Below are 288,358 nucleotides of genomic sequence, written 5' to 3'. Positions count from 1 at the left end.
GGGTCACCCTAAACAGGGCGGCCGGGCGATTATCTGCCGATGCGATAAGAGCGGAAAAATAGTTACATTTTGCCGCTTTTATCGCCACTAGGTAAGTCTTAATATGAGATCTTACCAGTGTTCAGTCGGATTCGGAGCGGCTAGATCTCCAACTGCTCTCTAGGCGTCTTTTCTGGCGCTTCATCCCCCTCAGCTCCTCGGAGAACCAAGGAGCCAGGTAGACTCGGCGACAGGTCAGAGGCCGCACAGGCACGACTCGGTCCAAAGCATCAGCGGCCGCCCTATCCCAGGCGGCCACTAGATCCTCAGCCGAGCCATGAGTCAGAGTCTCAGGAAATGGCCCAAGCTCCGTCTGGAACCTATCAGGATCCATCAGGCGCCTGGGGCGGAACCATCTGGTCTGTTCCGCCTCCCTGCGGCTGGGTGTGGCGGTTAGAAAGTCAAGCCTAAGAAGGGAATGATCCGACCATGACAAGGGCTTAATCACTATCTCCCCTATCTCGAGATCATTCTTCCACTGCCCAGAGACAAAAATCAGATCCAGAGTGTGTCCTCCTATGTGCGTGGGTCCACAAATTAATTGGGTCAGGTCCATGGCCGTCATGGAAGCCATGAACTCCCGAGCCGCCTCAGACACTTCACCGACAGATGGCAGATTAAAGTCCCCCATGACCATAAGCCTGGGGGTCTCCACCGCCACCTTGAGCGGCTGTCACAGAGAGGCAGAAGTCAACCTATTCTGACGGTGGGACAAGAAGTAACAGACAGAAGCTTACCAAAGAGGGATCCAATCCAGAATTAAGGAGATATTTCCTAACATTGACAACAATTAATCTGTGGAACAACTTGCCTCCGGAAGTTGTGAATGCTCCAACTCTGGAAGTTTTTAAGAAGAGTTTGGACAACCATTTGTCTGAAATGGTATAGGGTTTCTGCCTGAGCAGGTGGTTGGATTAGAAGACCTCCAAGGTCCCTTCCAACTCTGTTATTACGTTATTGATTGACCTTGCTTTTTTAAAAAAATTATTTGTCAAGTACATATTAGATAATATATATATGTATAAGCATAAATTGAATACATAAAATGAATACAATTAAAGGGAACATTAGGACAGGGATGGTAGGCACACTGGTGCTCTTATGCACGCCCCTTACAGGCCTCTTAGGAATGGGGTGAGGTCAACGGTAGCCAGTCTAAGGTTAAAATTTTGGGGGTTTTGGGATGAAAAAGAGCCTTTGACCCTTGTGGATGTATCCCTTCCTTTCTGGTCATTTTAGAGAAGGCCAGGCCTACTTTTGTCTCTAGCAATCCTGTGTTTAAAAATGGGGTGTAGATTAGGACCTCAATAAAGACACAAAAGTCCTGATGGGCAAATTGCTAGGTGTGAGGTGCTGCACTATCATGCAGAATGACCTGCCTATTGGAACAGTTTACTTTTACAAGGATCTGATAAGCAGATTGCACCAATGTTGCAGAGCATCACTTATAATGCAAATCTATCATAAAGATATATAATTATTACCTTCCCTTCTCTGAGAGGGAGATGGAGAGGAAGAGAGAAAGAAAGAGAGAGAGAGAGAGAGAGAGAAAGAGAGATGTTACATTATGTCATGGCCCTATATATAAAGTTTCACATGATGTCCCATTCACCCCTGAAGGAGGGAAATGTCACTATTTTTAAACAATATATGGTATATTCGATATGATGTTTTCAATTGCAATCATCACCAGTTTCAATTCATTTGAATTATATTGTTCCAATTGAGACCAAAGCTATGTACTGCCTTCTGGTGGACAATGTACCTTGCATTGCAACATTGAATTTATATTTACCAACAAAGAAATAAAACCAGATTAGTATAGATCTATTTCAAGCTATTTAGCTCTCGTCAGCTAGCTATACATTTCTGGGATTCGAATAAATAGCCTGAAATAGAGCTAAATAGCTTGAAACAGATTTATAATAATCTCTATTTCTTTGTCGGTAAATATAAATTCAACACAAAAATAGTTTGTTGTGAAAGCGACTGCCTGCGAAGGCTCCCGGATTGGGGCTGAAAGTGGAAGCAGTATGCTCTGTCCCATATTTGCGTAGACCAGGTTGCCCTGATAAAAAACACTTGCATTGCAACATTCTGACAGATGGCTAAACTTCCCCCAGCTCCAACTTAAGCTCATGTTAGTAGAGTGATTGGTGGACATTTTTATTATTAAGAGTCAGCTCTGAATGAATGCACCTAGAACTCTTTGATACCCTCACATCATTTGTTCAGAAGGAAACAAATATCCTTCTATATTACATAAATACCTATACTTTGATTTCAAACACATGTAGTTCCACAAGTTCCTAAGAATGGTAAAACAATTAAACAAAAACAGAATATTTAAAATAGGTTGTCTAAACATTCTTTTTTTTTCTTTTTTTTCTGCTTGCTAACTGCAAATTCACTGTTTAAAAAATCCTGGTTTAAGTAATTCAACTGATAATTATGTTTATGACATTGATAATTCACTCACTGGCATATTATTCCATTAATTAATAATGCAGTCACAAGGGTGAGCTCTTGGTCTGTGCTGTCAGCTTTTCATGTGAATATGCAATTTATTTCAACTATTGAGTAGACAATCAAGTTACAAAAATAGATATCCCAACTATTTAAACATTCATCATGAGAACAAGCCTCAAATTCATCTGTTATGCAACCTTTAAAATGTGAGATAATTAGTTTGGGACTAAATTGCAGTTAGCATATGTGACAGTTTAATCAGATTACTGTTTTAATTCCAAGTGTAATGCATTTTGTAAGAAAAGTGACATCCAGAAACAGCTTGACTTGATTCTTGAATGCATTATAAAATGGAAATCTTTGACTAATCTTTTGTATTCAGCCTAGTTGATATATATATCACACACACACACACACACACACATATGTTTTCTGAGGTTTTTGTAGGTGTTTGTATGTAGGTCTTTGGTTATTCAGGTTTTCTCCCGCGTAAAATTGGAAGTGTCTTGGTGATGTTTCGACGAAGTCTCATTCGTCATCTTCAGGCTGGTGTTTTCGGCTTCATGCTCCTAGAAGCACGAAGTCGAAAACACCAGCCTGAAGATGACAAATGAGACTTCGTTGAAACGTCGCCAAGACACTTCCAATTTTACGCAGGAGAAAACCTGAATAACCAAAGATATATATATATATATATATACTGTATATATATAAAATTGCTTCAGTTCATACATACAATGTTTGAATGTATAAGGTGCAACTCTTTTGGTACGAGCCTCTCTGTTCAAAATTTATTTAATTTTGAATAATGGAAGACTGCTATATTTCATTATTGGACAATATTTCACTTGTGCGGTGTGTGCATGTGTGAATGTATATAGATGCACATACATCTACATATATACACTATATCAGTAAACCAGTGAGAATGTTGTAAAGAAATAAAACCAAAATTCCTATTTATTTAAAACATGATCAGTATTAAGGGATAAAGATTTTGTACTCCTTTTTACACTCCCATGCATACACACACATTCTACTCATTATTAATATACTATTTTCTTGGTGGAAAAAATACAACAAATGAGAAACAAATGCATATTCATTTCATAGTCATTTAATCATGCTAAAATGATTGCTTTGATTCTAAAGAATTTATTCACAGCAGAAGAAGCGAACATCATTTAAGGCTGTATCATCTATAAAAAAGCCCTGGTAGGGCTCCTGCTTAGTTTGAAGGCCACAAATTCCTCCTCTCTCACAAGGTGTACTCCACTCACTGTATTCACCAAATGAACCACCAGCTTCTTCAATTTGAAGACCATTGCTGCAACGGAATCGAATGTTGTTTACTGCTGTGTCATCTCCAGCTCCTTGCTCTGGTTCAACTTTCAGCTGAAAAGAATGTAAAATACCATTTCGTGGACACCATCTAATTCCTGACCAATGTCCGTATCTGAAAAAATAAAATAAAGTATCAGCAACATATCTTTCAACAGAGATTGTCTCTCACCTTAGGCTTATTTTATAACTTGTGTGAGAATTGTTTAAGAAACAATAAAATATGTCTGTTTTGAACTTGTATAAGTGATTGAAAACTTTATCATGACAAGTCTTATTCCTGGGCAGTCTTCCTTAGTTTATATTAAAAAAACACCTATAGAACCCAAACAAAGTAATCACAGATAATTCAGGAATGACATCTAAATTTCAGGGTTTCTTGTGATGAGATTTTAGTTGATAATAACCTGTTAAGGAATGCAATTAAATAAGTAGCAAACAAGTAACCATCTCTCACTTAAATAGAAATTAATAGGTTAGATTACTTCACAAATCCTTGGTGTGATTTCTACATTCTCCATCACATCAATTTCAAACACATCTATTTTTCCCTAATGTGCTGTGAAAAGAAAAGCTAATGATTCAAAATATTGCATATTATAGATTTTTAAAGCTCCTTCCATTTAAAAAAAAAAGTTGAACAATGTCTATTTACAGTCTAGAACAAGCATAAAAATAGAATGATCATTTATCTTAGTAACATTGATAAGAATATTTGTACCTTCAACAGAGTAATGTTAATTCCATCAGATTTTTATTGGTATATAGAAAAAACACTTGCTTCCTCTATGCTCACTCGGAGATAAATATATTTAAGATAGTCTAGAAGTAACACTTTTTGTGTCAATATCTAATTTTCTATAAAATTAAACAAATCAGAGACATTTAAAGACAACAAAACTTACTCTCCAGGTTCAGATTCAATAGTATAGATAATATTATTGGTTTGCTCAGTTGAACAGAATAATCGGATTCCATTGAGTGAAGTGTCATCACTAGCTCCTCTATATTCTTCCACCTAACGCAATAAGAGGGAAAAACACATTGAGATTCAGGTACCAAGTTTATAAATTAATTCAGTGTCTAAAATGAGCGCTGTACATAGGTTTACCCTTATGCTAAATCCAATGGCATACGATCCTGGTGGACACTTGTCAATCCATGTCCAAACCCCCCAATGTCCTCCATTTTTAACTGATATCGAGTCATAAGCCCTTCGGTTTGCAAAAGTGCCATTAGCACTGATATATTGCCTATCCACAGCCGATGCAAGGAATATAGAAGCAAGAAAAAGGGTGACAGAAAGAAGCTGCATTTTTTAAATACCAGCTAATTAAAGAGGTATGAAATAGACTGAAAACATTATGCTCTCTGTACTTTATACCTTAGTTTATCTTCACAAGTGTCACTGCAATGATAGATTCTTTCTGCTTGGAAAAATAAACATACATTAATAGTTAGCAACAAAAAATTATTAACTCAAACTGCTAACTGAATCTGGAAGATTTCCCTCAGCTTTGTCCCTGAAAAATGTGTAGTAGGCATAAAAGTGATTCACACTCTTTAATGACCAAAAGAGACAATTATTTAGCCTAAATGTCTGTGAAAATTCCAGATATTAATTTGGTCAAAGCATTTGTACATATATACTTCATGAACAGAGGATTCATGATTGTCATAAACAAATTTTTAATTTTATTATGGAGAAACCTGGTTTTATTTTATTACATTTCTAATAAATATGTTTCAATTCAGATTGCAACCTTCATAATTTTCTTATCCGGAAATAAATTTGGTGAGCTAGTAGATGTCTGTATGTACGTGCATATGTATTAAATTTATATGCTGCTCATCTTACAATAATATTTTGACAGTATATTTGAGAGAAAAAAATGGCAAGTAAGTGAACAAATAAATGTATATATGTTCTCATGTGGAATAGTTGCTGAGTGAAAAGTTGTCCAGTCACAAACTGGCCAATTATCTGAAGTCACATTTGTCACATTGCTTGTTTGCCATCCAGAGCATATTTTTGTCTTTTATTTCTGATGAAGACAGCATACATACAAATTCCAAACTCTGTTCAGCCATCAGCTTTGTTTAGTGACCCCAAAGTCAGTAAAATCTCTCATCAAACTACTTCATAAAATATGCCTAGGATGTCATCTTAATCAATTATATATGAATTAATTTTATTTTTGTGCAAGATTCACATTGCACAAATTAATCTTCCTTCAAGAATAAATGGCCTTTTTGTAATATATCACTGATATAATTACTTAATTCAATTTTTGCTACAAGTTTTTGTTATTGGAGCAGAACACCTGTAACTAATGATACATGTGTACACAAAGACATGAACACCCCCCCGCCCCCAATGTTTACTAAGCAAGCTTGGAATACAAGATTATCTACATTAAGGACATTTTCAATAATGCTATGGTAAAGACAAAGAGATCAGTGGTGGAATTTATATTTTTTTACTACTGGTTCTGTGGGTGTGGCTTGGTGGGTGTGGCAGGGAAAGGATACTGTAAAATCTCCATTCCCACCCCACTCCAGGGGAAGGTTACTGCAAAATCCCCATTTCCTCCCAATCAGCTGGGACTTGGAAGGCAGAGAATAGATGAGGGCTGGGCCAGTCAGAGGTGGTATCTACCAGTTCTCTGAACTACTCAAAATTTCTGCTACTGGTTCTCCAGAACTGGTCAGAACCTGCTGAATACCACCTCTGAAAGAGATGGTCACTAACTTCATAATGATTCCATCCTACGTAGCTATTTAAAATGAAAACTGTATTCTATAATAGACCTGCAAAATAACATGCTCTAAATTTAATTCATATTCTGATGTATGTTTCCGATTGATTTAGGCATAGAATTAAAACAGTGCCTTAAAATGAATGTTTGAGTCTTCTCCTTCAGTAGTCTTGTACTGTTTTTACATGCTATGAGCCCTAGAACTACAGCAGCGATAACCTTGTATTCAGATGTGGCACAAAAAATGAGCAAACACTACTGATAATCTAATATCAAACATCAAGGCTAAATGTCTAAAATTTTGGGGTTCAGGTAGACCTATATTAAATAATTCAAACACATAATTTTAAAAAATCAATACTGTTGACAGTTCAAGTTACATAAATATATCTTCTAACTTATTATATAGTGAGAGATCAAAAAGACCTGCAAAAAACTCTTCAATTATCATCACTGTAGATTGCATAGATTTGGATTAATTTATCAGAAGTGAATATTTAGTTTTGCAGGTGCTAGTGACAGAAATGTCTCCACTATTGGAACATATTGATACAGACCTGGATGGGAATGATAGACAAACTCATTTAATGAAGCTCTTTTAGCTTAACTTGGAAGGTTATGAAACTGAACGTTCGAAGGAACTTTTATTTGAACAGTGTACTGTTGGGTAGTTTTTCTGGTTCAGATCACTGAATGTATTAACCTCATGTCATTCTCGCTATTTAAGCATTACAAATATTCCTATATGATATACAGAATGTTCTTTATTATTTTATCAGATTACAAATTGCTGGTACTTTACCAATGAGTTTCTTATGTCTATTATGAAGTAATCAGAATAAGACTTTTGTAGAGAGAATTTTTTCATCAAGTTGGGAATCTTACTTTGAATTGTAAGAAGAGTAACATAGTGCTCATATAAACAATTATTAAAAAGGCCATTTTCCCCACAGGCAAAATTTATCTTGGGACTCTTTCTCCATGATTACTTCTTCCGGACAGATGGTTCCTAAGTCAATGATGTAGAAATTTTGCAGATACTCTCTTTTCTCTGTGTAATGTATTGTCTTCTCAATGAAGTTTTTATCATGTAATCATCCTATCTGAAACATAATTCGTACAAGGAACCCAAATATTGTGTTTTATTTGTACTTTTCCCTTCTTTTAATTTCTTCTACCATATTTTTATTACCAGAAAAAATAGAATATACAGAATTAGCAATGCAAGAAGACCTTTAGATTGATAGTCCTAGAAGCCCTCCATCTGAAAATGTGGTCTGAAAAAAGTAAAATATAATAGTAATGTAACAAGTGGAAGACCTTCAGTGTCAAAGTTTCCCCAAAACCTCAGTAATTCTACAATGTAACCTTTGTTCTGAGGTATTTTTTATGCTGGGAAATTTTCTTTCACATTCACACACAAAGCCTGCATATTACCATGTCTGTGTCTATAGGAGTAGATTTCTGTATCATAAGATAAAAGGAAGCCATTAGAACTATCAATTGATATTGAAGGTCATAAAAGAGGAACAAAATGTTAGTTTTTTAGAGAATTCTAGAGCTGAACTAAGGACTATCTTCAGGGCTGAATTAACTGTAAATTGAAGTCTAACATAATTTAAGAACATCAGGCTGCAGAAAGTTTGGTTATTTTTGTTGTAAAAGTTTATTATCAGCAAATACAAGTGCTTGATGCAATTATTTAGGCATGGTGCCAGAATTGATTGATCCTGGTGCCAACTACCTAATATTTCAAAAGGCAATTGGATTTTGTTTTTCCTTGAAGATGTTTTGCTTCTCATCCAAGAAGCTTCTTCAGCTCTGTTCAAAATCCAGTTGCCTTTTGAAAAAGCACCTTTGACCTGGATGACTGAGAATCTCCATAAATGTTGCAAGGGAAGGCTTACTGATCTATTTCAGGCAGTTAAATGTTTTTGCTTAGCCTGGATGGGTACTGTCAATGTTAGCATGAGCTATTACTGTTCAGGAGTTGCCACCTGAGGACTGTTTCTAGGACATTCTTTGCTTGTCTTCTGATTTTTAGTCTGTTTTGATAGCATAAATGACTAAGACATCAGCTTCTCCAGTCAGTTACCACAACACTCTACCTGCACAGTTGGATCTTTCTTATTCAATTGGGGTGGCCATTCACGTCTTGTTGTCTACTGCAAAAAAGATTGTGAGGCTGACACTTCTTCTTCCTATTCCCTACCAAAGTGGAAAAGGCTAAATATCCATAATAGGACACCTGAGGTCAGCACCATCCATCCAAAGGAGGCAGGTCTTCTTCTCCATTTTAATCTTTTTGATTTTCTCTTCCCCACTTCCTGGTGAGACCATGGTGGCTGATGTCAAAAAGAAAAATGAGCCAGAGATGAAATGCCTTGAGAAGCTCTGGTCTCACAGGGTTTTTCTAGGATTTATCTCTATTTTGGAAATGGGAAAGGAAAATAAGTTTCCAGGAAATTCAGACAATACTTTGGCAAGAGTAAGTTAGTTTAATTCTGAACAGTCCTGCATTACTATAATAGTAGTTTTATAATTGTAGACAAAATAATTATTTATTTAAAATGTATGAAGTCTTTCTAAAAATATAAAACTGTACTCACATTTGTATGTGTAAACAGGAGCTACCTTATCCCTTCAGTAACCGTATCAGCTATATGTAGCTTTAGAAAGCAAAGTACAGAGAACACTATGTTGTTTTCAATTTTTATTACATTTATAAATGAATATAGATAAAATTGGTATATACTTTGTTAAATTTGTATTTGTTCCATTTATAAAATGTTCAAGCTTACTAAAATGCAAACAAATTTCATGAACTGATTCTTTGTATATGAGAAAGCAGAAAAAATTATTGCCTGCAATATGAACATTGAAGTTTTAAAATATTTATCTATGGAAATTATTTAAACAATAATAGTAAATAGTTTACTAGTAAACTAGTAAATAAGTCTATAGATTATTTCGATTTAATATTTAATAAATGTTGTCCTTGCTCATATTAAGATGAGCAATTCTTAAAACATGAACTCTACATTTCATCAATTAAAAACATCTGGTAGGTTTGTCATACCTCATATTATTTCTGCATGTATTCAATATATATCTGCCTACATTCTTGTGGCCTACATTCCAGGGCCTGGTGGCTCAGCAGACTAAAAACATTGTGATTAACACCAGCTGTCTGCAATTACTATAAATTTGAATCTCACCAGGCTCAAGGTTGACTCAGCCTTCCATCCTTTCTGAGGTAGGTAAATTGAGGACCCAGTTTGTGGGGACAATAAGCTGACTTTGTATAAATATACAAAAGTATGAAGGTTATTGCTTAACGCATTGTAAGCCGCCCTGAGTCTCCGGAAAAGGGCAGCATATAAATCAAATTAAAAAAAAAAAAATCCAAGTCAACAAAATCAAGAAAATACATGTTAATTGTTTTTAGATATATTTTTCCAGAGAAAGAGCTACATAGATTGATAATTCGGGATGGCTTGGACTCCGATTGGATGAGTCCACGGGAGGAGACCGGGGCAGGTCTTGAGAATGTTATCTGGGAGGAGTTTGATCCTGTGACTCCCGAGGATGTGGACAGGGTCCTGGGTAAGATTAGTGCTGCCATGTGTTTATTGGACCCGTGTCCCTCCTGGTTGGTACTGGCCTCCCGGGAGGTTACACGAGGCTGGCTCCAGGGGATTATAGGTGCTTCTCTGGGTGAGGGTGCCTTTCCTGCTGCCTTGAAAGAGGCAGTAGTGAGGCCCCTCCTCAAGAAGCCTTCCCTGGACCCGGCTGAATTAGCCAACTATCGTCCAGTCTCCAACCTTCGTTTTGTGGTGAAGGTTGTTGAGAGCGTGGTGGCACGACAACTTCCCCGGCACCTGGATGAAGCTATCTATCTAGACCCGTACCAGTGGGGCTTCAGGTAGGGGTACAGCACAGAAACGGCATTGGTCGCGTTGGTGGATGATCTCTGGAGGGCTCGGGACAGGGGTTGTTCCTCTGTCCTGGTCCTGTTAGACCTCTCAGCGACTTTTGATACCATCGACCATGGTATCATGCTGCAGCGGTTGAGGGGGTTAGGAATAGGGGGCACCGTTTTGCGGTGGTTCTCCTCCTTCCTCTCCGACCGCTTGCAGTTCGTGTTGGCAGGGGGGCAGAGGTCAACCTCGAGGCGTCTCGCATGGGGAGTGCCGCAAGGGTCGGTCCTCTCGCCCCTCCTGTTCAACATTTATGTGAAGCCGCTGGGTGAGATCATCCGTGGTTTTGGGGTGAAGTGTCATCTGTACGCTGACGATACTCAGCTGTACATCTCCACCCCAGACCACCCCAACGATGCCCTTGATGTGATGTCCCGCTGCCTGGAGGCCGTGCGAGTCTGGATGGGGAGGAACAAGCTCAGACTCAACCCCTCCAAGACCGAGTGGCTGTGGCTTCCGGCGCCCCGATATAGTCAGCAGGTGCCATCGCTGACTATTGGGGGTGAATCTTTGCCACCCACAGAGAGGGCTCGCAATCTGGTTGTCCTCCTGGACGCACGGCTGTCTTTAGAAGAGCACATGACGGCCGTGGCCAGGGGGGCCTTTTATCAGGTTCGCCTGATTCGCCAGTTGCAGCCCTTTCTGGACTGGGACGCCTTGCGCACGGTCACTCATGCCCTTGTCACCTCCCGGTTGGACTATTGTAATGCTCTCTACATGGGGCTCCCCTTGAAGAGCACTCGGAGGCTCCAGCTGGTCCAGAATGCGGCAGCGCGGGTGGTTATGGGCGCAACCTGTTATGCCCATGTGACACCCCTCCTGCGCGAGCTGCACTGGCTCCCGGTGGTCTTCCGGGTGCGATTCAAGGTGTTGGTTACCACCTTTAAAGCGCTCCATGGCATAGGACCCGGGTACCTCCGAGACCGTCTTCTGCCACCAATAGCCTCCCACCGACCAGTTCGTTCCCAGAGAGGGCCTCCTCAGGGTGCCATCAGCCAAGTTATGTCGGCTGGCGACGCCCAGGGGGAGGGCCTTCTCTGTGGGAGCCCCAGCCCTGTGGAATGAACTGCCCCCAGAAAGTCGTAAGATCTCCGACCTCCGGGTGTTTCGCTGCGCATTGAAGACCCTGTTGTTCCGCCAGGCCGGACTATCAACACAATAGTTTTAAATTGGGGTATTTAAATTTATTGGGGTTTTAAATTTGAGCCACTTATTTAATTATTTTAAATTTTATATCATTGTTTTGTTTGTGTTTTTAAATAGGCTGTACACCGCCCTGAGTCCTTCAGGAGAAGGGCGGTATAGAAATAAAATTATTATTATTATTATTATTATTATTATAATTGAAGTTTTGTGTTCTTATCACTGTGAAAGTCACAGTTTAATGAAAAAATATATTATTTCTCAAGTGAGGTTTGATGTTAAAGTATCATTGAAGTATAGCCACTGAAGAGTAGTATTTTTTCTCTGAAATCAAGCATATATAGCATGTGCAGCAATGTTGTTGGAATAAAAGAAAGTCTGGTCTTCCAAAAAGCTGTTTATTTACAACCCATTGTCAAAAGGCAGCTTGGTATATCAGTACAAAAATAGTCAAAACTGAAGCATGCAGAGAAATGGATGCTTGTCTTTCTATCAAGTTCACACACACAAAAAATCCCCCTTTCCCATTTTCACTTCCTTACGGAGATAGCTAGCATTGGGCTCTTCTGTGGGTGGGTATAGGGCACAATTTGGTTTACTAATGAACCTGTTGATACTTTTCTCTACACTAATAATTCCATAGCTACATGAGATCAGTTTTCATTAGTCAAATTTTGTTAATGTTAATTAATAACCCCTAGTTTATCACTCTGTTGTAATTCTAGAAGAGGATGCATACACAACCACGTACTCATATACAACCTTTATCTTTTACACAAATAGTTTTCTATATTGTTAAGCTACTGTCCCTTAACAGCCACATCATAGAAATTTGGCAGATTGTGGATAATGTGCACCAAGGACTTTCTTGGTGCACAATTACAGCAGCAGCCAAGTATGTTCTCAAAATGCTCTGGTAACTGCCAAAGATAAATGGATATGGGGCTTACTGGCATTTGGGGAAGGCTGAACTGTTCATTTCTACATATTGTTCTTGTAAGGGAACAATACTATTTACATAAGATATCCCCTCCTTAATGTATTGCTTCTATGATGAAACCACATTTATTCAAAACCACAATGTATTTGTAACTTTTTCCATAAAGGTTATTTTTGATACAACACATTCAAACTAAGGTGGTGTTTTAGGTAGAGTACCTGTTCTTCAGACTCACACACTCCTGGCTGATAGTCACTATGGTGCGCATTGGAAGAGACTTATTATCGCCAGCCTGCTACAAAGAGTGTGAAAAGGAGCACCGGGAGTCCTTACTACTACAGAATATGTAATAAAATATAAGATTATGCTATAGTGATTAGTATAGCTTTATAAGAGCATTGGAGAAAATACTGGGAGACACATCTATCAGGAATTATTCATCCCCAAGGTTCAGTATTACTTCCATATATCAGTTCTTGGTGAGTAATAGTGGGAGGACTATGTATCTCCAATCAGAGCTATCTGACTGGCCACTGAAACAAACAAATGCTGGACTGTGGGCCTTGGTCTGAATAGGTTCTCTAGTTTTAATTCCATTGCCACTGGGCTTGAGCCACAACTTTCCCAAGTCTTTTGGGTGATCTGGCAAGCTGAGAATGGAATCAAGGAAGTAACCAATGCTTGAGAGGCAATAATGTTGCCTGCCTTGATAAATGCAGTAGTGGATCTTGTCTTGAATATACCTGAACCAAGTTATGCTTGATAAATTTTATCTTGTTTTCAACTTTTTAGGGAAGCTTATTAAGGTGACAGCAAATCAACTCGAGAGGATCTTGGAAGAAATGTATTATCTGGGCCTTTTGCCGATCAAGATTCATTTAGTTCTGATGAACCCTAGACTGGTTGAGTGAACTTCCTGGATCCTATTAATTCTTCAGCAGCAATTGATACAATGAAACATGGTGTCCCTCTGGACCAGTATAGGATTGCAAATCCCGTCGCTATCAGTTTGCTTGTGGGTGCATGCGTGTGTGACGCTTCTGTGCATGCACAGAAGCATCCATGCAGGTGGGCAGAGCCTCCTGCTGCCACAGCTACAGGTTCGCCCGAACCAGGGTGAATCAGTAGCAACCCATCACTGTTCTGGACCATCTACAAGGGTTGGGAACTGGAGATTCCATTGCTGTGCTCCTATCTGAACTGCAATTTTAGTCAGAGATCATAGAGAAAGTGCTCAAGTTCATGGAATCCCAATATGAGGTCTGAGTGCTCTCACCTAGAAATTGTTAAATTTCTACATAATACTACTGGAAAATATCACTTCAGGATCAATTTTCATCAGTACTTTGATTACTTTTAATTTGCATCATCACCCCAGGAGCTGGAGATACCATTAAAGTTCTGAACTTGTCTAGAGACTGTAAGGGTCTGGATGGAGACAGAAACAAGTTGACAGACAGAAACAAGTTGAGATTAAATCCTACAAGACAGAGTTACTAGTCATGAGTAAATATCCAGCCAATCTGCTAATATTAGTCCTGGTATTGATTCAGGTTTTTATATTCTTCCACCAAGGGATGTTTTTGAACTGTAGTCATCCCTGCTTCAAACATCAGGTGGATGCTATGACAGGGACTTTAGTTTATGTTTACAACTCTACATGACTAGAGTGGACTGACATAAGTAACACACCTAATTACTGCAGCTGGATTCTACTACATACTCTTATGTGAGGCTACCTTTGAGACAATAAGAAAAGTGCAGTTGGTATATAGCAGTTAAAAGCAACACTGTTTTTAATATTGCTGCACTGGTTATCAGTGGATTCTTCACTCAAGTCAGAGGGCTCCCTATTAGTGGTAAAGTTATTTTAAATGTAGTATAAAGGATAAATCAAATAATGGTGTGTTAAAATTGAATTTACTTGCTCAGCCAGTTAGTGGGAAAGATTGTGGGGAGTGGATTTAACAAGAGACAGAGGGTCTCTTGGCAGTTTATTTTATAAACAGCAATTCAGCTAAGATAGCAAGAAACCTAAGAAAAGGAATTTCAAATCATTCAGATTCCATCTTAATGAATTCAGTTTAAATAATGGCAAAAAATTCCTGTTTCCAAAATTCTGCATTTATCCTAAAATTCACATTAATGATATCTTAATTAATGAAATCTATATAGTTTTTGCTCTTTGATATTACCCAAGTCAGTGAGCATGACAGTTATCCAGAGAAGGCTGTTGAGAATATCATACCTTCATATGGAACAAATACGTGGGGGATGGATTAGATAGCAAACCTTCTCTGCAGTGGCCTTCCGTTTCTGGAATACCACTCCTCTCCTGAGACATCATGGCTCTTTATCTAGTAGTCTTTCATAAACAACTACAAACTGTGTTTTTCAACAAGCCTATAGTTCCAGTTAATTAAGAGATGGTGCATATTATGGTAATTTGAAGGTTTGTATTTTGCTGTCTCCTTTTTTAAAAAAGCTGCAGTTTTTCTTTGTTAAAATACAAAACCAGTAGTTTACATTTTGTATTTAGTCAGAAGAATCAAAGAGTCCAGATTCAATAGAAGCTTTCAACAAGCATTCCTGATACCCAAATGCATGTCTACCATCTTCATGTGCAGTCTTAAATTTGATAGATTATTCACTACTTTCAAATATCACTTATTTGCCCAAATAAATATAGTTTTTTTCACCACATCAATTCATCTTTGAATTGAAGTAGCTGCTGGTAAGCAATAAATTATTAAAGCATAAAGCATGAAGTTTTCAGAACAGGTGTCCTTTCTGTCCAATTGTTGCCACGCTATTCAAGAAGAGCATGATTTCTTCAATGATTATCAGCATTTAACTAATTTTTTGCTTTCTGTAAGTGGTGAGATTTCTTCGCCACACATGAACTGTTCCTGAAATTAAAAAAAAATAACAATCATATATTAACATATGTATTATAAATACACACATATACTATATATGTATTAATATAAGGCTGGTATTAATTAAATATCAACATCCAAATAATGAATCATTTATTTTAATAGCAAAAAATAATTTCCTGATAAAAATATTGTTATACAAACAAGATCTCTGAAAAAGAGACCACTTAATACCATGGGAAAACAAACCAGTTCAGTGTTATAAAGGCACAAGCAGCAAACTGCCCCAATATTATTTCTACTAAAATTCTTTTGTGCATCATCATCATCTTCTCTACCAACCTCTTACAGTATTTCATAACTATCAAGTGATGACAGGTGAAATCATTCAAATAGGTTTGAAGCAGATAAGATAAAATGAGTAGTGGTATTAATTATTCACTGAATGTCTTGACTGGACTATATTGAATCTATAATTAACAAATTATAACTGTATATACATATCAAAACAATCAATTAGGTAGATGGGACTCTAGGGATTTATGCAATATTTGCTAAGCCTTCTTCATTGCTAACTTCAGACTGTAAGCTCAAGTCATTTCACTTCAGACTATACTGACTAGGATAAATATGTATTTTCTTTAATACCTCAGTTATTCCATCAATGCTTTAAAGAATGCAACCATTTTCTGCTTTGATATCATTCTATTAGGATCTACTCTCCATCAAAAGACACAGAAACTGTTGACCTATCTTTGCTTTATCTTTCTATTGTACAAGATGATTCATCTACTATAGATATGACAGCTGAACTATTCAGATCCTTCACAGATTGACTGAAAACAAATTTTGAGGGACTGTTCTTGGTTTCTTGGAATACTAATGGGTAAGAAGCCAAGATGGGCAATTCCTCTTTCTTGAACCTAATTCATCCGATTTAACCATGCTATTGCAGACATGGTTTTAAGAGAAGCTGGTCCTTCAAGCTTTTCAGCAGAATTAATGAAAGTCTGCTATACACTCTTTAGAAGCCACATTGAGAGCATCCTGAGCCAGACTTATGGAATCTTTGCATCCTGTTTATAAACAATTTTGTGTTAAAATCACTCAGCTTCAATCAAATGAGAATCTGACTTTCTATTATTTTACCAATCAAAATCTCTTACCTGGCAATGTTTATCTTCCTTCTTCCTGCTTTCTTTAACCAACATACTTTAGATTAAGTTGCAACATTTCATTCCATCACTTGGGAACACACAAACGCAGCCCTAATTGTTACAGGTATTTAATGCCAGAATTGGCTCCACTGATGCAATGCTTTTCTCCTGCTTTGGAAAATACCTCTCTCCCTCTAAGGGATATTTGGATAGTAAGGTGAGACACCACAGGAACTTGGGAATGAACATAGCAAATCAAAGCTTAACACAGCTTGCTAGGGATCGTTAGCTCTGCATATTAAATAGTGTAATGAAAAGTAATTCAGGAGAACTCACATATTGGGGAACACAATAATCAATTATATTGTGACCTCACAGCATTTATTTAATGAAGTGCTCATTTTTATAGTTGATCTCTGACCAGACAATGAGCCCTGCTCCTTATTATTCTACTTTGATTATAACGGTCATCTATCCAAATTAGTTAACATTAGATGTTCAAGAAACAGTGTGTGGAGTTCAAATCATTCACAAAACTAAATGAACTGCAAAACAAGCACAATACTTCTGCTAATCAAGAATGAATTCTCCAACATCTATCAACCACAGATCCAACAGACCCAGCAAAAAATATATTTTATGGCTCATTGTATTTGGCCAGTTATTATATATCATTTAAATGTTGTGGCTATATGATAAACTAGCTGGATACCCGTGCTTTGCTACGAAACTATGTGATTGGGCTTGATAAAGTGACACTTAAATCTTGAAAATTAATGAGTAGTTAAAAAAGGCACTGTATTATTTTGTTAGAGATGGTATGCTAAGTTTCTGCTACATAATAAGACATTATTGTAAATCTAACAACAATAAAACAATAACAAGAGCCTTGTTGGCGCACCAGACTAAAGCACTGTTAAATAACACCAGCTGCCTGCAATTACTGCAAGTCCAAATCTCACTAGGCTCAAGGTTGACTCAGCCTTCCATCCTTTCGAGGTAGGTAAAATGAGGACCCGGTTTGTGGGGGAAATAAACTGATTTTGTATAAAAAAGAACACCACTTGGGAGGGCCCGAAAGCTCTACCCAGCAGGTATATACAAAAGTATGAAGGCTATTGCGTAACACATTGTAAGCTGCCCTGAGTCTCCAGAAAAGGCGGCATATAAATCGAACCAATAAAGAATAAATAAATAAATAAAATAGATGGGTTTAAGTCCTTTAATCCCACCAGCAACTGTGGCTTTTTTGTCTACGTAGCCAGGCTAATAACTTGCATAGCATAGACTTTTAATTCGTCCTTCAGATGAATTGCTCAGGACCTCCCTGTAAACAACATTCCTGGTTTTGCTCTCTGGCTGGAGGATGACCAGGCTGTCAGGTGAACTGGAGCACGCCACATACAACTGGCCATGGGAGAAACAATCACATCTCAGAAGCACATCAGCCACTTTCAGAGTCTGTCCCTGTGCCTTATTAATGGTGATGGCGTAGATGGAGTGAGAATAGCTCTTTCCCTCAGCCATGAAGCACAATCCACTCCAGCCTGATGAATGTTGGGTTATATTCTGTAAATCAAGCTGATCAAATCTCTCACAACATCGCAATGATTACTTGGAATAGTTCTTTTCCCTCCTCTTCCAAAAGCTTGCCATCACCAATATCAAGTAATAAGTTAGAAAACTCTTCTGCCCTCAAATCATGTTGAAAGTGGACACGCATGTTAACTCTCAAGGACAGGACTTTGACATTAGGCCATAAAGATGAATGACTTGAGACAGGCCTTGACTTCATCTGTATATGTTCCTCATGGCACAACAGGCAACGTATATCTGAAGTCACCAGTCAAAAGCACCATAACTTCACCCATAAGATGATTGCTGTCCCTAATACCCTGAAGCATCCTATTTAGAGCCTCAGTACCTCCTTTGTGAGTCATGATGCACTCATCCCACACAATAACTTTGGCTTCTCGAAGCACCTGAGCCATGTCACTCTCCTTAGAGATGTTACAAAGTGCACTCAGAATGATTCAGGTTGAGAGATAATTTGAAGGCAGAGTGAGCATCTTGCCTCCGTCGAACAAGGTAGCTGCAATTCCTGAGGAAGCAACAGCAAAGGCTTCCTTCCGCCCCCAATTTTGGCCAGCAACACATTGATCAAGAACGTTTTGCCAGTGCCACCAGGAGCGTCAAGAAAGAACTGCCCAGAATCAGAAGCAATACTCTGCATGATTTCATCATAGGCTTTCCTCTGTTCTTGATTTAATTTTGGAACATTCACAGCAAGTGGTTCTGTCAGCTGAACGTTATTATAAGACAGTTCACTCAGATATTGACAGTTGCTGACAATGGCTCCTTGCTCTCATGAAGGTGGTGGAAATCTGAAGTGTAGGATTGTTTTACCCAACATGAATGTAACAATGTCCTCAAGAAGGATAAGGCATTGGTTGTAAACAATTTGGAGAACCAGTTGGGCATCTCCACAATCTCTCTCCATTAGCTGTGTAACATCTTCCACAAGACTGCCTCTGTATTTCTCCCACAATTTTAGGGGGTCTTCAACTTGGCAGAAAACCAACTTGATGGCAAACAGCTCACAGATTTTGTTAGGAAAGTCAGAGATGGAGGCTTCTTCCAGAGTGCGGTCCCAATGAGCATCATCTTCCAGCAAGCCAAGTGCACTGCATGCTGCTTTAAATGTTGGTTGAAGGACCCCTGCCACAGTTTTTAGGGCAGTAAATGACATGGGGCCACGGATCTCGTGCAAGAGGAGGCATAGGTAGTAGAACTCATCATTACCGGGATGGACAGTGTACACTCTACCCAAAACCTAATCTTTCTTCACATCCGGATAACCTGGTACAGGCTTTCCTTGTTTCCTCCTGCACAACTAGTTGCCTTTCCATATGTAGTAAATTGGAACTTTGCAATATAAAAGGATCCTTGTAAAAGCATCAACTTTGCACAGTTCAAAAAAGGCCAGAAGTGTTGTTTTTGGAGAGTTATTGATCCTCTCAATAACATTGTCCTCAGTAAAATAAACTCTCTGGCCATTTCCGAGATATACAGCAAGGTGCATAACAGGAGAAAACCTTTCGTGAATAGAGAAGCAGAGAATGCACCAGGATGCTTCAGAGCTGCTGATGTATCGTCCTGCTTCGTACCTTGTCCAGATCTTCAATGGTGAATGATGCCTGGTCAGACCCTTTGTTAATATACTTGCAGATGTATTTTATGGATTTAAAGGAGCCCCAGACCGCTCCTGAGTGAAGGAGTGGAACGTCTGCCAGTTTGAACTGAGGTAATGCAATGTGAGGCAACTGGCAATTGGAACAGAGTTCTTTTCAGGAGGAGAGGGGTTAATATAAGGCAACTGGCAGTTGAAACAGACTTCTTTTCAGGTGGGGAGGGGCAGTAGAATGTCTAACTCCTTAGCATCAGAGCATGTGAATATAATACTGTATATGAAATACTAATTATCTGATGATCATTTCGAAAAATCCTTTCTTAGCGAGTACCTAGAAGCCAAGAGACATACGTGCCAAATTTCAAGTTTGTAGGCTTTACCATTCTGGAGATTTCGTGATGAGTGAGTGGTATTTGGCTTTTATATATATAGATAAATAAATTTATATGCCACCTAACTCCCAATGACTCTGGATGATCTTTGCTGGTTACTGATCTTGAATAAATAAAATGTCACCATCTGTGAAAACAGTCTAAAACAAGTACAACATCCACCCCTGCTCATTCCTCACCTTGTCGTAGATCACTTTGACTATAAGTGAACAACTTGGGCAGGTCGCCACATCTTCCCCATTCTCCAGATCTTCCTGCAATAATACATAAGAATTTGACCCCTTAATAAAGCATGCTATTTAATGTGTAAAAAGATGGCAAAATCCAAGTCCTGTCTGCTAGATACTTTTGAAATAACACAACACTTCTCACAACTGTATGGGATCTCAATTCACTGAACACTTCCTGTTAAAATTTGAATAGGTAGAATATCAGGGTATATCCAAAGCTGTATTTGGATCCAGATCCAACTGTCCATAAGCTAATTTTTCTGCCAAAAAGCAATGTTTTATTCACCTTAAAATCTAAGTATTTTGATTTCTAAAGATGTCTTCTATGAATCTGCACAATATTACAACTGGTTGAGCACTCAAGAAAGAGTGAGAAAAGAAATGTTAATTTATTATATATAATCTCAATCTCAATTTTGTTTTGGATTTCTCAAGAGAAAAAAACTCCAAACAAAATTCCACTAAATTTTCCCCTAAAGGCCATGAGCTCAGCTCAATAATCCACTTATTGACAAATTCTGCACTGCTTTAGGTGGCAGATATCCTTCAGAGTATTTTGTTTGAGTGATTCTCAATATTATCTTCTCTGAAAAAAGGTTTCTTGCTGGTCATACTTACCATGATAATGTCCAATAAAGGCTGTCATAACATATTTATATAGGTTTGATTTAAAAGTTTAATTCTAAAAAACAGTTAAAAACTTAATTCTTTCTACCATCTGAGATCTCAGCAGTTCAGATATTTAGACACTTTTCTAAGTTTAGCTCAGGGCATATGTTCATCAGAAGGGAACTAATAATAGATCTCAAATTGCTATGATCAGAAATGAATTTTTATCTTTTCAACCATAGCCATACAAATTATTTCCCAAAATCATAGTGCTGAAATCCACAGCTTGGGTAAATGTGGCCATTTCCTTGGATGGACTCAACCATCTTTCAACTTGGAAAAGAGCATTAAATACCACAATAGTTCCCTTAAGGCTGAAGAATGTCTATCCTTGCCTCAGGAACATCAAGTCTACATTATTTAATGCTGTATTAAATGATTTAATGTTGTGCTAAGATTCAACTTCAGGTCATGACTTTTAAACCAAGGTTAGGATGGATTGCTTCAGTCCATCCAAAGCTTCTCAGGCTTATCAATCTTTTTTCTTTTAAATTTAATAAGATTATATCTGGTCTGCCTCGCCCTATTATCAGAGCACCAAGTTGCCACTGGCTATGTTTGAACATCTCTCTCAGTTGCAATGAATTATTAAAATATTTTATAATTCACCTTGACTGAACACAGAAGACACATCAGCCCCTCCCCAACTGGGCACTTTCTAGATATACTGGATACAACCTCCCCAATCCTAATCCAGGAGTGCTTGGAGTCCAAACATGTTTGGAAAGCGCTAAAGCAATGTTTATCAAACTTGGCCTGCTGGCTATTTGGGGAGTTGAAATCCATCCATCTTAAAGTTGCTCATTTGAAAAACAATGCTTCTGAGTCTAACTTGAGGAAGACGGAAAGGCAATAGGCTTGATGGCTGCCTATATTCGCTTTTCTATTTTCCCACATGACGAGCAGTCAAGAACAATCTGTATTTTGAGGCTGTATTCTAAGGTGAGATATGTTCAAGTAAACATGCAATGTCTCTTGTACATAGAAATGAGTGGCTCGCTTATCCTCTTACCCGCGTAATAAGGAAGCGGTCTCCACAGGGGCACGGATAGCTGTAGATCTCGGTATCCTCATCGTACTCGAAGTCCTCTATCTCCACTTCGTCGTGGAAAACGGACATGTCGCAGCGCGATTCTCTGTCCCTCCCCGTCAAATGTAGCCAGCGCCGCGTGTCCAGGAAAACCGGCAATGGCACTAAAAAACAAAAAACAAAAAAAAAGTCTAAACCTTCAGCATCACCTTATTTGTTCCGAATTGAAGCCACGAATAATTTCTAACCAATAAGCATTCAAGATAATGAGATTTGACAACATCTCTCGTGGAATGATATCCAATAAGAAAGAGCGAGGTAGAACTCGTACTAAAGATAAAAAAAATATAGAGCTGTAAAACGACGCAAAGAAAGAAACCCTGTATCCGTTGCTTATGGATTCGAAGGGCGGTGTCATTCCGTCAAAAAAAAAAAAAAAGTAAGTGACCAATGAGACTCCAGGTTGAAGAGGGCGGATAACGTTCTTGCTGGGGCGAGAGGGGAGGGGGAGGGGACGAGCAGCAAACCAGAACTCTGGTTTACGTAATAACAAACGATTCCTATAATCCGACCCCTAAATTATAGAACTAGAAACTAAAGAGGCGTTTTCTTCATCCTCGGCAATTTTACGATATGTGGACCTCAACTTTCACAATTTCTTAGCCAACAATTCTGGAGTTGAAGTCCACATAATTTAAAGTTGCCGAGATGAAGAATCAATGATATGCATTTTCTTCCTTTTCTTGAAACTAAAAGCTGCTGTTTTTCACTTCCATGTCTGACGGTCTTCCCCCCCCCCGATCATTACTATTGAGCCCACAGTAATGTAGCTCTGACCTTGTCTCCTCTGTAGAAACGGTCCCATTTATTCGCTTGTCTTAAGAGTTAGGCATAAAAAGCATGAAATAAGTTTCTTTTAAAAAAAAGGGGGGGGGGGACACATAGACCGGCAAAAGCACGAATTATGTAAACCGGAAGTGCCCGAATCAGAGATGGAACGGTGCGTCGTTTTTTAGGGACCGTTTTCGCTGAATTTCTCCGGATGCCGGTTATTTCCTTACGACTTTGAGGAAGAGGCTGGAGTGTTATTGCTGGCTTCTAAATGAAGTACGGTAGTTAGGCTGGAATTTAGCTGGAAGGAGCGACGTTCAAAGGAAGCGCTGGAGAAATAAATGCCATCTGTCAAAGCCCCCGGTGCTGAAGAGAAAAGGGAGATCATCTGTCTAAAATAAGGCTTAATCCATAATGAAGAATTGAGGGTTCACGGTCAAAAACAGAAGCTGGACCCCGTTAAGTAAAATCTGCTTATGAAATGAATACCCTGTTGGGCAAGTCTCGCCCTGTGAGGTGAGTCGGACGAAGGATGGATGGACAGGCCCAGAGGCAGCCCGGATCTGTTCCAGTTCTTCGAGCCTTCTGACAGTTTGAGGCGACTTTTCTGTGTACTGGACTGCAGATCCAATCATCCTCAGGCAGCAGTGGCTTAAGAAAGCCCAATTAATCTGTTTATAGTCTAATTACCTGTCTGGTTTTTCATTCATTCCTTTCCAAAAGAATCAGCTAAGCTATGAAGGTGAAAGCCATTCTCTGCTCCATTTAATGCAGCTCTTCCAGGGAGTCTTATCCTTTTCAAAATTTCTGTTTAGATTTTGGTCTTAAAATAGAATTGCCAATGCTAGAAGGACTCTTTTAAAATTAGCAACAGGGAAGTTATGTATTAACCAAATGTAACTGGGAAAAAATGTTACCATTATATTAGCAGATTTGTAGAATTTGTATCATTTGTTCTAATGTAGGATGAAGAAATTACCACTGATGTTCAGAAATGATTACCGGTACATTAATTTCCACTTGTTAATGAATATATTCAGATATATTGACTGTTTCCCTATGTTGTGTTGTACCTTATGATTCTTGACGAATGTATCTTTTCTTTTATGTACTCCGAGAGCGTATGCACCAAGACAAATTCCTTGTGTGTCCAATCACACTTGGCCAATAAAGAATTCTATTCTATTCTTTAAAAAAAATGGTTAGGCAGTCTGGTGCCTTCAGAATACTTCAGAATTCAACTTTTGTCAGTCATAATTAACAAGAATAGTACTGACTTTAAGACAGTGGCTATACAACATCCTAGATCGTATTTTGCCTAATTATGGTTAAAATCCAATTGACTGGGTTCCAGCAGTACAGTAAATCATTAACCATCATTTACCAATCACAATGGCTGAGCCTGCAGAGCATACTAAGTCACAAGCAAGCAAATTCCATTTTTGCTTAGTATATTGTGTAATCTAAGAATTGTTACACTGAAACAGGATTTTTGAAGTTGGTAGTTTTTAGAGTGGAAAGTATAAGGTTATTCTATGTATATCAAAATATCACTTTATTAGCCCTTTGTAATGGGAACAGTTGCAGCAGCACATAATTGACCAATAAAAACTAAGTTCCTGATTATTACATGAGAGGTCATCAGGAAATGCCAAAGCTGTAGAATAGATTGGGAATTCAAGAAAACAACCAGGAAGAAGGGAATGTTCCATGACTTAATTTATAATGGGAATCCAGACAAATTTATGGTTTTAAGAAGTCACATAGAAACCCAAATAGTATTGTTCCAATATTATTTGGTGTCAGAAGAATAAACATTGGGAAAGTTTTAATTGCTCAAAGTGGATGTTTGAAATGTTTTAGCACAAGAGATTTTAGGTGCCAGCAGATGTCACTATTGTTCATTACAAATAGTTAGTTACAGATACACAGGAAAAGGGAACAAATTCTTATTTGTATAGTACAGTACAGTTCTTATGTATTGCTATAATAAGCAAAGTGCTAAAATGATTACTATAATAATGTACATAATGTAATAAATTAATGTAATAAATTAAAATATTAGGAACTGTGGGGAACTTTAAAAGAGCCAGTTTACTCTAGTCATTAAGGCGCCAGGCTAGAACTCAGAAGACCATGAGTTTAAATCCAGTCTTAGCCATGAAAGCTTACCTGGGTGATCTTGGCACAGTCACACACACTCAACCCACCTCACAGGGTTGTTGTTGTGGGAAAAATAGGAGGAAAGTTTGTTGAATATGTTGCCACTTTGAGTTATTTGTAAAAATAATAAAGATGGGATATAAATAAATAAATAAAAAGAAGCTTACAATTAAATCTTCAGAGATCTTAATCTACTTCATCACAGATATGAAAGGAAATCTCAGTCAGGGTTCATTGGGACATGATTGTGTCATATCAGGACTAATAATATTACTAACTGGCCTACATCGTCCCTCTTTTTTAGTTTCTTTGGGTCTAATATTTGATGTTGATCCCCCCCCCCAACAAATAGCTTAGTAGTCAACAAATTGTAGTATGCCATGTATGACATGAATATTGTTTCCTGCTTGGGTGTCTTTGAAACAGCCACAGATTGAGAGGGATATGATCTTTATGATGTGAATAGTGGTTCATATATATTTCTATGATGTCAGCAGCAGTCCAGAAGTTCATTTATTTTCTGTGAAGCTTAGTGCCAAAGAAATACTTCTTGTGATACTTTGTGTGCTTGTTTACAACTGGGCTGTTTGACATTGTTTATTGAAAAACAGATGCAAATATTATTTTAATTTGCCTTTACAGGAATATTTAATATAAAAAAAATTATGATATATTCAACAGCTTTTGGTTTGCCTATATTAATGAAAAGTGCCAGTAGAATTCTTCCCTGCTGTTCTTCATACTTGTGCCTAAGACTGACAGCTATAAACTACTGTACAATAAATGGGTAAGTTATCAAATATTATTACTGTGAAAATGAAAATATTAACATAACACTGGTATTACTTTCCTTTAAAAATTGAATAAAGAATTAGTTGCTAACTGTCATCTTCTATAATGAAATGTTGATCAACAGGCTGATTTTAGGGCTATAATTTTAAATTAATTGATTTTTTTCAAGTTTATTAAAACAAATTATAAAGCAAATAATAGGATGTTGTATTAGTAAAAACACTGCAATGGAATTCCCATCTTCCTCTATAAATTGGAAGGAGACAAAGTTCTTAAACGGCAGCTAAAGGCACCAGTTTAACTGATTTGCAAAACAAAAGTGGCTTGACCTGATTCTGAAAAAAAAAATTGTTTGATGTCATTCAGACAATAGGGAAGATGTTGCAAAATGAATTGATCATAGCCTGATGTATCTTCTTTGAAGAGAAGATAGGGATGGGGATGGACGGACTGTTTTGTGTATTTTGGATCTGAGCATTCAAAGTGAGTGACAGTTTCTTTTTGTAATTAAATGGTTAGAATTCTGAATTAACTCTAGTTTATGCATCCTCTTCACAGCGGTCTTATTTTAAGTTGTAGCCTAGTAGTAGTAGCTTTCAGTAACGGCTATAGTTTATCAGCCAAAACTGATGTAACTATTATATTTTAATAGTAGAGCTATTATATTTTAACTGGTAGAACTATTATATTTTAAAATGTATATGATAAATTCATAGAAGGCAAAAAGTATTCTTGAGGATAATAATGTTTATTTGGGGGGTCTGCTTATGAAGATTGTGTGGATCGGGTACATCTTCTAAAAGTAAGTGGTTTTTCTTCCATCAGAACATTTTTTGGTCTTGTTCAGAATTATACAGCTCAGTTAATAAGCATGTATATTTAAAACAATCAAGTAAATTGTGGGGTTTTTTTTAGTACATGTAACTAGGTAGTATTATAGTGTTTGCTCACAAATTGTTATTTTTTAGTCCTGTTATAAGCGTATCTTGTTTGGAATGAAGCAGTTTTATTGAATTGTTTAGTACAGTTTTTCAGTATTTAAAGCATGATTAAATGGGAGATGAAGGTTCTGAAATTACTATGGGCAGACATAATAAATTACTTTCTGAGGTTAAAACATGGCACCATGTAATAAATATGATTAGTAACAGATTTACTGCTTAACAAAAGAGGTTTATAAGTAGTCCTTTACTTATGACCATTTGATTAATGATGGTTCAAAGTTACGATGGCCTCAGAAAAAGTAACATGACCTGGACTTATACTTAATGTCCTTTGCATCATCTCTGTGGACACTTGATTGCAGTTGGGATGCTTAATGATCAGCTCCCATTTACCACTGGTTACAGTATCCTTTGGTCATATGTTTGCAACTTTTTTTTCCCCAATTTGCTTAATGATCTCATAATTTATTTAAGACTACTGTAAAAATTGTGAAATAGAATCCAATTCAACTTATAACTACAATAATTAACAATGAAAATTCTAGTTCCAATTGTGGTTTTAACTTTACCACACAACTATTTGTATATGCAATGAAATGAGATGGTGAGATATATGGATATAGATTAGATTAAATTAGATATTAAATTAGATTAGATATAGAAAAGATATAGATATGTATATTGTTTGACTTTTCTTGATTCTTTTCTTCTTTGTTCTTATGATCCAGCCCATAATTGTACAAAGCAAAGACTACTTAAAAAATGAGTAATTAACTGAACAAGAACTAATATTAGGACTTATGATAATAAAATTATTAAAAAGTACCTAAGCTTGATTGAAGAATACAGATTTTCTCTTTTAACAACTCATTCTGCTTCATTAATATAAACTGGGTCAATAGGATTTGGTTTTTTTAAAAAAGATTCAGAAAATATAATGGATCGTCTTCAAGCCTTAATAATGCAATAAAGCCTTCTTGTTCAGAAGCAGTGCATTTCTAAGTATTAGATATTGGGCACCAGTGGTGGGTTTCAACATTTTTTACTACCGGTTCTGTGGGTGTGGCTTGGTGGGCGTGGCATGGTTGGTGGGTGTGGCTTGGTGGGCATGGCAGGGGAAGGATACTGTAAAATCTTCATTACCTCCCCAATCCAGGGGAAGGATACTGCAAAATCCCCATTTCCTCCCGATCAGCTGGGACTTGGGAGGCAGAGAATAGATGGGGGCGAAGCCAGTCAGAATTTTTACTACCGGTTCTCCGTACTACTCAAAATTTCCGCTACCGGTTCTCCAGAACTGGTCAGAACCTGTTGAAACCCACCTCTGCTGGGCACTAATTTAAACTCTCCAAATAATGCAACCAAATTGCTGTTGAAAACAGTAGGCAATTACATATTTTTTTGTCAGTTCAAGGGAAGGATAATGGTTAGAGATTAATCAATCTGAAGTTACTATTTAAAAGAGTGTTCAGTGACCAGTTCAAGCTGTACCATTATGTTGAGTAATGATACATCTCAATTTGCCTTATTTATAGCAAAATGAAATCTAGAAGAAAATCATCAGATCATCTGGAGAGAACAGCAAATGACTTTCGACATGAGGTTAGTATTGTAGTATATGAGCATGAAATGTGCTATATATGGTGAAGGTATTGGATAAATTTGGTAATAATTTGACCCTTCTGTATAATCATTTGTTTCCATCTTTAATCCTTTGCAACTTGCTCCACAGTCATCCATATCTTAATTACCTCCCTTTTGAATTACTGCAATGTCCTGTGCATGGAGCTGTCCTTAAAGACCATCTGGAAGCTGCAAGTGATGTAGAATGCAGTGGCATGCATAGTTTTGGGAATCCCACAATTTATCCAAGTAACCCCTCTGGGTGCACTGGTTTCCAGTTTCTTTCCAGGTACAATTCAGGGTGCTGCTAATCACCCTTAAAACCCACATAGCACAAGGCCAGATTACTGTGGGATCACATTTCTCTGTGGATATTTGCCTATCCTGTTACATTAGACAAGGTGGGTACGCTCCAGGTCCCCTCCATTAAATGTTGCTATCTGATAGGACCTTAGACTGTGTCTTCTTCATGGCCATCTCAGTCCTCTGGACAGTCTCCCACCGGAGATCAGAAGTGTCTCTACCCTTTTAGTCTTTTGAGCATCTGTGAAGACCTGGCTCTTCTCCCAAGCATTGGAATAAGATGAAGGTGAAGTTTAAGGGTCTTTAGTTTGGTACTTGAGGGAAGAATAGACAATGTTTTATGAGTTGTTGTGAGCCTTCTAGAGTCGGCTTACAAAATAAGTGCCATTGAAATTAAAAATGTAACTAAAATAAAGAACGAACTAGAACATTGTTATTTCCAGATGCTACAGGATGTAACACTACTGATTGTTTCACTTTCTATTTATTTATAAAATGTATTAGGCTACCATCTAACTATCAACAATCTGAATGGCAAACATAAAGTATACAGTAAAGCATTGACAATTGTAAAGCATAAGTTGAAAATCTCAAAGGACATTGTCACCTTACATCCATGCTAGGGCTCCAGGTCTAATAACTTGATTCCTTCTGAAGTACTGGCAAGGTTGGGGCCGTCTATATCTTTGGCGAGGGAGTGTATTGCAGCTCTTCTATAGCACAAGTGCCATGACAGAGAAAGTTCCTAGGACCCACCTAGTGACATTGCTTCACTAGTGGCATTCTTCACTTCAACTGGTGCATGCCCATTCTAACCAAGCTAATGGGATAAGTAGAAACCCTTAGGGAGAAGTCCTGCAAATATCCTGTCTCCATGCCACACAAGAGTTTAAAGGACTTAAACTCTGATCATTACTAATTAAGTGAATGACTGAATATTCTAATTTACAAGTGCCCTATATGCATATTTTGCCTCTTCAATATGAGACATTGGGTTGCAAAATTTGAAGAATAATATTTCTTATGATTGTGGTCCTGAGCTGCATTGGGATGTACATTTCCAACTCTTAGAAACTCTGGGAACAAAAATATTTTCTGACATTCAGAGTCATTTTGGCAAGATAAGCAGCCGTATAAATCAAACAAATATTTTGGGGATTATGTACAAAACCAAAAGGACAAGCCTTCCAAGACCAAGTGGCTGTGGCTTCCAGCGTCCCGATATAGTCAACTGGTGCCATCGCTGGCTATTGGGGGTGAATCCCTGCCCCCCACAGAGAGGGCTCGCAATCTGGGTATCCTCCTAGATGCACGGCTGTCTTTAAAAGAGCATATGACGGCCATGGCCAGGGGGGCTTTTTATCAGGTTCTCCTGATTCGCCAGTTGCAGCCCTTTCTGGACCGGGATGCCTTGCGCACGGTCACTCACGCCCTTGTCACCTCCCGGCTGGACTATTGTAATGCTCTCTACATGGGGCTCCCCTTGAAGAGCACTCGGAGGGCTCCAGCTGGTCCAGAATGCGGCCGTACGGGTGGTTATGGGCACAACCAGTTGTGCCCACGTGACACCCCTCCTGCGCGAGCTGCACTGGCTCCCAATGGTCTTCCGGATGCAATTCAAGGTGTTGATTATCACCTTTAAAGCGCTCCATGGCATAGGATCCGGGTACCTTCAAGACCGACTTCTGCCACCAATAGCCTCCCACCAGCCAGTTTGCTCCCACAGAGAGGGTCTCCTCAGGGTGCCATCAGCCAAGTTATGTTGGCTGGCGACACCCAGGGGGAGGGCCTTCTCTGTGGGAGCCCCTGCCCTGTGGAATGAACTACCCCCAGAAATGCGTAAGATCTCTGACCTCTGTGTATTTCGCTGTGCCCTCAAGACCCTGTTGTTCCACCAGGCCGGGCTATCAATGATTTTTAAATTGGGTGTTTAAAATTTTTGAGGTTTTAAATTTGAGCCAAAATTATTTAATAATTTTAATTATTTTTAACTGATGTCTGTCTTTGTGCTTTTAATAGGCTGTACACCGTCCTGAGTCCTTCAGGAGAAGGGCGGGATAGAAATAATTTTATTTATTTATTTATTTATTTATTTATCACTTTTTTGTAACAACATTGTGTGCAAGATTAGTTCAGAAGTCAGTTATAAGTTAATAATGACATATTAAAGTTAGACTTATTTTTATTCTAGGGTTTCTGTGTTAAGGAGAACATTATTCGACATCATGAGAGCAGGTCTAATTAAGAAATATAACTGTTTCTTAAAAAAATAAGTCTATTAAAATAAGAAAAAGTATAGTAGCATTTACTTGGCAAGTATACTGTTGTTTTACAAGACAGTAGAAATGCTCAACTATTTTTATTCAGAAATTCATTTCCTGCCATATGTTTTAAATTAAGACATAGCTAGCCAAATTTCATTTGTTGGACTCCAGTTTTTGTGGCTGGGAAAGGAAATACTCATAATTGTAGTTCAATGTACTTTATCATTTTAACATTTTCTGTACTTTTGGACTTACATAACTCATCTTAAGAACTTTAGGTTTAGGCCTATTAATACAGTATGTATTACAGTCTGTAGTTTAAGAAACAATTCCAAATTATATTCGATGAGTTGATTGGCACACTATGAAAGTCAGAGAAAACACAGCAGAAAGCAAGAGAACAAAATGCTATCACTGGACTGATTATAAGTTATATTAAAGCTATTGTTGGCTATGTTCCATACGATTTGTGTTCAAGTCCCACCCAGCCATGAATCTTGTAGCTGCTCTTGAGTCATGCAATCTGTTTTGTAACACTGCTGTCAGAAAAATTGAGAGGGGGAAGGAGACTGGGGATGGTCCCAGTGTAATAAATATCTAATAAAACATAATAAAAGGAAATTATTTTGCTTTAATATTTTGTCTGTAGTTATTTAGAATTATGCTTTTTATTCAATCATGATTTTATTTTTTTCTTCCCTGAGAATAGAGGAAAGAAGCAGCTTTTTTCAGCAAGAGCTGCATTTTTAAACTTTGTGTTTATAATCTGAGAGCTGCAAAAGGCATGCCAGAAATTGGGCTAGAAGACTTTGGATCAGAATTTTCCACCTTTTTTTAGTCTCTTGGGATTAATAAATAAATAGCTGTATTAGGCTCATTTGAATACAAATGGCCATATTGTATTTCTGTTAAAAGGACAAAAATTGGAACCGGCTTTATATATATCACAAATTTCTAATTTTTGCTATAAAGGAATGGATTAATGTAAGGATCTTCAAATTTATAGATGATTTCTGGACTAAAAATGGTAACGGCAAAGGTGAGGAAAGTGGGAGTTTAATCTTATGTAAATTGCCCATAGTCATATGTGAAGGGATGTTCATAAAAATTGGAAATTAATTAATTTATTAATGAACAAAGAATGAATGAATGAACAAGCCCTATCTTTACTTGTTTTTGAATTCTTAATCTTGTTAAAGACTCAGCTTCATTATCTGCAATGAGATTAGAATTTAAAATTTGTATAAATGTGAAATAGTGCATCTAATAATAGTAGCAGTGTAAGAAGCCAGTTACCCCAATTCATGATTGGAGCTTCATGCTTCGAAGGATCCAGAAACAATTATTTTTTGTGCTGAATTTTATGTTTATTTTCTGAAATAATGATAGTAGTTATGATGACAATGTTTGTCTTTTTAGATTATTTCTAAAGCAAAAGTATGTGGCATCAGCAATGAATCTGAAACAGTTAAAAGACTTCGTTTGGCAGTGACAGATAAGGAATTTACTTTTAAGGCAGGACAATGGTAAGATTCTTTGATCTGTATGTGTTAAATAGAAAGAGAAGTTAATGAAATTCTAAATTGATGGTACATTTATACCCAAATTATCAATTTTTATTGACATCAAATTATTATTGTTTATTACAGGCACGTGCAAATGTTTAATTTAGTCACCTTTGAATAAAGTGATTTGCCCTCATAAAACAAATAGAATATATCTCAATTGCAGCAATTTCCTCACATGTGGTTTAGCCTTGTATCTCCTTTGAAATTGTTGTACATAAACATTCCTTAAATCTTCCCTACTCTACAGAGAGATTCTGTTTTATTTGTGCTAATGCAAAGAGTCAGAAGCTATATAACTATTTGTAAGTGAGTATCATTGAGAAACAACAGCATGTGCATAAGAAATCTCACTTGAAAATAAAAGGATTTCCAAAAATAATAAGATGCGAGGTTATTTGCTGTTTGAGAAAGAAAAAGTCAATAGTTCTACTTTTTTTTTGTTTCTCTGTAACCTAATCATTGGATTACATTCTTGTGGTATTTTCAGTGTATTGGGTGGGGTGGATGGATGGCTGGGTGGGAGGGAGGGAGGGAAGGAAGGAAGGATGGATTACAGTCTCTAGTATCTTATTTGGATAGAATATTGATTAGAAACAAGTAGAGAAGATTTAATCATGGAACTTACTTGTGATTTTGGCCACTGATTGTTGCTCAGTTTAAACTGCACCCCAGGGTTTCTGAAAGGATAAAATCATGATAGACTCCATATATACTGCCTTGTAGAATACTGTATAATGATATAATCTTTGAAAAATAGAATGATAGTATTTTTTCTTGTCCATGTATTCAAGAAAATTACGATTTGTTATTTTAATCATATGCACCTTTTCAAGATCTGAATGTTTTCTCTCAAAAATTCAGGTACAATTTTATATCAAATTCTTCAGTCTAGTCACTGTTTTCTTGTTCTTTTTTTGCTTTTACTTTCTCTTATAAATCCATCTGGCAAGTAAGTTTTATAAGATAAAACTTCATCTGTAGGATGTTAATAGCATGAGTTACTAGTAGTGTTAATTTTGCAGTCTTTTGCATTTAGAACAAGAAAACAAGATGTTGATTGCAATAATTCATGTTTGTAGAGCAATTTGCAGCACCTTTTGCACATGTGCACAGATGCATACTAAATTTGTGCGTGTTGGTTCTTAGGCAAACATTTACCCTTCAAAAATGTTTTGGTAATCATCATACTGAAAACTGGGTTCTTTAATTATAATTACTCTTTTCATTATCTTCCTTTTAAATTATTCTAATTCTGTTTGGCATGCTAACGTTCCACCATTGCAGCTAGTAAGATTGCTTATGATCAAATGAGTAGTACTGAGAAACAGAACTGGGGCAGGTGGGGGGGAGGTTAATAGATTTACATTTGTGATGGAATGGCTGGAGGTCTCTTCTTTCAAACATGTACATTTTTTCCCTCAATGGATATTTCGGTCAACAGAGGAGCTACATAGTTACGGTTATGCTTTACAAATTGATGCTTTGTTGAAATTTCATCACAGAACCTATTATACTATTGAAAGTTCCAGTGTGTTCAGTAGTAATCTGTGGTACTGTAAAGATTGTATTTCTGCCTGACTACTTGTTCTGAAATTGTCTCAATTTCTTTGCTTATACGGTATGTTTACTAAAAAGTACTGTTGCTTGTTTTATTTTAAACTAAAATTATATATTATAAAATTTGAAATTTCATTTATATGAACATTTTTTTCAAATATTTCTGTATTTACACTAAAATATAGTTTAAAAAGAAGCCAGAAAATGAAATAAACAAATGAGGGGCAAAATACCAAAAGTAAGATAAAGTCTGATCATTCGTCACTTGGAAACATTACTTTTCATTTATTTAAAAGTACAATTTATCAGTGCACTTTATGCCCAATAAATGCATATTAAATTTCATCCATGCATATGCAAATAACATCGTTTGAATTTGGTTATGTAGATGATGAAATCATTGACTTTGACATTTAGAAACTAGAGAGTTTCTGTTGAACTCCATAATGAGATAGGACACCATGTATGAAAATAAAAGTGCTGTCTTTTATTTATATCTTGCCTTTCACTTGGAAGCTCAGGTAATATAAGACTTCTTCCTATTTTTCCTTACAACAATTCTGTGAGGTAAGTTTGATTGAGAGAGAATGACTGGCCCAAAGACACTAAGTGAATTGCTCTGGTGGAGAATGGAGTAGAACTTGCCTCCAGTCTAATATTTTAATGAGTACCTCTTCGCTGTCAATATTTAGATATAAGGAGTCCAATACAAGAGGATTGCTCCCAGAAATGAAGTTTTGCATGCAGATTCATTTTAATGGAGGCAAAAACGATGTAACTGTAAGCCGCCCAGAGTTTTCCTTTGGTTAGAAGGGCAGCCAATAAATTGTATGTATGTATGTATGTATCTTTGTATGTATGTATGTATGTATAAACAAACAAACAAACAAACAAACAAATAAATAAATAAATAAATAAATAATAACATAATAATTTTCAGACCACAATGATATTTCAAAAGGATTTTTGCTTTATGATCCTAGGCTGCATTAATGATTCATAAATACATTTTTTGCTATTATATTATCCAATGTGCTGCATTTTTTAGATTGAAAGTTTATTTTTTAAAATTTTAGTGGTTTTGAATTATACAACATTATAATCTGTATGTATAAAGCATTAAACATATCCTGTATAACAGGGGTGAAATGCTCCCGGTTCGGACTGGATCGTCCAATCTGGTAGCAATGGAGGCGGGTAGTTCGGAGAACTGGTAGCAAAAATCCCTGCCCCCTCCTCATTGCCCAGCTGAACCGCGCAATCATTAGAGGCTTTTTTAAAAATTTTTAAAGCATTTTTTCTACAACCTCTTTGGCCGAAAAAATGCTTTTAAAAGTAAAAAAAAAAAGCCTCTGATGATCACGCGGCTTAGCTGGGATCATCAGAGGCTTTTAAAAGCATTTTTTCTACAACCTCTTCGGCTGAAGAGGTTATAGAAAAAATGTTTTTAAAAGGAAAAAAAGCCTCTGCCTGCAAGTCAGCTGGGATTTCAAAGGCTTAAAAAAAAAAAGAAAGTCTCTCTGATCAGGCAAGTCAGCTGGGATCGTCAGAGGCTTTAAAGCAGTTTTTAACAACCTCTTCAGCCGAAGAGGTTGTAGAAAAAATGGTTTTAAAAGTTAAAAAAAAAAAAAAGTTGGCCATGCCCACTCAGTCATATTATCCCCCCCAAGCCACGCCCACAGAACCGGTAGTAATAAATTTTACATTTCACCACTGCTGTATAGTCTTCTTTTCTACTTCTGAATGCCAGTAGAGTTATAGTGATTTGTTCTGTAAATAAATCTGTTTTAACTATAGTTTTAGGTTCCACAAAGTTTCAAGTAATAAAGGAAACAATAATAATATTCTAAAATAAATGGTATCAAGGTTGCTGGCTTTTAATTGGGTTACAAATTTGTAAAACAAGACATTTTGTCAAAAGACGACAGTTTAAACTTGGAGTTCACTTTGTACTAAATTTGAACTTTCATATATGTTTGTAATTTGGTTTTACAACATTTAACAGGCAGAATCATTCCTCACTAGAGGGCACTATAATGCAGCTTGCATGGATTAATTTATAAGGATTATAAATGTGTTAATAAAATACAAATAAATAATTGCACATAATTGAAAGTTCTTTTTCTTAAATATTTTTAAAAACTAGATTAAAGAGACTGGATTAAATTTAGTAGTATTGATAAAATTAAAATTGAACTTTTGAAAATGCTAGGCAAACATATCTCTGGTAGATGGAAACTATCCATTTGTAAAGTGATTCAGGTAGAAATAGATTGGATGATAACGTAATATTCTTGAAATGAAACTTCACATATTAAGAATATGCTATCAATACAAGTTTTGTGGCATTGCTGACAAAATAACCTTTTAACCATGTATATTTGCCATTATGACTCAATTACAATTTTATGTTTACAACAAAAACTTTATTTTTCTTTCCTCTCACTTTGTTTCCCTTTTTATATTATTTATAAGGCTGTTTACTTATATGTTAAAATTGTAAACTGCTTTGATTGCATTGACTGAAAACAGAAATATGTGTACAGTAAATTAATAGGATTCAGACATTTACGCTTTACTCCCTAAGCCAATTCAAGATTTTGTTCAGAGTTTTCTGTTATGGGAAATTTTAGATCAGTTAGTGAATTATCATTGTTATTCCCCGAACAGTTATTTCAGTAGGAAGAAATTTAATTGTTGCCTCTCAGCATCCAAACCTGACTACAGGTAATTCTTGTCTTATGACCACATGGTTAATATCTGTTTGAAATTACAATGGTTTGGAAAAAATGCTTTACGCTCTGTAGAGCACTTCCAGCCAGGGTTAAATGTCATGCTGCCTCCCCCACCCATGATCACTTGAGTGTGATCTAGATACATGGTAATCTGTTCACACTTATAACTGTTTGCCAAGTACTCCAAAATCATATGATTTCCATCTTTGCAGTATTCTCTACTGACTTTCCCAGAATGTCAATGGAGAAGATAGTAGGGAATCCTACCAAGAGGACTCATTCTCATATCCCGGGGCTGGCTAAAAGAGCTGCCTGCTGAGAGGAGCTGAACTCCTTAAATGCAGTGGGATCCTTTTCTATCTCTCTCAGTGGCACTTGGATTTTCAGCTTCCCTAAGCGGACCTCCTCAGAATCTTCCCCATCCACACTCTTATCTTGGACTCCATCCACTTAATAATCCATGCATTTGTTTAATATCTTCAGGCCTGGGTACAGCACGGAAACGGCATTGGTCGTGTTGGTTGATGATTTCTGGAGGGCTCAGGACAGGGGTTGTTCCTCTGTCCTAGTCCTATTAGACCTCTCAGCGGCTTTTGATACCATCGACCATGGTATCATGCTGCACCGGCTAGAGGAATTAGAGGTGGGGGGCACCGTCCTACGGTGGTTGTCCTCCTTTCTCTCTGACCGGTCGCAGTCTGTGTTGACAGGGGGGCAGAGGTCCCCACATAGATACGGAGGATCCCGGACCTGCGCACGTTTTGTCGTGCTCTCAAAACTTTTTTATTTCAGCAGGCTGGCCTGGCCTAACTCTCCTCTTTTAAATTTTTAATTCGTGATTTTATAAATTGGGTGTTTTAATCTGTGTTTCGGCCAAAATATTTAATAATTTTAAGGGATTTTTTAATATTTGTATTATCTGTATTTTATCTTGGCTGTTCACCGCCCTGAGTCCTTCGGGAGTAGGGCGGTATAGAAATTTGATTGATTGATTGATTGATTGATAAATAAATAAATAAATAAATAAATAAATAAATAAATAAATAAATAAATAAATAATAACTGCAATCGGAAGTGCTTGGGTTGTGGCCATTGACAAACCGGTTACATGAGCAGTCTTGTGACAACTCACATAGCAACCACTTTGTTCAACAACCGAGATCCAGGCTCAGTTGTGGTTGCAAGTTAAGAACTACTTGAATAAATATGAAGGACTTCAGCAAGAACTTATACTATTGTTTTTGCGCATGCTCGAAGATGGCGGCTCGCGGGTGAAGCTCCGACGTCTGGGGGCAATGTAGGTGTTCCCATGGATTCCTGGAGGGCCGAATTTCCACCAACGGCCCCTGGCCCAGCAAGTTAAACATGAGGACAGCCTGCTACGAGCTTTTGGACTCTTTTGAGCCGCTCGTGAGGCTGTCTGGAGCCGTAGAGCACCGCGAGGCTATGGCGGCGCAGACGGGAGGCTTGGAACTGATTGGGGCGGCACCTTTTGCCTCAGCGTCTCCCCAGCGGCGGCCGGATGGGGTAGGGGTGTGTGAGGGTGATGGCGGCATGCAAGAGCGCCACTGGACGCCCCCCTCCCCGAAAAAAGCTCGGGACTGCCAGCAGCGGCGGCGACGTTGGGCGCGGCAGCTGCGGCGGTGGGAGTGAAATGGTGGCTGCTGGGGCGATGCCAAGGGGAGTGGCACGACCCTGGTGGAACTTTTCAAACTTAGACCATTTCCAACCGGTCTATTGCCAGGAAGGGGGAGTCCTGGCGGACTGATTTGGAGCTACCTGATTGGTGACTCTCCTGAAGGCCTTCTGAAGACCTTGGGACTTATGGGGGGGGGATTAGAAGATCTTGTGAAGACTGGAGGGGTTGGGAAGAGCTAGGCTGTGATTGGCCTATAGCCCCAGTCAGTCTCCCCCCTCCCCCCTTCCCCCTTTTCCCACCGCGGCCCAGTTGTGGGCGTTGGTTGGGATCATTATTATCTGGACTGGATCCTTTCCGCATTTGGACTCATTGCCCCTTAAAATAACTACAGCTGACCCCCGCCTCCGGCTATACCATCAGTACTATTGTCATCTGTACTACCTTGCTGTCAGGAGATGTTTAAACCTGGGCATGGGCACTGAGGGAGTCACTTTGTTGCAGCTGTCACCGAAGAAGATCTGCTGTTACCAGCCGCCGTGAGAGGGTGGCTTGGTCACTGCTCTCCCGGGGCAGTGGCCTGAGACTCCTTTCCACTGTAGTGAGAGGACAGTGGAGTCCGGTTGGCCCATGCTGGAATGGTGAACTTTCTCTCCTGGACCTTTCTAATCAGCACCATTGAATCCTTGGACTCGTTCATCTTCCCCAGACAGACTATAGGATGTATTCACCGGCTGAGCTCTTCGCGCTGCGAGACTCCCCTCTCTCGCAGGCCTGGCCCTCCATGTTATCGAGGGCCTATCTTGATGACGGATTTTGGAATCCCGAGAGATGGCATGCAGCGAAGAGGGGGTTGAGGGGTTTTTTATTTAAATTTTTAATGAGAATTTTAAGGGGACCCGGGAGGAAGGGAGGGGGTTGTAAAAGTGGACCTGGGGGAGTCCAGATAGCTACTGAGCGGGGCGATTGGTTGATTGGTTGCAGCTGAGGTATCGGGAAAGGAAATTTATCCGGGGAACGGGGGCAACAGGAAGGGCAATGAAATTGAAATAATGAGTGGGAGGGGCAGGTACAACGGGCGCAGGGGGCCATATTATGTGTCGGGTGTGTGCACACGCTGTTTATGAGCAATTGTGCACCCTGGCCCCCAATGCGCGACTCGCGGCCTGGGTTCTGCAGAGTCACAGGCCCAGGGTCCGCGGCTGATGTTGTGTAATGCCAGGTCAGTTGTTAATAAAGCCCCCCTCATTTGTGATCTTATTTTGGAGGGGGGTGCTGACCTGGCAGGTATTACGGAGATCTGGTTGGGCCAAGAGGGGGGGGTCCCCCTCGTCGAAATGTGCCCACCAGGTTTCCGTGCATTTCATCAGCCAAGGGCCCAGGGGAGGGGTGGGGGAGTGGCGGTGATTATTAGGGAAAGTCTTTGTCTGAGGGAGACCACTGTTCCTCAGATAGCCGGATGTGAGTCCCTTTTTGTGAAGTGGGGCCATGGGTTGCAGATGGGTTTGCTGACTACGTACCTGGCTCCCTGCCACGTGGCAGCGACCCTGCCCGAGCTACTCGACGTCATTGCCGGGGTGGCAGTTGATACCCCCAGACTTATTGTCAATGGGGATTTCAACCTTCCAGCCGTGGGTGAGGCGTCATAGGTGGCTCGGGAGTTCATGGCTTCCATGATGGCCATGGACCTGGCCCAGTTAGTTCAAGGCCCCACTCACATAGGGGGACACACTCTGGACTTGATTTTTGTCTCTGGTCAGTGGTTGAATGATCTTGGTAGAGGGGACCTAGACATTAAACCCTTGTCATGGACAGATCATTCGCTCCTTCACTTGGACTTTCCTACCACTTCCCCCCGCCGCAGGGAGATGGAACCGACCAGATGGTTCTGTCCTAGGTGCCTGATGGATCCCGAAAGGTTCCTGACAGAGCTTGGGTCATTTCCTGAGACTCTGGCACACGACTCGACTGAAGAGCTGGTGGCCGCCTGGGAGAGTGCGGCCGCTGGAGCTTTGGATCGCGTCGTGCCTTTGCGGCCTCTGACCCAATGCCGATCTCAATTGGCTCCTTGGTTCTCCGAGGAGCTGAGAGAGATGAAGCGTTGGAAAAGACGCCTAGAGAGCATTTGGAGGACTAGTCAATCCGATTCCGACCGGACACAGGTGAGGTCTTATATCAAGACCTACCTAGTGGCGATAAAACTGGCAAAATCTAACCATTTTTCCGCTCTTATCGCATCTGCAGAGAACCGCCTAGCCGCCCTGTTTAGGGTGACCCACTCCCTTCTTCAGGGGGGAGTGCGGGAAGATCCCTTGCAGGGTCGTGCTGAGGATTTTGTGCAATTCCTGCACGATAAAGTCACTCGGATTCGGGAAGGCTTGGACTCCGATTGGATGAGTCCAGGGGATGAGGCGAGGGTAGGTCTTGAGAATATTATCTGGGAGGAGTTTGATCCTGTGGCTCCCGAGGATGTGGACAGGGTTCTGGGTAAGATTAGTGCCGCCACATGTTTATTGGACCCGTGTCCCTCCTGGTTGGTACTGGCCTCCCGGGAGGTTACACAAGGCTGGCTCCAAGGGATTATAACTGCTTCTTTGAGTGAGGGTGCTTTTTCTGCCGCCTTGAAAGAGGCGGTGGTGAGGCCCCTCCTCAAGAAGCCTTCCCTGGACCCGGCTGAATTAGCCAACTACCGTCTGGTCTCCAGCCTTTGTTTTGTGGCGAAGGTTGTTGAGAGCGTGGTAGCACGACCTCTGGGTATTTCGCTGTGCACTGAAGACCCTGTTGTTCCGCCAGGCCGGGCTATCGACATGATAATTTTAAATTGGGGTATTTTAAATTTCTGGGGTCTTAAATGGAGCCAAATTTATTTAATAATTTTAAATTTTAAATTGATGTTTGTCTTGTGTTTTTAAATAGGCTGTACACCGCCCTGAGTCCTTCGGGAGAAGGGCGGTATAGAAATAAAATTATTATTATTATTATTATTATTATTATTATTATTATTATTATTATTATTATTATTATTATTATTTGTGAATCTGAAATTAATACTAACATTTGATCTGTTCTGTTGGTCTTTAATGTATTTTACCCATTATTGCTTTACTAGCTAAATATCTTATATATGATTTTCCTTGAACTTTGCCTATACAAATAGCAATGTAACATTCTATGTAATTAATTCACTTTACATAGAAGGGTTCTAATAAATATCTATATGCGTAATATATTATTAAACTGTACACATTTGGATAATCTTGTCAGAGGTTTTGAATAGTAAAAAAGAAACCTGTTTCAGGACATTGTATAGAAGAAATTAAATGGATATCTATTTTCTTTTAGGGTAGACTTCTTTATACCTGGAGTTTCTGTAGTTGGTGGATTCTCAATATGTTCAAGTCCTGGTATGTTGGAAGAAGAGGGAATATTAGAACTTGCAGTAAAACATACAACACACCCACCTGCTCACTGGATTCATACTCAGGTATTTATAACTAAAAGCTCCTAATAATTTTGGTTTTAGTGTTCTTTAAATTTATTTTTACATCTTTATTACTAGGAGCTGTATTGTAGCTTTATAGGTAATTCAGCATTATTATTACTTTTACGTGCACTATAAGTCTTAAATTTAATGACGGAGTATAGTATAATGTGTATTAGATTATTTGTGCCAGACTTGTTAAATGCCATACATGTCATTGCACTTAAACATGATGAAATGATCTGGATACAAAAGACAAAAAACTGCTCTATACATTGCTCTTCATAAAACTTTAAATCTGTATAAATGTAACATTTTATCAACAGCCAGCACAATCTGTGTTTAACTAATGTATATCGTTTTGGTTTGACCTGTTTTTCTCTCACAAATACAAAATCTCTGCCAGTACATGGTCCTCCTATACAGGTCTCTTATTGAATTATGTAAGTGTAGTGGCAAATGGGATATTTCAAAAAGCACAGTAAAATGGCAGAAATTAATTAATACAAAATTAGACTAAAAATGGACGAGTATGAGGTGGTACCAGAAGAAGGAAGATCTTTGAACCTAGGCTTCATTTTTGTGATGTTGCTAGAACACAAAGGTACCAGAAAGTGGGCTCATTGACCAATGTTTAAAAAGCAGAGTCTTGTTATATCTGAAATACTAATGCAATTGTTATCATATAAACTCCTATATATAACACCCTCTTTATCAGATATATTTAAAGACTTGGCCTGTGAGCCATGAAAGTTTACATGAAAAAAATAGGTTCACCTTTTAGGTGCCACAAGCTTACCTTTTTGCTCTAGAAAAACTGCTTCCCACTGAAAATTAGTCCAGAATACTTATGGATTGTTTACCCCTTTAAACATTTTCGCTACCAAACTATGATTTATAAAGGATAATTCTGTAAAAGATAAGTGAGGTGGAGGGGACCTTTATATGTGCTGTGTTATGAACAATATGCTTTTCTTCTGTTTTTGTTGACTAGTGGATCAGTGTAATATCAATGCAATCTTATCATTTGAGCAATTCTCTCCCTTTCTCTGTTTCTCTTCATTTCCCAGGTTGCTCCTAATCCATCCATTACCATTTGCCCATAAAAAGTAGTCCTACTGTTCTTAAATAGGTTACTGTCATGCACTATTGAAATTTCAATAAAATAATTGACTTTGAAAGGTATTCTGAAAATGCATAGAACCAGTGTGGCTCAACCATACATTCTTAGACAAATCCTGATGGAGATTTTCTGTCACATCTCTGCTGTTCATTAGGGAACTCAAAAATTCTAACCTCATAATTATCTGCCTCAGAGGCATTTCCTAAGACTTTTCTTCCTGCCTTAATATTTTAAATTAAACTCATAGTATCACAGTAATTAAAGCAGTTTAAAGCATTAGCTAATGCTAGAACTGCTAGTTATCATTAAGGTTTTTTTATGCCAAGTGTCTGGGTGCTCTTATGTGGAGAAATTACAAGCCTTTTAACAGAAATTACAAGCCTTTTAACAGAAATAGAGAAGATATTTAGAAATGATGAGACAAATATAAGCTTTTCATAATCTATGAACCTATGTTATTCTAAAGTTATATAAGTTAATAAGATATGAGATATAAGGAAGTTATGGATTTCTTATCTGTTACAGGTAGTCTGTGACTTACAAGCACAATTGAGGCCAAAATTTATGTTGCTAAGTGATTTTTGCCCCATTTTTGATTTTTGTCCCATTTTACGATCTTTCTTGCGTCAGTTGTTAAGTGAATCATTGCAGTTGATAAGTTAGTACCCAATTCTTAAATAAATATGACTTCTCCATTGGTTTGTTTATCAGAAGGTTGCAAAAGGCAATCACATGATCTTGGGTCTCAGCAAAGGTCATAAATATGAATCAATTGCCAAACATCTGAATTTTGATCACATGATCATGGAATGCTGCAAAGGTTGTAACTGAAAAATGGTCATAAGTCACTTTTCTCAGTGCTGTTGTAACTTTGAATGGTCACTAAATAAACTGTTGTAAGTTAAGGATTACCTGTATTAAAGCAGTTTATTGTAGTTTTTTTTATTTTATGATTTTTATTGTTCTTTATTTAATTTTTAAATAGCGATCTCAAACTGTAATAATTGTAGAGTGCTACAATTGGATTAGATTTGTAACCATTAAGAAGTTAACATTAATTCTATAATATAGTGCAGCATTTTTCTTAAGATGATCAGAAATACAGGGATAGATAAATATAGGAATATATTTGACTTAGGGAAAATAATGATGATAAACTATTTTTACTATATACATTTGTTTTATAGCTATTATGATTTTGATGAGCACATAGATATGTTTCTGCAGCTTATGGAAAAATATTCTGGATTTAACTATGATGAGCAGAGTGTTATTAGGGCTAGCTTATTCTTCTTTTTCTCAACCTGCAATTGAAGTGCTGAAACCCATCCAAAAAGGGCAATTGTTAGAATAGTTAGATTTATGACAGAGAGAAAGATACCATACTGGAATTGGGATTTGTATTAGAGGAAGTGCTTTAAGAGGACTCAATGGGCCTTAGTCAAACCACTGAATCTTTTATTTCAAATTTCCAATGGCCTGACTACTTTTAAATTATCTTTCAGTAATAAAACCATTTTGTACTCATATGCAATGCATTTGTGAGTTTTATTTAGTCACTGTTTGTCTTTGGTGGACAAAATCTATACTCTGTGTGTGTGTGTGTGTTTATACACATACAGATATACATACACCTACACGCCTACAATATATGTGTGCACACATATATATGTATATATGGGTATACACATATGCATGCAAAGCAGGGGTGAAATACATCAGGTTTTGACAGGTTCTGGAGAATTCCAGAACCTGTCAGAACCTGACAGGTTCAGTAGCGGAAATTTTGAGTAGTTCAGAGAACCAGCAAATGCCACCTCTGCTGGCCCCGAGTAGGGTAGGAATGGAGATTTTGTAATATCCTTGTCCCAGGAATGGGGAGGAAATGGGGATTTTGGAGTATCCTTCCCCTGCCACGCCCACCAAGCCACACCATGGCCACCAAGCCATGTCCACAGAACCAGTAGTAAAAATTTTTGAATTTCATCACTGATGCAAAGCATTTTATAAAAAGAATGTCAGGCATCCAACATTCATCATTTAGTACAGAATTTCTTTCATTGTTAGAACCAAGGTAGGCAGTCTCCTTCTTGAGTCCAGTATATGTCCTGAACTATTGAGACATGGAGAAGAAAACTCTTTCTCACATTACTTTGGATTCTTCTTCAGTCTGTGGTCCGCTCAAATGGGTTTGAACTGAATTCTTTATTAACACTGGCTGATTGGGTAAAACTGGATTATGCCTTATTACATATTTCAGTTTAATATTGTTTTTAAATATTTTCTTCAGAATTGTGATGCGTCTGGAAAAATTATGTGTCTTTGTGATTGGTAACTGTATTGGACACTGTGTATCCATAATAATTGCTGAAAACTGTGTATATTGTTGTAAGTTAAACATTAAACTAGGGGAAAGTTTAGTTTTTGTCTTTTTGACACATCACTCTATTTTTTAAAAACCACCTATTATAACCGTATTTCCACTTAACAAGCCTCTGGCCAAATTCTTTTAAACATGTCTTTTAAAAAATGTCCTCAGTTCCCAGGGCCTTAGAATTCTAATTTAAATTTTCATGTTCTTCTGAGAAGACGTTTTATGAGATAAGCTTAAAGCAAACTTGCTTTGCTTTAAACGAATCTCATAAAATCAACAAGAATGAAACCATATGTATTATTACTCAAACCAATCAGCTAAGTAACATTCTTACGATTGAAGAATGTGTAGATTGCAGTAACTTGACTTATTTTGCAGTAAACTATGTTACACCACTAATGTGGCTTTTCAGTTAAAATAATTTCCCTCTCTGATTTTCTTTGAAATCCATCTTTGGTATTCTTGTTGTCTTTTTGCCTTTTTTGTTCTTCCTTATAGTGTGCTCTTAATTCAGAAGTGGCTTTGCGAGTTGGAGGCAACTTCTTTTATGATCCTCAGCCTGAAGACATTCCAGCAAACGTTGTACTAATAGCAGGTGGAGTAGGCATTAATCCTTTATTTTCTATACTGCTCCACATCGCAGACCTTCACAGAACTGAAGAGAAGAAAGAAAACGGTTGTAAAGTGGGAACAACCAAACTCTTTTATTGTGCAAAAAATGCACATGAACTTCTGTTCAGGGTAGGTTTATTATATAACATTGCATAATTTGCTTTAATGGCTACACAACACTCTTAACTTTTTTTTTAAAAAAATGAGAAGTCAGGAGCTGCAGTGGATAGGAGGTTGATGCAATGAAGGTGGGGCTGTGTCATACACGTAGACAGGAACAGAATTTTCTATTTTGGTGAGCAGGTGGAGTTTTTAAAATTAATTTAGGGCTTACACTTATAGGTTTTCAAACTTTGTACTCCCCCAAATAAAACTAATGATCATAATAGACAAGAAACAATTATAATCATTTATTTTTAATATGTTGTTAAAACTATGTGGTACTTCAGCTGCTTCAAGTAAAATGAGGAGCAAAGCTCAGAATGAGGTTTTTCACTTGATCTTCACAAGTTCGATTGCATTTTTTTAAAATGTAACTTTGCTTCCTCAAGAGATTCAAACATACTTTAAGAATCCTGATTAACACTCTTGGTTTTATATATTTCTTGTCTTTCCTACTTCAAAATGACTGTTGTGATCAGAGGGAGCATTGGGAATTACAAAGTAGGGGTTCAGGTGTATATGATGCCTGGGACATCAAGTTGCTCACTGTATTGTTGCTACCAGTGGTGGGATTCAAATAATTTAACAACCAGTTCTCTGACAGAATGACCGGCTGGTTGGGCGTGGCCAACTTGGTTGGTCTCACCCTTAGAAAATTTCTCTTTAGTCCAACTCACAATAAAATAGCACTGTTCCAATAAATGGAATGGAATGGAATGGAATGGAATGGAATGGAATGGAATGGAATGGAATGGAATGGAATGGAATGGAATAGAATAGAATAGAATAGAATAGAATAGAATAGAATAGAATAGAATAGAATAGAATAGAATAGAATAGAATGAATAACAGAGTTGGAAGGGACCTTGGAGGTCTTCTAGTCGAACCCCCTGCTTAGGCAGGAAACCCTACACCACTTCAGACAAATGGTTATCCAATGTCTTATTCCAGTGTTGGAGCATTTACAATTTCTGGAGACAAGTTGTTCCACTGATTTATTGTTCTGTCAGGAAATTTGAGGTACTCCTACAAAAATGAGGGGGTCAATCAGGGGTGAAATGCTCCCAGTTCGGACTGGATCACCCGATCCGGTAGCGATGGCGGCGGGTGATTCAGAGAACCGGTAGCAAAAATCCCTGCGCCCCCCCCCCCACCATGCCCATGAGCCATACGATCATCAGAGGGTTTTTTTAAAAAAGTTTTAAAAGCATTTTTTCTACAACCTTCTTCCGCCGAAAAAATGCTTTTAAAAGTAAAAAAAAGAAACCTCTGATGATCGTGCGGCTCAGTGGGGATCATCAGAGGCTTTTCAAAGCATTTTTTTCTGCAACCTCTTTGGCCAAAGAGGTGGTAAAAAAAATGCTTTGAAAAGCCTCTATGACGATCCCAGCTGAGTTGCCTGATTGTCAGAGAGGCTTTTCAAAGCATTTTTTTCTGCAACCTCTTCGGCCAAAGAGGTTGTAGAAAAAATGCTTTGAAAAGTTAAAAAAAAAAAGTTGGCCACGCCCATCCAGTCACATTACCCCTCCCCCACCAAGCCACACCCACAGAACTGGTAGTAACAAATTTTACATTTCACCCCTGGGGTCAATATGTTTTCCAAAGCACCAAAAGGCACGACAAGAAACAATGGATGGAAGAGAGAAACAACCTAGGACTAAGAAGAAATTTCCTAAGGGTGAGACCAGTCAATCAATGAAATAGCTTGCCTTCAGAAGTTGTGGGTACTCCATCACACACAAGCAACACAATTGCAAGATAATTTGAAATCTTTACAACCTAATACTGTAAGCTAACTCTTAAATGCTGAAAATGCAGGCTCAAAATACATACACATAGAAACAGCATTGAACCCTATTCCAAATTAATAAAATCAATTCTGCTAATTAGAACTTGTATTTAAAAAGACATAAGAATTCTGACAAGAAACTCCTGCTCTGGATTAGCAGAGAAACCTGCTAATTAGAAACCTGCACAGAGTTAGATTAAAAACTATTTTTTTAGGATGTATTTCTACAACTGAGCTCCACTATAAGGAATTGTTACCTGAATTTGAAAATATAATAATGTTAGAAAAAAGGGAATTAGTTATGCTACCTTTTTCTTAAGATCCATATTAAAATACAATATTCTTATACTATTCTTCAAATTTGTAGAATCTGAACTAAACAAACATCTGCTTTGATTTATTTGACTGTGGTATGACTAAATATCTTGCACATTCCAGAAACAGATCCTTGGTTTGACAAATGCATTTCCTGGAAAAATCACATGCAGTTTCCACGTTACCAAGCAGAATTTGCCAATTTGTGAGAAACTTCTGCCTTACATCAAGGGTGTGTATTTTTGTGATGCATTAAAAAAATTGCACGACAAGTTATAGTTTTAATACTTTGAGAACCAAAGTAATTATAGCATGCAGGTAGTTCTCACTTAATGACCGTAACTGAGACCAGCAACTTTGCCTCTAGGCAAAGTGGTCTCTAAGTGGGAAACCACATGATTAACTCTCTTGAAGTTTCTTCCTTTAATTTTTCTACTCTGCCAGAGGGCAAAGAATAATAGAATAACAGTTGAAAGGGACCTTGGAGGTTGTCCAGTCCAATCTCCTGCTCAAGCAAGAAATCCTATACCATTTCAGACAAATGGCTGTCTAATCTCTTCTTTAAAATCTTCAGTGTTTGAGCACCTGCAAGTTGTTCCACTGATTAATTGTTCTAACTGTCAGAAAATTTCTTAGTTCTAGGTTGCTTCTTTCTTTGATTACTTTCTATCTATTACTACTTGATCTGCCTTCATGTGCTTTCGAGAATAGGTTGATCCCCACTTCTTTGTGGCAGCCCCTTAGATATTGGAACACTGCTATCATGTCACCCCCTAGTCCTTCTTTCATTATACTGGATATACCCAATTCCTGCAGCTTTTTTTCATATGTTTTGGCTTCCAGTCCCCTAATCATCTTTGTTGCTCTTCTCTGCACTCTTTCTAGAGTCTCCACGTCTTTTTTATATAATGACGAACAAACTGGATACAATATTCTAAGTGTAGTCTTACCAAAGCATTATAAAGTGGTATTAACACTTCACATGATGTTGATTCTGTCCTTCTGTTAATGCAGCCTACTGTGTTGGCTTTTTTGGTGGTTGCAACACACTTCTGGCTCATATTTAAGTGATTGTCCACTAGGACTCCAAGATCCCTCTTGCAGTTATTGAACCAGTTACCATCTATTCTATACCTGTACATTTGATGTTTCTTGACTAAATAAAGAACTGTTTTTATTCCTATTGAATTTCATTGTGTTAGATAGGGCCCAGTGTTCAAATTGCTTCTCGGACTTTGGCTATGATAAAGTGTAGTGTAAATCTTTCAAGATCTTCTGGATCTTGAACCTATCTTCTGGAGTGTTGCCTATTCCTGCCATCTTGGTGTCATCTGCAAATTTGATGAGTTCCCCATCTATCCCTCGTCTAAATCATTGATAATTTCTATACGCAATCTCTTTTTTGCGTGATCCTTTCCCCACTATTGACATGATTGTTGTCAGTATAGAGAAAGGAATAAGTTTACTCTTTGTAATCTTTTCTTTTTCAATCTCTCCACTCTACTGGTGGAGGGGTGAGGTAAGGTAAAGGAAACATAGGCTATAGAAATCATTTGCTTTTTTTTTCTTCCCTCTCACATAGCGGAGGGTGGGAATGTAAAAAAAAACAGGTCAGACTCAGCACAACGTGTAGGGACACTGTAAAGGTCATAGATGGGCTATTAAAGTTAATTTTTTTTTCAGCACTGTTATTAACTTTAATTGGTCTGAACAAATGGTTGGGAAGTCAGATGGGGATTTCTTATGCAAACTATGCATGTTTATTGAAAAATGTGTCTTTGTATGGACAACAAAGCTCATTCCCAGATGGGTATTGGAGCAATAAGGATCCTTATTCTGAGTAAGGATGTCATGTTTAAGAAAGTTAACAGTTTTCAAATGCAGTTAATATGTTTTTGCTTGCTATTATTAAGATATATGGATAACCTTTACAGATATTTCTTTTAATGATTGATTCAATTTCCTTGATGCTAGCTAGATTAAAGAAAATATTTATTGTAAATGTTTAATTTGGTATTATATTATTAACAGCAATTAGAGTTTGGCTAAAATATGAAAAACTGTAAACATATTTTTGTAAACTTTCTGTAGCAGCAGAAAAGGACCTAGCTAGCATCTTACTTTCTCTTTGTAAATTATTAAATACTAAGCGAGCATTGGAAAGGGACACTTCCATGGATTTTGACATGGTTGAAGCATCTTTTGAAATGTTAAAGCAATGGTTTCCTCTGGAATTCTTATGTAGTTTCTTTAAAGAATTTTAAATGCATGCGTATGCACTGTGCTTCATTAGTTCTAGCAGAAGTGTGATCCATGTAAACTCATGCCTTATGGGAGATCTAGCTGCTGTAATAATTCAAGGAGAAAATGCTTTGCTTATGCCAACAGGATTTATGAAGCTCCCATTTCAAATAATTAGCATAGTTCTATTAAATGTCTTCATAAATGTTTTCTTAACTCTGTGTATTCTCTACTAGAAGGAAGATTATCTGGAAGTGACCTAGAAAAATGTATTTCCAAGAATACTTTGTGGTACATTTGTGGACCACCTCCAATGATAGAATCCATCTCCAAGCTGCTTGAAAACCTTGGGGTGGTTCAGAGCAATATTTTCTTTGAAAAGTGGTGGTAGCACACCCAGCAGCATTCCAGGCAAAATAAAAATGAAGACATAATATATGTATGTTTGCTGATGAACCATGAAAGTTTACACAAAGTAAAAACATTTCCATTTGTGGAAATAAAATAATTCATAATGAAATTATAAAATTTATTTTTAACAAACAATTTGGAAAAACAAATAGGAAACATGTTAAATTTGAACATGTATTGAGCAGTGACAATTTCTAAAAAAAATATTTTCTTAAGTATTTTATTAACTTTGGTTTGTAATACATTAATATATAAGTAAATATATATGTAATATTTCACTACATACGGATTAGAGAAGAAGAATGACTTGAAATCTACGCCATAGTCTCATATGGGAAGGACAAGCTTAACATAAAAGAATGGAATTCATCTATCCATTTCCGGTCCATCTTGTATATTCTATTGAAGGCTGTTTGAAAAGTAAAAGATGTTGCTTTTGAAGCTTCTTGTATTTTCAGGAAAGAGATTTGGCACAAGGTTATTAGTGAAGTTCTGAATGTACATTTGAGTAATTAGATTGGATCAAAAATTAATTGTGCTATGATAGAACCACTAAAATCAATGAAATGAGATAAGCAAGTCATGAATAAATGAAGTACTGTTAATTTCCAGTAGTTTACTCAAAACATGATGAAATCTGGATCCAGCTTATTTCCATAATATTATCTCTTTTCTATAATACTATCTCTTTTAATTTTCAAAGTTATGAAACTTCATTTGAAATAACATTATAGTCTGATCTGTTTCTAGTCAAAAGCAGCATACCACATATAGGGGATCAAACTTGGAATTATTCTGCTAAATCATCAAAATCATTAAAATGTACTATCATTATAAACTTAAGTCCTTTACTTAGCTAAAATACGTCTAAACAGTTTTATTTGGAAGAAAATCCTATTGATTTCAATGGAATTTACTTTGAATTATTAAAACTGGATGTTTGGCACTTTCCCCCATCTTTCCGGAAGCCACTTGGCTTGACTAGCATATATTGAGGCAATGTAGTCCATTATGAAGGGCTAAGGTCTGCGCTGCTACTGTGTTAGGGGCAATTAGGAACTATGGTAATTATGTATGAGATTTTGAGTTTATCTAAAGGTATTAAATAAACTAATATTGTGGTTTGATGGCATAAGGTTTAAACAAACTTAATTATGCTGCTTTTCCTCACACTGGAATGCTATGTATAGTGTTACTTGTCTGTACTATAGGAATTGCAAGGAATTTAAGAGAATCCGAATACAAAACAAGAAATTTGTGGTGAGATTTCTGTTTAGTGCAGTGTGCTGTTAATATTTTCTCTTATGAAATTGTGTCTCACAATATTAGATACCAAGTAGCTTATATTGTTTTGAAAGGGGCCTAGACTAATTAAGGAATTGTTTGTCTTCCAAACGTTATGATGATTGTATGGAGCCTCCATTGAAGAGTGCATTGAATATTATTTCTATAAAAGAGCATCATTACAGCCCCTTTGGGAAGCAAAATTTGGAGATTTGGTCTGATTCAGATGAATATTATGTTTATATAATTTGTAATAATATTGAAAATGTATGTGGAACTGGTCTCAGCTAAATCTTGGGAACAATCTTACTATTTGTTTATTTGCTTGCCTGCAGAATTTATAGGCTGTTTTAATGAACTACCCTAACTAATGTTCAAACATCCCTCCCCAATATATAATTTGGGCTAAATATTTTTGTCAAATATGAATAGTCACAAAATCTCACAAAACATAACTTTGGGTAGCAGTAACTGTTTGTTACAGACCAATCTGATACTATAATAACAGCAGTCGGACCTTCACTAAAGGTACACGGATAGGGCATTGGGGTTGAGATTAAGGAACTGAATGTAAGACTGTTATAAGACAACGGTTCTATGGACCCTGACGGTGGCCCACTTATTGTCCCCTGCCCATTACTACCATTATATTATGGCCTGTCTATTCCCCTATAACAGTTTCATTTCCCAAATCAAGCCCGGCCAAGACCCAGGACCAGAAAGCCAAGTCTCCTCATCATACTTCTCTATGGGGGTAAGCTAGCTATTTTGAAGGGGTTTAGCTCCAATATTTCTGAGCACCAACACCACTCAATCCTCTCTACTCCACACACTTCCACTCACACCCCCCATGTTAAAGCACATTCAGACACCTAACTAGATATAGCCTCTCTCCTCCACTACTAGCAATAGGAGACCTCCCCTCATTAATCTCTCCCCAATTCCCCAATTTCCTCCTTCCCAGCTCTCACCCAGAGGAGAAATTAATCATTCAGGCACTCAGTATAGGTTGAGCCATGTTGTCCCTTCCCTTCCCTCCCCTCTCTCTCCTCCCTCCCCTCACTGCCTCCTTCCTTCCTTCCTTCCTTCCTTCCTTCCTTCCTTCCTCCCTCCCTCCCTCCCTCCCTCCCTCCCTCCCTCCCTTCCGATTTCCTCTCTCTTTCCCTACCCTACCCTTATTGCTACCAGGGAGCAGGCCAGGTGAAATACATATGAATATTAAAATGAAAACCAAACATTGTAAAGAACCATATGAAACAATATTTATATCACAAAAATAGCCTTCATTGTCTGGAAAAACGGCACAGCTGTCTTGTATTATTATTTAAAAGACTTCTGTCCTATTCAGTTGATTGCTAAAATTAAAGAGGAATGTGCCCTCATTGTTTGGTGGCTTTGCCTAATAAATAAATTTTGGTTTCTCTCAGATTGTCTTATGGGTTTGTATATGCATATTTTTGTAATATACAGTAAAATATAGCATTAAAATTAATAGAGGAATTGCTAAGATGGGTGAGATATATAATGAAGTGGTAATGGGATCTTTTATTTAATCCACTAACCACTTCCAGAATGGCATGTCCCCATCTTGGCCTTAGATCAACTGGCAGAGCCAAGTTTTAACACCCTTTCGAGAAAGCCAAGTGGGTGGGGAGGGGGGCAGATCTCATTGTAAGAGGTACAACGTTCCAGAGGCCAGGACCCATAGCAGAAAAGCACTTTTCTCCTGGACTTTGCCAACTGGAATTCCTTGGTCAATGAGGTTTGCAGCATGCTCCTTCTGCCAGTACAAACGGCAATTTTTCTAACACATTTATAAAAAAGCACAAAAAATGCATGTTTTATAATACATTTATTATTCACAAAAATACCAGGCTTCGATTTTTTTTTTTTGTTGAATCAATATATTTAAATTAGAAGTTTCTACGGCATCTGGACCAAATTGGAAGATCTGCATGTGTTGCCATATATTGCCATTCAGTTTTAGGCAACCTAATTTTTCCCTACATTGCTTCAATTTGAAAGAAAGGAAATTAGCACAATTGGGACATCTTCTGGACATGTTCTGTATAACATTTCACTTCACAATAGAAATGAAAGCAAAGTTCAGAGAAAGAGAGAATGCAACTGCATAAGTATTAGGTCACATTCTGTAACATTGATCAGTAATCTGAACAGAGGAGGTATTGTTTTGAACTGTATAGAAGCATCCTAATTTCCACAAAGACATCAGGAGTACTTGACATAAAAGAACAGAGTAAAACTATTCATGTAGCAACTCTTCACAAGCATTTTAAAAAAGCATTTTAAAACACATTTAGATTTATCAGATAACTGAACAGGCCAAGGAGAAATGAACAACTGAAAATGAGGACAAATGGGAGCAAGGGAAGAAGGGCAGAGGGTTTAATCTTGGCACCTTCAACAAAAATGATAACAAAACTGCAAAAAAGTGCTTAGCCCTATATGTATAAAAATTACTTTTCCAGTATCAGAAAAACTTTTCAATTGTGATATTTTTATAGCAAAATGTATTTTCAAGAACATATGCTAGCAATAATATCTAATTGACAATGCACCATAAAATTGCATGATGAGTCATGTGATCTGTGGACTACTGTGATCATAGATCATCCAGTAATCATGGATCATAGAAGAGGTTGGATTGAAGTTGATTGCTGGAATCTGGAAATAAATAATGTAAAGCTAGCAGCTGAGTTGGTTGACAGATTAGGGAAAGAAAGAAGCAGACAATTAATAAGGTAATAATACACTTACAGTAAATCTGAATGATTAAAAACTCCAAAATACTGAAAAAGCTGAATAATATTTGATTTTAAGGTTATGCCTGCTGGACATGAGGACAAAAAACAAGAACCAGTTTTACTTTTGCTAGACATCTGATAATCCTAATCAGGTTTTACCTCAATTGCTTAATGTAATAAATTTAAAAACTATTCGAGCAGAAATAAAAAAAAAATACCATATTTTAGCATTTTACTAATCTAAATTGTTTTGCATGTGTATGTGTCTGTCTTAAGTATTTACACATATTCACCTACACTTATATATGCAGGGTATACAGGGTGCTCACATCACCCAGGAAGAACCAAACTAAAAAACGGTCATATGTTTTAGATGTTCATCAGCTGCTCCTTTGATGCAAAATAACAATTACAGCCCATCCCCACAGATTTCTGAAATTAATCTCCATTTTTTCTTACACATTCTTCGCTAGCTATATTCCACCGATTGGCTATATAAAGAGAATATATTTGGAACCCATTAGTTCTCTCAGTGTTCATTTAAGCCCCCTCATCCTGTCACGGCCCTGATGGAGGTGAGGGGAAAGAGACAAAACTATTTGGCTTTCTGCAGAGTAGGACAGGAGGGGAACTCTTGTCAACATGCATAAATACAGTAGCGAGGATACCGTTTCTTTGAAACGCCAATTTTGCTTTCTCTGATCTTGAAGAAATTAATCTCCCTCAAAAGGGAGATTATCGGTGACAGTAACACTGTAAAGCTTAAAGTGGAACTGTAAACCAGTCTTCTGTAGCAGCTTTTTAATGGAAGTATTTCTTTTATAATTTAAGCAGTTGACAAGTGATTGATTGCTCTTTTAGGATACTCCAGTAGCCCATCCATTACCAAAGGGGAGATGCATAGTCCTACCTTTTTGCCAAAAAGTTTGAACAGAGTCCTCAATTTTAAGATCTTTGGACTTTTATTGCCGAGTTTATTTCTCTCCCATCCTTACTCTGTAATTCCTTATTTATTTCTGCTCACTGAATACGGTACAATAACAAGGATGTTATCTCCTTGATCATAGGATGTCACAAGCATCTGGGTACCTAGTGTTGTGGAATACATTTTTGTAGGGACTCTTCACCATAAGAATTTGGTCTGCTAGGGATAGGAAAGATGTGTTGCTTTGAGATGTTCAATTCTAGAGTAACAAATTATTTCAATAACGCAAGCACTTTAAATAAACTGTTAAAATCTGTTTCACCTAGGGTATTTCCTCTGAAGCAAAGGACAGAGGGCATAGCCGTGTAATTGCAAAATTATATTCTCCAAATGATTTACTAACTAATTATTTTGTACTGAGGCTTTAATTCTTGATCATTAGGATTTTCTTATGCATCTTAATGGTTTAAAGAGTGTAGCAGTATTTAAAAAAAAATGTAAATTATAATTCATTTGATGTGAAACTTCCTTAATTGAAGAGGATAGAAGATTATTCATGCAGATGGGGACAAGGATCGGTTATATCTCTAAAAGGAGGAGCCTATGAATGCAAAACTACATAACTGAAAGACACACCGATTTTCTTCATCTTATTTGCCAGAGAGAAGCTTGTCAATGTATTATGTATTATTATTAAATTTATACCTCCCATCTTGCCTAGAGGCTTACAACCAAGAACAAATCAACATGATAAAATAATGAAATAATTAGAATAAATATTAACATTAAAATTTGACTTAAAACTAACAGACATGGCAAAGTAGGGAGCATGTTCTTATGGGAAAGCCTATGGCCTTGAAAGAGACTTATTATGACTCTTCCTCACCCTATTTGATACTTGGAAATCTCCATACTTCACTTTTTAGGGAAGATTCTTGGCAACTTGATGGTGAATTACATGTAAAATTGACTTTAGTTTCTCTTTGATCTTGTTCTGCTTAAACTGCAATATAAAGCTTATTTATAAATGAAAGTGTACTTGGATATCTTTTGTAAAAACCAGGAGGAAACTATAGCATTAACATTAAGCCATTGTTCTTTGATTTGGCCAGCTTAATTGACCAGAACCAAGGTGCAGTGTGTGATGGCAGTAAATAAGAAGGGTGAATGGGTGAGTGAAGAACTGCTTCTGATCCTTTGGTATGCCGACTGGGTCCAAGAGGATGTACCTTTTCCAACAAAGTTCTGTAGACATAGGGGTGTCCACAAGGTATGGTTAAAAGGAAATCAAGATGGCAGCCACAAATCAAATCAAATCAAATCTTTATTGTCACTGCACAACATGTGTACATTGAATTTGAATGAGCCTCCCTTTGTGCAACTCTCCCGAAACACAAAATACATCTCAATAATTCAATAAATGAAAGAAATAGAATCTCTATATCCAAATAAGTAATAACTAATACATATTCCCATATACCTTTATGTATGTAACATTATATTATATTACATCGGTATGAACATGTTGCATGTTGCACTGGCCCTGCAAGTCTATCATATTAAATCTAATTGTGCTGTTATGTTGCATTCAGAAGTCTGACAGCCCACAGATAAAAGCTATTTTTCAGCCTGTGCATTTAGCTGACTATGCTTCTATATCTCCTGCCCAATGGTAGGAGAGTAAAGAAGTGCTGACCAGGGTGTGAATTATCCCTGAGGATTTTCCTCACTCTGTTGAGGCAGGGGGTCCTGGTGATTTCGTCCAGTAATGTCAGGGGACAACTCATAATTTTTTGTGCTGTGTTCATTACCCTCTGTAATGTCTTTCTGTCCATGGCTGTCAAGCCAGCATACCATACCATAACACAATATGTAAGGATGCTTTCTATTGTAGACTGGTAAAAGGAAGTCATCAGTCATTGTTCCATCTGATTTTTCCACAAGACCCTAAGGAAATGGAGTCTCTGTTGAGCCTTCCTGACCACCTGGATCATGTTATTTTTCCAGGTGAGATCTTGGTTAAGATGGACTCCCAGAAATTTGAAAGAGGAGACCCTCTCCACACAGCCCCAGTTGATGTAGAGTGGGGCAGGTTCCTCTCTCTGCTCTGGAAGTCTAACACCATCTCCTTTGTCTTGCTGATGTTTAGATGCAAGTTGTTTTCTGAGCATCATGTGGATAACTTCTGGACTTCTTCTCTGTATGCTAATTTGTCTGCTCCTGTGATAAGACCCAGTATGATGGTATAATCTGCAAACTTTATTATCACATTAGATGGATCAGAAGATAAGTAGTACGAGTACAGGTAGGGACTGAGCACACAGCCCTGAGAAGAGCCAGTGCTGAGCTTCAGGGAGGAGGATGTGAAATAATAATAATAATAATAATAATAATAATAATAATAATAATAATAGTAATAATAATAATAATAGTAATAATAATAATAATAGTAATAATAATAATAATAATAATAATTATTATTATTATTATTATTATTATTATTATTATTATTATTTTATTTCTATACCGCCCTTCTCCCGAAGGACTCAGGGCGGTGTACAGCCTATTTAAAAACACAAGACAAACATCAATTTAAAATTTAAAATTATTAAATAAATTTGGCTCCATTTAAAACCCCAGAAATTTAAAATACCCCAATTTAAAATTATCATGTCGATAGCCCAGCCTGGTGGAACAACAGGATCTTCAGTGCACAGCGAAATACCCGGAGGTCGGGGATCTTACGTATTTCCGGGGGCAGTTCATTCCACAGAGCTGGGGCTCCCACAGAGAAGGCTCTCCCCCTGGGTGTCGCCAGCCGACATAACTTGGCCGATGGCACCCTGAGGAGACCCTCTCTGTGGGAGCGAACTGGCCGGTGGGAGGCTATTGGTGGCAGAAGTCAGTCTCAAAGGTACCCGGGTCCTATGCCATGGAGCGCTTTAAAGGTGGTAACCAGCACCTTGAATCGCATCCGGAAGACCACTGGGAGCCAGTGCAGCTCGCGCAGGAGGGGTGTCACATGGGCACAACGAGTTGGGCCCATAACCACCCGCGCGGCCGCATTCTGGACCAGTTGGAGCCTCTGAGTGCTCTTCAAGGGGAGCCCCATGTAGAAAGCATTACAATAGTCCAGCCGGGAGGTGACAAGGGCATGAGTGACCGTGCGCAGGGCGTCCCGGTCCAGAAAGGGCTGCAACTGGTGAATCAGGCGAACCTGATAAAAGGCCCCCCTGGCCACGGCCGTCATATGCTCTTCTAAAGACAACCGTGCATCCAGGAGGACACCCAGATTGCAAGCCCTCTCTGTGGGGGGCAAAGATTCACCCCCAATAGTCAGCGATGGCACCTGCTGACTATATCGGGACGCCGGAAGCCACAGCCACTCAGTCTTGGAGGGGTTGAGTCTGAGCCTGTTCCTCCCCATCCAGACCCGCATGGCCTCCAGGCAGCAAGACATCACATCAAGGGAATCGTTGGGGTGGTCTGGGGTGGAGATGTACAGCTGAGTATCATCAGTGTACAGATGACACTTCACCCCAAAACCACGGATGATCTCACCCAGCGGCTTCACATAAATGTTGAACAGAAGGGGCAAGAGGACCGACCCTTGCGGCACTCCCCATGCGAGGTGCCTCGAGGTCGACCTCTGCCCCCTGCCAACACAAACTGCGAGCGGTCGGAGAGGAAGGAGGAGAACCACCGCAAAACGGTGCCCCCTATTCCTAACCCCCTCAACCGCTGCAGCATGATACCATGGTCGATGGTATCAAAAGCCGCTGAGAGATCTAATAGGACTAGGACAGAGGAGCAACCCCTGTCCTGAGCCCTCCAGAGATCATCCACCAACGCGACCAATGCCGTTTCTGTGCTGTACCCCTGCCTGAAGCCCGACTGGCACGGGTCCAGATATATAGCTTCATCCATGTGTCGGGGAAGCTGTCATGCCACCAGGCTCTCAACAACCTTCGCCACAAAACGAAGGTTGGAGACCGGACGGTAGTTGACTAATTCAGCCGGGTCCAGGGAAGGCTTCTTGAGGAGGGGCTTCACTACCGCCTCTTTCAAGGCGGCAGGAAAGGCACCCTCACTCAGAGAAGCAGTTATAATCCCCTGGAGCCAGCCTCGTGTAACCTCCCGGGAGGCCAGTACCAACCAGGAGGGACACGGGTCCAATAAACACGTGGCGGCACTAATCTTACCCAGATTCGAAAGACTCAGCTCTTACTGTTTGTGACCGGTCTGTCAGAAAGTCTTTAATCCAATCACAGGTGAGAGAAGGGAAATTCAAGTCAGTCAACTTTTCAATGAGGATGTCTGGCAAAATTGTGTTAAAAGCCAACCTGTAATCTATGAAAAGCATTTTGACGAAGTTCCCAGTGTTTCTCTAGATAACTCACTATAGAATGAAGGGCAGTAGCAATGACATCACCTATCAACCTATTTCCTCTGTAAGCGAACTGATATTGGTTGAAGTTTAATGGAAGGCATGACCTGAGGTGTTGAAGAACCAGTCTCCCAAAGCACTTCATCTCTACAGACGTTAGTGCAATGGATCTGTAGCCGTGGTGGGTTTCAAAATTTTTTACTACCGGTTCTGTGGGTGTGACTTGGTGAGCGTGGCGTGGCTTGGTGGGCATGGCAGGGGAAGGATTCAGTAAAATCTCCATTCCCACCCCACTCCAGGGGAAGGATACTATAAAATCTCCATTCCCTCCCAACTCCAGGGGAAGGATACTGCAAAATCCCCATTTCCTCCCGATCAGCTGGGGCTCGGGAGGCAGAGAATAGATGGGGGTGAGGTCAGTCAGAGGTGGCATTTACCAGTTCTGTGAACTACTCAAAATTTCCGCTACTGCTTCTCCAGAACTGGTCAGAACCTGCTGAAACCCACCTCTGATCTGTAGTCACTCAGGCTGTTTATTGCTTTTAGACATGATGGAACACTGGCCATTTGCAGGGAGATGTTAAAAATCCTTGTTAGGACCTCTGATAATTGGTCAGCACAGGTTTTTACCACTATCCCCAGCACCCCATCTGGACCTGCAGCTTTATTGGAATTCACAGCCTTCAATACAGCTCTCACTTGGTGTTCATGCAAGGTGGGTTCATGCTGGGAGTTGGAGGGCCGACGGGCTGGGGCAGGGTCAGGTCTCTCTCTCTCTCTCTCTTTTTTTTTTTTTTGAAAAAAGTTTTATTTTAGATTAAAATAAAAAAATTAAAAAAAACACAACAACAACAACATAAAAATATCATCCTTACAAACAATTATAGACAGCATCTCAATCGGTTGAAATCATTTCGTTCTTACAATTCTCCAGATCTCCTCATATAACAATTATTCTTTACTTAAACTGAAGATAAATATTTAAACATTTCATATATGCTATCTCCATACTTTTTTATCAAACCATTGATAAAATATCTCCCATATCAAATAATATTGTTTATCTTCCTGTTCTCTTATTTCAAATGTCAATCTACTCATTTCAGCACAGTCCAACATTTTCATAATAATTTCTTCATCAGTAATTATCTTCTCTCCTTTCCAGTTTTTGGCAAATACAATTCTGGCCGCTGTTAAAATGTTCACAATTAAGTATTGTAATTCTTTATTAAATATCTCTGGTAAAATTCCTAATAAAAATATTTCTGGTTTAAAGTCAATATGTCTCTTTGTCATTTTTTCTAACCACGTATGTATTTTAGTCCAAAATCTTCTTGCTTCCACGCATGTCCACCACATATGGTAGTACGATCCTGGAGTTTGATGACACTTCCAACATTTCTCCGATTTATTCTTAAACATACTGGCTATTCTCGTTGGGGGTAAATGCCACCTGTAAAACATCTTATACAAATTCTCTTTATATGCTGTTGACATTGTCATTTTATAATTATGTGACCACAATTTTTGCCATTTCTCTAAATTAATACTATTCCCCAAAATTTTCCCCCCATGCTATCATTGATTCTTTAACTTGTTCTTCTTCCAGTTTTGCTTCAAGTAAATATCCATATAACTTTTTAATTACATGGTCATCTGAACCCATTAATATCTTGTCTAAACCAGTCGAAACACTATAGATACCTTCTTTTTTAAAGTCTTCTCGATATCTGGAAAGTATTTGCATGTATGAAAACCAATCTATCTTAATTCCCTGATCTTCTAAGTTTTGTTTCAATTTAAGTTCACCCTTTTCATCCAATAATTCATTATATCTAACAATTTGCTCCCCTTCAAATACCACTGGATAAGAAAAAGCTTCAATTGTAGATACCCAGACTGGAATCTTCAAATAATGGTATTTTTTGATCTTCTCCCATGTCAAAAACAAAGCTTCACGTATCTGGTGCCTTCTAAAATACCCCTGAATTTTAGTTCCTTTATACCATAGGAAAGCATGCCATCCCATCAGCAAATCATGTCCCTCCAAATTTAATAATCTAGTGTTTTTCAATGTTACCCATTCTTTAATCCACATTAAACAAACCGCTTGATAGTATAATTCAAAATCCGGTAATCCAAAACCACCCCTCATCTTTTTTTTTTTTTATTTGATTTATATGCTGCCCTTCTCCGGAGACTCAGGGCGGCTTACAATATGCTAAGCAATAGCCTTCATCCTTTTGTATATTTATACAAAGTCAGCTTATTGCCCCCACAACTGGGTCCTCAATTTACCTACCTTAGAAAGGATGGAAGGCTGAGTCAACCTTGAGCCTGGCGAGATTCGAACCTGCAGTAATTGCAGGCAGCTGGTCTTAATAACAGGGTGCTTTAAACCACTGTACTGCAAGGCTCCTTAGCATCTTGTAACAGTTTGAGTTTTATCCTTGCCTTCTTTCCCTGCCAAACATATTTCAAAAGGGTCAGGGTCAGGTCTCTTGACCTCTTAGCAGGCGAAGGTGTTCAACTCCTCTACCAATGAGGCATCAGAGTTGACTTTCTTCATCGTATTGCCCTTAGAGTTGGTTAGGTGTTGCAGTCCCTGCCACACCTGCCTCAGGTTGTTGTCTGCTAGATGGTTGTCCACCTTTTGTTTATATTTTTGTTTAGCTACCTTGATGCCTCTCTGTAAATTTGCCCCATCACCTGCCTTAATGGCAGAATTCTGGGCTCTCAGAAGTGTCCATACCTCTGCTGACATCAGGTTTTGCAATTCCCGAAAATTCTAATGAACTTGTCCACTGTTACATTATCCATGCACATTTTGATATATGAGAGTACAGTGTCAGTGAATTCTTGCAGCTCCAAATGTTCAAATATACTCCACTCAGTAGACTTAAAGTAGTCTTGCAACTAGCAGAGTGCTCCATCCAGCCAGATTTTAAGAGTTTTCCTGACTGTCCGTATCCTTTTCCTAAGGGGGATATACTTTGGGCACAGTAGCAGAGAGATGTGGTCAGATGTACCCAGATGGGAGAGTGGGATTGGTCTATATGCCTGTCATAAGTTTGAATACTTATGGTCTGAAGTGTTCTTACCTCTGGTAATACACTGCACATACTACACAAACTTAGGAAGAACAGACTGTAGACAGGCTTGATTAAAATCCCCAGCCATGACAAAAGCACCCTCAGGGTAAGTTTGCTGCTGCCTCTCGATGGCGTCATGTAACTTAGAGAGTGCTGTGCTAACATTTGCATCAGGTGGAATATAGACAGCGGTGATAACTATAACAGAAATCTTTCTAGGTAAATGAAATGGCCGACAAATGACAGTTAAGAATTCCACATCTGGAGAACAGTGTATAAGTATAAGTAACTTTACTGTTAGTACACTAGTCATTATGTGTGTAAAGACAAGGTCCTCCACCTTTGCTTTTGCTGGAATTGCCGTTTCTATCAAAACTGTGTGTGGTGCGGTTAGTTCCACTGACACGTACGGTACAAGTGGATGAAGCCAGGTTTCCGTGATAATCATCACAGCAGTCGCGAATGAGTTTATTCACCATCCATAGCTCAAGTTCATTAGTTTTGTTGACAAAGGATCTAGTGTTGGTTAGAAAAATACTTGGTAATGCTGGTCTGTGAGACTGCTTCCATAACTGAGGTAGCAAACCAGCTCTGCATCCTTGCTTCTGCTTCCTCTCTTTTTACTGACGACACTGTTTCCCAGGCCTAACAATGATCCTGGCAGTCTTACTACATCACTTGGTATATTATGAGACCACTGGAAGTCGCTGGTAATATCTAGTCGACTAGAAAATTCAATCTTTAGTAACTCCTCGCGGGTATAGACTAGTTTTTGCCCACTCACTCCATTACAATACCAGCTCAAAGCTGCAGCGTGTATGCATGCCACCATCTTAGATTCACATGTTTTATATGTGCGTGATACACTTGAAAAACAGGAAGAATGTCAACCACATTGCCATAGCCACCATTTTGATTTTTTTTAAACCATATTCTGTGAATTCCTTGCATAGTATGTTTTAAGCTCTGGATTCTAGATAACAAAATGTTAGGCAAATCCAGATTTAAATATTTCTAAATTGTTTATGTTATTGTCATGTTCTCCCAGGATGCACATAGATTACAGATTACTTGTATATAAGCAAAAGCTTAAGGCATGGCTTGCTTTGGGGTGACGGGAATTCTTGTTTATTGAACAATATTTAGCATTATTGAATGCTAAAAGTAAATTGAGTTATTTCTTAATAATTAGCTGAGCTGCTGTAGCCAGAATAATAAGCATTCTTCAGTTGTTGGGGGGGATGGAGAACTAAACTGATAGTATGTCTTGTTATGTGCATTGAAGAAATGCTTTAAGCTATTCTTCCATTATGTTTTATGTGTCCATTTGAAGTACTCCACATTTATTATAAAATGTTCTGCAAATTGCTGTTTCTTGTACATTAAGCTGACAGTTAAAAAAAAAACAGGTTAAGTATGCATGATGTGTACCTAGAGACCATGTTTTATTGAATCAAAATACTTTACAGAAAAACTAATGGGAACTATCAAACATGAATCAGCCAGCTGGGAAAAGAAACAGTATTTTTTATAGTCTCCAAGTTTCAATTTGTATAAGAACAGCATTTTCAAAACACTTTACAAAATCTGAACAGTGACCAAATAGTGGATCAGTAATAAGAGAAGCAACTACAAATATGTACAATTAAATTCAAGTATAGTTAGAGGTTTACAAATTCAAATTTCACAAGTTTTATTGTAAAGGCTAATATTTGCAAAATATGAAAAAAGTGTCACATTTTGTGGAATCATTATGTAGGAAATTTAGTTTTCTTAACCCATATATTTCAAGACCATAGCGGCTTTCATTATGGTACCAATTATTCTGTGAAATTCTGAACAAGAATTCTCCTCTTTGCAACACAAGAAAATGACAGAAGCACAACCTTTTTAAATTAATACAACTTAATGTGCTTTTTTGAAAAATAAGCATTGTTTTATAGTCTGAATTATTAAGTGATTAAATAGTAAACAGATACATTGGACAAGTATATAAAAATCCTTGTGTGCTCTGCCTCTCCATCACTAGTGGCTTTTCAAATATAATATGAATCCCCATTATTGCTTCAAAATTCTGAAAAAGATTATTTAATCTAAAGACAATACAAATGGATCCACTTAAAACCTAATTATCACCAGTTCTTTAAAGCTTCTAAACTCATAACTCCATTCTCTGGAAGAGAATAAAAAAGTGGCATACATCAACAATTCTTCATTTAAAAATATTATATTAAGCATAAAGTGTTCTTGTTTGGTTCAAAAGCAATTTGTCCTTGGAATTCCATGATTAGCAAAAAAGGCTGAATAAGTTTGCATCTACTGTAACGTGAAGATACAGCCGTGCTAACATTTCTTCTATGTACCTATAAAAATTCAACATTATCAAACAAAGTCTACTGTAGAGTTATGTTTAATTGTGATAATCAAAATGAGTCCTTTACTTTGACAAATATTTGACCCTCTCAATCAGCTGATACTTCAGGGATCCAGCCAGTTTCTGCTGCTTCTGCCTCACACATCCCATCATCCGCTGTGGTGCAGTACTCTTGAAACATCTGACTTTCAGAGTTTTCATGTGTGCCTTTCTGACTCAAACAGAAGCCTGCTATGTCTTCATCACCACTCTGTCTTGCATCCCATGTTTCTGCAGACATTTCATTGTCGTAAGAAGGCATAGGACAGTGCTCAACAGTCCTCTCTTCAGCACAAGCCAGCTGCCGATATGAAATTACTGGGAATTGTAAATCATTTGTGGAGAACTGTGCTTCTGAATTTTTTCTATTTGTAGCTTCTGACTCCTGCATTTCTTCTGTCTGCTGCTGTTGGGCTCCGGCACTTAGTTTTGCCTTCAGAGGTTTCTTCTCTTGCTTCTGGGGTTGGTTTTGCTTAGAGAATCTCCAATGAAACTAAAAACAGATATAATAATACAGGTTATACTTGAAAAAGAAGAAAAGGAGGCATCAGGAGAAATACTCAATTGCCAGCTTAACATTAATTTAATTTTAAAAGACTATGTTAAGACAAGACAATCTTCTCATTCTTGGTTTTTAAATAGAAGTGATTTTTAAAAAAAGGGCATTACTTTGAGTATTAGATACGGTTCTACAGATACATCTTTAAGCTTCTCAAGGAAAAAAAAAGTAATTTCCCAATGTCAACAGCCTTTTATCAGCTGTATTTTTAAAATGTGTTAATCATGATTTAGTGGCCCCAGCAAATTATTTTTTTCCTTAAAAGAATGTGTTTAGTTCACAAACTAAAACATTTCACTGTAGTTAGAATGTTTTCTTAATAGATGAAAACAGGAAGCCTTATGCAAAAGGAAGGCTTTAGAGTGCTTCAGATTTGATTCTGACAAGATCTTCAGGAATATGCAAAAGCAGAAACACAGAGCCAATTGGCAACTTGTTACAGCAGCTGCATCTTTCCAGGATTCTGTGCTCTAAAGTACTATTTCAGGATTGAGTCTGAAACCTTGCAAAGACTTAACCAATAGTAAACAAAACAAAAATGCATTAGATATTGCATCTACCATCTGATGAATGCTTGTGTATTTTATCTTCTTGTGTGGTTCAGTTTGAACAATGAAGTAAGGTACTCAATTTCTTGAAAAATATTACACATTGGCAAGTGCAAAATAAGAAAAAATGGCAGTGGAAAAAAAAATTCCGTAAGATGTATTATTATAGGCAGCAATATGAAATCACAGCTGTCAATTCTCTAGCTGGTGTTGGACTTCATTTGCATTGAATTATTCCCAAGAACCTAGAATGTCATAATGTATCAGCGTAGTACATCTGTAGATCCAAGCATTGTGGCTTTTTGTAATTGACAGATGGAAATTTTGTCAATGCGCAAATTTCTTAAGTGCTACCCAGGTGCCGTCTGGCTGGTTTATGCTATAAACTTTCAACTGCAATTATTATTTTTCAACTTCAATGTATTTTTTTCTTTTAATTTCTTTCAACCTCAATGTATTATGTGGGAGTAATCTATAGTTAGATGCATGATCTAAGACTAGTGGAAACTTAATAATTCAAGTCCTAATTAGGGTCCTAAGAATGATTATGGTAACATCTAAGAATAAAGGCAGTTGAAGCAGGGTGCTTTTTTGTAAAATTACTTTATTCGAGTTTGATAAATTCAATATTTTGTGATATTGTAGGAGTTCTTTAGGTATAAGGACTCCAATTATTTTTTTATTATAACAACTATTATAATAATCTGCAAATAGACATAGAATGACTTGACAAAAGAAAGCAAAGGTAGTACCAATAAATGCCTTGGGTGCCATCCCAAAACTACTGGCACATCACATTGGCATTGTCAAAAATTCAATATCAGTTAATTGCAAAAGGCAGCTTTACTTGGAACAGCTTACATCTTTGAAACAATATCCCTAATACCGTTAAACATCAACATCTGCCTATCCCAGGTACTTGGGAAGGATTTGATAGGTGGATAAAAATGCCAAATCCAGTATGAACATCTGGCTGACTGTGTGACGAACTGTAATAATGGTTCAGAGGTTTAGACTGGGTTTGACATTTTTATCCAGCCATAGAGTCTTTCCAACGAATGGGAATAGGCGTATGTTTGATGGTTTGTTTGTTTGTCTGTTTAAACACAACCAAGTTAATAGAATTGCTTTCCAACAATTCCTTAGCTGACAAATTCTGGCTAATTAAGCTCCCCAAAGAACACTCCTAGCTTCCAAAACAATTAAGGGTGAGACTAGCAGTCTGAATTCCTCCACACCGCTACCATTATAGGTTAACTAAACTGGGTCATCTTCATGCCATCTGAACACTTTCCTAATTCATGCAGCTAACTTGTTCAGTTTGATCCCTTTCACATCCTATCTCTTTATTCTGACAGAAATGCTGACGTGTATTCAGCTATCACCTTGCAGCATCACAATTTTACTAAGAGTTTTCCTTCAAATTTCTGTCCATCCAAAAGGAACATACAGACAGTCTGTCTCTAGATTTTCTTCTTTAAATAAATTCACATGATGATGAAAAAAGTTAATTCTACTGTGGCCAGAGCATACAAATGATTTATCAGTTCAGAGTAAAATCAGAGCCAGAAGGGGAGAGTACAGTATAGACTTAGAATGCTACCAAATCTTGGATGCAAAAATCCATATGACCACTAAATGGCAGCAAAAAGATACAAGAATCTGGGGCCTATACCTGGTACTTTTAGATACAGGGATCCAGTAATGGGGTGAAGGTCATGACTGATGGGAAAGAAAGGAGCAGTGAATAAAATATTTAGATTTCAGGAACTGATTTTGCCCTCTTAATTCAGAGTATACTAATGATCTGGAGAACTAAATCAACTTGATATCAATGCTGTTAAGGATGGAATGCAACTTCTTTAAACTACTCCTAATGGCTTGGTATGCTAAATATTTCTTTCTTTCTCTTTGTGTCACAGTATGGTTGGCTCCTCTCTATTAGCAATATAAATGAATGTTGCTTAGTTCCGCTATGCCATGTGCCCACTATTGCAATCATAATATTATCTTTGTGAAATGAATATGCTGACTTCTGGTGAAAAGATGGCCAACTGATGACTCGCCCAGGAAATGATCTTTGAAAGGTTTTTTCCCTAGACTGTAGCTTTTTCAACTTACCAACAGAAGGAACTGACATTCTTTTAGTTAGGGAAGGAGCTAAGGAAAGCTTTCCTTTAGCTAAGGAAAGTCCTAGAATTATCCCTCACGATCCTCCGATACAGCAAAGGTCTGCAAGCAGCTTCAGGAGCTGTGCTTCAAAGCAGCCTGCATGCTGAAAGCTGGAGGTCGGAGATGCAATCAGCTCATTGTTGAAGAAGCAGCCATTTTGGAATTTATTTTTCAAATGAACAATAAGTTGTGTCTTTCATTTCTTAATAATTTTTAAGGACTATTAATTTTTATTAAGCTAAAAGAGCCTCTCTTTAGCCACAGTCTGTTATTCCTTTTTGAAGATCTGCACCATTTGGGGATTTTTTTCATTGTTGAGGAAGGAAGAAGGCTGCTGAAGGCAAACTAAAATAAGGAAGTGTGGAGTATTTTTTTTAAACAAAAGAAATATAAGGGCAGTTCTAGTTTATTATTTTTAGTAATTTGTAGCTTGGTCTGTTTTGCTATGAGTGGCTAAACTTTCCGATTTTTATGATTCCTAATTGGCCAGCAATTCTTACGTGACTTCAAAAAAGCTACTCTTTGATTAAAGAGGGAGTTAAGAAAATGGAGGAGCAAATTATTAGAGATGTATTTGAAAAATCTTTAAATAAAATCCATCAGTTCATAAATCAGCTATGCTCCAAGGATGTTTAAAAAAACTTCACAAACTACTTCAAAGATGCAATATGTGTAGAAAGTTACCAAACCACTAAAATTTCACACGTAGCTGACAATGCAGAGGACTCAACTGCAATTTTGGAATATAAAACTGACACCACTTTTTATTATGATGGTTTAAATATAAACCTCCCAAAAGAATTGAAAGAAGACTTTTAAGAAAATCTGCAACTTTTAAAAGGACAAGTTTAGGACATTTTTTTAATGGACATTAACAAGGTTGAGAAATCTTTGAGAAAAAAAGAAGTTTATAACTACTTGACAAATATTCCAGAGATTTTATTCCATAAAGACAAGCTGGAAGGAATGACTTAAACTTAATGAGTCAATTAGAATTAGGATGAATTTTTATTGTTTGATATTTAAAATTGAAAGAAAGTCTTAAAGTTTGAAAATGTATTTTTTCCCTTATATATAATGCTTAAATGCTTAAGTAAGTATGTATCTATGTTAAGAAAAATTTAAAAGAAAAAGGTGTATTACCTTAAAGAAAAGTTTATAAAAGTAAAAAGGATGTATACAAGAAAAAAATATTCTATGAATTATTCTATGATTGTAACTTGGAGGGAATAATCTAAATTTAATGAGTTAGTTGGAATTTTATTAGTCCGAAAATGAACTTTAAAGTATATATGTTAAGAGGAAGTTTTAAAAAGATGTATTAGAATGTTTTGATGTTTAGAAATGTTCTTAAAGCTAATTTTAGTCTTTTAAAATGGATGGAAAAAGTATTTTCCCTTTTAAGGTTAAAGAATCTGAAACAATAAATGAATTTTGTTAATATAAATTGTGATAGTTTATAAAGATTATTAAGTGCAAATAGAAATACATAGTATTTTCACAGCAAGGAAGATAAAACAGAAATGGTTAAACTGACTGTTTTATTCAAAGAGGAGAATATATTTAAATATGTTTTTTATTTGGATATCACTTCTGGATTTTGTGCTTGTGATGAAAAATAAATGAAACTTTGACTTTGGTTTTGCTGATTAGATAGATTTATTGTTATAGAAATGTCTAGTTATATACTAATGTGTAAAAGTAAAAAGTTGAAGCTGTACAGGTAATCCTTGATTTACAAGTTCATTTAGTGACCATTCAAAATACAGCAGTCCTGAATAATGTGACTTATGACCATTTTTCAGTTATGATCTTTGCAGCATTCCCATGGTCATGTGATCAAAATTCAGATGCTTGGCAACTGATTCATATTTGTGACCGTTGCTGTTTCCCAAGGTCACGTGATCACCTTTTACAACCTTCTGACAAGCAAAGTCAATGGGGAAGCCAGATTCACTTAACAATTGGGTTGCTAACTTATCAGTTGCAGCCTTTCACTTAACAACTGTGGCAAAAAAGATAATAAAATGGAGCAAAACTAACTTAACACATTTCTCACTTAAAACAGAAATTTTAGGCTAAATTGTGGTCGTAAGTTGAAGACCACCTATAATGTTGTTATCTTGTACTGTGCTAAAAAGAGTTGGAAATCAACGCCTATTTCTTTTTTCTCTTGTACCTCATATTTTCTTTCCCGCCTCTCTTTACCTTAATTTCCTATTTTTATTCTTCTTTGTGTTTTATACATTGATAAAACAATAAAAGCCATGAGACAGAAAAAATAATAATTTCAATATGCTGATTTTTATGTTCTATGTGCCTGAGTGCAAGCCTGCTTCACTGCATTAAGGAAAAGACATCACAGTTCCCTTTGCACAACCAGTTTTCAACCAAACTAAAATTACAATAGCTCTTCCATACTGAGTTACTAAGTTATTGTCAGTCCAAATTTAATCAAATTATGTCAAATTAAAAGTATTTTAAATAATAGTTGTTGAAAAAGCATAGGTTCCTGTTATAAACTGTGCTGCATTCTATAGCATTTTGACATAATCAAAAACACTATATAGGCTTTTAAATTTCTCTTATGGTCGACAAGAGGACAAGTCTCCCATTTTAAATAAGCTCATTCCAGATCTAATTAGACAATATGTGCTTCTCTTTGTAATTAAATGTGCCATTCCAAAGTCTCAAAGTGAAGTCTCAAACTATTATCTGTGAACATGAGCATACCCTTACCAAGTAACACTTGCTATTTTGGTTCTTTTTATTTTCCTGGGTAATAAAGATCATAAACTGAAACATCTTACTTCGTGACATTACCTTTGACATGTATTTCCTTTTAATTAGCCAAAGTAAAGCCCAGGCTTTAAATATGTAAAGGCAAAAGGAAGGGAGAGTAATAACTCATTGGAGAGATGGAAAGGAAGCAAGCCATATTCCAACTACTGTTAAATTATAATTCGTAGCATTCCTCAAGGCTGACTGAACTGATTAAGAGGAGTGGTGTGTTACTCCATCTAAAAGTTGTTGAGCCATAAGTTCCTTGTCCTTGCTTCCACTTCTTTTATCTTCTATATATTTTATTGCTGTCTGTTAGCTTTGATAACTGAGCCATAATTGAAAATAACAGCAAAGTTAAATAAGCAACAGACATGCTGCTTATTAAAATATAAGTTACTCAATTAAATTCAATTAAAATATGCAAGCTTTGGCAAGACAAATACACCAAACAGTGTAAGGCTATATACCTTAGGTTGCTTCCTCTTGTTTTTCTGGGGCAGGAAAGGTCTCTGAAGAAAGACAATCTGCTTTGTGGCTAGTTTTCCATCTCTACAAAATAAAAATTAAAAACACTAGCCTGAGAATGTTTTCCATATCTCCATGTTGCCCTTTAAAATTAAGGACGATCCACTAAAATTAGCTTTAAAACATACACATACTAAGTCCTTCACCAGGCTAAGTCACTGGGATTGGTACTAGTTAATTGTCCATAAGCTTCTTCTGAACTTTCTTTCAGCATGATATAACTTGAAGTAGACCATCTTTGATGACAGAAGATTTGACAGAAGGTGTAAGAGGACCTTAATGGGCACCACATAACTTTTTTTAGCTATTAAAATGTTTTGAATGGAAAAATATACATTTAATCAATAAACATTTCTTAAAATGTGTAGTCCTTATAATAGGTATCCTCATGCTGTTGTGAATCTAAGGAAAGAAAATACCTATTGTATTAACTTTCTGACAAAACTCAGACTGTACAGATTGTATCTTAATTCACTGTTTCTTTAATTGAAGTCTCAAGTAGCACTATCCAACTTCCAACCCCATCCAAAAATATAGTCATATATATTATTATCGCCTTTATTCCAAGAGAAGATTTGCGTTTTAAAAATGGTCTTACATATTTTGATTGTATTCAGTCCAAATTCTATAGGTCTTGTTTTAAAGATCTCCTCAAACATTCTTTGGTTCACAAATGCAAAACAAAACTAGGATCTTCATACATCAGAGAAGGCTTAAAGGACTTCTATAAGACTATATAAAACACAAGATAGCAATAGCACTTAGACTTATATACTGCTTCATAGTGCTTTTCCAGCCCTCTCTAAGGGGTTTACAGAGTCAGCATATTGCCCCCAACAATCTGGATCCTCATTTTACCAACCTCGGAAGGATGGAAGGCTGAGTCAACCTTGAGCCAGTAAGATTTGAACTGCCGAACTACAGCTAGCAGTCAGCTGAAGTAGTATGCAGTGCTGCACTCTAACCACTGCGCCACCTCAGCTCTTTAAAGATGACACTTTAAAGGCCAAAACATGTGCACTATAATAAATTAGTTTATGTTTAAGGGCTAATTGGAGTTTGTTGTTTTTGCCTAAAAGGAGAAAAGAAAAACATATTTGAATCTAATAAAGTATTTTTCATTTCTTTAATGACAGATTTTTCTAATTAGAGGCTTTTTCACATTCCAACATACTGTTGCACATATCCCATCAATTAAGAGGTATGGGCAGTGGACTGATACACACAGAATACTTATGTAATTGTCTGGAATATAATTTATTTTTCAGATTTGTACCTTCCAGAAACTCAAGGCAGAGTACAAATGCTCCTTCCTCCCATTTCCCCTGAAAATATGAGGCGGGTAGGGCTGAGAAACTCTCTATCATACATCAAAGCCACCCAGTGAGCTTCCATCGTTGATGCAGATTTGAAACTGGTTTCCCCACTCCCACCCATCACACAGGCTCTGTAGCACTAACTACAACCCTAACCTGGAACAGGCATGAGGTCAACGCTAAACTGGACCAACATTAGGGAACCTCCAACTCAACCTCAATTTTTTTCCCTTATACTACATGCATCTATTAAAATAAAGTCTTCTTTCAATCAAAGTCAACCTCTGATGACTAACGGACATATACAGACAGGTGCTTTGTTTTGTTTTTGATTCTGTTACAGAAGTGTTTTATATCAGTGCCTTCTTCCAAGACATCTTTTCAATTTCTCAGTCTGGTTTACAGCCTAGGTATTCAATAGAGGCCTTCTATTCAAATATTAACCAGGCATGTTGTTTAATTTTTAAGCCCAGGCAATACAGGATAAGTGCTACCACCCATTAAGACATTTGAGGTAATTTCTTTCTTAAATTTGTTGGCCCTTTTAATTAACCATTCAGGATTATGCTTTAATTGAGTGGCTTATTCGATAGCTGCAAAGATACTTGCAAATACTGAGACAATCATCTACAGCCATTCAGTAGTTAATTAGTTTATGGAAATCATAAACATATTATGTGACAATTACTAGCTTTTGAACATCTGATTAAATAGTTTCATATTGAAAAAGTTCATTGATATCTGAATGGAACCTTTCAATTGATAGTGAAATGAAATCTGAATGGAGCTTGGGCAGCTGAATTGTAGGAAATAGTTTTGTTGTTGCTAGTGGACAAAAAACCAAAGAAAGCCCATCTGCCTTATATGTTAGTGCATTATTTCCCTGACAGTAAGAAGTGGGATCCCTTTATGGATGCTGCAATCCTAATACTTAAATAAATACAATTGTGGGTGCTTCAATCCTAATGTAATTGCTCCCCTCCCTCAGAGTGGTTAGAAACAGCAACACTTCAAATGAAGTAACAGAAAAGAGAATGTAAAAATGAATGAAATCGGCAATAATCCATGTTGATAAATGAATTCAAATTGATAAGCCAAGCTACCATTGCCTAGCCATTTTCTATGAAAAATAGAACAACTCTATATGTGGTGCTCAAGCACTATCTTTAAGGGAATGAGGGTGGGAATTAAGTATTTGCATTGTATTGACAGGTGCAATCTAAAGCAGTCCCATCTTTGCTCCGTTCCAGATGTTTTAGACTGCAGGATCTAACATCCATGATCAATACAACTGGGATAAAGTGTTGGGGACAGCAATTCAAGGCATACTAAAGAGGGCTAATTGAGAGCCTCACTAATCCTACATTATATCTTGACTACCATTTTAAAGATACAAGTAAAAATTAAGTACTTTTTAGAGAGGCAGGGGAATTGTGTTTGTTTTTGGCTTCAAGATGTGGTTTAATACCCTGGCACACTAAATCTAGTGTTAATGAAGTTTAAATATGAAGACTTCTGCAAAGGAACTAAGATAAATGGCTGACATACAAGGGATAGTAGCAGCAAATGGTGTGGAAGCTATGCGGCTTTTATATCTTTGAATTCTATGACAATAATTTATATTCATGGGATGAAATTTTCCTGCTTTCCCCTGTAGCTTTCCACAGCTGCCTCCAAAAAGATCCCTGTGTCTGGAGATTAAAGACACTTTGAGAAAGTGTGAGATGTTATGCAGGTGAATATCATTCCTACATGAAAGACAATCTGGGATATGAGCCAGCAAGGAGGAATGCCCTCATCCACTCTTTCATCAGAGAAATAAAATTAAACAATAATGTCTCAGATAATTGATAGGACTTACATCTGCAGCTTGCATAGTCTCCCCTGTGCTTGCCAAAGACTGCTTTCTACTTGCACTGCAAGATTATCGGCACAAAAAGAGAAAGGGCTGAACACTTCATGCTCTATTGTTATATAGGCAGCTTCTGTGCAGGCTGTTCAAAAGCTCCCAAAGAAGATCCCTATTGTTAAAATCAATGACAATTTTTATAACTGACTCTTAGACTTAAGGAAAGACTGTCTGTTGACCATACCTCTTTGTCTTTACAATTGGAGTGGGAAGCACACAGGTCAGCTGCCATCCATATACCGCAAGAGAGTTCAACAAGGGGATGTAATCTGCCTGTACGTGAACCCCCTAGGAAAGAGAAATTAAACAATTAGAATTAAATGTTATAATTGAGTCTATTTCATAATGACTGTTTATTAATGGGTTAGATTGTTTTTGCAAATTCAGCAAAACTGGAAAAGAAATTGATATCTCAAAAGAAAAGGAATGAAGGATCAATTTTCAGTTCTTGCTGAAAGGATAAATAATCTTGTTTAAAGAGGAGAAACAAATTTTTTTCCATGCTCCAAAACCTTCCATGTGGCAGCTGATGAATCAGATCAACAGGAATAATCCATTTAGTTTTGTTGGAGATTCCCTGGATGAATGGCCTCCTGCATATTAGCTGAAAGAGAACAATTACCTCTTTCCAGACAAAAGAGTATTCAAGCAATACAAAAATCTCAGCTCAACTAGCATGGGCAATTCTGCTTTGGATTGTACAAATGACAGCTAAAATACAGCAAGAAGCTCTTCATTTACACCAGATGGGCCAAGGACACACAGGGGAGGGGGAATCCTGCTTCTGACTTTCAGAGCATTTCATGGTGTGTTAAACAACATTAGGGCAATAATGAGTCCAGGTCATTTACATCCCAGCAGCAACAGCAAACAAACAAACAGAGTGCAATTTGCTTTGTTCTTTGCATTACCCATAGGCACATAAGCATCACCAATTTGTTATTTTTCATTAGCAAGTATGCAAACAAGCACTAAGTAATGCTTTACACATGGGGTCTAACTCAAACAATTATTTTCCACACACACAATAGGTAAAGGATTGTTTGGCTTCAAACGGTAACGTAACACAAGACATAAGCCTTACCTAGAGAAGGAGAGAAATTGGTAGAACCCCAATTTATAGAAAGGTCGATGAAGAATAATAGATATGCTGAGAATTGCCCCATCACAATGTAACAATGAACCATTTCATATAGGGAACACTATATAGGATGGGTTAGACTTCAACCATTACAAAACCAGTCAGCAGGCTTCAAAGCCATGGAGTCCCTCTCTTGGCCCTAAGTACAGTGGATGCTTTGGCAGTTAGCAAAATCAAAGCAGAAATTCACTGCCTTGGTTATTACAGCTCTGTAGTGTCTTGCTGCCAAACAAACCTCTGCTTTCTTGCCAGGTTTTTAATGGCTGAGAGCCGCTGGGGAATGAGTCATTTCTAAAGGGTGTCATCCTTTTCCCTCATGACCCAGGGCAGGACTAAATATTGTTGGTACTTAGGCCCTCAAGCTTTGGTACAATACAACTGTCTATGTTTGGTCTTTGCAGAAGCTGTATCATTTTGCTGTTTGCTATCACAGATCTTTATCTACACATATGCCTAGCATGCTCACAGATTAATATTATTACAGTGCTCCTACTACAATTTATTGTTATTATGATTATTTAGATTTAATCTTCCTTTTTGCTCCTGGTAGCTTCTACCCAGTCATGGTAGAACTATCACTGAGGAGACTTCTAAAAAAGGGAGAAACATTAAAAAAAAATTAAAAATATTTTGTGCATGGCTAAATGCATCATGGAACTGCATCTAGATGGAGGGAGGTATGCAATGAAGTACCCCAAGGTTCTATTTTAGGCCCAATACTCTTTAACATCTTCATCAATGACTTGGGTGAGGGGATAGATGGGGAACTCATCAAATTTGCAGATGACACCAAGCTGGCAGGAGTAGCCAATACTCCAGAAGATAGGATTAAGATACAGAAGGATCTTGACAAACTTGAACATTAGGCGCTATCTAACAAAATGAAATTCAATGGTGAAAAAAGTAAGTTTCTACATTTAGGCAAGAAAAACAAAATACATAGGTACAGTATATGTGGTACCTTGCTCAATAGTAGTAACTGTCAGAGATATTGTCAGCCTCCGCTTTTACTGCTTTGGCTGCCATAAGGAATGGGAGGGGGAGAGTTAGAAAGCATGCGGGGGGGAAGCGTGCTGGAGGATTTTTGAAGAAACGAAACCTAATCTCTGAAGTGGCGATCGGGTCAACCATCATCGCGTTCCTGATTGATGACGATGCCAGACGTGCTTCCACCTGACCTCTGGAAGACCTTTGGATTGGATGATTGACGATGGACAATAGGAGAGGATGCTTTCTATATGCAATTTTCGCGCCTATTGCTTTAGTTTCAGCTTTTCCTTGGTTGCGTTCACTTCATTTTCTAGTAAAAGTATATTACTCTATAAATAATGGAGTTTGGATTATTCTTTCCTGGACTTTGAAGGAAGCACACCTGATATTAAGCTGAAACTGACTCCAGTCATCCCAGATAACCACCGAGGGGACTGAAATCCAGATTATGTCAGACCAGGAGGGTGAAGAAGACCAGATGGGAGCATCGGGTTCTACGATAACTTCATTCCAAGCAGAGAAAGAGGCTGCCGAATGGTTGGAAAAGCTTCGGCTGAGAGAGGAACCGGAGGAGGCTAGATGGTCGAAAGGAGTAGGAAGGCTGCCGGACCTGGGGGACACCGCCCCAGGGAGTAACCAGCTCCATACCCCGTAAGAGAGAGGCAGTGTGGCTACAAGAGCAAAAGGAAAGCCTCATGTTGGCACAGGCGTTGCAACTTCTCCGTGATGTCGAAGAAAGCTGGAAAAGCCGTGAGTTTTATGGATTCCCTGTGGAGAAGGGAGGAGACGGCCCCAGGGGGAGCCAGAAGAGACAGCCTGTGGGGGAGAGGAAGAGGAAGCTGAGGAAAGAACATCTCAGGCTTCTGGAGCTCAAGTGAGGGATGCAGCAGGCCAGGGACCCCCAGCCTTGCAGCCCCCCCCCGCAGACGTAAGAAACCAAAGATTCCCCCCCTAACCAGGAAATATGATGGGAATCTGAAGACCTTAGGGTTTTTTTTGACCCAAGTGTGGAACCACATGCAGGACTGGGGGGAGGACTACTTATCAGATGCCGCTCGAGTGAGATACGTCACGAACGTCTTAAGAGGGAGCAGCAGCTGACTAGATGGTGGTCCTCCACAATAATAACTCACCCTTGCTGAGAAAGTACAACCAGTTCATGGGGGCTCTTAGGAGGCAGTTTGAAGACCACCTAGCTGAACGGAAGGCGAGACTCAGAATGAAGGGCATCCAGCAGGGCCGGAGATCAGTGGCAGAATATACCCAAGAATTTTGCGAGCTGGCACCCTACATGACAGGGTGGTCAGAAGTGGCTCTACTGGAGAGCTTCAAGGATGGGCTGAATGAAGAGATATACAAGGACTGTAGAGGCCGGGTGGTCCCCGAAGACTTGCAGAGTTGGTATATAGTAGCTGAGGATGTGGAGATCGAGCTGGCCCGAAGCCGACTCCGAGGGGGACGTGCAGGAGACCCATCATCCTCCTTTCACCGTAAAGGAGCACCAAAGATGGCTGAGGGGAGAGCGGAATTCAAACCCAAATCGAAGCCCTTCACCTGCTTCAAATGTGGAAAGGAAGGACATCGGGCTGCCGAATGTTTCTCCAAACCAGTGCCAAAGGCTACCGGCTTGGGACCAAAGAAGGACGACAAAACAAAACCCGCGGCACTGCCCTGAAAGGAGAAGTTGTTGAGTTCACTTCCCGAAACCAGGTGAGCTGGGAACTCCGACCACCAACGACGATAGCGGGACGGACTCCGACTCCGATGATCTGGTGAGTCACACAGAGGACCCCATGTTCATCCCCGTAGAAATAAGGGTGCCATCCACAGGGACACAGGCGCAGATGTTAGCCTATTAGACTCTGGGTGCACCAGGTGCATAATCAGCCCGAAGGTGGTGGAAAAGGTGGGCCTGAGACTAAAAACGTTAAAAAGGCCCATTGCGTTCTGTCAGTTGGACGGATCGATTGCAGGAGGGGGCCCAGCCAGCTTTGTGACCAAACCCATTGAAATGCAGTTTGGGGATCACGTAGAGAGTCTCAGATTTATTGTGGCCCCTGGCCACAATGGAACAACCCCTCATACTTGGACTGTCTTGGCTCCGTAGATGGAACCCACAGGTTAATTGGAAGACGGGGGGTCTTGCATATTCGCACCGGAAAACCGAGACTAGAGAGGGAACCCCCCCTTGGAGGACGGTATAGGAACCGACCGGGCGGAAGTGGCAGTAGGCCACATCGAGGGGGAGGAGAAGATTCCAAAAGAGTATTGGGATCTCCAATGAAGTTTTTAGTGAAAAGGCCTCGGATGTACTGCCTCCCCATAGAGCTACGGACTGTACCATTGAAATACTCCCAGGTGTGAAGCTCCCTAAGCCGAAAATCTACCCCATGACCCCTCAAGAATTAGGGGAATTGCGGAACTTCATTCATAAAAACCTAGAACAGGGATTCATCCAACCAGCCAGACCCAGGGTGGCGCTGCCGGTATTGTTCCGGGAAAAGAAAGATGGCTCCTTTCGCCTGGTAGTTGATTACAGAAATCTCAACGCTATTTGCGTGGAAAACATTTACCCCCTGCCGCTCATGAAAGATATGTTAGCACACTTAGGAAAGGGAAAAGTCTTCACCAAACTTGATTTACGAGAGGCATACTACCGAGTGAGAATTAAAGAGGGGGATGAATGGAAAACAGCATTTAATTGCCCACTGGGATGTTTCCAGTTTAGAGTGCTCCCATTTGGTTTACAGGGAACCTCTGCTGTGTTTATGCAATTGATTAATGAAGTGTTGCATGAGCACCTGTATAAGGGGGTGCTGGTCTACTTGGATGATATTCTTATCTACTCTGACGACCAGGAACAACCATGTGAAATTGATACGAACTGTCCTGAAAAAACTCAGGGCTGCTGAACTATATGCCAAACTTTCTAAGTGTGAGTTCCACCTAAGCAAAATTGACTATCTTGGATATCGCATATCGCATGAGGGAATAGAGATGGACCCTGGAAAGTTTCAGGCAGTATTGGAATGGGCTGCGCCACGCACCCGCAAACAACTACAGAGTTTCCTGGGATTTGCTAACTTTTATAGACAGTTTATCCCCTCGTTTGCCAAAATCGCGCTCCCAATAACAATTCTTCTGAAAACTAAAGGTGAAGTAAAACCATGGCCCTCATGGCCCCTTGAATGGACCATGGACTGTCAAGCCGCTTTCGAAAAGTTGAAACGGTTGTTTGCTGCTGAACCAGTTCTCAAACATCCAGACATGGAAGAGCCTTTTGTAGTACAGGCTGACGCGAGCGACGTGGCTGTGGGAGCAGTACTTCTGCAAAAGAACGCAGAAGGGGAATTACAACCCTGTGTTTACACGTCCTGAAAATTGTCAGAAACCGAAAGGAGATGGGCCATATGGGAAAAAGAGGCTTTTGCGGTGCGATGGGCATTGTTAACATGGAGACAATTTCTGGAAGGAGCAAAGCATCCTTTTGAAGTTTGGACTGATCATAAAAATCTGGAGGCATTGAAAACACCGTGTAAACTGTCACCAAAGCAAGCTCGTTGAGCCCAGCACTTCAATCGCTTCAATTTCACTCTACACTACCTTCCTGGTGGAAAGAACTTCATGGCGGATGCACTCTCCAGATTGCCTCAATACAACAGTACCAAGAAAGAAGTGGATCGACCCATCATCCCTTCGACACAACTAGCAGCGCCAATGATTACCAGAGCGCAGGCGAGGGCCAATCCAGCCTTTCGGGCGACCTACTTCAGAAACTACAAGAAGCCCTGAAAACTGACGAATGGTTTAAAACCCATTCAAATGAATGTACACTCCGTGATGGTCTAGCTTGGATTGGGGCAAAATTGTATGTTCCTGACAGTTTAAGAGTAACAGTATTACAGTATGCTCATGATGCCAAGGCAGCGGGACACTTTGGATTTGTTAAAATTCTACATCTTGTTAAAAGACAATTCTGGTGACCTGCACTCAAAAAGGACATAGAGGCATATGTGGCTAGTTGTCCGGTGTGTGCCTCAGCTAAGAGACCTCCGGGGAAGCCATCCGGTTTACTGCAGAGTGTGGCAAGGCGGATGCCCCTTGGAAGAAGATATCCATGGATTTTATTGTTGACCTACCAGAGAGTGAAGGGTGCACAGTCATTTGGGCAGTAACAGATTTGCTTTCCAAACAAGTGCACTTCATCCCCTGCTCTAAAATCCCTTCAGCTAAAACTCTTGCAAAACTGTTTATTCGTCATGTTTACCGATTACATGGAGCTCCAAAACGTTTAATTTCGGACAGGGGTGTACAATTTACTTCCAACTTTTGGAAGGAGTTTTTAAGGTTGATAGGCTCCGCCCAGGGGCTAAGCTCCGCCCACCACCCCCAGACTAATGGGGCTTGTGAAAGAACCAATGCTGTGTTAGAACAGTACCTGTGATGTTATGTATATTACCAGCAAGACAACTGGGTGGACCTATTGCCATTTGCGGAGGTGGCATACAATAACTCCATACATAGCAGCACCGGGTTCACTCCGTTTAAGGTAGCATCTGGTCAGGAATTTGTACCGATCCCTGAGCTACCACAAGACAACCCACAAAACCCATCTTTGATTGAGTGGACTGAATAGCTACAGAGCACTTGGGCAGTAACTCGAAAAGTTCTAGGTGATGCACACCGAGCGCATAAAACCCAATAAAAAACGGTCCCAGGCACATGTGTATAAAGTGGGTGTCAGGGTTTATCTTTCCACCAAATACTTACAGACTTCACAGAAATCAAAAAAGCTTGGACCCAAGTATGTGGGTCCTTTCCTGATCACTAGATTTATTAATCCAGTAACAGTTGAATTGGAGTTGCCAAAAACTTTGAGACGAATCCACCCTGTGTTTCATGTTAGCTTGTTGAAACCAGAACACTCATCCCTTTTATGACCGGACCAAGATTCCCCTCCGGTCCCCATACTGATAGAAGGGGAACAACATTTTGAAGTCAAAGAAATTTTAGACTCTATGAAGCACCACGGTAAAATGCAATATCTGGTGGCCTGGAAACATTTTCTTTTGTCTCAAGCTGAGTGGGTGAATAAACGTGATGTCCGGGCACCAAAGAAAGTACAGTTGTTTCATACCAAATATCCTGATAAACCTTAATGTCTGTATTGCAATTTTTTCTTTTTCTTCCCTTTCTTTTCCCTGTTTAGAACTAACGTCTTTTCTCCGGAGGGGCCGAATGTCAGCCTCCGCCTTTACTGCTTTGGCTGCCATAAGAAACGGGAGGGGAGAGTTAGAGAGCGTGGGGGGGGGGAAGCGTGCTAGAGGATTTTTGAAGAAACGAAACCTAATCTCTGAAGTGGCTATTGGGTCAACCGTCATCGCGTTCCTGATTGATGACGATGCCAGACGTGCTTCCACCTGACCTCTGGAAGACCTTTGGATTGGATGATTGACGATGGACAATCGTCAATCCTGGACTTTAAAGGAAGCACACCTGACAGATATCTTGGAATCCTAACGGACAATTATTTAAATATGAGCCAGCAGTGTGCAGCAGCTGCCAAAAAAAGCCAACACAGTTCTAGGCTGCATAAACAAAGGGATGGAATCAAGTTCACATGAAGTGTTAATACCACTTTATAATCCCTTGGTAAGGCCACACTTAGAATACTGCATTCAGTTTTGGTCACCACGATGTAAAATAGTTGTTGAGACTCTAGAAAGAGTTCAGAGAAGAGCAACAAAGATGATTAGGGGACTGGAGGCTAAAACATATGAAGAACGGTTGCAGGAATTGGATATGCCTAGTTTCATGAAAAGAAGGACTAGGGGAGATATGATAGCAGTGTTCCAATATCTCAGGGGCTGCCAGAAAGACGAGGGAGTCAAGCTATTCTCCAAAGCAGCTGAGGATAGGACAAGAAGCAATGGATGGAAACTAATCAAGGAGAGAAGCAACTTAGAATTAAGGAGAACATTCCTGACTCTTAGAACAATCAGTGGAACAACCTGCCTCCAGAAGTTGTGAATGATCCAACACTGGAAGTTTTTAAGAAGATGTTGTATAACTATTTGTCTGAAGTGGTATAGGGTTTCCAGACTAAGCAGGGGGTTGGACTAGAAGACATCCAAGGTCCCTTCCAACAAAAAAAAAACTATATGATAAAAAGAAATAAAAAGCCCAATACTAATACACACACACACACACACAAATCTGGATTATAAAAATGAACAAGAAAAAAAAAATAAAACCTTTAATCTTCCCTTCCCTTCTAAAAAAGGGTGAAACAATAAAAAATTTTAAAAAGTATTTTGTGCATGGCTAGATGCATCATGGAAAGATGCATCTGGCCATAGCGTCTGTTTTTATTGTCCTGTATTATTGTGTTATTGTTTTTAAAATCATAATAAGTATTTTTTACACTCTCATACATATAATTTGTTTTTCACTGGCCCCATTTTGGTTCCATTTCTCTTACACTTAAGTCCAACCAGTTCTTTCTTAAAAGTAATACTTAGAGGGCATGAAAAAGAAAGCACATGCATGTAATTTTATACATAACTTTAGATGTAATAAAAACCTTAACATTTCTAACACCATATATAAGGAAATATATAATAGTAGCCATTTTTAAACCTGAAAAGAGGTCAGTTAAAATCTCAATATTTTTTTAAAAGAAAGCATATGTACAAAGGTGGAAAGAGTGTAAACGGATCTACAAGTCATACTGAAAGACATTTTCTTTTATGTGTGAAAGGGAGCACAATTTCTCTTGCAGTTGGTAAATAATCTCTGATCACACCTTGAGTGTCAAAAAAACTAGAGAATGTTGAGCTGGCCATTTTTCTACTTTTGAAGCAGATAAAAAGAATTCAATCTTACTCATGATTTTGGTGTTTATTAATTTTTTTCCAATTCTCAGCAATAGTCTGGCTCATTAGGAATATCTAAAAAGCTATGTAATTTGAGGATGGGTGGGGGGGGAGAGAATATCTAGGCCAAGTCAGTTTAAAGAAAAGCAACATGTATTAGCAATTTCCCTGTTTTTCTTCAATAATGCAGGCTTTAAAATAAAACCAGTAATAAACAAAATAATACAATCCATATTTGTATAAGACTAGAGAAAGTGCATCTGAAAAGCAATTTTTCCACAAATCTCTGGATCAAAATTGGCAGCTGTAGAATTGAAATAACTTTAGAATCTGAGATGATATATATGGTCATCAATCCAGTTTAATCTTTTATATGTTGAAGTATATATGAATAAGCAGCCTTGATTGCTGCCTGTCAAAAACTTCTTGGAAAACACAAATAAGCAAAAGCCACAATGTACAGGTAGCTGGAACAGTGCCCTTTGCTGAATGCATCACTTCTAAAGTAATATTGCTAAACTTCATTATCATACAGGTAGTCCAAGATATGACTGCAATGGTGCCTGCCCATTGCAATTACATGTTATAGCAGTCATTAGGTGAAATGTTTCATCTAATAACTCTACTCCTGCTCTCCCCAATGAAACATAAACAAATGTGCAGATCGTTAAGTGGAGTGGGAGAGGCCTAGTACAGGGCCAGGCCTGCCTGCCTTGGCTCTCCCAAAGACTCTCCTACCTCCAAAACACCCCACGCTCCACTTCCCATGCTTTGGGACCCAACATGCCTTTTCCAACTCCCACCAGACCTTAAGCCTGATTCCCACTCCACCAGACCAAACATTCCTTTCCTCTTACCTTTTGAATAGCTCGGAGGCCTTCTGGAGCCCTAGGATGATTTTTTGTTTTGCACAGCTGCAGAATTGCAAAAATGGCTGTGCATTTTGTTCTGCACATAAGATAGTGGCTACATTAGGGTCACTGATGCATGGTCTAGGAACAAACTGCCACAAACAGGCAGGACAAAATGATGGCTGCATTTGGATCACCACTGCATGGTCCGGAGGCACATGGTCTGTCCTCCTTCCAGAACATGAAGTCCAGAGAGTTTCAGAAGATAACTGTAGTGCATGATAGACATATGGGGAAGAGTCCCAAATACTGCTGAGTTCCGGTGGGATGGGATTGGGGGGAGGGTATGGGGGGGAAGAGGTGGGAGGGCACTTCAGGATGACATGCCTCTCATGACTCATATTCCTTCTTTTATGGTTTTTGAACCTGTTATGGTCCATTTCAAGAATCTTATTATCTCCTCCAGAACCAACAAATCTTCAGCAGCCAATACGAAATGCCTAGAATGCATTTTGGGTCATAAACAATCCTTTTCTTTTCCATCTTCCCTCAACCTCTTTCTTCAAGTATATTAACTAGTAGCGTCAGGGGAAGGATAGCTCAAAAGAAATAACATGACAAACATGACCTTGTAATAAAAGTCCTTTCCCTTTTCTATGTGCATCAATATTGCATTCATGTACACAAGCATGACATTGTGAATACTATCTTGTCTATTTTGACTTGTTCCTATGGATGCCACTATCAGTTCTTTGTTCTTCCTTGCCACTACATCCCTTTTTTGTGAGAAAGTTTCTGCCTGAAAAGATGTTTACTTCTTCTTCTATAAGCTATGTTATCAGCTAAAAAAATAGCTCACATGATAGATACCCCATAGCTGTAGCATGCTTTCACAATAGACACAGATTGCCCAAAATAAATATAATATTATTTTTCTACTTGCGGGCAAATTGATATATATTTTTAACACCTCTGGGTTAAATGCTACAAAGAAAGTTGAGTAAATATATCTCTGAATTAACCTGTGTAGAAATGATTGTAAACTTTTTTATAATATTTTGTTTTGGAATATATTAAAGTGTTCTAATATTTACTATATTTTCTCATATATATTTTAGCAAAGTTTAACAGCATTTTCTATCAGGGTTTTATTTTTAATCTTTAAAATGTATGCATGAAAAATACAATGGAAAGTTATTTTTATCCAGACTGTTGTTTACTTTCATACCAACTATTTAGTCCAAACATCTTATTAAAAAAGGTGTGAAAAATGCTCCTTATGTTTAAACTGCAGTACTTCCAGTGACAGACAGAAACTGCTGCCAAATCACATTGTTTTGAAGATTTTGGCATTTTGAAGATTTTCAAGGTAAGAAGACCCATGTGCAGATGTACACACAAAGTAACCACATATGTATACAGTTTAATAAATTCAATTTTTAATCTATGTTGAAAGAGGAGCCCCCAAAGCCACAAATACCTCATTTTCTCCTTCCTCCTTTCTAGTTCACTCTGGAAAATAGCAAATAGGACCTTTGAGGAGATTGAACTTCACACTTATCACCACTGGCCCTCCTGCTGCTCAGAGCTCCAACTGTCTGGCTACAGAAATCAAACTGTGTTTATCAGGCCCACAATCCCTATGCACTTAACAAATACATTTACACATCTAACATTGTGAACTGAGGATGCTTTGCTAACTGTGTACATGACAAGTGCAACCTTTCTCTGATCCTTATAGCTGAGGCCAGTAAATGAATTAATGTGAAAGAGGTGTTTGACATAAACTTTGCTGACCCAATGCCGAAAGGCAGAACATGGAGGCTTTTTCATAGAAATTTTCCACTGAAAAATTTATAGTCCATCAAATAAGGTAACATAAAACTAAGGCTCTAGTCCTTGTAGTTTTGAATATATATATGAATTAAAGAAGAAAATAAGCATTTTATTCTGATGTAGATCTATGGCCTATTTGATCCGGAATGCTGTATTCTGTGTTGGCAGTGGCTATCTATAATTCTTCTAATCCTGTGTTGAATAGTCAAGTATTAAACCTGGACTGTCCTTTTTTCCCCTTTTTTGGTAGTAGTTGTGGAGAAAAATAAAAGTAATGGTAATAGTTGCCTATTACTATTAATTGTCTATGGATGACAAAATTTTGGTGTATAATCAATCTTTATTTCTCTAAAGTATAACAGCATATTATCAATAAGGTACATTAGATATCATATCTCAATTATTGTTCTGGTTCATGAAAGATGTATGGCCATCCAGCCTGAGCTATATGTTCCTTATTCAAAAATAATGTGAGGCTGTTGTCCACAAAAGCATGGCTGGAAATACTCTCTTTGCTAACTTCTGTCATCTAGAGATTTCAGGGGCAATGTCAGCATGATAAGGGTACATCTTGAACAGAAGATCATAAATGTTTGAAATCATATTTTCTTTTGCTAGATCCTCAAACATTATGTCAGGTCATAGGGAGACATTTGTGTTGGGTGAAAAACAGATTATTCCTGCTTAGAGGAACATCACTCCCCGGTGTTCCTTTAAGTTTATGTGCAGGTTGTGCAGGGGGTCTCATAGTTTTTCCTTTCAGAACTGTTTTGATCTGTGTGTGTCAGCAGGCCATGTGGGGCATTACATTTCTAGAAAAGCAGATTGGGAGAATCTCTTCTACTTTTCTGGAAAGCCTTCTTGCTTAATTCCCAGGGCCAGAATGCTGAGGACTGCATCACCCCATACCAGCATATCAGTTGTTGCAGGTGGTAAAGCAGGAGTAGAAAGCCCCCATCTTTCTTGCAGATCAGGTTCCTACAGATGGATAAACCAATGATTTTAGCCATCTGTCAAACCTGACTCCACTCTTAGCCCCAGTTCACTTTTGAGAGAGATACTGGATCTTTTTTAACTGCAGAGAAATCCAACAAACTTTGTACCTTATCTTGACCTTCAATTAACTTTAGAATAGCACAATTCACTTGCTTCATAACAGGCCAAAATAGAGAATGGCTGTTAGAATAAATTTAGGTTGGTGTATTTTGTGGTGCCTCACAGAAGACAGTATGTTACATGTTATATCTTAACTGTTTGGGTATTGAGATGACCTTGAGAAAGAAATTCACAAACCATTATGTAAACATCAACTTAACCCAGCTACAGAGGAAGGGGCAAGGAAAAATCCATGATTGCACCAATTTATTTCTTTTCAATGTAGGAGAGGGAGAGAGCTGTCAGGCTTTCAAGATCCTGTTATTATATTCTTTCACAACAAAGTAGAGTTTCAGTAATTCATGTGATTTCTGTTTTCCTGATGCAAGGGAACACAAGGCCCTTTAAACTTGCTTTTCAGAGACACTTCAGGAAGAATTATCACCTTCCTACAGTTCATCGTGCCCCAAATTGATTGGAATACTGATGATATTTAGCACCTTCTCTAACAACAATAATAAAAAGGCATTGAAAAGTCTATCAGGAGCTAGAGAGAAGCAACAACCATCATTACTATCAAGATTCAAGCAGCCAACACTTGGCCTTAGAAAACATCAATCTGTTGGAAAAGCAACATCTTTCTCTCTTAGGGTGAAACAAATTAGAGTAGGGAACAAAAGGATATGAAGCTATGACAGGGATCTATCTATGAAAGCAAAATTGAAACAAGGAAAAAAGATTTAATGCTAAATCACACAAAGCTTATTGGAATTAATAGAACCTGACATGTATAGAACTAGAGTAATAAGGAAGTAGGACACATGTGGCTATTAAAAGCCATGTATCACAGTTTTTTCTACAGTTGGTAAAATAAGTCAGCTGTCTTACATCCTGTTGACTGCTGGCAAGAATCATATACTGTGGCAGCTGGAAGGTTTACATTTTTTGCATACTGACATTTTACACACATACAGAGTACTATGATGAACATATTCCTGCTGCTTACACTTGAGAAGCTGCTCTATTTGTAGAAATTAAGCATGCCAAGGTTGTTGTTGTTTTTTGTTAAAACGACAATGCTAATACCCATTCAAATTCAAAGGAAGGTCATGTTGTTGAATTAAAATGTATAGGAAAATGCAACTTGAACTACATTTCTCTGACCATTCGGAAAGGAACATTTTAAGGTCTGCATAACTCTTATGATAACAATTATAAGATGTGCTATGAGTTTCATACCCATATCAATATACAAAGAAAGGGAAAAGTTAAGAGAAACTAACATTTATTCAAGCCTTCAGTCTGCTGCTAATGTTGAATTAGGAATGGTCGAAAGGCAGATTTCATCCACATTTAGCCAATATTTGAATGAGAGACCTACAATAAATCTACCACTCCAAATTCCATATGGAAGAAAAGTGGCATATTAAAAAAACAGCTCCACAGGAGTATGAGATCACTGCCACAGGAATATGAGATCACTAACCTATGTTATCTTCTTTTTGACAAACCCTTACAGCAGGGGTGTCAAACTTGATTTTATTGAGGGCCGCATCAGGGTTGTGTTTGACCTTGGAGGGCTGGGGGGAAGGGTGTGTGGGGCATGGCTGGGGTGAGCAGCAGGGGCGAGTTTCAAAACTCTGCACACATGGTTTTATTCACATAAAAATACATTTCTATGATTTTATTTTTTTTTAATACATACTTGATCTACTTGATCACCCTATGAGAGAGAGACCAGTTCAAGAAACTGACTGTATAGGAAGACTAGAACTATAAATTATTGACATAGGCTATAGTATTAGAATCCTGCAAGCCTGAAAGATAAAATATTTTACCTTTCCTCCCTTTTATAAACTTCTGAGTCAAGGACAGTCTCCTGCAGCACTCTGGCAGCCAAAACAGCCCCTGGGGCCCCCGGGCATTCCGTTTTGGCTGCCAGAATGCTGCAGGAGGCCGTCCAGGCCTAGAACGAGATGTGGGGGCCCCATACACATCCCCATGCCCCATTATTGGTAGCAGAGGCACTGCGGGCTGGTCCTTTGCTATTTCCAGGCCAGCCCCACTGGCCAGATCTAACCACCTGCCTTAGAGGAAGAAGTGAAGGAGAAACTACTAAAGCAAGATCAAAAGAAACCAGTAGAGCCACAGCTCCTAGACCAAGTAAGATTGGGTCAAGCAGCAGTTCTGGAGATAACGGAATTAATGAAGAAAACTGCTAGATTCTGTTTGCCATCCTCCCCTAAATACTAGAATCTTTCTTGAATGAAGGTATCCCAGGATAATGTTGCAGGATCCAATCTGAGTTGTCACTAATATGAGAGGTTTACTTCTGTTAGAGAGTAGTTCCCTAAGAATGGACTCAAGCATGAGTCTGAAAGCTCGGAAGACTAAGCCTCTGATATCAGTGACCAACCCAGATTTGATCCTAGAATCTGTCCCTACATTCTAGAAAACTAGGCATAGGAAAACTGCACAAATAAAATTCTACAATATTTTAAACAACAGAGATGCCTGTGCTCAGAGGCATGCAACATTGAAATCTACACCAGTTTTCCCACCAGTTGGCAGCTTTACAGGCAACACTAATCTGCTTTTGACATCCCTGCAGTAGTTTCCTGTACTTCTTCTCTGTTTCTGTTTCTATTACTTTGTTTTTGACCCCCAAATTCTGCTGTGCCTTTACCCTGGATTAGATTATTTGATGTATAGTTCCTGTAAACTGATTTCATTTTTATTTTGGACTCTCCCTCCCCATGTCTTAAGCTTGCAAACAGTTATTAATGCCTGCAAAACCTAAGCAGTTCTTCACTGGATAGGAAACTCCAAGAAATCTCAAGCCTGGGATGTGTTTAAAAAATTGAGAAGAATGCAAACAACTTCCATATTGTTAATGAAAAATAGTTGATCTTGACTCAAGAGAGACTCTGTTTCTTTGATTCCTGGTGATTTTCTTGTTCATAGGACTGGAGTTTAGAGCAAGACACTGACCTAAAACTAATAAGTAACCAGGGTGATTGACATAACATTAAACAACACTCTCCCCTCTTCTGATATTCAGCTCCAGCCAGGAACTAGGCCAAAGGCTGAATAATGAAAACAAAATTTTTGCAACAGATCCAAATGAATAGGGATTAGAACTTGGCCCAATCTTTAACAGAGCAGCCAAGAGATGTTATCTTACCACCAACAAAATAGCCATGAAGTCAATCTAGTTGGATTGACCCAAACAGTAAAGAATCTTTATTACTATAGCTTGATCTTATTTGGATAATGAAGACTTTGGAAGTGATAACTTCTTATATTATTATAATGTTTACAATCATCATGATTGAATTAAATCCTGACTAGAACATTGTATTTTTTTTTCTTGAAAGACTCTTTTTGGGGGGAAATCATTCATATATTTGTATGTGTTTGTATCTGTGCACTATGTTTATATATGTATGTACATATGTACACACACACATACCAAACACTGACCTTTATGGCTCTTCAGAACTCATGCATTTTTCCAGCTAAATTTGCTAATTTGCCTCATTAAACAAAGGATACCCCTTGAGCTTATATCTGTCCCTACCTTCTTGAGCTTCTGGGATTTAAAACTGGTTCTGCTGATTGGCCTGGCATCCCAATGGGGATGTTCCATTTGGAGGTGTTAGTGAATTTAGAGAAGATTCTATCTCCACCTCATTGTTTACTTCTTTAGCCATATATCTTAACTTTATTAATATTTATTGTTTTAGTATTTTAATATTTTACATTGTTGTTTTTATCTTGCTAAAAGCTGCCTGGAATCAGCTGACAGCAAGATGGGCAGCCTATAAATGTAATAAATAAAGCTGTATTTACTTGCTCTTTGTATTTTGATTAGCAGCTGAATTTATTTTTTCTATTAATATTAATTTACCATGATTAGGGCACTGTAAAAATTTGACTTGAACAAACTGCTTGAGTATAAATATTCTTCAACTTATTTTTTTATTTCTGCTTGAAAATTAATCACAGAATATAACTTTTATATATCATTTTTCTTTTTGAAAGCCTATTTACATAAATGGCTTAATTTTGTCCAAGAATTGCACAACAATTTTGGAATTAAGGAGGAATAAGTAGATGCTACAAGGAGACTTGACAATAATAAAGTTTCTCAATTCTTTTAAAAAAGAGCTCTGCTTTATGAAGTATATAAGCCATATAAAGAGATAATGATATAAGAAGTCTCAAGTAAATTCTATATGTAATGGCATTAATAATTTTATTCTGCATAGATTTATTGTAAGAAAGAAACATTATTTTTGAGAATTTTTTTGGCAATTGTTTTTAAAAGGCTACAACAGAAATCATGATGAATGTGCAATAAAAAAATAAATATTGAAGCTGATCAACAATCACAACAATGATGAGAGCATTAATGCAGTGTGAAATTAATTAGGAAAAAGAAGTAAGCAAGGTAAAACACAATTATTTTTTAAAGAAATGCAGACTTAGTTTAAAATTTCTAATTTCTCATTGAGTTGTGAATCAAGGTATTAGAAATAAGTCAAAATAATATACTTACATCTAAGATTGTCCATTGCTCTACAACAATAGCATCATAGCCTTGCAAACTTCTGCTATCATCTACAGAAGGATCTTCAAAGATGAACACTCCATCTGTCATGCTCTGGAAGGTATCTGTGCCGAAACAAACAAGTTCTATAAACTGTATTGTTAGCCATTATCTGTTAACAACAGATGCATTATTTAACACAATCCAAGAGTCTTCTTACCATGTTACAGAATAACAGTGTGTGGGATACATTTCTGCAGGGCTAAAATTTATTAGCATGAATGATAATAATAGAGCTAGTACATTTCCATTTGAATTCTGCAATGCATTGCTGGTACTAGTATGTACCACATACGGGAAACATTCACATGCCCAAACTTACTGATGCATAAAGTGTAAAGCATTGCTTCCCTTACACTGTCATTATTATAATGTAGTTCTGACTCCAGAAAGTCCAACAACTTTTCAGGGGCCTAAAGATCTACTGCTACGATGGTATAAAGAATTTACAGTTGTATTACTTAGATGATACAGACATCTCTACGGATTTCTGGCAAGATCACTTGGCACATCATCATCATGTCTTTAAGCATTTACTAAAGGCAGGACTGTTAAATTGTTAAAATATAACCTGGGCCTATCTGGATATCAAATGCATAGAGTACAGGGTAAACCACAGAGATCTCAAGTGGAAGCCAACCTCCATCTGGTTTAACTAAATAATTAAAAAGCAATTTGAGTATAATATATGGTATCAATACTAGTTTATCCCCAATTTTTTGGATTTAGTTGCTTTTTTGACCAATCTTATTCAGAAGACTAAACCAACAAAAGTTACACGAACTGAGGAACATGACAGAGCATTTCAGAATGTGAATTATGTTATATGCCGGGCTCTATTCCTCAACAGTCCAGATTTTCATAACACTTGACAATGAAGATAGATGCCTCATAAGTAGGTATCAGAGATACTCTCAAACAAGGTCCATTAGGAGATTAGGCCATTGCTTTGATTAGCAGGAAACTATTATTTTTTGGGGGGGATGATGGCAATAAGTTTTTATTTTATTTTATAGCATACAAAATATCCAATTTCAACTGAACAATGTGTTGTCTGGGTACAAATCATTTTAGGAAATAATAATCAAAGTGTTTACAATAATATTTATTGCATTAATATCCACTATATTAATATTAATAACAATAATAATCATACTATTTGTTTAACCAAGTTAACATATCTTCCTTATATCACTGATCCTTCCATATCGAAGATTGTTGAGAGTGTGGTGGCACAACTACTGCCTGGGCACCTGGATGAAGCTATCTATCTGGACCCGTACCAGTTGGGCTTCAGACAGGGGTACAGCACTGAAACAGCATTGGTCGCGTTGGTGGATGATCTCTGGAGGGCTCGGGACAGGGGTTAATCCTCTGTCCTGGTCCTGTTAGATCTCTCAGCGGGTTTTGATACCATCGACCATGGTATCATGCTGCAGCGGTTGAGGGGGTTAGGAATAGGGGGCACCGTTTTGCGGTGGTTCTCCTCCTTCCTCTCCGACCACTTGCAGTTCGTGTTGACAGGGGGGCAGAGGTCGATTTTGAGGCACCTTGCATGGGGAGTGCCACAGGGGTCGGTACTCTCGCCTCTTCAGTTCAACATTTATGTGAAGCCGCTGGGTGAGATCATCTGTGGTTTTGGGGTGAGAGTCCATCTGTACGCTGATGATACTCAGCTGTACATCTCCATCCCAGACCACCCCAACGATGCCCTTGATGTGATGTCTCGCTGCCTGGAGGCCGTGTGGGTCTGGATGGGGAGAAATAGGTTCAGACTCAACCCCTCCAAGACTGAGTAGCTGTGGTTCCCGGCGTCGCGATATAGTTAGCTGGTGCCATCGCTGACTATTGGGGGTGAGTCTTTACCCCCCCACAGAGAGGGCTTGCAATCTGGGTGTTCTGGACGCACGGCTGTCTTTAGAAAAACATATGACAGCCGTGGCCAGGGTTTTTTTTTATCAGGTTCGCCTGATCCGCCAGTTGCAGCCCTTTCTGGATCGCGACGCCTTGCACACAGTCACTCACGCCCTTGTCACCTCCTGACTGGACTACTGCAATGCTCTCTACATGGGGCTCCCCTTGAAAAGCACCCGGAGGCTCCAACTGGTCCAGAATGCGGCCGCGCGGGTGGTTATGGGCGCAACTCGTGCCCACGTGACATCCCTCCTGCGCGAGTTGCACTGGCTCCCAGTGATCTTCCGGGTGCGATTCGAGGTGCTGGTTACCACCTTTAAAACGCTCCATAGCATTGGACCTGGATACGTTCGAGACCGTTTTCTGCCACCAGTAGCCTCCCACCGGCCAGTCCGCTCCCACAGAGAGGGTCTCCTCAGGGTGCCATCGGCCAAATTATGTTGGCTGGCGACACCCAGGGGGAGGGCCTTCTCTGTGGGAGCCCCTGCCCTTTGGAATGAACTGCCCCCAGAAATTCGTAAAATCTCTGATCTCCGTGTATTTCGCTGTGCCCTCAAAACCTTGTTGTTCCACCAGGCTGGGCTATCAAGGTAAAGATTTTAATTGGTTTTTAAAAATGGGATTTTAAATTTGGGGGTTTTATAATTGAGCCTATCATTTAATAATTTTAATTATTTTTAAATTTTGTCTGTCTTTGTGCTTTTAATCAGGCTGTACACCGCCCTGAGTCCTTTGGGAGAAGGTGGTATAGAAATAAAATAAACAAACAAATAAATAAATAAATTTCCCTGTTTCTAGTTCCTGTTTTTGTCAGCTAGCCATTGATAAAATAAGTCCCAAGTCAAAAAATAATTCAGTTTCTTTCTTTTCCTTAATTGTAAGTGTTAGCTTATCCATTTCTGCACATTCTAATATTTGTTTGTTGGGATCTCTTCACTTTTCCATTATTGTGCAAATACTATTCTTGTTGCAGTCAATACATGTAAAATCAGATATACATTCCCTTTGTAAAATCTGGTAAAATGCCCAACAAAAATAGCTCTGGTTTCAAATCCCTATGTTGTTTTATCATTTTTTCCAGCCATGTATGTATTTTTGTCCAATATTTTTTCATTTTTTGACATATCTACCACATATGATAGTGTGAATCAGGTATCTGGTGACATTTCCAACATTTTGCAGATTTATCCTTAAAACATCTTTGCTAATCTTGAGGGCGAAAATGCCATCTATAAAACATTTTACAAAGATTTTCTTTGTATGCAGTAGACATTGTTTTATAATTTCTATCCCATAATTTCTGCCATTTATCTAAATCAAATAGCCAAAATTTTTAGCCCATACTATCATTGTCTCTTTTACTTTCTCCTCTTCCATCTTAATACTTAACAAATAGCTATATATTTTCTTTATTAATTTTTCATCTGTCCTTGTTAATATCTGATCTAATTCTGTTAATTCTTTATTTAAACCATACATTTTAACATCCTTTTCGTATCTAGATTGTATCTGCACATATGACAACCATGTTATCTCAATCCCTTGATCACTCAGTTCCTGTTTAGTTTTAAGTTCCCCCTTTTCATTTAAAATATCTTTATATCTAGTAACCTTCTCTATATCAATAACATTTGGATAAATCAGTGCCCCCATTATGAAGAGCCAGACCGGTATTTTCAAATAATGTTATTCTTTCATTTTCTCCCATACTAAAAATAATGCATTCCTAACATAGTATCTTTGGAAATATCTATGTATTTTGTTTTTTCCATACCATAAAAAAGCATGCCAACCTAATTCAAGATCATGTCCCTCCAAGGTCAATAGGAGATACGACGGAGAATTTTAATATAAAAAAAGGCACAAGACAAGGATGTCCACTATCTCTTTTACTATTTATATTGACATTGGAAGTGTTAAATAGAAATATTAGACAAGATACAGAAATTAAAGGTATGGAAATACAAAAGGAACAATATAAATTACAAGCATTCGCAGATGATTTGGTCTTTATCTTGGAAGACCAACAAGAAAATGGACTTAAACTAATTAGGAAAATAGAAGAATATGAAATTGAAGTTGCAGGACTGAAAATAAACAAAGAAAAAAACCAAAAAGTTAAAACGAGGTATACAGATAGTCAAGAAAGTTAAATATTTAGGAATTCAACTACAGGCAAGGTGTGTAATGATTAAAGAAGATAATTATTATAAATTGCACAACAAATTAAAATGGATTTGGAGAAGTGGAAAAATCTACAATTATCACTGATGGGAAGAGTAGCCATATAAAAATGAACATCTTACCAAGATTACTATATTTATTTCAACCAATACCAATAAATTGGAAAAAATATTTTGAAAAATTAAATAAAACTATATTAAAATATATTTGGTAAGGGGAAAAAAACAAGGATAAGTTTGAAAATGTTGCAAGATTCTAAAAATAGAGATAGTTTTGGGCTACCAGATTGGGAATTGTATTACCCAGCTTCGATACTTACTTGGGTGAAAGAATGGATTGGCTTGAGGAACAAAAGGAAACTATTATCTTGAGAAACAAGCTACTCTACTATAGAACAGGAGTGTCTAGCTATCTAATGGGATTTATATATCTACATTATTATTTAATAGGGAGGTTATTTAAACTTTTCACTAATCATCATCAGGCTTTGAGTTGCTATATTTCATGCATTAAACTAAGACAATATTAACTCAACAGTCACTGATAGAAACCATATCACTCATCATTGAACATGTACCAGAGAAAGAGAACATGGCTGTAGATTATCTATCCTGATTGCCCAGGATCAATTTATATTACTGAAGAAGATACCTACTGAGATGTGTCAAGTGCAAGCTAGCAAATAACTAAGACATTTTTTTTTACTCCCATCAGAGTAAACCAGAGGTGGTTTCACATAATACTACTAACAGTTCACCACGCAACAAAAATGTGTCCTTGCGTGCCTTCTGTGCATGCATGCAGTCTTGCGCATGCACATTGCTTGCATGTGCAGCTTGCATGCATGGTTTAGAAAATGTGGCTAAATAGACGGCATGGCGCCAGGGCGGTGGCCAAGTCCATCCGCCGGTCACCACTACTGGTTCGCCCAAACCAGTCTGAACCGGCTGAATACCGCCATTGCCAGGCTCCATATACTTAGAGCTCTACAATGGCAATTCTGTTTGCCAAACAAATATTTCCACTATTTTTAGTAGCAAATTGCACAGTGCGTTGGCAATGCAATTATGAAAAGTCATCAAGAATTGAATTTCTGATGTAGGTTTTATTTTAAGACCATCTATTTAAACCTTGTTTTCACTAACTCCCTGAGTAGTTAACTTGTTTTACTTGCCCCATTTGTGTGCGATTAAATCTTTATATCTCAACATATTCTATTTACTTAGTTAAAGCTTAATGTTAGATGGCCAAGCGATGTCTCATTTGTTCTAATCACCATATCATATACCCATTAAACTAAATACTAAGTCTCTTCAGTTCAAGCTCTGCCATAATAATTATTTTTCGTTACCTTCAATCAGCTCATGTAAAAGGTTACTCCCTCCCTTTAAAAGAGAAGATTCCATTATCACTGAATTTTTTATTAATAGGGGGATGCTCCCTCACTGAGCTCAAAAGACTATTTTCACTTGGGTATATAAATATTTGATGCTGTTCTGCTGGGCAAAATGTCAGTTTAATGTTCCTGCACATGATTTACAAGGCAGCTATGGAAAAAAAAAAATCTTCTGCTATGATGACAATCATACTACTGGGGAGCAATGTGTCCTTGTGTTCTCTGTTTCTTTTGAACTATTAAATGCTCCATACAAAGCTTAACCTTTGCATTATAGTTATTACTATAAAACTCACTGGGCCATGTATAATATAGGTGTTTGTCCTGCAAATCTGCCTTTTATGGATGTAGAACCACTGCTATAGCCGCTTTTTATCAGGGGGTTTCTTTCCCTGATTATGATTTGTGAATATCAAAGCTTAATGACTTTTCTGCCACAACCTGATAAGTAACAAGAACACAAATAGTTGTTATGCTTTACAGTGTCTGTGCATTTGTTATATGTAGAACATCCTATATGATATATATCTATATGTATGTGTATATGTATGTGTTGTGTAAGAATTTTACAATGAGTCAAATTTTCCATTTCTCAGTAAATATGAATTACTTGAGTTCAATATTCATATTTATTACTCATTTCATTTGATGATGGCTTTACTTAATAGTAAATTTGTTAAATATCCTTTAGAATGGAATTGGCATCTTATTATTATTACAATGTTATTGCTGGTTTTTCAATCTGAATGCAATTCTGAAAGCAAAGAGTGTTCTTATTCAAGAACAACGTGATTTTGTTTGGACTGAAAATTAAACCTAACTTTCCTCAGAAAATAATCTTAATCTCTGCAATGTATTAGTTTATCATAGAACTACAATTAGAAGTCTTGCATAGAAGCAAGCTGATCTGTACAAGTGAATTCCAATCCTTACACTCATCATACAAATTTAAATTTATTTTGCTTGTGTACAAAGTGAACTATTAAGCTCTTTCTGAAAATACTCTTTCTGAAGGAACTTTAATTCGTATTCTTTGGAAAACTCTCCAGAGTCTTGTAAATGCACTATTCCATTTGTTTAAACAATAAGATAATGCTTTTCATATGCACCATTTAAGATGTTAAGCAATAATTGATAATGATCTAGAAATCCAATTAAAAACCAACTTAACTTGGCATACATCATTTCTAATGATTCATACTTTTGAAACTGTACTATGCATTTGTGCATGTGTGTGCAAATAAATTTTTAAAAAAAGACCATCTGTCTTCAAACAAGTTAGTTAACAATGTACATTTTGAAAAAAAAAAAAGAAAAAAAAAAAGCTCGACCCCAACCCCAAGGAAAGCATTCACTTAAGTGCCCTTTAAAATTCCCTTTCTAAAGGATATTATTTTAAAAAAATCTCTCCCTCAATAAAATTTCAACAAGAATTTTCACTGCATATTTTAATTGGTGATGGCATTTATGGCTGTAACACAACAGGAAATATTCTAGAAACTGCTTTCATTTGATTCACAAAATAAGCATCTTTAAAGGTGCTCCATTGATATCAGTGGGACATTTATTCAATCCCCACTTAACCATGGAGCTTACTGGTATCCTTGAGTCTGTTATTCTTTATTCATCCAAGCTGATTCAACAAGGGTGATGCTCTGGTGATTTAAATAAGAAAAGGCTCCCATGAATGCACTCAAGAGCTTCCGGAGGCAAGACAGACTGTAAATACTATAAATAATATTATATGGCTATAAAGTATTTGTGTTGTGTTAACATGTTTCATTTAATTCCACCCTTGATAGTTTTTAAAAATTACAACTTAGTCGATTAGTTGGCCCTTGTTTCCACATTGGATGTAGTCAACTAAAGATATTGGAGGATATTGAGGAAAATGCTAGAAATGCTTTCCATTCCTGAAAATTTTAAATCCACAAATAATGATTCCCACAATGATAGCTCAAAATTTCATCCAGTACCAAACTATTTTCAAACTGGTACCAATTGATTTTAATGAAAAGCTCCCCCCTCTATGTTTTGATTTGCCTCCATTTCTGAATGTGTACTGTTTTTTTTCTGCAGGCAACACAACACAACTATCATACAAATACTGACATTTCAATAATGCTGATAATAAAAATATACATAATTTATATATAATGAAAGGTGCATGCTAGATTAGGATCAGTGGAATTGAGGCTCAAATCAAATCCATTTTAGTTATTGAAGCCTACCGTAAAGTTTTGCATTAGGCATTATTTTTCAGTTTAATTTACCTATCAATGTTGGGGTCAAACTTGCATCCTGAAGTCTTTTATTCTAAAATTGAACAAAAATGAACTAACAGGAATAGGAGAAAATTGTTTCAGATAAATACAGATGGGCTTTTAAATGTGCCAAAGGGCACAGAAAATAAGGAATATATATATAGTAATTACTCATACTGAAAGAGTAATGATTCATGCATAGAATACAGTGAGCACTAGATCAGAAATTCCCAACTAATTTGAGTAAGTATCACAATGTTACACGTCAACTCTTCTAACCTTATCCCTCTTCATGATGCATGCTGATTACTTCTTTCTCTGCCAGGAGGGCATTATTTCAGATAACAAACAGGCCATTGTTATTTTCTAAGAAAGTTAATGAAACTTTGCAGCATGCCATATTTCCAATGTTTTTATGGATATTTTTTTAAAAGTAGAAGTCAGGGCAAGAACATTGATAGCCACCAAGGGACTCCAGCCTATCTCAGTGCCATGCTAGGGACTATAATGCTAGATCCTGAAATTAGGTGCTAAAATAGATCTATTTTAAGATAACAAAAAGGACTTTTCTTTCTGTTGTTTTCTGTGGCAGAGTCTCCCTTGCAATTATAGGATGGCAATACTGGTCCCATCTTCATTAACATTAGCACTAGGTAAAATAATTTAATAATAATAAAAAAAACCCAGAGGCCTGCTAAAGCTAAATGCATCTGCATTTAATCAGTAATTCAAAAGGAATCTGCCTAAAATCTCCATGTACGCTGCCTTGAACTCTTTAAGGGAAGTACAAGAAGATAATTCTTAAATAAACAATTTTATTTTTAAGAGCAGAAAGGCAAGAATATTAAGTATCTTTAGATCTCCAGCCAAATTCTCAAACAAACTGTTCACTTCTCATAATAGCATCAACAAGCACTATATTATAGCAAGAATAAAAGAGTTATTATCTTGTAGTTTCTCAATCACCCCAAATCTCCTTAATTCCTCCCCATTACTGGGTGAAGATCTAAAACTAAGGGAACTTTTTATGAATGGACTGCTGACATCTCACCAACCCCCTCCCACCCCCCACCTCATTTTATATCTAAGGCAGTCCCTTGAAAAAACATTGGGCAATTTTACAGCCGTACCCTAAAATTGCTTGCAGTTATTTATGAATGATAAAATATAATATGCATGCTTGAGATGTATATAATTAAGAGCAGACAAAATTAATTTGTAGGAAGGAGTAACTATGAGACTAATTAAATACAATCTTCAATATTATATAAGCCAAGATTTCTATACTCAGAATGAAGAAAAGACAAAAACAGTGCTAACCTCTACCAGAGTATGTAATAATAGTGAGACGAGTGAGCAATTGCAGAATTAAGATTTTGTGGTTTGCAGTCATCACATGGGATCAAAAACAGCTGTTATGAAGGAAGAAGCTTTATTCTTCAGAAAAGAGAGTATCACATATTATGAAAAAAAAATCCCTTGCTACAGCACAGGGGCATTTTATTCTAAACTATGCTTCTAAAAATGGACTTTTATTTACATATGATATATTTGTACCCTTTTTCTTAAAAATATGGCAGGTTTTCAGAAAATTGTTTGCGCAAAGCTAATGGGAAATTAAATCCTAAAGTTACTTTTAACTTGATTATGTATCAGCTTTTTGGTATTAACTAAGGAGTTGGTTTAATAATATTCAATATTCAATATTAATTCAATATTCAATATTCAATTCAATAATATTCAATATTCATTCAATATTCATTCAAGACCTGTCATGCAACCAGTTGCAAAATATATGGATGTTCTGAGCTACTAATAATTTTGGATGATATTTATATCGCATGGCATGGCACGGCCATGCCATCCATATGGCAAGAAAAGTCATAAAATGGGCCAAAATTCACTTAACAACTGTTTTGCTTAGCAACAGAAATTTTGTACTAGTACAGGTGACAAAATCTTCTACACAACTTGCTAATTGTAGGCAAGCAATGCTTAGCAAAGCCAGTTTGGTGTCATAGTTAAAGCATCAGGCTAGAAACCAGAAAACCGTACATTCTAGTTTCCCCTTGGGCATAAAGACAGCTGTGTGCCTAGGGCCAATTACTTTCTCTCAATTCTAGGAAGGAGGCAATGACAAACCACCTCTGAAAAACCCTGCCATGAAAACTGCAGTTACTGTCCATGCAGTCTCCAAGAATTAGTCATGACTGAATGGAAGAAAAAAAAAGTTTCAATATGTGTTTGTTCGTTTATTATTTAGTCAATCAGTCAGTCACCTGAAAGGGCCTGAATGGTACAACGCCACCCTTAGCTCACCCCAATTCTGGCTCAGAAGCAGCCGGTAAGCATGCTTTTGTGCAATACTTCCAAAGTTATGTTTTCTGATTTGCACCAGTGGTTTTTCTGCTGTTCTTTAATCTGAAATAGACAATGTGTGCTATTGGTTACTGGATGAAATTGCCCTCCATTCAGATTGTGGCCTTTTGAAAATAAACAGGTTCACTGATTAAACTTTTCTGTTTTCTTTTAACTACATTCACTGATGGATAGGCATGAAAATCATTCTTCTGAATATGATCAGCACAAGAGAAAGATAAATTTGAACTATGAATGACCTGTAAATATTTATTCCAATTGATTGATACACTGTATTTGTACCTGTTATGGTTATGGTTATCTGCCTATCTTGCATAGTAATTTATCATTAATAAATAGGAATGCCCAGTTCTTTATATGTAACCTCCACTAAAGTCAATGTAGATGCCTTCTGATTTTAAATCAGTCCATTTTCTCTCAGACACACCTCACAGGCTTTGAATTGAAACTTTTACATGGCTTGCTTTTTATTAAATTTTAAATAGATCCACTCCCATCTGAGCATTGTTCCACAAAACAGCACATTTTACAGAAATTTAAATGAGCACTTTATAAAGGTGCTGCTGCTTCAAAGATTGTTCTTGCTTGCCTGCAATTCACACTCAGAATAGCATGTAATTTCAAAGGACAATAAGCGCAGGTTTTTTTTAAAAAAAGACGTTAATAATGTCTAATAAATTTCTAATTAATTTCTATTAAAAAGACTGAAACTGAAACTGAAGCCAGAAAGCAAGGTACAGTTAAGAGTCAGGGACTGAAACTCATTTAAGGAAATTAAGGCGAGTAACATAGAAGAATAATTTCTTACCATTTATCATTCCAGGATTGAAGATACCATGTACCAATGTACTCCCTTTCCGGAAGTGATCTGTCATATGCTCAAGCCAATTGGCTTCTAAGGCACAAATGCTTTTTCCATCATTGATGATTCTTACTGGTACAGTTACAGTGTAGTATTGGCTGGATGTCTGCAAGGTTGTTGGCGTGTTGAAGAGTGCCAAGATCTCAGTTTCTATACAAAAATATAAGAGTTGAAATAGCTGAAAGAGTTGAATTCTGTAGGACCAGAAAATATGATGCATTATTTTTTTCCAGATGTGCCAGGATCTAAAGTCCTGGGGAATGATTCCTACCAGGGTGGATTTGATTTAAATCGAGTTGATTTAAATCACAATTTAAATCATGATTTAAATCACTAGTAAAAAGGCTTGATATAAATCAACTCGATTTAAATCATAATTTTTAAAGAGCAACTGTCATCTCTGCTACTCCTTTGACCCACTGTTGACTCACTGATAGTCCCACTGTTGCAGAATATACAGCCTCATGCTACATAACTAAGCTCCATTTCATGCTGAATAAACTAAATTATTTATGTATCTTAAATAGAAAACTATCTTACAACAGATTTTTACCCTAAAAGTTTTTTATTAAAATAAATTCGATAAAAATCAAAAAAATCCGATTTTTTTGATTTTTTTTAAAAAAATCATTATATTTTTATCCACCCTGATTCCTACACAACTAGAGAGCATCAAGTCAGAAAACTGTATTATATTATATGAAATATAATAAGTTTAACAAGCATAACTTGAGTTTTCTCATGTAAGATTGAAAGTTTTGGATAATTAATAAAAACAGAATGATTTAATAATTAATATACATAATGATCTGCATAATGTAATTAATATAAATACCGATGTAGCATTGTTTTTATATAGTTAATATACTTAGATTAAACAATCTAAGTATATGATGATCAAATCTTGCCACTTATAGCTGCCTAAGTAAAATAAAGTGGGATACTATAGTATACATCATAAGCAGTAAAAAGAGCTGATAAATTAGATTTATCAGATTGCCAAACTTTCTTGGTGCACTCTGCCTTTGATATCTCAAAAATATTTTCACAGTATCCCTAACTGTACCTGTGAACTAATTTGAGTAGTAGTTTAAGCAGTATCTGACAGAGGTCTAGTCTGGCTATATTTCCCTTGAAAATTTAAAATATCTTGCAAAACTGGGGGAGCGGGCAATATATACATTCTGGGAATTTGGGAAATTCCCAAAATTCCCAAATTCGGGAATTTCCCAAGATTTTGGGAAACCATACTGAAAAAGCATGGTTGTATATCACACCAAAAATATGAATAAATAATAAACATTTAATATAAAGATAAATATTATTATATAAAACTTTGAATATGAAACACTCTCTGCCACACATAATCCTGTTTTAGATGGTGCCATCGTGCACAGTTCTCTACAAAGATCTTTGCAATGAAGATTACAAAGCAGATATTTTCTGTTATGGTAGTAATAATTCTTGTTGTTTTATTTCAATTTCATGATCTCCTAGTATTATACAGAATTATTATCCAGAAAAAGCAAGCAGTTATTTCCTCTAATTCTAGAAATTTCCATTCTTGGCAAGATCTTAATCTCTCTTTCATTTTCATAATGCATGAAAAGTCTGTGATTTTTCTGTACACTAATAAAAACCACAAATCTATGAACTAGTTGTTTTTCTCTAAGTAATTTAGCTGCAATGCTATATTATCTATAACTTAATTTTGTTATTTTTTTCTAATGAAACAGTTCCCAGCATATTGTTTACGGTAAAGTGGTATTTTAAATATTGCCTGAATAGTATATTTAAACTGGCAGATACATCACAAACAATGCTTTTTGTTTTTAATAATTAAAAAATGAGACATTTTGGGGCTGCTTGAAAAGTGTTCATTCTCTGCTTCTGGAAAACTCCTGCACATTTTCCCCCTTGTCATTAGTGATTATGACAATGGTCACTACAAAGTTAAATCATTTTTTTTCTTTTTCACTTGCCCCCATTTTAGCACTCCAATTGTTCTTTCAAATTGCAGAATATAGACAATGCTTGAGCCCCCCTTTTAAGGATCCCAAAAAAATTCTTACCAGGTATAATTTTTAATGGGAATATTGTACAGGGGAAAGGAATAAGTTCATACACTATGGCAGCCTTTCTCCAAATTAGCCCCTTCAGATGTTTTAGACTTTACTACGTAGAACATCTAGTTATGGTGGAAGACATCTCACTGAGGAAGGCTGTTCTGTCAGTCTATCCTCATGCTTGGGAAAAATTTCTAAAAGATACTTGTTGTGCAATATTGTTTTTAATCGTAAAGGGGCCTTGCTTACTTAGAATAGGTTTTTTTCTTCTAACCTTTTCCTCAACACTTTGATAAGCTAGGCAAGAATAATAGCACTCTGTTTCTCTATACACAGTTACAGCTGTGTTTATGTCAATAGAACATTTAAAGTGGGCTGCTCTCTGTCTAGTTTGCATTTTCACATTTTCTGTTGCATAACCACATTTTTTTCTGGTATACTTCTTTTTTAATACAGCTAACTTAACAGTACTGAACAATCTGATATCATTTATTCTACTTACAATTACTTATTTTATTGAGTTACTCTTTCCTTTAAACAAAAATAGGCAATTATTCTGAGCAGATGGGCACTTTGGAATTTTGACAGGGTATTTTGAATTTTTTCACTTTTTACTATGAGAAGGAGGTGCTTGTCGTTCATAAAATGACTACCATTGTGGGCAAAATGCTATGTATCAGAAGACATTAGGGAGGTTGTTCTTGTTAGCACCAGAAAGCATTTAAACTACTACAGGTTGCCTTTGTTTCCTGGACAGTACTTCAAATGAAGTACTGAAGATGGCATATACTCACTATGATCATCAGCCATCAATAAATTTATTAAATGTTTGCGAACACAAAATAAATATGCAGTTAATACAGTTAGTATATTTATTTACCAATGCATTCAGTCCAAACAATTTCAGTATGTGATCTTCCTACCCTTTTCCAAACATTATCTTGTGGAATTTTTTCTACAAGATTCATTTTATGCTCCTTATTTAAATAATTTATTCTTACTGGCAAAATAGTTGAGAGAATTGAGGAATTTGTTTATTAGGATGACCAAACAATGGGATGATGGATTACATAATATTCAAAAAGCATTATTTTCTTTTAAATCAAACACAAAACACATTTTGTTAGATAAGCTATTCTCTTATGGAATTTGAATCATTTCAAGTAGTCTGTAGGAAGAAGCTATCTAGAACAGAGGTCACCATCCAGTGGTCTGCGAGAAAATTTTGGTGGTCCGTGGTGCACCCAGATGGAGAAGCTGCTCCAGGATGACTAATGGCCAGTCCTTGACTAGAGCGCTGGAATATGGGACCAGCCGGGCAGCTCATGGTGGGACTGGAAATCTCTGCCATAGAGGGAGGTACATGCAACTTGTAACTTTGGAGGTGGTGCAATGTGCAAGGAGCACCCCTTACTGGCCGGAACGAGGTAATGGTGTAAGCGGGGGTGGCGGCACAGGTGAATCCTAGCAACGGGTGTCGGCAATGGTCTTTTGACCCCCTGCTGTGGCTTCCTGTCAGTTGAGCCCACCACTGGCTGGTCCCGCCCGTCGCCCTCCCCTCCCAGTCACTCCTTGCCTGGCCAGAGAAGGGAAGGGCGGGGGATGGAGATCACTCCATATTCCAGACCGGGAGCGAAGCTTCATCTGTTGCTGGATCTCACAGGTGTTTCTTCCGGCTCTTGTTGGTGCTCCGTGCAGCTCGGTCTCTCAGGGAGACACGCAACTTCCTGAGACACTGGCCTGGCCTCGCCGTTTCTCTCCCCTGCTGCTGTTGGTGTCTCCATGGCCTGCCCACAGCTATTGCAGCGCAGTTAAATTTAGTGCGCTTCACAATAGGGGAGATGACATCCCTTCCTGCTTCTGGAGCCCATTACAACATGGAGCATCGGCTGCAGCCAGGTAGAGCAAGTGTCTTGGGGTAGAGAGCAGGTCTGGCGTTTCCCTGAGCGGCCGAGATGCATCGAGCAACAACAAAGTCCGAAAAAGCACCTGCGAGACCCAGACAGCACCAGAGAATCAGAATGAGAGAGAGAGAGAGATGAGATAGGGGGAGAGATGAGAGAAAGAGAGACAAAGAGAGAGGAGGGAGATAGAGAAAGAGGGGGGAGAGACATGAGAGAGAGAGATGAGAGAGGGGGATAGAGAGATGAGAAAGAGAGACAAAGAGAGGGGGGGGAGAGAGAGATGAGAGATTCTGGTGATTTTTTTCTGTGGGAAACAGGTCCAAATGGTTCTTTGAGTGTTTAAGGTTGCAGAAACAGGCGGCCAAACTAAGTGCCTGAAGGACCCCATCCCATCACTGGGAGTCCAGGCGCTTCTGCAAGCGGCGCGCTGGATTTGTATTAGTAGTCTGGGGGATTTAAAATTATGAATTTAGTGGTCCCTGTGGTCCGAAAGGTTGGTGACCCCTGATCTAGAACATCCAAGAATGAAATTATACTATATAGCTAATTATATAAGCCCTGAATTGTAATATGAATGTTTTACACACAAGGCTTGAAACATGAATAAGTTGTTGGACTGATAAATCCCACCACATATTAAGTTTAGGTTTTATAGAGAATTATAGTAAAAATAGAAAAACTTTCCCCCACCCAGGAACATTATTCAACATAGCATATGAAAAAGAAGCCAAATTATTCCCCCATCTGTAATTATATTACATATATCCTACTGTATATGGATATATTCTTATATGTAGTGGGTAAAATAAACTATTTTACTATTCATAATTAATAGGCAGTAAGGTATGTAGATAAGCAAAGCTCACTCAAAGATGAGCAAAATCAAACACACCTCATGAAAGAAAATCTGAACTCTGAAATATGCTACATCAACCAAATGCAATGCATTCTAATTCAGCCCAAAATGATATTTTAAAAAAAGATCCTACCTTTTCAAAACATTGTCTTTTAAAAATAAGACAAATATTTATTTATTTATTATTTGTATTTCTATGCCGCCCACTCTCCAAGGATTCTGGGCGGCTTACACCAAAGACAGTATACTAAATAGCATATTGCCCCCAACAATCTAGGTCCTCATTTTACCCACCTCAGAAGGATGGAAGGCTGAGTCAACCTTGAGCCAGTGAGATTTGATCCGTTGATCTGCTGAACTAGCAGTCAGCTGAAGTAGCTGCAGTACTGCACTCTAACCACTGCACCACCTCGCCTCTTTATGAATGATGTTAGTAAACTTTATTTTATATGGTAAAACAGATAGATCATATCCAAAACAGGAAATGCTGTTTCCATTTTAATAAAATTTCCATTTTATTAAGAAACGAACTGCTAAATATTATTAGGAAAAGATAATAAACTAGACACACACTGAGAAAATATGGTGACATAGCTTCATTCTCAGTTGTTGCATGTATGAATCAAAAAACAAACCACTAATGTGTATGTTTAGAAATATTCTTAAAAGGAAAAAGGAAGTGGTGCCTAAAATATACTAATATACCATATGTATAATTTCTTTTAAGTACTAGTTCAATAACTTACTTTGTGTTAACGCACAGTAATTGGTCTAAAATGTAACTTCATCTATTTTCCAATATTGTATGAATTTTAATTATGATATGGTATGGAACTGAAATATAAATTCACTGAATTCCAATTTAGACACTGAAATAAAGTCAAAACCAAGAACGTAAAACAAAACAAAACAAAACAAAAGTTACACAGACTTTTTTTTAACCTGAGAAGTTTACAGTAATGGAGAAAAGCACTGCTTTTTTGAAAAATAAACTCAGCCTAAAATCAGACCATAAAGGTGACTAACCAGAACTGAAATTTACATGTTAAAATCTGTAACCTGAGCACCTTTAGCTAATTTACCTTATGAATCTTTAGGCAATTTTTCCTCCTAATATTTTGATACCAGGCTTCAACTACTTCTATGCTTCCTATTTTTACTTCACAGTATGCTTAGCATTCAATACAAGGAAAGAAAGCAGTGTAAGCAATGCATAATAAAAAGCAAAAGCATAGTCCTTCCTAAATAAAAATGTTCTTAACCTTAGGCATTTTATTTCTGTTTTGTTTTGAAAAGTAATAAATTCTGTGAAGATAATTTCTTCTGCTGGAACGTCTGACAAGAGTAATTGCTATGTATGCTATGTACATGGCAAAAGAACATAAATGTTATCAAAATGTTAATCTTGTAATGCACAGTAATATAAATAAACTCCTCAGAAAAAATCAATTTAAGTCTGTAAAGTTGTGGGTCTATTGTTCTGGCAATAATGCAAAATTAGTAAAAGGTATTATATGACAATACTTTGATTGAATTAGATCTTTTTGGGACCCAATTCAAGATTTAAACAGCAGCTCTAAACACAGAAAGTAACTTAGAAGTATGCCCTGATACTGGCAATTTTCAACAAAAAACCCCTAGAGGGAAAGATGATGTTCACTTGATAATTTAGGGAGATTGTAAGAAGAGTCTGTCAAATCCTGAAAAGGGATTGTAGAATGCATGCTTTCTAGTGCAGCAGATTCCATTCTATGTACAGATGTTTCTGTTTTTATGCAATATTATGTACAATATTAATTATAATGTTGCACGACATAAGGTAGAAATAAAAATTCAAAACCAGACATATATAGTGGATCTGGGGTGTTTGTTTTGTATGTATGTGCATATATGAATAAAAATTGTGTGTGTGTGTAATTTGTAAGAGCTTTGAATGGAAAAGTTCTGAGAAGGATAAAAATAAACATGACAATTACAGGGAACCTGTTTTAAATTTTTGACATAAGAATATTACTAATTTTGTTCTTTCTTTGAAGTGATTATTCTATCAGGCTAAACAAGGCTAAATATAAAGGGAGACTAAATATTTACTTTATGATGAAAAGTAAAACTTTATTAACCTACATAATTGCAAATATTATTATCTACAAATTACCAGTGTGCAACACTTAAGCTAGTCTAATCAATGTGATTCAATATATAGAGCAATTTATACAACACAAAAGTTTTCAAAATTTGTTTCGTTTATCTAGGAGTATAGACATTTCTGAGATGTGCAGCATCTTCAGTCAAGAAGTAAATAGAAATAAATCTGAATCTGGCAAGAAATTGGCAAGGAGAAAACTAAAGTAACACACAAACAAAAATCAATGGTAACAAAGCTAACATCTTTTGTCTTTCCTCTTATTATGTTAATTATTTCCATCCGGTTACATGTCAGACTGTACCCAATCTTAGCCAATCCCCCTCAAATAAGTCTACCAAGTGCATTAGTTTTCTCCAAATGAACCTCAGTGCTTCTTTTGCTCTTTTCTTGTGTTATAAAGTAATCTCCTATTACTTTGTTTTTTTGCTCCAGTCAATTTTAGTTTGTTTCAGAATGCTCTTTTCCAAAGATCTGTGAGCATTTTCTATCACTAGGTGGAGTGATGGCAGCGATTTTCACTGACATTACACCCTCTACCGATGAAAAATAAAGCTGCAATTAAAAAAAATTGCATTATTATGAAAGCATCAAGTAATAATAAAATTGAAAAATAAAAAGTGGATTCACTCCACTTTCTTTTGGAGTGGGGACCTTAACACTGATTAAGACAAAGGGGGGGGGCTTAAGCCCTGATTTATGGAGAACTATTTGTTCTGCAGAGTAACATTTTAAGTTTGTTATTATTTTAGCCAACTGTGTTTGTAGGACGATTATTGGCTGCAGAATCTGTATTTTTATAAAGTGGATATGTATCTGGGACAAGAGAAAGTAACCATTCTGTGACTAAGGATTATAGTTTTTCTTTCTTCATTCTTTTTTCTGATTATTTTGCAGCCTTTCAATGCCACAGATGTGCCTGTGTAATAGTGATGTCATCAGAAAGGCGATGAAGTTTAGAAGTTTGGAAAGTTAATAAAATACCCAGATTCAGACCAACAGTCACTAAATGTATTTGCCATATACTTTTTTTTAATAAAAAAAAGAATGAAAACCAAACTACTTTAATAGCTAGAAAGTCCTAGAATCACGAAATAAGAACCTAAATGTTTTCACCAACCTTAGTTTCATGGCTTAACTACTGGAACAGTTTGCTAGTGTTTTTTCCCCCTTAACATTATTAATGCTCCTCCAAAGAAATAAGCATTTTGCTTATTTGTTTGTGACATTTCAAGGTTAGAGTCTGCCTTGATTTCTTGTTCCTATGCCAGTAACTTGCCTTTTATGATCAGCAAATTGCTTTTATATAAAACAGTTATTTTTTTTTATATACTAAATTTTCTGATTGGCCATCTTCCCAATTGCAGACATTTTGTGAGCAAGCATGTGCACTTCATAAAAGCCATTTTATAATCCTGTTCATGGCAAGATAATCATCCACTGGTCCATAAAAGCTGTAGATCTCTAATATTGCTGACACAACCCATATTACCTGAAAACTTATCCCTAAAAATAGATACTGATACTTTAATTGGTAAGAAGGCAACAAAAGCCATGCTTTAGATGATATTCTGCATAATTGAAACTAATAAAGTTTTTTTGTCAAGAATAATGCAGTAACATACATGCTTTGACATTTCCTTCCCCTATAAACTAGCAGCAAACTACATAGTTTTTTCTGCTATAGGAAGGAACTCTAGAAGAGGAAATAAAATTTAATATAGAAGTTAGCCCTTCAAAGTAAATCAGATTAGGAAACAGGCACAAAATTCCATGAATACTACTTTATTATTGTAACTTGTAATAGCAGAATACTAAAAATCTATCAGTTTCTTTCTGACTCTTCTTACACCTAAATCAAAACAGGATTATTTTGGATTGTTTTCTTGTATTTTCCACCTTCTTTTGTAATTATTACTCCTCTAACAGATGATCCAGTCCTTCTCCAACATCTCTGTGTTTCTTTAAACAGAGAAAAGGATATCGCTAGAAAAATAAGGAAGGTGGAAGATACACCAAAAGCGAACAAGAACATTTTATCTAAGAGCTACTTCCTTTTATAGCTATTTTGTTTTCCCCCCGGGATTAATAACAACCTTGGATAGAGCACAGAAACAAGTCAAAATTCCAAGTTAAAACTAAACAGCAATTATAGAAAAAGCAAGTATTTGTAATCAATTTCCAAGCTTTGGTTAAGTTTGATTTTCCTGCCATTGTAGTAAGTAAGGATTTGGAGATCATATTTGAGCAGTTTAATTGGTGACTTTGGCCCAGCCAGTCTTTCTCCGTTCAACTCTCTTCAGAAGTTAGTGTGGGAACAAAATTAGAGGGAAATTTCATATATACTACACTGTCTTAGGCCTTCAAAGAAAAAGACAGAAATAATTGCAATAATATTGCAATACTGTATATATCACTAAACGTATCTCCTAGTAAGGGAGTCTAATACATGAATTCAAATGTAAAACAATAACTATCTTAAACAAATATTAGGTTATGTATGTGCAAAACAAACCAGTAATTCAATATTTCTTGTTGTATATTTCATATATATTCTTATCACCTATTTTATAGAAAATAATGTTATCATTAGTAAAAAATAAAATAAAATAAGGAATGGCAAAATTTATTTTTCATTCCTTCAAAATATTACATTCATGAAACAGTAAGTGAAGACCATAGCCCAAACCTACTTTCAATAATCTTAAGAAAGAATCTGCGTACTCACCTTGAAGCTGCCTTGCAAGTTCTCCAGAAGAGATCAAGCTAAGATGCTCAGTGACTGTCTGTTCACCTAGATGTTCACTAAGGTTCATCTGCTGGTCACTACATTCTTCTTCTGCTGCTGGGACTTTGCATACATCACCACCATTACCTTTTTCAAGTTTTAATGAACTACAATCTTCAGGAATATCTAATCGATTCTTGTCATCTTTTAATTCTAGGGAACTGTGGCTGATAGATATTACAGCACTAGTACTCTTGGAGTTCATTCGGGAAACATGCTGAGGTACTATCCCAACAAATTTCAGGCCCCGACTTGCAGCATCTTGAATCTATAAAATCAGGAGAAATAATATTTTAATTTACCAAATGTCCTTGAGGAATATGGTTCAAAGAATTGCAGAAACTAGAAACTATAGTTATTTTATAGCTGGATTTTTCTCTAGTGCATAAAATGTCCCATTAGACTGGTATACTACAATCCAAGACTATTAGCATTTTTTTCTTTAAAAATAAAAAGAACTCTAGTATAGAAAAAAAAATAGGCTTAGGTTTTTAGATTTTTAGTGTCATTAGGCAGTGAATTCATAACATATATTAGGTGAATATATCATATATCCAATATATGAAAGTTTGTATGGTTCTACTTATATTAGAGTGAACTTTTTTCTTAAACTCCAAGAGTGCATTGCTTCAATTTTGTACTGCTTTATAAATTATTTAATTTTTAATAGAAAACCAGAAAACATAGAGAGAAAATGTTAGCACTGCTGAAAGTATTACAGCAGCACTGAAAACAGAACTGCAAACCATAGCTATTCAGAAAATAACTGTAAAGAACTCAGAAAACAGATGTGATTGTGTGGCATTATTTAAGCAGCATAGTGCGAAGTTATGTACAAGATGTGGGAGAACAACGTGAAAAGGTGAATTGGGTGAGTGAAAACAAAGATACAGCAGCTTCCTTCAGCAACAATACTTATTTTATAAAATATCATCAAAAATGCACACTTCATAAAACTCATTTAGTGAAAATTTACTAACTCTGAAATTCATTCATATGCTACCATTCTTTTTTTAATTTCTTCTCTATACATCTTTTCTTCTTCTGAATGATTTAACCTTAAAATTCCCAGTAACTAAGTTTGGATTTAGTTTGCCCTGTGTAATGTTGGTTGCAATTTGGGCAGCTGACTTGATATATGATGCAAGATTTTTTTTTTCATTAAATAAATTAACTAGCAAGTAAAGTCACTGGATGATCAAACAACTTTATTATCCCTAGTAAAGTTAGGTGTAAGTTTGATAAAAATGATTTTTCAAGAGTCCAGAGTTTTGTTTTGTATTACTAATCTCAATATAAAGTATTCAATAATAAAATAATAAATAAATAATAATAAAATATATTTTACCAAATGAACAAAATGATCTCTAAACATTGCCAGCAAAAGAGAGAAAAAATTCCTGCTACCATAAATCTTCTGAAATTATTTACATTTCTTTCAAATAAAATTGATGACTAGGAGCATGTTTTCTAAATTATCAATGTATTTTACAGGAACAGCATCAGAGTGGCCTTATCTTTGCATTTTTGAATTGATGCAGAAATTTAGAGAAAACATCATAGCCATAGGTAGGAAAATTAAAAGCTTGGAAAAGAAAACTCCAAACTAGAGAAATGGCTATTAAAATAGCAAATGCAGTTCAATTCTGGGTAGCAGAATAAAAATGTTGACTCAGTGTGTAGCAGTATTTAGCATAACTGAAAAATGATGAGACATTTCATCTGGAAATCATTATGTAAGGTACTGAAATACATTTATAAAATCTGTGGGTTTGGCTCAGTGATGGCTTTCAAAATTTTTTTACTACCGGTTCTGTGAATGTGGCTTGGTGGACATGGCTTGGTGGGTGCGGCAGGGAAGAATACTGTAAAATCTCAATTTCCTCCCCAATCCAGGCGAAGGTTACTGCAAAATCCTCATTTCCTCCCAATCAGCTGGGACCTGGGAGGCAGAGAATAGATGGAGGCGGGGTATTAATAATTTTGTTTGGGCAGGGAAGAGACCAAGAATAAAACAAAAAATAATGCAGGATATACGTGAAAGAGGAGGTCTCAAAATGCCTAACTTAAGACAATATTATGAGGCAGCTGTCCTATCAGCAATGAGTGATTGGATGAATTTAACAGAAGAAAGAATATTGAATATTGAGGGATATGATTTGGTTTACGGGTGGCATGCTTATTTATTATATGATAAGAAAGTGGACAAGACTTTTAAAAGTCATATTTTAAGGAATGCTCTATTGCATGTCTGCAAAAAGTATAAGTATAAATTAAACGAGAAGTTACCATTGTGGGCAATACCCAGATACGCGATAGAGAATATAAGTGTAGAACAAAGGCAGGATGCGATTACATATAAAGAGCTTCTTAACAAGGAAAGAGGTATACTACAATTAAAATCTTTGAATCAACTAAGAGAAGGACAATTCGAACATGGTTTCAATATGTACAGTTGCAAGCTAGATGGAGAGAAGATCAGAAAATTGGTTTTCTGCAAAATGAGGAGAATCTGGTAAAACAGATTAGAGATCAAAGTCAAATGCACATAAAAAGGTTGTAAAATGCATTGGTATAAATAGATTCAGAAACGGAGTTAGTTAAGGATGATATGATGTATGATAAAGTGGGCACAAAATATTGAAGAACCAATAATGATGGAAACATGGAAAAAAATATGGGTTAGAAATGTGAAGTTCACGCAAGCCCAAAATTTAAGAGAGAATTTTTATAAAATGTATTATAGATGGCATCTTTCCCCCATCTTATAGATAGGGAAAAATTGTTGTAATGATTGTTAAAACTTTTTAAATAAAAAAAAAAAAGATTTTTTCCAACGGTTCTCCGAATTACTTAAAATTCCCACTACTGGTTCTCCAGAACTGATCAGAACCTGCTAAAACCTACCTCTGGTTTGGCTACAGTTGGATAATTATAAGAGAGAAGTCTGATTATCACAAGAACTTGTAAAGGTAGAAAATAAGGCAAGAAATGCATTTAGATGATTTCCCTTCCTTTTAATGGGCAAAAATAGGGTACAGTGTGTGGACAAATAAGCTCCCACTACATAAGTCACCTATTTCAATGCTGTCATGTAAGATAGAGAACAATCTTGGTTCAGGAGCAAGGTTACAAACCAGAGAGAACTAGAGAACAAGTGGTTCAGGAGCAAGGTTACAAACCAGGAGGCAGTGAGTTCTAGTCCTACTTTGGGCCCAAAGCCATGTAGTACATCCAAAAGGTCACAAAGGCCAAAGATCTCTCTATTCTTCCCTCTCCAGGAGAGGAAATATTTTTGTAATTTCAAAATACAAACAGAAGTTGCTGTGATACAGAAATGTAACATTTTTCCACAACCTGAGATTAAGCATACTGTATTGTTTTAATTCAAATTGCTTACTTTGTTTTTGTTTGGTTAATTATAAACTACCCAATATCAGTATCCAGATTTTGTGGCCATATTGATTAATAAATCAGTAAATGTGGAATTTCCAGGAATAATGCTATATTTAACAAATTGGAATAGAGGCAAAATTTGTCCTAAGACTAGGCCAGCAAGACTAGCTTGGCTATCTCAGGAATTCTGGGAGTTGAAGTCCACAGGTTGTAAAAGAGCCACATTTGCCTACCCCTGGACTAGACTATTCCCTACAGGAACAAGAAAAGGCTAGCTAAGGACTGTCCTAATTTTAATTTCTTTTTCTCTATGTATTTCAATTTAATGTATATCTTTGGTGGTTTTTACTTTTATACAAGCTCAGCCATTTGCTCTTTTTATGTAACTTGAAATCTGTTTAAATGAGAGTTTATAAAAAGTAGCAAACCAGCATCATCTCTGTCAGAGTCTTATTTTTCTATAGGTTGTTCTAAGGGAGATACTTTTAAGTTGCTCTCTGAGATATGTACCAGTGATGGGTTGCCCCCGTTTCACACCGGTTCTAGTAAAACCAGCGGGACGTTCTGCCACCGACCCTGACATCATCAAAATGCTTCTGCGCATATGCGCGAGCAAAGCGAGTGCACACACTGCCCCATTGCAAACCAGTAATAAAGGTAAGTAGAATTTACCCCTGATCTGTACTACTCTCTATTTTAACATCTTGTTTGCTAGTCAATGTGGTACTGTTTATAAAGCCAAAGGCTATATTATATTCTCTTTTGATCCTCCTCCTCCTCCATCATCATCATCAAATCCATCCTTCACTTTGATGAGAAGTTGAACTAAAGAAGAATGGTATTCACTTTTGGCATATTTTTCAGGCGGGGAAAAAAATGCAAAATTGTGTGGTTTTATGTGTCAGTTAGCATGTTAGATATGGCAGTGAATATTCCCACATTCTTTTGCAATTCTAAGGGATAAATATAACAGCATGAGAAAGAAATCTAAACCAGTAACAAAAGCAATGTAAATATGTTTTCTTTTTGTAACATGGAATCAGTGTGGAGGAGATATATTATCTTCTCCCAAATACCTTGATTCTTCTGCCTCTAATGTAAATAAATTTTGAAGGTTATGCATATTTACAGTGTGCACATATTAATTCAAACGGTTTCAGTGAGTACAAAAAGCAATTTGATGAAGGAATGCTATAAATGAAGGAATATTTCCCAACGCTATATAAAATGCTTACATTCTGGCCACTGATAATTTACAGAAATTTTTGGGAAAGCTTACAATTTCCCCTCCTTTTCAGTTTTACTGAAGTTGAACTATTTTGTTTTCTTATTTATGGTTAACCAGAGACTTGATTGCATCTTTGAACACAAAACAAACTAAGTTGTGGCATATTTTGGTCAACCACCACTCTTCCCAACACTAAGAAATTATTGAGCAACAGACATAAGTATTAGTGTGTTTTCCAAAAATATTATTTTAAAAAATATTGCCACAGACTTAGCCTGGTAACAGAAGAGAGATAGGCAAAATCACTGTACTTTGATCTAACATAACTCAAACTGCCAGCTCAGCAAAATGCCCATATTACATTTTTCATCCTGAATTCCTTATTTGTACAATAAGAATAAAGCACTCACTCACATCATTACCTTGTTATGGAAGAAAAATCAGATTTATAAAAACCTATCTGTAAAAAAGAATACCTACAAGATTACAGTAAAAATGTAAGGCAACAATATTTCTATTATGGATAAGCTTGATTTCTGTTCTTTTTATAAAAAAGCAAGTAAATATAAGTCATGCTGCCTTAAAACAATGTTAAATGATAATTCTATCTGCAGTAGATATAACTTTATAATTGAATGCCATATCTAATTTAATAAAACAGGAATCGGAAGGAGTTTTATAAAGAGACTATGGTCTCACTCTTTCTTGTGACTAGGGGAATAGTTTCAGAAAAAGTTGAGAGAACGCTTCATATCTTGCTGCCCATGGAATTTAATGGATGTTTAGCCTAATAAGATATAGATACCTTGTTTCCCCAAAAATAAGACTTCCCTAAAATTAAGCCCTATCATGCTTTTGAGCACGCTAAAATAAGCCCTACTTCTAAAATAAGCCCTATTTAAGTGCCTGCACAGCCGGTCCCCGCCATTTTCTCTGGTTGCTTGCTGTGCAGACAACATGAGGTAAGGAGGTGAGACCGGAGGGAGAGGGAAAGGGGGGAAGAACATGCCCCACGCCCTTATTGAACGGTCGCACCTGCCATCCACACAGAACAGCCTCACAGCAGCCGCTCCCACCCTCCTCCTTACTTAATGGTGATGGTTGCAGCAGGCCATCCCACTGTCCACAAAGCAGCTGCTTTTCTGGTACTGCTCAGGCAACTTTTGCAGCTGCAAAAGCAGCAGGAGGCCAAGTGACATGCCCACGCATCATTGGGGCCCCTCGTTGCTTGCTGTGCAGACAAGATGAGGCGAGGAGGCAAGGCCAGAGGGGGGGCTAGGGGGGAGGGACATGCCCCATGCGCCCCACATGCACCTGCCATCCATGCGGTTGAGATTTGCAATTTTTGCAATGAGGCAAAAAATGAGTTTTGTCTCATTTTAAATCTTTCCTGCCAGTTGTCAAGGGAATCACTGCAGTTGTTCAGCTACAACATGGATGGTAAGTCAATCTGGATTTCCCCATTGACTTTGCCTGTCAGGAGGTTGCAAAAGGGGATCATAAGACCCCAGGTTATAACTGGCATAAATATGACATAAATAAGGGTGTGTGGGGCAAGCCCCTCCTGGCCTCATCTCCTCACCTCATACTGTCTGCACTGCAAGAAACAAGGAGGACCAGCAACGCATGGGTGGTTGCGACCATCATTAACAGAAGAAGGGGCGCGGTGGCTAGGGTTATGGAATCTGCTGCCACGAGGCTGTTCTGCGTGGATGTCAGGTGTTGCATATTCCTCCCCCCTTGCCCCCACTCCAGTCTCAGCTCCTCACCTCGTCTTGTCTGCATGACAAGCAATGAGGAGGCCAAGCAATGCATAGGTTGCATCGCTTGAGCTTTTGCAGCAGCAAAAGCGGCTTGAGCAGCATCCGCGAAGCAGCTGCTTCATGGACGGTGGGATGGCCTGCTGCGACCCTTCAGGAAGCTGGCACGAGGGGCCACTCAGCCCCCCCCTGCCTCCTACTGGTACATGGGAGGGGGGAAATAAGACCTCCCCGAAAATAAGGCCAAGCACTTATTCAACAGAAAATAAGACCCAGTCTTATTTATTTATTTTTTTTAATTTGATTTATATGCTGCCCTTCTCCGGAGACTCAGGGCGTCTTACAATGCGTTAAGCAATAGACTTCATACTTTTGTATATTTATACAAAGTCAGCTTATTGTCCCCACAAACTGGATCCTCATTTAACCTACCTTAGAAAGGATGGAAGGCTGAGTCGACCTTGAGCCTGGTAAGATTCGAACCTGCAGAAATTGCAGGCAGCTGTGTTAATAACAGAGTGCATTAAATCACTGTACTACCAAGGCTCTTTTCAGGGAAACACAGTAGTAATTAATGGTCTTAACAGACTGTCACACAAATAATAAAATAATGTTCAGTCTATCATTCCAAGAGATAATTAATAGAGAAATCGATGCATTGTGCTAAGCAACTTTATGTTTTGGATAGATACAGCTAATTTTATGGCCTAAATGATTGCATACATTTGCCAAATATGTTTTACTTACTTTCTTACTTATTTATAAATTTATTTGCTGTCTATCTCACCATGGGGCTACTCTAGGCAGTTTTCAATAATAAAAAGAAAGATGAAAGGAGTGTAAACAGAAATAAAATAACAGAATAATAAAATAACTAATGATAAAGGTACATAACAAGAATAATACATCAATATGATAACCAAAAAGATGGATTGGTAAAGAGTAGAGAAGTTGGAGGAAGAGTCTGCCATCCATTTAGCATCCACTTCCAGTATTTGGTGTATTCAATAAATCAAAATTAAACAATGAACTATTCAGGCCAATTATATAAAGCAGGCTAATCTACTACTTTTTAAGATCTCTGAATATATCAGTTATTGTTAAATGTTCAGAGAAACAGTAATATTACATCATTGTTTGCTCTTTAACATCATTATCATCATGCAAAATTTATACATGGGACAAGCAGCAACAGTCCAGATAGAATATGCTGAAATAGACCAGTTTTAGGTCACTTATTTACATCATAGTTAATAAAAGGAATGAAACAAGACTCTATAATCTGGCCTTATTTATAAGATGAATTTTTATTGAAGAATGTTGGATTGAAGAAGATAAGCCTGATTTTAAAACTGGAGTAAGAAACATCAATGACCTATGAAATGCTGGTAATACTACTCTGTAAAAGAAAGAATAGTCAAGAAATACAGACTAATACTTGTAGAATAGCAATGTAAACCTTAGGGAAAAAATACCCAAATACCATTTGTCTATATTATAAAATTAGATTTGTACAGCAATAGTTTTCCCTATGACACAAAAGAGAGAAGCAGATAGAAAAGTATTTTTATTTTGTTTCGAGAAAAACAATGGGTAGGCAAGAAAATATACAAATAGATCAACGATCAAATTAATCCAATCTCACACTCACATAAATAATCAGATGCAAATTATCAGCTCATTGTGCACTTTTGATAAGTCCATAATGCTGGGAAAGGAGGAAGGAAACAGAAGAAGTGACTGACAGAAACAAAGAGTAGATTCAATTACAGCAATAATGGAAAGATTTAAAAGGCCAGGTTGGTGACAGATCATCCTGGAAAAAAATCTATTTCAAAAGTTAGCAAGATAGCACATAATCAATTGATCTTTCTTCAAATATGAGAAAGAAAAAAGAATAAAACTATGTCTTTATAGAGAGATTACTACTTTGGCCCTTCTCTTAATTATCAGATGTCTGGTTCACCAGTTTAACAGAATATAATATGAATCTTAATTAAGCACCCACCCAAATTGTTAGCAATTGTATGTGCTGAAATAAAATTGCATTACAGACACACACAAAAAAACTTAATAGTTTTCTTAACAGTCCAGAATAAAAGTTCTTCAACTTTGAATCATAGTCATTAGTCATTGATATTTTAATCAAGGCATCAAGCAGTATAGTCAAAGCTGTCAAAATTTGCTCTTATTTTGCCTGGATAAAAATTCTTGCAAGCTTGCCTAGGCATAGCAGTGTGCAAAGCCCAGAGTTAATATTGGGAGATGGCTAAACTCTAGCCATCTGTTAAAATCTCCACCAATCACTGCCACATTGATTAGTAAGTAATTTTCTGTTAGCCTGGTAACTTCCAGCATATTGTATAAAAGCATATTCATATTTTTTGGAAGGTCTGTAGAAGTAGTACATGTTAGAATTTTTAGTCATTATTTTGAAATTCTATTTTTTCCAAATGGAAAAGTTTTTCTTTATGGTAAGAAAAAAGCTAAATATAATGTATTTACAGCAACATTAAACATTAAGTCAAGAAAGAATGATGAAAATTATCTATACATTTGTATTGCTACCTAATACATTTTATTAACTTTTTTAACAAAAAAAAACTTAGACGAAATAAAGATAATAAACAAGAGCAGTAAATAGTGGAGGAAGAAACAAAAAGAAATAGAAAAAGAAAATAATTGAAAAGAAAGATTATAAAGAAGTTGCTTCTGATCTTGATGGTGTTTATAGATACATTTTAGTTTTAGTTTTCCTCTCTAAAGTTATATCATATTTTGCTTCTTTCCATAAGCTACCTTTTTAAATCTTTAAACTATAAATCACAAGTTCATTTATCTCTTTTCTTCAGCAAAAAACTGAAAACACCATCCACAGTCACTTGTTTCATGAGATGGGCAGCTATATACTGGCTTCCGGCGTCCCGATATAGCCAGCTGACGCCATCGCTGGCTATTGGGGGCGAATCACTCGCCCCCACAGAGAGGGCTTCGTAACTTGGGCATCCTCCAGGACGCACGGCTGTCTTTAGAAGATCATTTGATGGCCGTGGCCAGGGGGGCTTTTTATCAGGTTCGCCTGATATGCCAGTTATGCCCCTTTCTAGATCGGGACTCCCTACGCACAGTCACTCGTCACGTCCCGCCTGGACTACTGCAACGCTCTCTACATGGGGCTCCCCCTGGGGTGCACCCAGAGGCTCCAACTGGTCCAGAACGCAGCCGCGCGGGGGATTATGGGGGCGACGAGGCGCTCCCATGTGACACCTCTCCTGCGCGAGCTGCATTGGCTCCTGGTGGTCTTCCGGATGCGCTTCAAGGTGTTGGTGACCACCTTTAAAGCGCTCCATGGCTTAGGGCCGGGGTATTTATGAGACCGCCTTCTGCCACCAATAGCCTCCCACCGGCCAGTACGCTCGCACAGAGTGGGCCTCCTCAGGGTGCCGTCCGCCAGACAATGTTGGCTGGTGACCCCCAGGGGGAGAGCCTTCTCTGTGGCGGCGCCCACCCTCTGGAACAACCTCCCCCCAGAGATACGTACAATAACAGACCTCCGGATTTTTCGTCGGGCCCTGAAAACTTATTTATTTCAACTAGCTGGGCTGGCTTGAGTTAAATTTTAAACTGATTTTAAATTGGGTTGTTTTAAATTACGGCCAAAAATATTTAAACATTTTAAACTGCTTTTAAATTTGTATGTTCTGTTTTTTACTCTGGCTGTTCACCGCCCTGAGTCCTATTAGAGAAGGGCGGTATAGAAATGGAAACAAATAAAATAAATAAAATATACAGTATATTGGGCAAATAAATATATAAATAGTATTATAAATGCAACTTAATGATTCACTACTACTAATGGATTATTCAAATGACAAATCCTGAAGAAAGAGAAGAACATGGAATTTAAGTAAGATTTCGACTAAATAAATGCAATAATATATGAGATAGAAGTAGTAGAATTTTATGAAGTTAATTTGTTTTCATTGTCAGCATGTTTTAAATAACCTAAATCAAAGCCATAGGCTTGTGGCCAACTGTACTGATTCACCAGTTATAAACTGCAGTGACTTACAATTGTGTCATTTCCTGCTTAGATTATTCTAGATGAGGCTCCTCTTGAAGACAACTCACAAGCCATAGCTGGTACAGAATGTGGCTGTCTGATTTGGGTTAACTGGTATAACAGAGTGACATACATACATACATACATACATACATACATACATACATACATACATACTGAAGGAAAATTCTCCAGGTTCCAAGTACTGGAAAATACATATAAGCGCTTCCATAATTACACTTCTGATTCTATAAAGTCTGTCCCTTACTCTACTCTCCCATCATTACAATTAAGGCTTCATTTTCTTCACGGAGCTCTCAGAGAGATCACTATGTAGGCTAACTGCACTTTAATGGGGCTTGATGAATAAGTTTTTATAATGGTCTTGCATTAATTGGTTTATTCATTTTATTGTTCTACAATTCATTTTATTGTTCTACAATTATAAAGTATATATAATTGATACAAATAAGTGTAAATAAATAAGTATAAATTAATAAACAAACACAGTTTCTGCATCAATGGACAGTATAGTATTAGAGTGAAATAAAGAAAATAAATACATAAAAGGAAATGGGAAGCAGGATATTACCTATTAAACTGGGTACTTCCAGGTGCAGACTGTAGAATAGATCATGAGTCATTAGTATCAAATACACAAGTTGAAGAAAAAATTAAATTATATATGTTCATGAAACTATATGGCAATAATTGACAGGCATAACCTCACATATTTAGGCATGAAATGGAAGTGAACGATGGATTGAAAAAATGACAATGCTTGACTAGATTGAAAAAAATAGAAGGGAGAACAAGGGGAGGGCGAGATGGTCAAAATCAGATATATTACTGGAGTGTCCCAGGAAAAGCTGAGATTAGCAACAAGTTGAAATGGATGGCAACTGTTCATATTAACTAATATTGAGTTTGGCCCAACTCCATACCAATTAATCAACCATCCAAGCCACCAAGTAACCAGCCATCCAGGGCTGTGCTAAGATTTGGAGTCATTGCAACTTGGGCTAATTAGAAATAATAAAACTTCCATTGATTTGGAAGTTAATGTAACATATTCCTTATAACCTTCAAGCATTACCATATATGTGAGTTTTATTTTATGACTGCACTATTTTGGATTCTGTTTCAAAATTTGCTTCAAAGCATACAGATAACACAATTTTGGAAAAATGCACAACTACTTTAAGATGTTGCAAATAATTACCAGTACTATATTCATTCCTTTGTGTGTGTGTGTGTGTGTGTGTGTGTGTGTGTGTGTGTGTGTGTGTGTTTCAAAATACCCTCTGGTCAGTGAATCCAAAATGCTGCACAGGATAATGTATAACATGTAACATATAATGGATTTACTAGATCAGAGCATTAAAAAAGAGGATAAACATGTGATTCTGACTTAATTTTTAATCTAAAAATGTTACAATGAATCTTGATCTGTTTTCAAGCACTATATTTTGAAGTATGAAAAGTATATTGAACAAATCATATATGCACATACTAGCAAGTGTTAGTTTCAAAACTCTGTCCTTCAGACAGTTTCTGGAATGCTGGCGTTAAGCACTATTTTTTTTTTCCACAGCTATTTGCTTTCATTCCAAAAATGAAAGAGCTTCCAGAACAAGGTTTACATTAAAAGGTAAGGGAGTAATCAGTGGGGAAGGGCATGTGGGATTCCAATGGGAAGGAAGAAGAACATCATGGGGTATCTCAGGGGGTGGAAGAGGCCATGGGGTTTTGCCTGCATTAGGCCTCCAGAATCTCCCCCATCCCTGAGACACCTCATGCTATACTTAGACCCACATGTTCATTTAACAATTGCACTGGGGACAGCAGAGTTGTTACTTGCAGCAATTCATTTAACATTTGTCCCAACTTAAGACTGTAATGGGCTGACTTGCAACCATAATAGGCAGGCATTATGGTTATAACTCAAGAACTACCTATATTTTTTATCATTTTAACTTTTCTAATTTAAGTTTTAAATTAGAGTATTTTGTAGTTGTTATTTTAACTGAAACTGAATTGAAGTTTTATAATACTTAAAACCATTAAAGAAATAAGGAAAGAGATAGGGATATTTTATTACATGATCATCTTGGACAGTTATACTTAAGCAATGAAAACACTTTAGATTTCATTATTTGAAATAATCTAAATTAATTTAAAAATATTAGCATACTGAAAATATGTTCAATGTAGTAATACTATATTCTTAATCATATTCATTTTTATGATACTATTAATGCTTAAGATATGTGGAAGTTTCCTGTTAGAAAGAAAACATTAAATTAAAATATTTAATCAATATTTTGGTAAAACAATAAAAACAAAAGCAAAGGTGGCTGAAAGATAACTTCACTTTAAGTATTTCTACTTTTTGATACATATTTCTGATCTATATTCACTATAAAACACACACATACATTCACACACACACACACCAACTATTATCTTTTCCCCTCAGTTAAAATGCATCTGCAACTCATACTGTTCTAACAGATTGTACTCTTAACAGCTTTGGAAATAAATGCCTGCAACTACCAGCACAAGGGTGTGGCAATAGCTCTTTCTGTGCATTGCTTTCCAATGTACATCAAATAAGTATGAAGCATTTTAGAATGAACTGAGCTGCCTCAAATGATTCCAACAATTCAAGAAAAGAATCAAGAAAAAAGAGAAGTTAGAAAAGTCTGCTAAGCAAGTTGTGTATATAATTCATCTATAAAAGATTCTGCTTTCTTTACAGGATAATCTGAACTCCGAGTCTAAGAGATTATGAATTGATTGCATCATTTTAACTTTTATTAAACCTATTAAACTTGCACCATATAGACAGAATCTTACCAGACTAAACTATACTGTTCTAACTCTAATTATTATACTCTGGGATATTCTGCAGAATGACTAGCCTAAATTTCATCCTCTTTCTCCAAATTAGTTATTGTCTGTGCTGTCTTTTGTCTCCTCGTCCTTGGAACATGCTCCTTCCTTCCTGGAAAACTGCTGCTTCAGAGTAGTCCATCACACTACTACCTCCTTTGTAGATCCAATCAATTGCATTTTCTTATATAAAGAATGGGCAGGTTTTGTTGCACAGCAATCAAATTTTACTGCTCAATTGGGTGGCAGGACTTAACTGATCTTGGCTGCTTTGAAAAAGGCAAACAGGATTAGATTACTTTACGACTTGGATAACAAGGATGTAACGTTAGACAGGGAAGTTGTAAGAACATCCTGTAAGAAAGCTATGTATTGTTGCCAAGAAAGCGAAATGGACATGTCCACAAAATTACAAGTTAAATACATATGGAAAATTGGAACTTGATAACTCTATTCTAATTACAATATTTATTTAAATTGCATGACTAACTTGAATAAAGAAATGCAATGGGTTCCAAAGATGTAATGAATTCTAAGGGCTTTCCATTCATGATTTTGCATTCACATTTTATTATTTTACAGGCATTTCCTACTAATTTACTTATCAACTTACTTTTTTAATAAGGTCTGGTGTTTTTGATTTATCTGGAAGTTGATCTGAGAAGAAGCAACTTTCTACCTCCAAAGTATTCCATTCATTGACAGGTTCCCTTCGCAAAGGTCTAAAAAGAAAAGAGCTCTCAATTATATCATAGCACCAAAATTATCAGGTTTTATCCAAAGCTTGGAATACACTGTATATCTTAAATTGATCCTAATTCCTACAGTAAATATTTTTCACGGTATCAAATCATACAACAGGGAATTATAGAAATTTATAATTTCCTATAACAATAAATGAAGGAATGTAGTCTTGAAGCAAAATTTAATGTATTTGAAAAACCCACCATCCTTATTTTCACTAAGTATCATGGAATATGGACACACCTTTAATGTCTAATTTACATATAATTCAACCATTTTCCAACTTCATATTAAATTTTCTCATATATCTTTTTAAATTACCACTCTTAGTAAAGTATTGCCTTGTTTGTACATATTGCTTTCACTCTAGTTATGTATTATTTATATCTGATTTTTAAATAATTTAATTTCTTAATTTAGTAGACAAGTTGTTCTAAGCTGAATGAAAAGTACAAATTGTTCTTGAGCCCAAATAGTAACTAAATATTAGCTAAAGAGGGCAGAGTAAAATATAATATTTCGATTTTTCCAACTGTATCATTCATACATACATATATATATCCCAAGGAAGGAAGGAAGGAAGGAAGGAAGGAAGGAAAGAAAAAAAGGATTCTACAAATTTTCTAAAGATCTATCACATTCAGAACTATGGAACAAGGGAATTAAAAAGTGAAAATAACTGTCAAGACAGCCCAGGATTAGATTATGGGACATTATGGACAGCAGCAAGTAGAAAGGAAAGGAGGTAGGAGGGAAGCCCTAACATACCACTCTATCCTTTTATAACTATAAATTTCATGATACAATACATATTCAGTTTGAAAATTAAAGGATATAGTAGGTTCTTTTATAGTTTTCAAGTGATCATCAATTTGGTTTTCTGAAGAAAGTAGAACAAAAATGCTAATTTCATGCAGTATAAGGGGGATAAGTGGGTACTCAGAAAGGTATTTTCAGAATATTTAAAGGACTAAGCCTCTTATTGGTTTTCAGAAGTAATGGGTAAGAACAGTTTCTAATTAAGAAAAAAGTCATTTTTCAAAGCAAAGACCTTCCTGTTTTACTGTTAAGCATCTTGAATTAGTCGAATATTCTTCCTTATGATTAATCAAAACTATCTTGTAATCTGAATTGGTTTAGTTTTTGTTCTCCAGTATGACAGAAGACCATCCATGCTATAACATGCTGTCCATACTGGACAACCTAATGTAATGACAGGAGAGGGGCAGAATTTGATTTTTTTTACTTTAAAAAATTTCAAAAGGTGCCTTAAAATTTAATTGGTCTACTTTTTCCTTATCCCAAATTTTACCGCAATCCTCTGATTTTTGTTTAGTATTAATATTTAATATAAGACACAATACCGATACAATAAACATTCAGCACTTACAAACCAAGATATCACATTCTCCTGCCTCTCGATTTTGCTTTTTAGCTCATACATTCAAATGCTCTGTTATACACTGCTCAAAAAAATAAAGGGAACACAAGAGAAGACATCCGAGATCTGAATGAATGAAATAGCCTTATTAAATACTTTGTTCATTACATACAGTAGTTTTGTGTTCCCTTTAGTTGTTTGAGCAGTGTATAAACTACTGTATGTAAAGAACAAAGTATTTAATAAGGCCATTTCATTCATTCAGATCTCGGATATCTTCTGCTTGTGTTCCCTTTATTTTTTTTGAGCAGTATATTATATTACTAGCCTCAAAGTCTTCTGGATTCTTACAAAGATTTGAGTACATTTACTGATTTTGCCTAGAGGCAAAATTAATAAACATATTATGATAGTTTACAATTTACTTTGTGTGAGGTTTTTATGGGTAGCAACTGAGATTGCAGGATGACGATTAAGTGCAATTCACAGTTTTTAATAAGTGAGAATGTTTATTTTTAATTGCCTTTGTAAGGCATAAGCTAAATAAATACAACATATATGTCATAGATGGATTTTCATTTGATGATCAGATAGAAACCACCAAGGGCACTAGAATTACAGCAAAATCAAGTTCCACCATATATCCCTGGGTTCTGATTCCAAACCAGAGACCTAATGTCATACACTACAGTGTTATGTAATCTGCTCAAATAACCTTGTTTATAAAATTGATTGGACAATAATTTGTCTGAAATGGTATAGGTTTTCTGCCTGAGCAGCGCATTAGAAATCTCCAAGATCCCTTTCAACTCTGTTATTCTGTTAAAATGGCCCATGTCTGGATGGCTGAATGGTATAAGGGCAGAATGCAAGACAGTTGTTAAGTGAGTTAAACAAGTTAAACAAGACAGTTGTTAAGTGAGTTTTGTTTCATTTTATGATCTTTGTCAATTGTTAAGTGAATCACTGCAGTTATTAAGTTAGTAATGCAGATGTTAATTGAATCTGGCTTCCCAATGGATTTTCTTTGTCAGCAGGTAGCAAAAACTGATCATATGACCCCAGGACACTGCAACTGTCATTTATGAGTCAGTTGCCAAACTTCTGAATTTTGATCGTGTGACCATGGGGATGGAGCAATAGTTGTAAGTGTGAAAAATGGTCATAACTTTTTTCAGTGCCGTTGTTAACTTTGTATGGTCACGAAATGTGCTGTCTCACTCCTCCGCCCTATGGCAAGAGTTCTATAGGAGTTTATTCATCCCCTCAAACAGGTCCTTGGAAATCACCCTGTTGCGCAGGTCTGGATTCCAAGCAAGAGTCACTGGGCAATCAAGTCCAATGGTCACACACCAAGTCCAGGAAAGCAGGCCAAGATACACGGCACGAGCACACATGGCACAGAACTGGCCATGTTGCTCTAGCAACACTCAAATCCTCAGGGCGGGGTTAAGTAAGCAATGCCAGTGAGCCCTTCATGAGAGGTGAGGTTGCTGACCAGCGTTGTACCTGTGTCCTCTCTGGTCTATGTGTCCTTGGATCAGGAAGAGGTGTGCACTCCACCTCCTCCTCATTGCTAATAGGTGGCAGCTGCTCCTGGCCCTGGCCTGGAGCCTCATGGCCAACTTGCTGCAGTTGCATCTCACATCTCTCAGCCTCAGCCTGTAACTCATCAACCCAGTTGAGCTGCTCCATCAGCTAGCATTTTCTGAGCCCCGATCCTGACCAATACTCAACTCCATACTTTCCTCTCCAGTCTCAAACTTATCCTATTCCTCTGAACTTGCATCTGGAGAGGGTCCTGGGATGGATCCATTACACTAAATATACTGTTGTAAATCAAGGATTATGTATATTGTAACTAGATTAAACAAATGATAATGCATTACCTAAAATCTGATAACCAAATATCCTTAAGCCAATGTACCTAATTTAATGTTCTAATTGCCACGTGGCAGCGACCCTGCCCGAGCTGCTCGACGTCATTGCCGGGGTGGCGGTTGATACCCCCAGACTTATTGTCATGGGGGATTTCAACCTTCCAGCCGCGGGTGAGGCGTCAGAGGTGGCTCGGGAATTCATGGCTTCCATGACGGCCATGGACCTGACCCAGTTAGTTCAAGGCCCAACTCACATAGGGGGACACACTCTGGACCTGATTTTTGTCTCTGATCAGTGGTTGAATGATCTTGGTAGAGGGGACCTAGACATCAAACCCTTGTCATGGACAGATCATTCGCTCCTCCACTTAGACTTTTCTACCGCTTTCCCCCGCTGCAGGGAGACGGAACCGACCAAGTGGTTCTGTCCCAGGCGCCTGATGGACCCTAAAAGGTTCCTGATGGAGCTTGGGCCGTTTCCTGAGACTCTGGCACACGACTCGACTGAAGAGCTGGTGGCTGCCTGGGAGAGTGTGGCCGCCGGAGCTTTGGACCGCATTGTGCCTTTGCGGCCTCTGACCCGATGCCGATCTCAATTGGCTCCTTGGTTCTCTGAGGAGCTGAGAGAGATGAAGCATCAGAAAAGACGCCTAGAGAGCATTTGGAGGACTAGTCCATCCGATTCCGACCGGACACAGGTGAGGTCTTATATCAAGACCTACCTAGTGGCGATAAAAGCGGCAAAATCTAACCATTTTTCTGCTCTTATCGCATCTGCAGAGAACCGCCCAGCCGCCCTGTTTAGAGTGACCCACTCCCTTCTTCGGGGGGGAGTGCGGGAAGATCCCTGGCAGGGTTGTGCTGAGGATTTTGTGCAATTCCTGCATGATAAAGTCACTCGGATTCGGGATGGCTTGGACTCCGATTGGATACGTCCAAGGGAGGAGACGAGGGTAGGTCTTGAGAATATTATCTGGGAGGAGTTTGATCCTGTGGCTCCCGAGGATGTGGACAGGGTTCTGGGTAAGATTAGTGCCACCATGTGTTTATTGGACCCGTGTCCCTCCTGGTTGGTACTGGCCTCCCGGGAGGTTACACGAGGCTGGCTCCAGGGAATTATAAGTGCTTCTCTGAGTGAGGGTGCCTTTCCTGCCGCCTTGAAAGGCCCTTCCTCAAGAAGCCTTCCCTGGACCCGGCTGAATTAGCCAACTACCGTCCAGTCTCCAACCTTCGTTTTGTGGCGAAGGTTGTTGAGAGCATGGTGGCACGACAGCTTCCCCGGCACCTGGATGAAACTATCTATCTGGAGCCGTACCAGTCGGGCTTCAGGCAGGGGTACAGCACTGAAATGGCATTGGTCGCGTTGGTGGATGATCTCTGGAGGGCTCGGGACAGGGGTTGCTCCTCTGTCCTAATCCTATTAGATCTCTCAGCGGCTTTTGATACCATCGACCATGGTATCATGCTGCAGCGGTTGAGAGGGTTAGGAATAGGGGGCACCGTTCTATGATGGTTCTCCTCCTTCCTCTCTGACCACTCGCAGTTTGTGTTGGCAGGGGGGCAGAGATCGACCTCGAGGCGTCTCGCATGGGGAGTGCCACAAGGGTCGGTTCTCTCCTCCTTCTGTTCAACATTTATGTGAAGCCGCTGGGTGACATCATCTGTGGTTTTGGGGTGAAGTGTCATCTGTACGCTGATGATACTCAGCTGTACATCTCCACCCCAGACCACCCCAACGATGCCCTTGATGTGATGTCTCGCTGCCTGGAGGCTGTGCGGGTCTGGATGGGGAGGAACAGGTTCAGACTCAACTCTTCCAAGACTGAGTGTCTGTGGCTTCCGGTGTCCCGATATAATCAGCAGGTGCCATCGCTGACTATTGGGGGTGAATCCTTGCCCCCCCCAGAGAGGGCTCGCAATCTGGGTGTCCTCCTGGACGCACGGCTGTCTTTAGAAGAGCATATGACGGCCGTGGCCAGGGGGGCCTTTTATCAGGTTTGCCTGATCCGCCAGTTGCAGCCCTTTCTGGATCGGGACGCCTTGCGCACGGTCACTCATGCCCTTGTCACCTCCCGGCTGGACTATTGTAATGCTCTCTAGATGGGGCTCCCCGTGAAGAGCACTTGGAGGCTCCAGCTGGTCCAGAATGCGGCTGTGCGGGTGGTTATGGGCACAACTCGTTGTGCCCACGTAACACCCCTCCTGCGCGAGCTGCACTGACTCCCAGTGGTCTTCCGGGTGCGATTCAAGGTGTTGGTTACCACCTTTAAAGTGCTCCATAGCATGGGACCCGGGTACCTTTGAGACCGACTTCTGCCACCAATAGCCTCCCACCGGCCAGTTCGCTCCCACAGAGAGGGTCTCCTCAGGGTGCCATCGGCCAAGTTATGTCGGCTGGCGACACCCAGGGAGAGGGCCTTCTCTGTGGGAGCCCCAGCCCTGTGGAATGAACTGCCCCTGGAAGTGCGTAAGATCTCCGACCTCCGGGTATTTCATTGTGCACTCAAGACCCTGTTGTTCCGCCAGGCTGGACTATCAACATAACAATTTTAAATTGGGTTTTAAATTCCTGGGGTTTTAAATTGAGCCGAATTCATTTAATAATTTTAAATTATTTTAACTGATGTTGTCTTGTATTTTTAATAGGCTGTACACCGCCCTGAGTCCTTCGGGAGAAGGGCGGTATAGAAATAAAATTATTCTTATTCTTATTCTTTTACCTTTAGTTTCAAAAGTTTGTTTCAACTAGAAACATAAAAAATTAAACCAGAAATAGTATGCATTCCTGCTTTGTTAATAAATCTCAAGAGCAATAGATTAGATATTATTTTCCTACAGTATCTCATTTGTACGATTAAGCCTATGGGTAATTGTGTAATACTAGTGTCTCCTAAGAAAAAATAAGATCAAGAACTATACATTGCTAAAAAACCAAAATGAAACTACAGTATGTAAAGCTATTAAAGTTTATGCATTTTAAAGCTTTTATAGAAATTGTTACATAGATGTTTAATTGAAGGTTATGTTAAACACACAAAAGTGACTATCTGGTTATCAAGATGACAGAAAAAGATTGCCAAAATATTCTCTCTGAAACCATAAATGACCTTTTTATTATGCTTATTTCCTTTTCCGTTATATACCTCTTCCTCATGTTTTTATTCTAGCTATATGCTTGAAGTGAATCAAATTGTAAAAGAGACAGGCACTCTATTAAGCTACTGCTAGCTAGCAATTCCTTTTCTGCTCAAGGCTTTCCTGAAAGTGTAAATCAGTGTGAATCTCTTCTGTCATGTGAGAATCACTGAGAACAAGCAGTCTCTCAATGAAAATTCACATCTACAACCTCTTTATACCTGTCACCAACAAAATTCTTTTTTTTATAATTCTGAAACTTCTTCATCAACCTTTGAAACTTATTTAATAATTTTAAAAATTATTGGATTTCTATCCTGCCTCAGTTCATTTCAAGGCCTTGTCTGTGTATCAGGCATTATTTCTTATTATACAGAAACACAAGGTGATAATGAGATTGTTTGGCTGAAAACCTTGTTGATTTTATATTTCTGAGAGAGAAATGTGGGATATTGAAGTAACAGGATTGTCTGTAACTTTGCCTTCTTTGTTCATGAACAAAGTTTCATATAGAATTAAATGGCAAATGGTGTATTAATAATTTGATTATTCAACTATAAGACAATACGACAATACTAAAATTAAGAATTCTCAGTATGATTCAGAAATAATCAGAAGATGACAGAAAAATTTGCCCGATGTAAGAAATTACAACAATTAAATCATATTTTAATTTGCTTTAAAATTTATTACTGGCTATGATACTATAGTCAGAATGATTCTGAATTTGAAAGCATTAAGCTTCAACCTGTTGTTTTGTTTTTATTAAGCTGCCTGATATGACTTTCTCTGAGTTCATAATTAACATTGAATTATTAATAGCACTAACAACATTTCATTCTGCTAGAAGAATCTTTCTGGATCTGGCCATCTTCAGGTTATGGAGAGATGCTGATTGAAAGTTTTGGAAGTTAAAATACATACATCTGGAAAATATTCCAGCTTGGAATATTTATTTAAAAGTATGTAGTCTAGCAATATGTACAACATGCCACAATTACACTGAAAACTTTTTATTTTACTATTTATTACTGCAATTTATATACTGTTCGGTTTTAAAAAGGTCCAAGCAGCTTACAAATTAGTATTTTCAAACCTGGCAAATTTAAGAGATGTGGATTTCAACTCCGAGAATTATCCAGCCAGCAGGCAGTTGAAATACACACATCTTAAAGTTGCCAAGTTTGAAAAATACTACATCAGGTGAATCCTATAAAATAAGCTCATGTAATTCTTTGAACTGAGCCTTTCAGAATTCAAATAATCATCTGTTTCCAAAGTCAATTGAATTCGAAAAATCAACTTAGTAAATTCATACAATTGTCTAAGATTGTACCATGACCATCACTAGTTTCAATAGTCCTTGACTTTTAGTAACACCGGCACTGAAAAAAATGATTTATGATCGGTTTTCACACTTACAACCATTGCATCATCCCAGGGTCATGGGATCACAATTAGGGTGCTTGACTTGGTGTGTATTTATGACAGTTGCATTGTCCCAGGGTCATGTGGTCACCATTTTAACAAGCAAAGTCAATAGGGAAGCCAGATTCACTTAACAATTACATGATTTGTAAAATGGGGAAAAACTCACTTAACAACTGCCTTGCTTAGCAACAGAAATATTGGGTTCATTTGTGATCTTAAATTATCTGTAGCTTTAAATGTTCATCTGTCAGATTAAAATAAAATTAGAACAAAAACTAAAATACTAGTGCCAGCATGTATTATTTCAAAAATTACATTACACATATACATTTCTCTGTTAAACAAAAAATCAAATGATTCCTGTTCTAATATGGAACCATTATAGTTGGTGATAGATGAAAAATGAGCTATAGATACAAGGAGGGCCATAGGAACATAGGAACAGGGACACTGTTAAAAACAAATGCTTTTTGAAAATTGCATCCTGTAAGGAATAGTTTCAAAACAAGCTGTGCCGTGCCAGACACATGAAGGATAAAAGTCTTTTAAAGCATAGCAGGAAATCTTTTTTTTTTTTTATTATAAATTTTTTATTGTAAACAAACATACACATATAGACATAAACGTTAAAACAAACTAGACATAAACTAACTATACAATGAAATCAAGTCACATAACTTGAATTTTGAATTTTGAATTTTGAAAATAGAGCTACTTCGGTAATTATATATCAATATATCTATATGTATTATCTTTCATCTTGTATCAATGTTTATATAACGATATTTCCTTTTATTTCCTTATTTTTGTATTATTGGGTGGTAATCTCTTATTTCGTGTCTTTTTTGTCTAACCATTTGTACCATTCTTGCCAAATTAAGTAAAAATCTGTATCTTCTTTTCCTTGTATTTCTTTGGTCAATTTGTCCATTTCTGCACATTCCATAATTTTTTGTATTATTTTTTCTTCTGGTGGCGTGTTTTCCAATTTCCACATTTGTGCGAAGACGATTCTAGCTGCAGTTAGGATGTGTATTATCAAGTATTGTGTCTCTTTTTTATAGTCCTTTGTCAGTATACCTAATAGATAGGTTTCTGGTCTGAGGGGTACTTTTTGGGCGGTAATTTCTTCCAGCTGACTTTGAATTGTTTTCCAAATTTTTTTGACTTTGGGGCATGACCACCACATGTGGTAGTAGGTCCCCTTCTGTATTTTACACTTCCAACAGTTCTGATTAGTATTGGGAAACATCCTTGCCAGCCGTGCAGGGGGGAGATGCCACCTATAAAACATCTTGTACGTATTTTCTTTGTAGGGCACGGACATTGTCAGCTTAGTATTTACTTTCCATATTTTTTCCCAATTCTCTAGGTTAATATTATATCCAAAATTTTTGGCCCAAATAATCATATTTTCCTTCACCACTTCTTCTTCCAATTTGTATTTTAATAGATAATTATATATTTTAGTTATTAATTTGTCATCTGATTGCATTATAATTTTATCTAATTCATTTCTTTCTTTTTGGATTCCAAATTTTTCCATATCACTTTTATATCTTGATTTTATCTGTAAATACGGCCACCAGTCAATATCCGTGCCCTGTTGTCTCAGTTCCTCTCTTGTTTTCATATCTCCCTCTGTGTTCAACAATTCGTCATAGGTTTTCATCCTGTCTGTGTCCATTGTGTTCGGGTAGATTTGGGCCTCCATGGTTGATAGCCATCTTGGGATTTTGTCGTAGTGTTTTCTCCTTATTTCAGTCCAAATTTTTGCCAGTGCTCCTCTGATATAATGTCTCCTGAAGTGTTCATGTTGTCTGGGCTTTTCCTCCCATAGAAATGCGTGCCAGCCTTTTGACAAGTCAAATCCTTCTAGTGCTAGTGTTCTTTTATCTTTGAGTGTCATCCAATCCTTAATCCAAGTTAAAGCTGTTGCAGTATAATAGGTTTGCCAATCTGGTAGTCCCAGGCCACCCCTTTCTTTAGTGTCCTGCAGGTGTTTCAATTTAATCCTGGCTCTTTTTCCTTGCCATAAATACTTTAATATCATTTTGTCAAGGTCTTTGAAGTATGATTTTCCTGGGTTTATCGGTATTGTTCTAAATAGATATAGTATTTTTGGTAGAATTGTCATTTTAATTGAAGCGATTTTGCCTAGTAGTGATAATTTCAATTTACTCCATACCTCTAAGTCCTTCTGGATTTGTTTGGCCAATTTGATGTAATTGTCTTCTTTGAGGGATGATATCTTATTGGTGAGCCAGATTCCTAGATATTTTGTTTTTGTTGTTGTTTGTATTCCTAATGTCCCTTCCAATTCTTTCTCCTGGGTTTTTGTCAAATTTTTGGTTAGTAGTTTTGTTTTTTGCCTGTTAATTCTCAATCCTGCCACTTCGCCATATTGATCTATCTTCCTTAGTAAATTCAGTCCTGATTGTTTTGGTCGTTCTAAAATGAATACTACATCGTCTGCGAATGCTTGTAATTTATACTCCTGGTTTTTTGTTCTTAATCCTTTTATTTCATTGTCGTTCCTAATTTCATTCAACAGTGGTTCCAATGCTAGTATATATAATATAGGAGAGAGGGGACATCCTTGTCTCACTCCCTTAGATATTTTAAATTGGTCTGTTGTCTCTCCGTTTATCCATATTTTTGCAGTTTGGTCTGAGTATATTGTTTTGATCATATTTAAAAATTTGTCGCCGGTTCCCATTCTTTCTAATTGCAGTGTTAAGAATCCCCAGTTAAGATTGTCGAACGCCTTTTGTGCGTCAAGGAAGAGTAGGGCCATCTTTTCATTCGATTTTTGTTCATAATATTCCAGTATATTAATTATTGTTCTTGTGTTCTTGTTAATTTGCCTGTTTGGAATGAATCCATTTTGATCAGGATGGATGTAATTCACGATAATTTTCTTCATTCTCTGGGCCATAATTGATGTAAATAATTTATAGTCTATGTTTAGAAGTGATATAGGTCTGTAGTTTTTGGTTTGGGTGAGATCTGAGTCTTCTTTGGGTATCAGAGTGATAATTGTTTCACTCCATGATTTGGGAATTTTGGCTTCTAAGATTGCTTCATTTAGGACTTGTAATAAAAGCATAGCAGGAAATCTTAACTACATTTAAAGGACATAAAATTGGTGCTTAATGAATTTGCACTTACACCTGAGCCTTCAATAATCTTGGTTTTTAGTTACATCTTCACTAACTGTAGGCTCTTCAACAAAATGTTGGAATTAGACATGTTTATTATCATCTATTTTATAACTAGTCTAACACTGCATACAATTTTACAGATTTTAAAACTGTATATTGTTGGCTAAAATGCTTCCTAATTAAGCAATTTAACTGAAAATACTTTGTTCTATATTGCAGAAAATCCTAACAATACAAAATGCAAAATGCTTTATTTCAACAGATAACTATAAAAATGACTGATGAAATGAGGGCCACAGTATGGACTTTGTAGTACCAACATGGGCTTTGTTAAATTGTTGTACTTATTAACTAATAGTTATTTTGTATTTTAAGGAGCCTTGGTAGTACAGTGGCTTAATGCACCCTGTAATTAACACAGCTGCCTGCAATTTCTGCAGGTTCGAATCTTACCAGGCTCAAGGTTGACTCAGCCTTCCATCCTTTCTAAGGTAGGTTAAATGAGGACCCAGTTTGTGGGGGCAATAAGCTGACTTTGTATAAATATACAAAAGGATGAAGGCTATTGCTTAACGCATTGTAAGCCGCCCTGAGTCTCCGGAGAAGGGCGGCATATAAATCAAATAAAATAAATAAATAAATAAATAAAAAAATTCAACTTATTCTTTTTAAATGATGCTAATAGTTTGATTGATAACTTCTAACATTCTTATATTAAAAGTTTAAAAACTGTCTTTCTTCCACAGGTCAGGATAGGATATTCAGTATTTATCTTCTGATAAGAGAGAGCTTGTTAGCGCTAAGTGATATTTGGTTTGTCTCTCCGTGAACTTCAAATAACTTATGAATTTCCCCCCCTCATTATCATCCTAAATTTTATACCCCTTGTCAAAATTCATTTAAATGAGCAGGTGTGATATTATGGGCTGCAAATATGTAACATGTTTGACTCCATGTAACTGATTATCTATGAAAAGGAGGGGTTACTTTTGTCCTGTCCAATCAACTTTTCTCTTGTATTTTCTTTGATGTGTTAACTAAGAGGGACTGAAAATTGAGAATCCGGGTTCCCTCTTTGAATGAGAGGAATCCTTTTTAGTCAGAATGTTCTGAATAAATAAATCATAATAAAATGATCTTCCTGTCTTGGTCATTGTTTCATTGGAGAATATGTATGCTGAAGCACAAGCAAATAAAGGAAGCCATGTTTGTAACCCATAGCCATACATGTAACTGTTATCAACCACAAGTTTTCTTGTGAAAACCATCTCAAGTGAAAACCACGGTTTTCTAGTTAATTTGGTAGAATTCATTTTTTTAAACCAGAAAACTGTCCATCCGAACCTCCTTTATGTATTCTGTTATTACTGCAGGCGTTACCTTGTGTGATTCTTCTACTTTGGTAATATATCATCCAGCAACTTAATTAAAGGCTATGTAATTTAATAAGTGTCTGAATATGAATCAATATCAATACATGAAAGCTAGTCAATGTGGAGTTTATTAGAAATTTATTAGAATTATTTTTATAAAAGATTAATAAAAGCCTTCCCCTTCAAAATGTTTACTCATCTTTAACCCACAAAGTGCATGTTATTGAGGACAAATATTTCTAAATACAATATGTTTCTAGTTTTGGTGATCACGAGTCACAAAGGAATATCTGATGTGCTAATCAGCTGTTTGGTGGCTAACTGTAGTAAGGCGATAGTAAGATCAGGAGATGTTGGAGGAATTTTTTGAATGCAATGGTAAATTTACTGACTGAAAAAAAAATTGGCAAGCAGCACAAAACACTTTAGTGGGCCACATATATAGTAGGCCATTTATAGAGAGTGGTGTGATGGCCTAGTGGTGAAGATGCTTGCTTTCCATTTGGAAGGTTGAGAGTTAAATCCTAGGTAGTGGCAGACGGTAGTAGAGTACCCTCTCAAAGCACAAAAAGTAAATATCAGGCACAGCCATTGAAAAAGCCCATCTCCCAGACCCCCAAAAGATGATACAGTTTGCCAACACAACCTGGAGTAAACCAACCCTGTCATATCTTATCCCACACGCAGAAACTATCAGAATATATTGTATTTCTCAATTTTTCCATTAAAATATTTTCAATACCAAATGTCTAAAGTTGGCATGCAATTCTTCTTCCATTTGTGAACTATAGATGTTCTTGCTGCTACTAGCATAAATACGATTGTGTTTTTATTTTTTGTATTTTCATCTTTTCCTTCAAACAGCAATAAAATATATAATTGTTTTACTAGCGCAGGCGATATACAGATTGTATTTATCACCCTAAAAACTAATTCTTATCATTGCCAAAATGTGGCTTATCAAATTCTCAAGTTTCCTTGAATTTTGCCTAACTTTAATTTCCCAAATTTCTCATGATCTCTGAACATTGCATATATCAACATTCACTGTTCTTACAGAAATCAAAGACAACTTTTTTTCCTTATTTAAAAAATAGATATATGCTGATTCAGAATTATAAAATTTTAATTGAAAGATGGTCTTATTGACATGAAATATGAAACATTTTCATTTTTGTTTTAATAGTATTGCATACTAATAAAAACACAACAAAAATATTCAAGAGCAAAATGCTTTTTCAAGCTGCTTAACTAAATACTGTCATAGTAAGAAACAAAAATATACAAGAAATTTCTCCTAACTTTATGCCAAGGTTGATTCAAATATGAAACATATTTTTAGCTTGTTATCTTCAGACAATGCTGTCAATCTACAGATTCCTAAACAGCCTATAGAAATGTTCATGCAGTAAATAGTAAGGTGACACTGCTATAATTTCCAACCTGGGTCAAAGCTCAGCAGGAAATCTCCTTGTCAATTTTTATTCCCACTTCCTCAAAAGAGATTTACCTTTCCATTTTCTTGATCAGTACAGCCCTGAAGATTTGCTCCTGAATTGTCTTCTCATTCTTGTTAGGTGGCTGCAAAAAGGGATAGATAGTAGCCAAGTGGTAGCCCTGATAGTAGAAGTCTTGCAGTTTAAGTGGAAGATCACGTAAGGAAGACAGTTTAATTATTGCTGATCTTGGTAACTCCGCTGGAACAAAAAGGTAGATTTATCAACCTGAATTATTCTCTGCAATTATTAATATTTTAAAGCTCTACAAGAATATTTTAATCAGTACAGAAAACTCAAAAAATTGCCACATTGTGAAATACAATAGCCCCCATTGATATAAGCTGATCTTAAAAATGGAAAATGGGGACATTTTCAGTAACCCGATTTATAAAACCATAAACAAATAAAATACCCCAGCACTGAAATTTAAAATATCTGCTATTGATATCAACACAGAAAATTGATAATTATCAATAAAGTACCATGTCATGTTCCGTGTGAGCATATAAAACAGCTGTTGTGGCAATGTAATGGGCAAAGCTTAAGGATGAGAACAGAATCCATGATAAGTAAGAGAACCGTTTCTCTCGCTGACCTGCATTTTCTCTTTTGTCTGATATCCTGTTCTTTTTTTTCCAGTCTGCAAAGAGCAGACATATAACATCTTGGAATTGAACTAAGGGGTCTATGGAATTGGAAAGCATGTTACTCACATTACTCAGTTGCCAAAAATTTAAACTACAGAATGCCACCCATTTTCCTAAACTGTGACAAGAAAGCCTCAGCCTCTTTCTGGATTTCACCTTTCAATAAAAAGATCTCCAATTGGACCACTAAAAGTTGGTAGAAAAACAGCTGGTTTCATACTAAAAACTACACAAAAAAATGCACTGTAAAAATTTGTTAATTTGTCTTGGTAATCCTAAATGATTCCCACAAAATCTTATGATTGTGGCAGTTATAATTATTAATATATTTTACATGTTATTCAATATATGTGAAAAAAGCAATCACACGCTTTAGGAATTCTGAAAGAGATCAAATAAATGTCACAAAACTATCATCTTTCATGCAAGATCTAAATTCAATCTGACACAAGAGTCAAAATATTTCAGCCAACTAACTGAAACCCTGTTAAGTGCCTGAGCTCCCTTTATGATATGGAGCAGGATCTTATATTTAAGGGAAAAGGTTAGGATTTGCATTAAAAGTCTACTATAGAATGGCTGCCACCAGGTTGTAGATAGTGGCCAGTCAACCTGCGCCCACATAAAGTCTCAATGACTTCTTCATTTATCAAGGTTTGCTCCTCTAACCATAGAATAAACACATGTGCAGTACATAGATATATAAAATGTATAAAGTCTTAAAATTTGTTATTTATTTTCCCCAGTGACCTCAAGGCATCCACTTTATAACATTTATTACTGAACTGGGGGGGGGGGAGTGGCTCTAGCTGCAAGGATCCATGTGCTCAAACTGTGTTTAAATTTCAAACCATGCTTCAGGCATCATCTACTATATAGAATTAATATTCAATATATATGTAAACAGTAAAATTTCACATAAGCTTGTAATCAAAGGGAATTTATCAAATATCATGTCAACAGTCTGTACTATTTGGAGAAATGTGTGCATGGCCTGAGGAAAAATGTCTAGAAGTAGCTAGCAGCTACCTATATAGAGAGTCAGGCTAGTTTTTCATTTTCATTTCATTTTATTTAATTTGTATACCGCCCTACTCCCGAAGGACTCAGGGCGGTGAACAGGCACAGAATAAAACATGTAAAATACAAAAATTAAGAGCAGAAATAAAATCGAATTAAATCAATTTAGCCCAAGACAAATTTAAAACCCCAGGTTAAGAACAAATTAAAATTTACATTAAAATTTACATTAAAAAAGAATTGGAAAGGTTAGGCCAGACCAGCCTGGTGAAATAAAAAGGTCTTAAGAGCACGGTGGAAGTTGCGTAGATCCGGGATCCTCCATATCTCCGGGGGGAGCTCGTTCCAGATAGTAGGTGCCTCCACAGAGAAGGCTCTCCCCCTGGGGGCCGCCAGCCGACATTGTTTGGCCAACAGCACCCGGAGGAGTCCCTCTCTGTGAGAGCGTACCGGCTGGTGGGAGGCCATTTGCGGCAGCAGGCGGTCCTGTAAATAACCAGGCCCTAAGCCATGGAGCGCTCTAAAGGTGGTAACCAAAACCTTGAAGCGCACCCGGAAGACCACCGGGGGCCAGTGCAGCTCGCATAGGAGAGGTGTTACATGGGAGTGCCACATCGCTCCCATAACCACCCGCGCGGCCGCACTCTGCGTCAGTTGGAGCCTCTGGGTGCTCCTCAAGGGGAGCCCCATGTAGAGAGCATTGCAGTAGTCCAGGCGGGATTTGACGAGGGCATGAGTGACCGTGTTTAAGGAGTCCCGATCCAGAAAGGGCGAAACTGGCGAATCAGGCGAACCTGATGGAAAATCCTCCCGGTCACGGCCGTCAAGTGTGCTTTATCAGCACTGAAGACACTAAAGATCAGCTGGCTATAGCAGGGTATGTGAAGTAAAGGGCAATGGGGATGGTTGAACTTCATGCTGGGGTGTGGGGCTGGCTGCAACACAGGGCTCGAGGTAATACTTTAGCAGCAATGCCAGTGGCACTGGCACTGGCACTGAAGTAGAAGCCTGAAGGCAGTGGGAGCTGGTTAAGACTGCTGAAGGCCCAAATACTTTAGCCCCAGTGCTACCATTCCAAGGAATGCTGCTGCAAAGGGTGAACAATAGGTCAGAGATGGAGGGGGGAGAAAAATGGAAGAGGCTGTTCAAGCACCCCTGTGATTGTATGTGTGAGTAGACTACCAAATGTCCAAATTTTTATCACATGACTGGACAGCTACTGCAACAGACATTAACTTCAGGGACTGGATCTAAGTACCATTTGTTCAGCATTGCTGTAACTTCAAATGGCAATTGAATGAATGGCTGTTAAGCAAGAACTGCCTGTGAATTCTTTTTTATTGTAATTGTATAGCAGCCATCAGAAAAATATTGTATAGATAGGCCTAAACTAGTATAATGAAAATTAGAAATAATGAAACCCTGGGACTACCAATTAAATGCTACCTCATGTGAATCAGAGACCATTTTTGGAAATACACATAAGCCAAAATGTTTATGGTATCACATACAATGGTTTTGTGAATAGATGTTATAAAAGTAATTATCAATGCTTATATTTTCTGCACTTCATTTCCTGTTTTTTAAAAAAAAACAAGAAAAAAAAGAAGTGAAAGCCTGTTAGGTTTTATTAACATATTAATGACTTTTTAAATGCTTGTAAAATTTCAGACAAATTGTTTAAGTATATATGACAGTGCCATCCTGCTAAAATTAACAATGCTTTAGGGAGATCACAGTGTATGTCACTAACAGAGAATCTTGTATGAAAAGGGAAAGGAACAGTGCAAATGTAGCCATAAAATTGAATGCCAAGAGAAAAGGATCACCCACTTGTTTAGCATTTCATTGCGAAGATTCTTTAATTTTATTACCTTGATCCAACAACCTAAAATGTTCTCATATAGCTCCTATTGATTATTGGCTAATGAACTTATACAAATATGGCCATCAAATTCTAATTTTTAATTTACCATATTTTTCGGAGTATAAGACGCACCGGAGTATAAAACACACCAAGATTTCAAAGAGGTAAACAAGAAAAAAAAGTTTTTGCCCTCCTCAGTCCTCAGGAACATTCTGCAGGCCTCCCAAACCCTTTGTGCGACCCATTTTCACAAAAACAGGACCTGCAGAAGGTTTGGGAGGCCTGCAGAGTGCTCCTGAGGAAGGCAAAAATGCCCCCATTTTTGCAAAAAACGGGCCTGTTTTTGGCAAAAATGGGATGCACCGGGGGGGGGGGTTTCAGGAGGCCAAAAATAGCTGTATTCGGTGTATAAGACACACGAACATTTCCACCTTCTTTTGGGGGTGGGGGAAGTGTGTTTTATACTCTGAAAATTAAGTCTAATAAAATTTACAATTTGCCCAGGATTGGATAATACAGGGTTTCCAAGAAGAGAGAAGAATAATCTCTGTATAACCTCCAAGCATCAATATGAGTTTCTAAAATTTGTATTTGTCCCTTCCCATGAAAAGCTGTGCAGAGCCATAGTCATAGATATATACTCTAAAACTCATCCAAACTGTGTATCAGATTTTTAAAAAATCTATAATAATATTATTAAAAACAATGCTTCAGTTTTCCCTTTTCTCACCTGTGCCAGAAAAAATAAGTGAATTGTTACTAATACCATTTACTCTCTCTTTTGGTTCAGATCACTGTGTAATATGCAAACTGATAATTAAAATACCGAGGGGTCCTTGGTGTTCTCTAAACTTGGTCATTTTCTTGCAGAGGACCCACATTACTTGTCAGTTTCTGAGAAATTCTTGATGTATGGCAATGTTATTCTTTTTAGAGCTTGTGTTGGTTGTGCTGTATTGGCTTGTTTGGTTGCCAAACAAATCAACAGTAAACAGCCCAACCAAAGAACCACTAAGACTACCCCAGGGCAAGCTATTAGAATATAAACTGAGAGCAAACCACACTCCTTACTAGAATTAATGATGTTACTAGTTTGGGTAATGAATCATCTGCAAGAAAACAACCAAGCTCAGAGAGCACCAAGGACTCTTCTCCTTAACTCTGAGCTACAAATATTCTCCTTTATTATTTTATTTATTTTTTTAATTTTACTTCGAATTTATATACCGCCCTTCTTCCTGGGAACTCAGGGCGGTGTACAGCCAGATAAAAAAACATAATATAAACATTAAGAACAAATTAAAAGGAAATATCTCAATTTGGCCAAAAAAATTAAGAAACATATAAATTTAAAATCATTTAAAAGGCATTGTTAGGCCAGCACGGCTTGTTGGAAAAGGAAGGTTTTAAGGGAACGGCGGAAGGCATGGAGGTCTTGGATTCTCCTTATCTCTGGGGGCAGCTGATTCCAGAGGGTAGGTGCCCCCACAGAGAAGGCCCTCCCCCTGGGGGTCACCAGCCTGCATTGCTTGGCTGATGGCACCCCGAGGAGGCCCTCTCTGTGGGAGCGCACGGGTCGATGGGAGGTCGTCGGTGGCAGAAGGCGGTCTCGGAGATAACTAGGTCCTATGCCATGGAGAGCTTTAAAGGTGGTAACCAACACCTTGAAGCGCACCCAGAAGATCACTGGGAGCCAGTGCAGCTCGCGCAGGAGTGGTGTTATGCGGGAGCGCCATGCAGCTCCCGTAATTACCCGCGCGGCCGCATTCTGGACCAGTTGGAGCCTCCAGGTGCTCCTCAAGGGGAGCCCCATGTAGAGAGCGTTGCAGTAGTCCAGGCGAGAGGTGACGAGGGCATGAGTGACTGTGCACACGGAATCCCAATCAAGAAAGGGGTGCAACTGGCGAATCAGGCGAATATTAATTAAACTACCAACAATATATCTTCTCTTATTGATATTTTTATACCAAAGTACTCTGGGGTAAGCAGGGGGAGAAAGAAACTTAGCTGTTATTAATAAAATCTTTACCTAAATTATTTTATGTAGAAATATGTGGAAAATTTTGAAAAGAGTTATAATGTACAGACTACTACTTCCAATAATGACAAGATCTTATTCAATATGCTACACAGCTAGTCCTTGATTCATGATAGTAATTTAACCTGCCCTTTACGGTCGGATGCGGTGATGGCCACTAAGTGAAGTAGTCACATTATTTATGACCCTCCATCCCAGCTCTCCCCAATGCAATCATTAAATGAACATGAAGGTCATTAAACCGAGTTTGGAGTACTTCAGGGGCTCTAGTGGAAGCCCTAGGAGGTGTAGTGCAGGCCCCATCCTGGGCCTCCCAAGGTCTCCGCCATCTCCTGAAGGCAACCTGTGCTTCGTTTCCTGTCCCTTAGGATGCCTGCTGCCTACCCCCACTAGATCTCAACTCTGCTCCTTACCCACATCACCAATAGCGCACTTACATTTCAAAGATCTCTGGAGCACAGGTTAGGGAACAAAGACATGCCTTCCCATTGCTGGGCTATGTCGCAGTTGTTCTAACGTACTGTCCATTGTAGCACTGTACAGTATAGTATGAGATTCCACTACAATTTTTTAAATGATATTGACATACACTATACATAAGAGTTTGTGGCTTTTCTTATGGGAAGAAAAAGTGATTGGCTAAAACCTCCAAGCTCTATTGTGTCCAGTTCACAGGGCAGCTTTTTAAAAGTACTTATTATATGTTTCAGCAAATATTACAAAATCAGCTAATGGAGCCAATATGATCAATGCCCTCAGCAGACACTGGAAAGCTAAAAAAAAAAAATCAATTTGGATGCAAATACAGCCAGTATTTAAAGTACACTAAAGGCAGTTTCTAATAGACTAGAAAAGGGGTAAGATCAAAGGACTGAGTGTTATTGGACAAATACAATTGTTCTGACCCATTTAAACAGCAACTATTCTTCCATATTGTTAGTAGTAATCTATTTTGTGAAACAGAAATAAAACTCCAAACCTGTAATATCTCCCTATCACAGTGTTAGCAAATGCAAGCTGTACTAGCTATAGTTGGCCTTTAAATCATGGTGCCTGAGCTGATTCAATGAAAAGTGTCAAAATGTAGTTAATGAGAGCATCAAAAGCAAGACTCATTTCAAATGTCAGTTACATTATGTCACACATTATCTTATTGGATTTTGCATCTATGTTTATAGGAGGATGAAAAAATGAAGATGAAAGCAATAGCAAAGGAAAACCCAGTTAAGTCTCATCCCACACAAAACAAACTATTAAGGCAGGACAAGAAGCAATGAGTGAAAGCTACCCAGAGAGAAATCCAATTTAGAACAAAGGAGAAACTTCCTGACAGTGAGAACAATAAGTCAATGGAAGAGCTTGCCTCCCAGAGTTGTGGGTGCTCCAACTTGGTGGTTTTCAAGAAAAGATTGGGCAACTATTTGTCTGGGATGGAATAGGAACTCTTGCCTTGACCAGGGGGTTTGTACTAGAAGACCCCCAAGGTCCCTCCCAACCTTATGATTCTATGCTGATCTCCATGTACGCGGTATAGGTCATCTTTCCATGCTACTCTATTACAGAGAGATAGCATGCAATTTTTGAAACATATCACATATTATACACCTATTCCATTTTTCTTCAACACTCAAGGTAACCAATAACAATAATCAATACAACATACAAAAAAGCCTGAAAATAGTCCAACCATTAGCTCTCTGCTATACAAAGTTAAGTTGTGTAATAAATTACATCTTTAAAACCTTTTATTAATCTCAACAAATCCAATATGTTATACAAGTATTCTACTATATTACTATTTCTGGAACAGTAAAAGCAGTACCATCTAAGCAGCTGAAATTTTAAATCAGGAATGAGCAGTCCATAATCAGTACCTGCCCTCTAAATCTTTTTTGTGGTTCACAGAGGCCTTGAAACTGCACAGCTGTAATACAAGAGCAAACCAAGGACAAATTGATTTTAGCAGTGAACAAGACTTAAAATAGTGCAAGATAAGATAAACTTAAAAGTCTTCAAGTTGAATGCAGCACCTGGTGACTTATGGACATATCCACAAATTGTGGAAGTACAAAACAGATTTACCATTAAAAACAATCCCTGGTACAGGGGTGAAATCCAGCAGGTTCTGACAGGTTCTGGAGAACCAGTAGCGGAAAATTTTATCTTTATTTTTTTTTATTGAAAAAGTTTTCAATTACAAATTTTCCCCCTTTCCCCCCCCTCCTCCCTAACCCCCCCTCACCACCCCATCCCCCGTGACTTCTTCAAAATAAAAACCTAATACATAACAGATTATATAATATTTTACCATCCCCTTACTCCCTCCTCCAAATACTGACCCTTACTTCTAATGATATCATTAATATTATTACTTCCCCCTCTTACCATGCACTTCAAAATAACATTCTACTATAACACTGTATAATAACTTCTGATTTAACACAGTAATATTATTATGACTCCCAATTTAGCAATAATCTGCCCTTTTTTCTCCTCCCCCATACTTATGTCTGTATATTAATATAACATTTCAAAACAACCTTCCACTTTAAAACTATATAATAAATCCTACTTTGACATTTAATCTTTTGTGTATATTAATATAACATTTCAAAGCAGCTTTCCCCATAAATTCTAATTTTACATTTGTTCTGCTCTATCCATTTCCTCCACTCCCATAAATATATCTCTTAAACATCCCTTTTCTTAGTCTACACTAGCCTGTCTCCACCCACTTTCCTACAAAATTACCATACACAACAATTCTTAATATCTTTGTTCTTCTGCCCACCCTACTAAAAAATATTCCCTTATATAGATAAAATCAATGACTTTAAACTTATAATCCATATAATATCTTCTTTGATGTCTTTCCACTGGATTGCTGACTCCATCATCCGTATTAGGGTAACATAACATCCCAGTTGCAACAGAATATTCAAAATGCTCAGTTATCATCTGCCCCCATCAATAATGAATATCTTCGTATATATAAAAAAAGAAAACAACCACCCGAGTGACTTTATATTTGTATTCCATATAATATCTGTAATAGTGGCTTTTTTCAGGATTATTAATTCCCATCGTCGTAATGGGGTAACAGCCAGATCTTCTGCATGCCCCAGCATAACTCTCTTGCCTTATAGCTCAGCATAGATATAATACGTTGATCAATAAAAAGAAAACCAGAAATAGATAATTCCAATCCAACAATTTAAGACCCTTTTCACATCCCAAAATTATGGCATTGCAGAGGTCTGTCACTCTCCTCAGGATAATATTAACCACTACTTCGCCTCAACCATCTTTTCATATATTCAGTCATGTATTTTTAAAAATAACTGGCTTCGCTGTTGCTTAATTTAGAAATTTTTATTTTTGTGAGGCCTGTTTCTTTTTTTCCTTTCTTTTTGTGGGTTTGATCTCCATCCTAATTTCCTTTCTGCAAGTTGTATATCAACTGATCGGTTTCCATTCTGATTTATGACTTGATCTTGTTGGTTTTGCTTTTGTGACTCATATTTCTTTTCTATAAGTTGTGTATCAATTAGTTGATTTCCATGGTTGTCTGTGACTTGGTGAGTCATCACGTTAGAATCCAATGCCACTTCTCTCTTATTTATAAATAGTCCAGCTGAGGTGTCTGAAGAATCCAAAGGCAATTCATCTACAAAGGCCTCTGTAACTTGATATTTTTCCTTTATTTCTAACTCCTTCTGCTTGTCTTGTGTTGTGCATAAAGATGTTAAGTTCATTTTTAAAAATTTTTGATAAAATTCTTCCGCTTTTTCAACAATTTCAACAATTTAATTGATATCTTTCTCCTTGATATCTCAATATTATACCAACTGGAACATTCCATCTGAATAAGATATTTCTTTTTTTAAGCTCAGCCACCAGAAAACCAAATTTCTTTCTTTCCAATAACATCTTAGGCGGTAGTTCTTTATATATCCAAATCTTTCTTCCAAACAATTGCAAAGTAGACTTAAAAGATTTTTGCACAATATTTTTTCTTATTTCTTTATCTGTAAAATAAATCACCACATCTCTAGGCAGTTGCCTTTGCTTTGCAATCCAGGAGTTTATTCTATAAATTCTATCGATCCTACAAAATACCTCCTCAGGTTGAACCTTTAAAATCCCAGCCAGAACTTCAGAAGATATTTTCCTTAAATCATCTCTGTTATTTTCCTGTAATCCTCAGTCTAATCGCATATTCAGTAAAATTATATTGCATCATTAAAACTTCCTTTTCAATCCGTTGTTGTATGTTTTCTACATTACAAATCTTTGGATCAGCTTCCATTTTAGGTCCACTATTGTCTTGAATATTTATCAAATCATTTTCAATTTTTTCTATTTTATTTTCCAAATTGTCCTCAGTTTCCTCCATTTTAGACTCTAATAGATTAATATTTGTATCCAACTTGATCATAAATTCTGAGAAACCATTAGCCATTTTTATAATCTTTCGTTGCAAAATATCAAACTTTAATTGCACCAATTCTTTAATTTCCTGCTTAAATTTCTCAAAGTTCTGATTCATAATCTCATCCCTTCTTACAATCTCCTCCAGAAGAAATTCAATTATATTAAAATCAGTTTTCTGAGACTGTAAGTTAAGAACTTGTTCATATAGTTTGTGGATGGGGGAATTCCCCCCCCCACTGCTTGTTTGTCCGGCTTTGTAAGCCTAAACGCCATATTTCCACACAGGCAAACTTTTTTAGAAAAGAAAAAAAAAGCAAAGTAAAGAGAAAAAAGCTTATTTCCAAACGAGATCAATATCAAATCAAATCTCCAGGAAAGAGAAAACACAAAAGTGGAGCTTTTTCTTCAATTGTAGCCAAAAATATTTACTCCGCTACTTTGTGGCTTAATAAGAAACGGAAGGACTTTCCCTTTTCAGCTTCCCTGCTCAAATTTCGGCAGTCGCCATTTTAAAAGTTCTTTTTTACTTTGTTCAATATCCTTTGCAAAATAAGTATAAATACTTGCAATTTAGGGTCACAGGTCCAGGTCCAGATCTCATCCTCTTTGCTTAATCTGTTAGTTATCTTGAAAAGCTTGTTTTCGTAGCCTTGCTCTGCAAAAATGCAGAGGTCTCCCAACGCCCGGAGCAAACGGTGAGTGATATAGGGAGCCTCATCCGCTCGCCCCCAAGAGTAAAAAAAAAACTCTGGGGGCTTCGCAGAAAGCTCTACCTACACTCACCTGCTCTATCTCACATTTGCTCCTGGAAATGGAGTTTTTTGAGCCGCCTTTCCGTTATAAAGGCGGCTCTTTACAGGCGAAGGGGCTGGTGATCCCAAGGGACCATCTGGCAGCTACGAGAAGCAAACCGGAAGCCCAGTAGCGGAAATTTTGAGTAGTTCATAGAACCAGTGCTGTGGAGTCGGAGTCGAAGGAAATTTTGGGTACCTGGAGTCGGAGTCGGAGTCGGCAAACAATGCACCGACTCCGACTCCTACTAAATTTAGATTGGAATTTAAAAAAAAGCAAGTTTAAATGTCCCAATTCACAAAAAGTTATAATTAATGACTTCTCTACTGTAAGAATAAAGACCAATGCATGCAGTGCCTCACGTAACCACAAAACAAACATGTTAAGTGACCGTGAAGAAGCATGCTTTTCATGTGCTTCACTATATGGCACGCAACGCACAATTAGGAGCGGCAATACTTATACTTTCCATAGTGTTGTGTTCTGCTGTTACAGGGAACGCAGTGCCCATGGGTAACCTAGCCTCTCACTGATAAGGGATTAAGTAAATATGTTTTTTGTAGGACTAGAGACACTTGTATAAGTGAAGGGAATGGAGGGTCAATAGTTCAAGACTGAAGCTGTAAACCATTGGAAAAACTGCTGTCATTCAGCTAAGGCTATAAAAACTTGTAAACTCCGATTGTTAGCTTAAACTTTAAACATGACTATAGGATTCTACTAGGGAAATCATGTTTTATAATAAATGCCCCTTCCTGGATCCTCCCACTGCCCTATCTTCAGCAGCAGATCAGCACACAAAAAGGAGAAGGCAGCAGCTTCTGCCCAACTACCTCTCTCTGCTAGAAGAGCTTAGAACAGCGGTTCTCAACCTGGGGATCACGATCCCTTTTGGGGGTCGAACGGTCATTTCACAGGGGTCGCCAAAGTCCTCTCGCCCCCCACACGCCTTCACTCACCCTCACTCTCTGCTCTGTTGGATCGCCGGCCGTTCGATTACCCCGCCCACCCCCAATCTATTGCTGCCTCCTGAGTCCCAGCTGATGGCTAGAGGAAAAAAAACTGTTTAAATTCTTGCCGCGGGGCTTCAAAGGGCCGCCCTATAGCCAGTGGTGGGATTCTGCCGGAACCGTTTGTTAAATTGCTGGCTTGCCCCGCCCCTCCGCACCACTAGTTATTGCCAATAAATAGTGGTGGGCGAGGGGCGGGCGAGCCAGCAATTTAACAAATGGTTCGGTGTTTTTTTGTAATTTTATTGGCCCGCGGAGCTTCAGCATAGGCTAATTAGCCCTTGATTAGATCGGCTCCTGACTCTCAGATGATTTGTCTCAGCTGTTTTGCTCAGGGCTCTGCTGCTTCCTTGCAAAGAGTCCTGGAGCAGATGGGGGAAATTATTTGGTTTATTATTATTGGTAAATATAATTAATTGATTTGTAAGAAATTGGATTGCATGGAAATAATTGGAATATTCATGTTCATATTGATTAATATACAAAAAAGGTAGTTATATAACTAATTGATTTATATTAAAATGTTGAATTTATATTAAACAATGTAATATTACATAATTAACCAATGTGAGGATGGATATAAAAATAGATGACAATGGGAAGGGGTATAATATAGAATAGAAGGGAAAAATTGAATTTGATTAAGATTAGAGATGAGGATGAAGGGTAATATTAGTTTTTTACAAAAATAGATGAGGAATAAATATGGCAAAAAGGAAATATAGAAATTGTAAATTTAATTGAAATGACTAAACACTGTTTAAATTTGTGAACCGACCAAATACTCTGTTCAAACAAAATACATTGTATGTTTGTATGTGTGTTTCTAATTATTGTTATTTATTCATATTTGTTCTCTTTTATTCTTTAAAGTTTAACAATTCATTCTTTATCTTAATATCTTTATATTTGTCTCTCTTTTCTTTCCTTCTTACTTTCTCTTCCTCCCCCTCTTCTTCTCCTCCCTACTTCCTCTTCCTTTCTCCTTCTCCTCCTCTCTTCCTCCCTCTCTTACCCTCCCTCCTACTCTAATTTCTCTTCCCTTCCTTCATCCCTCTCTATTGCTGTATCCTTTTATGCATATGGACTACTCAGAGGGCTGAAAAAGTTATTGACTGGTCCTCGCACTTTTGACCAGTCCTCGAATTTACGACTGTCCTCACATTTTACGTTTTTGCCCTAGCTTGTCACCATGGTGAAGAGAAGCAGTTGTGAAATGAGTGACACGGTTGTTAAGAATGCTGCAAGGGCATAAATGTGAAGATGGTCATAAGTGTGAGGACCAGTCAAAAGTGCGAGGATCTGTCAGAAATGACTTTTTTCAGCCCTCTGAGTAGTCCCTATGGACATAACCATGGCCATCCGGTTACATGACCAGCTAGCCACGCCCACCCAGTCACATGACCTCCAAGCCACGCCCACAAAATAAGCCACGCCCACAGACCCCCCTGGTTGGGGGTCACCACAACATGAGGAACTGTATTAATGGGTCGCGGCATTAGGAAGGTTGAGAACCACTGGCTTAGAAGAACTTGGTGGAACAGCTTCTTGGATTCAACTGTGTTTATATTTATTTTAAAATCTGCATGCCTGCTTGTCTGTATGAGGGAAGACATGTGTACATGTTTCTGGAAGAAACTGTCTATCCTAGGTTTGTAAGTGTGATGCAGGAATGTATGAATGTTTATGTATAGTGCAGATTGTTTATATGCTCTGAGTACTAAAATGTAGGCTTTGTGTTGTGTGTGTGTGTTCAGTACATGTCTGCATGTTTTTCTGTATAGGACAAATCATGTCTAGGTTTAGTGCTGGGATATATAGCTTATTTGTTTGTATAAAGCCATGTACGTACAACTTACAAGACTGTGTATGTTGATATTAAAAATCTAATTATATGCCAGTTAGTATAACATATTTTATATTTTAGGGAAAGAGGCATCCTAAACAATGGCAAAAAGACTGCTAGCAACAAACATGACAAAGTCTACTGTTTATGAGCACTTTGCATTATCAAGTGATGGAAAACATTACGTGTGCCAATGTATTAGAAAAGATGATGATGGTGAAAAACAATGTGATGCAAAAATTAGCAGTTTCAGCGGGCCTGATAAAAATGCACCTACAAGAGCATCAAATTTGAAAAGACACTTACAGCGTTTTCATCCCAAAGTGTTAGAAGCCGTGAATGAGAAAGATAGCAATGAAAACATTGCATCTACTTCTGTGACAAAAAACGTTCAGAAATCTACTGGAGAACAATCACAAATAAGAAAATTCTTTATATCTGACAAAGTTACCATAAGGATGACACCAGAAAAATTCAAACACCACATTATTGAAATGGTAGTAAAGAATAGTGTACCACTATCCTTCTTTTCACAGTCAGTCTTTTTAGGCCTAAATGGAGAAATGGCAAAAAAACCTTGGTGTTTCTCTGGATAGAGAAAGTATAAGGAAACTTATAATTGAGGAGGCCAAATGTAAAAAGGAAGAACTACAGAAAGTTCTGAAAGGACGTTTTGTCTTCCTTAAAATGGATGCATGCACACGTCACAATCAATTATTTCGCTATTAATGTTAGATTTGTGGATGAAAATAACAAAACAATAACACGGACCCTTGGATTAAAGGACACTCAGGCACATCACACCAGTGATTACCTTCCACCTTAGTGGAAGGTGTTCTAGAAGATTTTGAAATTAAAAAGGAACAGATTTTATGTGTTGTGACAGATAACGCTTCTAACATGTTGAGCACAATTGAGAAGATGAACGCAGATGAAGAAGGTAACAAACAGATATTAGGGTTAGAGGAAGACAGCTCTGCAAGTATTGGAGAAAGTTTAGAAACTGAAGAGAATGCTGACATTTTTTTAGACAACTTTGTTGAAGAAGCATTGAAGCTTGCTACTATTCATCATATGCAATGTGCTGTTCATACACTGCAACTTGCCATAAGAGATGGATTAAAAGATCGCCATGCAGCTACACTAATTGGCAAATTACGGCAAGTAACTGTTGCAGCCAGGGTCCCGAAAACAGAGGCAATTTTGAAAAGACGTGCAGGAAAAGGAGCCATTTTGGATCAAACAACTCGCTGGGGAAGCACTTATTTAATGGTGAAGCGTTTGCTTGAACTTAAAGACTTCATAGAAGAAATGGACAATGAAAATCTTGCATTAACTGCAAGCCAGTGGACACAAACAAAAGAGCTGGAGAACCTTCTTTCTCACCCCTTCACTGTCACTAAGAGGTTGCAATGTGACGATCTAACCCCAGGTAAATTCCTCTTGGAATGGAAGAGCCTGTTATATCGCCTGAACAAAAATGGACGGTTAATAGCTGAGGGCATTGCATCTTCAATGATGAAAAGAGAGAGTCTTTTGCTGGAAAATGAAATCTTGTTAGCGGCTATTTATGTTGACCCAATGAGCTGACTTTTGTTGAACAGTGAACAGACTGCTACTGGGAAAAAGGCCCTCTATGATGTAGCAGTTCGCATGAAGGGATTACGACCTGAAATACCTCCACAGGAGGATGAAGTTCTTTTAAGCAATAGTGATAACTCAGGATCATCTTCTTCAAACGAAGAATTAGACTTTGATTCCTTCTTAGACAAAATGGAAGTTGCTAAAGGAAAGCGACGTCGCATAAGTGTTACAGAACCAGTAAATGTCCAAATAAAAAAATTCCAACAGGAGTTTTATAAAGCACTAAAAGAAGTTGAAAAGTATGATCGCTCATCAAAACTTACTGTTGAAGAAGCCATCCTTGTTTATCCAGAGATCATTAGTGATGTGGCCAGAATAGTTACTGCAATGCCACCTACCCAAGTCAGTGTCAAAAGATTATTTTCAGCCCTAAAAATAATAAAGTCTGACTTAAGAGCCTCTATGAAAGAGGATCTGGCAGAGGCAATTCTCTTCCTTAGAACTCTACATTGAATTGATTTGCATTTGCTAAGCCTATAACTACATTTCAAGATTAATATAAACCATTTCTAGGTTTTACAGATTTTGTTTTTGGTTCATATAGATAAGCTTTGTTTTTGTTCTAAAACAACCAAATAATGTGGTTTGTATTTTTGAACTGGTAAAGTTCCTGTTCCTGATGTTTATGCCTGCTGCTACTATCCAGCAACTTGATTAATTAAATTAATAAAAAAAAAATTAATAAAACTTTGTTGTTTTCATTGTGTTTGTCTTTTGCTTAAACTGTTCAATACAGTAGACTGTTGGCTTCCCAGCCAGTAGTCCTGTGGTAATGACATGTATGTTGCCTTTCTTTCCTTCAAGGAATGTATAAAATACATTCGCATATTAATACAGAGGAGTCGGAGTCGGGGAGTCGGAGTCGGATTCGGAAGTACAAAAAACTGAGGAGTCGGAGTCGGAACATTTATCTCCCGACTCCGCAGCCCTGCATAGAACCGGCAAATACCATCTCTGGCTGGCTCCAGAGTGGAGTGGGAATCTAGATTTTGCAATATCCTTCCCCCAGGAGCGGGGAGGGAATGGGGATTTTGCAGTATCCTTCCCCTGGAGTGGGGTGGGAATGGAAATTTTGTAGTATCCTTCCCCTCCACACCCACCAAGCCACACCATGTCCACTAAGCCACACCACGCCCACAGAACTGGTAGTAAAAAATTTTGGATTTCACCACTGCCCTACCACACATTACTGCTCTGCACACACACACTGTCCAATTTTAAATAACTAGAGATAACATTTTGCTCGCCAAATCTATGCTGAATTCAAAGTGGCCTCAGATCAAAATTCAAAGGGAGAAAATTTGGAGTGGAACTCCCACTGGATTCAACATGCTAATAAATACTTAAAGAGAGGTTGACCCCTCTTTGTTCCCACAACCCATGAGTCTGATTGGAAATTGTGTGTGATATAAATTGGCTCCTCCCATGCTTTGTCTTTTCTGCACTTATTTTTTGCACTTCTAATATTGCCCTCTATTGTTCTGACATAGTCTTATTGGCAAATCATGAACTGGCACAAATTAAAATGGAGATTTCAGATGACAGACTAATTACACTTCTGTCCTCTTTAGTCAGTGTATTTTGATTTAGGATTTTACTCCAAATGATTACAATCTCATCCACTGATCTCAAATAGACCTCTGTCTTACTGTTTCAATCCAATCTACTTTGCTTAGATCATATCCAAGTATGAGGAGTAAAACATTGTTGTATTAATTATTATTATTAATTTCCATTTATGAAAATAATCAAGAAACTACTTGAATTTAAGCTCAACCTAAATCGTTAAGTTTCCTATCTATGTGTAAGACATCTGTTTTAATAAAACCCATTTTTGCTCCTGTCCATTTTGGGGGGAGGGGACAAATCTGAGTACAAATTATCTGTATAGCTGTAAACTGAAATGTTCTTGTCAGCAATTCATGCAAAATAGTACAAAGAAAAAATATTAGAAAGGAATCAGAGACTGCATATTTCCAAAGATCAGATACAGCGTTTTTTTTTCCTCGAGGAAAGAAATATCTTAGAAGGCAATGGAAAACTCTCATTAGCTTCTCATATGAAGTGTATCTTTGATCATTATGCTGAAATTTGACAGGTGTGCCAAGCAACAAACTTCTCACCAGGTTCTCATAATAGTCATTGTACAAAGTTCATTTCAAATAACAGGGAGCCTTCACATATTAAAAAGATTAAGACATTCCAATACAGAAAAGTCCCATAGATGTCACATATTTACAAATGAAAATATCAAAAGAAATTAATCTGAAAATTATGAATAAAGTATGAAGTCTAGAAATTAAACTGCAAGAGTCTTGAATAAGTTAAGGGGTGATGCTGATAATATGCTGAAAGAAGAATAAAAATCAGTCTGCTTCTGATACATTTTACTAGCTAAATTTGCAACTGTTTTCTTATGTAAGGATAACAAAGAAAGTTATCATATGAATTAATTTGTTACATCATACTATTTATTAAAATGCAAAACAAAATGACCTTTATTTGTACTCTGCATCTCAAAAAGAAAAAAGAAAGAAAAGAGAAGAGCGAAAGAATGGAACAATAAGTGGTCTCTTGTTAAACTGCTGTTTTGTGAAGTTTGAAACTGTTTCAGAATAATTTTTATTTTGGTACTGTATTGTGTTTATTTCAGAAAGCTGTACTCAGAAACAGCATCTGTCTTTTCTCTGTAGCCTTGCTTCTTTTTTTAACCAGCTGAGTTGACTGCCTTGATGAAGCTTTTCAAATGATCAATAGCTAAAATTAAAACATATTTGCAAGATTATTTTCATTGTTCTTCACCACATGTTCACTGAATAAAATGGTTCATTATTGTCTGACTTTTTGTTATCAAGCTGCACCCGTTACACTTCCTGTCAGTTTTGCTATCATCAATTTGTTGAGAGAGAAAAAGAGTGGGTGGCATGACAGATAAGTGAATATTAGATAGTAAGCAATCTTTAGAAACAATCACCCATGCACTACTTTACATGTTTGCTTATCATTTTGAAATTATATTTTTGTAAGCAATGTAATGTAAAAAACTGTATTTTTATGACAAACAATGGAAATGAAATAACATCATGGGATAAACCAGTTCCAATTACATAAGAAAAACTGCAATGTCTTTAAAATCTAGGGCATTTATTACCACAATTAGTATATCTCATAAACATCTTAAAACTTGTCTATAAAGAGATTGATGATCTTTTTTTCTGTAACTGTTTTATTTAATTGTAATTCTAGATATAATTAAAATTGTTGGCCACCTGTTACATACAACTGTTGTTTTACAATTTTTTACAAAGAAAATTCAAACAGGCGCATACAGATGGAATATCTAATCTCAATAACAAAGGGAAAATGTTGTGTATTTGGACAAAATTACTAAAGTCTGTTTTAAGCTTATCTGAAAATCTCCATGTGCTGAAATTTATTTTCTCCTTATAAGAAGGGTTTTCTGAAGATGTTCTGGCTTGCGCACATACCTATGCATATAAGTAAAACAAAATGAGACCTAAAGTTTGATACTGCCAACTTTTAAATAATTTTCTAGAATCCTGAAACTTTATTAATTCTATTAATTTCAAGACTAGATGTTTGTGATGATGTCCTAAGACCATTACGTGTACTATATCATTCCTTTTCCAAGCTAATACCAAATATGGATCCTATGATGTACCCTGTTTGGAATCCCCACCATATACCTGACATCAGTACAATCGAGCGGGTTCAGAAGTATTTCACGAGAAAAGTCTTGTACTCTTCTGTACACAATAGAATTCCCTATGCTACTAGGCTCAAAATTCTTGGTTTGGATAACTTAGAACTGCGTCACTTGCAGTCAGACCTAGGTATTGCATACAAAATTATACGTAGTAATGTTTTACCTGTAAATGACTTTTTTTGTTTTAATCGCAATAATACGCGCTCTAACAATCGTTTTAAACTCAATGTAAATCGTTCTATATTTGACTGTAAAAAATATGATTTCTGTAATAGAATTGTCAAAGTCTGGAATACTCTACCCGATTCAGTTGTTTCAGTTACAAATTGACTTCCATGGATCTTACATCACACTTAAGTGGTCAGTAGAGGGGGCGTGCATAAGTGCACTAACGTGCCTATCATCCCTGTCATTGTATTTTTATTTTTATTCTTGATCTCGTTTTTATTTGACAAATTCTAATAAATAAATAAGATGGTATATGTTTTTGCTATTCACTCATTTTTTCAAAGATTATGATATAGAGAGGTTCATTTTGGAATATCATACAGTATAAAATAAAACTGATAAATTTAATTTAATTTAATTTAATTAATTAAATTTATATGCTGCCCCTCTCCGAAGACTCAGGGCGGCTCACAATACATTTTAAAAAATCATTATAAAAACATTTAAAAATTAAAAACATTAAAAACTCATTCACACCATTCATGGCCGGATCTCGCCAGATCACAAGAGTGAGATCAACGGCCCCAGGCCTGCCGGAAAAGCCAGGTCTTCACCGTTTTTCGGAAGACCAATAGGGTGGGGATGGTCCGGACCTCAGGAGGTAACTGGTTCCAGAGAGCTGGGGCTGCCACAGAGAAGGCCCTCCCCCGCAGACCCCAACCGGCATTGTTTAGCTGATGGGACCCGGAGGAGACCAACTCTGTGGGATCTTACCAGTCACTGGGAAGTATGCGGCAGAAGGCAGTCTTGAAGTAAAAAAATACGAAACATCCAATTTTCTTTTTTTTTATATATACTGCCTGGAAAATATATTGTGATGGTCAGTCATCTAAATATTGTGAGTAAATTAATACATTATTCTTGAAGGACATAATAATCTCTAGTTGTATCCAGGGGTGAAATCTACTTACCTTCCCTACCGGTTCAGAAGTATGCGTCATGTGCAATTTTGGACCCTCTGTGCATGTGCAAAGCCTTCTGCGCATGCACAGAGGGTCAAAAACAGGTAATGATGTCCGTGTGGGTGGGCAGAGCTTCGCACTGCTGCTGCTACCAGTTCGCACAAATTGGTGCAAACCGGTAGCATTTCATCCCTGGTTGTATCTGTATTCATTTAGTTTAGGAAGTATTATTGGAAGACGGATAATTCACACTGTTTTATTTAATCACATTGCAGTGTTAAAAGTTCTTTGTTTGCATAGCTGATGTTAATTGCTTAAAATAGCATGCTTTGCAATTGAGAAATCAAAAAATGAAGACCCATGTAAGGCATGGGAAGAAATGGTAGTTGATTAAAAGGGGAAGAGTATAATTTAAAAATAAATCAACTAGATAATTTATTAGAATAGATAATTAACTAGAAGATAATCTGTGACATATCCAACTACAAGTGAAACCACTATATAAAAGTATGGTAAGTTAAATAGGTAATTGAATGTATTTTTTGCAGGAGGTTCAGCTGTATACAAATCACATTATTAGATCCCAAATGCCTCAGAATGTTCTATGTCTTCTTTTCAAACTATCCCCTTGGATAAATATTTAAGAAATATTTAAGTGCAATTATATATGTATTTGGAAGGGTTTTTCTAATTCTATACATGTTATAATAACCATTTATTTGTTTATCCCAACTCTGCTCCTAGCATTTCTTAAGTCACTGAAGACTTGTATGTTCTATTAGACATATATATATGTTTTGTGTGAGCTTATCAATGTGATTTTTATTAACATGACTGTAGTTGTGTGACCGGATTAGATTATCCTCAGATGCCATTATTGGATTATTATAATTTTTGCTTTTGTTTTCTTTGTTGGTTTTAATACAGTGGTCAATGGGGAACGTTGTTTTAATATACTGGCTATCTTATGCCAAAAGATCGTAGGGAATTGGGATTTCGCTGCCATTTCTACCTCTTTCCACATCCTGGTGTTATAGCTACTTTTCTTGTTTTTCAGGAGGGATTTGTATGCTCTCCTGAGTTGAACCATATTTGAATAATCACCAAATAGTTCCCCATTTATGGACACTGATATATCAGCAGTAAAATGGGAGAAGCACTATCTTGCTTTATTTGATGGTAACAATACAACAAATGTCTTGCAATTGGATATCCTCCAGCAAGAATTAAGGAAATGTCCGGAATGGACACCAGTTACCCCTACCGAAGTTAAGCATATAATTCAATCCTTAAAGGCCGGGAAGGCCCCTGAAGAGGACTTGTTGCCTCCTGAACTCTTTAGGTCCAACATTGACTTTTGGGTACCGGTGCTGGTAGCACTGTTTACTTATATCGATAAAGTAGGGATAATCCCTGAAGGGTGGAGGTTAGCTATAGTTTTTCCAATTTTTAAGAAAGATGACAGAGCCGCCCCATCCAACTACTGCCCCATCAGTCTTCTTAATATAATTTCAAAAATGTATACGAAACATCTCCTAAATACAATAGAGGACTGGTGCTTGGATAAGGAAATTCTGGCAAATGAGCAGGCAGGTTTTAGATCAGGTAGGTCTACCATAGACAATTGTTTTGTCCTTTCCCACTTAATTAATAAATACAAGACCCAGGCTGTATACCGCCTTTATTGATCTTACTGCTGCTTTTGATTCTATAGATAGGAACCATTTGTGGAGGAAACTACAAGTTATGGGGATGGACCCCAGACTTATTTTGTTGATCAGGATTCTCTATACTAATATGGCAATTAGAGTCAGATATGCAGCAAATGGGGCCTCAACAAACAGCATACCGACAACTAGAGGAGTGAGGCAGGGCTGCCTGCTGGGCCCTACTCTTTTTAACCTTTATATAAATGATATCCCAGCGCAGCTGGATGATCTTCTGACGCACAGCCCCCAAATAGGCTCTAGATTTATTAACGTATTAATGTATGCCGATGACTTAGTGTTGTTTTCTAGAACCCAAATAGGAATGAGGAGACTTCTTGACAAGCTCACACGTTACTGTGCTGCAAACCACTTGACTATAAATGTAGCTAAATCAAAAGTTTTAGTCTTTGGCAACAAAAATAAAAAGCACAATTGGCAGATTAACGACACAAAAATTGAACAAGTTACCCAATATACTTATCTTGGAATTGTCCAGTGCAGGAGGTTGGACTCCGCACCATCAATACCTTTCTCAAAAGGTTAGAGCAGGAGCAAGCCTTGTATCTAAATTAAGTAAACGAATCCAACCAACCTCCATTTTACCTCTTCCTAAAGTCTTTCAGGCTAAACTTGTTCCGATCATGCTCTATGGTGCTGAAATTTGGGGTCTTATAGAGGCCCCCATATTAGAGAGAACTCAAAATAATCTGTTAAGGAGGGTGCTTGGGGTAAACAATTCCACTTCAGCTGCAGCCGTCAGAGCTGAATTGGGACATTTCTCACTGTACACCTATACAATCACTAGGGCGGTAGCCTACTGGCTAAAAATGACCCAGATGGATGCCAGCAGACTCCCTAAAATATGTCTAGAGGAACAGCAGATTTCAAATCCTCAAAGGTATTCCTGGCTAACCCGGCTGTCAGAAATATTGAACCGATATGGCGTAGGGTTCCTGTTGTGTGACACACTGAACCAAGTTAAACAACGGATTAAAGATATACACGGGCAAATGGATATGGCAACCCTTTCAACTAATCATTCCCTTAAACTGCTGACAGCAGTTAAAACAACTTTCACCCTGGAAAAGTATTTATATTTAGAAATGCCATCAGTGGAGAGACAGTTATTTGTTAAGTTTAGATTCGAACTTCTAGATACTAACGTTAGATTCGGCCGTTATCGAAAAATCCCTTATGACAAAAGAATATGCATATGTAGGGTAAACGTCGTGGAGGACACGGCGCATATAATATTCGAATGTAGTCTCTATCAGGAAGTTAGAAATCAATATCTGTCCCCAATTATAAATAAATTTCCCCACTGGAATATAAAAAATATACAAAAATTAGCATTTCTGTTGAGGGCTGACTCTCCTCCCCTGGTAAGAGCGATCACTCATTACTTTAAAAGGTTGACGGCAATACGAGCCAGTTATATCAAGAAAAATTTTATCGATTGTAAGAAAGATGAGCTCAGTTAGAGAGGAGCTATCCTATTTGGGTTATCTATTCTTCTAGTCTTGGCAACTTAGCTATTGAAATTTGATATGGTAAAATTTTAATGTCATCTATCATGTATTTTTAGATTGCTATTTTTGTAACTGTTTTATCTTTTTCCCTTTTTCTTTTCTGTTTTGTTTGAAAAGGCCTTCGGGCTATTCAATAAACTATACATACAGTGGTCAATGGCCAATATTGACTCCCAAGGCTTGATGGGAATATCCAAGGGCTTGGTATTATTATTATTATACACAACCCGAAATCAGAGCTGCCAGTTTTTTAGCTGGTCTTGGTCTTCATTCACATTAAGTTCTTCCCAAGAATCTAAAATGACATAATATTGGCATAGCATATGTATGGATCAAAGCAGTGTGGCTTTTTGTAAATAACAGTAATATACATTTTGTCAATGAACAGATTTTCTAAAGTGCTGTGCTTTTCTAAAGTGCTTTCGGATATGACACTCAGTATGCTAATAATCTCTGGGATCACTATCAGTTTATGCAATAATCTTTCAGCTTTGATTTTCAGACATTGATACTTCGTGATCTTCTCCAATTCTTTGTTTTCTTTTCTATTAACCTATTGCCACAACATTTATCCACAGTTTCTTCTTTTCAATCATAGTTAAAACTGGGGTTTGTTATGTGCCAATGTTTCCTTTCTTTGTATTCAGAAATCCCAGTTTATCTTACTCATTTTCAACTACTTTTTTTATTATAGTAGTAACAGCAAGTAGCACTACAGGTAGTCCTCAACTTACGACCCACAATTGACCCCAAAATTTATGTTACTAAGGGAGACATTTAAGCAAGTTTTGCCCCCTTTTACAACTTTTTTTTGTCACACTTATTAAGTCAGGGGTGTCAAACTCAATTTCATTGAGGGCTGCTGCAGGGTTGTGTTTAATCTCAGGGGGCCGGGGAGGCATGGCTGATATGGGCATGGCCAGCTCAATGTCACTCGTCAAGGCTCCGTTTTCAGTTACAACGGCCTCCTGCAGCCCTCTGCCAGCAAAAACAGAGCCCAGGGAGGCTCCATTTTCATTGGCAGAGGCCTGCAGGAGGGTGTCACAGCCGAAAACGGAGCCCAGGCAGATCGCATGCTGCCCCCCTGAGCTCCATTTTTGCTGGCAGAGGCACAGTGGGACAGTCCTCTGCTGTTTCCAGGGTGGCCCTACAGGTCAGATCTAAGAACCCTATGGGCTGTATCCGGCCCGCAAGCCTTGAATTTGACACCCCTGTGAATCACTGCAATTGTTAAGTTAGTATTACAGTTGTTAAGTGAATCTGGCTTCCTCACTGACTTTGCTTTTAGAGGGTTGCAAAAGATGATCACATGACCCCAGGAAAGTGCAACTGTCATAAATACAAACCAGTTGTATTTTGATCATGTGACCATGGGGATGTTGCAATGGATGTGTGACAAATGGTCATAAATCACTTTTTTCGGTGTAAATTTCGAACAGTCATCAAATGAATGGTTGTAAATCAAGGACTGCCTGTATTAGTTAAAGTAGAATATATTAAATTATTTTCCTACAATAAATGTTTAGTAGTCAATGAAGTATCTGAAATTTCATGAAAGGGTCAATGATCTAAAGAATTTGGGGATCTCTATTTTAATCCTACAGTAACTGCCCAAAGTCACAATGACAACATGGGTGGCTATATAAATAAGTGTACGTAATAAATAAAATAAATATTGCATCTTTATAGTAGTTTGAATTTCATTTGGGGAATTTCATTTTAAATTTACTAAGTAATGACACTATCTGAAGTTATTTTTTAAAATGACTTAATTTTCTAACAACCAAATTCCAGATTCTAAACTGGTTCTGTCTGAGAAGGAAAGCTAAGTTACAGTTGAATGTTGATTCTATATTTATCTTTATTTCACTCTGTCGAAGATATTCCTTGTTAGTAAAAAAAATTCAAGGAGGTGTAGAATATTTATCATGTTTTTTGAATCTTCAACTAACTGAAATGACTTATGCAGTTAAACAGTATATATAGGTATTATTTACTATTATATGTAAAAGCATTGATTAAAACGTAATTAGTAAAAATTATTTATTGAAAATGAGTTGCTACAGCCAGGTAAACTTGCCCTGGCTGAACATATCCAATTTTTTAAAAGAGCATAGAAATGGGAACCTTAAGGAGAATGCTGTTCTGTCATTCTCTAGAACCTAACTCTCCAATTTCTTTTGGATTAGATACTTGCAGTATTTTTTCTTTCCTAAAGCTTTTAAGGCAAACAGATTCTACATGAAGAAATGAACCTAGAGGTAACAGGAGGCGAAGCTATGCAGGCTTTTATCACCAGCACCCTGAATTGGGTCTGGAAACCAACTAGCAATAAACAAATACAGTTTGTACAAGATAGATATGATGCTTTTAAAAAGACTATTATTCAGTAGGCAAGTAGCTATATCAGCTACAGCTTCTAAGGGCTTTTCAGAGGCAACCACATATAAAAGTGAACCATAGTAATCTAACTCAAAAGATTACAAAGATACAAGAGAATGTTTTCAATACCTAGTGATCCAGGAAAGCAAAGACTAGCAGAAGGCACTGATAGTTCTGGTGGATGGTCATCTGCACCGGGTGTCAGCATCCCACGGCTCCAGAGCTGAATGTGGCTCTTTCGTCCCCCTGCTGTGTCTCCCTGTCAGCTGAACCCACCACTGACTGGCCCTGCCCCTCGCCCTCCCCTCCCAGCCACTCCTCGCCTAGCCTGAGAAGGTAAAGGCAACAGTGGGAGATGGAGATTCGCTCCATATTTCAGAGCGGGAGTGAAGCGCCGCATCTTGCGGGTGCTTCTTCCGGCTCTTGTTGGTGCTGCATGCACCTTGGCCGCTTGGGGAGATGTGCAACTTGCTCTCCGCCCCAAAACACTGACACGCCCAGCTGTGGCCAATGCTCTGCATTGTAACGGGCTCCAGGAGGAGGAGGGGACACTGTCTCCCCATTATGAAGCGCGCTAAATTTAACTGCTGTGCAAGGCGCTGCAAGAGCAGTGGGCAGGCCATGGAGGCGCAACAGCAACGGCTTTGGCTGCAGCCAAGCTGGGCCAGTGTTTCAGGGCAGATAGCAAGTTTTTTTTTAATTTTTTTTTTTTTTAGAATTGCATCTTTTATTATATCAAAATCACAAAATAGAAAACAAACTTGAGTTCTACAGAATTCTTCACCAGACAAGATAGGAAGCAAAAGAAGTAACCGGGAGAAGGCAAGAGAAGGGAATCTGTAATCAAAATAAGAGCTTCCAAGTTCAACGGAAGTCTCTCTTTCCACTTTTCAATTCCTTTAACAAAGAGGTAGAGAACTTGGAAAATGTATTAGATCAATATCACAAAAGGAATGTGATCCTAACAAAACTTTCACAAAATAATTTGTATACAAATTCAGAGTCTTTCTAATGACAATATGTATATATCAGATATCAGTCAGTTTATCCTATATAGTGACTGCTGCTCAATCAAACAGCTTATATCAATGTGGAGGCTCTTCTGAAGCAATGTTCTGACTGTTCTCTATGGAAGGATTCTCTGTGATGGGATCTGGAGTATCCAAAAGAGGTTCAGCATCATCCTTTACAGTGTCAACTGGAATCCCAGGTTCCAAATTCCAGTCCATGTTTTCTTTGTCACTGGCTTCTTTTTCAGACTCTTCTGTCAGCTTATCTTGGGATTCAGCTGTTTCGTCATCTTTTTCATACAAGAAATTACAAATCATGTTTGGTCTGCTGTATGAGAAGTCTTTGTCTTTAAGATCTAGCCATTCTATGCCGCCTCCTATGTTCTCGTCCCCTTCCTTTTTCTCAATCAGAAGTGTCCGCGTCATATTTAGTTTCTTCATTGTGTGGCATTTATATTTTAGTTGCAATTTTTGGTTGCCTTCCACATCATGATCATGGTTTTCCTCAAACACTACACATGTTCCAAGGGTATCTTCATATTTTCCAGCAAAGATATATCTGTCTATTTGCAAAATAGGTCTCTCTGTGTCAATTCCCAAAATCTTGCATTTATTATCACATTTTTCCAGAAAGTCTGAATCAATTATTCCAGACAATTCTACCACAACTAATTGTTCCTCGACCTCTTCCTCTTGCTGTGTCCCATCCGCCGCCTCCATGCTACCAGGGACTCCGCCAGCTTCACGTGACGTACCCGCCGCCATCTCAGCTCAGGGCAGAGAGAAGTTGTGCATTTCCCCGAGGTGCACGCAGCACTAATAAGGGCCAGAAGAAGAGCCCACAAGATGAGGCAAGTACAGGGGCGCTTTGCTGCCATTCTGGAATATGAAGCAAGTCTCCATCCCCCACCATCACCCTTACCTTCTCAGGCCAGGCGAGGAGTGACTGGGAGAGGAGGGCGAGGGGCGGGACTAGCCAGTGGGGGGTTCAGCCGACAGGGAGCCACAGCAGGGGGACGAAAGAGCTTCATTTATCTGGGAACCTGAAATGACTCTTGATTTAAATCATATGGTAAAAAGCTCCCAAAGAAAAAGAAAGAACAACATCAGCAAAAAAACAACACCCCAGCCCTCGCCTGTTTTTGGAAATGGTTCAAGAGAGAACACACACACAACGAGAGAGAGAAGGAGGAAGAAAGAGAGAGAGAGAGAAACACAGAAAACACCGGAATCCACAAAACTCCCTGGGTAGGTGTGGCTGGGGGGTGTCATGTGACTGGGTGGGAGTGAGTGATGTCGAGTTGGCAACGCCCACCTAAGTTTTGTGGCTCCAGTGTTTTCTTTTCTGTGGGAAATCGGTCCAAATGGCTCTTTGAGTGTTTAAGGTTGCAGACCCCTGATTTGCACCTTCATGGAGAAGTGTACTCCCACTGATTCTATTAAACTTTTCCAAAGCATTTTATACTATACTTCTCCAAAGCATTTTATACTATTGACTATAAAGGCTGGGAGTCTCTATTGTACTTGATTCATTCTCCCACCACCACCCCATCAACTACAAGCTCTCTTTCCCATCACCTAGCCATACCTTTCTTAAAGTCTTCCACTCCTTAGGGAGATGTTTCAGAGTGCACACAAAATTATTTAGGAACAAGGGAAGATAATTTATTTTGCAGGAGCATACTGGTATAAATGTATCCAATGTTTTGAGCAGCTTGATATAGTCTAGTTGCTGAAGCAGAACAAATTCTAAGTAACACTGTACAATTTATTCAGTCTGAAACAAATATAAGAATCAATGAAATGGGACGTTGGCTTACCGTGATACGTTCCTTCTCGTAGTGAAAAATGGGAGGTGCCAGTCTGGGATTCAGTATGCTCTAGCTCTATGTCCTGAGTTGAAACTTCTGAAGATCCGCCTCCCTGGTGACGTCTCTTCAGTTTGTGCCAACGAAGCCAAGGTGAATGGTACGCAGCCAAAATGAATGGTACGCAGTCTGAAAGATAGAAACAACATGCTCCACCAAGGGAGCCGGTCCAGGCAGCCACAGACAGGGTGGGGCTGGCACCTCCCATTTTACACTACGAGAAGGAACGTATCACGGTAAGCCAACGTCCCTTCTCCATAGTGTAGAAATGGTGCCAGTCTGGGATATACCAAAGACTGACCAGCCTTAAGGGTGGGAGCTGTCCTGGGCCGACGACCCCGGATCTTCGAGAACCTGCTGTAGTACTCGTCTCCCAAAGGCAGCCTCCGCCGAAGCGAAGGAGTCAAGTCTATAGTGACAGATGAAGGGAGTGGGGGAAGTCCACGTGGCCACCTGACAGATGTCTTCTACTGACGCCTGAGTAGACCAGGCCGCGGTCGTGGCAGCACTGCAGGTGGAGTGGGCCGTAATCCCTTGCGGCACCAGGAGTGCTTGAAGCTCATATGCAGACGAGATGCACCCCCGAAGCCAGCGTCCCACCGTGGAAGAGGTCACCCTGTGGCCAAAAGTCGACGGCTGAAAGGAGACAAAGAGTGCCTCCGTCTTTCAGAAAGAAGCGGTCCTAAAAATGTAAATACGGAGGGCCCTCCTTACATCCAGGGTGTGCCAGGTCTGCTCCAAGGCGTGCCTAGGCCGAGGGCAGAAGTCTGGCAAGACCAACTTCTGCGCTCGGTGGAACAAGGAGTTGACCTTAGGAAGAAAGGCAGGGTCCAGCCGCAGGACCACCCTGTTGGGGTGAAAAATACACAGGTCTTTCTGCACCGATAAGGCCGCCAACTCCGAAATCCGTCAGGCAGACGTGACGGCCACAAGGAAAGCTACTTTGCACGAGAGGAGGCGAAGACTAGCCTACCTCAACGGTTCAAATGGTGCCTTCGTTAATGCCTGAAGAACCTTAGAGAGGTCCCAAGTGGGATAACGGTGAAGAGGCGGAGGTTTTAAGTTAGTCGCTCCACGCAGAAAAATCTTAACCCTCGGATGCTTAGCGAGGGAGCCCCATTTCCCAAAGGTCAGTACAGTGCCTAGCGCAGCCACCTGACGTCGTAGAGTGTTAGTGGAAAGTCCCATGTCCAACCCGTCCTGTAGAAACTCGAGCACCTCCACCACAGATGCTGAGGTTGGACTCAAATGTCTGGAGGCACACCAAACTGCAAACCTGTTCCACGTGGCCTCATAAATACGAGTGGTGGAGGGCCGCCTGGCCGCCTACATAGTCCGGATGACCCTGGCCGGAAAGTTCTCCCTCCTCAGGAGCCCCCGCTCAACCTCCACACGGCTAACTGCAGTCTCTGCGGGTCCGGGTGTTGCACCGGACCCTGGTGAAGGACGACTCTGTCCGGGGGAATCCGCCAGGGCCTGGCAACCGACAGATCGACCAGGTCGGCGAACCAAGGCCGCCTGGGCCAGTGCGGGGCCACTAACACCATCTCCGCCCCCTCCAACAACAACTTCCGAATGACGGCTGGGATCAGGGGAAGGGGAGGAAAAGCGTATAGAAGGCCCCTGGGCCACGGGGTCCGCAGAGCGTCCACCCCCGCTGCTCCCGGGGCAGGAAATCGGGAGAAGAAAAGAGGAAGTTGTGAGTTCGCCGGAGAGGCGAAGAGGTCCACCACCGGGCGACTGAACCAGTCGACTATCTCCGCAAACAGGCCGGGATGGAGCCTCCACTCCGAGGAGTCCACAGTGGCTCGGCTCAGCCAGTCGGCCTCGACGTTGTCCGTCCCGGCGATGTGGTCCACTGTCAGGGACAAAAGGTGAGTCTCTGCCCAGAGACAAAGGGCCTCCACCTCTCTCATTAGAGTCCGGGAACGAGTCCCCCCTTGCCTGTTGACATGGGCTTTTGTTGTTGTATTGTCTGTGAGAAGGAGCACGTGCTGCCCCCTCACCTGCGGAAGAAAGGTCTGGAGAGATAGACGGGCAGCTCGGAACTCCAGCCAATTGATCTGGTGAGACAGCTCTAGGTGTGACCAGCGGCCCTGGGCCACCTGGGATCCGCAATAACCCCCCCAGCCCAGCAGGCTGGCATCTGACGTTACTACCACCCTGTGGGGTTCCCTGAAGTAACACCCCTTCTGGATGGCCTCTGACGTCCACCAGGTCAGGGAACGTAGAACCCGTGGTGGAACTTGAACCCTGATCTTGGACGAGCTCGTTCCTGCCTTCTGAAAGGGGAGCAAGAACCACTGTAGTGGTCTTGCATGGAACCTGGCCCAGGGAACAATGTTCAGACAAGATATCATTTTCCCCAACAGGTGGGATAGCTGGTCTACCTGAACCATCTGGGACCCCTGAAGGGAATGAATCAGAGCCCTTATACTGTCCTGTCTGTCCGGGGACAGGAAAACCTGCCCCGCTTGCGTGTCGATCAGGGCCCCTAGGTGAACTAACCTTGTGGAAGGAACCAGATGACACTTTGCCAGATTCACTGAGAACCCATGGTCCCTCAATACCTGTATAGTAGTGGCCAGGTCCTGTTCCGCTCGCTGCTGGGAGGACGCCTGTAGGAGCAGATCGTTGAGATAGCATTGAATTCTGATGGGGAGAGACCTGAGATACGCCGCCAAGACAGAAAGAACCTTGGTAAACGTCCGGGGGGCGGAGGCCAGCCCGAACAGCAGGGCAAAATATTGGAAGTGACGGCCTGAATAGCAAAACCTCAGATATTGACGATGCTCCAGCCGAATTGGAATGTGGAGGTATGCTTCGGTCAAATCTATGGAGGCTAGGAAGTCTCCCTCCCTGATTCCCGCTAAAATGGAATGCAGGAAGTGCATTTTGAACCTCCGGTAAACGATAAACTCGTTCAGAACTTTTAAATTTAGAATTGCCCTCCACCCCCCCCCCGAGGCCTTTGGGATGACAAATAGGTTGGAATAGAACCCCCGCCCCCTCTGCCCCAGTGGAACCGGCTGAATGGCCCAAATATCCAACAAATGCTGGATAGCCGATTCCATGAGTCCCCGTTTGACCGGGTCTCCAGAAACGGGGCAAGGGAGGAAACGCCTCGGAGGAGGTGAAAGGAATTCGAGGGAGAGCCCTGCTCTTACAGTCTCCCTCACCCAATTGTCTGTTGTCAGGTCGTCCCAGCGGTCCGCAAACAGGCCGAGCCTGCCCCCAATAGGGGCCAGAGACGGACAGTCACTTAGCTCTTCTAGCCCCTCTGCCTCCAGAGCCCCTAAAGGGCTTGTTGGGTGGCTGCTGGCGACCACGGTGGAAGGCTGAACTGTCTGCCTGGTAACTAGGTCTAGAGAAATGGAAAGGCCGTTGCTGACGGGGAAAGCTTGGCCCGGCTCCCCACTGGCGGAAGGAGGGCCGCCTATAGTAAGGGAACGAACGGAAATCTGCTCGCCTGCTCTGGGACGGGAGAATCTTTCTCTTATCCCTCGTCTCTATGAGTAGGGGATCCAATACTCGGCCAAAAAGGAACCCCCCTTCAAAGGGAGCGGAAGCCAACTTCCACTTGTTCTTCCCGTCCATTCGCCAATGACATAGCCAAAGCATACGTCTAGCTGTTACTGACGAAGCCATGGCCCTGGCCGAGAACCTGGCAGCAGCCAAGGTAGCATCCGCCGTATATTCAGCCGCTGCCAAAATCTTTGAAATGTCTTGATGGGCCCGAACATCATCTGGTGCCAAATGGCTCTGCAGCTGACGAAGCCATCTGACCGACGCCCTGGTGAGAAAAGATGCAGCAGAAAAAGCTCTCACAGCCCAGGCATCCACCTGGTGCACGCGACGAAGTGCCGTCTCCTCTCGCCTATCCTCAGCCTTCAAGGCGTCCTCTGCATCAGGTGGTAAAACAGAAGAAGAGGTGAGAGCCGCCACTGGAGTGTCTACCTTGGGAACCTCCAACAAGTTAATCATGTCCACATCAACCGTAAACATCTGGTTGTCGAGACCTGAGGCCCTGGAAGGTAAAGCTGGGGCCGCCCACTGCCTATGGATCATGTCCAGAAACATCCCCGGGATAGGGATGGTATCTGCCTCCACAGCCTGCTCAGTGAAAAGGTAATCATCCTGCTCTCCAGCACCCCCAGAACCAGAGAGAGCTGGATCAGGGCCCAAGCGAGCAGTGGCCCTGGCCTTTGAGAGAAGGGGCTTCAAAAGGGCTGGATTAAATAACCCTTTGAATGCAGGCCTAGGTGGTTGGACCTGGTCCCCATCAGATATCTCCCCTTCCTCTAGATAGTCTTCTACATAGTCAGCTAATTCAGATGGAGAAGGTGAAATCAGCCCCTGGTAATCCTCAGGGGGATCATAACCCTGAGTCTCAGCCTCAGATCTAAAAGTGTACATTTGTGTAAAAGCCTGCGATTGAAGCTGCATGCCTTCTGCCCTGTCTAATTGCCTGCTCTATCCAAGCCTTCATAGAGGTAGAAACATCTGGTTCCACCCCTCACCCTGGCGAAGGCCAGCCACAGTGGGGTAAAAGTAGCTTCAGGATGTCTACTGGACCCAGAAGGCCCCAGGATCGGCTGAGGCTCAGGCTGCATCTCTGGAGACCACTGACTAGAAGGCCCAGCCACAACAGTAGAAAGCCCAGGCTGAGAAACTGCAGAATGCACAGTCTGAAGAGCAGCAGTTTCCACATCTTGACCAGATAGAGGCTGAGCAGACACAGAAGCATGAGAGGATTCTGTAGATGCATTAATGGCAGCGGCCTTTGCAAATGCTCTGTCCAAGGCACGTTGTCTAACTTGGGCAGTCTTTTCCTCGGCCTTGGAACGCCCTGAGCGAGCCCTGGCCTTGGCCCTGATTTTGTTAGCTGCAGCAACACTGGCCATTCGAGGCCTAGAAACAGCTCTGCCTCTGATAAGAGGGGGAGACCAAGAACCCTCAGCAGAAAAAGATGCTTGCCTGTCAGTATCCCCCATAATTCTAAAGTCTGTTGTCCTGTCCAGAAATCCACAGAAAAGGGCAAAGTCTTCCCAACCGGAGAGGAAAGGGAATTATACTGGCCTGACAAAATGGCCGCCGTTGAAGTCAAAATGGCCGCCTCCAACAGCCACAGTTCAAAGAAGGCAGTCTTCGGGGGTGATCAAAAAGGCCGCAGGTCAGGCCGCTAAGCAAGCCCGCAGACAAATACAGACTTTGCGCTGGTCAATGTCCAGATGCCCTCTGCCAATCAGGAATCACCAGCTCTGTGCCCAGAAAGGCTGGGGAAACAAAGTCGCCCGGACAAATGGCTGCCAAAATTTGCGCGGGAACGAAGGCCGCCACGACTTACACCTAGCTCAAAGTGCCTGGCAACGCCCCTCCGATCGTAGCAATGCAGCCAGGCACAGGCAATCACCAAAAAGCAGCGCCCAGGCTGAAAGAGGCTGGCGCGACTGCAAACAGCCCCCAAACGGCGAGAAAAGGACAAAAAAAAGCCGCTGCGCCTCTCAGCTGAGAGGCGGTGATGAAAGGGACGCCGCAGCAAGCCGAAATGGCGCGTGCGTCCCCTGGGTCCAACGCAGCCTCCTGCAGGCAGAAAAGGCGATTTTTTAAGGGTCCAGGGCCAAAGCCAGCCGGATAGCCCCCTCAGAGCTTTAAAAGTGTAGGGGAGGTTGGGGGGAGAGCAACAGCCACCCCCCCACACACACACTCAATCCAGAAGCGGAGAGATTCCCCATAGTCTACCTGCTATTTCTGCCAATCACAGCTACAACAGATTAGTAGAGAAAAAAACAACAACAAAAACAACAACAACAACAAAAAAAATAATAACAAAGTCCAGGGAATAATTATTAAATCCAACTCAAAGCTCAGGAGCTTAAGGTTGCAACCATGAGCTAGGGCTGAGTTGAAACAAACTGAAGAGACGTCACCAGGGAGGCGGATCTTCAGAAGTTTCAACTCAGGACATAGAGCTAGAGCATACTGAATCCCAGACTGGCACCTCCCATTTCTACACTATGGAGAACACACCCTATGGAATACAATTTGTATTGCTTACCCAGCCAAAGCAATTACAATTTGTCTTGGTTGGTTCATTAGTGACATTCACCAAAGTTTATTTTTTCCCTCCATGAGAATAATGTACATTCCTTTATCCTCAATTGGTTTACATTAACTCCTAGTCAAAAGACAAGATTTCCCATCTTCTCTCAGTAGGGAAGCTGTCACCACTTGGGGGGAAAAGATTTTAACCATCTGTCTATCAAGCAGCAGTTGTGTGGGTGTTTAAGCAATTTCTCATTATTACAAGATGGTCTATCAAAATGCACATGTTGGACCTTGGCCATAAGCTCCAAAGTGCAAACTTACCTAATTGGTTATTTTAAAAAATTATCTCAATTTGTGTACTGTGCTTCTCAAATAATACAGAAACGTGTGTATGTGTCTCTGTGTTTGTGTATTTTCTTATGAACTTCTACCTCAAGTTGAGCAAGCAGCATCACCATTTTAGATTAAATGAAACTTTGAGTATGTAATCTAAAGTATATGTAAATTGCTAACAATATATTTACCACAGCAGCTTTATGCTTAACCAAATAGATTTTTCTTCTTTTTATTATTATTAATTAAATTTATATATTGTCCAACTCCTAAGGATTTATTTTACAAATAAAAATGCTTAAAACAAGAAAAATATTATAGACAAAAATGAAGAATGAAGACGGCAAGGGTCCAACAAACTGGACAAGAACAAAAATAAATCCACATATTCCGGGAGGGGATGTTTTTTACGCTTACAGCCAGGTCTTCAAAACCCTTTGAAACACCAGCAGGGTAGAGGCTATCCAGATCATGGGGAAATATACAGTATAAGAAATAAGAGACATGGAAGCACCATAATATTGGACTGGATTACCTTGCCCAGCACTAGTAGATTCACATGTATAACCATGGTTTGTTAACTAAGCCACTAAGTTTGTATATCTTTCTACATGCAAAGTAAGTGCTTACCATAGGTAACTACACTTTTACCTTCATCTGTATATACGCAGTTACTGAAAAAGCTTTCCTTATGATTTGCTGATTACCTGTTTGGAAGTACCAAGGAAATTATTCTGCTTAATTGAAAATAAAATATAATTGGCTTGAAACTTTGTTTCTTAGACTAATTGTAGACATAAAAACAGTACATAAACAGAAGCCTGGAATACTTTCATAAACTGTGTAACAGAGAAAACAGAAATGGGCAGTATTAATTTCTGATACATTGGAGACAGAAGTGAATATAGGAAAAAATGCACTCTTCCATGCCCCGACTCTTTAAATGAAGCATGCACTGAAAATCTCTAATATAAGTCATGCTCTCTTACCCACTATGAAATTCATTTAAATCATTCTATAATCCAAATTAACTGTTACAAAAGAATTTGTACTAGATCATTTGAGAATATGTGTATATATATATGTGCATGTGTGTGCGTCTGTACTCACATACAGTTTATACACACACACACACAGAGTATATTTGCTTTTTTATAATAATTCCCTGTAGATTTTTCTTCCTATTTACTATTCATAGTAGATCATTTAAGCCAAGCTTTTCCAATCTGTCTGTCCTACAGATGTTTATACATTACTTCAATTCCAAGAACTGTCAGCAATTGCTTTGCTGAAAAAGTTGTATTTCTTGCATCTAAAAAATGCCAGTTATCAGAATGGCTGAATGCCAAAAATAATGGTTCAGTCATAACATATTATTCCTATAAGAGCTACTTGCAGCCCCCTTTTTACAACTTGTGATAGATAACGGTCATATCTTCAATCAGCAGCAGTTGGCAAGGGAGAGAAGTATATATGACCTTGTATGGATCTTCTTTCCTACTGAATTAAGAGATATCTACCCATCCCTGAGTTGGCACAAAATTAGGCCAGCATGAAATTTGCTGTCAGTTTTGCCATTCCCTATATTTCATATTTCTAGCCCTGATGATTTCCTGATTATATACTTGAGGGATGTGTTAAGCAAAGCAGATGATTGTTTCCTCCAGCTTAATTTCCCTTCCTCTAGATGTCACTAGACATCACAGGTAAACATTCACTACAACCATGAGAGAAATGTCTAACACCTTCAAGCTGATGGGCCTTTCACTAGATAAATGAAAACTCAGGACTGGAAAATGATTCTTCAGTTCAGAACAGGTAACAGGCCAATTTAATTATCATTCATTCCACCTTTGCACAATTATATAGTAACTCTACTGTACATTAAAACCACTGTTAACTTTCCATTTGGTGATTAAGGCTGCACTCATTCACTCTTTGGACTTAAGGTGAGAGGAATAAGGAAGGTTCAACTTTACTGGCCTGGTCTCCAGTGCAGCCAAGAACAGGTGATTTTGATTTAAATCATGATTTAAATCATGATTTAAGTCACTAGTAAAAAGGCTTGATTTAAATCAACTCAATTTAAATTATAATTTTTAAACAGCAACTGTCATCTCTGTCCCTCAGTGGCTCTTCCTCTGACTGGCTGTTGACTCACCGGCCGTCCCATTCATTTTAATGGCAGTGACACAAGGTCAGGAATGTGGCAGGCAGCAGGTGAGTGAATGCCCACTAACAGGCGCTGCCATGATAGATCTGAAATGATAGGTGCTCTTTAATATTATATTTATAATCTGCTTAGAAGATTTCACTTTCATTTTTATTGCTTGCCCTTCCTCCTCACACTTAAAGCCTGGTGGTACAGATGCATTTCTCTTCAAACAATCATACAGTTTGTAGTGTACACAGATTTGAAAAACAATGGGATAAAGGAATATTCCTGAACTTTGTTTTATTATTTATCTCATGGTTACTGTGGAATTGTGTGAATGCATCAATGCAGTGCATGTTGTCTCAGCTTGCAGAGCTTGGATTCATTGAATTATTTATTAATTCAATTATTAAAAAAATTTAAATACTACAGAATATTCAACCTGATGTGACATAACTAAGCTCCATTTCATGCTGAATAAACTAAATTATTAATGTATCTCAAATAGAAAACTATCTTTAGATATTTTTATTCCAAAAGCATTTTATTAAAATAAATTTGATAAAAATTTTAAAAATCTGGTTTAAATTTTAAAAATCCAATTTTTTATTTAAAAAAAATCAACTTTTTTTTGAAAAAAATTATTATTTTTTAAAAAAAACAAACATAAAATACATATTTTAAGAACTGAGCATTAATCCGGACAAAAATAGGTACAATCGCTTTCTCCTCTTTATCGAGCTCTTTCCCAAATCTCCACCATTACATCTTTCAAAATAAAAATCAAAACAATTTTTTCCCCCCACAATTGTAAGATTGTAATAATGAAATGATTCTGCATATAATGAAGAGTATAATGTGTGATAAGCCTAAGAAATATAGCTGTTAGTTAAAAGAGATTAGGATTTAAAGATTTAATGTAATGGGTCATAGGATGGGCATTTAGATAGAATTTAGGGTAAATAATTGTAATTAAATACTGAGTTGTGTTATTTGGAAATTAAGATTTGTGGTGATATAATAGAGTGGTAAATGTTTATATTAAGAAAAATCATCAACTTTTATCCACCCTGGCCAAGAATAAGATGATAACCTTCTAACTCAAAGTTCAGCTTCTTTCCCTTGCTCCTCTCCCTGCCCATATTTTCCTTCCTATCTTTTTTTTTTTTTAATTTGATTTATATGCCGCCCTTCTCCGGAGACTCAGGGCGGCTTACAGTGCGTTAAGCAATAGCCTTCATACTTTTGTATATTTATACAAAGTCAGCTTATTGCCCCCACAAACTGGGTCCTCAATTTACCTACCTTAGAAAGGATGGAAGGCTGAGTCAACTTTGAGCCTGGTGAGATTTGAACTTACAGTAATTGCAGACAGCTGGTGTTAATCACAATGCTATCTTCTTCTCCTCCACCGACCTTGTTGTTTCTTTAGTTACTTGCTTGCTCTTTCTCTGCCTATTCTGTCACTCTCTCCACTCCCCATTTTGTCTTTGCTTTGCATATGATGACCACATAAAATTAACCTGCAAAGCTTGCTACAGCAGCATCCATAATAAATCATAACACCTTAATAACTTTATTTATAGCCACATCATCGTGCCACTCTTGTGTGTCCTGAAATTAGATGCAAGAATATAAATTGCAGTTTCTGCATGATGTTACAGTCATCCATGTGCATTAACTATTTTGACCACCACCACCATGGATGCTTACACCTGTGCCTCTTTAGTTAACTTTCTGCCACACTAATTGCTTTGCTTTTGCTCTTGAGCCCAATTTTTTTTGTCAAAGGAAGTGTAGTGCTGACAAACTAAGAGCACCAAAAACAAGGCAAGCAGGAAACAACCAAAGCCACAAGGGACACAATGAAAGACAACAGTGGAATGGAGGCAGATGAAGCCGATTGTGTACCAGAGCAAAGGAAGCATGTCCATATCAGACTTAAGCGACCAATAAACATCTGGATAATCCCATATGCTACAGGTCACTTGACAGTACTGCTGATGGAATAGCTAGTAAAGTACCCTAGATGTTACACATCCTGCAACTAATGCTGGATACTTTCAGTTTAAGGAGAAAATACGGCTAGCATTATTCTAGGAGAATGTGTATTTATTCATTCATAGATTGGTGAGAAGATATAGAAGAAAATGGATATTGCAATACCATAATTGTGTTGTCTTTATATGCAATGGGAAAATGTGCTACATGGAATTATGATTCTGTCTCCAATGGATTTATCTAGAATGAATACTCTGTTTGCAAGAGTTCAAAACACTTTGGTATTTAATGCAAAAGGGCCAGAAACTGATTATACAGTATCACTGTGGTCTACTTTACACTTTAGCCTATTACTCCACTCCTAAATTCTTGATACAGAAAGAAAAAAGAAAGATGAGCTAGATGTTATACTGAAAATGAGAAACTAACAGGATACTTATTTTATCTCTTTATTTCTTCTGCTTTTATATTGATATAATGTATCTAATTATATTACTCCTAACACTGGAAAACAAGATACTCAAATAATTTGGCAAAACAACGATTGAAAAAATGAATAAAAATTGTGTTGTACTAGGATTATTTCACTTGAAATAGAACAAAAAAGAGAATTCAGGCCCTAAGTAAGAATGCTTGTGTGTATTTAGTTACATACCATTTCTTTTTGAATAGTCAGTGTCAAGATTATTTATAGGAAAAATTGCAATCAGCTATCAATGTTGAGGGATATGACTTATCATATTAATAAAGCCATATTTAACAAAGCCATATTTTTAAAATTGTATAACTCTTGCACTTCTACAATACTTTTGCTTATTCTAGCAATTATATTCCATATAGGATTATGGACCTTGAGGTTTCTTTATGGTAAGGGGAAACAACACCTTGTGACCTATGAAAACCTTTGGGTAGGGAACACTTTATATGATAAGCATGGGTCAATATGCTGGCTCTGTAAAACGGCTTAGAGAGGACTGAAAAGCACTGTGAAACGGTATATAAATTTAAGTGCTATTGCTATATGTACACTAATACAGGGAGTCCTTGAGTTACAACCACAATTGAGCTCAAAATTTCTGTTGTTAAGTGAGACGTTTGTTAAGTGAGTTTATGATCTTTCTTGCCACAGTTGTTAAGTGAACCACTGCAATTGTTAGGCTAGTAACACAGTTGTAAAGCGAAAATCTGGCTTCCCCATTCTGACTTTGCATGTCAGAAGGTTGCAAAAAGTGATCGCATGACCTTGGGCAATAGCAACAGTCTTAAGTATGAACCAGTTGCCAAGCATCTGAATTTTGATCACATGATCATGGGAACTTTGCAAAGGTTGTAACTCTGAAAAACGGTCATAAGTCACTTTTTTCAGTGCTGTTATAACTTTGAATGGTCACTAACTGAACTGTTGTAAATCAAGGACTACTTGTACAGTAAAGATGTTATGGGAATATAAGAATAATCATAAGAAGCTCTATCCAACACTTCTCAATAAGCCAAAAGCCATTCAGTCTTGCCAGAGTTCAATTGAAGCCTGTTGTCCCCCATTTAGGCTGCCACAGGCTCAAATTTCACTTGAATTGACTGGAAAAAAATAACTGAAGGTTAACAGATTATATGGCCTTTAATTTTCCCCCCTAACTACATCAATATAATCTACATTTTACCCCATTTTGAACTACTTTTATTTCCTGATACCCAGTGCATGTGGATTACATTACCTTCCTTTGCACTTGTTTTATTTTATATGTAGTTCATATATTTGAAGTTTGCCAGTATTAGAAGACAAATCAAATCTGAAATTTTTTTAAAGATTTAAGCAGGAAATGGATCAAATTTAAAATGCCTAGAAAATAGATATTGTTACAAGATACATGATATAATTTCTTTATGACACAAAATTGACATTATTATTTTGTACGGTTACTAGCCTCATTTTGCATTCTGTGAAATTAAACAGGAAGCAGATTCTCTTTTTATAGACTCTACATTTCCTTTTCCTACAAAGCAAAAATAGTAACAAACCTTTAATGCTACAACTAAATGAAGAGAATTTAATTTTCCAAAAATAATGCCAGCTAAGTCAGAAATCTGAGCATTTTACATGACTATGCTCTCAGTCAGAGACTCCCTTTTCATATAAGCTATTTTTAACACAGCAATTGTTTTTAAAAAGAAACAATACTGAATGGGTCAGGAAAGAGTGTCATATCTTTGAATTATAATGTAAAATTTAAAAACAATTTAGTTTGAGATTCTTATATTCAATAAAAATAAGAATTACCAATTTCTAAGGAAAAATCAAAATGTATATATGTAGCAAGACATGAATATATATTTTCATAATTCACATTTCACTCATTCAAGTTCTTAAAAAAATGCAATATAACAAATCAGTTTGTACACACTATGGAAAACTTTCTTATGTATTTAATGTGAAAGTTACAAGCTATAACCAAAGCAATTTATAGGTACAAAAAATTCATATACACAAAATATAAATTATTGATTGCAAATGCTGGTTTCACTTCAAATCCTTTGCATTGCCTCGCAGAAATACAACTCTTTTCTTTAGGCTAGATCACAGAACTATTGAATGTATATATGAAAAGTGATAAAAAACAACTGTACAATTGTTTATCTAAAGGTTATCTAAGTTTACCTGATAAATACATTATGCCATCTTTTAAGTAATAAATAGCACTTCATTTTTTACTCCATTTCTCTCTCTCATGGGCACAATGAAAATCACATCTCCTCCTTCATCAAATCATCATGTTGGAAGGAACTTTGGAAACAACTTAGCCAAGATCAAGAATCCATTATGAGCAATACCTAGCATTTCTGCATAATTATGTCTTTGTTATATGGATTCCAAAATCCAAACAACTACCACATAGAAACCACATAATTCCAGTTTTGCACATCAATGATACCACTATATTTACTATAATGTTTACCTGTCCAAAACAATAATGTAATTAAAGAGCCCAGCTTCAATCCACAAAAACTTTGCTTCTCCCCAATATATAGAATTGATACAATGCTGCTAAGACTTTTAAAGCTGAGCTTTTATCATTTTGACTTATCTATGTATAGTATGTTGAAAAGAGAGGAAAGACTTACCATTACTTAAAGTTGTAAAATCTAGAAAGTGGTATTCATAGAAAATATCAGTTTTCATTTCAACCTGGGGCCTCTTCAAAGTGGAATAGATGTTTCCAGGCCGTTTGTCATCATGTTTTTCCAATTTATTTAGTCTGCAACCCATTGTAAAAGCTGATGACAAGAGAGGGAGAAGAAAAACATGGATGAGTTGCCTAAATAACTTCATTAACACAAAGTTTAGTTATTTTATTAAGAATCATTAAACTTTTCATAGACTTTTCAGCAGCTTAATTAAATATTTAAATTACTCACTGTACACATCCTGCCATTTTCTACCTCCTAAGAGTATCCTTGTCCCAGGATATCTTTCCTACTGAAAGGGATTCCTCATGCAATTTAAAATCCTGGTTTTATAAGCTTTTTAGACTTGCAAGGAGCTTCCAATCTTTCATAAGGAGAAAGGCTCCCCACTACAGAAGTATACCTCTCCAATAAATGGTAAATAATATAACTAATGAAGGGATACAACAGAGAGGGTATTACCAGCAATATCTGACTTTTGCATCATCACAATATGGGAAGCATAAATTTTAATTTTTCTAAAGCTATGATTCCCAGATTTCATTGGAAGTCCACTATATAGTCTATTTTCTTTTGGTATATTTTTTTTCTTACGCAGCCTGAGGAGCAATTTTTTAAAGGAAATACAACATCAATCTGGGAATTATCCTTTCCCTTTCCAGCATTGCCCTTCCAAACTACCCCCAGAAAAAGTCTGACCACAGTGGAAGTTATTTAATTTCCTGCCCATTCACACAGACAATAGCAAAATAGCCAATACAAGGAGGGGGAGGGGGAAACATGCATTTACTAAAATAACTGATTATATTTTTTTAAAAATACTCCTGCTCCTTAGTCACTAAGAGTGCACCTGAAAAGAGCTAAAAAAGGACTAAAAATACTTTTAGTCAATTCTTATTTTTCAAAACAGAAAATGAGAAAAAGCTCAAAGGTCATCCTAAACTATTTCTGGATAATTAAATTAGTAATCAGACTCTAACTGTGTATGAAATGAAAAATGAACTGAAAATAAGATTACATGAAACACGATGAGCAGGAAAGTCACACAATCTATAAGAAATATTAATACTGAATACTAGATGATAGAAGAAAAACTCATCTTTTTTTTATTTAAGTGATCAAATTATTTAAGTGATCAAATTATCCCTTGAATACAATAATCTTGAAACTCTTAAATCATTAAAATGCTTAGCCATTTGAATAAATATGAACTGAAAATCTACACCAGACTGCATACAAGTAACTATTAACAGAATGTATATATTCTTGTACACAGCACTAATATTGAAGAAAAATATAACATCAAGATTTAAAATTAAATACTTCCTAATGTTTGCTGAATGATAAAAACGGGTAGCATCAAAAGCAGAATAATCTGCCTCATCTCATACAGCACCCTTCTGAGAGTTAAATATAAGACTACCCATTTCAGACATCACCCAGCTGTGAAGCTCTCAGTTCATCTTTTCTAAGATGCAACAAAAACTACTAAATTGTTTTACAAATAAAGGAAAACACTTCCATTAAGAATTGGGGAAGAATAATCAATAGCAACAGCAAACCTATGCACTAGAACATGAAGCATTATCAAGAAGCAAAAAGCAATTGGATAGGCAGCCTTTCATGGGAAAAATAAAGAGAGAAATGGCTAATAGATATAAGTATAGACAACAGTGAACTAGAGGGATCAACAATATAATTCAATATAAAAGAGTTTCTTAGGATGTTGAATATTATATTCCGGTATCTATAATCAATCCATATTATTATGCACAGAATTGTAGTTTAGCTAATAATTTGTCAGCTGCAGGAACCCCTTTTAACTATTTCTTATTTCTTCCTTTGCTATTGTCCTCAATTCTTGATTAAACATTTTACTAACATGGTAAAGCTACTAGCAAAATTCATTGCCAGTCCGCAAGAGAAGTGACAAAAGAGACCATTGACTCTCAATATGTGAATTACATTGATGGGGGAAAAAAGCAGAGATGCAAGGGACAGTAATATTAAGATGTGAGAGATAATAAAAGAGAAAACAGACATAAATCTACTTTCCAAGAAACAGGGAAAGAACATGTTGTGTGTCTGCTTAGACCAGTGATGGCTAACTTTTTTGCTGTCGCGTGCCAAAAGCGGGGGGAGCATGGGGGGGTTGTGTGTGTGCGTGCCCACACCCACAATTCAATGTGCCCCACCCCCATACATGTGTGCATGACCTCCCCATGCTTTCCCCATTTTTGGCACGCAATGGCACGATGGGCCAGGTAGGCCCATTTTTCGCCCTCCCCAGGCTCCAGAGGCTTTCTTGGAGCCTGGGGAGGGCAGAAATGGCCTTCCCTACCTCCCAGAGGTCCTCTGGAGGCTGGAAATGGCTCATACCCTGACTTCTGGTGACACCTGAAGGCCTGAAAATCAGGTGGCCAGCACACGCATGTGCACTGGAGCTGAGCTGGGGAACACTCACGTGCCCACAGATATGGCTCCATAGGTTCACCATCATGGGCTTAGACTGTATAACTAAGCCAAGAATGGTTGCTATGATTGCTTGCTTCATTTCTCTAATAAAACTGTTAATTTCTGTTAAAATAATTTTTTTAAGAATAGAATACTTTATTTGACCAAGTGTGATTAGACACATAAGAAATTGTCTCCGGTGCAGAAGCTCTCAATATACATGCAACGCAACAGAGTAATAATAATCATAATATGATACCAATAAGAGGGGATAGTAGATAAGAAGGATAAAAGTAAAACTACAGCAATGCAACGTGAGTAAATATATGTAGACATAGAACATGAGGATTATGTGTTCAGCGGAATGATGGCACAAGGGAAAAAACTGTTCCTGTGTCTAGTTGTTTTGGCATGTAATGCCCTAAAGCTGTGGTGGCGAACCTATGGCATGCATGCCAGAGGTGGCACTCAGAGCCCTCTCTGTGGGCACACGTGCCATCACCCCAGCCCAGCTCATTCACATTGCTCTGTCACATTTCTCGCTGCCATTTGCAGGGAAACATTTTGTTTGTGGGACTAAAAAAAAAGTTCACTCAATCAATTTCAACTTCTCACAAAAGAAAAAGATATCATGAAGTTGGAATTGAAATTTAGCGTGCTTCAACAATGGGGGAGATGCGGTTCCCCCCCTCCTGGATCCCATTACGACACGGAGCCACAATGCAACCCTGCGGCGGCGTCAGCTAGCTCTCACCTCCCTGATATCAGTTGCTTTTCCTGCAGAGCTGCCTGTATTGTGATGCCCCGCCTCCCCACCGGCCAGCTGGTCTTCAGCACGCTGCTCCTTATCTCATCAGCCTCTGGATGTCAGATTCCCACCACCCAGTACCAGTTCAGGGGTTCTTTCCCACCCCAGGGAGCAGGGGGGGAAAGAGGGGGAAAAGAGAGAAAGAGAGAGATAGAGAGAGGGAAAGGGTAGGAAAAAGAAAGAGAAAGAGAGGGGGAGAGGGAGGGAAAGAGAGAGGGAGAGAAACGGAGAGAAAGAGGGGGAGAGAGGGGGAGGGACAGAGAGAGAAACAGAGAGAGAAAAGGAGGAAGGGGAGGAGAGAGAGAGAAACAGAGAGGAAGGGAAAGAGAGGGAGGGAAAGAGAGAAGGAGGGAAGAGAGAAAGAGGGAGGGAAAGAGAACATTTAAAAAGATATTACGAAAGTTTTTCTTTTTATTGTTGCTAAACGTAATATTTCAAAAGCAGAAAAAAATGAAGGGGCATAAAAATGCATTTATCATGTTTTTCATTGTCTCCTTGTTTATCATTATTATAGGTAGTAAAACCTCAGTATTCAAGTTAAATTGCCGTGTTGGCACTTTACGATAAACATGTGGATTTTGGGTTGCAGTTTGGGCATTCCGTCTCTAAAAGGTTCACCATCATTGCCCTATAGCAGTGATGGCTAACCTTTTTGCCGTCGCATCCCAAAAGCGGGGGAAGCGGGGGGGTCGCTCGCACGCGTACCCACACCCATAATTCAATGCATCCTGCCCCCCCACGTATGCATGTGTGACCCCCTCCGCGCTCCCCCCATATGCCCATTTTTCACCCTCCCAGGCTCCAGAGGCTTTCTTGGAGCCTGGGGAGGGTGAAAACAGCCTTCGCCACCCTCCAGAGGCCCTCTGGAGGCCGGAAATGGCCCGTTTCCTGACTTCCGGTGGGACCAGAAGGCCCATTTTTCTCCCTCCCCAGGCTCCAGAGCCTTTCTAGGAGCCTGGGGAAGATAAAAGCAGCCTTCCCCACCCCCCGGAGGCCCTCCGGAGACCAGAAACAGCCTGTTTCCTGACTTCCAGTGGGCCTGGAAGGCCCGAAAATCAGCTGGTTGGTGTGCACATGCCCTGAACTGAGCTAGGGCAATACTCACGTGCCCACAGATATGGTTCCATGTGCCACCTGTGGCACACATGCCATAGGTTCGCCATCAGGGCCCTATAGCATCATCCTGAGGGGAGAAGTTGAAACAGTTTATGTCCAGGATATAGATATGAGGAATCTATAAAAGATTTAAGAGGTTGTGTAGTTTATCCAAAGACATCAAGAAATCCAGTATGGTGTAAGCTGTTCAAAAATTGGTTTAGCGCTAGGAAGACCTAGGTTCAAGGCGGTTGTCTATCATGGAGCCTCACTGATTTTGGAAGATTCTTTTTTAGTCCAATCTATTATACATCATTGTGTAGTACGTATAAGAGTGAAGGGAATGTAAGTTGACTTGAGCAGGGTATCAATCTACCAAATTAAAAAAAAAAGTGAACAGCTGTTTTCACATCCTATGCCACTGAGGTGGCGCAGTGGTTAGAATGCAGTACTGCAGGCTACTTCTGCTGACTGCCTGCAATTTGGCAGTTCGAATCTCACCAGGCTCAAAATTGACTCAGCCTTCCAGTAGAATCCCACCCCCCCCCCCGGTGGATTCTATGCAACTCCTGAAGAACTCTGAGAAATAAAGTCTAGAATGACCGACAGTGGTAATAATAATAATAAAAAAAAAAGCAGGAAATGTGATTTGGTATAAGGAAGAACCCACGGATGACCCTACTCTGGGAACAATGGTAAAATGAGGATCCAGATTGTTGGAATATGCTGACTCTGTAAACCACCTAGAGAGTGCTGTAAGCACTATGAAGTGGTATATAAGTCTAAATGCTATTGCTATCAATTTATACTTAAAATGTACATTGCATACACACTGTATGATAGGATGCGTGGTAAAACTCTAATGGTATAATCATCAGGATCTGGAAGGCAATTGTGTCTTTTGTTTTGCCCTAATTTTTATTTGTCTATACAGATCTCCCCCCGCCCTGCCCTCCCGCCCCCGGTAGATTCTATGCAACTCCTGAAGAACTCTGAGAAATGAAGTCTAGAATGACTGACAGTGGTAAAAAAAAAGCAGGAAATGTGATTTGGTATAAGTAAGAACCCACAGATGACCCTACTCTGGGAACAATAAAGGTAACAAGGCATAATTACCCATCTGCCCTTCCTGCATCTACAGTCTTGAAAATATTCTTTTGGAGAAGCATGGGCTGAAGATCCAGGCAGTGTAAACTATGATTATCTGGCTAAACACTTTACAAATAAAATTACTCACGTTTACTCTGAGTTGAAAGCCAGACAACCCTATTAAGGTAACAGAAGGTGATTCCTTGATATTATCTGGGAGACTTCTAAAGTGGTGTACAGGACCCCAAGAAAGTGGTCAAAATCCTCTGGTTCTACCACTCACAGAAGAAAACTGTACTCTGCCTGGCTAATAAAAGCAACCAAAGAGGGGATTCGATTCTAAATCAAGAGCATAAAAAATATCTTTTTGAGAGGAAGAAATATACCAAGCACGAGTTCCTCTACTTCTTAGAAGCAGGTTTGGACAACTAGAGTAGCCATCTACTGTCTAAATTAAATCTCTCCTTATGGAGAAAATGATGACCTACTGCAGAAGTTTAGAAGAGTGCAATAAACCTCATGAGAACATATATTATTTAGTTTCTTGGCTATTTTGATTCAATCCTACACATGGGACAAAACCTGTATTAACCACTCTCACAGATCATGATTTGTAGCAACATTTAGATAAATGTGGCACAACAATCCTTGCTTTCCTAGATCTCTCAGCAGCTTTTAGTACTGTTGTCTATAGTATTCTACTAAACCAAGTGTTGAGAGTTGGAGAAATAATATTACAATGGTTTTACTGTCACCTAAATGGTGACAGGTCTAAATGTGATTGTGGGGATATGTATATGTGTGTGTGTGTGTGTGTGTGTGTGTGTGTGTGTGAGTAGTTTACAATCATAATTGAAATCAGAATTTTGGTTATATTTATGAGGCACACAAGTAATTGGACCCCATTTTTCACCTGAATCTTAGAGCAGTTAAGTAAATAACATGGTCATTAAGCAAATCCATTCTTTTCAATGAGTGTTTTTTCCTAGAATTCCTGGTCACATCACTGCAGGATGCTGCAACAGGTTGTTAATGCAAACCAACTGTCAAGGATCCAAAATGCAATCTGTAATTGGGCTATGTGTATGGTACAATGTGATACAACACCTGGAAGTTCTTTAGAGATCATAAAACATTCTTTGTAACTTGTACATTGTAACTTTGAACAGTTTTTAAACAATTATTCATAAATCAAGGCTATCTAATCGGAAAGCCTCAGGGTTCAGTCCCCTATCCTATTCAACATCTTATGGGACCACTGGAGGACATGACATCTATCAATTCAGAGTGAGGTATCATTAATATGCAGATAGATGATACTTAGTTATACAATTCTACCCTGGGCCCACTGAAAAAAATGGACATTGACTTACCTGAATGTCCTTTTTCGGAACGCTGCGTATACACTCCAGCATTGGGTAAACTCTCCTATCCGACAGCAACTGAGAGAACTTTTTTTACAATTTAACTCCTCCTCTGTGCTCTCTCCACTCCCCCTTTTCCCACTGATCCCCAGACTTGAACGAAGACACAATAGGTGAACCACAAACAACTTTATTAAAAAACAAAACACTCAACCACAACAAATACAACAAAGGGAGGGAAATGGAGTGTATACGCAGCGTTCCGAAAAAGGACATTCAGGTAAGTCAATGTCCATTTTCCAGAACGCTGCTACTACACTCCAGCATTGGGACATACCCAAGCCTAACTCCCAGGGTCGGGCAAAACACTAGTCCCCCCAGCAGAACCAGAAACAACTGCCTGCAAAACTCTCCTTCCAAAAGACGCCTCGGCCGAGGCGTAAGCATCAATCTGTAATGTCTAATAAATGGCGACAAAGAAGTCCAGGTAGCCGCCCTACAGATGTCCAACACCGAAGCCTGGGTAGCCCACGCAGCCGAAGTAGCTGCACTCCGAGTCGAATGAGGCAAATTATTCCTCGGGACAGGACGGTGCTGACCCTCATATGCCAACACAATACAGGCCTTAATCCAACGACCGATCGTGGCCGATGACACCTTCTGACCCATGGACGCAGGATGGAACGAGACAAAAAGAGCCTCCGTCTTCCGAAATGACACCGTTCTACGCATGTAGCACCTCAAGGCCCTGCGCACGTCCAGAGTGTGCCAAAGGACCTCACGGTGATGCCTCGGAGACGGACAGAAGTCTGGAAGAACTAATTCCTGCGCACGATGAAACCACGAATTAACTTTGGGCGTAAACGCAGGGTCCATCCGCAGGACTACGGTATTAGCATGAAAAATGCACAAGTCCTTCCTGACAGATAACACTGCGAGTTCCGAAACGCCCCTTGCTGATGTGATCGCCAGCAGGAAAGCAACTTTGAACGACAGGAACTTAAGAGAAACAGAACCAAGAAGTTCAAACGGTGACTCCGTGAGGGCCCGTAAAACCAAAGACAAATCCCAAGAAGGATAACGATGAACAGTAGGCGGTCTCAGGTTCGTAGCTCCATGAAGGAACCCCTTCACCCATGGATGATGAGACAAGGAAGTGTACGGAGAAAGGACAGCACAGTGGCCAAGGCCGCCACCTGACGACGGAGAGTGGCAGGAGACAGCCCTTTGTCTAGACCCACTTGCAGAAAGATGAGAACATCCTGTATCGTCGCAGACGTTGGATCCACATGGGCTGTCGTGCACCAACCGCAAAAGGCTTTCCACGAAGCTTCGTAGATCCTCATCGTGGACGGTCGACGGGCCGATTGAATCGTACCAATCACCGAGTCCAGCAAACAGCCTTTCTTCAGGATGACACGCTCAAACGCCAAACGGCCAACTGCAGCCACTGGGGCTCGGGATGACGTATGGCCCCTTGACACAGCACGATCCGATGTGGAGGGATCACCCACGGATCCGCCACCGAAAACTCCACAAGATCTGCGAACCACGGTCTGCGTGGCCAATGTGGCGCTACCAGTAGCAGTTCCGCCCTCTCCGCTATCATCTTCCGGATCACCTGCTGAATCAACGTGATTGGAGGGAAGGCGTATAGCAGATCGGATGGCCAACGACACCTGAGCGTTTGTGTTTTCCGCCGCTGGAGCCGGATACCGAGTGATGAACCGGGGAAGTTGGGCGTTGGCAGGACTGGCAAACAGATCCATCACCGGTCGACCAAAGCGAAAAGACGCCTCCTGAAATAGACTGGGAAGCAGTTGCCACTTGGCCTGATCTATCACTTCCCTGCTGAGCCAACCCGCTTGGGTGTTGGCCTTCCCGGAAATGTGGTCCGCGAGAATTGAGGCCAGATGTCTTTCCGCCCAATTGAACAGACGTACCGACTCGAGCATTAAAGTCTGTGACTTTGTCCCCCCTTCCCGGTTCACGTGCGCCTTGGCGGACATATTGTCCGTGAGTATCAGGACGTGACGACCCCGAACAATCGGTAGGAAATGTAGAAGGGCAAGACGAATGGCTCGCAGCTCTAGAAGGTTGATACTCTGAACACGTTCCTCCTGAGACCATCGTCCCTGGGCCACCTGGGTACCCAGGTGGGCTCCCCAGCCATGGAGACTGGCATCGGTGGTGATCACGACCCGGTCCAGTTCCAGAAAGTCGCAGCCTCTCAGGATGGCCGGCGATCTCCACCAACGCGACAGTCTGACTCGGGGAGGCACGGGCACCTTTCTTTCCGAGTTGGAGCAGCCTTTCCTCTGGAACGGGAGAAGAAGCCATTGAAGCGGGCGGGAGTGTCTGCGAGCCCATGGTACAATGCGGAAACACACGACCATCTTCCCCAACAATCTCGATAGTGTCAATAGAGGGATTGCCCTCCGGGACAGGACTTGGTCTAGAAGCGACCTGATGCTCTTCACCCTTTCCGACGAGAGGAAAACTTGACCTTTCTCGGAATCTATGAGGGTCCCGAGGTGCAATATTGCTGTCGAAGGGACGAGCTGGCTCTTGTCCAAGTTGATTGTGAATCCGTGCTCCTGGAAAGCCGAAAGCACCCTGTCTATCTCCCTCTCCGCTTGTGTCCGGGACGAGGAAAGGACTAAAATGTCGTCCAGGTAACATAAAAGTCTCACCGTAACGGCACTGAGAGATGCGGCCACCACTGCCACCAACTTGGTGAAGGTTCTGGGAGCCGAGGAAAGACCGAACGGCATTGCACAATACTGGTAATGCCTGCCCGCATACTCGAATTGAAGAAACTGCCGATGCGAAGGAAGTACTGGAACATGTAGGTAAGCCTCTCGCAAGTCCACTGACTGCATAAGGTCCCCTCGACGAATAGATGCCAGAATGGACCGAAGAGAGTGCATCTTGAAACGACGGTAATGTACTGCTCGGTTCAAATCCTTGAGGTTGAGAATCCCCTTGACACCGCCAGAGTTCTTGGGCACCAAAAACAGGACCGAGTAAAACCCGGTCCCCAGCTGGTCCAACGGAACCGGTTCGATCGCTTTGATCTCCAGTAGGTGTGATATCTCCTCCCCCATCAATCTGCGAGAATCCGTCAACAGAGGAACTGGGCACCGGATGAAACGTCGAGGAGGCCTATCTGTGAACTCGATCGCGAGGCCCTCCAAAATCGTGCGACGCACCCACTCGTCCGGAGTGGACCGGGACCACTGATGACGAAAGGCTTGGAGACGTCCACCCACAGGTCCCGGAGTCGGCGAGTCATTTGCCCCTTCTAAAGGGCCTAGAATTGGACCCACGATAGGAACGCTTTGAAGCGGTCTGAGGTCTGCCACAGTCCCTAAATCGGTGTCTGTCCGTGAAGCGGTCGGAAGTTGGGAACGACTGCCGGTATGAAGAGGGGCCTCCCTGCCCCGAATATGAACGAAAGGGCTGACACTGCGTGTATGGAATATAACGTCTCTCCTGTCTGCGGAAAGACGATGGCATAATTTTGCGTTTGTCTTTGTCCTCAACGAGGACTGGCTCCAATGCAGCACCAAAAAGATTCGGGCCGCCGCCAATTTCCATTTGGCTTTAACATCAGCCTTCCACGGCCGCAACCAGAAAAGGCGTCGCGATGTGACGGAAGTCGCCAGCGCCCGAGAAGCGAACTTGACAGAGTTCAACGAAGCGTCCGCCGAGTATTCTGTGGCTACAATAATCTTGTTAATGTCGTGACACAAACGGGTATCTTCCGGAGGGAGCCGTTCTTGAAACTGACGCAACCATATCAAAGAGGCCCTATTGAAGAATGAAGTGGCCGTGGCAGTTCGGACAGTCCAGGCCACAGCCTGATGTGACCTACGAAAGGCCAATTCAGTGCGTCTGTCTTCAGATTTCAGACCTTCAAGCGGGTCAGACGAAACCATCAATTGAGAAGTGAGGGCCGCCACTGGTGCGTCCACTGCGGGCAAGTCCAACATTGCCTCCAGCTCAGGCGCCGCACAGAACAGTTTTTTGTCTAGATTGCTTGGCGTAGTAGATGACCCCGGTTGGGCCCAAGGAGCTTGCAAAACATCCGTGAACAGTTGAGGGCACGGAATGAAGTCCTTCTCCTGCTTGACTTGTTTAAACAAAGCATCGTGAGGACCGGTCTCAGACGGGGTCGCCGGGGGTTGAGCCCCCACAGATCCCAAATTAGTTGTCAGACGAGCCTTGTGAAGGAGAGACTTGAACAATGCGGAACGAAACAGGCCCGTAAAGGCCGGAGAGTCAGGTACCAGTCCTTCATCCTCGGAGATTTTGAGGTCTTCAGGGCCCTCCTCTTCCTGGGCCGAACCCATAGACGAAACAGACTCTCGCGGAGAAGGGGAACGAGCCCTGCGTGATCCTGAAGCAGCCAACACGCCTGAGGAAGTCCCTGCTGCGGACGTCTGAGCCGCTGTTTGCGCTCCAGCCGCCATAATAGATGCTAATGCCGTAGACAGCATCGTCTGGAAATCGAACTGTGAGGGAGGCGGAGGATTGTCCACAGCTCGGAGTCCGGCTGCTGTGGGCGTGAAAGTGGCCGAAGGTTGGCGCCGAGGAGGAAAAGATTCCAGTCCAATGTTTGCCCAATGTTCAAAATGGCGGCCGCGCGGTGGTGTAGGGACAAAATGGCGGCCGCACGGTGGTGTAGGGACTAAATGGTGGCCCGCCCACGCTCGACCGATGACCGCGCTATTCCCCTGGCGCCACTCTGGAGGTCACCACTCAGGGATGGCAACCAGGCCGGTTGATAAACGGCGGGAGGGTGGCGAGCAACCAAAAGCCACGCCGCACCCCCCCAGCAGCCACTCACGGCGGTCAAATTGGATCCTTTGAGGCCGCCTGGCGCAGCGTCGCCCGCAGAAGCCTGACGGGACGGTCGCTGGATTAGGCCCGCAGGGGTGGGACAAGCGCCGAGATCTGCTCTGACGAGGCGCTGCCGCTATGTCCCGGTGCTTGGAGGCACGGCGGACGGGGCGCGATGCACTCAGCCCCGATCTCACCAGAAGCAAGGAAACCTGCCGGATCCGCCCCACAGGGACAGAAGCCGGCGGCAGCAAGCATGGAGGCGCGAAAACCGGCACGACCCGGATCCCCAGGCACGAAGCCGGCTAACAGCTGACTGCTCACAGAAAAATCACTCCAAACTAATCCTGACCGAAATTAAACTAGAAGAAAAAAAAAGGAAAAGGGGACTAATCAAAAATAAACCAAAAACCTAACGCCACACTACAGAGCACAGAGAAAACCCTCTCAGTCCGTCAGCAACTGAGAGAAAGACTGGGGATCAGTGGGAAAAGGGGGCGTGGAGAGAGCACAGAGGAGGAGTTAAATTGTAAAAAAAGTTCTCTCAGTTGCTGTCGGATAGAAGAGTTTACCCAATGCTGGAGTGTAGTAGCAGCGTTCTGGAAAATGTGATGGAAATCAAGATTCTGCATCAGGAGGTTATAAGGATGTGAGTGGGGGAAAACATGCCGTTACTCAATCCAAATCAGATAAAGTACACTCATCTAAACTGTTTTTTATTCGATTATCTTTGACTCTTTATGGGATTGGTTTTGCCCAGAAAGAGCAGTCTTCATTTGAGGATCCTCAAAGAACAGTGGAGATTGTGGCTAGTGAGGCTTTTGCATAGCTTCAGCTAGTATGCCAATGAAGGCTTTACTTGGAAGAAGATGCAGCGAAAATAATTGTTCATGTCCTTGTAACCTGTAGATTAGATTTCTCTAATTTATTTTACCTGGGACAATCTCTGAAAATCACCTGGAAATTTCAGCTAGTTCAGAATGGAGTGGCATACATGTGATCAACTATACTACTAGATTACACTTCTACTCTAAGAACTGCACTGGTGACCAATGCAATTTTGTACTGAGTGCAATTCAAAGTGTATCTGCAAAGCCCTATATGGCTCAGAGCCCATGTATATTAGGGACCTTTTCCCAACAATTTCTATCCCAAACTATGGAACACCTTCTAAAAATCTGCATTTACCAGGAACTATGATTAATATTGACAAGAAAATATTTGTAAGTCGGAGTCAAGTACAGTGGGATTTGATGTTCTAAGTTGGGTAATGAAACATCTGGAAAAACAACAACCAAACTCTTGAAAGCACTAAGGATCCTTTTATGATGAATTAAGGCACTCCCCTCAGTTGGTGTTTTCTGGAATAGTCTGCAGCCTGACTAAGGATGCTCTATTGCGGCTGTCTCTTCTAGAAGGCTTTTAGGAATTAATTATAATAAATGGCATCATAAATTTAACATTTTGGCGTTAGCATTAATTTAACCCCAAATTAAGTAGATTACTATTTTAATTATTATATTGACTTTTATGGTACTTTGGATGAAAGTTCTGTAAGAACTTTCTACAGTCCTTATGGCTTCAGTCCATAAGGCTACAGTCCTTATGGCTTCAGGCAGCAAACAAATCCCTTAAACAATACTTACACTATTAATATACAGTTAAAACATAAATGTATTGATTTTCTTTATGCAGTTCTAAATTCATTCCATGAGAACCAACAAACTGCACCTTAGCAAAGTAAGTTTTGACAATGGTGTTATCACTCAACATAAAGGGTAAGTGAATGATATTGAGAAGAAATGAATGAGAGCCAATGAGAGTCATGGTTGGAGGGAAATGATACTCAAGAAAAGATAAGTGTGAAGTTTAAAGAAAAAACATAATTGTATACAAATCAATTTATGTAGATGGTGAAAACAAGGAACATTAGCAAAACCTTGGAGAAATTTAATGAATGGAATAAGATGTATTAATCTGGAGTGCCTGTTCTTATCTCCTATCTTCTGCCTTTTATTTCTACTGCTCACTACTTAGTGCTGTTTGTTGCTTTCCCCAGAATGGAATAATGTGCATGTGTATGTATGTGTTTGCTTAACAACTGATGAAAAAGTAACTTTAAAACTAATGCTCACCTTTATGACCTCTGCAGCATATCTCTCTCAATCAAACGTTCACCATTACAGTCAATTAGTTGATGTTGTTCATCCTGACTCATTTTTTTCCTTCTCCTTGTTGCAAAGCAAAGGGATTCCTTAAAAAGCTATCTCTTTCTGAACTGTTTTTCCTGAAGCATAGCATGTCCCTAAAAAATGTTAACCTCAGGTTAACAATCTCATCTCTGTGATCTTAATTAGGCAGTTCATAGCTGCTGCCTGTAACTAACAAGTTTTAAATCAATTTTACATCTTTGGTTTTTTTAAGTGGTTTGAACTTGAACCCAGGATCACACTAGGCCAGTGGGTCTCAACCTTCCTAATGCCGCAACCCTTTAATACAATTCCTCAAGTTGTGGTGACCCCCAACCATAAAATTATTCCTAAGACCACTGAAAATATGTGTTTTCCGATGGTCTTAGGCGACCCCTGTGAAAGGGTCGTTCGACCCCCAAAGGGGTCCCGACCCACAGGTTGAGAACCACTGCACTAGGCAAACAGCTAGCATCAGTACAATCCTTTTGATGTGCATTTCCCATTTGTGTCTGCTTATTGTCTTGTAATCCCTTCTTTTCCAATGAATGTTAATGCAAACATTAATTCCTTTCTTGCTATACAGTATATTCCAGCATGAAGGGAAGCATTTCAAATGGCGTGGAAGTATGAAAAAAGGGCTATAAGATTTGCCTTCCTTGTGGGTCAATTGATGGAAGTTCTCCCTGTTGACTTGGCTCACCCAGCTATTTGGACTCATGTACTTCTGACACTGCAAAGGAAATCTGAAGTCATTTACTGACCAAGTTGCAAGTTCCCCCTATGGTCACTAAACAAGGATGACATGTATGTATATCTTCAAGTTATATTTTCCTTTTCTATATAATAATTTCAGTTTCACACAATTCTTTCTATAAATTCTCCAACAAAGTTAACAGTTTAGTGTAATTTCCCAAGGGTGGTGTCCCCTCACAGATAAGATTATTTCTCATTCTTTACTTATAAAAGCAGAACTATAATCCCACTATCTAGATAGTCTAGTTGTGTGATTTATGGTCGCACAACTAGAACTGGCAATAATATGCAAAAGATAGTTGTGAACATAACAGACTAAAGGAAAGATAGACAATAATAAACAAAATAATTTCACATGCATTCAAAATTGTATTTCTTGATAGAAATAAGGACTACAGGATAACAAAAATAACAAGCAATCAATCAGTCTATCAATTCTGTTGTAAGACTTTTAAAAGTCTGAGATACAAATGAAAGTCTCTAACTGAAGTGATTGTTTATGAAAATAGTACTATCTAATAGATTTACTTTTTGCTTGAATTAAATAAAGATTTCAAATTATAGTGTAAGTAAATCTCAATTGAAACAAATTCATTGGCAGATTTTTTTTTTTTAAAAAATCAATCATCAGGTCCACTCAGCTGGCATGATTGCTTGCAGAAAGATTTAGATCAATTTGATTAAGTGCTAACAGTTACCAGGCTGTTTCCTAGTATGGAAATGTTGTTTTATATGTTGCTTAACAGCAACCCTCTGACCAATCTAACAATATCACACATGAACTCAAAGGGGAGTCCATCCAAATCCCATTTTTCAGACATTGGCAGCATGCTGAGAACATCATCACCTCCTGGTTATGAAAGATATCTCATCACTGTTGTGAAAAAAAAAAACACTACAATTCCCATTTTGTAGTAAGTTCATGTATGGCTAAAATAACTATTTTTCACACATTTCATCAGATTCCACATTTACAGAGATCATCACTGCTGCTCCACAGATATATTATCTCTTAACAGAGCAACAAAAATGTACAAATGCAAATCAGACATAGATTAGAGTCGTAAAATAGAATGAGATTTGAGGGAGGAAAAAGAACTCTATTATACTGACATCAATATCTATGGAACTTGTCATAACTGATCATCTAGTTGTTTTAATTATGTATTAGACTTGCAGTTATCTGGTAATCAAGCCACAGAAAATGTAATAATACACTGAAGAATTTTCAAACAAACAAAAATCCAAGTGGGATTTCGAACAGAATGCAGCAGAATACACTTTCCAACTCTATAATGCTCCTATTCGCGATTCCAAGTTGTCAGTCACACCCGTCTCAAAAATCTTAAGACCAAATTTGAATTTTTTTTTATTCGCAGCTGCAGCACTATATATTCAATCTCTATTGGTTATTTGGGAGCGGGGGAAAATATTTGTATGTGTTTTATTTTGTACTACTGAATTTGATGAGGGTCTGGTAAGAATACCTTTAGTTTGTTTCTTGTTTGTCTGCATTTTTGCTCTCATTCATCACTTCAATTCAGTGATACAGTTAATGGTTTTACTCCATTCAAGCCTATGTTAAACTCTGCTTCAGTTCTACTTGAAGCAGATTTCCCAAAACAGCCTAATCCTGATTAAGTCAGTCTGCAATGTACACAGAGAAAGGAACATCAGTCAATTACTTATAAAATTTTAGGATCCTTTCTCGTTTTAAGGAAGAATCCTTATTATCAGAATCACAACAGGATTAAATTTTCTTGTGCAATTCACTGCTAGGTTAGATCAACTGGAATTGACACAAAAATACATATGTACATACAGTGGTGGGATTCAAGTAATTTAACAACCGCTTCTCTGCCCTGATGATTTCTTCCAACAACCAGTTTGCCAAACTGCTCAGAAAGTTAACAACCGGTTCTCCCAAAGTGGTGAGAACTGGCTGAATCCCACCACTGTGTACGTACATACATATCTTCTAAAATAAATATTTAGTCTGTACCAATCTAAAAAGCTTTGTTAAAAAAAGAACCAATTTCATAACCAAGAGAGTTATGGGATTGGGGCACGCAGAAGATCTGGTTGTTACCCTAGTACGGTGGTTGGAATTAATAATTTAGATGAAAGACACTACTATAGACACTATATGGAATACAAATATAAAGTCACTCGGGTGGTTGTTTTTTACATATCAAGACATCTATTGTTGATGGGGGCAGATGGTGATTGAAGATACCGAACATACTGTTGGAATTAGGATGTGATGTTACCCTAATATGGGTGATGGAGTTAACAATCCAGCTGAAAAACACTACAGAAGGTATTATATGGATTACAAGTTTAAAGTCATTTGAGGATTTTATTTATATAAGGGAATACTTCTTAGTGGTGTGGGCAGAAGAATAAAGATATCAAGAACTATTATGTATGGTAGTTTTGTAGGATAGTGGGTGGAGATAGGTTAGCTTATTGATTGTTTAGTTGAAGAAAAGGGATATTATGTTTAGATATGAGTATATGTAAAAGATTTGAGTTAAGAGATATATCTATGAGGGTGGAGGAAATGGGCAGACTATGAGTTGAATAAATGTTAAATTAGGATTTATTATATAGTTTTATAGTGGAAGGTTGCTTTGAAATGTCATATTAATATACAAAAAAGATTTGATTTAAGAGATATATGTATGGGGGAGGAGTAGATCATGTGTAGAAATTGTTAAATTGGGGGTATAATAATATTACTATGCTAAATTAGGAGTTATTATATAATGTTATAGTAGAATGTTATTTCGAAATGTATAGTATAAGGGGGATATAATATTATTATTAGAAAGAAAGGGTCAGCATATGGGGGATGGAGCAAGGGGATGGTAAAGTATTATATAATCTGTTATGAATTTGGGTTGTACCTTGAAGAAGCCATAGGGGGAGGGGAGGGCGAGGGGGGTTAGGGAGGAGGGGGGGGGAAAAGGGGGAAAAATTTGTATTTGAAAAACTTTTTCAATAAAAAAAAAAAGAACCAATTTCTAACTTGTTTTAATATCACTTTTCTCAAATGTCAAACAGTATGGCATATATACATTTTCAAAATATAAATGAATAACTATGGACAGAACAAGAAGATATGAATTGTAACATAAAATAAAACTAAATATTTTACAAAAAAGACAGTAAAAGATAAACAGAAATGAAAATCACTATACAAGCAGTCCCCAACTTAAAAACCACAATTGAGCCCAAAATTTCCATTGCTTAACAAGGCAGTTGTTAAATGAGTTGCACCCCATTTTATGACATTTTTTGCCATAGTTGTTAGGCAAATCACTGCAGTGAACCATGCTGTCGTTAAGTGAATCTGGCTCACCCCCAATGACTTTGCTTGTCAGAAACTAGCCAGGAACATTAAAAATAGCAATAGCAATAACACTTAGACATATATACCGCTTCACAGTACTTTACAGCCCTTTCTATTGTATTGTAATACACAGGATTTTGCTGCAATAGTCACACGTGTGAAAACTGGTCATAAGTCACTTTTTCAGTGCCGCTGTAACTTCAAACAGACACTTAATGAATGCTTGTAAGTCAAAGACTATCTATACATAAGCACAGGAAAATTAATTAGACAAAAAAGTAGCAAGGGGCATGAAATAAAACTTTTTTTTCCTTTGAACATTTTTAAGAGGAAAGGGAAAGTTTACGATTTTTATAAAGTAAAAATACTTGAATATGCTGTCTTAATTATGAATATATTTTCTTAATATCAAATGTCAAAGCCCTTCCCTCTTATTAGAACTCCCTGAAAATCCTTCTTCCACGTAGCCATTTCATTTAAAATGGAATGCCCATTAGCACCAAGCAAGGTTTTTCTCTAAAGGAAAACAGTTATCTACCAAGGGGAATGATTTTCAGGAGAAATCATGAGTTAAGATCATGTACAGCAAATCTCAGAGTACAGAAGGGTTTTTTTTTTTTTTTTATTAACAGTCATGTGGCAGGGATTTTCAGGGGATTTCCATTGCAGAAGCAAGGATTATCCCTCTCTGCACCCCTAAATAGTTTTCCTGGGAGTCACGTCAAACTGAAGGGAGGGACATTCGTTCATACCACTGATTTTTTTTTCTAAATTAACAAATAGGCAGGAAATTTTCAGGGCAATCATAATTGGGAAGAAAAGTTTCTCCCTCCCTATTCAATATTGCTGACCTCCAAATATCCTGCCTTGCATGACTATTAAAAGTGCGGGGGCGGGGGGAATCTTTGTACTATATAGGAAGGGGGAGTACTGTACTTGGTCCATGGTTTAAGGCACTATTCACATTCTGCTCTTTTTAAAGCTGTTTTCTGTCAGAAACCCCAGGCAAATAATATTGTATTTGGGGAGAAGGGTCATTTTTCCACTAGTGATTTTTAGTGTCTTCAAGAGCCATCCAACCTTTATTGTACTGCTATATGCTTTGTATATAAATATACAAAAGGATGAAGGCTATTGCTGAGCACATTGTAAGCCGCCCTGAGTCTTCGGAGAAGGGCGGCATATAAATCAAATTAAAAAAAATAAAATAAATAAAATTGCAATACTTGGGTGACACTACAAAATACTATAAACCACTAGTGAGGAAATGCTCTATGTTTTGATGCTTTGTTATTGTTTTTAAAAGCATATAGTTGTACAATATGCTATCATACAATGCATATATACTATGATAACATATTGTACAACTATATACAAGTAACCCACTGATAGATGATATATAAAATTAAAACCCAGCAAATTTATATATATTCTGACAAGGCTTGAAGTCTTAAGATTTTGTGAAGAAAAAGTAGTAAACCTTTCTGTTGAACTTGGAAATAGACTGCATATATATAGTAAGCCACACAGATATTGGCAATTAGTTTTATCAATCCAAGAAAATAAAGTTGGGAGGTGGGGGTGGAGAGATATAAAGAATAGCACTTAAGAATGTTATCAAAATTTCTATGAAATTCAAAATGGCCAGGATCTTGAGCCATTTTAAAGGCCAATTCACTTATTGTATAAACATTCTGTTATCAAACCTTAATTAAGCCACATGAACTATCCAGATATTGGCCATATATGCATGGATGCATTTCCATTTGTTTCAATGAGTGCTTGCCGAAACCCATAATCCCAAAACTGCACGGCAGATAGGAACTATGGGAGCCAAGATTCTAAACATCTGGACGGCACCAAACTAAGGGAAACTAATACATATAATTTAATATATATAATATATAGCATTTACATAGCATTTCTAAACATTCAGAATGCTTCATATATCCCACCTCAATATTGAAATTCTTACAAAAACTTTAGTAAATTCTTGTTCTTATTGCTATCTGTTCCAATGCAGGAATACTAAGGGATACAATTGTAAATGACAATGTCACATAACTGCATTGCTTAATGATGACAATCCCAGCAGTCTATTGCTATCATAACTTCAAGATGTGTAGAAGCAGTGGGAGCCTCAGCTATGAAGTGTGGGAGTGCCACATGGTGGTGGTAATGATGGCCAGGCACAGGTGAAAATGAGTAAGAGGATGCTGGGAGAGGGGGGGGGGCACTGCGATGCCGCATGAGTGCTGGAAGACAATCGGGCAGAGGCACAATGCAAGCTGGGGAGACAATTATTGGAGCAATTTGTAACCTTCCTTGACAATTCTCCATTGGTTTTGCTTGTGGGAAGGTGTTATGTAATATTTCAAATGGTGATCATGTGACTGCAGCTCACTGCAATGTTGTAATTGTAAACATCCAAGTGACCAAATCATAATCACATTACCATGGAACTGCTGTAATAGATGAAACTTTGAGGACTGGTAATAGGTCCAGTTTTTCAGCCCTGCTATACTTGGAAAAGTCACTGAAAGGAGGAGTATAAACTGAGGACTAACCAATATGCAGCTGATGCAGTAGTAGCATAGGATCAAATCCCTTTGGCACATTATAGCTATCCCTGCAGCAAATATTGTCTTTCCCCTAAAATACGACCTACTCTGAAAATAAGTCCTAGCCTGATTTTTCTGGGGGTGGGCCTAATATACACCCTACCCCAAAAATAAGCCCTAGTGAAGGGGTTGGGCATGGCCAGCACAGGAGGCAGCACTTCCCTTCCCCAATCACCTCATGGTTGCTGGCCCCTTAATCGCAGTCCACGGATCAGATGATCCAGCGATGGCTGGGAATTCTGACTGTCCGGGTGCATGGAGATGTTTCCAGTGCACTCTTGCTAGCCCCAGCCCTGCCTAGGCACCAGGCAACCTTGCAGCTGGTTCCCTTCTGTTCCGCAGCTCACCCTGTGGTTAAGGAGCAGGTGGGGACCACGGTTTGCGCTCTGCCAGGCCTGGAGCTTGGGTGTTGTTTAAGATGCTGCTATGATGTGGCAGAAAGCCATTCGGCCCATCGGAATTGGTTCCCCCCACCTCTACCCAGCTGCTGCTGCTTGAGAAAAGGACAGGCAATTGTGGAAGATTGTGGGAAGCGCATGCTTGTGAAGGAAGCAACCTGTCCCTTTCAAACAATCAAATCTGTGTGTGTGAGAGAGAGAATGAGAGAGAGAGAAAGAGAAACAACAGAGGGGAGTAACAAGAATTGCAGACAAGGCTGTTTGAAAGTGTTTCCTCTTTCTCTCTCTCTCTCCCTCCCTCCCTCCCCCCCCCTCTCTCTCACACACAGAGCAGGGCTCAGGGCAGGGGCGGGCAGGTGGCGGTTATTATAAAGGAAGGTCTGGATCCGAGGGAGACCACTGTTCCACAGATAGCCGGATGTGAGTCCCTCTTTGTGAAGTGGGGTCGTGGAGTACAGATGGGCTTGTTGGTCACGTACCTGGCTCCCTGCCACATGGCAACGGCCCTGCCCGAGCTGCTTAACGTTATAGCCAAGGTGGCGGTGGACACCCCCAGACTTGTCATCATGGGGGATTTCAACCTGCCATCTATCGGTGAAACGTCTGAAGTGGCTCGAGAGTTCATGGCTTCCATGACGGCCATGGACCTTACTCAATTAATTCATGACCCCATTCACACAGGGGGACACACTCTGGACTTAGTTTTTGTCTCTGGTCAGTGGTTGAGTGGCCTTGATATAGGGGATATAGCCATCGAACCCTTGTCATGGTCTGACCACTCGCTCCTTCGACTGGACTTTCTAACCGCTGCACCCTGCCGCAGGGAGGCGGGACCAACCAGGTGGTTCCGCCCCAGGCGCCTGATGGACTCTGATAGGTTCCAGATGGAGCTTGGGCCATTTCCTGAGACTCTGGCTCATGACTCGGCTGAAGACCTGGTGGCCGCCTGGGATAGTGCGGCTGCCGGGGCCTTGGACCGAGTCATGCCTTTGCAGCCTCTGACCCGGCACCGAACTCACCTAGCTCCTTGGTTCTCCGAGGAGCTTAGGGAGATGAAGCGCCGGAAAAGACGCCTGGAGAGTAGTTGGAGGACCAGCCGCTCCGAATCTGACCGAACACTGGTGAGGTCGCATATTAAGACCTACCTAGTGGCGATAAAAGCGGCGAAAACTAGCTATTTTGCCGCTCTTATCGCGTCATCAGATAATCGCCCGGCCGCCCTGTTTAGGGTGACCCGCTCCCTCCTCCATCTGGAAGTGCGGGATGACCCCTTGCAGGGCCGAGCTGAGGATTTTGTGCAGTATCTGTATGACAAAATTGCTCAGATTCGGGAAGGGCTGGCCTCTGACTGGGTATGTCCGGACGGGATGACTGAGGCAGGTCTTGAGAGTGTTATCTGGGGGGAGTTCGATCCTGTGGCTCCCGAGGACATGGACAGGGTCCTGGGACGGCTGAACGCGACCACATGTTTATTGGACCCATGTCCCTCCTGGTTGGTACTGGCTTCCCGGGAGGTGACACGAGGCTGGCTCCAGAAGATTGTTAACGCTTCTTTGAGTGAGGGGGTCCTGCCGGCTGCTTTGAAAGAAGCGGTTGTGAGGCCCCTCCTCAAGAAGCCCTCTCTGGATCCGGCTGTTTTGGCTAACTATCGTCCAGTCTCCAACCTTCGCTTCGTTGTGAAGGTTGTTGAGAATGTGGTGGCGCAACAGCTTCCCCGGTACCTGGATGAAGTTGTCTATCTAGACCCGCTCCAGTCCGGCTTCCGGCCTGGGCACAGCACGGAAACGGCATTGGTCGCATTGGTGGATGATCTCTGGAGGGCCCGGGATAGGGGTTGCTCCTCTATCCTGGTCCTGTTAGACCTCTCAGCGGCTTTTGATACCATCGACCATGGTATCATGTTGCACCGGTTGGCGGGGTTGGGGGTGGGAGGCACCGTTCTGCGGTGGTTCTCCTCCTACCTCTCTGACCGGTCGCAATCTGTGTTGACGGGGGCAGCGGTTGACCCCGAGGCACCTGGCTTGTGGGGTGCCACAAGAGTCGGTCCTCTCGCCCCTTCTGTTCAACATTTATGTAAAGCCGCTGGGTGAGATCATCCGTGGCTTCGGAGTGGAGTTCCACCAGTACGCTGATGACACCCAGCTGTACATCTCCACCCCAGGCCACCCCAATGATGCCCTTGAAGTGATGTCCCAGTGCCTGGAGGCCGTGCGGGCCTGGATGGGGAGAAACAGGCTCCGACTCAACCCCTCCAAGACCGAGTGGCTGTGGCTTCCGGCGTCCCGATATAGCCAGCTGATGCCATCGCTGGCTATTGGGCGTGAATCACTCACCCCCACGGAGAGGGCTCGTAACTTGGGCGTCCTCCTGGACGCACGGCTGTCTTTAGAAGATCATTTGACGACCGTGGCCAGGGGGGCTTTTTATCAGGTTCGCCTGATACGCCAGTTGCGCCCCTTTCTAGATCGGGACTCCCTATGCACAGTCACTCAGGCACTCGTCACTTCCCGCCTGGACTACTGCAATGCTCTCTACATGGGGCTCCCCCTGGGGTGCACCCGGAGGCTCCAGCTGGTCCAGAACGCGGCCGCGCGGGGGATTATGGGGGCGACGAGGCGCTCCCATGTGACACCTCTCCTGTGCGAGCTGCACTGGCTCCCGGTGGTCTTCCGGGTGCGCTTCAAGGTGTTGGTGACCACCTTTAAAGCGCTCCATGGCTCAGGGCCGGGGTATTTACGAGACCGCCTTCTGCCACCAATAGCCTCCCACCGGCCAGTACGCTCACACAGAGTGGGCCTCCTCAGGGTGCCGTCCGCCAGACAATGTCGGCTGGCGACCCCCAGGGGGAGAGCCTTCTCTGTGGCGGCGCCCAGCCTCTGGAACAACCTCCCCCCAGAGATACGTACAATAACAGACCTCCGGATTTTTCGTCGGGCCCTGAAAACCATTTATTTCAGCTAGCTGGGCTGGCTTGAGTTAAATTTTAAACTGATTTTAAATTGGAATTTTTTAATTACGGCCAGAATATTTAATTATTTTAAACAGTTTTTAGATTTTGTATGTCTTGTTTTTTACTTTGGCTGTTCACTGCCCTGAGTCCTATATTGGAGAAGGGCAGTATAGAAATTTAAACAAATAAATAAATAAACAAATAAATAAGAACAACATTTGATGAGAGACAGTGGAGGGCAACTGGGTAAAGGGTCTGATCCTCCCCCACCTCCAGCTTGGCACCTGCTCAGGGTAGCGCCCCAAGGCCCAACCTCTGTGTGGGCAACCCCACAGAGCCAACATGAGAAAAGGGCTCCCTCACAGTGCCTTCTCTCTGGACCTCGCCTGCCTCAGAAACCAGAGATCCTGCAGGCATCTGGGGCATGTAAATGCTGTCCAAATCCCGGGTTATTCGCAACTCAAGCAAGCCGCATAGCCGCTCCACTTGCCTGCCCACTCACTGCATCTGGGCCATTGGGCACCATCCGCCCCAAACCAAGCAGTGGGGTGGCTTCAGGATAGCGCCCGCCACCCTGGTAAAGGTGAAGTGGAAGCAGCCGGAGGCCACGTGGGGCTCCTCCGGTGGCCTCCCCAGCCCCGCTTGTGGATGGCCCATACACAAGGTGTGGTATGGGTTGAGTTTGGCATTTCACCTTCCTGCCTTTTGTGAACTTTTGGCTGCACTCAAGGAAAGCAGGAGAAGTAGCAGCAGTCCTTCTTTCTCTCCCCCAAACTCTGCCAGAAATGAGTCTTTATGAGATTCGTTGTACCGGCACAGCATCTTGGAGCAGGAACCTGCAAGGCATGTTGTGGCTTTGCACGCATGAACGGCAGCACTGCCGCGAACTTCATCACACTGGTGCAGCTGGTGTCCTGCTACTCACGGCTGCGCCGATATGTCAAACCTCGCGGCAGTGTCACCACTCGCACATGCAATGGCACAAGCCTTGCAGCGTGAGGTTCAACATACTGGCGCAGCTGCGAGCAGCAGGACACCAGCTGCACCAGTGTGATGAAGCTTACAGCAGTGCTGCCGTTCACGCGAGCAATGCCACAAGAAACCTTGCAGGGTCCTGCTCCAAGAGGAGCAGTACAGTGCAGCCAAAAGTTCGCAAAAGGCAGAAAGGTGAAATGCCAAACTCAACCCATACCCACAACTCATGTATGGGCCGCCCCCAAGCAGCACCTCTGTCGTTTCTCTCTCTCACACACACACAGATATTTGATTGCTTGAAAGGAACAGGCTGGGCTTTACTTTTATCATAAGGACGCGCTTCCCACAATCTTCCACAATTGCCTGTCCTTTTCTCAAGCAGCAGCAGCCTGGCGGAGCACAAACCATGGTTGCCACCTGCTCCATAGCCACAAGGTGAGCTGCAGAACAGAGGGCCCTTGGCTACAAGGTTGCCTGGCATCGTGGGCAGGGCTGGGGTTAGCAAGAATGCACTGGAAACATCTCCAGTCACCCGGAAAGACAGAACTCATGGCCGTTGTTGGATCAGCTGATCCGCAGGCCATTGTTAAGGGGCCCAGCAGCCATAAGGTGACCATGCTTGCCACCTCCTGCACCTCAAAAAAAATAAGACCTCCCCGAAAATAAGCCTGAGTGCTTATTTTCAAGCCTAGAAGAAAATACAAAACACAGTATTTTTCTTTTATAGTTGATATAAAATCTGACCAATCTATGCCATGACAATGTATGTTTAAATGCATAATATGGACCTAGCAACATCTTTGGGAATACCATGAACATATATATTTGCCTTGGTAATCCCTCATCTAGGATCTCTTATCAATAGTTCAATAGGCTTGGATTAATTTACATGTTCTCAGGAAATCAAGGAATCAAGACAATCAAGCCAAACAATTTTGTTTTTAGGGTGTTTTGAACTGGTATTGGAAACAAAATAATACTGTAAAATAAAAATATGCCATATTCCCAAAAATTTTATGTTTACCAAGACATTCTTATGACCATGTCTTGCATCAACTGAAGTTTCTAATCTTGTTTAAAGTGCAACAGAGTATATTATTTATTCAAATAGGGTCAAACAGGTAAAAATATACTTACAAATATTTTACCGGTATGCTTAAAAGAAACCAAGGGATTCCATAGCATCTTTAGACCTGTAAATCTAAAACAGGCTAAACATCTATGCAGAGAAATTAGCAGAGAAGCTGATTTATAAATCCATACAATCTGTTCTTTTTCAGAAGTATGGTTTTGCTTCTTTTCTCACCTATCCTAAAGTTGTCTCCATTTATAATTTCTATTTGATGGATTAGATTAGGAAAGCACAAACTGGGAAGCTATGATTGTTAGATCGGCGCAGGGAAAACAAGATGCGACCAGCTCTGGTCCAGTTCAGTACTTTATTCAAGCATAGGAAAAAGACGAGCGGCTGGGCTGCCGGAGCTCTTTTTATACGCTCCGGCAGACTCAGCCGCCCACTGACAGTTATTAGAATTTCCCGCCGGAGGATTAGCCAATCCCCGGCGGGTGCCCATATAAGGACATAACACTCCTCCCCCCTTAGTCTGAAAAATGTCCATCACAGTTAATATACGTGACAAAGTCACGCAAGTAGGCGGGGCGCCTGCTTGCCCGAGATGACCTGCGCAGTTCAGTCTGAGCTTCGCCGCCGGCCTGTGCAGGCGAAGCTCCTGTCCCTCCCGGCTCCCCGGTGGGGGTGGCCGGGGCTCCGGCCGTTGAGTGTGCGGGATCCGTCCCAGCACCTCCGGCCGCAACATCTGGAAGTTCGTGCTGGAGTCGCTGGTCCTTCCCTCGCCTGGAGAATCTGGAATCTCGCGGCTGGACATCGTTGCTGTCCGGTGGGTGCCGTCCGGAACCCGGTAAGTCCGTTGGTGTTTCGTTGGGCTTCCGTAGCTCCCGTCGCTGTCGCTGTCCAGTGTGGTCAACCTCGCCGGGGTGGTGTTCATCTCCGCGGTTGGGTTGGAGCTGGTTGGCTTCGCAGGGTTGGTGCTGGCCGACCTCGCTGGGGTGGTGCTGTTCGGCCTGGTCTGGGTGGTGTGCGCCTCCCTTGCTGGAGTGGTGTTGGTCGACCTTACAGGGTTGGTGTTGGTCGACCCGGTCTGGATGCTGGTTGGGGTCTCCCTTGCCGGTCAGTCACTGGCCGGCTTGGGTTGCGTGTTGTGCGCCTCCCCCGTGTGGTTGTCCCCGGTCTACTTGCCTGGAGCGTCGGTCTCCCTGGCAGGGCCGTTGTTGGTACTCGTTGCTGGAGGGGTGCGATTCTCCCTCCCTGGGTGGGTCCCGGTCTACCCCTTGACTGTTGTGGCGGTCCCTCTCCATGGAGTGGCGGATGCCCATCTTGCCGGGTTGGAGATGCCATCCCTCTTGTGACAGGTCCCGGTCTACCGCTCTGGATCGCCGATGGGTGAGTGCATGGTAATGTGCTTGGCCGGCCTCGTCGGGGTGTCGGTGGTCTGCCTCGCCTGGGTGTTGTAAGCCTGCCCCGTCGGGGTGTTGTAGGCCTGCCCTGCCGGGGTGTTGCAGGCCTACCTCGTCGGGGTGTTGTAGGCCTACCTCGTCGGGGTGTGGTAGGCCTACCTCGTCAGGCTGGTTTCCTTCCGATCCCCTCCACCTTTTCCGGAGCTGGTCGATGTGCCGTCTACAGACCTGTCCATCTTCCAGCTCGACTCGGTAGGACTTCGGGCCGGTTGTGCTTTCTATTCTCCCCTTTAGCCACTTCGGAGAGCCGTTGAAGTTAAGCGCAAACACCGGGTCTCCTATGGCGAAGGCGCGGAGCGGCCGGCTGGCCGTTGCTGTCACTTCGGGGTTGTACTGGGGGTGCAGCCTGTCCAGGGGTGACCTCAGGCGTCTGCCCATCAGTAGCTCAGCTGGGCTCTTCTTGGTGGTGGCATGCGGGGTGATGTGTTGTGTAAGGAGGAAGTTGTCGATCCTCTCTTGCCAGTCGCCCGGACCCATCTTGGTGAGCGTCTCCTTGGTGAGTCTCACCATGCGTTCCGCTTGACCGTTTCCGGCTGGCCTGTAAAATGCGGTGAGGGCGTGGCGGATGCCCTGTCCCGCCAGGAACTCTTCCATGGCCTTGGATGTTAACTGTGGGCCATTGTCTGAGACTAGGACATCTGGCAGCCCGTGTGTTGCGAATAGGCGCCTGAGTGCCCTGATGGTGGCTTCGGAAGTGGTAGATGCCATGGGGATGACCTCTAGCCACTTGGAGAAAGCGTCCACAACAATCAAGAGGTAGTGCCCCTGCATTGGACCCGCGAAGTCAATATGGATCCGTGCCCATGGGCTGCTGGGCATCTCCCACTCTGACACTGGGGCTTGGGCGGGGGCGGGACGTACCTCTTGGCACGGGTCACATCTGGCGACCCACTCTTCAATGTCCTTGTCCAGGGATGGCCACCAGACGTAACTCCGTGCCAGTCCTTTCATCCTTACGATGCCCGGATGTCCGTTGTGGAGCGTCTCAAGCGTCTTCTTCTGTAAGGCGCTGGGAATCAGCACCCGGTCTCCCCATAGGATACAGCCTTTCATGGTGGACAGCTCCTGTTGCTTCCGTGCGAAAGGGCTGAATTTTTCTGCCGGTTTCTCTGCTGGCCAGCCTCGCAGGACCCAGGATCTCACTTGCCTGAGTATGGGGTCCCTCTGGGTATGGGTGGCCACATCTGCTGACGTCACTGGGCAGTCTCTGTCGGCGTCGATGTGGAGGAGGCTTATGGTGGGTGCGGGGTCTTCTACTGGCTCTTTGGATGGGCACCTACTCAGGGCATCTGCGTTCCCGATGGTTTTGCCGGGCTTGTGAATGAGTCTGTATGCATACCCGGCAAGGAAGATGGCCCAGCGTGTCATCCTGGGCGACATGTAGCCGGGTGTGGGTTTGTCACCCACTAATAGTCCCAAAAGTGGCTTATGGTTAGTGATGACCGTGAAGTTCCGGCCATATAGGTACTCATGGAAGCGCTTGACTCCAGCCACAATGGCCAAGGCTTCCTTCTCCAGCTGGCTGTAATTCCTCTCGGTGCTGGACATTGTTTTAGAGAAGTAGGCGATGGGTGCCTCTGATCCGTTGGGGAGCTGGTGGCTGAGGACTGCGCCAATCCCATATGGTGAAGCGTCGCAGGTCAGCAGTAGAGGAAGCGTCTCGTGGTACTGGATCAGCACGCTGTCGGAGGATAGGAGCCCCTTGATGGTCTTGAAGGCGTTTTCTTCCTCTGTCCCCCATCTCCACGGAACCGCTTTCCCCAGCAATCGATGGAGTGGCTCAGCAGCTGTTGCCTTCTGTTTAAGGAACACCGCATAAAAATTTAGCAATCCCAAAAATGCTTGAAGCTCGGCTTTGTTTTTGGGGGCTGGAGCTTCATGGATTGCCCTGACTTTAGCTTTGGTGGGGTGGATGCCAGTGCCATCTATGAGATAGCCCAGGAACTCGACCTCCTGGACCCCAATGATGCATTTGTCCCTCCTCACTCTTAAGCCCTTCTCCTTGAAGCGCTGCAAAACTTGTTTAAGTCGCTCAAGCAGCTGGGTTTTAGAGTGCCCGGAGATCAACACATCATCAAAGTACGGCACCACCCCTGGAATGCCTTGGAGAAGGCGTTCCATCATTGATTGAAAAATGCCTGGGGCTGCGCTGACTCCAAATTGGAGGCAGTTGCACTTAAATGCGCCCCTATGGGTGACAATCGTTTGCGCCTCCGCAGTTTTTTCATCCACTGGCAATTGCTGGTAAGCCTGGGCCAGGTCCAGTTTTGCAAATATTGTCCCACTCCCAAGTGAATGCAGCAGATGTTGCACCACTGGAACTGGGTATGCGCTCTGCGAATGGGCCTTATTAATCGAACATTTATAGTCGGCGCAGATGCGCACAGATCCATCATGCTTCATGGGGGTCACAATGGGTGTCTCCCATGCTGCATGATCGATCGGTTCCAACACGCCCTGGGCTATCAGCTTATCTAGCTGAGCATCTACTTTGGGCCTCAGGGCAAACGGAACCCTGCGGGGCTTAAGCCTAATGGGGGTAATTGTCTTATCAAGATTAAAGGAAATGGGCTTCCCCACAAATTTCCCCAGCTTACCGTCGAAGACTTCCTTGAACTCTTCGAGGAGGGTGTCGAGTTCGTCCTGACGAATTTGGTTAACCTCTACTATCCCGAGCCCTAGTGGCTTGAACCACTCCATGCCTAGCAGGGTTGGGCGGTCGTGCTCGACGATGGTGATGGGGAGGTTGCCTTGGAATTCTTGGTAAGACACGTGGAGCGAGGCTCTTCCCAGGACTCCGATGTGGTTTCCTCCGAAATCCACCAGCCTGGAGCGCAGGGGTCTCAGGTCCCTCTTGCAGACGTCTGGCTTGATGCGTTTTAAGTTTTTCCAGTCCATGATTGAGTAGATGGAGCCAGAGTCTACTTCCATGGAGCATGGGGTCCCTTCAAGCAGCACGGTCGCGTGGCACTTAGTGGCGGTGTCGTCGTCGGAGAGGTGTATTGTGGTTTGGTGTACTGCTCTCCTCCGGTTCCCGTTGCTCTCACCCCGTCTGGATTGGTAGGAGGACCGTTTGGATGCCCTCGCGTTGTCCTCCCAGTTTTCGCGAGGGCGGTGGCTGGAGGGCTCTGGGGCTGGTTCCTCAGCTCTGCATGCCTCTGCAATGTGCCCTCTCCTGTTGCAACGCCGGCAGGTTGCGTCTCTCCATTTGCAGCTGGCTCTGGCGTGGTCCCCTCTGCAGCTGGCGCAGCGCTCCCCCTTGTAACTTTTTTGGGTGGTTTCCCGCCTTGGGGGTCTGGATACCTTGTGTACGGTGGATTCCTCCTCCGACTCTGATCCAGCTGCGGAATCCTCAGTTGATGATTGCGTTGTGGAGCGAATCTTGTGGATTCCCTTTGCTCTGCTTACTGCGGCAGCCGCTTTCTCCGAGATTTCGGATGCGGTGGCTTCCTCCACCACGTCCTTGAGCACGAGTTTCTTCCTGCTCAGAAATTTCTTTTGCAGGCCTCTGTCCCTCATGCCGAAAACCACACGGTCCACGATGGCGTTATCCACGTGGTCGAACTCACAGCTGGCTGCAATTTGGCGCAGGGCGGCCACGAATTCTTTGATGGTCTCACCTTCCTTTTGATCCCTCTGATGGAAGGTGAAACGGTTCGCCACTGGAGTACCAGTTGGGGCATAGTGCTCTTCCAGGATCTGCAGCAGGTCCGTCCATGGCACTTCTTCGATGTCTCGTGGTGCTACGAGATCGATTGCCATATCGAGGACTTCGGATCCGCAGTTGGCCAAGAAGATGCCCTTTTTCCGGTCATCATCGGCATCCCTGATGTTGTTTCCTCTCAGGTACTGCCAAAATTTGACCACGTAGGATTTCCACTTGTCCTTCCCTGGGCGGAATGGAGCAAGGGCTGGCAAAGTGACTTCAGCTGATGCCATGCCTCTGGAAATCCCTACGAAGTGACTCAGTTCTCAGTGACTTAGCTCTATGAGGTTCGTCGCTTGGTTCTGTTCCTTCGTCGCCAGTGTTAGATCGGCGCAGGGAAAACAAGACGCGACCAGCTCTGGTCCAGTTCAGTACTTTATTCAAGCACAGGAAAAAGACGAGCAGCTGGGCTGCCGGAGCTCTTTTTATACGCTCCGGCAGACTCAGCCGCCCACTGACAGTTATTAGAATTTCCCGCCGGAGGATTAGCCAATCCCCGGCGGGTGCCCATATAAGGACATAACAATGATGGCACTGTGATCCTAAATCTTTAATCCAATTTTTCAAATCACTAAGTCAAGGATTGCTTCTAAGGCCATTCTAGCTACCAAATATATTCTTAGTAGGATACGTAAGTAGAACCAGTCAGATAAGTCCAATTGCTATTTGCTCAAGTGGCAACTGCTATTAGTTTATGATGGGAGCCTTCTCTATCAAGTAAAATGACTACATTTACAATCCCACATCTACTGCATTCTGAAAGTCCTTTAAAGAGTTTGTTTTTGTTTGTTTTTGTTTTTTTTTTAATTGCAAAAGTTTTACAATTACATTTTCACCCTTTTTTTTTTCACCCCCCCACCTCCCTCCCCAAACTTCCCGTCCTCCCTAACCCTCCCTAACCCTCCCCCCCCCGGACTTCCCTATTATGTACTCATAACTAATAACACTAATATATATACCTGAACCCATCCCTCCCCCTATATAATTTTCCCTCTTTGTCTCTTTACATTAAGATATTTCTAATACATTGTTTTCAAATAAAAGCTATTTGATACTTTCTAATTTGATATTTGTTCTGAACATATTCTATCCACCTTTTCCATTCCCATTCATAAGTCTCTTGTGAACAATCTTTTAAATATGCTGAAATCTTCGCCATCTCTGCAAAACTGGCCATCTTCAAAGTCCATTCCTCGATAGTAGGCAAAGCTTCATTCTTCCAATATTTACCTATCAACAATCTTGCTGCTGTTATCATATACAATATCAACTTTGTTTCACCCAATGTAAAACCCTTAACTATGCCCAATAAAAACAGTTGTGGAGAAAATTGAATTTTTTTCTTCAATACATTCTGCATGACCCACCAAATTTTTATCCAAAAAGCCTTAACTTTCCTACAGGTCCACCAAACATGATAATACGTAGCATCCAAACATTCACATCTCCAACATTTTGGCTGAACATTAGGGTACATACATGACAACTTTTTAGGATCTAAATGCCATCTATAAAACATTTTATAGAAATTTTCCCTCAGATTCTGCGACTGTGTAAATTTAACATTCTGAACCCAAATTTTTTCCCATGTTTCCAACATCACTGGTTCTTCAAAATTTTGTGCCCACTTAATCATGCAATCTTTAACTAATTCCGTTTCTGAATCCCTTTCTAGCAAAACATTGTAAAGCCTTTTAATATGCATTGGACCTTTCTCTCTTATATGTCTAACCAATTCTTCCTCATGCAACATAATACCAGTTTTTTGGTCCTCTTTCCATCTCAGTTGTAATTGATTATATTGTAACCAGGTTAAATTAATCCCTTCGTCCAACAGTGTCTGCAATGTCTTCAGCTGCCATCTGCCCGCATCTGTAAAAAGAACCTCTTTGTATAAAAACCCCCCGAGTGACATTATATTTGTATTCCACAAGGTATGACCAAGATCCAGCCATAGCGGTATTTTATAATCCCATTTGAGTCGGTGCTTCTTCCAAACTCTCATCAAAGAGTCTCTAAGTATATGACTTTTAAATACTTTATCAACTTTGTCATCATAAAATAGGTAAGCATGCCATCCAAATTCAAGATCAAAACTTTCTGCATTCAATATTCCAGCCTTTTTACTTCCAAACCAATCACTTGTTAAAGTTAAAGCTACTGCATCATAATATAACTGCAGGTTTGGAAGTTTAAGGCCTCCTCTTTCTGGAACATCTTGCATAATTTTCAATTTCACTCTCGGCTTTTTCTCGTTCCAGACAAACTTATTAAGTCCAGTTTGCCAAACTTTCAGTTGTTTATCACTTTTAAGCACCGGAATCATTTGAAACAAAAACAGAAATCTTGGCAAAATGTTCATCTTAACTGCTGCTATTCTTCCAAGTAAAGACAGTTGCAGCTTTTTCCAAGTCTCTATGTCTTTCTGAACCTCTCGCCACAACACCTCATAGTTATTTTGAAACAATTTCATATTTGATTCTGCAACCTGAACTCCAAGATATTTTACCTTAGGTACAATTTCAAAACCTGCCCTCCTTTCAAGCTCATGTTTACGATCTTGTGTCATATTTTTGATTATCATTTTAGTCTTTTTTGAATTCAGTCTAAAACCTGAAACTCTACCATAGTCTTGTATAATGTCGTTCATCAGGATTATTGATTCCATTGGTTGTGATAGGGTAACCACCAGATCATCTGCAAATGCCTTTATTCTATAATCCTCTTGCCTTATCATTATGCCTTTCAAAATTTTTGAGTCCCGTATTGTATTTAGCAAGACTTCCAATGTTAAAATAAATAAGAGTGGGGACAACGGACATCCCTGTCTTGTTCCTTTTTCAATTTTAAACTCTGTCGTCAAACTTCCATTAATAATAATCTGTGCTTTTTGCTCTTGATAAATTGCTGAGATTGCCTGTATAAATTGGTCCCCAAAGCCCATCTTTTTTAAAGTCTTTAGTAGAAAATTCCAGTCCACTCTATCAAAGGCCTTCTCCGCATCCAAAAAAACCAGCACTGCAGAAATCTGTTTATTCTTATCAAGATATTCCAATAAGTCTATTACTTGCCTTACATTGTCCTTCATGTATCTGCCCTCAATAAATCCCGCTTGGTCCTCATGAATCACCTTTTGGATTACTGGCATCAACCTGTTGGCTAATACCTTCGCATAAATTTTATAGTCTGTGTTCAAAAGAGATATTGGTCTGTAGTTCTCTGGTTTTTTAGGACCAACTTGTTCCTTTGGTATCAAAGATATATAAGCAGTTGTCCAAGATGGGGGTATTTTACCCCCTTGTTGAATATTGCAAAATAAATCTCTAAGTTGTCCCACCATTTCAGCTTGTAAAGTTTTGTAATACACTGCAGTCAAACCATCCGTGCCAGGAGCTTTGGCTGTTTTTAGCTGTTTAATTGCTGCTGTTATCTCCTCCTCTGTTATAGGATAATTCATTCTTTCCTTTTGTTGATCAGTGTTTTTGTTTGTTGTTGCTTTAATTTATATGCTGCCCTTCTCCTGAGACTCAGGGCGGCTTACAATGCGTTAAGCAATAGCCTTCATACTTTTGTATATTTATACGAAGTCATCTTATTGCCCCCACAATCTGGGTCATTTTACCTACCTTTGAAAGGATGGAAGGCTGAGTCAACCTTGAGTCTGGTGAGATTTGAACTTGCAGTAATTGCAAGCAGCAGATGTTAATAACAGTCCACTGTGCTACTGTACACTGTACTACAGTTCTTCCCAAAGCCAATTTAGCTTTTTGAATATAGCATATGCACTGCTATACCTCAATCCACCTATTCTATTGTGACCTGAATTCATCATTCATATGGTAAAAACCACAACATCCTTTGGTTTTAAGTGGTTTATGTCTCCACACTAACAATCTTATCATGGGTTACTTCTCTTAGCAGAGAAGCCAGCTATAGACATTGGCTTTAACACTGTTAAAGTCCCAGTGCTAGACAAGGTAGATAATGGGTTTGACATAACAGCATTTTCATATATTCTTATGTTAAAGCACTGGCATGTTCAACTCTAATAGATATTGTGCTGATCTCAGAGGTGATAGAAAATGTAGCCAATACTTAGATACCAAGTTAGAGAAAGGCAACATAGCATTTTTCCAATATACAGTAAACTAAGATTTAGATAAGATTTTAAAAACCCTACCAATGTTGTTTCTAGAGCATTGTGAAAGATATCCAGTTAGTTTTTAAAAAGCCATAATTGACAAGTTTATTTGGAGTTTTCTTTACTAGAGACATTAACAACACTGATATATCTTGTATACACTTTGCATTAGGCCCAAAGAAGCATCAACAGAAAATTTGCAGAGCTTCTAAAAATCATAAGACTGTACAGATGTAATATCAAATAATAAGAATTTTCAGCAATGACCTTTATCATTAAGGAAGCAACACATCCAGCTGCTAAGGGGGAAGAAATTGTCTTGCATTACCAATATACATTTCTATAGCAAGTAATGACATTCTACCCTAACCATTTTTCAGCACAGGCTTTTTTTTTTTTACTCATTATAGGATGGGGGGGGATACTTCGAGTGTTAGATATAAAAGTCCTTAATTTTCCTGTTAATTCTCTTACTATCTTCCATTATGGGAACTTCAGAAGCTATCCTTATGTTTTCAAGAGTAATTCAATACTAGACTAGCAACACACAAGCACCAATCTCATCTTTCCCTTTTAAATTCTTTTAAATAAAACCATTAGTAAAGGCCGCGATCCGTTGTCGCATTGTTGTTTATTTTTCCTCTTTCCTCAATTGCAAAGAATTCAACAGACGCCCGCTTGAGCTCCGCTCTTCCACATTTTTCCCTGTTTTCCAAATGGTTCTGTTTCGGATTCAACTAGGAAGAGAGAGAATCCTCGGATCAGCGGAAACTCCGACCTTCGTCAATAACCAACACTAAGCGCAGGTCACCTATTGCAAATTTAAACAATTTTTTTAAACGAGAGCGCGCGGGGAGTGAGATTTCACACCTATGTGGAGAAAAACCTGATGTAAAGCACGAGTACCGCACGCACGGACACTTAAGTAGATGCATACCCATTTTCTATTCCCGCCTAGCGGTAAAGTTTCATGAAGAGCTGAATGCCAACCCCCAGAAGATCGAGAGCTCAGAAGGCGAGACAAATTTCGGAAACGAAATAGCGTCCTTTCCGAATGCGCCTGGCGGATCCTTGCTCCCAGTTCCCTATCTTCAGGGTTATTTTGCTTGTGTCCACAGTCCCACCGCCCCATCTTTCCGCACCTGAGGCTTGCCCGCCTTCCCGCTTTCTGAATCGACGCTGCTACTCCGCTTTGCTTTCTTTAAGAGAAGAGACTCCGCCGAGCAGCCCACAGCTCCGTCAACGACAATGCTGAAAGTTTGCTCCACGCCACCCTCTCGGAAATGAGTAGGAGACTCGGCGCTTCACCGGTTGCCGGAGGAAGAACGCTTAAAGCGACTGGGAGGTGCCTCAACTCGCGGAAGAACTGTGGGTGCAACAACCCAACCGCGATGCTTCGTCTTCTCTCAGAAAGAAGCCGCTTCCTCGCTAAAGGCGGGGAGGAGCCAAGAGAGGCTGCTTGATGGGGAAAACCGTCGCCGCCTCTCGTTCCCGAAGAGAGACTGCTTTTAAAAGCCGGGACACTCCCTTAGGCATGCCTAATGATCCCCGCCCTCAACGCTGATTTCTCGGAGGTATTGTCGAGTTAAAAAAACCCGGGTCTCCCGAGAGTCTCCGCAACCCAACTGTGAAGGTCTTGCGGAATTGCATCGGGTTAATAGCCTCAATAATTTTAATCCTTGCAGATCGCAGTGATGGAAGCCATAATCCAATTTATGGAGAGGGTATCAAATTGGGCAGGCTTAACTAACCTTTGAGACTGTGTTCAAAATCTGATTTCATATTAAATTTAAACACAACTTGAATGATTTGCTCTAGTAAATTGCACATAAAAAAAGGAAGGAAATTTGAGCAAGCAAGATTAGAAAGCACAAGTCTTGAGAGAAAAAAGTTATGTTGAAGACTAAACAGTTTGGTTGCTTAGAATTTTTGCTGAATATGACTCACCATTGAATCAAATATCAAATGGACTATTATGGCGCTCAAATACAGCTTCTATTCTGTATAATCTGTATTAAACCATCCCCAAAGATGACTGTCCAGCCATTGTTTCAATATATCAAGCAAAAGAGAATGCAGAAGTTTTCCTAATATTACCTACCTTCCTATACTACCGGTAGGAAGACTATATAGCCCATAGGACTGTAAGAGAACAATTTTCTATAACAGGTCTCCAGATATTCATATTTCTCCCACCACACCCCAAATTTAAACATTTTAGTTTCCTGAATCTTTCTTCATAAGGCTTAAATTCTAATCCCTTTCTTGAACTGTGTTTGGTGTTTGTCTTTGCAAAGTGCTGGAAGCAAATCCTAATAAATTTAGAGTAAATTGCCATGATTTGGGGGGAAATGTAGATGCAACCTAAAATTTTATTTACTTTTTTTAACAGCATGCACTCACAACTTTTATTCAGCCTGTGATTGCTACAATTCCATTACCATTTCCATGTATAATATTGCCATTCTAGATTAATTTGAATGTCATTTTTATGCCTTTGTAAATGCACACTGCAATCCTTTGCATTCAAGTATGGGTAGGAATTAAGAAACAGTGATGGTGCAGTCTGTTAGTTTCCAGAAAAAAGTTTTAATTACAGCTTTATTACAGTTCTGATTTTCTTTAAGTATAAAGAAATTCTGGGGTGGAATTCAGGAAAACAAACATTCAGATATTAATTCATTCACAAACTCAATGAAACCAATCTCTCGTCATTTATTATTACAATTGTCTCTCAATATACCACACAGTATATAATCTGCATATATGTTTGATATACTGTATGTTTCATTGTTGTATTAATATATGTCTCATTGTAAAAAACAGATTAGAGAAAAGGCGTTAATTTCCCTTTAATATTGTTTTCCAGTAGCCTAATGAAAGGTTATACTTTAAGACCACAAAAAGTAAATTACATATTTAGATCATAATAAATATTTAGTAGGCAGACTAAGTCTATCTTTAAAATAACCAAGAGCCTCACATTATTTAATGCTATTTCAGTATAAATAGAAAGATCAACATTAAGAGGATGTTAGAATCTGAATACATATACTGTGCTTAGACTAAACTGTACTCTTACTCCATGTAACAATTACAGTAAAATTAGCCTTCCTAAGCTTGTCATCATTGCCATAAAAATCAACTAGACAGGACAGAGATACTTTAAAGATTTTGCTTGCTGTCACCTCACAAGAGAAAAGAAGTTGCACTGGGGCTTATTGAGAATAATTACTCTTACTTGCAAATAACCAATAATGTAAATTATACTGCCATCTAGCACAAAACAGGAGAAATTAAAAGCTGTCAAAAATAAAGAACAGCATAAAAAGGCTTTTGTCCTCAGTTGGAAAACATTCCTACATTTTCCAATTTTACTTTCTGACTTTTGATTCAGATTTTTTTTCTCCCTTTGAATTTCCCTTTTCACATTTGCACTTTTTCTCTCAGCCTTTACCTCATTTTTTTCCTACTCATTGACTAGTTGGCTATGTGAAAAAGCAGCATGCACTGCCAATAGGGGGCCCCTATAATTGTATAGGTTTTGATAGTAGTGTTAAAGCCTACGGAGAAGATCGAAAATGCAGCATTTCCAATATATTGTTATAAGAACTCCAGTCAGGAGCAATTTCAAATCTAATCTGATGGATACTATGCTACCGGTAGTAGTTGCCAATGACATAGGACTAGTAAGGATTCAGACTTTTTATTTAAAATTTCCAGATCTCTGGATTTTAAAAAGCCTGAAGATTATTTCTAATACAGTATTTAAAATCAGTTAAAATATCTGGTAATCCATGTATCATCTGAAATGTACTTTAAGTACAAAAGGATGGATAATCGATCAATATAAATTGATCTTTACTATCAACAGTATAGGGTGCGGTTATTTATATTGCACAACAGCATTGGGCTAAGAGAACAAGCTGAAATCTTTTCATAAAACAATGTTTAGAAAATATGTTTTCAATCTGCACTTCAGATTTTATTGCCGTCTTGTTCCAGTATTTTTCAATTAAGATATTCACTTCCGTACTAGGCTACAGTGTAAGAAAATATTTACACATTTCTTTTCTAAATGGAGATGGTTTGTTAATTTATTTGGGGGAATTTGCATTTTGTAAAATTCACATCTTATATTTTCTGGTTGTATTGTATGATGGAGCATAGAATCTCCTCTAAGCACGCCATATAGCAGTAAGCTTATTATATAATACTGAATAAACATAATGTTCTGTATTTGAATTTTAGAAGCAATAATCGTCCAGGTTTTTCTAATTATTAATGCATGTGGGCTATATTTTTAAATAATAAAGAATGTGCCTTAACTATTCTGGCATCCTATCTTTAGCAGATCAATAATTGCTAGAATCATTTTCTTATAATAGAAGTGTTACTATCCACAATAGAGAACATACCTAGAATGCAAAATATAAAATCCAATGTACACAATAATGAACTAAATGTACTATTGAACTAGTTTTAGGAATTTCAGATGAACTTGCATTTAATACAAAATGCAAACATCAGAAATCAGAGAGCCAGTTTGGACTAGTGGTTAAGACCTGAAGTTAGAAATAGAGAGACTGAGTTCAAGTCTGGCCTTAGCAATGAAAGCTAGCGGGGTGACCTTGACCAGCAACTGTCTCAGTCCAACTCATCTCACAGGGATATTGTTGTGGGGAAAATAGAAGAAATATTAGATATGTTCGCCACCTTGTTTATAAAAATGATGGTGGGATATAAATTAAATATGTTTTTAAGGTTTATTGAGCAAATGCAGATCTCTTATAGCTATATTATTAGTTGATTAATTATCATGACTGCTATTTGTACTTATTCATTTAAAGTACCAAGAGGAATGGAAGATTAAAATATAAAATTCTAATGCAAGGATCAGTTAGCAATGTTATTTAACTAGAGACTTTACCTTTTTTCTTACAAATGGAATGACATTGGGAAGGTTTATTACCAAAACTGTTGCCATGATGGAGTGATCAACTATAAAATATCATTTACCTAAAAGCAAACTTGATTGTTTCTTCCGTTTGTTGAAACTCCTTGGAATATTCTCTACTTGTCTTTTTTTGAGATGAGGAAATTTCCAGTCATAGCCTGAATGCAGCTATGTAACCTTTTTTTTTTTTTAATTTACTAGGCCTATATGGGTCAATTTATTTATTTTTGGAAGTGAGATGTTAGAAGTTAGTTCTTGTGACCCAGGGAGCTGAGTAGGAAGCAAAGATAGTATCTTTGGGACTCACTGGTGTAGTCAGTCAAAAATATTATCATAAGAATATTGCAAGACACATATGTATCAAGTTTTTTAAAAAAATATCTACCAAACATTACCTTAGCCAAGGCTACCTATAACAAAATAGTTCTAAAACATAGAAGAAAAATTAAAAGGCATGGGGAGGAAGGTCCTGGGGAACAAAGGAATTTTAAGCAATAACTTTGTTTCCTTTCATCTCCTTAAACTGACTTACTCAAGTATGGGTCAAGTGAGATACTGAATTTATGGAGGTATGTTTAATGGTATTAGAAATGAATGTACAGTTCTTCCATACTGGTTTCTTCAAATTTTTCCTTATGTATTTTAGGTCAGGAAAGAATATGCCATCCCTATATTAGTGTACTTTTAAAATGTTAGTAATACTTAGCCTAACACACCATCTGCTGGCCAGTGATTATGTTGCAATAGGGATAGAAGAGATGACATTAGCGAAGTTATTAGTATGTGACATTTATTTTCCTCTGCCAAAATTATTTTTTAAAATTATTGATAAAATAGCAAATTCAATAAGTGGATTAGTTTAATACTAAGTTTAAAATGGCTGCCTTGTTCTTTAATCAACACACAATTATAGCAGATAGGTATCTTCTTAAAATTAGGGCCACATATTTTCAGTAACTTTAACAAAGTTGCTGTTGCATCTTTTTATAATTGGTTTAATATATTTCTTTAGGCCCGTCGTGCCCATAAGCGATCTAAATCCAGCTCACCTTGAATTCTATTGCCTCTATCCCAATTTGCTTTGACCTGTTAGTAATTCAGATTTTTGTACCCAGCTTAAGCTTGCAATAAACTTATATATTCATTTGAAGAGTCTGAACTCATTTCCTGCACTTGACAATTTTGTAATACATAAGAAGAAAGAACCATCTTTCAAATGAATTGCTTATTTAATTTTAAAACATCCCTAGTCCCTACAACCATCTTAAAACATTTGTGATTTATTGCAGACCTGAAATTAAACCTTTTAATATTATTATTACTATTAATGTGTATATGTTGCCCTAGACTCTCAGCAACTCTGTGTGGCTTATAAATTGTGAAAAAATATTTAAAAATAAGGAGTGGTACAAAAATACAAAAGAACAAAGATGACAGATAAAACAAACTCAGATGGGAACAAGGAAAAGAAAGGGCATAATGTAGAATATAAGATAAAGCAGATCTATTAACTGGAGCAACCAAGTGTCATTGCCTATGCATAGACATTGCTATCCATAACGATCCCTTTACACTTGTTCTTAGAAATGCTACATGAATTCTTGGCGTGCAAGTTGTCCTTATTATATCGAAGTCAGCATTCTTTCAAGTCCTCTATTGTAGCTAATTTTTCCCCCCTACAATATAAAAAGTATATAAATTTTTGGCAATACATTTTTTGCAGATAGTTTCCAATTCTTCACTTCAAGAGAGCCTTCAACAAAGCATTCCCTCAATGCTTTTTAGCAAAATGACCACCTTTTCTGAAACTTCCTCAGGCAGTTCCAATAGCTGGGGAAAGTATTCATACACAAATGCTTTTCGCGCTTTACAGGATAATTATAAATACCTTCACTTCAAATCAATGAAGAATGTCATATTTCTAGTATACCGGATTCAACCAAGAAAAATCCAAGTCACTTCACATAGGCCTATTGGTTTATCTAAAGCCTCTTTGGGAAACAGTCTTATTCTGATTTTTTTTTTCAAATTTCCCCTTCCAATTTTCCCAGCATCATGGATGAAGTTTTGAAAAACTCACGTCCTTTGTTATTTTGCTTTATTCTTATAAAAATAGCAAAATTTCAAATTTTTCTGACAAAACCACTAGATTAAAATACTCATCCATAGTATCCTTTTATATAGAGTAATATAGACAGTTCATTTTCATTTTTAATGCTTCAGCTCAGATAGTCAGCTTTCTATTTGAATCATATGATTTACTTACTGCATCCCACCTAGCTTCTCTTCAATCAATGTTCTGTGATTTCATAAATGTTAACTATCAGCTGGCTCAACCATTAAGCCTCATCTTCCAAGCATTTGATTCACAGCATTGCTGTGTAAATTATTTCAGGACATCTCATTTATTTTTATTACCTTGTAATTCATACACCCATACATCATTTCTATAATGTTTTGGTATAAACTCTCAAACTTTGCTTGAGACAATATAAAGCTTTCAATTTAGGAGCACAAAAGCTGCCAGTGAGATTGGCCTCATGAAATCTGAAGAAATTATGCCTTCTAGTGAAACAGAGAGCAGGATATCCCCATTATATGTTGTTAAAAGTATTTCTGTCTCCCTCATTTAAACTTCATTATCCTTTGTGCTTATTTTCCGAATAACCTGGATTCAACTAATGTATTTCCAGAGCTCTTCATTTATGAGGTGTATTTCACTTCTTTTTGGAAGACAGAAGAGTCTATATCGATCCCATCTCCCTGCCATTTCCTATATGAGCCTAACCCAGGGGTGAAATCCAGCAGTTTCTGGAGAACCGGCAGCGAAAATTTTGAGCAGTTCGGAGAATAAGCAAATACCACCTCTGGCTGGCCCCAGAGTGGGGTGGGAATGGAGATTTTGCAGTATCCTTCCCCTGGAGTGGGGTGGGAATGGAGATTTTGCGGTATCCTTCCCCTGCCATACCCACCAAGCCATGTCTACCCACCAAGCCACACCATGCCCACAGAACCAGTAGTAAAAAAATTTGGATTTCACCACTGGCCTAACCTAAGCAGGACTGAAGTCCACAACACCCTGTGAGCTTGGATAAGATGTTTCCTTTCACATCTTAAAGTTAATGAAAGCCAAAAACATTCTTGGTAAATTCAAGACTGTAAACTGTAAAGGCAGAGGTAACAATGTAAATAGAAATGCTTGAGTTTTATTTGTCCCATCTCCTAAAAGTTAAGGGATACATTTGTGCTTTTATCTATTTTATCTATAGATTTATAGATTTCCCTCTTGAAATTGAGGGAGAGTAAAAGACACACTACACTTGGCAACACTAAATGTTCAAACGTAACCATGCAAAACTAGTATGATTTTACCAAAAGGTACATAAATGCAATCTTAATACTTTTCTTTGTAGACATAAATTCAATTTAAGGCTATTTGAATGTTTATAACAAAACTACTTTCTCAATGTTTAAGTCTCATTCTAATTACGTTATGTGAGATCAAAACAAGCAATGTTAATATTTAGGTCAACTGTTTAAAAATATGTTATAAGTCTCCCTGGCTAAACCACAGTGACAAAAGGAATCCTCCTCAAAAGAGTTTATTGTGGAAATTTACTGATATAAAACTAAAGTCTACATAATTAAACAGTTTTACAAATTCTTTGATTTAAAGCTGGTGACTAGTTTTAAAAAGCACAAGATCATATAGTACTCGTTCTTTCCACAATTTTATGATATTTTAGCCAGGATGGCCTAGTATAAAAAAGTGTAACTCATGAAGTATAGTTAATACTATTAATTACATCCGTGAGTACACTTTTATTCCTATCAGTTTCAGAACTGATAATTAAGCAGCACACACAGCTAGTGAATGAAGTCCCCACTGATTGGACATGTAAGGCAATACTGTACTGTACTGAGTATGTATTTGTGGCAGTAATTGATATGCAACTGGATGTCTGTTTAATCACCTGATTCAAGTACAGTTTTAAAAATACCTCTTGCAAAAAAAGATTCTCCTATTTTAAGTGTGAGCTGGGAGAAAGTTAAAATGTTAGAAACAAGTATCAACATGCAGTAAAATGTATTTTAAAGCTTAAAAGCACAACCCAATATTCAGAAACTTTCAAGAATTCCAACTGTTAAACATTAAATTTTCTGGTTAGGAATTATAATGCAGAAAAATCTAGACTAGATAAATTATACAAATATGTCTAGAAATAAATAACAAATTCAAACATAGAGAAACATATCACATACAAACTTCAAATGAACTCCAACTTCAAATAACTTTTGCCAGTAGGGCCACATAATTGTAGCCCATGTTTTGTCACCAATATTAAACTGCACGTTTTTCTACCTTTACAAATGACAAACATGAATATTTCAGGTTTTCTATATCTATTGTTGAGTCAAACAGTTTTAAGAACAGCTCTGCTTCTTCTAAAATGATGTGCTCTCTTCTCCTACAAATGAAGATTAAAGAAGATAAATTAAAGTGCAGCCAGATTCAAATTAAAATGTCTTATTATTTACTTCTGAAAATAAAGCTCTTGGACCAAGGAACAAACCAATTTAAGAAAACCCTGGAAGTAAACAAGCTATTTGTGTAGTTTCTTTCTGTACTTAGGGACAATTTAGCAAGGTAACAAATAATTATCAATTACAAATATTTTATTCACATTATTTAGTGGTTTTTATACAGTGGTTTTTATAAACTTCCTCTGGAAAAGCATTTTGTCCATTGTACAGGTTCAAGTAAATAGTATTAAATATTAAAAATCACTCCTTTTAGAAGGCACTGAGGAAAAAAGATTATTGATGTAAAATCTTTCTCTAAAATAGGATTCCTTATGTTAATAAAGTGACTTTTTTTCTGTTTTTAAATTTAAAAAAGGAATTATCTCTGCCATTAATTCTACACACTTGGTTGAGTTGTAGGTATAAGACTACCTTTCTGCTATTTTCATAATTTATTAGATTGTTATTTAGGTATCAAATACCAATCAGATATTTAAAACTGATCTAAAACATAATAAAATAAAAATAAAAATATATATTTTAGATTAAATTGGGCTAAACTGTGTTCTGGTCTATGACTACAATATATTCATTATTTATTCATTTATTCTGCAGTGTAGAAAGTAAATGTAGAATTTACTTATGCATTCTCTATTATAGCTTCTTTGTGATGTGTGAAGCTGCTGTCAAATTTCCATCATCAAAACAGTGTAAACAGAATTTGAATACCAAATTAAAATGCAACAATAAATCTATAAAGGAGGTGGGTACTTAGCTGTAGCCATCTCTGTCAAATCTGGAGTCAGAATATTTCCCATACATACTATCCCTGTAAATATGATCTCCAATAATTCCTAGTAACAGATCTCTTAAGTGGTCTTATCTTACAGTTTTATTGATACCTTAAGATAGTCCTCTTGAGTTACAATATTGTTCCTCAACCGATTATCTGGATTACATAGACACGATACTACTGTCTGTATGCTGCGATCCACAGATTTCTAAAACAATTAAACTTTATTAATATATTGTGAATATTGTGTTAGATGTTTTCTAATTCCTGAACTAATGTTGTATAAAGAGATAACCTCAGTCTCCTCACCTGCTTCCATTTTCATTGCTTGAAAGCCCTGTATGTATGAATCTAAATCTGATTACAAAACAGCCAAATTTCAGTCAGTTAATATCAGGTCAGAGGTTTGAAGGATGGACATTTTAAAAATTGTCTTCAAGAGGTATCTTGCTCCCATTTATTTATTTTTATTTATTTATTCGCATTTCTATACCGCCCTTCTCCTTTCGGACTCAGGGCGGTGAACAGCCGGATAAAAAACATCTATAACAAACATCACAATTAAAATAAGATTAAGATAATTTATAAATTTGGCTCATAATTTAAAATTTGTCAATTAAAATAAATATTAAAATTTTAAAAATTTTAAAACTAACCCTAAAATCAGGACAGACCAGCTAGTTGAAAAAAATGAGTTTTTAGGGCCCGACGAAAAATCCGGAGGTCGGAAATCACTCGTATCTCTGGGGGTAGATTGTTCCATAGGGTAGGTGCCACCACAGAGAAGGCTCTCCTCCTGGGGGTCGTCAGCCGGCATTGTCTGGCCGACGGCACCCTGAGGAGACCCTCTCTGTGGGAGCGAACCGGCCGGTGGGAGGCTATTGGTGGCAGAAGGCGGTCCCGTAAGTACCCTGGCCCTAAGCCATGGAGCGCTTTAAAGGTAATCACCAACACCTTGAAGCGCACCCGGAAGTCCACCGGAAGCCAATGCAGCTCGCGCAGGAGAGGAGTCACATGGGAGCGCCCCGTCGCTCCCATAATCCCCCGCGCAGCCGCATTCTGCACCAGTTGGAGCCTCCGGGTGCACCCCAAGGGGAGCCCCATGTAGAGAGCGTTACAATAGTCCAGACGAGAAGTGACGAGTGCTTGAGTGACCGTGCGTAGGGAGTCCCGGTCCAGAAAGGGACGCAACTGGCGTATCAGGCGAACCTGACAAAAAGCCCTCCTGGCCACGGCTGTCATATGCCCTTCTAAGGACAGCCGCGCATCCAGGAGGACACCCAAGTTGCGGACCCTCTCTGTGGGGGCCAATGATTCGCCCCCAATAACCAGCGATGGCGTCAGCTGGCTATACCGGGACGCCGGCAGCCACAGCCACTCGGTCTTGGAAGGGTTGAGTCGAAGCCTGTTTCTCCCCATCCAGACCCGCACGGCCTCCAGGCACTGGGACATCACTTCCAAGGCATCATTGGGATGGTCTGGGGTGGAAATGTACAGCTGAGTGTCATCAGCGTACTGATGGAACTCCACCCCAAAACCACGGATGATCTCACCCAGCGGCTTCACATAAATGTTGAACAGGAGGGGCGAGAGGACCGACCCTTGCGGCACCCCACAAACAAGGCGCCTTGGGGTCGACCGCTGCCCCCCTGTCAACACAGATTGCGACCGGTCGGAGAGATAGGAGGAGAACCACCGCAAAACAGTGCCCCCCACTCCCAGTCCCTCCAGCCGGCGCAACATGATACCATGGTCGATGGTATCAAAAGCCGCTGAGAGGTCTAATAGGACCAGGATAGAGGAATAACCCCTATCCCGGGCCCTCCAGAGATCATCCACCAACGCGACCAATGCCGTTTCCGTGCTGTACCCAGGTCTGAAGCCGGACTGGAGCGGATCCAGATAGACAGCTTCATCCAGGTACTGGGGAAGCTGTCGCGCCACCACACTCTCAACAACCTTCGCAATAAAGCGAAGGTTGGAGACTGGACGATAGTTAGCCAAAATAGCCGGATCCAGGGATGGCTTCTTGAGGAGAGGCCTCACCACCGCCTCTTTCAAGGCGGCCGGCAGGACACCCTCGCTCAAAGAAGCGTTAATAATCCCCTGGAGCCAGCCTCGTGTAACCTCCCGGGAAGCCAGCACCAACCAGGAGGGACACGGGTCCAATAAACATGTGGTTGCGTTCAGCCGTCCCAAGATCCTGTCCATGTCCTCGGGAGCCACAGGATCGAACTCCTCCCAGATAACACTCTCAAGGCCTGCCTCAGTCATCTCGTCTGAACTAACCCAGTCGGCGGCCAAGTCTTCCCGAATCTGAGTTATTTTATCATCCAGATACTGTACAAAATCCTCAGCTCGGCCCTGCAAGGGGTCCTCCCGCGCTCCCAGATGGAGGAGGGAGCGGGTCACCCTAAACAGGGTGGCTGGGCGATTATCTGATGACGCGATAAGAGCGGCAAAATAGCTAGATTTCGCCGCTTTTATCGCCACTAGGTAGGTCTTAATATGAGACCTTACCAGTGTCAAGTCAGACTCGGAACGACTGGCCCTCCAACTGCTCTCTAGGCGTCTTTTCCGGCGCTTCATCTCCCTCAGCTCCTCGGAAAACCAAGGAGCTAGGTGAGTTCGGTGCCGGGTCAGAGGCCGCAAAGGCACGACCCGGTCCAAAGCCCCGGCAGCCGCCCTATCCCAGGCGGCCACCAGGTCATCAGCCGAGTCATGAGCTAGAGTCTCAGGAAATGGCCCAAGCTCCATCTGGAACCTATCAGGGTCCATCAGGCGCCTGGGGCGGAACCACCTGGTCGGTTCCGCCTCCCTGCGACGGGGTACGGCGGTCAGAAAGTCAAGTCGAAGGAGCGAGTGGTCAGACCATGACAAGGGTTCGATATCTACATCCCCTATATCGAGGCCACTCAACCACTGACCAGAGATAAAAACTAGGTCCAGAGTGTGTCCCCCCATATGAGTAGGGCCGTGAATTACTTGGGTCAGGTCCATGGCCGTCATGGAAGCCATGAACTCCCGAGCTACCTCAGATGTTTCACCGATGGATGGCAGGTTGAAATCCCCCATGACCACAAGTCTGGGGGTATCAGCCGCCACCTCGGCTATAACATTGAGGAGCTCGGGCAGGGTCGTTGCCACGTATACCCTTTGAAAAAGAATAACAAAACAAAACTGCACTACAGAAAGTTGGGCATTTGACACTGAATTTAAACATGAAATTTTGAGTCCTGGATAGTCATAAACATTATGTAGGGGATTCATATATGGACACAAATTGTCAACTCATGCTTTAGCAACTGGCCATTTATAGGCTTTTTAGCAAATATAAATGTTGACAGATGTAACAGATCTTCTAATGTTTTGGAATATCGGTTTATAATCTCTACACACAAGACACCAAGAAAAAAAGCAATGCACACACACTACAGATAGTCCTTGCTTGCCAATTGTCTCATTCATTAAGTCACTGTCACTGTTTCTTAGTCACATGATCACCATTACAGTCAGTAAGCAGCATACAATGGGGAATATACCGTATTTTTCGGTGTATAAGATACACTTCCCCCCAAAAAAGAAAGTGGAATGTCTGTGTGTCTTATACAGTGAACGTTGCTGAAGCCCCGCCCACCCACCGGCCAGCCTCTGCCTCGCAGCAATTTACCTCCTTGCAGCAAACAGCCTGGTCAGCTTCAGCACAGCCTGATTTAGCACAAGGAGCTGACTGGCGGTTGGATTGGCCTCTCGGAATACCACCTATCAGCTGTTCCAGGCTGCAGGGGTTGCCACCGTCGCCACCCATCACTGCTGCCGCCACCTCTACGCACCCCATTTTTGGCCTCCGCATATCCCATTTTTGGCTTTTTCCAGGTGGCGGTGATAGGTGGCAGCAGCAGTGATCCCTGCAGCCTGTAACAACTGATAGGTGGTATTCCAGGAGCCCCCCCTCCTTTTTCCTCCCAAAAAGCTAGGTGCGTCTTATACTTTTGAGTGTCTTATAGGCCGAAAAATGGGGTACATGGGGTACCTGATACATAGAAAGCAATGTGCTGGCTTCCAGCTGATGTTAGGGTGAGATCAGACATGGGAAGCATATCTCCGCATGCCCGTGCTGAGTTCTCCCCATTGGTGGGCTCTGAAAGGAGCCAATGCTGCCCTGTATGGGCAGAGAAGCAGAGGGGCACTCTGAGATGTCGAGGAGAGCTGCATCTCTCCTGCCTGACCTGGGGCTTTTTTTCCCTCTCAGCCACGAGAAGAGGCAGCCCAAAGATGGTTGCCACGAAGCTGAGGCAGCTCACGACCATCTAAGCTTTGTGCAGGAGCGGACCTTAGTGAACAGTATGTTAACTGGGTGAGAGGATATTCTTTTATTAAAACTTGACCCCAAGGAAATCCAGGGGGACTATTTATTTAGAACTATCTGTCAAAGTGGCAAATAAGCACTTTGAAAATTTACTAAACCGGAAGGAGAAGAATTAGAGAGGAAAAAAATTTTTCTTTAAAAATGCAGAAAATTGGACTCTCCAGGTGAGAAGACATGGTACTGAAAAGACATTTTAAAATGCTGGAACTATGGATTTAAAAAATTAATACTGATTTTTTACTTGAATTATAATTTAAAACAATTAAAATCAGACTTGACAGTAAAACATTGTGAAGTAGACAGCGCCATCTGCTGATGAGAGAAAAATATACAAGACTGGGAATAATCATTTGAAGGACTGTGAAATACTTATTGGATTACATTCATCTACCCTAAGACCACTGGAGATTTAAATATTTAAATATGAGAACAAGGAAGATTTTTAATTAAAAAGACCCCTGAATGTTACATTATATGATTGAATTCATAAAAGTGATTTGAGGAGGCTTGGATAATCCCTTGGTATATTTAAATCTGACTGATTATCTATGGGGCATAAAGAATTGTGATTTGTGTAAGCTCAGATTTAAATAAATGGTTCTTGGACTCTTGACCAAAAGTGGCATCTACTAAAACAAGATAAGACGCAACACAAGGAGGAAATGAGTGGAATTTTAAAAAAGATGGAGCTGATGTTCCAAAGATTAAGGATTTTATACAGAAACAACATAAGATGATTATGGAATTATTGGATAGCATAGACCAAAAGCTGGAAAATATTATCCAAGGGACAATGAGCAAAGACCAGGACACTCAGGAAAGGAAGGAACCAGCAGAAGGAATGGAGGGAAAAGCAGAACCGAGAAACTATGAAAAGAAGATAACGAGGAGATATCATCAAAATTAATAACGACTAAGGAATTCAAACAGGGGAAAAATATTTCAAAAGATTTAAAAAGAGAATGGGAGAAACAGGAAGATATTTTGGGAAAGGAGATAGGGGTTAGATCAGATAGTTTTAAAATTAGACAGTGGAAGAGAGTAGGGAGGGGAGAAAAAGTTAGATTGAACAGTCAGGATGCAGACGTAGACGTAGATAGAGACAAAGATTTAAGAGAAGAATATGGGAGGAAAGTCATAAAAATAAGATTTAAAGTACTGTTGCGGACAAGAGACGATGGATAGAAAAAAAGAGAAAAAAGTTTGTTCAAGAACGTATTTTAATAAAAATGTGTATTAACATTAGAATTATATAGACTGGATGATTATTTTGTACATACTATGATATTTTAATACAAATAGATATGAAGTGAAATATGGGAATTATGAATAAGAACTAAGCATCAAAAATGGGAAAATTAGAGATTGAATGATGGTACTATTAAATATGCCTAAATAATATAATGATTAGCAGTAAAATAATAAAATCAAATAATGAGTAATTACATAACGAAAGAATATATTTTAATACAAGCATGCGTATTAATAGCAGAATTACATAGATTGGATGAATGGAAGTAGTATGAATAAATCTATCCTACAAGTTTAAATTATATTGTGATTGGTATTAGAATTGTACATTGAAACACTGAACAATGAAAGAATGATGAAATTTTAATATAAATAGATGTAAAGAGTTAAATATGGGAAACACGAATAATAAAGCAGGCGAAAGATGAAAGACAGAAAAGAAATGTCTTTTAATACAGTTACATGAATAAAAGTTAGAATAGAGACAGAAATAAGAGGGGAATAACAGTACATACATTTTAACATAACATGATAAATGTAATAAGAGAGAAGTTTAGAAATTAACTGGCGGTAGTTATCAGGTATGTTTAAACAATATGAAATAATATAAGACTATAACCGAATATAAATGTGTATTATTGTTAGAAACATATAAGCGAGATAAATGTAGTAACCATGAGTAATATTATGTTTACTTGTACCAAAATGTATGATACCCAGGTGTCATACTGTTCACACATTGATATGTAGAAGTAATATAAAATAAAGAACTTGACCAAAAGAAAGAAAGAAAGAAAGCATTGTGCTGGTGCTGGCAGCTGCTAATGCATTACACATTCAAACTGGTGTAGTCCCAGTTGTATGTCTGGGTACTCTCTTGTAATTCTTTCATCCCTAATCTCTTAACTGTGGTGGAGACAAATAAAGCCAAGCAATTTCTGTAGGCAATATCTGGAATTTGTTCTGTCCTCCCCATATCACAAAATTTGGAGAAGAAGGGACTACAAGATAGTAAACACCAGGTTGTTTATATTGTGCTCCCACAGCTGCCATTGCTTTCAGGTTCAGTCACCATTGAGTGCTGTTTATGGTAATCCCTTTCTCTCCACTGAATGAAAATAAAAACAATAATTAAATTCTTTTTAATTATCCCACTCCAGGTGAACATTCCAAAGAGTGGGGAGTGGTTAGGAGGCAAACAAAAACCAAAGGTGCAAAACGGATGAGTCTTGACACCCTGGAAAGTACAGCTGTGATCACCTGATATCCTACATTGTGATCACTTTACTTAGTGACAAAATTGTACAGGTGAAACTCAAAAAATTAGAATATTGTGCAAAAGTTCTTTTATTTCAGTAATGCAACTTAAAAGGTGAAACTAATATGAGATAGACTCATTACATGCAAAGCGAGATAGTTCAAGCCTTGATTTGTCACACTTTTGATGATTATGGCTTACAGCTCATGAAAACCCCAAATTCACAATCTCAGAAAATTAGAATATTGTGAAAAGATTCAATATTCTAGGCTCAAAACATCCACTCTAATCAGCTAATTAAGCCATAACACCTGCAAAGGGTTCCTGAGCCTTTAAATGGCCTCTCAGTCTGGTTCAGTAGGAATCACAATCATGGGAAAGATTGCTGACCTGAGTTGTGCAGAAAACCATCATTGACACCCTCCATAAGGAGGGAAAGCCTCAAAAGGTAATTGCAAAAGAAGTTGGGTGTTCCCAAAGTGCTGTATCAAAGCACATTAATAGAAAGTTATGTGGAAGGGAAAAGTGTGGAAGAAAAAGGTGCACAAGCAGCAGGGATGACCGCAGCCTGGAGAGGGTTGTCAAGAAAAGGCCATTCAAAAGTGTTGGGGACTTTCACAAGGAGTGGACTGAGGCTGGAGTCAGTGCATCAAGAGCCACCACACACAGACGGATCCTGGACTTCAAATGTCATATTCCTCTTGTCAAGCCACTCCTGAACAACAAACGTCAGAAGCGTCTTACCTGGGCTAAAGAAAAAAAGAACTGATCTGTTGCTCAGTGGTCCAAAGTCCTCTTTTCTGATGAGAGCAACTTTTGCATCTCATTTGGAAACCAAGGACCCAGAGTCTGGAGGAAGAATGGAGAGGCACACACTGTAAGATGCTTGAAGTCCAGTGTGAAGTTTCCACAATCTGTGTTGATTTGGGGAACCATGTCATCTGCTGGTGTTGGTCCACTGTGTTTCATTAAGTCCAGAGTCAACGCAGCCGTCTACCAGGAGATTTTGGAGCACTTCATGCTTCCTTCCGCAGATGAGCTTTATGGGGATGCTGACTTCATTTTCCAGCAGGATTTGTCACCTGCCCACACTGCCCAAAAGTACCAAAACCTGGTTCAATGACCATGGGATTACTGTGCTTGATTGGCCAGCAAACTCGCCTGACCTGAACCCCATAGAGAATCTATGGGGCATTGCCAAGAGAAAGATGAGAGACATGAGACCGAACAATGCAGAAGAGCTGAAGGCCGCTATTGAAGCATCCTGGTCTTCCATAACACCTGAGCAGTGCAACAGGCTGATAGCATCCATGCCACACCGCATTGAAGCAGTAATTGATGCAAAAGGGGCCCTAACCAAGTACTGAGTACATATGCATGCTTATACTTTTCAGAGATCCGATATTGTTCTATGTACAATCCTTGTTTTATTGATTTCATGTAATATTCTAATTTTCTGAGATTGTGAATTTGGGGTTTTCATGAGCTGTAAGCCATAATCATCAAAAGGATGACAAATCAAGGCTTGAACTATCTCGCTTTGCATGTAATGAGTCTATCTCATATATTAGTTTCACCTTTTAAGTTGCATTACTGAAATAAATGAACTTTTGCACAATATTCTAATTTTTCAAGTTTCACCTGTACAATTTTGTCACTAACTAAAGTGGTCACAATGTAGGATATCAGGTAATCCGGTGATCTGATATCAGGTGAGTACAAAGCATGTATGATAAATCATACATGCTTTGCATGTAATGAGTCTATCTCATATATTAGTTTCACCTTTTAAGTTGCATTACTGAAATAAATGAACTTTGCACGATATTCTAATTTTTCGAGTTTCACCTGTAAATCCCAATTGTGGTCAGCAAATAAAGGCTACCTGTACTATTTATATTTTACTCTTGCTTTTCATTTATTATACATCCAAGATTTAATTATTCTTTATGAAAATAATATTTATGTAAAATAAATCATTATACCTTTTGTGGACTGTTTGCACATGACTGTGCAGTGTCAGTCATAGAACACTCTGCTTGGTCAGTTCCAACATCCATTTCACTACCATAATTCACTGTAGTGTATGCCTGTGTAAAATTTAAAAGAGTTAATAGAAATGGATGCTATCCATTCTATGAACTGATCAAAGTCTGAAATAGAAATTACAGAAAAAACTCAATATTGCAAGTTAGATACATAAAGCTCAATTATAGCATTTATTTATTTATTATTTGCTTATACAGTGGTACCTTGGTATCCAACAGCTTTGAAACTCGTCTAATTTGGTACTCAACGTATTTTGACAAAAAAAAATTGTCCCAGTATTTGCTACACAACACACAAGCTAATATTTGTCGCTGTCAGCTGCCTTGTGACTCACTACATTATTCCCTATGGGAAAAATTTGTTTGATACTCATCATTTTGGGTTCTTATTGTGCCTCCCGGAACCAATTAACGATGAGTACCAAGGTACCACTGTATTTGGTAGACATATAGCATTTTGACCTACCGAAAAATAGTAGACAGCATCTTGGAAATTGTGGCTTCATTCATTTATAATGAAACAAGTTAAATTAATCATGTATACCAATGCTTCAATAGATAAGTTCATTTCTAGCAGCAACTTTGTTGGAATACATGTTAGAATGTATTTTGTATTGCATTATATTCAGCCAGTAGATGGCAGTGTTTAGTTTGCATCTATGGTTATAATCTATGATTCCCTTTATGTTCTGAGGAGTTTCCTGTGACAGTTGAAACTGTTAAGAACAAGACCCACGGTGACTGTACCCTGTACACTTTATTTTTATCTGTATGGCTATATAACCATCTTCTGCTGCCAATCTGTATGGCTACATAATAATCTTCTGCTACTATTTCTATAGAATAAAACATAATTTTCTAGCAGATTATGGACCTAGGTAAACCAGGTTCAACCCAGGTAAACCAGAGATGAAATCAGTATAAAACTAGAGATAAGCCCAGTATAAATCCAAATTAGAGGAGAAATACAAAGTTTAGCACAGAACAGAGTAGACCAGTCATAGCCACCTACAATAAATAAGTGCAAGAAACAGCAACAGCAAGACGACTATGACAAAATAAAGAAAATGGCCAGTAACAAAGCCGAAACAAAGATTTCATTTGCAAATCTGACAAACCAGAATTGCCAGTCTTGGAAATTAATGAAAATGCTGCTAATAAAATGTATAAATGAATAGGTCAGAACACCCTTCAGATGAGTGGATAGACAAAGCTCAGAGAACAATCTCTCAGCTTAGAAGATGATCAAATCATTCATACACATAAATGTGAAACTGCTAAAGAAATGTTTAAAGGATTACAAAAGGTGCATGAAAGAGTTAATCTAAGCAACGAACTATTTGATTAGAAAGCTATACCAAACCAAGCTGATAAAAGGCAAGGAGGATATGCAGGATTACATAAAGTATACCTTGGAAATGGTTGAACATCTGAGATATATATAAAAAATAAAAGGTTTTCCTGTCGCAGTACTATTACTTAACGGTTTAACAGAAAGCTATGAAACGCCTGTCAGTGCTTGATTGTACGTCCAGATGGGAATATGTGTTTTTTTTTTTTAAGTTTTTATACAAACACACAGACAAACATACAATGTATTTTTGCTGAACAAAATATTTGGCCAGTTAACAAATTTAAACAGTTTCTAGTCCTTTCAACTAAAATTACAATTTCTATACCTCCTTTTTTCAGATGGGAATATGTTAATGGCAAGATGAATGTAAGCCTAAAACAGAAAGCATTAATAGTGACGGTGCTTCTGTCACAGAGTATGTTTTTAAAATGAAAAATAGGAATAAAAAGTTACATGAAGCAAGAAACATGCAAATGCTTTGTAAGCAAGAGTCACTTAAAAGTAGATTGCAGAATCTCGAATGCTAGAATGTAAAAATTACAAAAAGCCAAGTGTGAAGGAAGAAACTGATTTTTCTTCAGATAATGTACATATTTTTCAATCCAAAAGTTGCACTTCATCTTTGCAAGCACGGTGTGTTGATTCAGGAGCTATGGATCACATGACAAATGACAAGTATTTCTTTACTCACCTTAAAACAGAAACAATCACCACAGGTAATGGGCAAATAATGAAATCAGAAAGAATAGAAGATGGTTTTCTTTACTATCCTATTTCTCAGAGTGTCACCAGAAAAATACTGGTAAAAAATGTACTATATGTCACTCCTCTTGAAACTAATCTTTTGTCAGAGTAGAAGCTCACAAAACAAGGCAATGTAGTGATCTTTAAAAAGGACAGTTGTTATCACAAAAGGGGATATCTTACTTGCAAAGGCTAAAATTATAGATAAACTTTATTAGCTGAACTACAATCAGGTAGCTAATACTGCCAAAGAGAAAAAAACCTTCAAATTGCATTCACACATGGCACAAACACCTTGGACACAGAAGTCCTAACATAATAAAGAAATTAACTGAGAAACACTATCCAAGTAGAATAAAAGAAGGGCTGGCACTGGGCCACAAGAAGTTTCAATCAGGAAATACACCAGAATCAATAAAGGCATCCTAGCCAAACATCTGTCTTATGTTGCTCTTCTTCTTGTGCCATATCCATCAATGTTGGCGATCGTATTTTTATCAACAGTCACACGAAAAAGTGAGTTTTGTCCAAACCAGTCCCTTAGATTTTGAAGCCATGATGTTGTTCTTCTGCCTGGACCTCGTTTGCCTTCAATCTTTCCCTTTCCCTTTGCTTTCCCAGGTGGCTTACCACCTCCTCCTTTCTGATTTTGTCAACTTAGCTTATACGTAACAGTCATCTGTAAATCCACATTTCAAATGCTTCTAGTCTCAAGTGGCTTTCTGTCAAGAGACCAATTCTCTACTCCATAGAGCAGTATAGAAAAAATGTAACATCTGACAAGCCTCATTTTCAGTCTTAGGCTTATGTCATGACTGCAGAAGACCTTTTTCATTTTGAAGAATGCTGTTTGAACTTTCTCTATTCTTCTCTTTACTTCAGTGGTCATGTCCCAGCTTTCATGTAAATTAGAACCGAGGTACGTGATCCTTTCAACTTTTTCTAGTGGTATTCCTTCTGAATTTATCGGTGGTAAATTAATGGGTAGTTTACTGACGACCATCATCTTGGTTTTTGAGGTGTTAAACTTCAAGCCGTATTTTTTTAGATATTTCTGTGACTCTGTTGATGAGGAGCTGAGGGTCTTAATGCTTACTGGCAAACAGAACTGTATCATCAGCATATCTTAAATTGTTGATCCAAACACCGTTTACTTTGAGGCCAGTATTGATGTTTTCCAATGCTTCGCTGAAAATTGACTCAGAGTAGTTATTAAATAACAGTGGAGACAGAATACAGCCCTGTCTGGCCCCTCTTTGTACTTCTGTATCATCTGAGTATTTTTGGCCTAGTCTCTCATTTGCTACCTGATGCCAATATAGATTCTTTATGATTCAGATGTCTTCCTTATGTTGCTCACAACGCATTAAAACCCAGAGATGGGAAGAAGAATGCAAAAGCGACTGCAGCCACCAGAGCCCCAGCAACTCCAGTGCCTGCTCTTTGGAGAGCCAAAGCCTAAGTAGTAGCAGCAGCAGCTTTATAGACAACTAGGACAAAAAGAAGAGGAAGAAAAAGGACAAGAAGAATTATAAGAAGTAAGAAAAAGAACTAAGAGCTGAAATGGGACTATTATAAAGAGTACTTGTTGACAAACTAGGAAGTATCAGATAGCTTTTAGTTCAATGTTATGTAGAAATGTATTGTACACAGGGGGGGAGATTAGAAGGGTGGTAAAGTATGATATAATATGAAATGGATAGATTATGTGCAGAATAAATATCAAACTAGGAAATATCAGATACCTTTTAGCTGAATGTATTACAAAGGGATATAATAATTGAATGTTATTTACGAAGAAATGAATAGTACACGGGGTGGAATAGTTAGGGGTTATAGTATTATAAAATGTGATTTTGATTTGGATTTCATCTTGAGGAAGTCATGGGAGGAGGGGAGGGTTAGGGAGGGTTTGGGGGGGGAAATTGGGGTGAAAATGTATTTGTAAAACTTTTTAAATAAAAAAAAAAGAGTACTTGTTGAGTGGAGGTGTTGGAATACATGTATGTTATATTGCAACAATTACAGAATTATTCAGGCAGTAGATGGCAGTGTTTAGTTTGCATCTATGGTTCCTTTATGTTCTGAGGAGTTTCATATGAGGTTGAAACCGTTAAGCAGCAAGCCTATGGTGACTGTACACTGTACTTCCATCTGTATGGCTATGTAACAATCCTCCGCTACTATTTCTATATAATAAAATGGAATTTTCTAACAAACTTAAAAGATTAGCATCAATTTTTAAAGTGCTACAGAGTCTGGTGCAGACTACTTTAAGTGTTACTTCCAAGTACACCTGCCAGATATTTAGATAATTTTTGGAGGCCCTTCTTTGACTGTTTCTGCTAAATTTCAAAAACACCTTGAAGGCACTATTTAATGAAGTGCCAGAGAAATTATGTTCATGTAAAATTAACAGATATGCCAATATAAAAATAATCAGTCAGTGACTAGTACATAAATAAGGATGGCAGGTCACCTTTGATTTGTAAATATTAGCCACTGAATTTAAATAACTACAAGAAATGTGACTTACTGGCACGATGTAATTTCTTGGTTCTCCAGGAGGCCACTGTGGTGGAATCTTAAAAAAACAGTAAGTGAAGAAACTATTAACAGACTTTTAGCAGAACATAGCATTTAACTTGCTTGATAAAATAATAGAAATACAATAATGCATCTTTGAGTAGCAATAGCACTTAGGATTATATACTGCTTCAGTTCTTTACAGCCCTCTCTAAGCAGTTTACAGAGTCAGCATCTGGCTCCTTATCGACAATCTGGGTCCTCATTTTACTGACCATTTTACTGCCTCAGGATGGAAGGCTGAGTTAACCTTGAGCCAGTGAGAATCAAACTGCCAAGTTTTTGGCAGCCAGCAGTCATCTGAAGTACCCTACAGTACTGCATTCTAACCACTGCGCCACCATGTCTATGGAGATTCTCAATCATCCAGGTCATGGTTATCACAAAGGTGCTTTTTTCAAAAGGCAACTGGATTTTCTTTGTTTGAAAGCGTTTTGCTAAATAACTGAAGAAGCTTCTTGGACGAAAAGTGAAAAATCTTAAAACAAAAAACTAAGAAAGTCCTGTTGTTTTTTTGAAAAAAGCACCTCTGGGACATCTTTGAATATTAATTTTTAGAAATATGAATGTCTGCCTTCCAAATTTAAAGCAAGGAATCTAAGCTAAGCAACAAAGTTTACACAACTCAAAACACAGGAATAATAAGATGGATGATCAAGTTTCGGTTATTTGATTGATAAAATATGCTTGCTTGTCAGGCTTATTTCCTGCTCTGAAATATACCAACTCTGAGCAGCTTGCATATTTTTCTTTGTAAATAAGGTTAAATACATAAGAAAAAAAGAACCTACAATATACTCCAATATAATCATTTACTGAGTAACTCCTTAACAAATTTGACTCTATTGCAAGACGGAAAAGCCTGTAATATATCTCCTTCCCCCAATCCAAGTGTTTACAGCCTTCCTAAAACCCAGCAGCATTGGGGCTGGACAGATATCAGATGAAATGCTCAGGTCAAATGATCCAGACCAGGGGTGTCAAACTTGTGGGCCAGATACGTCACATGCTGGCCCTGCCCCATCCAGTTTAGCGAAGGAGGAAAAAGTCCTGATACGTCACATGATGCCTCCATGAGTTTGATACCCCTGATCCAGACAAAGGGAACAGCAATTGAAAGTTTGCTTTTCTGCATTTTATATATTGCATCTCTTGAGAAATATATGCTCTTATATGGAATCAGGAGTAGACAATCTTAAAGTACCAATGTCTAACTTTGTTTAATATTATATAAGTACTTTTAGGTAGTTTAAAAGTCCCCACAATTGCTGACAGGTGCAATGTATAAGTGCCCTTATTATTTTTTCCTCTTTGGAATTTGGATTACTGCAGTTTAGTAACAAAAAGCTCACAGCTGAGAGTAAACACAATTTGATATTTATCAAGACCTACTACTATCCAGCATATATTATCTTCTTGCTTAGTTATTCCTACAACTACATTTCAAAGTATTAAGTGGCATGATCTGAAAGCCGTATTAAAACATCTTTAGTTCAGATAAAACTTAACATTTAATTTTTGGATACTAAATCTGAAATATACTCAAACCTGGTAATTATAAGTTGGCTGGTATCCTACAGGAACTTGTTGCTGAATTAATAAAGCTGGAGAACCATAAGGATAGGCCTGTAAGTTCAAAAACAAAAATAGTTTTGGATAGTTTTCTACATGAATACGTCTGGAAATCTGTTTTGAAAATGTTTCTATACTTGTAAGACAGAAGACATGGCAAGCTATATTCTACCATAATATCTTAACAGTAGAACGAGGCATAATCCCAAACAAATTATGTTTTGTGCATTAATCAGCTGGTGTAAGCTTTAAATTCATGAATCTCTTTTTCTTCTGTGTTATTGTTTTTTAGTTAGCAATTTTTAGTTGGTTGCTATTTTCAAATGTAATTTAAATCACAAGAAGCCACAATGATTGGCAGCAAATAAATTTAACAAATAGTAATAATATATCATGTAGCTTGCTATCTTTTCTTCCCATGTTCACAAAAACAGAATATAAGCCTTTGCTCATGTCTGAAAACTGTACAGTACAACAAAGTTTTATCTAAATAAATTGGCAATAGATTTAGAATGAGCAAACCTATAGAAACTGTACCTACAACAATTCTGAAAAAATGTTTTGTTGACAAAATTTTCTAATAAAAAAATTGAGGGCATTTTAAGAAGCCAATATAGCTTTTATCTGCAGAAAGATAAAAAGACCAAAAGAATTACGAATTGCAAAAGATTCTAAAAACACAAAAATGCCTTTTTTCTGTATTGTTGTAAAAGAAAAAAAAGGGAGAACCTGCTACTACAAGCAAAATTATTTTATAGCAACAGATGACAGCAAGAGGGAAAAGTACAAAACCTTCTGTTTCTTTCCTGCTCCCCAAACTGGAAATGGGTTTGATTGGGCATAAGCAAAAGGAGGGAATGAAACTTGAATTAAATAGATGATTAGGAAGTACCTGGCTATCATGAAAGATGGGGCGGTGTGATGTCTTAGCAGTTGTCAGCTGCGACACTGACAGCCTGAGTCAAAATTCAAGTGCTGTGCAACAGGTGAGTTCCCATTACTCACACCAGCTCCTGCCAATCTAACAGTTAGAAATCATGCAACTGTGAGTAGATAAATAGATACCACTTTGGCAGGAAGATTACTATGTTCCATATTTTCATGCTGGCCACATTGAAATGTCGCTCAGACAATACAGGCTTCCTTGGCTGACAATCAGACATGAGCACCACTCCCTTGAATTGGTCACGACTGGACAGGGAAAAACTTTAAACCTTTTTATTATGAATGAATGTAAATTTATCAGAGTGAACATAAGTTCAATTACATCTGATAGTTCTGAAGAAGCTTCTTCCAAGAGACCCTGTCCAGAATATTCAGAGAAATTATAGAGGATGGGTATAGCACAAAAACACTGAAGAAAACCAAATGTTTAAAAGACGAAAAAAAGAAGCTCCATATACAAACTGATCAGTTTCAGGTATCAAGAGAAATTTAAGGATCCATTAGAAACTCGTCTGTGATCAATTAGAAAATAAATCATTTGGTGAACTTGCCATGGATTTATCAAGAATATATCATGCCAAATCAATCTGAACTTATTTAATAGGGTATCAGCTGACCATGAATGTGGAAGACATTGATGTGGAAAATACAATACAAGATACCTTGACTTCAGCAAAGCACTCAAAACTCTTCTAGGGGATTCTACTAAAAAAGATTGAAAAATATAAACTAACTGCTTAACAATTGGATACAGAACTGGCTGAAAAACTATCCCCTCAAAAAATAAGTCAACGACTCTGCATTCAGCTGGAAGAAACTGTTGAGTGACATACCATAGATCTCCTGTGTTAAATATCTTGGAAGAGGGACTTGAAATGTATCAACTATTTATATAATACAAATATAGAAATAATAATGAACATCTTAGAAGACAGTATCAGTATTAAGATAAATATTTACAAACTGGAACAATGACAAAACCAAGATGTATTGCAATAAGGTAAAATGAAAATAAAAGAAAATAAAATGAAATTTAGGAAAGATGAGGAATAATCACACAACAGAACTTGTAAAAAAAAAAAAGTAAGGGTGTTTGTGAATTACATGCTTAATATGAGCCAATAATATAATGCGGCTTGCCCCGAAAAGCGAATGTTATTCTAAGATACACCAACCGAAGTCAAAAGGGAACAAATCATTGGTCAGATGGTACCAAGAAAGTTGCATCCTGTTTTGATCATTGTATTTTAGGAAGAGCATTGCCAAAATGGAATGTTTCATAGAAAAGGAACCATAAGAGGCTAGAAAGAAAAAGTTATGTGAAAATGTTGCAGATGATGGATATGTTTAGCTTAGAAACACAACAACCATGGGGAGATAAGACAAGCTTTTTTATTCAGCACTCATAATTGTTCAGAAGACAGGGCAGGAAAGAGTGGCCTTAAATTACAAAGGTGATTAGATGATGTCCATGGCCCCTTGCAATCCTTGCATGATTAATGTTATTACTTCTTAAATGTTCATACCATATAGCAGTGGTTAATTTTTTTGACACTGAGTGCCGAAACTGGAGCACACGTGTGCGCTGGAGCCCGGAAGAGCAATTGGCGACAGCGCATATGCCCACAGAGGGCTCTGTGTGCCAGCTCTGGCACGCGTGCCATAGACTAACCATCACGGCCATATAGAATTGAGAATATAAAAGTCAGCAATAACAGTACAAAATAGAAATAATGGTGGTGAATAATATTCCAAAAACCGAATGAAAAAGTTCAGTTTCACTGGTTTCCAGAGGCCTTCATTGATGGACCCAATAAATTTCCATATTGTTCCAGAATGTAGATGTTGTGATTAAAAAGCAATACTTATTAGCCTTAGCCACCCTCACCCCCGGGAGGATCTCTTTGGATAGGTCAATTCCAGTAGAAGTAGATAACTTGAAGTTTTGATTGCAAGCCATTTACAACTGTTTTAAGTCAAAACTATTTGATAACAATACATCATTATAAAGTAATTCTTGTAAACCAGTGATTTCTACCTTATTATATGCTTGGTTTTTTTAAAAAAAAATTCTTCTGATTCTTTTGTTTTTATTTACCATGTTTCCCCCAAAATACCACCGATCCCAAAAACAAGCCCTAGCCCAATTTTCATGCCTGCACCTAATATAAACCCTACCCCCAAAATAAGCCCTAGTTAAACCCCACCCACCATCTGGTTCCACGAGGTGGGACGAGGCGCATGCATAAAAATCAAGCTAGGACAGGGGTCAGGGGGTGAAGCTGCCCCACGTGCACCTGCTTACCTTAGGACCACCGCAGCTAGGCCTCCCATGCCCCGACACCTGTAGTGCTGCTGCCTGACTACTTCTGCAGTCGTTTGCAGCTACTTGCAGCCAGACACTGCAAGGCTTGTTGTGCCAGTGCTGCCGCTTATGGCAGTTTGCCATGAGGAACATCGCACCAGTGCTTCCACTCGCAACAAATACACCGCGAGGCTCACTGTGTCAGTGCCACTGCTTGTGGTAGAACACTGCAAGGCTCATCATACTGGTGCTGCCACTTGCATGTGAAATGGCGCAACATGCCTCCTACTGGCCAGACTCCTCGTAGCAACTGGTCACGAACAACTGCAAGTGGCTGGAGAAGTCGGGCAGCAGAGCAACAAGTAGGGCGTGGGAGGCCTGGCTGCGGTGGTCCTAAGGTAAGCAGGCAAGACGTCCCCGAAAATAAGGGTGCTTATTTTGGCACCCAAAGGAAAATAAGACCGAGTCTTATTTTCGGAGAAACATGGTAGCTTTTTCAATGCAGTACTATCTTTATTTCACTGGTTATGTTTTGCGTTTTTGATATTTTTTTTTTGTAATTTTGTTATAAAATACAGTACAATAAAACAAAAAAGTCAAAAAACATTTAAATCTATGGCTAATCAACCAAGTCTGAAAAATAAGTTTCATAGTTTTAGAAATAGCAAGAGTTAGCAAGTGGGCCACTGCACTTTGCCTCCTGTAGTCTTCAAGCGACCTTCAGAAGTAGCCCCCATGCTGAGTAGATTGCAAAAGTCTAACTGCATGGTGATAAAAGTATGAATCACTGTAGCCAGAGCTTTCTATTCCAGAAAGGGCCACAATTGACACATCAGTCACAACTGAGCAGAAGTTATCCTGGCTACAGCTTCTATTCAGCAGTAATTATGAATCCAAGACAACGTCTCCGCATCCCAGACATGCTCAAGAAATAGTACTATCCCTTCAGAAGATAACATGGGAAATGATAGATGAATAAAAAATAATTCATCTTATTCAACTAAACTTTAACTTACATAACTTTAACTCTGATAGCCTCCAGGAACAAAAAAGGGGGAAAAGGACTTTGACAATAGCCCCAGACTACCATATTATTCGGAGTATAAGACGCACCTTCCCCCCCCCCAAAAAGGGTGAAAATCTGGGTGTGTCTTATACTCCAAATGTAGCCCCACCCAGCTTCTCAAATGGAGGTTTCAGAGGCTGAAAAAAGCATCAGAAACAAAGCTTCAGAAAAGCAGCCCCCAAACAGAGCTTCAGAGGCTTTTTTTCTGAAGCTCTGTTTCGGAGGCTTTCAGAGGCAGAAAAGAAAGTTTTTTTCTGAAACAGAGTTTCAGAAGTTTCAGAGGCAGAAAAAAAAGCAAAAAAAAAGCAAAGCACAGAGCTCACAACCAAGGAACCTGTTCACCTCTGGGAACAGCTGATTGGGGGTATTACGGGAGGCTGATCCAGCTGCCAATCAGCTTTTTTCTTATTTTCCTTCCCAAAAACTAAGGTGCATTTTATACTCCGGTGCGTTTTATAATCCGAAAAATACGGTATTTCAGAGTAGGTACAGAAAGTGGAAGTAGTATATACCATATTCTTATGAAATGTTTTTAGATATTAATGAGAAGCTTGCATCTGAAAGTATGCCAATTTAGCAATATAATTCACTGGAATATTTTTAATCTAGTTGTACAATTTTACTTTCTCTGAAATGTAATTAAATGACTTAAATTTCATTCTAAAAACCTTACCTGAACATATTGTGTGACAGGACTCATCACAGCTGGAGACTGCATATATGTTTCCTGGTTACTCCAAACACTATGGAACTGAGGTGTAGGGGAATTAATAAGCATTGGCCTGGGTGGCACATGATAGGCACCTTGTGGGATAAGAAAAAGTAGTTATATCTTCAAAATTTCTTCTACCTAAAAAAATATTTCAATATTCAAATATATTTCATTCCTCCACATAAAATTAGTAGTTATCCGTATGCTCCTGAATTACACCACTGACAAGACTTACTGTACAATGACAGTGGTTTTCATATTGCAAAAGAAAGTAACTGATGGTAGAATAGTAATAAATATCAATGTAGTATGTGTGTACCTCCAAGTGTTTTTGCCATCCTTCTATTTATCTAGAAACAAAACTGTTCGCTATATCAAGAGGCTTTTCTTTATGCAGCCTGTCAAATTCAATAATACTCACATAAGTTTGGGTGTTTCCTTATTGCAGGTCCCAATTTGAGCTTCTTCCCATGAAAGTTTATTTGTGACTATAAAAGAGTAATTTAAAGGTTTTGATTCATGTACTTTTCTCAACTGACTAAATAATATCAAAGTTTTGATTAATGTAACTTATAGTCTGTAACTATCATAGGTGACTGGAATTCCATACTGGCAAATATGAAGACCACCAGAGAATTTTCTTTCAAGTTAATAATATGAACTATCACCAGCCGTATTAAATTTTTGAGACAACTAAGATCAAGAATGAGAAGACAAGAAGAGCTGCAGTACTTCACCTGTTACTAGCAGAGCAAGAAAAATTAATGGCATTGAACAAGTCAATATAGAGAAGAAAAGAGGAACAAAATCTTTTGTATCTAGCTTATTATTCCATTGACAAATAAGTCAACTATGACTTGATGGCACATAATCAATCAAACATACTGGAAATCCTTTGAATAAAAAAGCAATCATTTAATATCAGTGACCAGAAGAGCTAGCGGTAATTATAAAAACTACCTGAAGCAGGCCCCCACTCCCCTGACCTTTCAGAAATACATGGAGACCTGACCCTGCTATTCACTGAAGCCTCTTCTGCATTTTTTAATTCTAGATTTTTAATTTATTTTATTCTTGTGTTTAACTGTTTTTAATATATTTATATATAGCTTTTATGTTTATTTATTTGTTCACTGTCCAGAATTGTTCTATGTGGGAAATGGACTATTTCTAAATGCAATATATAAAAAATAATAAAAATTCACTTAGTGACAATTCCACATCATTTTTTTACCATAAGAGGCATGATTAGTGAGGAAATGGGGTCATTGTGATCAATCATAAGTCCATCCTTGTACTGATAGCATGCCTGACATATGCACATATATTCACTGACATGTCAAAAGCATCAGATTGGTAGTATCATTGTACTGCCCAGCTGTCTCTCTGCTCAAACTTTTTTCAATCTTAGGAATTTAAATAATTATTCTAAACTTCTAATCAAAAGCCCCCATGCATTTTATGACTATCTCTGTACATAATTTATATACAGCAATGTACGCAGCCCATCTGGTTTTTGTTAGGCTGAATTACATATATTAAGAGCATCATGGACTAATTGAATAGAACTAATTGAACAGAAAAGAAAATTTCTAGGACTCGGCTTTTGCAGAAATGTAAAATCTATTATGTGGCCAAGTCTTCAGATGAAAGGACTGCTAAATGCCCCATGGAATTTTCAAGACACTACAGAATTAAATTCTATCGATGTTAAAATTAACTATAGAACAGAGGGAAGACTTGGATTACAGATGAAATTGAAGTCTTTGAATAGGCAGGGGTCTGCAACCTTAAACACTCCAAGAGCCATTTGAACCAGATTCCCACAAAAACACCAGGAGCCACAAAACCTGGGTGGGTGTGGCCAACTCAACATCACTCCCACCCAGTCACATGACCTCCCAGCCACACCTACCCACCTTTTGTGGCTCCAGGTGTTTTCTGTGGGAAATGCATCTCTCTCTCCTCCACCCCACTCCCATGTCTCCTTTTCCTCTCCCTTCCTTTTTCTTCCTTTCTCTCACGTTTCCCTCTCCCTCCAGCTCATTTCTCTTTTCTTTTTCCTCGCTCTCATTCTTTTCTTCCATTATTTTCTCATTTCTTTCTCTTCTTTGTTTTCTCTCCCTCTTTTTTCCTCTCCCTTCTCATTTGCTTCCTTTCCCCCTCTCAATCTCTCCCTCCAGCTCTCTCATTTCTCTCTTCCTCTACTGTCTCTCTCATTTGTTTCTCTTTCCTCTCTTTCACTCCCTTCATTTTTCATTTCTCTCTTTTTCTCCCCTTTTCTCTCTCATCTTGCGCGTGTGGGTGCGCACAAGCGGGATATCCTCCTGGGCTGGGATCACAGCAATGGCAACAACTCTTCCGGCTGCTGCCACTGCGCACTCAAGGTGAGTATGAGTAGCCGGCCGCGCAGGAAAGCCAGAACTCTTCCCTCCCTGTATTTGGTGGTGGCGGCTGCTCCTCCCCATTCCCCTCCTTCCTGGGCCAACACATGGCTGAGCTGCCCGCAAAGGACGCAGAATCACAAAGAGCAGCCAGTCACGAGCAGTACTGAGAAAACGCTAGGGGTGCTTCAGCCACGCAGCTCTGCAGAGGGGCTCACGCCTTCTCAGGACGGAGAGAAGGTTGTGCAACCAGGTCGGCAGGGAACCGCAGGAGGGGTCAAAAAGCCCCATGCGGCTCTGGAGCTGTAAGTTGCTGACACCCAGAGTAGGGGATTGAAACACAAATAGGAAAAGACTGTACTTTAAAGAATTTTAAATAAGATAACCTTGAAGATAGTCTGGCAGACACCTCAAAACCCAATTAATCTTCACTTGCATTTTTTCTGGTAAAAATAATTCTAATTTTGCAACTTGGATTGCATAAAGAATGCCAGAATCCAATATAAGGTGTTGTGGTCTGCCAGCAGCCTGAGGAGCTGGCAGCGGAGTCAGACAGTGAGGAGGCTGGGGTGGAACATGGGCCTGGAATCTGGGAAAGGCCCTGACGAGGGCTCTGCGTCAGAGGCAGAGATGGGCCAGGGCCATCTGGGAGTGATGCGCAGACTCCCGAGCCCCAGAATCGGGCAGCAAAGAGGCAGAGGAACAGGAGGAGCCTGTTCCTAGTGCACACATGCGCAGAGCTGCCAGAAGGCAAGAGCAGCTAAACAAAAGGGACAATTTGGGAGTAAGGCCAGGAGATGATTGGCACCTCCCATAAGGCTTAAAAGAGAAACAACACTTGGGCCTTTTGCAGGAAAGCAATTTGGCAAACTGTTTCCAGTTGGCATCTCGTTTGTTTCTGAACTTCATGGGGCTTTGCCAAGTAAGGCCTTTGGCAGGGTGTCAAAGAAGATAAAGGTTGGTTATTATCCCAAAGGACTCCTTCCAAAGGACTTGTTTTGCAACTAATTGGGACTCAGCTGGGAATGAAGGTAATTGTCAGCTGTTACAATAAAATAGGTTTGTTTGGGACTAATTGTGTCTTGTAATGACTCAGTAAGCCTAGGTCACAACATAAGGAAATTTATTCAGTTTTTTTGATCCGTTTCATTTTTTCACCTTGAAAAGCTGATCAAAATAGTGAGTCCAATCATTTCTTAATTCCAAGTACTATTAACTGAATGCCACACTTCAGAAATGGTTGGGAAGGTAGCACTTTTAAAATTTTTATTAATTTAACTTCCATTGGCAAAAAATATTTTATTTTTAGACAAAGCTATAATGATAAAATCTTCAATGCACAAATTGCAATTGTGCAATGCACAAATTTTCCTCATCAGTGGGCAATGCTCAGATAAAACTGCAGTTTGTGTCCTTTCCAAAGAAAAAGATACATTTTATTATTGGATAGTATTAAGATACTGAAAAAGACCAATAGAAGAGAATATTTGTAGCTCAGGGTTAAAATGAAGGATGCCCTTTAAACCTGGAACTCCCTACTAGCACCGATCATGTTACCTTCCATGCTAACAAGAGTTATTTTGATGAATTTGTATTGATTGCACACTAGTTATGGTTGACATCTCTCTTGTTCAGAAATGAATTTGGATTAAAATATAGGCTATACTAAATGAATTCATATAAGGTTGTAATAAATTATATCCACCAGTTGAAAGCTATTTAGAGCAATAATTCATTCTCCATTGAATAAACTTATCTTATTATTTTTATAATCAAACCAAGTTAATGCAATAATACAAGTACTTGGTCTGATGACTATTTTGTTTGGACATGAGAGTATTATTTGGCAATAAAAGTTGTATAAAAAGGCCATCTATATTCCAAATTGTAAGCAGATTCTAAGTATCAACAGTCTGATCAAATCTCTTATCTAAAAATTTTTCTTATGATTTCCATTCCAAAAAAAGAAACCAATACAAGGTTTCTAAATTATTCCATGTAGACTCCAAATGAACCACTTACTTCTACTATTTTCTGTACATCTACGTTGTCCAAAAATGATACAAATCCATATCTACAAAGATAAATCAAAAGTATGGTATATCAACATTCCATTTGAATTAATATCCCACTATGTAATGCAATATTTTGCATTAAAGTGGTTGCATCCAGAAAAGTATAAAACCAAGTATCACAGAGATAAAGGGATCAAATTAATGAGAATATTTATATCCCTCCATCTTCAAGGAAAATCTTATGCACTTCTCAAACTAGATAGACCAATGGCTATTTTTAATAGAAAGGAGATTGAAGGTAAAACTTTTAACTTGACCTGTGGTTCTGTTTCTGGTGATATTATCTATTATTTATTATATATTTATAATAAATATTTATTATATCTATAAAAAACTGATATCCTACCGTTTGATTCTACAATAAATATTAAAATAATGCACAATAAAGTAACATTACAATTAACCATAACAGCAACCAAGGAATGGCTAATTAAAACTAAGAGCACCACTGAATAATTTAAGTTTATGCCTGAAACTTGCAGTTCAGTTTACAAACTTTTAATTCTATTCATTAATACACTTCATTACCAGTTAATCTTTGAATACTAGTAGTGTTTGATCTAAGTACTGTAGCTACTTAACAGCGTCACAATTATTTGTTATCAATGCCATTCAAACCAACCAACTTACCCTTTAGATACACCAGTTCTGTCAGTGATTATTTTCACTTCTTTAACTGTGCCATATCGTGTAAAAAAGCCCTGAATTTCTGTCTCATCCATCTAGGGATAAATTATATAAAGGCATACTAAACATTTGAAGGTAATACTACAGAAAGGCCCTGTAGTAAAATACTGTTAACTTTTTAAAAAGTATACCAAATAACTATCAAATTATTTATTAAACAGCAGTACTGCCAACATAGTCTTAAAACATTTTAAAAGAGAACATATGAAACTTCCACTGAAAACTTTGGATCCAATACTTCTTTTTACAATTCTTAGAAGATATCAATGATGGGTTTATTTTCATTTGGGATTGCAATCTTCATTGTGCAGAATTCAACTTCTCAAAAATTTTTGTACAAGCATAAGACATAAGAAACTGAATCCTATTATGAAATAAATACATACCCTTATATCTATTCCACCCACAAAAATGGTATTTGGCATGATTTTCCCTTCAGGCAGAACATATCCTTGGCTGGTAGCAGGTAACTGAGAGCTTTCTTCCCGTGGAATATTTGTGTTTTGAGAGTCCTGATTTGAAGCAGACTACAAAACAAAATTGATGTTTTTTAAAAAAATCCTCCTCCTTAAATACTATTACATCTAGAAAATATTCGTCGTGTATATAAAATACGACACAAATAATGATAGAATACAAAAGGTAACCAAGCATATATTCTACTGGTCCAAAGTAGAGGATCCTTGTTTTACATTTCTCTAAAATTATTGGAGTATTTTCGGTTTCAAGATAAACTGCTCAGTTGCAACAATTCAGCAGCTTCCAAGGATATCTTGAATTGAAGCAGGAATTTGGTCCTTTTAACCAAGGTCACTGGAATTAAATTTACTATAGCAATCCTTTATATGAATGCTTTTAAACTATTTGCAAATAAGAACCCAGCAAAGTTTTATGGAAAAATCTACCAATCAGCTGATCGGAAGCCCCTCTTAAAGTGTAGCTGAACTACAGTACTTCGCCTATGCTTTATAAAGGTTATATGAATTGCAGTTCAAAATAAATTAATCTTGGATTATTTGGATTGGGTTTCTGATACATTCTCAGATCACATTAAAGTAAACACAAAACTTTTAAACATCCTTATTAAATATGGATGACTTGATACATGCTTAAATATATCAAGCTCAAGAAAAAAACTCAATGGAGAAGTTGAACTCTTAAATTGTTAATCCTTTTTGGGATTGAGCCTTTTCAGATTGCAGTTAACGTGGTAAAAAGAAAAGGCGGCCGTTATTTTTCCACTCCAAATTTGCAACACTATTGGCGGATTCAACGTCCGAGATCACCTATTCTGAAGACTTACTTTGAAAGAAGTGCAGGCAGAATTGAAGTCTGATACCTTAATACTGGCTATCATCCGATCTACGTTTATCTTAGAGAAAATCGCACTGAAACCAAAAGGGTCTAGTCATATCTCTGAAATTACTTATTTATAGATAGGGTTTTCGTTAACCCAGTTAAGAATTTCACGCCCATAAAATCTATTAACGAGAATTAGGGGTGCGCTCTCCCTCCATAAAATGCCCCCAGGCAGGAGGGCGGGGGACGGAAAGAGGTTTTTTACAACTGTGGTTTAGCGCGATCAGCCGAAGCGACTCGTGGCGAGCATAAATCGATCGTTGACTCCCACGCGGCGACAAAATGGTGATCGCGCCTCAGGAGCATCTTCGCCTAGTTTTCGTTTGGCCTTCCTGTGCCGCTCGACGTAGCTTACCAACTCCACACATCCTTTGCACGCCTCCACTTCGAAGGACGGCGAGAGCAGCCACTTCCCGCCTTTTTCTTGCCCCCTTCTTCCCAACGCCTGGGCTTGACCTAGGCCTTCAGTCCCGTCCACTTGAGCAATCTGCATCAAAATCTCTCTGGGCAAGTGGCCTTTTAAGTTTGGTTTTACAAAACCCTTCCTTTTGCTCTAGGTATCCCGTATGCCAAACTTCGCTCGTTTACTCTATTTTTTCCCCCGGACCTTTAAACCGTTTGTTTAAAAACCCAACAAGAGTTGTTTGCATTCAAGCAAAGCCAATCTTTGCTTGAATGGAATACGACGGCCTCCTTTAACTTACCATTTTACCGCACGTCAGAGCAAAGCCTTTCCCGCTAATAATAACTAAGACGGGTGTTCCCCGTTTTAAAGTAACAACCCCACAAAACTCCCACCCTTCCCCCCGAAAACACGACCTGCGCGCCTCCTAAGCCAACGCTTATGGAAAGTTGCCCAGACCCCGCCCCGAGGTGAGCGGCCGAGGCTTTGCCACACCCAGAGCTTCGAGAGTGGATGAGAGCTGCCTTTTAAACGAAGGCGGGGGTGGAGGCGGGGGGGGGGAATTCTTTGGACCATAGCTTTTCTCATACTCGCATTCGTTTTTAATCCCATGAAGGTGTTTGCTTATTTTATTAAGACATTGGTAGTAGCCTTCATAGTGCTGTTAACATCACGGTCTGTTAAATAATAATTTTACGTGGTTGGTTCTTCCCTCCCTCACTCCCACCCTCACTTCTGCTGAGGTACATCTTGGTTCATTTTTATCCTGTCTTTCTAAATAACTCCAGACTAATACTCTCTTCGTCCTATTTTCCCCATAGCAACAACAACCCGGTGAGATGAATTGGATTGTGAAAGAGTGACTGACCTAAAGTTCATACCTTAGGCTGGACTAGAACTCGCAGTCTTTCTGTTTCTAGCCTGTTGCTTAGAACTTAAATTGGTTTTCATGTTTGTTGGCTCGTGGCTGCCTTATTGAAATCCAAGCAATGGGAGTGTTTCTTTATTACTCCTCAGCTTAAAAGAGTTCTTGATTGTGCAACCATTTTAATATTTCCATTTAAGTTTATTATAATCTTCCAGAGATGAAAGTACTGTAGCACTTACCTTCTTCCAGTCTTAGCAACACTGAAATGACCAATATTTTTGGTATTTTTATTGTTCTCGGTAGTTAGATCCAGGAAGGTTAAAATGATTTTAATTAGGTGTTTAGTGGTATCCTTCCCAAAGTAATGATGAATATATCCCATTTGTCTTTAAAAATTCAGATCTGTATTTTTATGATATTAAATAATGGAATCCTAATTTACTTTTGGAAATACTCCCCACAAGTTTATTAGGCAAACATACATATTTCTACACATGGGTATAAATATAATGGATTCTGTGATTTAGCATCCATTGCACAAAAAATGCATAATACAGTATATATCCACACAACAAAGCTTTATATTTTTTTCCACAGGAACTTTAAAGTCCAAGGAATGTCAGCTCTTTAGCCAAAGATGTATTTATAATGAATCATCATAATACAAAAATGTTCCTTTATAGTATAACCCAGTGTAAAAATATGAACCTAAATTTTGATTCCTTGCAAACCACATCAATCACACATCACATATATTCCTTGCAATGCATCAAAACCATAGTGGTTTGTGGATGTTTCCTTTAAAATTTGAGATATCTTGAGTCTTGGCATTTACACTGAAATTCCGAGAGACACATTTGGGATTTGTTGGTGTTATTAGTAAATCCACCAGAAGATCCCTGTATAGTATAATTTAGTTACATTCAAGTTTCAGATTAATTTTTAAAGATGCAATTTCATGACTGTGAATTAAGACATGCGCTTGGTTTTAGTGGGTATCCTGTGTAAAAATGCATTTCATAGATCCAAGTTTTCAAAAAGTTGTAAATGTGGAGCTTTATAGGTGTTTATGCTTGCAATCTGTGTGTATCCCTTTTAAGAATCATAAAAATTCACAACAACCTATGGTAGCTGTAAGAAGTGCATTTATAATTCTATTTCAGCTTTAATTATGGTCTGGGGGGGGGCACAACACCATGTAAAAAAGTTATCTTGAATTTTTAAAATCACTCCATTATATGGATTTGCTAAATTCTCTGACTCTTCACAAAGTTTTAAACAGATTTATCTATAATGTGTTGCTAAGGGTGTTATAATCATAATACTGTAGCTGAATTAAAGCTATTCTGGGGGGGGGAGTTCCAATTTTTTTTTTTATTGCAGGTGTTCAGGAACTTGAGGTTATCTTGATTTTTATTGTTTTAATTTTTGAATCACAAGTTTTAAAATGGAAAGTTTTATTCTTAAAGACAGTTTTAAAATAATTACCCATATGCAGGGATTAAAATAGGTTGCATATGTACAATAGAATATTAAAACAATCACAATATCTTATGGGTAGTTTGATTTTTAGATGTATTATTTGTAAAGGATTACTAGTTAAATATTTCATTAATTACTGTTAATAAGATTTATATTTAGAAAGTTGTTACATTTTTAATTAACTTAGATTCATAACACTAGGGAATTTATCTTTCTAGCTATAACTTATAACATTTTCTACTTCCTTTTTCTCTTTGAGTTTTTTTTTTCCTCTTGTGGAGATAAGAGGAAAAGCATGAAAATGCTATCCTAAAAAGTTCCCTAACCCTTCCCATTTTCTGCCTGGAGTGGTAGGAGTTTTTGAAGGTGCTTGCAATTAGGAAAGCCAGAGATATATCTTATGTATAAAAAGATAGTAATTCTGGTTCCTATCAGTAGTTGGTTCTTAATTAAACAAATGAATATATCTTGTGTGGTAAAAGAAAATTGATATTTTATATTATATTATGTATAGAATAACATGTATAGAAAGATAAAATGCCATTTATTTTAGATAAAGAAATTTTGGCTAATAAGACACTCGGGTGTAACTAAGATAAGAAAATATTAACAGAATATAAAAAGCAGAGGTTAAGAAAAGGATGTTTAGGTTTACAGAGTAAACATATCCATAGATCTGAAATTAGTCAAAGTAAAAGAATTCTTAATTAAAGAATGTATGAGCATATTGCTCCACAACACATCTGACTTAACCAAATTCAAGATTGAAACATCCAGGATTATGGATTTCATAAACCTCTGCCTAATTACATACTTCCAATTTGTTGAATAAATTTACCAACAAATTAAAGGTACACCTGTGGGCTCACTGCTTTCAGGAGTTATACTGGAAGCATTATGCAATATCTAGAAGCCATAGCACTTCCACAAATGCAACCTAAAATATAAATCAGATATGTAGACGACACCTTCACTATAATAAAAAATGTACAAATTAGAGAACATCCACAGAATCACCACCAACATCTTAAAAGGAATACTGTTTACCAGAGAATAAGAAAACAACTCACCACCCTTCCTGGACATCCCGATCAGCAGAAACCATAATGATAAACTAGAAACACAAGTATGTGAAACACGAACCTCCCATACCAACTGAAATATTCCAGTACCAAAGCGACAACCCAACCTCCCACAAGTAAAGCTGTGTGTAAAAACTTTATTTAGATGATCAGAAACTCACTTCAGCACTGTACAGCAGAACAAGGAAACAGAGCAGGTATACAACACATTCCAACAGAGTAGGTATCCACACAAATTTATCAAAAAGTCCCTGACTACACAACCAATACAGCATAACCAACACAGTCCTAAAAAGAATAACACTGCCCTATATCAAGAACATCTCAGAAACTACCAACCAACTACTACAACCATATGGAATCAGTGTAGCACACCAGCAAACTAAATCCCGTCAAAACATATTAAGTAAATCAAGCAGCCCCAAGAAGAAAAAACAAGTCATTTACAACAGGGGTCCCCAAACCTGAGGCCTCAGTCCATTGCCAGGCCACAGCCCATTTGGAACAAAACTTTGCAAGTGGGGGGGGTGAGCATGCGGGCACAGCTCTACTTGCACAAGTGGCAGGCGAGCGCTCACATGCAGCTGCACTTCCGCAAGTGGTGGGTGCTTGCACTTCCATGCAAAATTCTATTTGTGTGAGTGGTGAGCACACATACTCACCACTGGCATACATGGAGCTGCACATGTGTGCACGAAACATCCCCTCTTCCCTCTACCGGTCCACCAAGTTGGAAAGGTTGGAGACTGCTGCTCTACAACATACAGTGTAATGTCTGCAACAGCCACTATGTAGGACAAACAGGCAGAAGACTGGCAGAATGTATCTTTGAACACCAACTAGCAGTCAGAAGACATGATGAAAACTCTTTAACTTCATAACATATGGACAAACTTAAACATAATTTCAAGTGGGAAACTGTGATCATCCTAGTCCAAGTCAAGTCCAAAAACTTCCTAGAAGCCCGGCATTCTGACATATTAGCCATCAATAGACACATAAACATAAACAATATATACATATTATGGAAAAGAGATGGTCAACAAGCCAAAAAAGGAACAGAAAGACCAAAACTCTTCCCCAACAGCAATCAGCACTCAGATGAGCATAATTACTTCCAAGATTGATATAAAACCAACAATCAAGTGAAAATACCCCAATCAAGGATCAACCAAATAAGCCAACAGTCAATTAAAGAACCTCTAAGACCACCACCACCAACATTGACCAACATTAGAATATAAATTGAGGAGCAAGCCCCATGATGAGGTTACCTAGTTTGGCTAATAACAGGTCTGCAAGAACACCAAGGACCCTTTTTAGAGCAAAAATTATTGTAATAGTTGATGAATTTCATTCTATTAGCAATGATTGGCTAAATTTCAAATAAAGATGATTTCTAAAAATGACAAAAAATTAATCCTTGCTGTGGCCATTTGCCAAAGCAATTGGGTAAACATATTTTTTCACTATTAGGTGTGCTTCCTTTCCAGTTTGAAATGAACCAAGAGCAAGTGTTTTAATGCTCCTGTCAAGAGTGTCTGACAAACACTAGATATTTATTTATAAAATAACATTACAATTTATTTTCTTACATGGGGATTTAGTGAAATAAGTTCATGCCTATTTGACTACCTGCCAAATAGATTTTGGCTCATTTAGATAAATACCCCCTCTTTTCTAAATAAGCACTTTACCAAAACATTTATGGCTATGAAGTAAAGCAAGTTTTGTTTTTCTAATAATACATGTATTAAATTAGAATGAGGATTAATCAATGGCATTAATAATGAATTGGATATCTAGAATGTAGTCTGTGTGATACAATGAATTTATATTGAAAATTATATTATTGGAAACCAAGATTGTAACTGAAATAGAATTTAGATTCACTAGTGATTGCCAGAATTATTTTTTACTAAAACATATCTCTGCATAATTTATTTAAAATAGTTAAGATGTGCCTAATTTTCTATGGAACCAATTATTTGTATTCTTAATTTATATCAGTGACATTAGCAGTTTATTTCAGTGATATTAACAGTTTAATTATAATGCCTAAATTGTAATTTTAATACTTGTATGACAAAGCAATCGTAGGTTGTGTATGTTATATTGCTTTTTATATATATTTCTTTAGCTTCATTGTGAAAGGTTATAATTGGATCCAAAGTTAGTTATAGTTGAAGTAGACTACTCAAAATGAGTGAAACAAGTATTCATTAAACTTGTTTTCATTAAACATTAAACTGAGTTTGTTTTAATATCATTTCAATGTATTTTATAGATTATATGAAAACACATTTTAAAATTATGTAATTAGTTCCTTTTTTCCTTTTCTGAAATATATTTGCACTGTAATTTGACTGCATTCTAAACATGAAAACCAAATTAATTTGTGTCTAAATTAAGCCTTAAAAGACAGACAAGAAATAATCATTCCAGTTAACACTATTAAAAAGAAGAAATACTTAATAAAAAATTCCAGAAAAAAATATGAACAAAGAATAGAAGTAGTTAGTTTCTCAATACTGATTAAAGAGAAAACAGAACAAAAATTTAAGGGTCAATAAACATTTCTAGTTTCTGTTTTTGATTGCAAATAGTGACATTGTCAAATTGTCTCACGTGCCTCAGAAAAGACAACCTATTAGATTTACACTACCAAAGTCTTATTGAAATCAGCCCAGAAGTATCAATAAACTTTTATTAATATTTTATATTAATATAAATAGTATTATATTAATATATTATAATACTGTTTAATGCTGGAGATTAGTGAAATCCAGCCTCTTTGATGGGATTGATTGTTTTTTGTTCAATCAATGTAAGTGTTCCATTTCTGATATCCTGAATCATATGAACAAATCAGAATTTATCTGAAGGCTAAATTGATCTGATGCTTTTTGGTTTTCACAAGTCTGCTTTTAAATGAATGGAAGAATATGAGAGAAGTTATTTTGAGAAATAGAAACATTATATTCAGGCCTCTCTACATGGAGTCAGTTTATCACATGATTTGGTAGACGCTCTGATGTCATGTCAAAACTAGATCTTTGTCATGTCTGTATTTCTAATAATTGTTTCTAATAATAATTTGTGGCTGCATGCAACAAGTTAACATACTTCACTAGGAAAAGAAAAAAAAGAAAATGATCAATTAAAATAATAAAGACTATTTTGCAAGATGTGAGTTAATGCAATAGGTACAACAATTTCTCCAATGCCCTCTGGTAATTTGGCATACTCTGATATACTCCCAAATGGTTGGAAGTCCCTTGCTCATGGTTCCTTTATATTGAGTGGTTCCATCTGTTTCAGTATCATTTATGTTATCAGCTGGTTGCATAGTTTACAGATAGGGTCCTCCTCAGAGTTGACTTACAATATTCTTTATGGAATGAACTTTTCCTCACAGACAGTATATTCTTCACAGTATAGAACAGAGATCTTATCAGGTCCAGTGCAAGAATGACATAGACCAATCCAACCAACATTTGGCTCTTTATTTGTCCAATAGACAAATTTGTCCAATAGACAGATAGACTTGCCAGGCTGAACCTTTACTATTCTTATCCTAAAGGGTATAGCCTGAAGAATTCTAGGGAGCCACTATCCTCTCTTCCTCTGCCTCCTATCCAGCTCCAGGCTGTATTATCTATTGTCTCAGCCCCTTCTCCTTGGAATAGACTTTCTCTTTCCTGGGAAATTACTGCTTTACTATAGTCTATCACAGATTTACACCATTTGTATAATGTATAATGAACACAATGCTGATCAATACAAAGTAGCTCATAAAATATGATGTAATATAATGTAATGTTGCCTCTAACCTTGGACAATTCTGTTCATGTTTATTCAGAATGAGTTTCTCCTATATTGCTATTCAGTCAGAATCAGGTACTTCTCTGTGGAAGAGAAACTATAGACACAAGAATCCTCACCTCTCATATCAACGCACATATCCGTTTATAGATTTTTCAATTTTGTTTCTCTGGATTACAAACTGAAGAAGAGAACTACTAATTTATACTTGACTGTATAGAAGTCACCAAATAATCAGAGACTTGGAAGGATAAGTAAAACTTTTCAGACACTGAGTTCAAGTGGCAAAATTGGAGATCGTACAGAAAGTTGCATAGAGATTTTGAGTAAGCATATGCAGCAGCTTGCAGCCCCATTTCTGTATTGTTTAATAATACTTACCTAGGATATATTTCATACACCTAAAAAGTTATTTTAAAAAACTTCAAATAGAAATTAAAGTTTTGTCTATTTGAAATAATGCCACTAAGTCACAACAATGTCCTATGTGGCTTTTGGCTTTTAAAAAATGCGTAGCCCATGGTTTCTAATAAGATGCTCTCTATATTAATAAGGCATATGAGAGTTAATTGTAAACTCTTACAATTAATTACTTCCATATATTGATTAATGTATTTGTTCAGGACCATATTTCTAAGCTTTAATTTTACATTCAAATTTAAAATCAGCAATTAAGTTAATGCTTATTTAAGTATATTACCTCTGCATCTCATTCAGCTTTCCAAATATATGGATTTAATATTTTTCTTTGTTTCTTACTGATACAGCTTTGTTAAAGACCATTTCTGTAACTATAGCTAGTCAATTCTAACTTAATATCAGGATCAGAGGTAAATTATGTTAATTACAGTATTGTAGTACTTTCTTTAATTGAATCATACAAAATGTTATAATTTTAAATGTGGCTCTAAATCTATTCAGTTCCGGCCCTGTGTTATTTCCAGGGATACTCCATTTCACCACAAGATGGGGTTTAACATCAAGACTGCAAGGATATGAATAAAATTTGCTTACCCCACATCTACAAAAGTTAGTCTGTTAAAAAATTAAAAGATTGTCTCTCTTAGAAAGGAAATTTAAGTAGAAAAAATATTTTTCCTTGCTCAGCAAATCCAAAAAGACCAATCTATTTTAATTATTTGGAAAAAATTTTTAGTAATTCTTTCAATTAAAAAAATACATTGACTTTCTTTAATCAATTTATTTCAGTAACAGTGTTGGAAGGGACCTTAGAGTCTATCTTTATTTTTTTTTATTGATTAGCCCTCGGGCCATATCAAAGTGCACATCTAGTCCAACCCCCTGCTCATGCAGGAGACCTGTATTAGGGATTCAAAGCGCCGAACTGCTGATCTTTCTGATTGACAAACTCAGTGTCTTAGTCACTGAGCCACCTTATCATGTCTATGTTTTTAATTGGTTTCTTAATAATGTATCCCTTTTTTAATTTAATGTTATATAATGTTTTATGAAGGATTTTTTAAGGATTAAGCACCAATAAATAGCGAAGGAACAAGCCTCAAATATGGCACAGAGAGCAGACTTGGTAGAGTAGCCATGAAAAGATATTCAGATACCAGGATCTGTCTATACTCAGAATAATAAAAGCAATGTTATTCCCTGTGATTATAAAATAAAATGTGGAGTTTCAAGAACAGAAAAAGTATTGACAGTTTTGAACTTTGAACTTGGAGAAGACTCCTGAGAGTACCATAGATAGCCAAAAAAAAAAAAAAAAACAAATAAAGCAAACCAGTCAGAGTTCTCATTCAAGACACAAATGATCAAGCTTAACTTATCCTCCTTTGGACACATTATGGCCAATGATTCAGTCACTTTACTTGAAAAGTTTTGTCAAGCAGTATTTAGATGCCTATATATACACTATTAAAATGTTTGAAGTACTGTACATATAAAATAGTAAGAAATACCTGTATCAAAGTTCACTAAAAAAAAAAACCCTTAATGATTTAAATACAAGTAAGATCCGTGATGGCACAGTGGTTGGAATACAGTACTGCAGGCTACTTCTGTTGATTGCTGGCTGCCAATAGTTTGCCATTCAATTATCATCAGCTCAAGGTTGACTCAGCCTTCCATCCTTCTGAAGTCGGTAAAATGAGGACCAGATTGTTGGGGACAATATGCTAACTCTGTAAAACCGCTTAGAGAGAGCTGTAAATCACTGTGAAGCAGTATATAAGTCTAAGTGCTGTTGCTATTGCTACAGGTGGTCCTCAATTTACAACCATAATTAAGCCTAAAATTTTCATTGCTAAGTGAGACAATGGTTAAGTTGAATGTTGCCCCATTTTACGATCTTTCATGCCACAGTTGTTAAGTGAATCACTGCAGTGCACTGCAGTTAAGTGATTCTGGCTTCCTCATTGATTGCTTGTCAGAGATCTCAAAAGGTGATTAAATGACCCTGGGACACTGTAATCGTCATAAATAACAACTGTCAGTTGCCAAGTGTCTAAATTTTGATCATGTGGCCATGGGGCTGCTGCAATGGTTACAAAAAATGGTCATAAATCCCTTTTTTTCAGCGCTGTTGTAACTTCGAACAGTCACTAAATGAATGATTGTAAGTCCAGGACTACCTGCATATAGGTATATATAGGTAGTCTTGACGTATGACCACAATTGGGATAACAATTTCCATTGCTAATTAAGGCAGTTGTTAATGAATCATGCTGATTTTACAACCTTTTTTGCGATGGTTGTTAAACAAATCACTGAAGTTTAGTGAATCACATTGTCATTAAGCAAAACTGGCTCCTCCCCTCCTTTGACTTTCGAAATGTAGATCACAGCCATGTAAAAGCCCTGGATATACCCTTTATATTAATCATGTGTTAGCAAGACAGTGTTGTCTTGTAGCAATAACATAGACAAACCTTTTCCAGGCTGATCTGTCCCCAGCTTGGGCCTTCTGGTCTTTCAATTTTATAAATAGCACTGCAATAACGAAATCCTTCACTTCCTTCACTTCTCCTCTTTTGTTTCACTTTTCTAGCATTCTCAAAAAAACACCTATAGTTCCAAGTTTTAATGTGTAAGTTGTAAGTTTTAATGTGACCATTAAATGCATGAATAGTATAGAATCAGATACATGATCTTGAGAGAAACAGGCAAGAACTGAGCAAAAGGGGCTGAAAAATACACCTTTCTTAAGTACTGGGAAACAAGACAGCATTCCAAAAAGTTTCAAGTCTTGTCCTTGATTTACTGGGATGCAAGAGGGAGGGGGGAGGGAAGGAAGGGATAAAGCAGTCACACTATCAAAATTCTGATATTATACTTGTCTCAATAAAGTAGAGTTCTAACCTTCCTTTTCAGTTGATTTCTTGAGTGGATCTACCATGTATGGCTGACAAGGAGTTCTCTTATTAATTGCAATGTAATTGATAGGACTTGAATTTTTATTAAATCAAACAGTGTTTGTTTTCACCTTGTTTATATTTTGAAGTGTGGGCCCAACCCACTAAGACCCTAAGTGGGCTCTGGTCCAAAGAAAGTGTATAGCTTAGCACCCCTTCAGAAGCCAAATACAGTTCATGGCCACATATAGTGTTAAAGGGAGGAATTGTTGCTACGTGTTCTGATAGCAAGGCAGCAAAGATAGCAGGAAAACAGGAATTATGTGCAGATAAGAACCGGACCAAGGAAATTCCAAGTCAAACAATTTGTAGTCAAGCTGACGATTTATCATGCCAAATCATGGAGGGAGGGAGAAAGAGTCTTAGTCAGTTAACAAGCTGGGATCATAAATAACTGGATTCTAGGCAAGAGTCACAGAATATGAAACCAGATGCTCAAGTTGCTTCTACAAAGGAAAAAACTATTACTCTGAGGCTTAAATTTCCTTCTTGCTAAATGTGCATAGGTGTTGCCTTGCCAAGCTTTTTGGATAAGTTTAGCATCCTGCTGCTTGTTAACTAAGTTGCACACTTCTGCAAAATGCAGAAAGCCCAGGAAGAATAGTGGGTTGGGAAGTGGAATAAGTGCCTGATTTTATTACTTCCTACTAAAAAGATTTGGTTGATATATAAAATTTAGAAGTATTGTTTATTTTAATAAGAGTTATACATTATTTGTTACAATTTTACTTTTTTATGTTTTAATTTTTATTGCACATGAAGTTACAAGTTACTGGACTCGTTATGGCTTTTTAAGAAAGGCCAACATGTGAAAAGGTCCCTATTAAAAACAAAATAAAAACTTACATATTTACGATTTTATCCTTGACAACCTTGACAGATACAGAAAACAGTACATTTCTGAAAAGAGTTGAGAAAAGTGGAAGAGCAACTTTTCCTACATGAATTATCGCCTCATTTTCTGAATCTCAAGTATTGTTTATCAATACTGTAGTTTCTTCTTCATCTTCAGATTCTTTATCTTCATTTTAAGAAAACCTAGTAGAAGCATTATTTTCAGAGTACAATCTATCTGCCATCTATATGATCTACATTGGCTGGCAAAAAGTTGGGAAGACTAGATAATTCAAATATTTATTGACAGTTTTGTGCCATTTAGTTGTATCACTTTGGATTTTTTGTTGGATATTTTTTTGTGAACTACCACCTTCCCTATCCAAATTGTATAGACACATATCCTCTTTTTGTAGATATGCTATTTAAGGAATCAGACAGACAGAGTCACTGCTGATAAAGAAAGAGACCCCAATATAGTAGATTGTATTCTATGTGCACTAAACATAATGGACCAGATGTGTTCTACTAGCCATTTACAAGACTCTTGAATAATAGATAAGAAATTGCAATTGTGTTAATCTTCTTAATCCTCTGTGATTTCTTTGCTCTATCAATAACGTAATGAATTTGAATTTCTAGACAGATCCTTTAAATAACACTTTAAAGGAGTCTGGGAATACAAATTCATTTCCTTGTTGAACACAAAGGACAAGTGAATTGTCTTCCTAATAACTTACAACATAGATTGCATAGTTCCTGAAATGAAAAAAATGAAAAATGAAAAATATGTGTAGATAATCCACTGCTAACCGAAAGGTTTGACTTTTTATTCAAGTTTTTGTTGTTTTGGTTTTGTTGTTAAATGTGGCTCTTTTTGGTGTAAAGTGACAAGCTGAATTGTGGAGTCCAAACTGGAGTTTTAATTAAGTTGTAAAAATAATTGACTAGGTAACTTTGAGCAAGTCACATCCTCTTAACACATAGTACCTTAATTTATATCATGCTATCTTGAACTCCTGTGAGAAAAACTGGTCTGGGAACAATCACAATTTATTGTAAGAAATTAAACCCCTTTCCAATGCCCCAAAATCATCTGTAGCCAGAAAACTATCTTATGTTGTGGTCAAATATACAAAGATCACTACCAAGATCCTAAAAGCACACCTCTGCTAAACTGTCAACTGATAAATAGTAAAACCAATTACCTAGGCAAAAGTACTTAACCAGATAAAGAATCCATTCTTCCACACTTCCCCAATCCCACAATATACTGCTAGGACACCATCTTCACAACAAAGAAGAAAGCCCACCCACAAGGAAAAACAATTAAGGTTGACCTTTTTGACAGAGTCACACATTAAAACCAATACATACATACACCAATGCCCCTGAAGCAACATCAAGGACCAGGCCCTCTATAAAATAAACTCTATACTTCATTTTCTTTGTAGCTATTCTTGTAAGCAAGTCTGTAGCTTTTGTGAATAAACAGATTACTTCCTTTCCACAGCAGTGCACTTGATGTCTTATTTCAGAAATCTAGTTCAGATGGGCAACCCGAATTCTTCCAACAGTGGACATAAAATTAAATAATAAACAAACAAATAAATTTTATTTTTTTAAATGTGAATGTTTTTCAAACACAAATGCTGCTCTCTATTTGTATGACCTCATAATTGTTTCTTTGCTAAATCACCCTGAAAAATTCTTCACCTGTATGCAACCAAGCTTTGAAATCAAGAGTATTTTAAAACTACACTCCAAAAATGAATATAGACTTCAGAAACGAGGTCCTCATGTGCATAAGAAAAAAGGCATTAAAATTTACTAAGGAACAACACAAGTAAAACATCTCAGTGGAAAATAATAGAGAAAGTAGCAGCCACAGAGGGCAATGGTTTTCTCCACATACTGGGACAAGATTTTGTATAATTGGGTATTATCAATATCTTTTTAAAGCTTTCACCATGTGGAGTGCCTTGCATTAAATTTGTATTGAGGTTATCAGCACTTATGATATCAATACCAGGCTTCTCTGCTGTGGAATGGGCACATCTATTTTATCAGCTGAAACCAATAAAGTTCCCTTTTTACAGAAGTTATGTGGTTATTAAGCTTCAATGCTAAATTCAGAAAGATCCTAAATGGGAATGAAATATTTTAGGAGGAACACAACCCCACCCAGAACAGGAATGTTTCCTAAATCTTGCTCCTAAAATCAGCAATAATTACATTTTGCCCAGATTTAGATTCATCTTATTTTTCCTGTACAATTCTGAAGATACACTGAAGACATTGAAATGTCCAATTAAAAAAAAATGAAGCAAGCAGGGTTAGGTACCATCAGCACAGTAATAGCAAATAACGCCAAATCCAGCTATGGTGCTTCTCTGTAGCTTAGTATAGGAAGAAATATACTTCTGGGTTCAGCTCCAAGTGGGGAAAAAGACACTGGAAACATGGAGACTGCTTGGAAAGGTGGTTTAATGGTGGACAGGATCACATGGTTTGAGTTCCTGAACAGAAAAGGGGCCAAGATACAGCGTCCCTAGGTTTTATGCTTTCTCTGGCTTTGAACTTCCTGGGGCCCAGAAAGAGTATCCTGATTGGTTGTCAAGCTCCCAAGGGGTGGGGATCTTAGCTAGCCTTGCTGGCTGATGTAATCTTCCCAGGTGCCAGGTGCCAGGTGAGTTGGGTCCCATTGTGTTAGTTTCGGTTGCTATTGTGTTGCAGATTATGGCCCATTAACAAAGGGCCATAATAAAACATGTTTCTCCATTTCTCATCCAGGGAAATATAATATTCTGCCTTTTTAATATTTCCTAAAATATTTCATTCTTCTAGGAAAGGGATGGGTGCTAAGTTCTTACATTAGTATAGATTTTAAGTACATATGAGACAGGATGGAATATTAGGCATGTCAGGACAATTCCCAAGGGGACAAGTACTTTCTTCCAACTTCCATCTCCCTTAATACCAGTTACTAGAATATCAACCAGATCATATTTCTTCTATATTTTCTTCTGGTCAGATCAATGTGATCAATACCATCTCTTTGCTAAATGTAGCTCTAAGATCAGAGCGGAGTTTCTTTTATGGTTTTTCCTTGCCGAATCATTATGTCCTGCAAAAATTCCATGACCCAGCAATTAAAACCGCTTTCATGAGGCTCTATCTCTGCTCCTATTTCTTTATAAATCCTCAACATTTATGCTAACATTTAATAATGTTTTGCTCCTGGCATCTTAAGTCAAGTCTAGGTTTCTAATTAATACCCTAATTTTAATGTTAAGATCATGTATGCTTCAAATTTATGTTATTTAGTTTAGTTTAAGTTTAGTTTAAGAGTTAAAGCCTAGGTCTTGAAGGTACAGATGCAGTGGTGGGATTCAATTTTTTTAACAACCAGTTCTGTGGGCGTGGCTTAGTTGGGGGTGTGGCTTGGTGGTCATGTGACTGGGTGGGCGTGGCTATGTGCATAGGGACTACTCAGAGGGCTGAAAAAAATCATTTCTGACTGGTCCTCGCACTTATGACCATCCTCACATTTATGCCCGTTGCGGCATTCTTAACAACCATGTCAGTCCTTTCACCACTACTTCTCTTCACCACAGTGACAAGATAGAGCGTAAAACGTAAAATGTGAGGACAGTCGTAAGTTCAAGGACTGGTCAAAAGTGCAAGGACCGGTCAAAAATAACTTTTTCAGCCTTCTGACTAGTCCATATGCACATTGGGACTATTCAGAGGGCTGAAAAAAGTCATTTCTGACTGGTCCTCCCATTTTTGACCGGTCCTCGCACTTATGACCTTCCTCACATTTATGCCTGTTGCGGCATTCTTAACAACTATTTCAGTCATTTCACCACTACTTGTCTTCACCATGGTGACAAGATAGGGCGCAAAAAGTAAAATGTGAGAACAGTCATAAGTTCGAGGACTGGTCAAAAGTGCGAGAAACAGTCAAAAATAACTTTTTCAGCCCTCTGACTAGTCCATGTGCACAAAATGATACAGCAATAGAGAGGGATGAAGGAAGAAGAAGAGAGATGGAAGAAAGAAGAAGGGAGGGAGGAAGGGAAATTAGAGTAGGAGTGAGGGTAAGAGAGGGAGTAAGATAGGAGGAGAAGGAGAAAGGAAGAGGAAGTAGGGAGGAGAATAAGAGGGGGAGGAAGAGAAAGTAAGAAGGAAAGAAAAGAGAGAGGTGGTAGGTTTGAGGAGAAAGATTGCTGTACAGTAAAAAAGATGAAATGGAAGAAAGGCAACCCCAAACAAATATAAAGATATTAAGATAAGGAATGAATTGTTAAACTTTAAAGAATAAAAGAGAACAAATATGAATAAATAGCAATAATTAGAAACACACATACACACATACAATTTATTTTCTTTGAACAGAGTATTTGGCCGGTTCACAAATTTAAACAGTGTTTAGTCATTTCAATTTAGTCATTCAGTTTAGTCATTTCCCATTGTCATCTATTTTTATATCCATCCTCACATTGGTTAATATTACAGTTGTTTAATATAAATTCAACATTTTAATATAAATCAATTAGTTATATAACTATCTTTTTTGTATATTAATCAATATGAACATTGATTCATATTAATTAGAAGATGTATTCTGGTTTTATTTTTCAAAAGTATACACAAGGAAAATGCCACGATCCAGGCAATTACCCCAGGAAGGTAACGGGGCTGATTGCCTCTGACAATGGTAGCAGACTGTAGGAAGTTAGCACCCACCCCTTTCCTGGAAGAGTGAAATATTTTAGGAAATATGAAAAAGGCAGAATATTATATTTCCCTGGATGAGAAATATGAGAAGCATATTTTACAGACAAAGCAGCTGCCACCTTCCTGCCCCCCACCCTTTGTCAATGGGCCATTAAGGCCTGGGCCAGTCTATTCTACATAACAAAAATCTACCTCCTTCAGGCAGAGCCATAGTAGGAATTGCCAAAGATAGGATTAGCCCTCTACACAATAGCAGCAGAAACTCACCACATGTGACCTGGGAAGCACATGTGACCATCAGCCAGCAAGGCCCCCACCCCCTGGAAGTCTGACAACCAATCAGGATACTCTTTCTGGGCCCCAGGAAGTTCAAAGCCAGAGAGAGCATAAAACCTGAAAAACTTGCTGTATCTCCCCTTTTCTGTTCAGGAACTCAAGCCATGTGATCCTGTCCACCATTAAACCATCTTTCCAAGCAGTCTCCATGTTTCCAGTGTCTGTTTCCCCACTTGGAGCAGAACCTAGAAGGATGTTTCTTCCAACAATTGGCGAGCCAGTGGGACTCCAAGCTAACCTAACCAATGGACCAGGCCCAGGTAAGCCTCCCTTGCTAGCAGCAGACCCATTGAGTCTGTGGGTAGGTTTTCGTGGACCTTGGCCATTTGGAACTAGGTTTTAAAGGGGTTTTGAGTTTGAGCTCAAAGGCAGCTTGGAAAGAAGGTGAGTACCTCTAAATTTTAATTTTAAAGTATGGAAAAGCATGGGGAATTTGTGTATGCCTGCATGTGTGTGAGTGAAGGCCCTTCTCCCAATCACAGTTGGATCTTGCTTTCTCTGTGCATTTCCTAGCCGCAGAAAGACTTTACAGTCTGGAGAGCATGGGGGTTTTGCCAGAGCACAGGACCTTCTGTTAGGGAAGGAGGAAGTGTGTGTGTGGGATTCCACCTGGAAAACAGTCTGATTTCACCTCTTTGAGTGACCTCTAGCCGCACCTCTGCCTACTGCTAGCCCCACCGAGCCATGACCAGTAGGAAAGAGAAAGCAAGGGGGGGTCACCAAATGTGGAACTTTGTGTTTAAAGGGAATGGAAGCCGAGTGAAAGCCAAGCGTGTGAAGGGGGGGTAATAAAATTGTGAAAGGGAAACCCGGTTTTGTCCAGCCCAGACAAGGGGCGAGCGTGTGTGTGTGAGAGGAGGTGCCAGTACCACCTGCTGGGGTCAGCAGGTCCTCCCGGATCCCCTTTTTGGATCCGAAAAACTACGGCGATTCCCTAAGAGGAAGGGGCCCATACTTTGTAAGGGAATCGAAGTCCTTCCCAGAGCTTTTTCTCTGAAAACTGACGGCGTGCCACCCGGCTCAGTCGAAGTGATCCTTCTGGAGAAAAGGAAAGGGTCATGGGTAGCGATAGTTCGCGGGTGGCGGGGACCCCTGTGGAAGAAGTGCTCGCGGCCTGGGACGCCAGGCGGGTGCCCATATTGAGGGGCATGGATAAAAGGAAATTAGGAAAATTGTGTCAAAAATGGGTTTTGCTAAGAGATAACACCGGGAGACAAATTTGGCTAAATAAAGGTACTTAAAAGAAAAGGGAAATATATAAATAGGAATGTTGGGGTTTTTGTTTGTTTTGTTTGTTTGTCTCTTTCTCTGTCTTCTATGTAACCACGTGGTATCTTTCTTAAGATTTGTGCCTTCCCTAATTTAACTGAGATTTATGTGGGAATGATCAGTGTGTGTGAAATCTCAGAGTTCTGTTTTCTTCTCTTCGCCTTCTTTGTTTTATGTGTGTGTGTCTAAGTCTTTGTGCGCCCTCGAGGTAATTGTAACTGTAAAATGTATCTGATCTCTAGAGACAAGAATTTTAAATTGTTAGAAAAGGAAAAAAAAAGGTTGAAGCAATGAAAATGGGGGAGAGAGAGAAAAAAGAAAGAAAGAGCCTTTGCCCTGTGTTTGTCTGGCCAACAAACACAGATTAAGGAGAGCATTTCATTTCATTTCTGTTTTTTTTCTCCTCCTCTCTCTGTATCTTACAGTAACAACTCAAGTTTATGAGGAAACTGTTTTAAGTTTGTTTACAAGGAAAAAAATCAGTCTTGCATTTACTGTATGTGTTTAAATGGGTTTACCTGTTCATCTCTTTCCTGAGGCATGTGAATCCAGTTTTCTTATCTGTTGTGTCTCCATTTTGTTGGAACTGTATCATCTGTTTAGTAACTGCAATACTGTTGTGTTCTTTCTTTTCAAACTCTGCCTGCAAGCTATCTACCCCCCTCCATCTCTAACCCTGTTACAATGCCTTTCCTGGGAAGATTACCCACAAAAGGGAGGAGGGGACCCTGTTCTAATGTCTTTCAGCCCTGCACAAAGGACTCTGCAACCTGTGGAAGCAGAGCACATGGATCCAGATGCTGCCTCCAGAGGAGACCTTCCATCTGTTTGAACCAGGAATTGGGTTTGAATCCAGTCTCCACTGAAAGTCATCACAGCAAGCAGAGTGGAGCAGACCTTTCCAAGCCTGACTGACCAGCCTTACCACCAAGCATGCTACCCAGCAGACATGAAAGAAAAGACCCTGAGATGTACAAGTAAAGACCAAAAGACTCTTTTCAATTCCCAGAAGACAGCTGGAAAGACTATGGGGGAGGGTGGAAATTCATTGTAAGGTTTTCTTTCTTGTCTCATTTATATTGTAATCAGTTTATTGTAAGAATTGTATTTGAGAGTGATTGCCACAGCAAGTTATGTACACTCTAGATTTCTGTCTGGTGGAGAGGAGAAATATGTCCAAAATGTTTGTATTGTCTGTATTGTAAAAGTAGCTGCATACACATGCACACACAGAGAGACACACTATTCAGAATTAGATTGAAACTATTTCCTTCATTTACCTCCACCCAAAGCTTCTCCTAGGTTGATTTTTGCTCCATGGCACTAAAAGCCCAAGGAGTCATATCTCCCTGCTAATTCCATGGGGAAGGGGACAATCCCCCCCCTCAGGCAATTCCCTCACTTGAAGAGATAGCAGAAAAGTGATATCCAAAACCCAAGCCCTGACTGTGACTCACAAATGATGCTGCCCAGTTGCCCAGTAAAGGAAGATATATTGCACTGGTGGTCTCATGAGTAGAAATCCCAGGGCTCATTATGTGTAACACCAAAAAAAAAGAAAAAAAAAAGAATGGATATTGTACACTGGCTAACCTCAATTTGGACTCACAAATCCTGGATGCACCAAAGTAAGAGCTAGGGCAGGTTTAGTAACCAACCCTTGGAAATGGGCAGCCTGTAATTTAAAGGAAAACTATGGCTGTGAAAAATTTTGGGACATGTGCTTGCTTGAAACCTGACTGGAAGCTCACAGAAAGTAATATCTGAAGTCTGAAATTAATTGGCATGGAAAATTGGATACTGTAAAATTTTTACCAGAACTTTTCTCCTGGCTGCTAGACCTTCATGGTTGAAAGCTTTCAAGAGCCACTGAAGGAATCCTTTTCTGTTGCCTCTATCAATGCCTCCCCTTTGCATTAGAAAATTAAAAGCACCCATTAAGGCTCCCTGATCTGATCAATTTTAATCTTTTGCCAAGAACTTGTTTCAAAACTCACGTTTTGAAAAAAAAAAGTAGGGATTGTAGGAAGTTAGCACCCACCCCTTTCCTGGAAGAGTGAAATATTTTAGGAAATATGAAAAAGGCAGAATATTATATTTCCCTGGATGAGAAATATGAGAAGCATATTTTACAGACAAAGCAGCTGCCACCTTCCTGCCCCCCACCCTTTGTCATTGGGCCATTAAGGCCTGGGCCAGTCTATTCTACATAACAAAGATCTACCTCCTTCAGGCAGAGCCATAGTAGGAATTGCCAAAGATAGGATTAGCCCTCTACACAATAGCAGCAGAAACTCACCACATGTGACCTGGGAAGCACATGTGACCATCAGCCAGCAAGGCCCCCACCCCCTGGGAGTCTGACAACCAATCAGGATATTCTTTCTGGGCCCCAGGAAGTTCAAAGCCAGAGAGAGCATAAAACCTGAAAAACTCGCTGTATCTCCCCTTTTCTGTTCAGGAACTCAAGCCATGTGATCCTGTCCACCATTAAACCATCTTTCCAAGCAGTCTCCATGTTTCCAGTGTCTGTTTCCCCACTTGGAGCAGAACCTAGAAGGATGTTTCTTCCAACAAGACGATGGTTGATTTATGGTTTTTTTTCCTTGCTTGTTACTTTTTTTTCCCCCAAGAACCAAAAGGTTTTATTTGTTTTTTTTTATTGAAAAAGTTTTACAAATACAAATTTTCCCATTTCCCCACCCCCCTTTCCCTCCCTAACCCTCCCTAACCCTCCCCTCCCCCCATGACTTCCCCAAGGTGAAATCCAAATCCAAATCCTATTGTATCATACTTTACCGCCCATCTATTCTACCCCCTGTGTACTATACATTTCTACACAACATTCAGCTAAAAGCTATCTGTACTTCCTAGTTTGATATTTATTCTGCACATAATCTATCCATTTCTTCCACTCCCATGCATAAGTCTCTTGAGTCCGGTCTTTTAAATATGCTGATATCTTCGCCATTTCTGCAAAACTAGCCACCTTCAAAGTCCATTCTTCAATAGTAGGCATAATATCCCTTTTCCAATATTGACCAATCAGTAACCTAGCTGCTGTCACCATATACAATATCAATTTTGTTTCACCCAGTGAAAAGTCCTTAACTATGCCCAATAAAAACAATTGAGGAGAAAATTGGAGTTTTTTCTTCAGAACATTTTGCATAACCCACCAAATTTTTATCCAAAAAGCCTTCACTTTCTTGCAAGTTACTTTTGATGATAAGCAGATAGGCAGTTAGTTTTTAGCTACTGAGGTACGCTAATTATTTTTTGCAAAAATGCCGAGAAAGAAGAAAAAGGGCAAAATGAAGCCCAGAGCTTTATCCTCTTCGGATGAAGAGCAGGAGATAGAAAGACCCTCAAGATTTCAGCCCCTTGCTACAGCCACACGCCTGGAACCAGAAGCCGTGGGAGAAGTACCAGACGAAATGCTCTTAAAAAGGCATCAGGAGAGAGATAAGAGAGAAACTGCTTTTGAAGATAACGTGCTATAACTGAGGTCAGTAGCGTCTCCTTCTGAATATGTATGCTCTCAAACAGTCCTCCCAGAGCCTTCTGATTTTGTAACGCTTGGTGCAAGGCCAAAGCATTCACAAACGGCCGAGTATTTTCACCCCCATGCAGAGAGAGAAATAATTCATTATTCTCCTTGCACCCTTGAGCTCACCCTCGATGAGCTGGTTATGAAAGCCTATCATGACCGTATAAAATTCTATGAACATGAGCTATCCCAGGCAAAAATGGCTTTATCTATGCTTGAGCAAGATAAAGGAGAATCTCGTGACTTCAAAATCTCTAAAAGCGCCATTTTGGCTCCTTCTTCTTCGGAGCCAAAGACACTCCCCCTGGTGGATTTTGTGTCAGGCCAATCAGAACAGAGAGCTGTGCCCACGTCACATTTGTCACATGGTGTTCTCTCTCATCAAATTACATACAATGCTACATATGCAGAGAGATTATCTGAGCTGCCCGAAACTAAAGGTGCAGCACCATCTGCTGGCGAAAGTAATTTACTAGAGAAAGCTGCAATGCCACAAGTGTCTCCACAGGCCCAAACTCAAGCACCCCCTGGTGGTGCTGGTGTCTTTTTAGATGGAACACAACAAAGCTTAATGCAGCAAAGGCAAATGACTGGGTCTCCAGCAGGCCATGTCAATATTGCAGCTCAAATGCCACAGCAGCCACAAATGCATGTCTCGGCTTGTTGTTCGTTCAGAACTGCGATAGTAAATAATCACCAGTAACGCACAGAGAATCAGGGTTTACTTTGGCAATGGTAAGCTCGCAATCAAAAGTAAAGTACAAGTCGGTGTTTTGGTTCAAAGTCAGCGCTAGGTGTAACCACACCACAGCGCTATTTAACAAAACTCAGCCCCTTAAACATACATCCGGTGATTATCAATCAAGCACCCCCCACTCCCTTAACAGTAACAGCTGTGGTGATTATCAATCAAGCACCCCCCACTCCCTTAACAGTAACAGCTGCGAGCTCCAGAGCAGCAGGGACAGCAGAATCGGAGAGCCCGGCAACGTCATCAATCATCGCTATCCCGGAACTGATTGTGTGTTCGCTGCGGCTGCTTATCTCCGCTCCTTTGTCTCCCATACCCATCGATGGCGAGCTCCGGTAGGACTCGACAGCATGCACACATGCCTCCAGCTGTACAACCAGGGCCAGCTCCTGATCCACCACAAGCACAGCAAATACCACAGGTATTTTTACCAGCACAGCCAGCACCTCAAATGCACATTCCTCACCAGGCATCTTCTGTTGCTCCACTAGCTGGTGAGAAGGCACTCACTGTATGATTTTTGATCTGCCTGCTCAGCCATGGTCTCCTGCAATAAGAGATTTAGAAATTAAAGCTTGCACAACATTATTGATGTCCATGGATACTGAACTGCAGGTTACATTTTCTCCTGATGCAACAGCCCAACAAATTTGGGCCCAATTGGAAAATTGCTACAGGCCTGTCTCAATTGAATCTTCATGTTTGCTCATGTCTCAATTCCACGGTTCGAGATTTAAACTGGTGAACGAATTGGAGGACATTTGACCAAACTGAAAGGAATCAGAAGAGAATTGAGAGAAAGAGGCTATAATATTGATGATATTCAAATGATCAGCATTATCATTAACTCTTTGAACTATGAATGGAAAGATGCCATTACAAAGATTAACCAAGTTCCTATTGCTCAACGCACAGTGGACAATGTATGCAGACTTTTAATTGAAGAAGAAGCACTCATGCTAGCCATGCCACACTTGAGAGGACCACCCGCATCAAGAGCTCCAGCTAGGCACCCCTTCCGAGGAAGGACCTATGCTCCAAGGATGCCAAGACGCTACATCTGTGATCGTGTGGGACATGCCACCCGGGATTGTCCCCAACGAGTTCCAGTTCCCGTCTCGTACCAGCCCAGAGGAACAGATTCCAGAGGCAGAGGCAGAGGCGGAAGACAAGGTTGTCGTGGTCCCCGGCATGATCCACAAACTCCACTCGCCACATTGGCTTTAATCAATGATCCACAACCTCAACCAGAGTACAACAGATGACTCCTGTGGACTTTGGACAGTGGTGCAGCTTTGCATGTTACCTACAGAAAGGAACTTTTCACAGAGATGCACGAGCCTGAACCTGAACAAGGTGAACTTTATTCTTTTTCCAATCATCCTTGTCAGGTCAAAGGAAAAGGAACTGTTTATATTGAAGAGCTCGATGCATTCATTCCTGATGTTTATTACATACCAACAGCAACTAGTAATTTGCTTAGTCAGCTCCCTCAATGAAGAGCTATGCTAACCGAGGCCTGCTACCAACTGGATACTTTTATAATGAGTTCACTTGGTCCTCAATGGACAAGAGGACCAATAAATATGCCCAGAGGTTAATTTCCCTCCTGTTTATGAATGATATGCAAGTACTAAGTGGCTCGAGTGATGGGTATATATATCCCTATACTTTCTCATCCAACAAAACCTCAACCTCTATCGATTATATCTGCACTTCCTCTAGTTTAGTACACCATTTTTCAGAAGTAAGAGCTATATTTAGAGAGGAAAGTGACCACTTTCCCATCACAGCTCTGGTTTCACTCTCTTCAGAAGTTAGGCCTCATTCAAGAGAGGAAATTGACACCTTAGCAAATGCCCGGGTTTATAACTATAAAAGGTTATATTGGCACAGACTTGATGTCAAATCTGTTACCACTTATTTGGGCTCAGACGAAGCCAGACACCTAGCAAGGGAAATCTCCCAATCTAAGCCCGGAGACAACACCCCAATGTTTCACCAGATTTTCCTCATTTTGCATAACCCCAATTTTTTGATCCTCCCTCCATCTAGCTTGAAGCTGACCATACTGAAACCAAGTATAAATTATCCCTTATTCTTTTAATTCATCTAGAGATTTCAGTTGCAACTTACCCCTTTCCAAAAGAAGAAGCTCTTTATAAGTAATCACCTCTATTTTTTGCTCTATACTTATATTTTCTATTGCATGTCTGGGATTTGCCCATATAGGTATTTTATAGTTCAGCTTATATTGGTACTTTTTCCAAACCCTCAACAATGCATTTCTGAGTATATGACCCTTAAACACTTTATCCACTTTTTTTTCATATAACAAATAAGCATGCCATCCATATAACAAATCATAACTTTCTATGTTTAACATTCTTTCTTCAGTTAAGTTAAACCAATCACTAATTTGTGATAAAGCTGCTGCTTCATAATACAATCTTAAATTAGGCATTTTAAGACCTCCTCTCTCACATATATCCTGTATAATTTTCAGTTTCACTCTTGGTTTCTTCCCAGCCCAAATAAAAGTATTAACCCCTTTCTGCCATTCCATCAGATTTCCATCTTTTTTAAGCACTGGTATCATTTGGAACAAAAATAAAAACCTAGGTAGTACATTCATTTTTATTGCTGCTATCCTTCCCAGTAGTGATAATTGTAACTTTTTCCATTTTTCCATTTCTTTCTGTACTTTTTGCTAAAGAATTTCATAATTATTTTTAAACAATTTCGTATTTGAGGCTGCAATATATACTCCTAGATACTTAACCTTTTTAACTACTTCAAACCCCGTTATTCTCCCTAAATCTTCTCTTTGAGTTATGGACATATTTTTAGTTATCATCTTTGTCTTGTGAAGATTTACTTTAAATCCAGATACTTTGCCATATTGAGCTACTATGTCCAGCATATAGGGAGCCGCTTCTATAGGTTGAGATAAAGTAAGAACCAGGTCATCTGCAAACGCTCTTACTCTATAATCCTGCTGTCTAATTACAATTCCTTTTATTTTATCAGAATCACGTAACTTATTCAACAAAACTTCTAAAGTTAAAATAAACAACAATGGCAACAAGGGACAACCCTGACTCGTACCTTTCTCAATTTTAAACACATCTGTTAAACCTCCATTAATTATTATTTGTGCTGTTTGTTCCTGATATATTGCTCTAATTGAATGTATGAAATACTCCCCAAAGTGCATTTTTTTCTATTATTTTAAACAGGAATTGCCAGTTCAATCGATCAAATGCTTTCTCTGCATCCAAGAATATGAACGCTGCAGGGATCTAGTTATTTTTTTCCAAATATTCCAATAAGTTTATAATTTGTCTAACATTATATTTCATCTGCCTCCCTTTTATAAAACCTGATTGGTCATTGTGAATAACTTGTTGCATAACTGGCATTAATCTATTCGCTAATATCTTAGCAAAGATTTTATAATCCGTGTTCAAAAGTGAAATTGGCCTAAAATTTTCAGGTTTGATACAGTTTTGATCTTCCTTCGGAATCAATGAAACAAAAGCTGTCCTCCAAGAGGGTGGAACTCCTCCCCCTAATTGAATTTTACAAAATAGAGCTCTAAGCGGCTCTACCATTTCAAGCTGTAAATTCTTATAATAAACAGCTGTTAATCCATCTGTTCCTGGAGCTTTCCCTGTTTTTAAATGCTTAATTGCCGCAACAATCTCCTCAGAAGTTATTGGTTGATTCAATCCTTCCCTCTGTTCCAACGTTAATTCCAAAATATTCCCTTCCTTTAAATATCTGTCTATATCTATACCTTGTATTGAGTCACTAGCATATAACTTTGTATAAAATTCCAAAAAAGCCTTTTTAATCATATTCTGTTGGTAAACTTCCTTACCTCTATATTCTATCTTACTAATGACTCGTGATTTCTGTTTTTTCCTCAACATGTAGGCCAACCACCTACCTGGTTTATTGGAATTACAAAATGTATTATGTTTAGCATATTGTAAACTAGTTGCCACCTGATCAGCCATTAATATATTAAATTGCCCTCTTGGTATATTTATTGTTTCTTTTACTTTCTTATCTCCTGGATTAGATATAAGTAATTGTTCTTTCTTTTTTATTTCTTCCTCTATCTCTTTACGCTTCTTTTGTTGTTTTAGTCTATATTTATTGTTCATATGTATTAAGATACCCCTCATATAAGCCTTGCTAGCATCCCAGACCATTTCCATAGGAGTACTCTTATTCATATTAATAACAAAAAAAATCTTTTATTTACATTTTCTTCATATCTAAATAAGTTTTCATGTAACCTCCAAGACCTCCTTTCTCCCCTCTCCTGTTCAAATTCCACCCAAACCGGACTATGATCAGTTAAAGTTCTTGGACATATCTTCGTCTTCTTCACTCTGGAAATAAAATCATTTGTGGTTAGTATAAAATCAATCCTGGAGAAGGATTGATGTCTATCAGAAAAAAAAGTAAAATCTTTTTTCTCCAGGTTACATTCTCTCCAGATATCTCTCAGTTCTATATCTTCCATCATATCAAAAAAATATTTAGGTAGTTTTGCACGTGTTGAAATCTTTGATAAGCTTTTTTTATCTTTCTGAGTGTCAATTACTCCATTCCAATCACCCATTAATATAAAAGATTTATAGTCCCATTATATTATTTTAGTATGTAAAAATTTATAAAACTTGTCTTGTTGCTGATTAGGGGCATATATTCCAATAAAAAGCATTTTTCCAGTCTGTGTTAATAATTTAATTGCAATATATCTTCCTTGATCATCTGCCTCAATTAAATTAGCTGATAGTCCTTTCCTTACATATATAACTAGTCCATTTTTCTTCTCTGGCGCTGATGCCACAAAATTTGTACCTAATCTTGAATTTATCAAATATTTTTGGTCTGATAATCTAATATGTGTTTCTTGCAAGCAAATAACATCATTGTTAAATTGTTTCAAGTAGTGAAATACTTTCTTTCTTTTTTGTGGTGAGTTTAGGCCATTGACATTCCAAGATAGGAATTTAGTTGCCATCTTTAGCCTTTCGAAACCTTGTGAGCATCAGCTGAAACTCCTCCTCCACCTTACTCTTCGGCCTAGCCCCCCCCCACTGCTTCTGTTTTTTGGACTTCTTGAGATAAATCTTGAGATTGTTGCCTTTTTTATTGTTGTTGTTGCAATTTATAAGTTGATTGGATCAGTCGTTGTACTTTTGGTTCTCCCTTCTTAGGTGGTTCCAAAGTTGGGGATAAGCCCCCAAGATCCAAATCTTCCATGATAATTCCTCCAGCTGCAACTTCAGCATAGGTTTGTATCTGTTTTCCATCTTTTTCTTGTTGTAACATCTCCATTTTCTCCCCCCCCCCAGTGAGGGTAGGTATCCAGCCTTTAAAACATTTACATAAAAATCTTTTGCCTTCCAAACTGTGTTTAACCGGTATCTTTCTCCATTATAAGTCACTATTAGACCAATTGGAACATCCCATCTGTATGCCACTTGTTGATTTCTCAACTCATTTACCAGGAAGCCAAAGTCTTTTCTACTTCTCAACATCTTTGGAGGAATCTCTTTCAAAACCACCACCTCTTGCCCAGCCACCTGAACTTTATTCTTGTAAGAAGCTTGTAGGATTTCATTTCTGATCCTCCTAGTTGTAAAATAAATCACCACATCTCTTGGCAGCTGTCTTTGTTTTGCCAACCAGGAATTAACCCTGTAAATTTTATCAATTTGCATTGCCACATCTTCTGGTCTTTCTTTAATTATCTCTGCCATAGCATCAGCACAAATGTCTTTTAAATTTTCTTTGCTATTTTTAATAAATAGTATTAAGAAATTATTGAGATACCTAAAATACACTAAACATATGAAATTATTGTTAGAACCAACACATACTGATTATGCAGAATTATGTTGTTATGCAGATTCTGATTGGGCAAGTGATAAGAAATCACGTAAAAGTACTTCAGGTTATATGATGTTCTTAAATGGATGTCCTGTTTATTGGCAAGTACATAAACAGAATTTTGTTTCTTGTTTATCTACTGAAGCTGAATATGCTTGTGTTTCAGATGCATGTAGTTCTCTAACTTGGTTTGATGCTTTAGTCACAGATATCTGGACACACCCGATCCGACCGATCACCGTGATGGAAGACAATGAATCGGTGGTTTATATTTCTGAATCACATTTCACAGGTTCTAGGTCCAGACACATTGACATCCGTTATCAAAACATAAAACATTTAGTGAAAAAAGGTTTTGTTAAAATGCAGTATGTATCTACACATGATCAGATTGCAGATATGCTCAACAAACCACTTCCAGCAGCTCAACATGAGTATCTGCGTAAGAAGATGTGCCTTATTTGATGATGTACCTGATATTCGCTCAACTGGCAAAAGAAGGGGATTGTCACTGCATTTTTTTATTTACCAGCAGAGCTCATCATTTCTGGACTATCAGACTTTCCGTAGCTTGCCAAGAATTGTTATCAGTAAGCTAAACTGCGCATGTGTCCTCCACCCACATTCCTTCACACTTTCCTTTGTTCTCTTGCCAGAAAGGTCCGACTGAGAAATAGCCGGCACGAACTTTTTCAAAATGTAACTAATTAGATCAGTTAGGTGTTTTTTCTTCTTTACAAATAAATGAGTTTAATTAGAAGATGTATTCTGGTTTTATTTTTCAAAAGTATACATAAGGAAAATGCCACGATCCAGGCAATTACCCCAGGAAGGTAACGGGGCTGATTGCCTCTGACACTGCTCCCCATGCCCAGCTGAGCCACGTGATCATCAGAGCCTTTTTTTCCTTTTAAATGGCTCTGACCAGCCAAGCTCTTACGATCCCAGCTGAGTTGCCTGCTAATCAGGCAACTCAGCTTGGATCGCCAGAGCCATGTAAAAGAAAAAAAGCTTGCTTACCTTAGCTGCTGATCGCATGACGATCGCAATCCATGCATCAGCAAGCAACTAAATCTCCCTGCCTGCAATCAAGCTCATCGGTGAGCAGCTCTACACAAACACACAAAATCTCACAAAGCTGTATGTGGAACTTTGTGTGTGTGAAGTGTGAAAGTTGGTTTTTTGGGCTTGTTGTGGCTGTGTGAGGTTCCTGCTTGTTGCAGGGCCATTTTGAGTCTAGCACAGCTGCTTTTACATTATGGGTGAGCCAGTTGTGTTGTGTTGTGTTTTGTAGGTTAAAAAAGGGCAAAGAAGTGACATTGACTCAGCCACGCCACCCAGTCACCTTACCACCAAGCCCCGCCCACTAATTAAGCCACGGCCACAGAACTGGTAGCAAAAAAATTTAGATTTCATACCTGGTTGACTGCAGACCCATGATCTAAAGTTAACTGAAGCAGGAAAGCTTTTGCAATATATTAAAGGCAGTCCTCAAGCACTTTATGTCTGCTTGACTCAAGATCTCCCATGAGTTTGTGATCTATAACATTGGTGTTTGCCATGATACAGTAATCCAGGCAATGACTGGCCCAGTATACGATTCTTTTTCTGTTTTTCTGTTTTTTCACCATATTAAATGGTGTCATAGGTGACCTTCCTGATAGAGTACAACCAGCATAGCTCTCAACTTCATTGGAGCCTCTCCCCTATGACAAAGGAGGGATCCATGGAGGAGCCATATTGTAAAGGTGAAAGTAAGCAAAAATAAAACCAATAGTAAAAGATCACTTGAGGGCAATCCCAAAACAACTGGAACAGGGCTTGAACACCATTGGCATTGACAAATTCACCATCAGTCAATTGCAAAAGGCAGTTTTACTTGGAACAGCTTACATCCTGTGACGATTTCTGTAACACCAACAAAAATCCACATCTGCCTACCTTGGGACTCAATAAGCAGACAAAAATGCCAAATCCAGTCTGAACATCTGGCTCACTGTGTGACAAACTATGACAATAATAGTATAGTTTATATCCTGCAATGAAATCTTTAACATCTTCAAATAATATCTGCCTTTCCCAGATCTTTGGGAAGGTCTTATTAAGTGGACAAAAATGCCAAATGCAGTCTAAATATCTGGCTGACTGTGCTAACAACAACAACAACAACAACAACAACAACAACAACAAAACAACAAATAGAAAGAAACAGAAAAAAATACCGCAATCTGCAAATTGAAGTTGAGTGATTGTAAAGGAAGAAATCAATGGTTATACCAATAATAATAGTAGCACTTGGAGCAATACAGAATAACAGAATAACAGACTTGGAAGGTCTTCTAGTCCAACCCCCTGTTTAGGCAGGAAACCCTACACCACTTCAGACAAATGGTTATCCAACATCTTTTATTTTTATTTGTTTGTTTGTTTCTTTGTTGAGTATATATTAGATGATGATAATAATAATAATAATAATAATAATAATAATAATAATAATAATTTTATTTCTATACCGCCCTTCTCCTGAAGGACTCAGGGCGGTGTACAGCCTATTTAAAAACAGAATAGACATCAATTTAAAATAATTTAAAAGTATTAAATAAATTTGGCTTAATTTAAAACCCCAAAAGTTTAAAACATCCAATATAAAATTATGTTGCTAATCCAGCCTGGCAGAACAATAGGGTCTTGAGTGCGCAGCGAAATACCCGGAGGTCAGAAATCTTACGAATTTCCGGGGGCAGTTCATTCCACAGGGCTGGGACTCCCACAGAGAAGGCCCTCCCCCTGGGTGTCGCCAGCCGACATGACTTGGCCGATGGCACCCTGAGGAGACCCTCTCTGTGGGAGCGGACTGGTCGGTGGGAGGCTATTGGTGGCAGAAGACGGTCTCGAAGGTACCCGGGTCCTATGCCATGGAGCGCTTTAAAGGTGGTAACCAACACCTTGAATCGCACCCGGAAGACCACTGGGAGCCAGTGCAGCTCGCGCAGGAGGGGTGTCACGTGGGCGCAACGGGTTGCACCCATAACCACCCGCGCGGCCGCATAATATATATGAGTATAAGCATAAATACAATTAAAGGGAACATTAGGACAGGGACAGTAGGCACGCTGGTGCTCTTATGTCGCCCCTTACAGACCTCTTAGGAATGGGGTGAGGTCAGCAGTAGACAGTTTTAGGTTAAAGTTTTGGGGGTTTTGGGATGAGACCACAGTGTCTGATAGTGCATTCCAGGCATTAACAACTCTGTTACTGAAGTCATATTTTCTGCAGTCGAGTTTAGAGCAGTTCACTTTAAGTTAAGTGTATCTATTGTGTCTCGTGTATTGTTGTGGTTGAAGCTGAAG

At 38.8% G+C, this 288,358-nt stretch overlaps 5 protein-coding genes and 1 pseudogene across 10 annotated transcripts; 1 reads left to right on the top strand and 5 right to left on the bottom strand.

Moving 5' to 3' along the window:
• Positions 1-3,609: 3,609 nt before the first annotated feature.
• LOC117655127 (vitelline membrane outer layer protein 1 homolog) lies at positions 3,610-5,184 on the bottom strand. The gene is made up of 3 exons (XM_034402233.1): positions 4,961-5,184; positions 4,755-4,867; positions 3,610-3,964 (listed from the first exon to the last, which is right to left on the bottom strand). Exons 1-3 carry the CDS (start codon positions 5,162-5,164, stop codon positions 3,664-3,666), a joined length of 618 nt encoding a protein of 205 aa, XP_034258124.1. The 5' UTR covers positions 5,165-5,184; the 3' UTR covers positions 3,610-3,663.
• Positions 5,185-12,115: 6,931 nt separating this feature from the next.
• Positions 12,116-25,598, bottom strand: DPH3 (diphthamide biosynthesis 3). Of its 3 annotated transcripts, none has more exons than XM_087892595.1 (4): positions 25,222-25,598; positions 22,201-22,382; positions 20,469-20,543; positions 12,116-15,580 (listed from the first exon to the last, which is right to left on the bottom strand). In XM_087892595.1, exons 2-4 carry the CDS (start codon positions 22,306-22,308, stop codon positions 15,515-15,517), a joined length of 249 nt encoding a protein of 82 aa, XP_087748721.1. In that variant the 5' UTR covers positions 22,309-22,382; positions 25,222-25,598; the 3' UTR covers positions 12,116-15,514. The 3 variants fall into 3 exon arrangements, with proteins under 3 accessions (XP_087748721.1, XP_034258562.1, XP_034258563.1); XM_034402671.3 differs by lacking the exon at positions 25,222-25,598 and adding an exon at positions 23,056-23,265; XM_034402672.2 differs by lacking the exon at positions 25,222-25,598 and adding an exon at positions 22,467-22,639.
• OXNAD1 (oxidoreductase NAD binding domain containing 1) lies at positions 23,092-51,169 on the top strand. 2 transcript variants are annotated; one of them, XM_034402669.3, is made up of 8 exons: positions 23,092-23,565; positions 25,855-25,999; positions 28,484-28,550; positions 32,558-32,664; positions 41,977-42,118; positions 46,111-46,353; positions 48,614-48,722; positions 50,968-51,169. In XM_034402669.3, the coding sequence occupies exons 2-8, from the start codon at positions 25,878-25,880 to the stop codon at positions 51,120-51,122; spliced, it is 945 nt and encodes a 314-aa protein (XP_034258560.2). In that variant the 5' UTR covers positions 23,092-23,565; positions 25,855-25,877; the 3' UTR covers positions 51,123-51,169. The 2 variants fall into 2 exon arrangements, with proteins under 2 accessions (XP_034258560.2, XP_087748720.1); XM_087892594.1 differs by having other exon boundaries at positions 23,497-23,565; positions 25,894-25,999.
• Positions 51,170-65,021: 13,852 nt separating this feature from the next.
• On the bottom strand, positions 65,022-221,084 carry RFTN1 (raftlin, lipid raft linker 1). Of its 2 annotated transcripts, XM_087892593.1 has the most exons (11): positions 220,723-221,084; positions 184,237-184,389; positions 141,938-142,124; positions 127,933-128,041; positions 120,794-120,844; positions 113,918-114,245; positions 104,167-104,370; positions 93,171-93,286; positions 76,006-76,109; positions 72,539-72,620; positions 65,022-66,501 (listed from the first exon to the last, which is right to left on the bottom strand). In XM_087892593.1, exons 2-11 carry the CDS (start codon positions 184,379-184,381, stop codon positions 66,058-66,060), a joined length of 1,770 nt encoding a protein of 589 aa, XP_087748719.1. In that variant the 5' UTR covers positions 184,382-184,389; positions 220,723-221,084; the 3' UTR covers positions 65,022-66,057. The 2 variants fall into 2 exon arrangements, with proteins under 2 accessions (XP_087748719.1, XP_034258559.1); XM_034402668.3 differs by lacking the exon at positions 120,794-120,844.
• Positions 168,763-169,476, bottom strand: LOC117655310 (general transcription factor 3C polypeptide 6 pseudogene; annotated as a pseudogene).
• A 6,639-nt stretch (positions 221,085-227,723) lies between the features above and the next one.
• DAZL (deleted in azoospermia like) lies at positions 227,724-257,517 on the bottom strand. 2 transcript variants are annotated; one of them, XM_034402092.3, is made up of 11 exons: positions 257,274-257,517; positions 255,597-255,737; positions 255,154-255,245; positions 254,471-254,522; positions 250,486-250,552; positions 250,026-250,156; positions 245,013-245,090; positions 243,415-243,462; positions 238,718-238,822; positions 229,964-230,062; positions 227,724-229,006 (listed from the first exon to the last, which is right to left on the bottom strand). In XM_034402092.3, the coding sequence occupies exons 1-11, from the start codon at positions 257,274-257,276 to the stop codon at positions 228,953-228,955; spliced, it is 870 nt and encodes a 289-aa protein (XP_034257983.1). In that variant the 5' UTR covers positions 257,277-257,517; the 3' UTR covers positions 227,724-228,952. The 2 variants fall into 2 exon arrangements, with proteins under 2 accessions (XP_034257983.1, XP_034257982.1); XM_034402091.3 differs by lacking the exon at positions 257,274-257,517 and adding an exon at positions 256,514-256,931.
• Positions 257,518-288,358: the final 30,841 nt, after the last annotated feature.

Source organism: Pantherophis guttatus, chromosome 4, assembly GCF_059756535.1.
Source record: "Pantherophis guttatus breed Tessera chromosome 4, ASM5975653v1, whole genome shotgun sequence".
NCBI classification, from domain to species: domain Eukaryota; kingdom Metazoa; phylum Chordata; class Lepidosauria; order Squamata; family Colubridae; genus Pantherophis; species Pantherophis guttatus.
This window is presented reverse-complemented; position numbering and strand designations above follow the sequence as displayed.

Excerpts from the sequence above, each read along its gene's own strand:
- DAZL (XM_034402091.3), bottom strand. The coding sequence starts at position 256,567 with ATGATAGCCAGTATTAAGGTATCAGACTTCAATTCTGCCTGCACTTCT. Across the intron at positions 250,157-250,485 it reads AAGGAAACACCCAAACTTAT|GTGCCTATCATGTGCCACCC; the intron begins GTGAGTATTATT and ends TTATCCCACAAG. Across the intron at positions 243,463-245,012 it reads AGCCAACTTATAATTACCAG|ATTCCACCACAGTGGCCTCC; the intron begins GTTTGAGTATAT and ends TGTTTTTTTAAG.
- RFTN1 (XM_087892593.1), bottom strand. The coding sequence starts at position 184,381 with ATGGGTTGCAGACTAAATAAATTGGAAAAACATGATGACAAACGGCCT. Across the intron at positions 114,246-120,793 it reads AGCCTTCCATCCTTTCTAAG|ATTCAAGATGCTGCAAGTCG; the intron begins GTAGGTTAAATG and ends CTGATTTTATAG. Across the intron at positions 66,502-72,538 it reads ACAAGAGGAAGCAACCTAAG|TTTCATTGGAGATTCTCTAA; the intron begins GTATATAGCCTT and ends ATCTGTTTTTAG.
- OXNAD1 (XM_034402669.3), top strand. The coding sequence starts at position 25,878 with ATGATATATTCAACAGCTTTTGGTTTGCCTATATTAATGAAAAGTGCC. Across the intron at positions 28,551-32,557 it reads CAAATGACTTTCGACATGAG|ATTATTTCTAAAGCAAAAGT; the intron begins GTTAGTATTGTA and ends TTGTCTTTTTAG. Across the intron at positions 46,354-48,613 it reads CACATGAACTTCTGTTCAGG|AAACAGATCCTTGGTTTGAC; the intron begins GTAGGTTTATTA and ends TGCACATTCCAG.
- LOC117655127 (XM_034402233.1), bottom strand. The coding sequence starts at position 5,164 with ATGCAGCTTCTTTCTGTCACCCTTTTTCTTGCTTCTATATTCCTTGCA. Across the intron at positions 4,868-4,960 it reads CCATTGGATTTAGCATAAGG|GTGGAAGAATATAGAGGAGC; the intron begins GTAAACCTATGT and ends TTATTGCGTTAG. Across the intron at positions 3,965-4,754 it reads ATTGAATCTGAACCTGGAGA|ATACGGACATTGGTCAGGAA; the intron begins GTAAGTTTTGTT and ends TTATTTTTTCAG.
- DPH3 (XM_034402671.3), bottom strand. The coding sequence starts at position 23,083 with ATGGGACCGTTTCTACAGAGGAGACAAG. Across the intron at positions 22,383-23,055 it reads GTTTCTACAGAGGAGACAAG|TGCCATTGCCGGTTTTCCTG; the intron begins GTCAGAGCTACA and ends TTTGTTTTTTAG. Across the intron at positions 20,544-22,200 it reads ACCGCTTCCTTATTACGCGG|GAAGATCTGGAGAATGGGGA; the intron begins GTAAGAGGATAA and ends GTATTATTGCAG.